Source organism: Mercenaria mercenaria, chromosome 14, assembly GCF_021730395.1.
Source record: "Mercenaria mercenaria strain notata chromosome 14, MADL_Memer_1, whole genome shotgun sequence".
Lineage (NCBI taxonomy): Eukaryota > Metazoa > Mollusca > Bivalvia > Venerida > Veneridae > Mercenaria > Mercenaria mercenaria.
This window is the reverse complement of record NC_069374.1, coordinates 56,785,496-57,073,853: the sequence shown is the minus strand read 5'-3', so window position 1 is coordinate 57,073,853 and position 288,358 is coordinate 56,785,496. Positions and strand designations below refer to the sequence as shown.

Below are 288,358 nucleotides of genomic sequence, written 5' to 3'. Positions count from 1 at the left end.
ATAGCCAGAGATGTGTGTACTTCAGTAGCTTTAGAGGTCATAGCCAGAAATCAGTGTACATCAGTAGGTTTAGTGGTCATATTGAGAAATTTGTGTACGTCTGTAGTTTAAGAAGTCAGAGTCAGAGATCAGTGACCTTCAGTAGGTTTAGAAGTCTTATCCAGAGATCTGTGTACATCAGTAGCCCTAGAGATCATATCTAGAGAGCTGTGTACTTCCGTAACTTAAGAGGTCACAACCAGAGGTCAGTGTACTTCAGTAGCTTTATAAGCTATGACCAGAGATCAGCTTAGATGCCAAAGTCATAATTAAGTATCCTTCACAGCAGTCGGCGATCAGTGTACTCCGCTTAAAAGCAGCGGATAGATGTTATGTAAAGGTATACAAATGTACTAGTATTTTGTATAAAATTCAATTAATTAGTTACCACGATTGCATAATAGAATAATAAAAACTAGGCGTAACCAATGATCAGCGTACTTCAGTAGCTCTATTGACCATAGCAAGCGGTCACTGTACTTCACTCACTAGCCAGTAAGCAGTGTAGTTCAATAGCCTTCTAGGCCATAGCTAGGTATCCGTGTTCTTCAGTAACTTCAGAGATAATAGCCAGTGATCGGGACAGTTCATTAACATTTTAAGTTACAGCTAGGGATCCATGTTCTTCAGTAGCTTCAGAGATAACAGCCGGTGATCGGGACAGTTCATTAACATTTTAAGTTACAGCTAGGGATCTATGTTCTTCAGTAGCTTCAGAGATAATAGCCCGTGATCGGGACAGTTCATTAACATTTTAAGTTACAGCTAGGGATACATGTTCTTCAGTAACTTCAGAGATAATAGCCAGTGATTCGGTTAGTATTATAGCTAGATAACCGTGTTCTTCAGTAGTTTCAGAGAAAATAGATCTTGATCAGAGTAGTTCATTAGCATTTTACGTTATTGCTAGGTATCCGTGTTTTTCAGTAGCTTCAGAGATAATATCTCATTATCAATTTAGCTCATTTTCATTTTAGGTTATAGCTAGGGATCCGTGTTCTTCAGTAGCTTCAGAGATAATAGCTCGTGATCAGTTTAGTTCATTTTCATTTAAAGTTACGGCTAGGGATCCGTGTTCTTCAGTAGCTTCAGAGATAATAGATCATTATCAGTTTAGTTCATTTTCATTTTAGGTTATAGCTTGAAATCCGTGTTCTTCAGTAGCTTCAGAGATAAAAGCTAGTGATCAGAGTAGTTAATTAGCATTTTAGGTTATAGCTAGGGATACGTGTTCTTCAGTAACTTCAGAGATAATAGCCAGTGATTCGGGTAGTATTATAGCTAGATAACCGTGTTCTTCAGTAGTTTCAGAGAAAATAGATCGTGATCAGAGTAGTTCATTAGCATTTTACGTTATTGCTAGGTATCCGTGTTTTTCAGTAGCTTCAGAGATAATATCTCATTATCAATTTAGCTCATTTTCATTTTAGGTTATAGCTAGGGATCCGTGTTCTTCAGTAGCTTCAGAGATAATAGCTCGTGATCAGTTTAGTTCATTTTCATTTAAAGTTATAGCTAGGGATCCGTGTTCTTCAGTAGCTTCAGAGATAATAGCTCATTATCAGTTTAGCTCATTTTCATTTTAGGTCATAGCTTCAGATCCGTGTTCTCCAGTAGCTTCAGAGATAATAGCTCGTGATCAGGGTAGTTCATTAGCATTTCAGGTTATAGCTAGGGATACGTGTTCTTCAGTAGCTTCAGAGATAATAGCTCATTATCAGTTTAGTTCATTTTCATTTTAGGTCATAGCTTGAGATCCGTGTTCTTCAGGAGCTTTAGAAATGATAGCTCGAGATCAGGGTAGTTCATTAGCATTTTAGATTATAGCTAGGGATTCGTGTTTTTCAGTAGCTTCAAAGATAATAGCTCATTATCAGTTTAGCTCATTTTCATTTTAGGTCATAACTTGAGATCCGTGTTCCTGAGGAGCTTCAAAGATAATACCGGTAGCTCGTGATCAGGGTAGTTCATTAGCAAATTCATAGCTAGGGCTAGCTTCAGAGATAATAGCCACTGATCAGTGAAGTCCACTAGCCCTTTAGGTCATAGCTAGGGATCCGCATTTTTCAGTAGCCAGTGATGAGAGTGGTTTGTTAGCCGTATAGATCATAGCCAGTGATCAAAGTACTTTGCTAGCCGTTCAGACCATAGCCGGTGTCAGAGTACTTTGTTTTGTTATCTTTATTAGTTTCAGGCACCATTGCGTACAGTAGTTTTACGCGTGTACGTATTAACTAGATAAACCATTGGTAGTGATCAGTGTACGTCAGTAAATTAGAAGTCAGCGTCAGTGATCATTATTTTAGTAGATTTAGACGTAAAAGACAGATCACTATTTTAGTAAATTTAGACGTCAAAGACAGAGATCAATCTTTCAGTACATTTAGACGTCAAAGTCAATGATCACTATTTCAGTACATTTTGACGTCAAATTCAGTGATCACTCTCTCAACAGATTTAGATGCCTAGATAATTAATCATCATTTCATTATATTTAAAAGTCAGTAAGTGATCACTCTATTTTATTGAATTTAATGGTTGTAGTCATTTATCATTCTACTTCATTAGATTTAGACTTCAAAGGCAGAGATCAATCTTTCAGCAGATTTAGACGTCAAAGTCAGTGATCACTTTTTTAGTAGATTTAGACGTCAAAGACAGTGATCATATTTTACTAGATTAAGACGTCAAAGACAGGGATCAATCTCTAAGTAGATTTGAGAAATAATTTATAGCAAAACAGTGCTTTATCACTATTTATACACGATGGGCGGTTATACGTCGTGCGTAATAATTTCACGAGGGCGCAGCCCAAGTGAAATTATTTCGGACGACGTATAACCGCCCGAGTGTAAAGTGATAAAGCACTGTTTTGCTATAAATTATTTCGATTCTAATATGTTCTTTATTGTAAAATTTATATCAAATATGATGGAACTGTTTCTTCGCGCAAGCATGGCGCCAATAGTAGGTATTTGTTAAAACACGCCAGGACCTGAAACAGTAATACGTCTTGCGGCAGAATTCTGTTCGAGCGAAAATTATTGCGAATTATTCAGCAAAGCGAATAAATAATTCAGTATGTGTATAAATTAATCAAAACATTTGTGCAATGTGACTTTCGTTTAAAACATGTTATTAAGTAAAATATTTCATGAAATTTGAAAGCGCTATTTCTTGATGCGTACATGGCGCTAAATATCACGTTGACGTGACGTCAACATAACATAACTGTGGTGATTAAAGCATTGTTAGTCATATTAGAATTAAACGTCAAAGACAATGATCACTTTTTACTAGATAAGGGCGTCAAAGACAGAGATCAATCTCTCAGTAGATTTAGACGTGAAAATCAGTGATCACTATTTCAGTAGATTTAGACGTCAAAGACAGTGATCACTATTTTAGTAGATTTAGACGTCAAAGATATTACGTTGTCAAAGACAGTGGCCACTCTCAGTAGATATAGCCGTCAGGCAGTGATCACTCTTTCAGTAGGATGAGGCGTCAAGGTCAATGATCGCTTTTTCATTACATTAAAGTCAATGATTACCATTTAGGTATATTTAGATGTCAAAATCAGTGATCGCTCTTGCGTTAGATTTAGATAAAAAAAAGTCCGTGTTCACTCTTTTTCAGCAGATTCAGAGGTTACAGCCTCATGGGAAATATTTGCCTTCTTATGCTTTATATGTTTTAGAAGTCGTATGATACCATGTTTAAAACCCTTAGCCTGCTGCAGGCGAATTTAACAGCCTTTGCAAACAGCTAGGAACCAGATCAGACGCCGATTAAATCGGCGTCTGATCAGGTTCCAAGCTGTTTGCTACTCTGACAATATTTCTTCCAATTTTGGAGCAAATAGAATGAACTTTACAATTTTAGCAGACGACATTTGCAGCAGACAACAATTTACCTAGCATGCTAAAGGTTAAGTGTTCATTGTTATATATAGAACATGAGCTGAATTGCATATTAAATAAACTCGACGTCATAGCGTAAGAGACCTAGTCCCGAGACCGAAAATCCGCTGACTTTAAAATACACTCCAAAATATTTTGTAATACAAAGAGGATATTTGTTATTTGTTTGTTTTGAGTGGATATGGTATATATTTAATCGAGTAGTGATAAAATTTTAATATTTTCACCAGCGCGAATGATTTGGTTAGCATAAAATAAATGATTATGTTTTTTTAAATGTTGTTAATATTCAAACTTTTGATAAAAAAAAAACAAAGGCATCCCTCGCTTACAACAATGATAATTATGCTATTCAGACGAACGCAACATGAGTGAGAGAAAAATACATCATTTTCCGCCTTACACGGATTTAAAAAAACGTGATATTTTCGTTGTATTTCTGACTTTTTAATTCGTTTTGAATGAAGATAAATTATAAACACATGTATCACCCAACTAATGACCTCTTTACATAATCAGCGATGGACGCCTTAATGGACTCGCAAATGTAAATGGATCACAGCCATGGCGTTTATTGTCAATATTTTATATGAATTATTATAAAATAATACTATGTGATAAATAAAGTACTGATAAATAATGATGTATGACCAACATAGTACAACATAACAACATTTATCTTAATTTCGTCTTCATGGAATTGGGTCACAGTGTACTTGAAAATTTATAGTTTTATTTTTTTTATTTTATTGTTATCACTTTTTGTTGTTGCTGTTCGTTTTTATATTATTAAATAAAAAAAAAAAAAAAAAAAAAAACAAGACGAATTACGAAGATCAAATAATTACTACAGCTTTGAACTCTTGCTTATTTAACAATTCTAAAGTAGAATGATGTTAATTTCAATCAATGCAATGGTGACCCGTCACCCAAATCCAACTATCAATGAGGACGTTGCCTTGTGGCGGAATTAAACTTGTTTTTTATTCTTTATTGGAGCCTAAAAATCTTTTTGCTATCTGTGTGGGCTAACATTTAATTAGTCATGACCATATCAGAAGGTGCTTAATTATGCACTTTTAAAGAAGTTTTGACTTTATATTTTTATCAGGCGCTGCCCATCCCGACGAAAGTCCCGACCGTATTCTACATAATGGTAATTTCGGTTCGATGTCCTGTCCCGATTTTTCTTTTTAGTGGCACATGAACATCTGATAGGGTAGAAAATGCACAACCGGAAGCGGAAAGGCTTCAAAATACGCTGCTTTTTTACAGTTACTGTAACAGTTGAAGTAAACACAATTCCCGTTCATATATGTTCTACATTCGTGTCTGTACGACAGTTCGTATATGTCTCCAGATTCATTCTGGTACTGGTCTTCGGAAATGGTACTAAGTTGTTTATTTCATGTTTTGTCACTACACAGCAACTATGTGTCTGTGCCTCAGCTTTTAACATTGAATAACACATTTTTATCTGGTTACATAAGGGCGTCATTACTTCATTACTAATTTTCCACAGTATTTGTCCACCTAAGGGCGGATACTGGCGTTTAGTAAAACTATTGTTTTATCGTACCGATGATAAAGCAAGCTGAGTATTTTAATGCATTCCACACATTTCATTTCCTCGAAGGCCCCTATGTTATTTATCTTTCTCTGTCCTTCCTATAAGCTAAAAGTGTTTGTTCATTGTTATATCCGTGATCAGGTAATGTAGTCCATGTGTGATTGATGCATGTATCTCAGGTGTGTTTTAACTTTCCCAACCTCTGTTGTCTCGAACAGAAAATAAATTGGGATGTTGAGAAATATAACAATAGATTTGAGTGGTAGTTATTGCTCTGGTGAACTATCATGTGACCATTTGAGCAAATAATGGTTCACCTTAATTTTTATTCTAACATAAAACTGATTTTCTTGTCACGTACACCTTTCGGGGATATTTTAACAGGAGAGTAAATGTGTGGTGACAGAGATTTTCGGGCTCACGTGCTGTCAAAACACCTTTTGATATTATGAGCGTTCCCTGGCAAAGCGTAAACGTGTTACGGCCCCAAAAACGGATAATTCAAAAGGAAAGGACGTCAATGTCATAAAACAACTCCAGCTTTCCCACGCATTTCATAAAAATTTAATGATCTTGAGGGACAATATATTTCATTTATTAGTTTTTACATGTTTTATGCCAGAATAGCATTAGAGCATGTTCATTTCGTTTTAGAAAAACTTCAGAATCCCTCGGAATACGTTGGTACCCTCGGTCTACCGAGCTCGGGCATCAAGCAATCCCTTGTGATTCTGCAGGTGTTATAACATGAAAAAAAACATGCGTTATCCCTATATCCAAACTATTTAAAAATCCTTATACAGAAAAGAAGAACTATTGCAATGAAGAAAATGCAATTTATCAAATTTAAGAATTCAAATAATACAACATTTTTGCTACAAAACTAACTGTGCTTGATAGTAGTCTGGCGCAATTAGTACCACCATAGTTCTGTAACAGACAGGATTTTTTCAGCGTTTTTGCCGGTGTTGATGAAACTCGTCTTACAATTAGGGATGTAAGATGGCTTTCGTGCTGTGATCTATGAATGAATGCGCAAATTCGTACGCTCCTATAATAAGATGATAATATATATATTCGCTCCTATAATAAGATGATAATATATATATAATAAGATGTATATATATATTCGCTCTATAATAAGATGATATATATATATCGCTCTATAATAAGATGATAAATAGATGAATATATTATCGCTCCTATAATAAGATGATATAATAAGATATAATAAGATGATAATATCCTATAATAAGATGATAATAATAAGATGATAATATATATATTCGCTCCTATAATAAGATGATAATAATAAGATGATAATATATATATTCGCTCCTATAATAAGATGATAATAAGATGATAATATATATATATATATCAAGAGAAAATCATTCGTTTTATTTTATTCCTTCTTTTAATTGAATTATACGGTATGCAAGAAAAATAATCTGTTCACTAGTTGAAGGTGCGGATCAAGATACCTGGCTTTCAGGTAACTGTTTTGTGGTAACCCCGCATAGCCTCGCTACCACCTAAACAGTTACCCGAGAGCCAGATATTCTCATCAACATCTTCAACCAATAAACGATTCTTTTTTTCTCACACCTAAAAAAGCAAAAGTTTTCATCACTCTTTGTTGTTTTATGTTGTTGTTTTTTATTTTGTTCGTGTAAGTGTTCGCCTAAAGATTAAGATAATCGTGCATGAAATAATGCACGGAGGAGTACCTGGTGACTGTCTTCACAATCAAATGCTGTAAAGTCACCATATGACTTAGAATTGTGTTGGTTTGACGATAAACCAAACAAAAATAATAGATAAAAAAACAGATGACTACGCAAATCAAATGATGTAAAACAGAGTTTATAAAAGCCAGCGCGAATGTTTGTGACCTAGACAAAAGATCGAGGCCACAAGCATATTCCAAGGGCTTCTGCAGACATAAATACACAAAACAAACGTGTATTGTCGCTTTTCTTGCATAAAAAAACATTACACGACGACATAATGTATTGTTTCCATATGTGATGACTTTACGACTCCGGTACATTTTTAATTACCATTCTGTTGTTCCTCGAAACGGTAAACATGTTTTAAATATCCTTAACCAGGGCCCAGAAATCAACAGCACCACTGAAAACGCGTACTGAAGGTTTTAAAGCGTTTTTGTATCTCTCATTATTACAAACACGACATTATATGATTTTTCATATTACTTAAAAATTTGGTAAACAGAAGCACGATTTCAAGAATAATAACTTTATATTCGAGTTATTTTGAGTACGAACACATTTAGGGCACGGATGAGTACTAACCAACATTCAAACATTTTATATAAATTCTTCAAAAAATTAGATAAAAACATACCGACTAATATTCACCGATTCCTAAAAACAAACAATCGCACAAGTTACACGCGATTCTAAAACATTTACGGTTATCTATCCAAACTGAATCTACGCCGACTTCTGAAAAGGGGAATAAACAAGCGGAGAAGAGAGTACGAACATTATTTGGGGGAGAGGGTGGGGGCGGGGCGCAGTGCATTTGGCGTTGATAACTGAGACATCAAAACATTCTATGGCTTGGAGTGTATCTTTTATGCTACAAGAAGTGGTTATTACGAAAGAAACAAGACGCAGATATCAGATGTTAATCTGCACAAAAATACATATACGTCCCTGGGAAAGCATTTCAAAAATAAAAATTATGTATTAACAACACGCGAATTGCTTTGTGTTAACAGAGAGATTCTCGCGCTCGCGTGCTGTTAAAAAACAATCATTTTTATATGTGCGTGTTCCGTGGCAAAGCGTAAACGTATTACGGCCCGAAAGCCGATAACTCAAAAGGAATGACGTTAACGTGGAAAAAATCAACGCTGACATTCCCGCGCATTTCATGGAAATTTAATGACTTTGAAGGACAATATATTCATTTATTAGTTTTTACGCGATTTATGCTTGAATAGCGTTAGCGCATGTTCATTTCGTGCTATAACATCTTCGGATTCCCTCGGGAATAGTTGGTGCCCTTGCACTGCCGGACTCGGGCATCTAACATCCCTCAGGATTCTGCAGATGTTATAACACGAAAAAACCTCCGGTTGGTCAAGTAGTTTTCTATCTAAGTTTATATATATCAGCCAAGTTTATTTGTCGTCGCCACCGGTCGCTAAGTGTTTTTTTTCTATCTAAGTTTATTTGTTATATTCGCCATCGGTTTCTCAAATTGTTTTCTACCTATGTATATTTATAGTCGCAACCCGATTGCTTAAGTTTTTTCTTCTATCTAGGTTAATTTATAGTTGCCACCGGTTGCTCAAATTGTTTTCTAACTTTGTATATTTATAGTCTCAACCTGATTGCTCAAGTTCTTTTTTGCTATCTAAGTTTATTTATAGTCGCCGTCGGTTGCTTAAGTTGTTTTCTTTCTAAGTTTATTTGTAGTTGCCACCGGTTGCTAGTTGTTTTCCAAGTTTATTTGTAGTCGCCACCGGTTGCTAGTTGTTTTCTGTCTAAGTTTTTTTGTAGTCCCCACCGGTTGCTAGTTATTTTCTGTCTGAGTTTTTTTGTAGTCGCCACCGGTTGCTAGCTGTTTTCTGTCTAAGTTTATTTGTAGTCGCCACCGGTTGCTAGTTGTTTTCTGTCTAAGTTTATTTGTAGTCACCACCGGTTGCTCAAGTTGTTTACTATCTAAGTTAAATTGTAGCCGCCACAGGTTGCTCGAGAGGTGTTCCTCTGTTTCATAAAGCGCCTGGTGTCAAACACATTGAACTGGACTTCGATTTAAAGACGCACCTTTGAAAGACTGTTAGTAATTTAGTTGATGAGTCCAGTCTCCAGGTAGGATTTGTACACACGATCTTCCTGTTGTAAAGCCAGTAGACTAACCTTTGAGCTACAGATAACTCTAGGTCAGATTTATTGCGCCTAATACCGCGAAAAAAGTTTGTCCACATCTGACATGTATATTCGTGTTTGAATGGCCTTGCTAAATGAATGGAGGACCATCGAAGTATGTGTTTACGCCGTAAATTTCATACCTGTATTTTATTCTCGTTTTTGATTCGCCGACAAAACTTTCAATACCGTGTTTAAAATTCTTTTAACTAATTATTGTATATATTATGCTGATTTGTCATGAAATAAATGATTGAGAAAAAGACAGATTTGGGTGTCGCCAAGACAGATGACCAAATGACTGGTAGGACTATAAATCATACTCGCCGAAACGCAAATAAAACCAGGGATCAGTCGAAACAGAAGTCAGAGTGGAACAATAAAGAGACTGTGAAACACCGCTTCGATTGTAAAAGAAATTTCGATTCGTGACACTCTGTTAACCTTTATCGATAGCTAAAGTTAGCGCATACGAAAAAGTTAAGCAGTTACAGAAGAATTTTGATTTCAGAAATCGACGTTATAGTGTTTGGATACAAAAACAAAACGTTCACCATGCTCGAAATGTTTCTGAGATTACTACTAGTGTTTGTAAGTTTGTGGATGGTAGCAAACGCGCAAGGCTGGTACAGCAGTTACTATAGTTATGGTGGTATGTATATCAAATATGATTCGAAACTTTCAAGCAGGGGCCTGTTTCACGAAGCCTACTTAGAACAAAGTTCTAAGTTAGGAGTCAAGTGTTTTACGTATTTCATCTCTTAACTATTTGGCTGTTTTTAGAATATATGTTAACAAAAATAAGATAGTAACCTGTCCTAAAATGGATTTTCGGTATCTTTTTTAAAAGGATACAAACTGGCCTCTGAACACTAAATGTATTCACACCATAATGCAGAGATGCGTTACACGACGTTTTTTCCGGACTACTTTATTTCTTGACTTGGAATCAAGAATAAAGAGAAAGTGACTCGCTCTATACACAAAAGAAAGTTTAAGGTAATTGAGAAAATCAAACTAAAAGGTATACAATCGTTATAACAAAGCTGAGCAGTTTTCAGTTATCATGGTCGTTAGATGTAATTTAAAATGAAATTAGATATAATGCTTATAACACAAAGTAACGTTTGTTACACCTATCTTTAGACTATAGTATGTTTATTTGAATTGGACATCAATGATGGTCATTTATTATAAATTGAGGTTGCTTTAAATTGCATCTCATGAATTCTTTAATGTCTTAAATAAAGTTTTTGTTTTCTTTTCATTCTATATTCTTGAATTGTTTCACGGTTTTGTCTATGATATTGCATTTGTAGGTGTAGTTTCCAAGTGGTTTGTTTGAATAAATCTTGGATTTCACGTCACTATGAAGCTGAACCTTGGACTATACATTTGCATCTCGTCGATTTTTGTTCATTTGTCATACGCATAATAAAATTCCTAACTAGACTACGCATAAAATAGGCTTATAATTTTTTTTAAGTGAACCAAATTCTTTGAAAAATAGTTTATATGATGCATATTAAAGTGACATTTGAATAAACTGACGTCACAGCTTATGGTCTAAACACTACACTAACCTTATCATCTAAAATTAGAACAGTTAGATATTGTATGGAAATGTAATATTTTTTTATGTCCAGCTCCTTTTCTAAGACAAAATGCTAGGCCAACGGTATGGATTTTAGCTCGACCATTCGAATAATAAGTAGAGCTATTGCCCTCACCATTTCTTTGGCGCCGGCGTTATTCAGTAGAGTATTGTTTTGATTCATTTTTCCACGTTAATATATGTCAGTTTGTGGGGTTTCAGGACTTGTCTGCCATGAGTGACCCTTTTGGTCCATGGGTGTGACACATACAGTCTTGCTGTCTTAAACTGTTTCTTTTCGAGATACCGACTGACTCTACAATTTCTAAATATTATTTTGGTTTAAGGTAGATTTTTTTAAAAATATAAAAGTCACGTATGTTCAAAACAATAAATACTTTACAAAGAAAACAGTAAGTAATGCAGGTTGTAAATCCAATTAATCAAAAATGTTTTATTTCTAAGTGAAAGGTTATTGCAAAACTGGTAATGAAGAAGGTTTGTGTAAATGTATAACATCGAGCAAATAACTAGTAAGTCATGGACATGTACATGTCTTTGAAAGGGAGATATTGTGATGAATAATGTTTATGTTATTCTAAAATCAGGTGATGACGATGGATGGGACAGTTATGATTCATACGGTGACTGGGGAGGGTATGACGACTGATCAAACACTTACTGGACAACTGAGTCTAAAAAGGTAACTAAACAATTCTATCAACTAATTGTAGACCTTTTTATTTTCACAGGCTGAGGGTTTGATGATATGCTTGACATGGATATGGATGAAAATATGTTTGGGTTTAGAGGAAGCTTGAGTTTTTGGGATAAGCGAATCTGTGTGTCGTGCTTATTGTGTTGTCCAGTGTGAGTTTGTTTTACGTTGTTTGTTTTGTCAATACATGTATATAAATGTGTATTTACTGTTGTCATTGGTCTGTCTGTGTCAAACACTTCTTTCTGTATAGGGCAATCCGTCTAAGTTTAGGCATGTAACAAAGGCATCTCATTACAGATTTAACAAACATGTCCAGTGATCTGTATGAAATCACTTTCTTAAAATCTGGTATTTTTATTTATAAAATGATACTAAAAACACCAGTCTTGCTTTCCTTCTCATTGTGAGTTGTAAAGTCTTTGAAAGTTTATTATTGATCGATGACAACTGAAATACATTGAATGTTCTGTTTTTGTACCTCATATTAATAATATTGTGTAATGTCTGATCTATTATATGTACGTTGTTGTAATGTTATTTTTCTCTTACCATTTTCTTTTGTTGTTGTTTCTTTCATTCTTTCTTTCTTTCTTTGTTGTTCTTCTTTATTTTTTACGTTGCATGTATGTCATTTACATGTGTCTGCGCAATCTTAATATAAATTCAGACTCTTCAGGTATGATTAAAGTAGGAGCCCACAAAATACATATTGGAGAATATCAGGTATTATTTCTACACGTCGTTTGCGATGTTATGTGATCAGTTTCTGTTGCAACGAACTCTCATAATTCTCTGAAAATGCCGTTTATGTATTGCATGTAAACCTTTAGCCTGCTAAGTTTCTGAAATGAACTGGTCCATCATTTGATGTGGGCAATACCATTTATTATTAGAAGGGATGTTCACTGAAAATTTACTGATTGAAAAGCGAACAGTGCAAACCATGATCAGACTGTCCGTACAGGGTGCTCTTGGTCTGCACTGGTCTCAAAAGTAGATTCATTTGCTGCAAGCAGGCGACAGGCTAAAAGTATTATTGTGCAGTCTTGTAGCCTAACAGAGGCACTTGTGAAATGGTTTTAAGTTAGGTTTAAAGGTATTTGTGTATAGGTAAGATAGTGGAAAGGTGGACACAAAAATGGCTTCGGTGGTTGTGCAAATTACTTTGTATTGCCTAATATCGTAATATCTATATTGTGTTTCATAATTGTAAAAGTTTAAAGTCTGTCGTTTAGTAAACTCGTCAGCTTTGATTAAAATATTTTGTGAAATTTTCAAATAGTTTTTTTTTATCACGTGACCATCAGATACTAACTCGTTCCTATTAATTAGTATCTCGTCCCCACGTGATAAAATAACGTACACTTTTCATCTCGAAACTTCCATAAGATTTTATTTTTATGATTTTGTCTTTACTTACAATTACAGTTTTGGCCATATATTCCCGAAAATGCGGTTTTCTTGTCTTGGGTAAAAACATTTACACAATTTTGACAGTGAAATATAGTGTCCAATTTTAAAATATTTTATTCCACAATAATGATTAAGCATAAATGTACTTCTACAAAAGAGAAAACAACATATGCTCATTGTTCCAAATTCTGAGACATTTTTACAGACTAAAGGCTGAATTATATATTTCCGTTTTGATTTCTTAATTGATATCATTTAAACTTTTAAGAAGAAATGGATAAAAATATTCAGTGCATCTGTACTTTCAGCTGTTTTTTTCTTACTGTACTTACTAAAGAACAAAGATAATGGTATTATTTATTTATTTGTATTGATCATTATTATTTCTTAGAAATTTGATCGAGCAGTGAAATAAAGAAAACATGCACGCAAAAGGACGCTAATATCTATTTAATAGTAGTGTATATATTTATAAATTCACCAGGAATTAAAAAATATTGACAAAGCTTATATCAAATTGATGGCCGGAGATATATTTCCATTCAATATATCATAGGGTTAATTTATCATTTCAAATTACATGTATGTACTATGTACAAAGACTTAATTTTGTAAAGGTAATTTTCAGTCGGTCGAAACACTACTAATTAAAGTTATTTTTCAGATATTAGTGGCTGATCGATTTGTGATACAGTGGGAAGTTTAAAGATATATCGTGCGCAGCTTTCTTTAAAATAGCATTCGACCTTAAACTGTCTTGTTGAACTCCTCAATAAATGGACCTCTAGATCGTACCAAAAACAAAAAGAAAAACTTTGAGATGACAGAAAATTATTGCTATATTTCTTAGGTAGGCTTTGAAACGTATTGACTGGCAGGTTATATGTTATGGAAACACGCAAGAACTATTTGTTTTCACTTATTGTTTCATTCACAATTGAAAAGCGTCGTAACCGGTTAATAAAGGTAAACTGCTTTAATGATAAAACTTCATAAAAAGTATATTTTCGCGGCCACGAACGCAGGATAATATTTATTGCCGCGTTGGCCCGGATTCGCTACCCGACTTTGGCAATTTTTGTTCATTATGTATACATTTTTAAAGTTTGTACTGTTACAGCCAAACAAACTGTAATGTTTAAATTCAGCAACAAATTTATTATTATATACCGTATTGTTTGTTTTTTTCAAGTTATGAAATATGGGCTTAATAATGATAACTTTAAGAATTGAGGAGAAACATTATATAACAGTGGAAACTTAAAAAGTAAGGAAACTAGTTGGTGTCATACACAAACATATAATTTTTTAACACGCAACAGCAACCGTGAAGCAAAGGTATGTACAGAGCATGTGAGAAAGGCTCTTTTTATGTAGATATTAAAACGTAACACATGTGCGCATAACGGAAACGCCGCTATATATCGGTTGCTATAGTTGCAAACAATACGTATGGGGTCACATGATTTAATAATAGAAAAAGCAAGACATTATGAAAATAACGTCCAGTTTGAACAACGCATATGTGTTCTGTGTGATATGAATGACATTGAGGATGAATTTCATTTCGTTATGAAATGCAAGATATATACAGATATAAGGAAAATATATATTAATAACTATTATTGTAAATATCCAAGTGTGTATAAATTCATTCAACTTTTGAATTCGACAAACAAAAACGTACTTATCAAATTAGCAATGTTTATCACTAAGGCCTTCAAGCAGAGACATTTTTCAGAGACTTAACGTGATAAATTATAGCACACGTGTATTATCGTATACATATACGATATGTAAAAGCAGTATACACTTTTGTAACATGTTTGTCTGTTTCCGCCATGTGTGTATCTGTTTTTCTTGTCTTCTGTTTTGTTTCCTGATTTCTAATCCATATTTTGTGTCTTATATATACTTTTGCTGAGTAATGCAAATCGCATGTATGCCAGATATGTTTAATATTGCATGTATATGTTGATAAGCTGTTATATGCTAATAAGACTAATAAAAGATATGATATTAACTTAATCAAACAATTTATACTGTCCAACCTTTGCTGAAAGGAGTTGGTCCAAAACTCCACACTCCACTCACAGTTTAAAGACACTGCTTTGAACTGAATTGAGAAGACAAATCTGTAAGAAAATGAGCATTTAGGCCATTCTATAGCCAAGACTATTTTCATACAACAAAATTAAATGATCCATCAACCGTTAAAAAGCTCGTTATATGACATTTACTGTCACGACATATAACCTACATAAAATACATCTATGGGAGAAGTTTTGATGGATAAATGCAGCGAGTAAACATGAATTTCGTTTTTAATTCTACTGAATTCAATTATCATTATAAAAGTCAAATTTCAAAGAGCGATGTTGTAAAATTTATTGTAGATATTATTGTAGATGTAAAATTTATTGTAGTGATTTATCAAAGATGTTGCAAAATTACTATAGATGTTATTGTAGTATGTAGACATATATCAAAAATGTTGTAAAATTTATTGTAGATGTGCATTAAAAAGCATACCAAAACATAACAGTCCAATTAACTTGTATATTACATTAAATTTTATCGAAAGCCTTTGGGACATCCAGTTTCATGGGCATTATGGTTGTTTAAATACAAATGTTTTCTAAAGAATATATTATACAGTTCTTCATGATATCTAGAATTCATCTTTTTGAATGACTTGTATTTTCTCTGTTGTTGTTGTTGTTGTTGTTGTTGTTGTTGTTTAGGTTGCGTTTATTGTAAAATAAATACATAAATTGATAAGTACAATGATAATATATTTATCAGCATAATTGTTTATCCTTTCGAATAACATGATTCTTTTTTCTCTCTTTTTCAGGACAGGGATTCAAATAATGAAACATCTTAGACATGACTTGGCATAATGAATGACCTTTTAAATCACGAGTGCCACTTTTGTATTATTTATTTATATTGAAATAAAAAGATGATTAACTTATATCTGAACTTTCTTATCATTATATAAAGTGGGGCGTTTTGAGTTTATGATTATTCTATCATTGAACCGTATATAACATGGTATGACAGCAGCAATAAGACAGAGCCATTGTTAGAGAAAAAAATTCGATGAAGTTATTAATGACTGATAATATCATCATTTCGTTGACACATGAGTGAGCTTTTTGACCACATGCGTTTGTCATACCTACTACTACTAATTTTTCAAAATAAATGAAAACTACAACAAAGTTTAGTGGGGAAAGACTGTGGCATTAGTTAAAGATTTTTTCATGGCAATTGGCAAGGTGAGATAATGTTTAAAATGTATATACAATAAAAACAGCTAAATATGTATTTTGAAAATAACCTAATTCAATTTGCCCCAGTGAAATCTGCCAATGAACAAACAAAATACATTAGATAAATAAGATAGAATTTGAATCCAGCGAAAGAACAATTATCCCCAGCGATGACTGCAAAGAGAAAAACTTGCTTACGATACATTTAAGTCATTCAAGAGTACAAAAGTACCTTACTAATAACATAAAACAGTTACCAAATTTACATTCTGATAATAGAAAAGCAAAGAGACGACATCATAAAATACAATGGAAATATAACTCTTGTTCAAATATATACACATATTCCACAATCGAGTCTGTATATTGAACATCACAGTATAAGCCTCTTTATTTTGTTACGAAGAACAAACTCTATTGTATATCTCTCAAACGGAATTCGAGTCGCACAAGAAAACCCGCCTCACAAAATTTAACTAGGACAGAAGGAAACGTGTTTCCGTAGCCAATGTATAACATATTGTAATGTTCAGACTATTCCTTAAAATACTAAAACAAGAGGGCCAAGATGGCCCAAGGTCGCTCACCTGTGAAACACATCATGACAGTGTAAACATGTTCCCAGATGACACATATTTGAAGTTGTCCTAGATTTCATCAAGGAAATCATTCTGACTAAATTTTATGAATATCCAGTGTAAAATGCAGCCCCTATTGTGCACACAAGGTGTTTCTTTAATTTGAATGGGTGACCTAGTTTTTGACCCTAGATGACCCATTTTCAAACTCGACTATCATTCCATTCAAATAAACATTCTTCCAAATTTCATGAAGATCCGGTGTAAAATGCAACCCCTATTGCATACACATGGGTTTTCTTTGATTTGACTTTTTGACCTATTGTTTGACCCAAGACGACCCATATTTGAATTTGACCCAGATTTCATCAAGGCAATCATTCTGACCAAAATTAATGAAGATTAGTTGAAAAATACAGCCTCTATCCCATACACAGGGGTTTTCTTTGATTTGACCTAGTGACTTAGTTTTTTATCCAAGATGACCCATATTCAAAATAGTTCAGGATTTCATCAAGGCAATCATTCTGACTAAATTTTATGAATATCCAGTATAAAATGCAGCCCCTGTTGCGTATATATAATGATTTATCTTTATTTTGACCAGGTGACCTAGTTTTTGACTCCAGATGACCCACATTCAAATTTAATCTAAATTTCATCCAGACATACATTCTGATCAAATTTCATGAAGATTTGGTGTAAACTGCAGTCCCTATTGCATACACAAGCCTTTTCTTAGATATGACCTAGTGACCTAGTTTTTGGCCCAAAATAGCCCATATTCAAACTTTACCTAGATTTCATCAAGGCAATTATCTGGCCAAAATTCATGAAGATCAATTGAAAAATACAGCTTCTATCGCATACACAAGGTTTTTCTTGTTTGACGTAGTAACCTAGATTTTGACTCAGGATGACCAATTTTTGTAATTTTTGGCCTAGATTTCATTATGGTAATCATGCTGACAAAATTTCATGAAGGTCAGTTCAAAAGTACAGCCTCTATCGCATACACAAGTGTTTTCTTTGATTTGATCTAGTGGCTTATTTTTTGAACAAAGATGATAGATTTTCAAACTTCTCCTAGATTTCATCAAGGTTATCATTCTGACCAAAATTCATGAAGATCAATTGAAAAATACAGCCTCTGTCTCATTCAAAATGTTTTTCTTTGATTTGACCTAGTGACCTAGTTTTTGACTCCAGATGACTCATTTTCAAACCTGTCCTAAATTTCATCAAGGTAATCATTCTGACAAAATTTCAAGAAGATCAGTTGAAAAGATGCAGCCTCTATCCCATACACAAGGGTTTTCTTTGATTTGACCTAGTGACCTAGAATCTGACATAAGATGAACCATTTTCAAACTTCGCTAGATTTCATCAAGGCAATCATTCTGACTAAATTTCATGAATATCCAGTGTAAAATGCAGTACATAAGGTTTTTCTTTAATTTGACCTGGTGATCTAGTTTTTGACACCAGATGACTCACATTCCAACATAACCTAAATTTCATCCAGACATACATTCTGATCAAATTTCATGAAGATTTGAAGTAAACTGCAGTCTCTATTGCATACACAAGCTTTTTCTTTGATATGACCTAGTGACGTAGTTTTTGACCAAAGACGACCCATATTCGAATCTGACCTAGATTTCATCAAGGCATTCATTCTGACAAAATTCATGAAGAACAATTGAAAAATACAGCTTCTATCGCATACACAATGCTTTCTTTTATTTGACATAGTGACCTAGTGTTTGATCCCCAGATGACCCATTTTCGTATTTGGCCTAGATTTCATCAAGGTAATCAGTCTGACAAAATTTCATGAAGATCGGTTGAACAAAACAGCCTCTATCGTATAAACGAGGGTTTTCTTTGATTTGGCCTAGTGACCTTGTTTTTTGAAGCAAGATGACCCGTTCTTTTAGATTCGCCCAAAAATACAGCCTCTTTCGCATACACAAAGTTTTTCTTTGATTTGACCTAGTGACCTAGTTTTTGACTTTAGATGATACATTTTCTAGCTTGGCCTAGATTTCATCAAGGTAATGAATCTGACAAAATTTCATGAAGAACAGTTGAAAAATACAGCCTCTACTGCAAACACAAGCTAAATGTTGACAGACAGACAGTTAGACAGACGACAGACGACAGACAGACGACGGACGCCGGACATCGAGCGATCACAAAACTCATGCATTGCTCAGGTGAGCTAGAAACGGAACGAATTCAAGCATGCTGAAGCACAAAAAAATTAGGGTCAGATAATTAATGACACAGAATAATGACGTAGAAAGCACATCCAACTATGTTGAAAGCCATTAAAAAAACAAAAACAAAAAACAGTTATAATGAATTCATATTTAAATAGTCTCCAACAAAAAAATTGACATTTTAATGTTTGTTAAAAGACGTTTCTCACCAAGTTAAAAGTTATTTCATACACCGAATGACTTGACACTCAATTCTCGATCAAATTATTTTTTAGCTTCTAGCTAATTCCAACCTAGAGATTGTAAATATCCATTTAACACAAGACTATGTGCAGACCCGCAATTGAGACTAATACATCGACAAACAATGTCAAGCTTCTGCTAACGCTATTTAAGGCTCATGGCATACCCTAAACCAATATGAACCTTAACCCGTGTTAGACAGCTGAAAAGGAGCGAACCATCAACCATCAAGGATAGTAGACTTTTTACCTCTCTACACAGAGCACTAACGTAAACATGACTAATCAATTTACTTGATACCATTCTGAATAAAAATATTACTTCCGAGTAATACTATTAGATCTACTTTAATACATATGGCTTTGGTACACTTTTACTCCCATAGTGCAGTTTCGAATTAGAATCATTATTCTATGAAAAGTTATCAAGCCGCAACAAAAATTAATGTTAAAATGTATCCACCAGTGTGAGTTTTTTTGCATTCAACAGAACAGTAATTACCAACGATGCTAACACTAGAATGTCTGACCCGGTAGGTATTTCATTTCATTTCATTTATTAAGTACTTCTTATCAGCAATAATCTTACAGAATCCCTCATTATTTTGATTGTTTGTTCTTCCAAAGAATGATCGTAGACCTTCATACACAACAAGACTACTGATCAGTCACTACATAGCCTTGATTGTGTGCGTACAACATTCTTCTATTGTCCGGTTTCCGCGGTGTGAAACAGATTTGCATGAAGGAGCCTGAAAACAGATGAACAGAAACAGCAAAGATTTCTAGGATAAGATTATAAACAGATGGGATGGGTGGTTGATATAAATTCGGTGAAATCTATGTTGTTCCATTGCTGAACAGGATGGAAATGCCAAAACAAAAGTGTCAAATCCAAAAACGAAATTCAGGCATTTTAGCTAGTGCTTTATCAACTTGCTAAAGCTCTAAATTAAGTATCAAGTTTCAACCTCGTGTCGTTTGAGTTTCCTTCTATTTCTATGTCACAGCATCACACAAATATTCTGGACGTGTAAAATATAGTCCACTATTTATTTCTCTTTTTTTATAATTTTGGTATTTTGCGAGTGTGTGATCAACTGAGAACTACTGTTTTAAAAAACAAAAACAAGCATTCAAAACAGTCGGAATCACACCGCTCTAGGGATAAGGTTAGGAATTAGGGTAAGGGGTTACGGTTTAGGGTTTAGGGTTAGGGTTAGGGTGGAAATTGGCCCCATCCTCGGGAAAACTTAGTTTTACATAGAGTTGTATGGGGAAAAACATTTAAAAGTCTTCTTGTCTTGAAGCACAATGCACAGAGTTTAGGCATTTGGCATATAGCATTGTTTAGTGGACCTCTACCAACATTGTTCAAATCATGACCGGTCTATGCACAATAAAATGTTGATTCTTCAGATGTATCGGTTGAAATATCATTCAATAAGCAGTGGCTATCAGTCCTTTTAGGGCTTTGATTCATTACAGAACACACATAAAATGCAAAGGGGAACAACTAGCGCGCGACTAAAAGCTCAGATATTGTTCTCGTCGCTACCTCCTAACTAAAACAGGGGGTCCATGAAAAATAAACAGGTCTTTTAGGCACAAAATATTAAAAGGGGTGTTAACCAAAAAGATACTGACTGAATTGCGAACAGTGCAGATCAGACAGCAGTTTACACTGGTTGCAAAGGCAGAATCAATTGTGTAGCTTGATAGGGTTAAAATTCAATTTCACAGTAAAAAAATTAATTATGGTTGGTAGTAGTCTGGTACAATAAGTACCACTACAGTTCTGCAACCATTCTTGCATGCCTGGCAGGATTTTCTGGTGTTTTTGTCGCTGTTGTAAAATCTCGTCATACAAATCCAGATTTAAGATGCCTCTCGTACTGTTATCTGTGAATAATAGTGTAAATTCATACACTATGATAAAATAGTGCTTCAAAAAAATCATTTGCTTCTTTTTATTCCTTCTTTTAATTGAAGTATACGGTACGCAAGAAAAAGAATCTATCACTAGCTTACGGTCTGGCTTTCGGGTAACTGTTTTGCAATAACTCCACAGAACCTAAAGGATCTGATTAAAATATTTTCCTACTGATGCTACGCACTTGATCGGAGGACAGGCTATTGAGACTCACGTTCACCAATCAGAGCCTTGCTTTTAGCCTTTTGAAAGTGAAGGTAGGTGTTTTGCTAGAAGTTTTTAAAAATCTATATTTAATCTGGGGTTTCATTTATCACGTACGGGTATGTACAGGTTATTTCTAATAAGAAAGCTATAAAAGCATATAGACACACGTGAAAATTAGTTTTTATCATATTATTTTTGTCCCTTCAAAATGAGTTTGTTAAGGGTAAACTGCTGAATTATAAAGCTTTGTATTCAACTATCGATAAGTACGTGTTCCTCTGCAGTGTAATGGTCAATAAGGTAAGAAAATAAATATCTGTTGCAGCGGCGGCCTGGGTTTGAATCCCTATTCGAGCGTGATTTTTTCGTGAGTTAACTTTTTTGATACCGTTAAAATTATTTTTGTTATGTTTAGAATATGACGAAACTTTTATGCTAATGAAAACTTATTTTAGCCAAAATCTGAGTACAGTCCCGTTTAGCCAAACGCTTGTTGAAACGAGTCGACTGATTGGTTCAAATATAATTAGATTGGTGGACAAACCCTTCGGCCCTAAATCCCGGCCTGGGAAAAAATGGCAATATCGGAAGTTTGATTATACAGAAAGATGAATTTGAATGGGCTGACATCAGATCTAACTTTAAGGAAGATCAGGAACTTTATTCAGAATGCTGCTTGAACAGTTATTCTCGAGCCTAATAATCCCACCTAAAACAAGCAAAAATTCACATCACATTACCTAGATCCAAACACGGTTGTACATGTTCTCTTAACATGAAACTATACATACGTAATGAAATACAAAAATGTCCATATGTCCTAGTTGACACAACTTTGCTCATTCGTCGCGATTTAACAGCCGTATAGAAATAGGCTGTGCAGCAAAATGTCTAGGAGCACCTCAAATATCCCCTAAGCAATATTGTAACGAAACTCGTGCTTTTCCTGATATTTTTGATAGAATTTTGCAAATATTATTATCGTGTATCCCTTGCAACCTTGGACACAGCAATTTGCTCATTAAGGATTGAAAGGAACATTTTATGAAAAAAAATTAACTACAGTACATATCACATGAATGTTTGTATGAATGGGGGATACACTCCCAATTTGTTGACATAATGTTGACGTAATACGGTCAATTTTATAAATAGAAAATGATGACCAAAAATATGATGTCGGTGTTAATTTTATGAATAGAAAATGATGACCTAATATATGATGTCATGGTCCAGTTTATGAATAGGAAAATAAGCATGCTGCATTGATCAAAAGAAAAATGGTCAAAACAAACATTGTCAATTTTATGAATGAAAAACTAAACATTTTGTCTAGTCGCTAATTCCTATATAAAACCAAAGTTGCGGTTTATCAGTATTGAATGATGGCCCCGTTGAAGATTTTTAAGCACGTGTTTTTGTTTGTATAGTGGCTTTATTGCATTCCATTCATACAATTTTACATCCAGACTTTTGAAATAATAATCAAAATGGTCAAAACTAGTTATAGTAACTGAATCAGAGATTCCTTCTCCAATGAAAATAAGAAAAATGAAAGAATGAGGGATTCCTCCTCACCGGGAGGAGATAAAATGAGTAAATAATGGGTTCCTCCTCCCTCCCTGAAAAATGAGAAAAAAAATGAGTGAATAAGGGGTTCCCCTTCCCTTGAAAATAAGTAAAAATCACAGACACTTGAGGTTCGGACCTCCACACGCCCCATTCTCCTCCGCCCCTGGTTAAGTTTAGTTAATTTATTTTAGCATTTTACCATATATTGAGCATAGGTGACGATCATAAAATGCATTTTGTAACATTTCAGCGTGTTTTTAAAAAATGTATTTTTACCATCAATGTTCTTAATATTACAAGATATGAAACATCGCACGAACAATGGAAACACTTGCTTGCGCTGGACCCTCACTTTGTGTAGCGCATGTCATAAACCGGGTACCAAAATTGTTACTCTTACGGCTATGTTAAACCAGATCATCACTTCTTTATGTAAACAAACCTCGTGTAACACGTGCTGAAGCGATAATCCGGTATAATGCAGTCGGAACGGTATCAATTTTGGTACCCGGCAACGATATGCGCAGTTCAAAGCAGGGATCAATTCGCTAGGAAGTGTTCCATAGAATTTAGATTGACTGATTTATATTATTTATTAATTTCTCGTCGGAATACAAATGACAGTTGTCGGGACCGGTGTCATTTGACAGAATGGTAACAAATCTGACGATTGATACCAGTGATTCATTGGTAAGGGTTCATTTAAAAGTTTAACTGGCTATTTTTTCCCTAGTGTTTGTTTGATGTTTCATATCTTGTAGTATTAAGAGCATTGATGGTAAAAATACATTTTTTTAAAAACACACTGAAATGTTACAAAATGCGTTTAATGATCGTCATCTATCGTCAATACATGGTAAAATGCTAAAATATATTGGCTAAACATAACCAGGGGCGGAGGAGAATGGGGTGTGTGGCGGTCCGAACCCCAAGTGTCTGTGGTAAAAATGAGTGAATGAGGGGGATATCTTCTTACTTAGAGGAGGTAAAATGAGGGAATGAGGGAATGAGGGATCCCTCCTCCCTAGAAAATGAGTAAAAATAAGTGAATGAGGGGCTCCTCCTCCTCCCTGAGAGGGGGTAAAATGAGTAAATAAGGGGTTCCTCTTTCCTAGAAAATGAGTAAAAAATGAGTGAATGAGGGGTGCCGTTTGCCCAAGTTGTTTTCTATCTAAATTTGTTCATAGTTACATCGATTGCTCAAGTTGTTTTCTGTCTTAAATTGTTCATAGTCGACGCCGGTTCTTCAAGTTGTTCGGCATCTAAATGTGTTCATAGTTGCCATCGGTTACTCAATCTGTTTCGTTTATCTAATACTAAGTTTATTCATAGTCGCCACCGGTTGTTCATAATGGCTTCTCCTTCTAGAGCCTATCAATCAGTTTGTTTTGTGTTAGATATGGAGGATACTCCAATTCCAGAATTGAACCCCTATTTCTTAAGAAGTGTACTATGTAGAATACACTGAATGAGAATCAGTAATTTAGTTGACGAGACCAGTCTCCAGGTAAGATTTGTACACACGAACTTCCGGTTGTACAGCTAGTAGACTAACCATTGTGCTATAGATAATTCTCAAGACAGCGACAAAGCCTAGATCAGCAATTATAACGCCTAATTCCGAACAAAAGGTAGCCCAGATCTGACATGTACATTCGTCTTTAAATGGCTTTGCTAAATGAATGGGAGACCATCGAAGTATGTGTTTGCCACGTAAATTTCATACCAGTATTTTAATTTCGTTTTAGATTCGCCGATAAAAGTATTTCAATACTGTGTGTAAAATTCTTTCAACTAATTATTGTATATATTATGCTGATCTGTCATGGAATAAGTAATAGGGGAAAAGAAAGATTTTGGATGTCGCTAAGATATATGACCAAATGACTAGTAGGGCTATAAATCAAAATTACCGAAATGCAAATAAAACCAGGGATCAGCCGAAAGAAAGCCAGATGAGAACAATAAAACGGCTGTGAAACGCCGCTTCGATCGTTAAAGGACACTGTTAACCTTTATCGATATTTTGTCGCTGGCGCCTGAAGTTTTCAAACACGGACAATTAAGCAGTTGCAGAATTATTTTAAAAATCGTCGTTTAAGTGTTTGGATACAAAAACGTACACCATGCTTGAAATGTTTTTGAGATTACTGCTAGTGTTTGCAGCTTTGTGGATGGTAGCAAACGCGTACGGTAGTTACTATGATTATGGTGGTATGTATATTAAATACGATCCGTCACTTTCAAGCAGGGGCCTGTTTCACGAAGCCTACTTAGGACAAAGTTCTAACTTAGGAGTCAATTGTTTTACGTATATCATCTTAAGCAAATTCATCCTTTCTATTTGGCTATTCATAGAATATGTGCTAACAAAAATAAGATAAGAAACTGCCTTAAAACCTGTCCTTAAATTGAATTTACGACATGTTTTTGAAAGGATACAAGTTAAAAGTGCGTAGTCAGGAGAGAAGGTAGGATGAAACTTATTAACTTTTGTGAAATGGCCTCTGAACACTAAATGTATTCGCACCATATTGTAGAGATGCATTAGTCAACGTTCTTTGCGGACGCATGGAATCAAGAATAAAGTGAAAGTGGCTCGCTCTATTGACAAAATTTCAATCTGTTCTTTAAATACATTTCAATATAAAATCTTAAAATACAAAATCGTAATTATATAATTGTATCACATATGAATTATATTCGTTGGGGGTAATTAACCTTTACCCTGCTAAATTTCTAAAATGGACTAGTCCATCATTCAATTGGGGCAATACCATTGTTTAAACTAGAAATCATGGATTGTTAATTTTTCAAACTGAAGTTGCTTAATATTGCATTTCATGAATTAATTGTCTTAAATGCCGACTTTTGCATTCTGTAATCTAAAATTGTTTCACGGTTTTGTCCTTGATATTGCATTTGTAGGTGTAGTTATCAAGTGGTTTGTTTGTATTAATCTCGAATTTTACGTAACTGAATCCTTGACTAAAGATTTGCATCTCGTCGACTTCTTGCATTCGTTTTACTCGTAATAAAATTCCCAACTAGACTCTGCATAAAATAGGCTTTAGAAATATTAATAAACTTAAAATGTAAACACCAAGTCGACCCGGAACAGTACAATGTTGTATTGTAATGTGATCCAGTTCCATTTCTAAGACAAAAAAAAAGCTGGACCAATGGTATTGATTTTAGCTCGACCATTCGAATAATAAGTAGAGCTATTACCCTGACGTCGGCGTTATTCGGCATGGTTTATTTGAAGCACTTTTCCACGGTAATACTCGTATATGTCAATTAGGGCTTTTTAGGGCTTGTCTAGCATAGGTGACCATTTTTGACCTTATGTGTGGCACATATGGTCTTAATCTTTAGCCTGCTGGGAGCAAGTGACTCTGCCTTTACTACTAGTGCTGACCAAAGTCAGCTGTGCAGTCTGATCATAGTCAGTATGTTTTAGATAAGCACCCATTTTAACAGTTAATGGTACTGTCCAAGTTGAAAGATGGAAAAGTTTATTATAGAACTTTAGCAGGGTAAAGTTTAAACTGTTTATTTTTCTTTTAGAGATATCAACTATAATTTAGATTTCTAAATTTTATTTTGGTTTTATGCAGATTTTTTTTATAAAATGTATGTATGTTTCAAAACCAGAAATGCGTTTACATAGTAAACAGTTAATAATGCAGGGTGTAAATATCAAAGTAGTACGACTTCTAAATAAAAGGTAAATTGCAAAATTATTTATGAAGAAGGTTTGACGTGTAAATGATATAACATTTCAATGTAATTCTATAATCAGGTGATGACTATTGGGGGGACAGCTATGGTAGCTATGATGGATACGGTGACTACGGCGGATATGAAGACTGACCAGACACTTACTAGACCAACTGAATCTAAAACGGTAAGTAGAAATTTCCATCAACTAATCTTATACCTTTTTTTATTTTCACAGGCTGAGGGTTGATATGATATGTTTGACATGGATATGGATGAAAATTTTGGGTTTAGAGGAGCCATGAGTCTTTGGGATTAGCGAATCTGTGATTTGTGCTTATTGTGTTGTCCAGTGTGAGTTGTTTTTTACGTTGTTTGTTTGTCAATATAAAACTGTTTATATACTGTTGCAATTGGTCTGTCTGTGTCAAACACTTCTTTATGTATAGGGCAATCCGTCTAAGTTTAGGCATGTAACAAAGGCATCTCATTACAGATTTAACAAACATGTCCAATGAGCTGCAGGAAATCACGTTCTTAAAATCTGGTATTTTTATTTATAAAATGATACTAAAAACACCAGTCTTGCTTTCCTTCTCATTGTGAATTGTAAACTCTTTGAAAGTTTAAGATTGATCGATGACAACTGAAATACATTGAATGTTCTTTTATGTAACTCATATTAATAATATTGTGTAATGTCTTATCTATGATGTTTTTGTAATATATTTTTACTTTTTCCATTTTCTTTTGTTGTTGTTTGTTTGTTTTTTCTTTGTTGTTCTTCGTTATTTTGTACGCTGCATGTATGTCATTTACATGTGTCTGCGCAAGCATGTATTTATATATTCACAAGGAATTTAGAAATATTGACAAAGCTTGTATCAAATTTATTACCCGGTAATACATTTTCATTCAATACAACATGGGGTTCATGTAGCATTCCAATTGCATGTATGTACTATTTACAAAGACTAAATTCTGTTTTTCGAAAAGCAAATGGTTGCTTTGCCATTTTCGACTAATTAGGCTGCAGTTTCTTTAGTTAAAAGTCATTTTCAGCCTGTCGGAAATCTACTAATTAAAAATATTTTTCAGATTTTAATAGTTGTTCGATTTATAACATAGTGAGAAGTTTAAAGATATAGCATGCGCAGCTTTCTTTAAAATATCATGTCATTAAATTTTTGGATCTTAAATTGTCTTGTTGAAATCCTCAATTGACCTCTAGATCGTATAACAACCTCCCAAAAAATTTTTCTTACTGACAGGTTATATGTTTTGGAAACACGTAAAAAGTATTTGATTTTAGTAACTATTCCATTAAAAAATTGAAAAGCGTTGTAACGGAGTAATGGAGGTAAACAGCCTTCATGATGAAACATAATAAAAAGTATGTATTTGTGGTCATGAACGTAGGAAAATATTTATTGCCGCGTTGGCCCTTGTTCGATACCCGACATTGACATTTTTTCTTATTTTGGTATTTTTAAGATAGTTTAAATAAAAACCCATGTACTTTTATGAAGTACTATAATTCATGGTATGACCATTTTCAATTTTAAAGTTCCTTTAATTCGGCAGTTGATTTGTAGCAGTAATATTTTTTAAAGTTTGTGCTATTATGGCAAAACACACTGTAATGTTTATATTTAGCAGCGACTTTATTTTTATATAGAGCATTTTGTTCAAAGTGATGAAATACAGGCTTAATACGGATAACTTTGATAACAAAAAAAAAAAAACTTTATATAGCAGTGGGAAGTTAAAAAGTGAGGAACTAGTTGTCATACACAAAGATATAATTTTCTAACATGCAACAGCAACCGTGAAGCAAAGGTATGTACGGAGCGTGTGAGAAAAGCTCTGTTTATGTAGATATTTAAACGTAACAAATGTGCGCATTAAGGAAATGCCACAGAGGAGAAAAAGAATATTTATCTTTGTCTCAGTGTGAAGCTTAAATATATCGTCATCGATAAGGGCGACGTGTCATTTTTTTTCCAAAATTCGAAGTATGAATGTTGGCCTAGTAATCTACTTACCATCCTCAGAATATAGGTTGTCACCATATGACTGTTTCCTAACCAATGAACATGCCAAAATCTTGTGGGAGAAAAACAAAACAAAACGTTTTAAGACTGGTTTGTGAAGGGAAAAACGGTTGCTATAATTATAAAAAAGTACGTATGGGGTCACATGATTTAATGATAGAAAAAGCAAGACTTTATGAAAATAAAGTCGATAAGAACAACGCAAATGTTGACATTGAGGACGAATTTCATTCCGTTATGAAATGCACGTTATATACAGATACAGATATATAAGATATGTAAACGATGTATACACTTTTGTAATATGTTTGTCTATTCTCGCCGTATGTATATCTGGGTTTTTTTTCTTGTTTTTTCTGTTTTGTTTCCTGATTTCTAATCTATATTTCATGTCTTATATATACTATTGCTGTGTAATGCAAATCTTATGTATGCCAGATATGTTAATATTGCATGTATATGTTGATAAGCTGTAATATGCTTAAGACTAATAAAAAATATGATATTAACTTAACCAAACAATTTGTGTTATCCAACCTTTGCTGAAAGGTGTTGGTCCAACACTCCACACTCCAGTTACAGTTTAAAAACGTGGGTTTGAACTGAATTGAAAAAACAAGATAGTAAGAAAATATGCATTTAGGTCATTTTATAGCCAATACTTATTTTCATACAACAACATCAAACCTTAAAAAGTTCGACATCTAAAAATTAATGTCACATATATAGCCTATATAGAATACACCAAAGGAAGGTGGATAGATATGTAATGCCGTAAATATGATTGGTTTTATAGGTACTATGGCACTACTTATTATGTCCTAATAATAACACAGTTCCAGATTTTCTTCTTTATTATTCTTTAGTGGAAAACCACACAATCAACAAGTAACAATTTTCACACGGTTATCCGTAGAATATAACAATTAGAAAAACGATTTAAGTATTAACAATTCTAGTGTTCTAGTGTAAAACCACAGTGCTTCTACTTGGAAATCCAAATCTATTCTCTTGAAACCTGCTGTGTTCAAAATATGAGCCGTGCCATGAGAAAACCAACATAGTGGGTTTGCGACCAGCATGGATCCAGACCAGCCTGCGCATCCGCGCAGTCTGGTCAGGCTCCATGCTGTTCGCTTTTAAAGCCTACTGGAATTGGAGAAACTGTTAGCGAACAGCATGGATCCTGACCAGACTGCGCGGATGCGCAGGCTGGTCTGGATCCATGCTGGTCGCAAACCCACTATGTTGGTTTTCTCATGGCACGGCTCATATATTCACTGTCAACATACAATAACTGACCAAATAAATGACCCTTATTGTGAATGTAATTAATAGTATAAACCAATCAAATTCAAGAATTCGTATATGGTAATAAAATTACAAGTATTAGGAAGTCTTAACATTTAAATTATCTATACGATCACAAAGATCATATTATAAATACATTTAGAAGCCTTTTAGCACATTCTGGGCTATCAAAGATTAAAGAGCATAAATGTGTCAAAGTTGAGACAGTAATAAAGTTTTGACAGCTGTAATGAAAACATAAAGAATTTTCATTATTTTAAATTTTAGCAACATAAACTTATTGAATAATTTATACTCATTGTAGTTTCTATGGTAAAAATATAATACATTTTTGTGCTAACTGATTTTTAACCATTTTTCTGATGTTTCACTGCACAACAGATAAATGCAGCGGGTAAACATAAATTTCGTTTTTAATTCTACTGATTCAATTATCATTATAAGAGTCATATATCAAAGATGTTGTAAAATTTATTCATTAAATTATTGTAGATGTATAATATATTGTAGAGATTGATGTTGTAAAATTTATTGCAGTTATTATTGTAGTCTGTAGATGTAAATTTATTGTAGATATATATCGAAGACGTTGTAAAATTAAAACTCACACTAAAGCAGAACAGTCCAATTAACTTGAATAGAGATCTACTACACATTAGATTTTGATATACAGGTTGCTTTTATCGTAAAATAAATACAAAATTGATATCATGTACAATGATAATATATGTATCAGCAAAATTGTTTTTCCCTTCGAATAACATGGTTCTTTTTCTCTCTCTCTTTCAGGACAGGGATTGAAATTTGAGACATCTTGGAAATGACTTGGCATAATGAATGAACTTTAAATCACGAGTGCCACTTTTATGTATTATTAACATATATTGAAATAAAAAGATAATTAACTTATATCTGAACTTTTTTACTTTTATGTAAAGAAGGGTTTTTGATTTTATATTTATTTTATCAATGGACCGTATATAACAGGTTATGACAGCTGCAGCAATTAGCCAGAGCCATTATTTGGAGAAAAAAATGGATAAAGTTATTAATGACTGATAATATCATCATTTCGTTGACACATGAGTTAGCTTCCGACTACATGCGTCATTCCCACTACAACTTATTTATCAGAATAAATGAAAACTACAACACAGTTTAGTGGGAAAAGGCCGCGACTTTAGTTAAAGATTTATCATGACAATGATGTTTTAAAACGTAAAACAGCTAAATATGTGTGTTGAAAATAACCTAATTTCATTTGCCCCAGCGAAAACTGAAAAGGAACAAATAAAATGTATTAATTAAATTAATTAAAGAGTACCTTACTGATAACATAAAACAGTATTCACCAAATTAACATTCTGATAATAGAAAATGAAATGTAACTCTTGTTCAAATATGTACTAATATTTATACGAGATGTAAACAGAACAATTCAAGCCTCTACTTTTTGTTACTGTTACAAAGAACGAACTCGATTGTTTATTTCTCAAACGGAATACGAGCCGCCCACGAAAAGCTCCTCCCCAATTTTAACTAGGACAGAAGGAAACGTGTTTTCCGTAGCCAATGTGTAACACATTGAAATGCTCAGACCATTCCTTGGAATACTGAAAAGCGGAACGAATTCAAGCATGCTAAAATATGTAACAATATAGTCTATGACTATCATTTCTTTTTAAATATTTCGTATGATTGCCATGCCAACCTCCGCAAGATGTGGGAGCAGAAGAACACCAATATACGTGCAAATGCATTCTATATACTAGTATGCACTTTATATAACAGTGCTTATGGTTTTAATTTGAAATAACACTGCTCATCATAAACGAATGTATAGTATACAGGTAAGGTGCGAGGAAGGTGACATAAGGTAATACTTGTGCACTTCACTCTGCACTGTCAAAAAGAGCATGTACAGAAAAATGAGAACTTTACTTACCGTGGGGGCGACCAACACTTGCGACATCAGACGTCTAGAACAGACCATAAACAGATCAAAGAAACTGAAAACTAATATAAAGTTGAGTTTCCACACTAAAGAATCCAAACTCCAGCACTGTGTTACTGCCCCTTATCGGTATAGGAAACACTGTCACCACGTATAAATTTTTAATTTTTTTAATTTTGTTGTACACAGTTTTTATATCAATAGTTAAATATCATATATATTTGCTTGTAAAACATAAAGCAGTAATACTAAAATTACTTCCTTTTTAAGTGTTGTGACGCGCACCTTCTAAAAATGTAAACAATGAAATTATTTTACGGAATTTTAAGTAGGTATTTTACGGTTGAGAACAGTACGAGAATTGGACGAATGGCATACTGCAAAATATAGATACATTGAATACTTTCATTATTTTCATAAAGGTTGTGATATAAATGTCAATTTGCTTTTACATTATGGCAAGCATTTGATTTTACCAGGTCGCCATTTTAGGACCACATGGTCGAACCATCATCACGTGATTTGCGTGGAGGCGGGGATGATTGTTTGACAGTATTCCTGCGCGGAGGTTGTACAAAATCCTAAAACATGGCAATGCCTTCAAGGCTTCAACCAATTGAGGTCAACCTTCGACGTCAGTTAATTAATGACACAGAATAATTACTTAGAAAGCACATCCAACTTTGTTGAATGCCAGTTTTAAAAAATCAATTATAATGAACTCAAATTTAAACAGTGTTCTGCAAAACATTGACATTCTTTTAAAAAAAAGAGAGAAAAAAGAACAAATTCTTACCAACTTAAAAGTTATTTCATGCACCGACTGACTTGACACTCAATCCTCAACCGAATTATTTATTGGCTTCCATCTAATTCCGATCGAGTGATTGTAAGCATCCATGAAACACAAGTGCAGACCCACATTGAGACTCATACGCCGACAAAGTATGTCAGACTTCTAATAACGCTGTTAAGGGCTCATGACATCCCCAAACTGTTACAAACCATGGCCGGTAGTCGACAGCTGGCGAACCATCAGCCAAGGATAATAGACTATTTACTACTTCTGTAAACATGACTTATCAATTAACTTGATATCATTCTGAATCAATATATTACTTCCGAGTAATACTATTAGATTTGCATTGATGCATATGGATTTGGTTCTCTTTTACTCCCACAGTGCATTTTCAAATTAAAATCATTATTCTATGTAAAGGTTATAAGGCCGCGGCAAAAATCAATGTTAACATGTATTAACCGGTTTGAGCATTCAACAGAACAGTAAATACTGATAGTGCTTACATTAAAATGTCTGACCCGGTAGGTATTTCATTTCGTTTTTTTTAATACTTCTTAACAGAATCCGTCAACATTTTGATTGTTTGTACTTCCAAAGAATGATCGTAGACCAAAATACATAACTAAACTACTGATCAGTCACTTGTAACATAGCCTTATGTGTTGATTGTGAGAATACAACATTTTACTATTGTCCTGTTTCCTTATGGGGTACGCTGCGGTCTGAAACAGATCTACCATGTAGGAGCCTGAAATCAGATGAACAGAAAAAGATTTCTACGATACGTTTATAGACAATACAGCAAATATAGGGATGGGCGGGTGGTATAAATTCGGTGAAATTTATGTTGTTCCATTGCTGACCAAGATTGAAATGGCAAAGCGAACGTGTAAATCCAGAAACGAAATTCACGCTTTTTAGCCTGTACTTTATCAGCTGGTTATAGCTCTTAATCAACTACGAAGTTTCAACCTCGTGTCGTTTGAGTTTTCCTTCTATTTCTATGTGACCGCACCACACAAAAATTCTGGACGTGTAAAAATAGTCCCATGATATTGGTATTGTGTGAGTGTGTGAGCAACAGAGGACTACTGTTTAAAACAACAAAAACAAGCAGTAAGGGACTGTAGAATATCTATGAACTTTATATTCACGTTCGAAAAATTCGGAATCACTCCCCTCTAGGGATTGGGTTAGGGTTTAGGATTAGGGTTATGGTTGAAATTGGCCCACCCTGGGGAAAACGTAGTTTGACATCAAGTTGTATAGGATAAACCTGTAAAAATATTCTTGTCTTGTCTTGAACCAAAATGCACAGAGCTTAGATATTTGGCACGTAGCATTGTCTAGTGGACCTCTACCAGCTTTGATCAAATTATGACCGGTCTATGCACAATGACATGTTGATGCTTCAGGTGTATCAGTTGAAATATAACTCAATAAGCACTGACAATCTGCCAATTTAGGGCTTTAATTCAGTAAAAACGCGCTTTAAATGCAAAGGGGAACAACTAGCATACGGCTAAATGCTAAGATACTTTTATCGTCGCGACCTCCTAACTGAAACAGGGGTCCATAAAAAATAAACAGCTTCATTAGGCACAAAATGCAATATATAACCAATTATTTTCTATCCAGTCTATATCAAGAATAAAAGATATATCGATAAAACAAAGTAACAGAGGAAACAAAAGAAAAGTAATGCGATTTATTAAATTTAACCCTCACTCTGCTAAATTTCTATAATGGACTTGCCCGTCTTTCAATTTTGACGGTACCGCTAACTGTTAAAAGGGGTGTTTACCAGAAGGATACTGACTGAATGGCGAACAGTACAGTGGTCTACACTGGCCGCATAGGCAGAGTCAATTGTGTCCAGCATGAAAAGGAAAATTAATTGTCGTTGGTAGTTGTCTTGTATAATTAGTAGCGCCACAGTTCTGTAACCATTCTTGTATTTTGAGATTTTGCCGGTGTTGGAAAAAGAATCGTCTTACAACTCGGGTCTCGTGCTGTAATCTATGAATAAATGCATAAATTCATACACTATGATAAAATAGTGCTTCAGAGAAAATCATTCACTTTATTTTATTTCTTCTTTTAATTGAAGTATACGGTATGCAAGAAAAACAAGAGGGCCAAGATGGCCCCAGGTCACTCACCTGAGTAACACACCATAACAATGCAAACATGTTTTACCTAGCTATTTCAGGGAGTCAGATATTCTGACCAATATTTATTAAGATTGGACCAAAAAAACGTGGCCTCTTGAGTGTAAACAGTCGTTTTCTTTGATTTGACCAAGTGACATAGTTTTTTACGAGGATGGGATCAAAAATAATGCCACTGGCTATTGATAACCGCTTTTTAGCGCGAGTATAAAATTCACGCTTTGCAATTGTTCCCCGTTGTAATAGTTTTCAATCGACGTATAAACTATACATGTAGACATAATATCTCGCTCACAATTCACATTTGCACAAACCCTTCTCGTAGGCGGTTAGACAAAATGGTTGGTAAAAGTGTACAAAATGCGAACGAAATTAGGTCTTACATTAAGACTTGCGCTTCACTCGGAAGAGGTTCAAAGGACATTTATGCTGACATATATGCTGTTTATGGTAGTAATAAAACGTACTTTTCCACGGTTTGATGGGTTAGGAAATTTTGTGCAGACGTGGAGACTGTCAAAAATGCGCCTAAAACTGGTCAACCTAAGTCTGATAGTACTCCAAGGATTGTTGAAAAAATCAAACAAATAGTACTTTCTGACGTAAGATATATTTCTCAGCAGATTGCGGACATGGTTGGCATTTCAAAAGCATCTGTGTTGCGCATTCTGCGAAATATTTTGAAACTGAAGAAGAAAAGTGCTAGGTGGGTCCTGCATTTGTTCACTGATAAGCAAAAACGCACACGCGTTAAGATGGCGCGCAAGCTTTTGAAAAGGTTTCCAAGATACGATCAAAAAACATTTATGAATGTAGTAACATGTGATGAGTCTTGGATACATTTCTTCGAACCGCATTGAAAAATTAGTAACCAAGTATGGCTCACCGAAAATGCCAGAAGGCCTTGCATTGCCGAAAGGATTGCAAGTGTGAAAAAGGTTATGTATGCCATATTATTACTACTAAAGGTCTCACAATCCAGATTCCTGTACCTAAAGGCAAGTCAATGAATGCCAAGGTTTATAAGAAAAAGTTCTTAAGAAGCTTTTCAAGTATTTCCAGAAACATCGGCCAAAGACGGGTATCCGAGGCACCAATTTTTTACATGACAACGCCTCGGGTCACAAGGCTGGGATTGTGACGTCGTTTGTGAATGAACAGGGAGTATATGTTCTAGAACACCCACCAAATTCTACGGATCTATCCCCCTGTGACTTTTTCCTTTTCCCTCGTCTCAAGAAAAAAGCTTGCAGGCTGAAAATATACATCCCGCCAAACGTTGGTGTGCTGGAGGGTGGGGCGCCATATTTAACCTCCCTAGTGATATACTTGAAAAAGTCTATCAGAAAGCTTTTAAGGATTGGATTAAAAGATTGAGACGTTGTGTATCTGTCAAAGGAGATTACTTTGAAGGTTTGAAATAAAGATGTTCTAAATCCAAACTTTAGTTGTCATTTAACACTATTGCTTGCATTACTTTTGATCCCAACCTCGTATCCCACATGGCACAGATTCGAACTTGTCAAAATTACATGAACTCAGCATTTTGACAAGGTTTCGGGAAGATTGGAGTAATAAGTGACCTCTAGTGTGTATACAAGCTTTTCCATTGATTTAAATTAGTGACCTTATTTTTGGACCCACGTGATCCAGATTTAAAATCATCCATGACTTTATTATAAGAATCATTCTGACCAAGTTTTATGAAGATAAAATCAAAAAATGTCTCCCCTAGGGTGTAAACAAGCTTTTCCTTTGATTTGACCGGATGACCTAGTTTTTGATCCCGCATAACTCAGTTTCGAACTTGACCCTTAGGAATCATCAAGGTAGACATTCTGACATAGTTTAATGAAGTCGGGGTCAAAAATGTTGCCTCAAGAGTGTCAACAAGCATTTCCTTTGATTTGACCAGGTGACCTAGTTTTTATCCCATATGACCCAGTTTCAAAACTCGCATAGAAATCATCAAAATAAACATTTGGACCAAGTTTCATGAAGATAGGGTCATAAATGTGGCCTCTATGTTGTTAATAAGCTTTTCCTTTGATTTGACCTGATGACCGTGTTTTTGACCCGATGTGATCCAGTTCCGATCCAGGCCTAGAGATCATCAAGATAATCATTTTATCTCAGTTTGTATCAAATTAAAGTATAAATGAATCCTTTATATGGCTCAAAAAGCCAAGACACAAACTTTTGTCTCTTTCAGTGGCAGTAACTCTAGAAAAAAGACGGAATCTAGTCGGTTTTCTAAAGAAATTGAGATCTTATTGTGATTAACAACTTTTTGGCTCTTTCAGGGGTCAATCAGGACCGTAACTCCGGAACCTACGATTGGATATGACAGATTCATCATGGAATCCAAAAAATTTGTTGTTAAAGATATTTTGCAAGTTTGTATCAAATCCAACCATAAAAGAAGTATCTATATTGCTGCGAAAGCCAAAATAGCACATTTTGGCCTTTGCAAGGGGCCATAACGCTGGAGCCCATGATGAGATCTGGCCAGTTTTCAAAAGGAACCGAGATATTATGCCGATACAAGTTGTGTGCAAGTTTGATTTAAGTTGATTACAAAATGTGGTCTCTATCGTGTTCACAATCCAGAAATAGCAAATTTTGGCCCTTGAAGGGCCATAAATCTGGAACCTTTGATTGGACCTGGCCAATTTTCGAAAGAAACCGAGATATTATACCAGTATAAGTTGTGTGCAAGTTTGATTAAAATTGATTGCGAAATGTGGTCTCTATCTTGTTCATAAGAAATTGTGTACGGACGGATGGACGGACGACGGACGAAGGGCGATTAAAAAAACTTACTCTGTCAATGTTTGACAGGTTAGCTAAAATCTATCACTAGTTGAAGGTGCGGATGGAAATATCTGGATATCGGGTGACATTTTTGCAGTAACTCCACAGAGCCTCGATACCGCCTAAACGATCTGATTAAAATAATTTCCTATTAATGCTACGCACTGAATCTGAGGACCACGTTCACCGACCAGAGCCTTGCTTTCAACATTTTGAAGGTGAAATTAGAAGTTGAAAAAAAAAATCTACATTTAACCTGGCGTTTCAGCTATCACGCACGGGTTTATAACTGTAACAAGAAGGCATATAGAACACATGAGTATTAATTGCTTCTCCTACTTTTTCCATTCAAAATTGAAAAGCGTTTGTAAGGGGTATCGGAGTTGTTCCCGTGGTGTATTGGTCAAGAAAACAGGAAAATTTCTATTGCCGAGGCGGCTTGGGTTTGATTTCCGACTCGGAATTTCATCTTCTTATGTTATTATATATGACGAAACTTTTATTCTAATGAAAATTATTTTCAGGCAAAAACTAAGTCCAGTCCCTTTTAGCCCAACACTTGTTTAAACCGAGTCGTCTGATTAGTTAAAATAGAAATAGATTGTTGGAAAAAAATGGCAATATCGGAAATCCGATTATACAGAAAAGTGAATTTGAATGGGCTGGCATCAGATCTAGCTTTTAGGAAGATCGAGAACTTAAGTCAGAATGCCAGCTTAACAGTTACCCACGAGCCAGATAATCCCACCGGTGAAAAATTCTTATATTCTCACACCTAAAACAAGCAAAAATTCACATCACTTTTTGTTCTTGGTTTTTTGTTTTTGTTTTTTTTATATTTATTTATTTATTTTGTTTGTTTGTATGTTTGCCTAAAGATGGACACACTCATGCCTGTAATATTGCAGGGAGGAGAACCCCGCGTCTTTCTTCTCAATGAAATGCTGGAAAGTCGCCACACGACCTATAATTGTATTGAGTTGGCGTTAAAACCAAACTACTATTCCTTTTAAAAGATATAGATGAATACAGAGTTTAACGAACATAAAAAAAATAATATTTCATAAGTACATTTTTATATAATATAAAATTATCACATATCAAATGTTTATTTATAGTCGTTGCCGGTTGCTCGAGTCGTTTTCTATCTACATTTGTTCATAGTTGCCACCGGTTGCTTAAGTTGTTTCGTTTATTTAAGTTTATTCATAGTCGCCACCAGTTGTTCATACTGGCTTTTCCTCCTGCAGCCTATTAATCAATTGTTTACGATACAGAAGATACTCTAATTCCAGCAGTGGCCCCTGATTCTTAAAACGTGTACGGTGTAAAACACACTGAACGGACTTAGATTTCAGGACACTCTTTAAAAGACTAAAAGTAATTTAGTTGATGAGTCCAGCCTCCTGTAGGTTTTGTACACCTAATACTCCAACAAAAGGTTGTGCACATCTGACATCGTGTTTAAATGGTTTTGCTAAATGAATGGAGGACCATCGAAATGTGTTTGGGCCGTAAATTTCATACTTGTATTTATTTTCATTTTTGATTCGCCGCCTAAACAACTCAATACCGCGTGTAAAAAAATCTTGCAATTGATTATGTGTATAAATAATACTGATTTGTCATGAAATAAAAAATGAAGAAAAAGACAGATTTGGGTGTCGCCAAGACATGTAACCAAATGACTGGTAGGGCTATATAAAACAAAATCATCGAAACGAAGTCAGAGCGGAACCATACATTAACTGTGCAACAGATCGTTTTTCGTGACATCGGAAATTTTGCAGTTGCAGAAAAGTTTTAATTCAAAGTGTGTGGATACGAAAATGTACACTATGCTCGAAAAGTTTCTGAGATTACTTCTAGTGTTTGTAGCTTTGTGGATGGTAGCAAACGCACAATGGCCGCAAGGCCTCCCTTTTTTTGGTACGTATCTCAAATGTGACCTGTCACTTTCAAACGCAACTCTCCATATTGTAGACTCTTTTCGAACTACTGTATTCCTTCACGTGGAATTAAAAATGACTCTCTCTATTTATAGATTTTCGAACACAAAATGAATTTAAGGTACTAAAAAAATCAAATTAAATGATAGACAATCGTTACACATAAAAACCTAGGCAATTTTCAATTTGCTCTTTAAAATACAAAATCTTAAAACACAAAATTGTATATTATTGTATCAGGCATATTTTAGTATCGTTGAAGGGAAATTAAAACAAAATTTATAGTAATACCAAACACATGAAATAGTTTTTGAAAAAAAAAATCGTTTAAATTTGACATCATGAATCGCCATGTATTCACGATTTGTATTTGTTTGATTTCAAACTGAGATTACTTTAAATTGCATTTCATGAATCTTGTAAAGTTTTAAATCGCAATCGCAATTTGAACATTTTAAACCATGGTTAACAAGTATGTGCATTTCAGATCTTAAAATAATTCCAGTTTTAAAACTTCAAATACATCTGACCTTGTGAAAATAATCTCTTGTTTAATGCACCCAGTAAAAAATTACCCCCACCCCCAATCCAATCAAGTCGGACAGAATCGAGCGTTCGCCCGTCAGTCGAGAGATCATAGGTTTGGTGTCTGGTACACACTAATATTACAGTTGTAAGTTATTGTGAAAAAAGTATTCAGTCCTTCTAAAAATAAAATATTGACGACAATGGTCGTAAAACACCACAAAAACAATAATTATTCCTGGCTGATTCTGCCTTTTAAATTAGTCGAAATATGCACAGTCAAAACGACATGCGTTAAAATGTACGGACATGAATTGAATAAGTTATTGCACTTATGCATTTGATAACCAGTGTGTTGGATTTACGCCGTTTCTCAACAACACGGCGGTCTGCTTACACAACACTCACCGTAAGAAATTGACAACTTGCCCGCTTCATGGAGCACTGTAGCCAGTCGAGCTCAAACATCGGTTTCCGGGGAAATTGTATTTCACTATTTATGAAACAGTTGAAATGGACTTAAACCAAATACGAAAAATTATTTAATATACAACAAGCCCGTAAAAGAAAGGCTGCAAATAAATCCTACAAACAGACCGTGAATGTGAACTTGGTTAAAAAACGCGGGAAAAAGACGTATGGTTTTAACCGTGCCTAAACTTCCCAATATTCATAGCACCGTAGCGTGAAAATGAGCCCGGTAGTATCTTGTTTTATTCAAAACATTTCTGGAACATTTTAAGAAAAAATAAAAATAATCTATGGAGGAGAGAACGAGCTGTAAGATATTTAATAAGAATTTTTTTTTCTTTACGTTCTTGTCTGTAACATGGACTCAGATATACAAACGTAACAATAAAAAACGGAAAGAAATCGGAAAATAGCTTACAAAATTAGAATACCCTTAAAATGAATTTTATGTTGCTGTAAACTTCTTGTCATTCCCTGTTTGATATTTTTCTTTGTTTTTTTCTTGTGAATAACCCTTAAATACAAACAGTCTTTTTCTGAAATTTTGATGCAATAAATCTTCGCATGAAAAGCGGGGGACGAGAAAACTTAAGACAATACGACGAAAACAAAGTTGTTCCGCTCATTTTACAGTAAAATAAATTTATATGATAATTTTAGTTCTTTTTAAAAAATATCTATGGGTCAGTTTTTACACACTACTAAGTCATTTCGCTCGAAAACAATAATTTCTTAGGAAGATGTTGGCCTGATTTTTTTTTTGCATATAGTAAGTTTCCTTCGGCCAATAGTCGGAGAACATATTTGAAAATTATCACCGTAGAGGTTTCAACGGGCCTGATATATTAATTGAAAAATAATAACTTTTCTAGATGAATGGACGACCCGAAACTAAACTAATCGCCGTAAAAACGGCAACGTCACAACTATTTAGAGCTAGGTTAAAACGTGATTTTTCGACGACGACTTATATTGTCTACGCTAGGAACGCATGTCCGGTTCGTTTCAAGTGCTTGCCTTTCCAACCTGACTGTTACATCCGGACTTGAGTTCGTTTAGGTCTCATTAGCCGCTGTACTTACAGTCGCATTTTGGCTACTAAATTCATGCTCTATGGACGAACCTCTCTGGGAATTGCAGACAGGTAATCAATACCCCTACATTCGAACCAAAACACACTTTAAGAACATGATTGGGGCATGTTCGCGGTCTATACTCTACGTGGCATTTATATGCTTCATTGTGTCTGAAAGGGCGGATTGACCGTAATTAAACTTAAATAGACAGACAGACAGACAAACAGACAGACTGATTTTTCGACGCCATTTTCGTAAAAAGTGTGCATTTGACTTCTAAATACAATGTTATTCCAGAACTGTTTATTTAAAAGCTTTGTCACAGTTAGTGTTATAACACTTAGCGAAGGGCTAGTCAGATAAAGTCATGTACATGCCGTTGGAGGGAAGGTTTCCTAGGTATAATATTGTGATGAATCACTTTTATGTAATTCTATAATCGGGTGATGATTATGGCGATGGTTGGGACAGCTAGGGGTATGGTGGTTACGGCGGGTATTATGACTAATATGACACTTACTGGGCCAAACCAACTTCAACCTAGTCTAAAAAGGTAACTATAAACAATTTCAGAAACTAATTTTACACCTTTTATGTTCACAGGCCGAGGGTTTGGTGGTGATGATATGGACATGGACGATATGTTTGAGAGAATGAATATGTTGCGATTTGGAGGCCGCTTTTGGGGGGATTAGCGAATCTGTGTGTCGTGCTTGTTGTGTTGTCCAGTGTGAGTTGTTTTTACGTTGTTTATTTTGTCAGTATAAACCTGTGTACAAACTGTTGTCATTGGTCTGTCTGTGTCCAACACTTCTTTCAATAGAGGGAAATCCGTCTAAGTTTAGGCATCTCATTACAGATTTAACAAACGTTTCCAGTGAGTTGCATGAGAAAGAATCTTACGTTCATAAAATCTGGGATTTCCATTAAAAATGTGATAATAGAGAAACACTACACCAGTCATGTTTTTCTCTTGTTGGCGAGTAAAATCTTTTACAAAAAAAATTACGAAAGTTTAGATTGATCGATGACAACTGAAATACGTTGAATGTTCTTTTATGTAATTAATGTAAATAATATTGTGTAATGCTTTATCTATAATGTACATTGTTGTAATGTTATCTTTTTCTCTGTTTGTTCTTATTGTTGTTTGTTTCTTTGGTGTTCTTTTCTGTACGTTGCATGTATGTCATTTATATGTGTCTACGCAAACAAACAGTTATCTTAAATTTAGAATTCTTTCAGGTAAAGTATTAACCCACAAAATACTGGCGAACATCAGCTATTATTGCTACACGTCATTTGCGATGTTGTGTGGTCCGTTTCTGTTGAAACGAACTCTTCAAATTCTCTGAAAAAAAACGTTATGCAATAGACATATATCAAAGATGTTAAAAAAAAATACTGTAGATATAATTGTACAAGTAAAATTTACTGTGGATATATATCAAAGATGTTGTAAAATTTATCGTAGATATGCATTAAAAACACAGCAAAATGGAACAGTCCAATTAACTTGAGTATTAACTTTTACCCTTCTAAACTTTTAAGATGGGCAGTACCAGCTGGTTATCAAACAGTGCAGACCATAATGTGCATCTAGAATTCATCTTTTCGAATGACATAATATAATTTCTCTGTTTTTGTTTTCAGGTTACCTTCATCACAAAATAAATACATACTGAAGTTGATATCATGTACAATGATGATATAGTTATCAGCACAATTGCTAATCCCTTCGAATATGATGACATTTTACTCTCTCTTTTTTTCAGGACAGGGATTGAAATATGAAACATCTGGCTTGGCATAATGAATGAACTTTTAAATCACGAGTGCCACTTTTATGTGTATTAATATATATTGAAATAAAAGGATGATTAACTTATATCTGAACTTTTTTACCATTATATAAACTAGGGCGTTTTGATTTTTCAATCATTTTATCAATGGACGTATATAACAGGGTATGACAGCAGCAATAAGCCAGACGCAAATTTAGAGAAAACAAACGCTAGATTTACTTCGTTGGCACATGAGTCAGCGTCCGACCACATGCGTCTATCAGACCCACTACAACCAATTTATCATAATAAAATGAAAACTACAACACAGTTTAGTGGGTAAAGGCCGTGACTTTACGTAAAGATTTCTCATGGCAATTGGCAAAGTGAGATCATGTTTAAAATGTACATACAATGCAACAGCTAAATACGTATACTGAACATAACTTAATTTGCCCCAGCAAACACTGCAAAGGAACAAACAAATACATTAAATAAATAAAATAAAATTTGAATCCAGCGAAAGAACAATTATCCCCTGCGATGACAGCAACGGGAAAAACTAACGATGCATATAACTTATTAGAGAGTACAAAGTACCTTACTGATAACATAAAAACAGTAATTACCAAATTAACATTCTGATAACAGAAAAGCAAACATACGGCATCATGAAATACAATGGAAATATAATAAAATCTGTAAAAAGATCCTTTGGAAGCAATGAATGCAACAAAGAAAAACAATAGCAGACTCGGTTTGATTGAGTCTGTTAATAAGAGGTAGTGAAATGTGCACCCCTCACGCCCCCTAGCACCGGCTTAAGCAGTGATTGCCAAATCTAACTTTGCAAAATATGGGAGCAGAAGAACACCAAATATGTGCATATGCATTCTACATTTACACTTTATAAAATAAAGTGTTTATGATTTTAATTTGAAATAAAACTCCTTATCATAACAAATAGATAGTATATAGGCAAGGTGCGGGGAAAGCGACAAAAGCTAATACTGGTGCACCTCAATATGCACTGTCAAGAAAAGGCATGTACAGAAAAGTAGAACTTTACGTACCATGGATACGAGCAAAACTTGCGACCCAGACGTCTAGAACAGACCATATATTGATCAAAGTAACTGAAAACTAATCCCAAATTAAGTCTCTACACTACAGAATCCTACAACTTGACAATGCTTTAAACCTATGACGTCATCTAATGACACACACTGAGGTCGGCCTTCGACGTCATGTCATTAATAATACAGAATAATGGCTTAGAAAGCACACCCAACTATATTGAAAGCCATTAAAACAATTATAATGAACTCATATTAAACATTATCCTACAAAAAAATGACATTCTTAATGTTTGTTAAAAGAAGATTCTTACAAAGTTAAAAGTTATTTCATACACCGACTGACTTGACACTCAATCTTCGACCGAATTATAGCTTATAGCTAATTCCGACCGAGAGATTGTAAGCATCCATGAAACACAAGTGCAGACCCGCAATTGAGTCTAATTCGCCGACAAACTATGGCAAGCTTCTATTAACGCTGTTAAGGGCTCATGACATGCCCCAAACCAATATAAACCATGGTCGGTGGTCGACAGCTGAAAGGGGCGAACTAAGGATAGTAGACTATTTACTTTGACTACACAGAGCACTAACGTCAACATGACTAATCAATTTACTTGATGACATTCTGAACAAAAATATTACTTCTGGGTATTACTATTAGATCTCTATTACTCCCATAGTGCATTTTCAAATTAGAATCATTATTTTATGAAAAGGTTATCAAGCCGCGACAAAAATTAATGTTAACATGTATCTACCAGTTTGAGATTCTGCCATTCAAAAGAAAAGTAAATACTTATAGCGCTAACACTAAAATGTCTGACTATGTAGGTATATCCTTTTCATTTTTAAGTATTTTTTATCAACAGTAATTATTTTGATTGTTTGTACTGTGCTTTTATTTGGCCTGGCGGGCCGGTGTTTCGCGACGGTCCACTACATCAAGATATGTTGTGCATGGTATATAGTATATGTAACCAATTAAGCGTTGAATTTTAGTTGTTGGTTACCGGAGATTACGGAATTAAACAATCATATTGCTCTACTCATCTTGCTCGTTTTTAGATAACATTATTTGCATAAGTCAGAGATTAACTTCGCCCCGCCAGGTCGAATAAAACGCACAATACTTCCACAGAATGATCTTAGACCTTAATACACAACAAAATTAATGATCAGTCACTACATAGCCTTGTGTGTTGATTATGAGAATACAAAATTCCGCTAGTGTCCTGTTGCCTAATTGGGTTTGTTACGGTCTGAAACAGATTTACCGTACAGAAGCCTGAAACACAGATATTTCGCGATAAGTTTATAAACAATATCAGCAAATATGAGTATTTGTGGTTGGGATAAATTCGGTGAAACTCTTTGTTGTTCCATTCCTGACCACGACTGAAATCATGGCAAATCAAACGTGTCAAATTAGGAAACGAATTTCACGCTTTTTCATTACAAAATGTGTTGTGAAAATGCAAAGGCTCGATTAAATGCTATTAAATGCTAAGATACAGTTCTCGTCGACACAGGGGTGTAAGAAAAATAAACAGGTTTATTAAGCACAAAATGCAACATAAAACCAATTATTTTGTATCAAAACTATATAAAAATGAAAGATATGTCAATAAAACAAAGGAGAAATAAATTAATGCAATTAATTAAGTTTAACCCTTACCTTGCTAAATATTATTAATTAATTTTGCTATCTTTCAATTTGAATAGTACCATTAACTGTTAGAAGAGGTGTTTACCAAACAAATATACTGACTGAATAGCGAACAGTGCAGATCATGCATTGGTCTACACTAGTCGCAAAGGCAGAATCAATTGTGTCCAGCATCACATAATTCCAGAAGTGAACCCTTGTTCTTAAGAAGTGTACGGTGTAAAATTCACTATACGGGAATTCGAATTAAAGACATCCTTTGAAAGACTATTAGTTATTTAGTTGACGAGTCCAGCCTACAGGTAGGATTTGTAAACACGACCTTCTGGTTGTAAAGCCAGTAGACTAACCATTGAGCGAGAGAGAAATCTCAAGACAGCAGCAAAGCCTACGTCAGCAATTAGTACGCCTAATACCCAACAAAAGTTTGCCCACATCTGACAAATATATTCTTATTTAAATGGCTTTGCTAAATGAATTGAGAACAGTTGAAGTGTGTGCTTGAGACGTAGATTTCATAACTGTATTGTTTTTTTATTGTTGTTGTTGTTTTTTTTTGTTTTTTTTTTCATTTTGATTTGCTGCCAAAACATTCCAATATCATGTTTAAAAATTCTTTCAATTGATTAATGTTTATAAATGATATTGATTTGTCATGAAATCAATAATGGAGAAAAAGACAGATTTGAATGTCGCCAAGACAGATGACTAAATGACTGGTAGGGATATAAATCAAAATCACCGAAACTCAAATAAAACCAGGTATCAGTGGAAACAAAAGTCAGAGTGGAACAATAAATTGACTTTGCAACAGATCGTTTTTCGTGACATTGGAAATCTTACGGTTGCAGAAAAGTTTTGATTTTAGAAAGGGACCTTTAAGTGTTTGGATACAAAAACATACACTATGCTCGAAATGTTTCTGAGATTACTTCTAGTGTTTGTAGCTTTGTGGATGGTAGCAAAAGCACAATGGCAAGGCTTTTATGGTAATTATGGTACGTATCTTAAATGTGGCCTGTCACTTTCAAACACATCACCAAATGAATTCGCTCCATATTGTAGACGTTCTTTACGGACTATTTTATTGCTCCAAGTGGAGTTAAGAATAAAATTCACTCTATTTATAGGTTTTCGTAAGACGACAAAATAATTTAACGTAAATTTAAATAAACGACAGACAATCTTTACACGTGATAGCTAAAACACCTGGGCGATTTACAATACAAAATCTTAAAATACAAAATGTTATTGTGTTAGGCATATTTAGGGCAGTTGGAGGAAATTTAAATCAAACTTTAAAGTAATACTAAACACATGAAATAGATTTTGTAACACATATCTTAAGACCAAAATTTGTTTAAACTTAAAATCATGAATTGTTACTTATTCACGCTTTGTATTGTTTTAGTTCCAAATTTAGTTTACTTTAAATTGCATCTCATAAATCTGGTAATGTCTTATATCATGCTTTTTTTTCTTTTGTTTTTGCATTCTGTATTATTAAATTGCTTCACGGTTTTATCCATGACATTCCATTTGTAGGTGAAGTTTTCAAGTGGTATTGTGTGTTTTATTTTTGACCTGGTGGCGCGGAGTTAATCTCTGACTTATGCAAATAATGGTAATCGTATAAAATGAGCAAAATATGTAGAGCAATATAATAGTTTCATTCCGCAACCAATGACTAAAATACAACGCTGCATTGGTTACAATGTAAGGTAGATTGGCACTGAATCAGAAATCAGGTTGTCGAATATTCTGCATATCCTGATAATGCAGTAGACCTTTGCGAAACCCCGCCCCAAGTGCACAATATGTTTGCATAAATTGTATCTAATTGTTCTCGGACTTTATGTCATTGTGTTGCAAGACTATTGGTCGTCGATTTCGTACATCATTTGTCAAACACTTTATATAACTTCTAACTAGCCTCCGCTTAACGTAGGCTGTAGAAACTTATAATTCGGTCATATCCTTGAAAAACTTGTTTAGTTGAAGCATTTTAAAGTGACATTTTAATAAACTGATGAGGTGTTACAGCTTATAACTTAAACACTGTGCTGACCCTATTATCTAAAATTTGAACAGTATTGAAATGTAATATGTTTTATCCATCTCCAAAACGGTGGATCAGTGGAATTGATTGATATGAATAGTAAGTAGAGCTATTGTCCACACCCTTTCTTCGGCGCCGGCATATTCAGTAGGGTATTGCTGTGAATCACGTTTCGGTGTTCAGGTCAGCTTTTCGTCACAATTAAACAATTGAATACCTACTTGTAGGTCAGAAAAGGAGTGGATACAACTACTATGTACTTTTGATATATTTTCTGATATATTCATTTCCATCAATGCTAGAATGAACGCACTGATGCAAAAAAGTATGTTTAGAGCTAGTGAATTATGGCTATTTTTGTTTTTGCATTTGAACGTATTCATATCTAACACTCACATAAACACTTTTCACAGATTTATCAGTATGTGACGTTTTTCTTCTGACTTGAATAACATGTGTATTATTAGCTGAATATAGCCACGAGATCACTGCCATTTTTCAACTTTAGCTTGGAACAAAACCGGGTGATATGAATGAAATAAAGTATAAAAAAATGAAAGATCGGCGCCGTTCCAAACTTATAGTATTACGCAAATATTTCGAACTCGGGTCCCTCGAAGTTTTAAAACGGCACTCTTTAAAACGCTTAGTATTTGTTTGATTGCAAATTGACATTACTTTAAATTGCATCTCATTGATCTTGTTATGTATTGTTTCGCTTTTTTTTTTCATTCTACATTCTAAAATTGTGTCACGGTTTTGTCATTTGTACGTAAATATTTGTCATTTTTATACATGTAATTGGTTTTATAGTAATTTTGATTTTGCACCGTACGTGTGTTTCATAGTCAGAATGAAGGAAGTAGGAAAAGCTTACATAGTAAAGGTTGCAAATATCAAAATTGCTTGACTTCTAAATATAATGATATTGCAAAACTGTTTATGTAGATGCTTTGTTCATAAAATGATCACAGCTAGTGTTATAAACTTGAGCGAAGTCAGATAAAGTCAAGTATATGCCTTTAAAGTAAAGGTGATTAATCTTTTTTATGTATATATTACTTTAATCAGATGATGACTATGGCAATGGTTGGGACAGCTATGGTTTTAAAGGCGATTATGGCGGGAATTATGACTGATCTGACACTTACTTGACCAAAACAACTTCAACTGTGTCTGGAAAGGCAACTAAACAATTTCAGCAACTAATTTCACACCTTCTATTTTCGCAGGTGGATGGTTTAATGGTTTTGATGACATGGATGATAGGTACGATATGTACGATATGGATGATGGAATAATGAATATGCTTGGAGGAGGGATGGGGTCATATTGGGATTAGCGAATCTGTCTGTCGTTCGTGTGGTGTTGTCCAATGTGAGTTGTTGTCACGTTGTTTGTTTTATCAATATAAAACTCTTGCTATTTGTCTTACCGTGTCCAACACTTCTGTTTTCAATTAAGAGCAATCCGTCGAGGCATCTCATTACAAATTTAACAAACGTTTCCGGTGAGTTGCATGGAAAAGAAACTAACGTTCTTAAAATCTGGGATTTTCATTAGAAAAAAAAATCTTAGTCATTTTTTCGTCCTGTTTACTGGTTGTAAAATCTTTTTTTCAAAAGATTTATGAAAGTTTAAGATTGATGACAACTGAAAAACTTTGAACGTTCTTTTATGTGATTCATGTAGTTAATATTGTGTTATATATACATTCGCCCTATTATTTTCCTTTGAAACTTTTAACGTTTATTTCGTATGAACAGTAAAAGGAAGGGCGCGAAAGTTACGTCATTGCTTCTTAGTGATAAATGACCGCTGTTTTGACGACGTCTGCGTAAAGTCAGAGAGAACGCTCCTTAGATGATGTAGCAGTTGTTCCGCTTGGTGAAAAAACTGGCCGGGAAGCTGATTTTAATGTAAAATGCTACAAATTATATGCAGTTCATAATATTATATACTTTACAAATGGAAAGGAAATATAATGTAAATATAAGAAATGAAACTATTTTTTCTTTGTTCATGCGAAATGAACGACAATATTAAATAACGGCAAATTAAACATAAATCGTTATCTCGTTTCATTTGCCGATCCTATTCTGTCGTTCATTTCGCATTAACATCGAAAAAAAATCATTTCAGTTTTTAAATGTTTTACCTATAATGTACATTGTTGTAATGTTAATATCCCCTTTCTTTTGCTCTTTTGTTGTTGTTTTTTGTTTTGTTTTGTTTCTTTGACATGAATATGCATTAAAAGGCAGACCAAATATAGAACAGTCAAATTAACTTTAGTATTAACATCAGCTTTTAATATATCTTAAAAGCGTTTTGGTCATCCAGTTTCCTGGGAATATGATTGTTTAAATACAAATGCTTTCTAAAGAAATCTATTACATACAAAGTGAGCTCGTCTTCAAGATATCTAGAATTCATCTTTTTGAATGACATATATATTTTCTTATTTTTGTATGTGTGTGTGTGTTATTTTTTGTTGTTGTTATTCTTTCAGGTTACCTCCATCGCAAAATGAATACATACTAAAACTGATATCATGTAGAATAATGACATAGTTGTCAGAACACTTGCTTATCCCCTCGAATAATATTATTCTTTTTTCTCTCTTTTTCAGGATAAGAATTGAAATATGAAACATCTTAGACATCACTTGGCATAATGAATGAACTTTCAAATCACGAGTGCCACTTTTATGTGTTATACATTTATATTGAAATAAAAAACTGATTTACTTTTATCTTAACTTTCTTACCGTTACATAAGGGAGGGCGTTTTGAAATTTTGAATAAGTCGTTCTAGAAATAATAGAAGTCTTTAACTTTTCCCTTGTGTTGAATGCTACTTTCATTAAGTCTAGTAATTGTATAAAGTATTACATGTTTAACACAGACCAGATAGGATATTGTCAACCTGAGAATAAAACATGACCCCCACCCTTGTCAACCTGAGAATAAAACATGACCCCGTCCCCACTCCCACCCCACAACACAAGTTAGGCACAATATCTATTCATATAAACGTTTTGTAAGTCGATGGATCAATTTATTGGAATACAAGTCTGAACTGCGGTCCTGAAAACGAATTTCACCCGGTCAGGTGATATTCAAAACAAATACCACATCTTGGCAGTGTTCGAAATGTACTATTCAAAATTAGTCCCTAATGCCTTACGGACATTTTACATTGGCGTTTACTTGAGGTAAGATAAATTATTTTGTCTCGTCTTCTGTTGCCACTGTTTGTATTCATGTGCTATCCCAGTATATTCCATACCCATACCAGGTTAATTGTTCAATATTACATCAGTGTTCGTCCTAAAACAGAACAGAAGTAAAGGGTAGACATGTACCATGGTTACATGTGGTTTATAAGTGATCGGATACGGGTTTTATCCAACCTCAAAAATCCGTATGCTCATGTCCAATATGGATTTTCTCGACAGCGTGTTTCACTAAATCCTTCACTGACCTGCTGTGGAACTAATAAGAACTGTATTTGTTTTCTTTAAATGACTTATGCAATGCAAATCAATGATTATTTAGAGCTTTTCCCTCCTCAAATATCATGTAAGCATACAATAAATGGACATGTTTGATAAATGAATCTTTCACAATTTTCTCGTTGATTTCCTGTAAGTGATAGCTGTTTATGTTTCCCTGACCGAGTATAGTCCCGCAAAAATTGCTTCGATTTCAGAAGCTTCATTAATTTGTTTTTAACAGGCAAAGTGTTGAGAACACGAATAAAAACTTGATTCGAGTCTCATTGCTTATATACCAAAGGACAACATATATTTGCTTCCAGTAAGACCAGTTTTTCTGCTTATGGCTACATATTTTGTGGGATTAAATGGTACTCTTTAAAATAAATTCACAATGACCTTTTACGCAAATTTTAGCCAAGCTGAGCCAAACACGGCTGTGCAGTTCTCTTAAGATGAAAGTATGAAAAGCGTTATGAAAAAAGGGCCTTGTTGATACAACTCTGATAATTTGTCGAGGGTGTATCAGCGGTACAGAAACAGGCTGTGCAGAAAAATGTCTAGGAGCACCTTAAATATCTCCTATGCAATATTTCAACGAATGTCATGTTTCTTCCGGATAATTTTGGTGAGTTAAAACTGGGTCAATATCATTACCTTTTATCCATTACAACCTTAGACACAACAATTTGCTTAGTAAGGATAGAAAAATAGTAGCTACAGTACATATGAAATAAATATTTGTATGAACGACAACTAAAATGGTCTCTTTGTGTCTACTCCACTTTGACCTTGCCCTATAAAAACAACATACCAGTGTCGCCTGAATATGTTTGAATTTGCAAAAAGGCCTCCAGGCTTAAGATGAATTAAGCAGCTTTAAGAATGATAAAAACAGTGGTAAACTTTTTTCTTTTATTAATATAAGGCGCAAAGAAATTACTCAAACAAGAAATCATGTAATGGCATTTAGTGTTTGCTTTACCAGTGAAAAGCAGCACGTTGACACATGTATACATACGTCTTGACTCACTTAAAGCCCCCTAAACCTGTGTTGTATGAAATGGAATCAAAAGGTCTTTTATTTATTGATTGCGGAGAACCGTCCATACCGTCCGCCATTTTGAAAGATAAAATGCTCTGAAAAGGGACATCACTCTGCTGGCGTGAACGTTTTCTCATAAAAAATGGCACAATCATGCCGCCGTAGTCAGTTAGCATATGTTTGTTGTAAAATGTGCGAGACGATGGTATGTTATCCCAGCGTTTCCTTTGCATCTGAAATAAAACATGATTAAACATCATAAAATGGGCATTAAATTTTCAAATGACGGAATGAAATAATTTCGAATATCGCGGTCTCGTCACTGTAATTACATCTAACGAAAACGAAAAGATGCATAAATATTTTGACTTTGTCGCCACCATCCTTTGTCTTGAAACAAATTGTATAATTGATAATTACTACAGCTAAAGGAACAACCAGTTTTCAATACTAATTTATTGTTCAATACACAAGTATACATTTTAAAAATAAATCCACATGCAAATAAAATGTATCTTAGCAGCTTAATAACAGACTGTCACGCATCATACTCAGTACTGAAAAACGCAACATTTCTCACGCCCCACTACATACACACTCCCCAGCACCGGCTTAGTTAAACAGAACATTGTTGCACAAGAACACTGAACAACTCCGTAAGTCAATAAACATCGATGTAACTCATTGCAGACTTGGAGCGGTCTTCTGCGCATGCCCAAAAGTGATTAATCAATTGTAGCGCACGGCAAAAATATGCATATTTTTGCATGTCCGCATGCATTTAGTGTACAATATGCATAAAATACTGACTAAAGGTTTGGGTTAGTATCACCATGGTTACAAAATATATACATTTAAGATATTTTCGTTCAAATTTAGTTAATCCGGTATGTACCGGAGTCTGTAATTTATACCGGCGCTCCAAGTCTGCATTGAGTCACAGTCAATAAACATACACAACGTCATTTGACCATGGGTTATAAAAACATCAGAAACGGGTCATCTATTAAAATATAGCAATATGCTTATATATATAAAATAAAAACAAAATTAGAAGCACGTTTTGTTTCTAAATACGTGTTGGTTGGCCGTTATGTTTTTATTTTGAAATTGTTTTTATAAATGATGAAGTACTTATTTCTGAAAATATTAAAATGCCTAACCGGAAGTTCCCATGACGGATCTGTGTCTCTGGGTAGATGGTCAATGTCGTCAATACACAGTTTGAGTCTCGTCTTTCCCATGGTCAAACATTTGAGCGGTGCTACCTGAAAGTAACAAAAAAACAACAACACAGTAATCTGATGAACATAGAAGAAAAAAGCAGTTGTTAATGGTAGAATTTCAGAACGTATTTCTCTTGAACATAGCGTTGCTGGAGTGAAGGATCCGCGAACTCAATCCTTTAAGAGTACTAGTCAGAATATGACATAGAATGCATGTATGTAGTAAACATTGATTAGAATTTAAGGCATTCCTTTGTGTCATATACAAAATTAAGATCACAACACTTTACATACCATTACACATTGAAATATTACAATAAACTCCCATATTTACATTCACTATATGTTTTTGTATAAAAAGAAAGAAACTAAACGTTTAAGAAAAACGTTTATTTCATAGAAACAACATTGATTGCACGCGCAATCCGACGTGATACACAAACACAAGCACAGACTGGCGTCTTTTGAAAAATTTAGATTAAACACCAAAGTTTGTAAAAGATAACATTAAGTTATATTTAAACCTATTCTTTTCTAACAGTAAGGATCTTGAACTGAATGGACATGACTATATGTTCTTTTTTTCCTGAACTTAAGGATGTTTTAAATAAAAATCAGGAACTACATTTTAATCGGAAGGCGAAATAAATTTAACGTTGGTGGATCATTTGGCTGTTCTATTTAGATGTCAAAAAGATTGATGTCCTGATTTTTATTTTTATTTTCTTATATTCATTGACTTTAAAAAAAAAGTTTTAAAGCAAGCTACAGTGGCACCTCCCTAATCCAAACCCTTCTAATCCGAAAACCTCTCTAAACTGAACTAATTATTTGGTCCCGATTTATCTTATTCATTCTCTATTATAAAAATAACCTTGTAATCCAAAATCTCTCCACTCCGTAAAACCGAACCAACTTTTGAGATTTGTCTTGTATTATTACATGTAAAATCTACCCTTCTAATTCCGAACCTCAGTCAATGTTGCTGATGTGGAACCTCTCTAATCCGATCATGCTCGGACCAGAAAAAAAGTTCGGATTCGTAAAATAATGTGGTAAGGAAGGCGTCTCGTCGTTCCGTGTGTGTTCAAACGAGTTTTGAGACTTACAGTCAGTTTTGACTCCAGAAATGGGTAGATATGTATGATAAAATCGTAATTTAAACAGTACATTGATCTGCGATGATGCATTCGGCTCGAGTATATTTTATCAGGCCGCAAGCGCCTCGTGCGATCCGGTCCTGGCAAAATCCACTAACCGAATACAACATTGCAGAACAAGCCGCGTACGATCCGGTCCTGGCAAAATCCATTAACCGAATACAACATTGCAGAACAAGCCGCGTACGATCCGGTCCTGGCAAAATCCACAAACCGAATACAACATTGCAGAACAAGCCGCGTACGATCCGGTCCTGGCAAAATCCATTAACCGAATACAACATTGCATATCAAGCCGCGTGCGATCCGGTCCTGGCAAATCCATTTGCCGAAAACAAATTTAAGATCAAGATATTGTTGCAATAATCCTATTGTATTACTGTATTCATTTCAGTGTGAATGTGTCTTTTATCAAAATTGGAGATACAGATGCTTGATAAACTTCTCCAAGGCAACAACCACAATGCGTATATTTTTTCGTAAGAATAATAAATACGTGACAAAGTACACAAGATTACTTAAATAATTTAGGTATATATTACTGAAAATTATCTTTTATTAAAACGCATGCCAAGAGCGTTAATTTTGTTAAATGATTTGAAATTGACAAATTGCAAGGCTACATTCTGAAACTCGGTGTACTTGTTTTTAAATGAAACACATATATGAGCCGTGTCATGTGAAAACCAACATAGTGGGTTTGCGACCAGCATGTATCCAGACCAGCCTGCGCATCCGCGCAGTCTGGTCAGGATCCCTGTTGTTTGCTTTTAAAGCCTATTGGAATAGGAGAAACTGTTAGCGAACAGCATGGATCCTGACCAGACTGCGCGGATGCGCAGGCTGGTCTGGGTCCATGCTGGTCGCAAACCCACGATGTTGGTTTTCTCATGGCACGGCTCATATCACATTGGCATGAAACGGTTCAACCTTTTATTGTTATCTTGTTCAAATTAGATAGGTGAAAATGAATTAATCCCGATATATAATACGAACATGTTAGTTTAGATAAAAAATAATGGTGTTTCATACAGGATGAGTGAAAACTTTTGCGGACTTGGTGAGAAGCGTGTATCTTTATACGCGTGTAACAAGGTACGCACGATTTATAGAAGAAAATAGCATAGGTATTAGAAAACATGAGGTAAACATCTTTATTATTATCAGACATTAGCTAAAATGACCCATATCACATATGAGCCGTGCCATGAGAAAAACCAACATAGTGCAGTCTGGTCAGGATCCATGCTGTTCGCTAACGGTTTCTCCAATTCCAATAGGATTTAAAAGCGAACAGCATGGATCCTGACCAGACTGCGCGAAGTTGGTTTTCTCATGGCACGGCTCATATTATTTTTCAGTATTACAGCAATCAGGAATGCCCATGCGTAATATGGAAGAATGGTATTCATCTCCAATCATACTTGTATCACAATTGATATTTCTCGGCAGATACTTTAATCGTTTGATGAGAGTGTACATATGGCGAACACCTTCCTAAAGTTGTCTAGTTGAGAAATTTAAATTACAACTTGTCGCTTTATTCTTATAGTGAGTCATTTCCTTTTTTGTTTCATTTCGAGAAAAACAGTCTCTACGTTTCAAAATCAGTCATATCGGTCATTTTTGAAAATATTCGTTCTTGATATTTAAAATATTTAGCAAAGTTAATTGAAAAGTTTTGTCGCAATTTAATTTTTGAAACTGGAGATATCAGTTTTTGAAGCTACTACCACTTATTCAATAAAATGTGTTTGGACATAGCTTACTATAATGTTGTTGTTTTTTAAACAGTGTTTCTCAACTAGACAATTTTAGGTTTAAACTTTTTGTTTCATCACATACTTAGCACATTAAAGTAAAAATACTTTATTTTACTATTGTAGTGTGCTAATTCCAAGTCGTACCGTAGGGTAACATTCAAACATGCCTGCGAAATGTGGAGAGAGCGCAATAAGTGATGAAACTAAAAGCTAAAATATTTGAGTAATAATTTTACTAATAAAATATTAATTTACCATGATACAGTGCTTACTCCAGGACATACCGTAGGGTAACATTCAAACATGCCTGCGAAATGTGGAGAGAGCGCAATAAGTGATGAAACTAAAACCTAAAATATTTAAGTAATAATTTTACTAATAAAATATTGATTTACCATGATACAGTGCTTACTCCAGGACATACCGCAGTACATAACATTCAAACACGACTGCCAAATGTAGAGATAGCGCAAGATGTTACTTGAAAAGTCTTTCAAGGGACTGCGATTTTAATTTCTAGGACACAAATAGTCAGCTCCCTCTCTGAGACGAAATCATCGTAATATATCTTAATATATTTAAAAAAATGGCACTTATTGAAACATGATAAAAGCGACAAAATACACGACAGTGTAACAGCAAAGTGCTTAGCTATGACAATAGTAAAAGGATTATAAAGACATGAAATGAAGGATTTTTTTAAGTATAGTTCTATTTTGCATGTCGCATTGGATCAAAAGTGAGACACATATAACATCAAAACTAACAATATCTGCTAGAGGTAAGCTGAACAATTTTGACAAGCATGACAGATTGAAATACCCATTTGAAAATTCACCTAAATAGATATGTGATAAACTTGTTTTACAGTGGGCAATCTGCTTAAACACTCTACACTCTACTGTTTTTAAAAATATTCATATATTTTGTTTTGCTATGGATGATGAATTAACACATTAGAAAGGCTTTGAAAACGGCTAAAATACATGCCCTTTGCTCTACTGTTTGCAATAATTTGACTAAAGATACGCTTTTACGAAATATTCATGCACTAATATGTTTACTTCTAACAATGATTTTGCACACTGTACTGTTTCCAAAACTTATCTTGCCGTAAAACGTCTCTAAGCAAACGTGATAAAGACTAATAAAAATGAAAACTTCTCATGTGAACATCGTGCAATAGAGTCATTTGCCTTACTTATAGCATAACGCATTTCACATGCGTAGATCTTCCCAAAATGTCTTTAAATCATTTGCAACAGATATAGTCCTGACACAATTTCCTCAACAGATTGTCAAATACATATATTTAATAGTTTGTTAGTCAGTAGTCGAAACTATTGTATGGGGTTTTAAAGACCAAGCGCCAAGAGTTTGACCATTAACCTGGAAGCCATTCAATGTTTTATAACATGACATCAAAACATATTTTTCACAATTTTATTTTTAGATTTTCAGTAATAGCCCAAATAAAAACCGGTCGTACAGAACAAACAATGGAACGACGATTTGTATCAGGAGTCATATAGATACATTATATGGAGCTAAAATGAAATTTACTATTGGCACAAATAATTTCATTGATCATTATTGTTCCATAGGACATCAATCAAAACTGTGAATACCTACAAAAGGCGTGTTAAATGACATGATAATAAATATCAAAAGTACAAAGTCCTTTGAGAATTGGAGTGTTAAAACATCACAGGAATTAATATGAAACACGATGATGAATTGTGCTTTATAAGTTTCCCTAAACGCTAATACTGTATGAATAAAACTTCCATAAATGTTCTAGCAGGAATAAAATAGTAAAAGAAGGTTTCTTCCGTAAATAATGTGTTAGTTTCTTTTACTGCAGACAATTAGTTAGCACACAAATTTATCTGCAAAACAAATCATCGCTCCAATTCCAAAGGGTTTTAACTAAAACGTTGTCAATAATGGAGTTATGCATATCATTAGAAAGGTCTAACAGTGAGCGATCTACATTATGATATAACTTAAATTCTAACATGGCTCATTTGATTTCCAGTTAAACAAAGAAGGAAATCAAGCTCTGTATATTCTACCATAAACAACGGTTGACGCGCGGACCGGTAAGAGAGCATTATGACGTCAATTATGACTTCAAGTTGCCGCATCACGTCCGATACATTACTCCTCGGGTAAATGAAGTCCAGCATAATATTTATTAAAATGTGTCAATGAGCATGTCAAAATGAAAACAATCAAGGCCTTCTTGAGATCTATCGTCTAATTTACCACCCTCGTAGTTCAATTCCCTGAACCGTGGTAAGTTAGACGATAAACACTCGAAGGCCTTGATTATTTGTTAAATATCATAACCTTAGCATCAAATGAATAATCCATAACTCCATAATGTTCCAGTAGTTAGACAGAACAAAAATTAATTTATAGTTTGTTTGTTTTTTTTATCGAAAGAACCTTTGACCTGTAAGAACATTGAAACGATTTGTGTAATTGTTTACTGCTGGTACTAAATTAATGTCAAAAGTTTTATTAACTTATAACCTTAGGTTAACGAATTTGCACACTGAGATGTTTTCAAAAATAACACACTTTTTTCAAATAAAAATTTATAACCTACTTTTCTGTGTGTAATAAATCTAACACTGCACTGTTTGTACATTTTCAATAAATTCAACACTGTATTGTTTGTAGATACTAGTGTATTGAATTTAAAATCGTACTAATTATTTGTATGCGATAATCAAACAGAAATATAAACAACTAAATGCATATGTGTCCGATTATTGCACATAATGTAAGAATGGAACATAGACACAAATCTACTGCCATAGCCATAAAAGTTTTTGATAATTTAAAGTCAAATATCTCTGTTACTATCAAAGTTTTTGACTTGAAACTTAAAATAGTTATTTACTATCACAGTCTACACCAGTATAAACATTCCTAATAACTCTGATTTGCATTTTGACAGAGTTATGCCCCTTTTTACTTTTTACTTGTTTTTGTTAAAGTATTATATAACGTCCAATATCTCTGTTACTTTCAATTACTATTGACTTGAACCTTGACATAGTTATTTATTATTAACGTTTTCACCAGAAGAAACAATCCCCATAACTCTGATTATATATTTGATTAACTGTTAAGCCCCTTTTACTGCCAAAGATCTAATTCAGGGTCAAGCACAGAGAAAAGTCAAGCGTGCTGTCTTAAGGACAGCTCTTGTTATAATTATTCTATTAATTGACTGTCAATAATTTCTGCGCACGGAACATTTGCGATTATATCAATAATATGAAAATGATATGAGCCGTGCCACGGGAAAACCAACATAGTGGCTTTGCGACCAGCATGGATCCAGACCAGCCTGCGCATCCGCGCAGTCTGGTCAGGCTCCATGCTGTTCGCTTTTAAAACCTATTGGAATTGGAGAAACTGTTAGCGAAAAGCATGGATCCTGACCAGACTGCGCGGATGCGCAGGCTGGTCTGGATCCATTCTGGTCGCAAAGCCACTATGTTCGTTTTCTCATGGCACGGCTCATATCAAGAATATAAAAATGATCCTCAATCAAGGCATCCCGTACAACAAATTGTGAGATCAAAATCTTCTTTATTGTGGCAAAACAATTCGTAATATAATGATGATTTTATGAAGGTTTACTTATTGTTAAGCAGTCTTTTTGCCACACATAAAGAGCGCTTGCGCAATAGAATAAAAACATCTGGTAAAACATCATGGCAACCAATAGTGTTGTAAATCAGTCTACAGGGCAAATGGCGACTTTCCATCGTTAGATTGTGGAGGAAAATCCCGAGTGTCTTTTTAGACATTACTTTTGACACGAGCAGGTGCCAGGGTAGAACCACCGGCCATACTCCTGGACTACATCATAACATAAAACAATTTTACACCTCAAGCGAGGGCTCGGGCCTACAGCGGTTCGAAGTCGGCAACCTTTACCATTTAGCTCCTGCTCTTGAAAATAATTTTTGTAAAGGCCGTAAATTTCGGAATGTTTATTTAGTAAGCATACGGCATAAAGCAAGTTATCTATCAATATAAATTGTTCAAGTTGAGATTTTCCAGAAGTTTCGATTTAAAAAAAACAACAGGGTCTAAATTCAATGGCAAAACAAAACTTACATATTTAAATAGTTCTATATGTTTTTGCATGCAAACGAAAAATGGTATAAAATTTATTCTTTTGCCTTAAAATTATAAGTACCTGTTTTTCTTTATTTTAACTTTTTATATTGTATCAAAATTAGAATGAATTAAACTTACTTTGTAGTAATCATGTTTACTGGCCTAATTGCTTTTCAAATGTTTATTCCGTATTTTTAAAATAATTTTCCTTAAACACGCTTACAGTTTAGCTTTATCTCACTTTTATTTATTCCAAATATACTTTATAAAACTTATATTCTATTTATGTTGATTTTTTTCATGGTCATTGAACATCAGTCTCAATGATTTTGGTTATCAGTTAATTTTATAACTGGTAAAAACACACATCATTACATGTTCTACGAAGGCTCTTCAAAAATAACATATACTTTTTCTATTGCGAATTACAACCGTTTTCGATATATTTTACATTACTATTTACACAATATGCGATATTTGACAGCAAAAGTCTGCATTATTTTTTAACAGCCTTCGTACACCAATTTACATGTTGTAAAGATAAAAAATAATTTCTTTATCCCAATTCAGTTAGTGATGAAAATTACAATGATAAATATTGATTAACATCATAACCATATATGTCTTTTTTATAATTTTCAGGTAAAAACAATATAACCGATATTACCTGCTTGTCCCTATTTGGCATCGCCGTTACTATAGAAACAAAAAGAAAGCAAAAGCACACACATGAACACACACACTTTTTAGCGTCCATTCTAGCTAAATCAGTAAACATGTCTTCTAACTATGAAAATTCAAGTACAACTATTTATATTGATATTCCGAGGTAATGAACTCGTCCTGAGAAACTGCGAATCTATAATTGCTGGGTGATGAAATTCTCAGTAAATTGAATCAATTGTATTGCCCACATTTTTCGTATGTGAGGAGTGTTCTTAATTAAGAGAAGTTGCTATTACGCTAGTATTCTCTTTAGGAAGGCAGTGAAAACAATTAAAAGAAAAAACTGTTAAGATCTAAAATTAAATTACATGGATTTTTTTTTAAGCGAAACTCATCATATGAAAGCTAAATTTATTACATGAATTATTAGTGCGCTAGGGTAACTCGCTCGTTATAGTTCAATAGTAAACAAAGCTATGGCCAAGTTGGTTTACTAGCTTCTGCACAAAATTTTTGGTTATTTAAAAGGATGTCTAGCAAAAATCGTATGTAATAATAATAACATCTTTATTTATAGAAGGTAGAATTTGAAGATATAGATCAGTACAAAGTACAAATGATAATATCTTAATTTTAAATGTGGCCTTCTGAAAAAAAAACCAAATACAATATACACAATCACATAACATAATTAACACAACATTCATCCTTATTAATATCACATTCATTCTTAGACAAATGCACCTTAAAATAGATACTGCCTTTAAGTATTCATTTATTCAATTTCCATTTAGGCAATCAATTAGTTATAATAATCAATTATATTATTATGGCATAGTTATAATTCAGCTGATATAAACAAAGAGATTCTTAGGCAGTCAACTGTAAGATATACATTTTATATTTCTTTTTAAAAAAATGTTAGAAAACATGTGGACCGAGTTTCATTTGGTATTGAATTCCAAACAGTTGCACCATTGTAACACTTTTTTTACCATAATTTGTACGATGTTTAGGTATAACTATTTCATTTTGAGCAGCATATCTCAGCTTGTATGTTTCATAGCTGGAAAAGGTTAAAATTTCAGAGATGTATGAGTTGCTAAATTGTTGCAAGCTTTGTAAGTAAGACAGCCCGTGTGGAAGTTACATCTTTCATTAAACGACATCAACCCGAGTTTTCTTTTAGCATCTCTTTTGTTCTTGTTTGGAACATTTTATTCAAAAATATTCCTGCAGCTCTACCTTGAATTTTCATCATTTCCTTTAAAGAACTCTTATTTCCTTGACACCATATAGTACAACAATAATCAAATATTGACATTATATATGCATTATAGAATAACGTTTTCATTTCATCTGTTAAATAGTACGATATACGTCTCAATAATGCTATTTTGAGTTAAGTGTAGTGCAAACTATTTTAATTTGAACATTCCACGACAATGTGTTGTCTATATAAAAACCTAATGATTTTTGCACCCTGACATTTTCTATTACTTGTTTGGAAATACTTCTTAAAAATAGTTCTTTACAATTGTTACTTTTGTTCAGTACACGAAACCATTAATTTTGTTTTCTTTGGATGAAGTGACGTATTGTTTAAATTGCACCATTATTGAACAACATCTAAATTTTGCTGGAGTTTAGTTTGCACTTTATCTAAGTCATAATCCGATTCATATATAGTAGAGTTCTATATTGCCACTCTTCGAAGCTAAAGCGATATCATTGATATATAATAAAAATAAAAGGGGGCCAAGAATAGAACCTTAAGGAACTCTAGAGGTTACAAGCATACTTTTAGATTTGGTGTTTCTCACTTTTATCATTTGGGTTCTGTTTGATAGATATGATTTGAAAAATTCAACACTTTTATCTGAAAAATGATAAAGTTTCAATTTATGCAATAAAATGTTATGATCAACAAGATCAAAAGCTTTTCGTAGATCTAAAAATACAGTTGCGACATATTTACCAGAATCTATATCTGAAAGCCTTGCTTCTAGAGCTGTCTGACATGGATGATACTGTCTAAATCCTGATTGAGTTTTGTGAATGATGTTAGTTTTCTTAAAGAAGGAATGGATCTGATTTGCTTTGTGTCTCTCAAATATTTTGGACATTGTTGGCCAAATAGATATGGGCCTGTAGTTATTTGGGCTTCTTTATCACCACCTTTGAATATTGGGAGAACGTAAGCCACTTGAAGAGTATCGGGAAATAAACCATTTACAATGCTTGTGTTTATTATAAAAGCAATCGACGTTGTAATATGGTCACCACAGTAGCGAATATATTTGGACCGATTCTATTCAAACCTGTAGATTTGTGCACATCAAATTTATCAATATATTTTTTAACTTCGAAAGATGTTATAGGTTCAATAACAAAATGTGTATGGGTGGTAAGTTTACTATCAATGAAGTCATTATGGTTTGAGAAATCTGAATCTTCAAAAGCTGTTTTCTTAATAATATTTGATATATTTGTGAAATGTTTATTTCACATATTTAATATATTAAACTGTCCTTCTATAACTTTAGTCTGTCCTTCTATAACTCGACCATTACTCATTAAGTTAGCTGGTAATACCATGCCCTCGTCTACAGAACTCATGTTTGAGCTATTTCTAAACTTTTTCCAAAGATAGCTTGTGCTTTTGTTTTCTTTTACAGCCTGATTGTAAATATCCGTTTTACTTTTCTTAATCATTGATGCAACCTTATTACGCAGAACTTTATATTTTTTAAATTCTTTATTCTTATGCAGGTGGTCTCTTTGAACAATTGCATGTTTTATTTCTTCATTAAACTATGTTGGCTGCGTATCACGCTTAACTCTTTTTGTTTTTAAAGGTGCATGTTTTGAAAGAACATCATTAATAATATTCTAGAATAATTGTAAAGACAGGTTGTCAATAAGTTTGTGTCACCAGTCACTTTCCGAGTACTCAATTTTATTGGATGTTTTAAGAGAGAAAGAATTCGCTTTAAATCTATGGGTTAGTCCTTTTAAGATTATAAATTATAAATATTTAAACACAGTTTCTTTATTGAAAGAACTAAAGCATAAATGAAGCTGTATTGTTTTCCCTTCGCCATATGGTTTGATCCATTAAGCAGTTATTGTACAACTTCCAAGAAAGGAGATGATAATTAAATGAGCCGTGTCATGAGAAAACCAACATAGTGGGTTTGCGACCAGCATGGATCCAGACCAGCCTGCGCATCCACGCAGTCTGGTCAGGCTCCATGCTGTTCGCTTTTAAAGCCTATTGGAATTGGAGAAACTGTTAGTGAAAAGCATGGATCCTGACCAGACTGCGCGGATGCGCAGGCTGGTCTCGATCCATGCTGGTCGCAAAGCCACTATGTTGGTTTTCCCATGCAATGCTCAAATGGATTTGACTGACTCTGTTTAAGAGAGGTAATAAAATGTGCGACATCCCTCATGCCCGTAAACATCGGCTTAAACGGAATTTTCTAACAGTGTAACTAAATTTACTCCATAATCCCAAAGGCCCAGAAAGTAAAACACAATGAGTCCAAGTACGGGGTGACCTTTATAGCCGTCACATATTCAAGTTAAATATGTATAAACTGTTACCTTCAAACTAAAGATAAATTAGTAAACACAATTTAATATATTGCTGTTGCAGCATTGTATAAAATAAATAAATTCATTGTAAAAATACAGGCATCACAGAATGCTACTTTAAAATATTGAAATGTAATCCAACGCTTTCCAGTACTTTTCAGGGGTCAATATACATTTCTGCGTTGTCGACTTTCAGTGTTGGACATACAGATGAAATATTGCAAATGACGTAGAAGAAAAACAAATCGGGGCACGACAAATGTAAAAATAAAGAACTTACAAAGCAATGCTTGTCAATACTATTACAAAAGATTGTCTGTTAGAACAGTTTTAATCGATAGATATTGATTGTTTTGCAAGACCGATTGATGGTTTGTTACGGACAATTGGTGGTTGTTGAAAATAATCAAACAAAGCAATATATCGTGAGTTTTGTACATTTTATCACTTCTTGCATACATATTTCTTTGTCCTTTGTAACCCACATTAATTAACTTTTAAAAGAATGCTTCATTTTCTATATATGTGCTATTTGTTTTGCAGCATATTACTCTATTTTCATGAAAGTGTAGGTAAATATATCACTTAAAACAAAAAAAAAAACTATGTTCTGGGCAATTTTTCAACAGTGAATATATTTTATTTGAGCCGTGCCATGGGAAAACCAACATAGTGGGTGTGCGACCAGCATGGATCCAGACAAGCCTGCGCATCCGCGCAGTCTGGTCAGGCTCCATGCTGTTCGCTTTTAAAGCCTATTGGAATTGGAGAAACTGTTAGGGAACAGCATGGATCCTGACCAGACTGCGCGGATGCGCAGGCTGGTCTGGATCCATGCTGGTCGCACACCCACTATGTTGGTTTTCCCATGGCACGGCTCATTTTATTTTTTTCCCACTTACTTTAGGTTTAAAGTAACGCCGACAAAATTTAGATCATATGGCGATTTTATCAGCATTTCATGATGTAGATAAAACCCTGGTGACCTTCAGGGCATAACTTCAGACATGGGCGAGCGGAACCACCGATTTCTGTGAGCCACTGGATGCCTTTCTCACATAAAGAATTCTACACCGTAAGCATGGTTTCGATCTTAGCTCGCAGTCAATCGGAATACTGTATTATTTGTTATAATACAGCGGCATCAAGTAGTAAAGTCATATGTTAATATATACCAAAGCAGTCTTCTTATACACTTTAAAATATTTCGAGATTCCATGGTTATCGGTTATAAGGGTATACATTTGCTAAGAGAGACATTATACAATTATTGGGTTTGTTAGTGATATTCCACAGAAACATGGGGGTCGCTATTGTAACTGGATGAATGAGGTGCATGGAGAGGGTCGAGCGTGGGAGTGCAGCCGGGACTACATATTTGTCAAATTGATACACACTATTTTTGTATAGGGACACGAATAAAGCCAATAATTGATTTGTTCACCGCTTATATTTAGCTTTACCCGACATGAAAATCTACTGACCTTCTGCGAAAGATATATAGGGGGTGGACCACCTTTTAACCAATGAAAATGTTATTATCTTGTTGGAGGTGAAACAAAGAATACTTACACGTCACTTAAAGTTACCACAGAGAGTACAAGTCAATAAAGTTCCGATACATCTTCAAGATGTATGGTGTCAATTACATAATGAATTGAGCAAATTGCTAATATATTTCGTTAACTTTAATTGGCGCTTCTTTGATTAAGTAGACACTTTTTTGGAACCTCATACAGGTAATTTTCTCAACAAATTACATTAGCAGAATTAATCTTGATGATGCTTGGAACAGTTTTTACTGGTTTTGTTTCTAGTGTCTTAGAGCTGCTACATTTTCAATGGAACTGATGATTTTGTTTCGCGCCTGCGGATGTAAGTTGTAAATACATGGTACAGAGAATAATACTAGTATTAGAACTTAAAGATTTTGAACTTTGCTGATATAGACTAATTATTGAATGGCTTGCTGGGTTTTTTTCAAAACACCTGCCCGAGGTCCGAAGATCGATGGCCAATAGTTTTGACAATCATTCATTAAGTGAATTACATGCTATAGGAAATTGAAATTAATTTTCACCGTTTGATTTTTTGGCAAAGTTGACATATGTTAAGTATTAAGTATATACAAACATAGACCGGTAATCTATATAAAAACTCATGTAATAAAATGACTTACAGGACCTTGATACTAAAATGATCATGACAACACCAACCAATTTTACACTTTTGATCGACTTTTGGACGTTATATTCCTCCTTCAAATGACAATTACGTAACGTAAAAGACATTACGTTAAATGGGAACTCATTGATGTGATAAGTTGTGAAAGTAGATGTGTCATTTTGCTACATATATAAGGTTGACATTAGAACAATCTGACGTTCCGGCGGGGACCAATAGAAGGCCAAATACAATTAAGCAAGTCAAATCAGGGTTTTCTATCCACGTGATCTTTCGGTATCGTACATACGAGAAATAACTCGATTCAGGTGATATTTTATATGAGCCGCGCCTTGAGAAAACCAGCATAGTGGCTTTGCGACCAACATAGATCCAGACCAGCCTGCGCATCCATGTAATGTGGGCACGATCCATGCTGTTCGCTCAGTTTCTCTAATTGCAAAAGGCTTTAAAAGCGAATATTGGAAGCTTTTCTAAACATCTTCTAGGGAGTTACAATGCAATGCTATACGAGGGCTGTCAAAAAGCATTGACAAATCATACACTTGCTCTATTATTCACTGAACCTTTTGACTATTTTGTCATTATCTAAAACATTTATAAGGGAATGTACAATCTTGATGTGCATATAAATACAAAAAAAAAAAAACATGAACAATATGAAGCATAATACCTCGGTACCCTAACTTCTAGCAGCCATTATTACCCCTGGCGCTAACTGCGTAGAAGATTGCTCGGTACTAGACGGACGTAAGACGTAGAAAACGTCAAGAAAGGAAACTGAGATTACCCTTTTCAAAATACTCCCTATTAGTTTTGTCCCTCAGTAAGGATTCGAAACACCCACATTGTATATATGAGTGACATATAAATTTCCCAGCCAGAGCCTGTAAACAGATGATTTAATTTATTATGTTTGCAACACAAAAATGTAACATGTCTTTATACATTACCATATTGCTAAAGGGAAAAAAAGCCAGACAGTCTATGTACTGGCTACCTGAATTAACATCGCTAAGCAATGCAATTTTCCTTTTCTTATTCAAAATACTGTTTTCTCTTGGACAAAATTCCGGACCGTGTTCATTTAAATGAGAGAGAATGTGCATGTAAAAAGTTCATATATGTGATACACTTTTAAACAACACTTTAATCACGCAATAAAATGTGACATTTAGTCTTATGATATATCCCTGACCTTTACACAATCAAGGAACTGTTTTCATGGTAATCAACGACATACGTTTCTAAATTTCCATCACATCTATCTCATCAAATGATACGGTCTGTGGCTCTCAATTATGAAAATGCTAAACTTAGTACGTGAAACGAATACGGTCGCATAAATTCCATTATTGTCTGTTGGCTATTTGGCTGAAATATATTGACACCAAGGCAAAACGAAATTGATATTTTATTCAATTAATTCAAAGAAGCGCAAGTAATTCTAGGAAAAAATTCGCAAAGCCTATTGCAATTAGAGAAACTGTTAGCGAACAGTATGGATCCTGACCAGACTGCGCGGATGCGCAGGCTGGTCTGGATCCATGCTGGTCGCAAAGCCACTATGTTGGTTTTCTCATGGCGCGGCTCATTAATTAATTAGTTGATTTCTACAGTTTTAGAACGTAACAGCGGAAGTTGAATTTTAGTAACATGTAGAACACAGTATACAATGAGAGTGTTAAACTGGTACTCGGAAAAATTAATACCATTAAAACAATAATTGACACTTAAATGAAATAATACATGTTTCTCATCTTCAAATATATGTATATCATGACGGGAGTATGACCTAAGATTTTCAAATAATCACTTCCTCCGTCTAACGTTATTGATTGCTATTTAGTAAAACATTACTTACAATACTTATGAAATCTTCTTTTGTTTATAACGTGAACTGTGAACTTCATTCGTTATATTGTTGTAAGCTCAATTAAAGGCATTTTGTCATAACTGACATAGTTATATATCATTTGTCGTCATACAAACCTCCCAGTTGACACAGTAATTGGATAGATCACTCACTGCACCTGTAAGTCAAGTCGAAACAGATTTCGTATGATGAAGTGTTAAAATATTTGATAATTTATGTCGAATTGTGTTATCCTTTCGACGCCTGCAGTGTTGTTGTTTCTATTGATACATTGAATACTTAATGTTTTAAATCTAAGCATAATCCCAGTTTCAAAGCATTGATTGTTCTTTGTCCGTTTTCTTTCATGACATATTTCCTTTCTGAACCCAGGGTGTCTGAATCAGAAGGTCAAGAATGACCACTTGTATGCGAGCACTTCTATTTTATATGCAGCTACTAGACTCGAACCACTTCAGATGATATTATCTCAAATAAAGCATTGAAAAATATGGTCAAAACATAAGTAGGCATCACGCGTTTGGTTTATTTGCGTTAGTGTTACCGTTACGATTTAGATGTATGGTATAAATGAAAGAACGAATACAGGGAAATAATAATGTTTTTATTGCCCTTAATTTTCTGTACATATATGAAATAGAGAATTTAATTGATTTCTCATTCTGATAATTGACGCTACAAATTACATTAGCGATACTAAACTTAATGTAGTTTCTAGCTTTTGGTTATAAAATTGTCTCTTAAGGTAATTCAACGTAATTTGTCACTTGTTACAAAATCCCGCAAAAAGAAATAAAACGAAAATATATGCATATACATATTTTCCCTTTTCCCTCACTTTTTTATATACAGAACATTAGCACATGGTTATGCTTTTAGGAACTTTTACACTCACAACATATTTTCTGTTAGAGAAGTTTGAAGTTTCTGTTATAAATTGTAATTTATTTAACTACTACTCGTTTATTTGGCCTTATCATGGCAACTTGTTTTAGTTTTCGCTCTGTGTCAGTCTATACGTTTGTCTGTCTATAATTCCGCATTTAGCAATGAAACTTCAAAGGAGCACGTCCTATTCGAGTAATTTTTAGCGAAGTCGTGGCCCCAAAACTATCATTTTGATTTGTTTTGTTTTTTTTTTCACAGAGATATTGGTCTTTATTTTCATGCATGAAGTATATGTAGAAATTATTGTCCACGCTTCTTTAAAAAATAAACTTGGCTAGATTTCAATGAAACTTTGGCAGTGTTGCATTTTCCATTACTGCTCATGAACAGACTCAGTCAAACCGAGTCTGCAATTTTCACTTTTTGCCTTATTCTCGGTGCTTCCGAGGGATCTACTTTTCAGATTATATTAACAAGAGTGATTAGTATTAAGCCGTTAGTTGAGTATGGTCTTTGACAGGTCCAGCTCAGGTGTTTGTTGCAGAGGCATGTCCCCTTAAGGGTCACTTTTTAATAAAAGTTGTCCGGACTACTTGTCCTGTCCTATTGGTGGGGTTTGAATGAAATAACGAATGTACTACAGGTCTTATGGTTGAATGATTTTTCAGTTTAGTTATGGATTTTTTGTTATTACACACAATGCATATATCGAGTATTTTGTCAAAACTCCTTTCCTCTGATTTCAATAATATAATATCCCAGAAATGAGTTAGATCTATTGAATATCATTATCAGTGTAGGAGTTGGGGGATGGTAATATCACAAAAATACAAAACAATTAGAATTTTCAAAAACATATTCATAGAATGTGTTTTATGTTGTATTTTAAAAGCTATCCTATATATGTATTGTGGAAGTCTATTTCAGATCTTCTGTAAAATACTTTTATTATAATTTTGCATTGTGGAAATAGAACACTTTTAATTCTTTAAAGTGACGCAATGATCGTTTATTCTAAGCTTACATTTCGTAAGAAATTTCCAGGAAAACTTGTCTTGGAATAGGTGAACGGTATGTTTTATTCTAATTATGTCGTGATACGTCATAGTTAATATGGAAAATTGTGATAAAAAAGTTCTTACAAAAAAGAAAATACTGTCCGTTAAATAATAAAACAGACTGATCGTTTATATGAAAAACAATGGATAAAATACTTGTACATAGACGGACGACATTTCTGTTTCACAAAATCTAGTAGAACAGCCAAATGAATGTGGCATTTTACTCTTGACATATATCTTCGACCTACAGACAATTAAGACAACGTATTTAGGGATATCCACGTCATACGCATTCACATTCGCATCATTCCTATTTAACTAAATGATTTTTAATTACAGAAATGCTAAACACGGAACGTGAAGAGAATCATTTTGCACACATAGTCTAGTTATTGTTTACCGGCTATATGGCGAAAATAGGACAAGACTAGATGAAATAGAACTTTTATTAGATTAATTAAAAACAAGCGCTGGTAATCCAAAAACATTGAGTCAGTAAGGGCTTTACATAGTCATAGAATATTAGAGTATTTGTATGGTTTAGCTGTCATACCACGTAGATGTGAGTATAAAATTCACTTCTGAAAATAGAGTAAATTAATTTCTTAATAACAGATGACGAAAATAAAACCAATTTGCACGCTTTAACAATAAGTATGATGGCCACAGTGTTAATTTGCTTTACGGCTTGATGCAAAGACAATCTATAATCCTACAAACGAATTAAATGTTAGTACCTTATATCGGTAATCTTTTCCAATGCATTATCGTTTGCCTATTAAGTGAGAAAAGAAGTATAATGCATTTTCTCATTGTCAGTTTTAACATTTAATTTGTATAATGACGGGATATAGAATTATTGTTCAGTCTGACCAACATGGAAATACACATAAAAATGTAGTAACCCAATCTGAGCCTACACATCTAAATATATTCTTAAGAACATGGGAATGCGATCTGATCAACCGCAGTCTAAATGTTTCCTCAAAATGAAGTAATACAATATGAGTCACAATAGCCTAATAGATCCCCCAAAGTGTAGGCAATCTAATGAGAAGTAATATTCACTGTGAATTATAACATAATGATATTTTTAAAATTACTCTTTGATCAGGAAAAAAACAAATGAGCCGATCATACGCTTAAAAGCATCAACCCAGCGATCTGTCAATTGACTTCAATTTTCCGCTTTAGAAAAACCTCTAATTTTAAAGTATTTTAGATTGATCAAAAGAAACAGATTTACGACCTGTGTTCATTTGTACTTATCGTGTTATTATACTACCATAATATTAGTTCATCATATGTAGTGTTTCTTACCTTTTGCAAAGGCATTGAGTACATGCGTATACGAATCATTAGGCTTCATTTTAAAAATACCGGTATATACACGAACATTTCTGAAGAATATGTGCTGTTTCTATTTCAGGTACTTTGGGATCATGGAGTCATCCAATTTTCATTTATGATATATAACTTTGCTGAAGAGGGTCTTGCAGGGCATGGCTCATAATCTCTCTGGAAGAAAGTCGGGTACTTTTTGTTGAGGTCTATGCTTGAAAATGATTCTCATTTTTACTTATTACATTTAGGAATCAAAGTGGCAGGGATATCTTGTATTTGCACTGTCCTGTTAATTTTGAATGCACAGTCAACAACTTTAAAAAACGCCCCATCGATTATAGCAATTATATCAGTCTTGAAGAAATAGTTATCCATATAATAGTAATATAACTTTGCTTATTGGTGTATTGTATACATGTGTTTATAATTAAATATGTGTGTTAATGAACCAGATATGATCAGATATAATCTTGAATAGAATGATTACAAGTAATTTGCACCTATGTAAATGAGTTATGAGATACTTTTGTACGAGTTCCCCCTTGGCACTTGTGCATACTACTAACTTATTAGGTTCATATTTTATATTCTGTTGACTGCTACCGGAACAAACATAACATTGTTGAAAAACATATTGCATATCCTCATGTTGTATTTTATATACCTTGGGTGAATAAAGTATCTGTCTGTCTGTCTGTTATTATTCATCAAATTTGATTCGCTATGGTGATTTCTTTAGTGATATTAGTCACCTGTGAATGCGTGTCACGTGCTGTACATATAATTACAAATAATAACTTAATGAAACACTATAAAGCGAGAATATTTTACTAATAGGTTATTTCGATATGGGAATCACACCGTAATTATACTGAACAGGTTGCGACACTAAGAATTTACGTTTTTACATCATACGTTAGCGTTTTACAACGTAAAAATCAAAGTAACCTTTAATTGTTTTAATTGTTTAATTTAATTGTTGGAATAAAAACTAGTCATTATATTAACCTTTTAATGGCGAAGGCTTTAAAAGTATTATTGGTATTATTTTCCCACGACAACAACTGAATCTCTATGTATCCGGGTAAAAGTAATCCGAATATGTGTTTCATGCGCGGAATTTACGTTTCGTTTAAGAATCGATTTAAACTCCCCAGTGTTATATTTGCCGCCGGGCCTTTGTCCCTTCTAGGACGGTACCCAACTGTGTTACCCTTTCAGAGCTGTAACCATTTGAGTTACCTTGCCCGAGCGGTACCCAACTGTGTTGCTCTTCAAGAGAGAAAGCCAGCTGTGTTACCCTTTCACTACGTTACCCAACCGTGTTAAGATTTCAGGGCGGTACCCAACTGTATTCTTTGATTCGTTTTATCTTCGTTGTCTTTTTATTTTTCTTTGCTGTACAGTTTTATTAACAGTTATGTGCATATTTGTATTGTACATACATTGATTAGGGTTTCGTCGTAGGAGAACTGCGTCCTTGCTTATATCTTTATCACATTGTTCATGACGTAACTGTAAAATATGACTAAATAATGCGAGTGCACATTCGGTGAAAATATTACAGTTCTCGCCAGTCCACATATGTCATATTTTTCCATACCGCGTGTAGTACGTGAACAAGATACAAATTTAGTGCAAAGTTGCACTAAATCTAAAACGATAGCTGTAAGAAAATTAAGTCTTCTATCACTTCCTTTACGATTTTTCTAGACTTTTTAGGAATATGTAGCGGTTGTATCATTTTTTTTCTAAAGATTTGTCTTCAAACAAGTCCTAAAAATGGTACAATTTATTGTGGACTTTATCTTGCATGACAATAAGATGAACAATGTTCTATTGTATGAAGCACTATTTGTAATTCTAACACGATCCGCAGCAATTGCTATATAAACATATAGCGAAATCGCCTATACATGAATCTACGATAAAATATGGTTGGCTGTTACATTTCACCCCCCTATGATTGTAACATAAGAGATTCTACTTAAGTTCCATTACGTACGAATAATTCCAGGGCCAAAGGGTTGAAAACAGCATTTCAAAAATATAAATATAATAAAAAGTCATACTGACTTATGTATAGCTCCGTAAAACACGTTCTGATCTCTACGAGCGAATTCAATTAGCTTAATTATGATTCAGCGGTGACGTCATTAATGTATGACATAAAGTATGACGTCATAATGATGTGACGTCATATAAAAGTTAAGCTCGTCACTCGTAACACAGGGTCAACTTGCCTAATTTGATGATTCTGTTCATAATTAGTTTGCGAGCTGTTAGATTACTAATTTATGAATACTTCTCGAAATTATAATAAAAAATAAACAAATATCTATACGTTCCATTGGCTATGCAACATTTTCTAACCATAGGGGGTAAATTGTAACAGCATATGACCCGAATGACGTATTACGCTGAAAATGTAGTACTGTAAAATGCGAATTATTTGCGTTGTTAGAATCGAAATAATAAATATGTTCCAATAATTTTATCAATTAATAAAACATGGGCAGTCGTTTGGATGCGAAAAATTAAATCACTCGTGCTACGCACTCGTGATTTAATTATTACGCATCCAAACTCCTGCCCATATTTTATTAACTGATAAAATATAGGAACAGATTTATTATTTCTTAATTATTTATATATTCGTTTACAGGCTAAGATGGACACAGACATTTGTCATATATATGAAATATAAGTTTTCTTAAAGTGATCAGTCAACCATTTAGCGAAACATGTCATCATGATAAAACATTTAATTGCATTCTGGCAATTAATGAGTCAAGACGAAATGATTTAAATTATAGCCATCTGTACATCAATACCGATCCACACATTTCAAATACTAGTATATTAAATGGAAAACTTCCGTTAGATATATTATTATTAAAACAGTTGAGTTTTGTGTGTATTATGATATTACATAACAATAGTCTTTTTCATAAGAGTCTTGCCAATTTTGCACCTGAGATCAGGTGCAGTAGTGTATTAACTGAAATGACTATCGGTATTGGGACAGGAAAAACTGGATTAGGTGGTAAGAGAAATTAGTACGGACAAACAAAAAATGAAGATTTTTCTTTCTGGTTGAATTTTTAAAAGAAATTCTCAATGCGGTTAAACTGATATAAAACCAAGTTACCAAAATCTGTTCAATGCGGTTAAAGCTAAATAAAATTAGGTTGAAGCAATTTGTTCCTTGCGGTAAATTCCCAATTTAGTCATTCTAATTTTGTAGCTTGACTAAAAATAATGGCAATTAAATTCGAAAAAATGTTTAGACAAATCATTTAGAATGAGTGCGGTTGTGTACAACACTTTTAAAATGACATTGATTAATGCATGTGAACACGTGGATTTTTGTCCATCACATGAATAGGTTTCAAATTGCCTGCGCCATGCAGTCAATACAAAATAGATCAAGCTCGTTTCCTTCATTACGTATTGTGACGTCACCAGGGCCGTAAACTAGTCTATTACATACTCTTTAAAAAACTCCGTTAAGTTTTAATGGAACCTAAAATGTCAATAGTTTGCCATATTGACGTTCATATCGGGTGTGTGACGTCATTTGTGACGTCAGTTTCATGTATGTCGTCGCATTTAAAAGTTCTTTAATGACAATATTTTCAATTTCACTCAAGCTTAATTGCAGATTTGTTTTATTCATATAATAGTTTTAAGTGTAGATGCGTATGTAATAAAAATATATTAGATTTGTAGCGAGCAATATCCACTCGTTCTTTCGCGGAATAATATTGCGCTCCTAAAGTCGCGCAGTATTTCCGCTGCAGAACTCAAACATATTTCTCGATACAAATCTAATAACCTATAAATATTTACAAACTCCTACTTATGGCGTTTGTTTTTACGCCGCAGATCTGATACCATTTCTTTCTAAAAAACTACAGGTATAAGTACATTTAATTAGCATGATTCCATTAAGTTTCATTCATACTTTTAAATCATAAGTAACAAATAATGCACGGCATATGTATATTACGAAGTAGGCAGTCAGACCTCTGTGCAGTCTGTTCGTTTGTCTGTCTAAAATTCAGCATCTATCTATTCTCTGCGCTTCGTCTCAGTTTCAATGAAACTTAACAGGAGTGATTGTTACGAGGCCTAGTTGAGCGTATCGTCGGCACGTCCAACTCGGGTTATTTTTACGAAATCATATTATTTTCCACTGAGTAATGGTTCTTTGGTTATCATGCAGACATTGTATATAGAAATTATAGTTCGCGCTTCACTTCAATAAACTTTGGCTAGATGTCAATGAAACTTCACAAGAGTGGTTAGTATTAAGCCTAGTTGTGCATAAATATTGACAGATCCAACTCGGTTTATTTTGCAGAGGCGTATCCCCTTGAGGGTCACTTTGGAATAAAATGTGTCCTAACTACTTGTCCTATGCTGTTGGTGGGATTTCAATGAAATAACGAATGTATTACAGATTTTATGGTTGAATGATTTTTCAGGGAGTTATGTACTTAAAATTATTATACACATTGTATATATATATATATAGAGTTGTGTCATAGTTCCACTTTTCCTCCGATTTCCATAATACTCTACAAAATATCTTAAAATTTACAAATCCTTTTTACCAGACCAATTACGACAAAGCGTCTAACAATACAAACGCATATGCACATTCCCAAGCAAGTCGATTTACCCAATATACACACCCGAATTGTACTATACATTCGTACTGGTTCAACATTTACATATATATCTCCATAACCATGGTTTTCAGCGCAGTATAGAAGTTCAAAGCTTATAAGATTTTTTTTCACCGGTTGTAGGTGCAGATGGGAATATCTGGCCTTTAGGATAACTGTTTACGGCGAGGCTCGCCGAGTTGTCGCGTAAACAGTTACCCGAGAGCCGGATATTCCCATCTGCACTTACAGCTAGTGATGGAATCAAACGAACGACTTTCTTCCTAAGTTAGAACTATTTTCTTACAGCAGCGTATTTAAACAAAGCGCGAAATATCAACGTCCGTAACATGAAACACGTCATGACGTTTCAAACACAAATAACAGTCTTTAGTTCCGGTTTTGTTTCATCGTTTGTCGTTTTACGTTGTGTTTTTTAACTAAACTTACGTTGTTTTTTTTTTTTAATCGAGAAGTATACTACAAGGAACGAAGAGGAACTATCAAGGTATTGGATTTTTATTCCGTTGTATGAAATAAACTATAAATTACTACATAAATCTGCTACTATTTGTAGTTCGTAATACGTCACTTACAGCACGAGAGCTATCTTACGTGTAAGATGGATTTTTCCAGCACCGTGTGAAAATACCAGAAATCCCCGTCTGGTATGCAAGAAATATTTTCTTTCTCTGAAAGTATCTCAAGGATACACTGAATTTATAGAGAAAGATGCATTAAAGTATATAATTAAATTTATTTGTATCTGTATAAACACCCATCTAGTTGTAGTCTGGGGTACCATTCTATTTGAAGAGGACATTCGACCCTAATATTTTCATAAACTTTACTTTGGTCCTTTTGTTTAATACCTTCTAGGTATGTATTACATAAGCGGACAATATTTGAGCCGTGCCATGGGAAAACCAACATAATGGGTTTGCGACCAGCATGAATCCAGACCAGCCTGCGCATCTGCGCAGTCTGGTCAGGATCCATGCTGTTCGCTTTCAAAGCCTATTGGAATTAGAGAAACCATTAGCGAACAGCATGGATCCTGACCAGACTGCGCGGATGCGCAGGCTGGTCTGGATCCATGCTGGTCGCAAAGCCACTATGTTGGTTTTCTCATGGCACGGCTCATTTCTGTTTTTTCAAAATCTATTAGAATAGCCAAATGAATGTGACTTTTACTCTTGACATATAACTTCGACCTATAGACAATCAAGAAAACGTATTTAGGGGGATATCCACGTCATATGCATTCACATTCACATCATTTCTATTTAACTAAATGATACGGCCCGTGAGTCTTAATTACAGAAATGTTAGAAACAAGGAACTTTGCACACATTGTCTAGTTGTTGTTTACCGGCTATATGGCGAAAATAGAGGTACAACAAGACCAGATGAAATAAACCTTTTATTAGATTAATTAAAACAAGCGCTGGTAACTCATAGAAAATAAGTCAGTAAGGGCTTTACACAGTCTTAGAAATGTTATTTATATGATTTAGCTGTCATTAATTACACTGCTGATATTCAAGTAAATGAATCTAGAGTTCTATTATATACTTATATAAATTCGGTCAAAATTATGGCTGGTATGTCACAAATAAAATACAAACAGGCAGAAAAAAATGACGTATTGTACCTTTTGTGTGGCATGTTCATGATTACTTTCATTCTTGGCAAGCAGGGGGAGTAGTATTTTGATTTAAATGTCAGCGTTTAACGGTTGGCATACAATTACTGTAAACTCTGCTGTGATCAATATTAAAGTATCTTGAAAGAATCCATTAATGATATTTAAATTGAAATTTTACTTTAAATTTCAAAAATGATCATTGTTTGTACCTTTTTTATTATTATCCCTATAAAATAAGGCTCCGAAACGGTAATGGTTTTGAACGGGTGGCAATAAATGCTTTCACTTTTTTGAACCGATTGCAAACAATGCTTGCAATGTATATAATCATGCGTGAGGAAAACAAATAGCTATATATTGAATATGTATATTATGTCATCTTTTGCTAAAAGTCAACAGAAAAAGTACAAGGTGTATAATAAAAACTATCATATAATAGTAGCTTTATCTCGGATGTTGTATTCAGCTCTCGTAGATTTTGTCAAGCCGGATCACACTCGGCACCGCCTCGCCTCGTATGAACCGGCCTGATAAAAATCCACTCGAGTCAATTACAACATCCCAGATCATTATATTAACCCTATTATCTTAATAAAAGGCCGCAACAGTTTTAGTTTGTTCTACGGCAAAGACAATCTATAATCTTTTAAACGGATTAAATAGCCAGTAAGTGAAAAGAAAGAAGTATAAAGTATATTCTTATCAGTTTTAACATTGTATAATGGCGGAATATAAAATATTGTTCAGTCTGACCAACATAAAATATAATTAAACTTAACCATTTATACATTAAGCAGGTAAAACAGTATAACAATTGTATATTTTAAATGCATTGCCGAATATGATAAACAATATATATTTGTTCAATGTTCCGTGTTTAGTCATCGAATATGTCGTAACCATCATCATCAAAGCCCCATCCACTTTCCCACGAAGCATAAGGCATGGACATCATCATATTCTGGTAAGCTATCATCAACTGCATCCACGGGTTATTGCCTGAAAGTATAGAAATACAATATAAGCCAACCGCCTCGGTAGCCTAGTGGTAGAGCATCCGCTTCGAGTGCGGGAGGTCGTGGGTTCGATCCCCGGCCGCGTCATACCAAAGACGTAAAAAATGGTACTAGTAGCTTCCTCGCTTGGCGCTCGCATTAAGAGGGTAGTGCTAGGACTGGTCAGCCCGGTGTCAGTATAATATGACTGGGTGTGGTATTATGTCTCGTGTCTACGGCGTGATATTCCAGTGAGGCAGCACTATAAAGTTGGGCATTGTGCTCACTGCTACAAGTAGACACCGTCGTTTATATGACTGAAAAATTGTTGAAAAAGACGTTAAACCCGAACACACACACACACACAGACACACACCTTTTCCTAATAGATGTAATGCAACCTTATAGTTTCCTAAATGTATGATGATATAACTGAGCCATTCCAGCCTTATAGATTCCTGAGTGTGTAGTTATATAATCTGAGTCATAGCAGCCGTATACATTATGCAAAGCGTAGTAATACAATCTTAATGAATTCCTAAGAGTGCATCGAATAGCCACCACACCGTTATATATTCCGCAATGTCTAGTGATATAACCTGAGCCACCCACAGCTTTATAGAATCCTCAGAATGTAATAATGCAATCTAAACAAAACAGCCTAATAGATTCCTCAAAATATAGTTATACAATCTGAGGACCCACAGTCTAGTATATTCCACAAAATGAAGTGATATCATATGAACAACCACACATTTAGTAAATCTATCTCAGCAACCAAAGTTAAATGAGCCGCGCCTTGAGAAAACCAACATAGTGGGTTTGCGACCAGCATGGATCCAGACCAGCCTGCGTATCCGCGCAGTCTGGTCAGGCTCCATGCTGTTCGCTAACAGTTTCTCCACTATCAATAGGCTTTAAAAGCGAACAGCATGGAGCCTGACCAGACTGCGCGGATGCGCAGGCTGGTCTGGATCCATGCTGGTCGCAAACCCACTATGTTGGTTTTCTCATGTCACGGCTCAAATATATTCTCAAAGTGTGATAACACTACTCAGCCATCAGAACCTTATAGATTTCTCAAAGTAATAAAATTATAGAAAATGATGTGCCGATTTTACAATGCAAAAAGCTGTTCGCTTTTAAAGCCTATTGGTATTGGAGAAACAGTTAGCGAACAGCATGGATCCTGACCAGACTGAGCGGATGCGCAGGCTGGTCTGGATCCATGCTGGTCGCACACCCACAATGTTGGTTTTGTCATGTCACGGCTCAAATATATTCTCAAAGTGTAATAACACTACTCAGCCATCAGAACCTTATAGATTTCTCAAAGAAACAAAATTATAGAAAATGATGTGCCGATTTTACAATGCAAAACGACATCAGAAAGTAAACTCTTACTCCGTAGGAGTAAGTCAATAACATTAGTCAAATCCCTTACACTCATTTATTTGTAACTGTTCGCTATCTAAATCGGTGTTCTAACGGAATCTCAGTTAAACGTCGTGATCTTATTTTGAATTATTATGTAGATCAGCATTTGATGAAGCTTAATTATATAATATTGCAAACTGTAATAAACAATTTAGTTTACTCTTTTTTTCATTTTAAGACTTTCGATTTTTTTGTCATATATCATGCTGCAAAATAAACTGTATAATACTGCTTATATGAAATGTAATCAAAATAATTTTAAATCAATTGCACTTTAATATCAAACGTTTGCGAAAAGATGACTTAAACACTTAATTTTGGTTAATGGATGGGCATTCTAATGAGAAGTGGTATCTACCGTGAACTATAACTTATTGATGATTATGAATTAGTCTTTGATCTGAAAAAATACGAATGTCTCACTGATACACTTCCAAGCATCAACCCTTCAATCTGTCAGTTTGACTTCCAGTTTCCTAAACTGACCGACTTCGTAATATATATTGTCAAAAAAAGCGCTATTTAGTAAATCTATCTCAGCAACCAAAGTTAAATGAGCCGCGCCATGAGAAAACCAACATAGTGGGTTTGCGACCAGCTATAAAAGCACTATAGAAAGAACTCTGGAGGTATTTTAGTTTGAGCAAAATGAAAAAAATTTACGGCTGTATAGACTACATGTGTTTATTACAAAAATCGTATTTTTCTATTCCAATGATCAAATGTGGTGTTTCTCTTCCTATGGTGCATTTGTATGTGGTTCATTATATTTTCTTTTTACAGTGTTACCCTTCATGTGCGTTACCCAACTGGTAGGTTCTGAACAGTGTTAGTCTTCATGGTTGGTACCCAACGGTGTTACTCTTTCTGTGTGGTACCCGACCGTGTTCCTTTTCAAGGGCGGTGCCAGACTGTGTTCACTGATTTATTTGTTTTAACTTCGTTGTCATTTATCTTTATTTTACTTTGTTATATATAACAACTGTGTTCAAATTCATACTATACATATATTAATAATATAGGGTTTCGTTTTAAGGGGCTATGTCCTTGCTAGGATCTTTGTCATGTTGTCCCTATCGTAACGCTAAAAATATAACCAAATAATACGTGTGTGCACATTCATTTGAAATATTACAGTTTTCGCCCGTCTACATATGTCATATTTTATTATACTGCGTGTAGTACGTGCACAAAATACAAATTCAACTCAATTGCACAAAATCTATTACAACACCATCCATTAAGTCTTCTATCATTTCGTTTACGAGTTTTAGATTACTTTATGGATATGTTTCGGTTTTATCATTTTTCCTGAAGATGTTTCTTTAAACTGCTTCTAAATAGGTAGATTTTAATATGAACAGTCTTGTATGGCAATAAGATGAACAGACCGGTGGTGAATTCACACTTCATACTTCACAGTTCAAACTTCACACTTCATATATATATAATGCTTAATACACATACAAATAATAGGAAAGTCTGAAATGTGAAATTTGAAGTCTGAAGTTTGAAGTTTGAAGTATGAAGTTTGAAGTGTGCAGTCTGAAGTTTGATGTCTGAAGTATGAAGTGTGAAGTCTGAAGTTTGAAGTGTGAAGTTTGAAGTATGAAGTTTGAAGTGTGGAGTCTGAAGTTTGAAGTATGAAGTTTGAAGTCTGAAGTATGAAGTTTGAAGTCTGAAGTTTGAAGTGTGAAGTGTGAAGTCTGAAGTTTGAAGTGTGAAATCTGAAGTTTGAAATGTGAAGTTTGAAGTGTGAAGTCTGAAGTTTGAAGTGTGAAGTCTTTTTCGGGCGTTTTTTCTATTTTTAGAATAACCTGGAATTACCGAGATTGGGCATAATGAAGTAGCATAATGATTATGGCTGAGTTACTTCTGACTCCAGAGGCGTAATTTGAATGAATATCGTAGAGTATAATATATCGTAAGAGAAGAAGATATTAAAAAGGTTTTCCTTTATAAGTTTGTTTAAAAGTACTGTCCCTCGGACTGGATAATTTTGAATCCAGTGGCATGATTTGAATACCTTTAATACTAGAAGACCGCTAGGTAATGCCACACATCTTATATTCAATTTCTATGCCTTTCTGCTTTACACATGAAGATTTTCAAACATATTTTTCCTTTCGTTTACTATGGCAACCACGTTTTTACATTGAATGAAATTGTTTTAGCAATTTGTATGTGCGTCACCCATGTACGGTGTTCCGTTTGGACAATCGTGACTTTTTATTTAATACTTAACCGCGATGCACGATGGTACGATGACGAAAACGCGATGGCGTGATGGCACGATGGCAAGATGATGAAACAACGATGGTACGATGGTGAAAACGCGATGGCACGATGATGAATCGCGATGGTGCGATGGTGAAATGTCGATGTAATATCGCCTTTTCATCATCGTACCATCGCGTTTTCACCATCGTATCATCGTACCATCGCGTTTTCATCATCATACCATCGCGTTTTTACCATCGTGTCATCGCGTTTTCATCATCGTGCCATCGCGTTATCACCATCGTACCATCGTGTTATCACCATCGTGCCATCACATTTGCACCATCGTACCATCGCCTTAGGGGTGGTCATGCGCAGTGGTACAGTATATGTGTCAGTAAAATACAGGCTTGATACAATCTCATTTTCACATTGCACTATGCACTTTATACATCCTAACAAGAATAAGCTTAGTTTGAATAATACCATGTGACTATTACACTAAAAGGTAAATTTCGTCTCACAAAATATATTCATCTATTGTTGACAAAAATACAAGTGTACGGGACTACGCATTTCTAAATGGAAAGATTCGGTACGATGGTGAAAACGCAATGGCACGATGGTGAAACAACGATGGTACGATGACGATAACGCGATGGCACGATGGTGAAAATACGATTGTACGATGGTGAAAACGCGATGGCACGATGGTACGATGATGAAAACGCGATGGCACGATGGTGCGATGGTGAAAACGCGATAGTACGATGATGAAACGCGATATTACATCGACATTTCACCATCGTACCATCGCATTATCGCGATTTTATCATCGTGCCATCACGTTTTCACCATCGTACCATCGTTGTTTCATTATTCATCATGCAATTGCACCATCGCGTTTTCGTCATCGTACCATCGTGCATCGCGGTTTAGTATTAAATAAAAAGTCACGATTGTCCAAGCGGAACACCGTATCGTTGTTTCATTATTCATCATGCAATCGCACCATCGCGTTTTCGTCATCGTACCATCGTGCATCGCGGTTTAGTATTAAATAAAAAGTCACGATTGTCCAAGCGGAACACCGTACCCATGTATCATTCCCGTGAGATTGTTTAAAAAATTATTCCAATAGTTTTTCTCAAGAATATTTTGAACGGACAGACGACAGACAGTGAATTTCCCTTTATTTTTCGAATATCAACAAGTGATGTAATCTAAACTCGAAAACACGGGTGGTAAACGCGCAATCCAATTCCCACTGGGAATACCCTAAAAATTGGTTGCGCGACTTCCGGTGCTGGTGTTGCGCATCAATATATACAAAATCGAGGTAGGTGGGTTTTTGTTTTTGTAAATAGTGACATATTTACGAGTGCTTTCGAAAAAAGGCAAAATGCAATTCGACACAAAAATAAATTAGGATCATATATGAGCCGCGCCATGAGAAAACCAACATAGTGGGTTTGCGACCAGCATGGATCCAGATCAGCCCGCGCATCCGCGCAGTCTGGTCAGGCTCCATGCTGTTCGCTTTTAAAGCCTATTGGAATTGGAGAAACTGTTAGCGAACAGCATGGAGCCTGACCAGGCTGCGCGGATGCGCAGGCTGGTCTAGATCCATGCTGGTCGCAAACCCACTATGTTGGTTTTCTCAAGGCGCGGCTCATATGTGAAATACCAACTTATTAATTTAAGAATCAGCTCTGTTATCACGAATATTCTGCTGGCTCGAGCTGTCAAAAAAGCATGGGAACATGAAAAATGCAATTTTTCTAACTCTTGTGCCTTCTTTCTGGAAATGTGACGCTCCGAATGATCAAACACGTGTAAAACAGTCATGAATATTACAGACACTTGAATGAAATGTTGCTTTTGGGAGACAGATTGGCAAAATAATAATCGAGAATGGGGTTGCGCACCGGGAATGGAGCTGCTCGTACACATCATATATATTATGATGTGTACGAGCAACTCCATTCCCGGTGCGCAACCCCATTCCCGATGATTATTTTGTCAATTATGTCCCCGTTAGCAGAATTTGAAACAAATAATTTTGATATTCGTTACTTTATAACAGTTGAGTTATCATAAAAAGCATCAGATGTCCTCAGATTAGGCATATGAGGTCAGAAACTTCCATTTTTGTTGATTTCATACTTTTTTCATGTTTCGTGTCGCCAGAGTTTTTGTGATAATAGAGCCGAATCATAAATTACAAACCAGATATTTTACACATATGATGTATTATCATATCTGTGTCGAATAGCATTTTGCTTTTTTCGAGAAAATTTATTCTTGTCTCAAACTAAGCAAAATCATAACTTCATTTTTATTTTTATTTTCCTAGAACATTCAAAATGTACACAATCAATAATACTTAAAACTAAAATAAGAATTGGCATACACATCTATGCCAATACATAATAAGCAGATGACGTCAAGTCACGTGATATTTAATCTACGAAGTGCGAAGCGTGCAGTGAAGTGTGAAGTCTGAAGTTTGAAGTGAGAAGTATGAAGTCTGAAGTTTGAAGTGTGAAGTATGAAGTGCGAAGTCTGAAATGTGAAGTATGAAGTGTGAAGTCTGAAGTTTGAAGTGTGAAGTATGAAATGTGAAGTTTGAAGTGTGAAGTTTGAAGTGTGAAGTTTGAAGTGTGAAGTCACCACCGGTCTTTCATAACAATGTTCTATGACGTAAGATATGTTATTATTTATATATTCTATTACATGCCTAGATGTCATATTAAAAGATAAGTTTTCTTAAAGTGATCGGTCAACAATTTAGCTAAACAAGTCATCATTATAAAACACTCTTTCTGGCAATTAATGAGTCAAGACAAGAGCCATCAGTACATCAGTAATTATCCACACATATATGAGTCGCGCCATGAGAAAGCCAACATAGTGGCTTTGCGACCAGCATAGGTCCAGACCAACCTGCGCATCCGCGCAGTCTGGTCAGGATCCGTGCTGTTCGCTTTCAAAGCCTATTGCAATTAGAGAAACCACTTGCGAACAGCATAGATCTTGACCACACTGCGCGGATACATAGGCTAGTCTGGATCCATGCTGGTCGCAAAGCCACTATGTTGGTTTTCTCATGGCGCGGCTCATATGTCAAATATACTTCTATTAGACTATAAATACGTGTGTATAATGATATTACAAAATAATGATCATGTTTCATGGGAGTCATACCAATTTCGTACCTGAGATAAGGTGCGGTAGTATACAATTTGAATAAGCTTTGGAAAATCGTGGATTAGTTACCGACTGGGGAGAAATTTTATAGACTTGTAAGGGTTTGTTCATTGCTTTTGAATGTTCAGTGTGGTTAATTTCAAATAAAACCAAGTTAACTAATGTTCAATGCGGTTAAAGTCAAATAAAGATGGACTGAAGTAATTTGTTCATTGCGGTAAATTCCCAATTTAGAATTTAGTCATTTAAATTTTGTAGATTGCTGTTAAATTCTATTAAAGCTTGGCTAAAAAAGATCATCGCAATTTAATTAGGAAAAATGTTTCACTTTTTATAGCGGTTTTGCACAATACTTTTGAAAAACATTAAGCATTAAAGTTTTTGTCTAAATGGTGAATTTAAAGAGGTAGCAGGTCAAATCGCACCATGTGAACAGGTCTTGAATACTCTTTGCCATTCAGTCAATACAAAATAAATGTCCGTCTGTTTCCTTCCAGGTTACTGTGACGTCACAAGGGCCATAAACTAGTATATTTACAAACTTATTTTATATGGCGTGATTTTGTTTTCATGGCAATGTTCAGATACCATTTCTTTCCCAGAGGGCTACATGTGTAAGTACAATTAATAAACATGGTTCCATTAAGTTTCATTCATACTAAATAACTTTTAGTAAGCATAATGTCACAAATAATGCACGGCATATGCAGATATCGAAGTAGGCAGTCAGACGAAAATGCCCTTTGGACCTCACCTAAGCATTGGTCCATCTACCATTATTGTCCATAAATTTGTATGTGGAGCAACATATCATGTATTACTTCAAGTCCATTTGTGAAAAAATGACAAAATTATGTTACCTGCAATCCTAGTGGTAGAATCTACGTTAGAAGCTGAACCTGAGGTTTGCGAAGATGGAGCCTGTGCCACTGAGTTAGGTGTTTGAGCAAGAACTGCCACAATAACATTCACTACGACCAAACAAATCCAAGTATTTCCGGAGCTCATATTGAACAAAATAAAAAATCAACTCTTTTCCCCAAGTCTTCGTTGCATAATATGCACATTTGTCGATGTCGTATCATATATCATACAGATAAGACGTCATCGATCATACTTTATTTTGAAATAAATTTAATTTTAACTCATTATATAACATTTACATTCTTCTAACTCGTTCCATTGAAAATTATGACGTTCATTTGGTATGAACCGCAAAAGCAAAGGCGCCAAAAGCCGATGTTTTGACCCCTTGGAATGAACGTCGCAGTTGTTCTGTCTGATGAACTGAATGACCGGGAAGTTGATTTTATTGTTAAATACAGTGAAATATGTAAAGTTTATAAAAAAGAGAAATTGTTCATAATTGGAAAAGATATAAATAATTGATTCATTTTATTTTTCGGAATTCATGCAAAACAAATGACAGGAAAAGGATCGGAAAATTAAATTTGCATGTTGATTTGCCGATCCTATTCTGTCGTTCCTTTCCGATGAACATCGGAAAAAATCATTTTTAAGAGACCAAAACAGAAGATATTTAATCTTTGTAATGACGTTATAGTTATTTTTATTTCTTCTTGTGGTCAGTATTTTACTGATGTAGATGTATTGGTCGAGAGGGCTAAGACGCTTTCCTACGAAGGTGAAGGTTCCGGGTTCAATTCCTGGCTACTCTTATTGCTGTAAGTCCTTCGCGTGTATCTTTCTCAAGTAAATCGGCAGTAGAGATGACATTTACTTAATTACCTGAAGATGATTATGATATATGTAAATATGAATTCCAAATTTTAACTGTTATTGTCAATTCATTATCACTATTAAGGCAGAGAGTTTTGTTTACATTTATCATTGTATATATGTTATATCAATATCGCACCAGATGTTGTGTATAACGAATGCAAATTTAAGGTGTTTTATAGGCCTATTGGGCAGGGTGAATTTTGTATGACCTACTTTTCTGAAACTTAATAATTTATTTACTTATTACCGATCTTTTTATGTTACGTAAATTATGAATATATAGGTAAGAAATAATTTTACATAGTATTTAGAACAGTAACGTGTGTTTCATAGATAATCAGTTCCGCTTTTCTTATATACTGCTAATTGCTAATTATTTATTATAACTCGAGTGTATTGTTCTTCTTTGAGTTTTTGAGTGTGAAATGTTCTAATTTATCGTTTCAAGTCTATGTAAATTCGAGTCCATTTGTTATCGAAAGATCATTAATAAGCAATGTATCAAATCAATTCACATAATTATATGATTCACCATGATACAAAACATGACGACCTATGGTTCAGTTTCAAGGTCAGCGATGTCAGCCATAGTCCAGTTTCGAGGTCAGCGATGTTTTTATACTTTTTAATAATGGAACTGTCTCTTATTTAGGTAATGTTTATAAATCAGCACGGTTCAATACAATTTATATGGGATAATGATAATTTTTAGCAAAACAAATTCGCATCGTCTTAATTTGTTTCACCTTGATAGGTCCCATATACGTCTCAGCTAAAGTTAGGATTGAAATTTTAGTAGCGAATTATACAAAAACGTCAAGATTAAATTCCAATTAAAACTGGCCATCAGTACTGAACAGTCAGTTGAAAAGGGTTATTAGCTTACATTTAATTTTGAACATGCAATTTAGATATGAAGTACAATTAAAGTTTAATTATCAAAATCATCTGAGACTTGACTTGTTAAGTGAACATGGGACCAGCTAGACATAAGTTATCAATTTCGTGAGCGTCGAGCCACAAAGAATGTTTCTGAAATGAAAGCCAAGTGAGCCAAATAAAAGTGAAACGAAAATGTGATAGTGGTTAAAAGATAAAACACAGGAGTGAAAAGCCAGGTTCTGGTGAAACATCTGTCATGATGCTGATGTCAAACGGGAAACTATTTCATATGACTATGTACAGTCATAGGGAAAAACGAGTATTTGTAATAGTTAGTTGTTGCAGATAACCTGTAGAACAAGGGATATTAATGGTGTGATATGCTTGTTAGGGCGATGATACAATCTTGAGTAGGGATCTAACCTGCGTCATTCTAGAATGTATTACATTTCGGTGACACTGGAAGTGCGGCCAAAGTCGGATATAGTACAATGCGCTGCTTTCCATTTGGTCTATAATGGTTGACTTGACTTTGGAGCTATAGTCCAGCCGTGGACTGACGAGGATGTGGCACGCCATTAACATAAAGATTTTGAGCTCACCTTTTTCGGTGATTCCGGCAAAAGAGACCTAGGGTTTGATTTGCTTTTTAGATGACCGATATACGTAAGCGTCTCAGGAGAAATCGTTTGAAATACCCACGCCAAGGCAGTTTGGTTTGGTGATAGGTTCTGGCTGTGTATTATGCAGATCGTATTGTTAGGGAATAGGATGCATCCTTCTTGACGATTTTCGATCTATAGGATGGAATATTTGCCCTCCTTTAATATTTCTTGTTGGTAGGCTACATATCAAGTAATAAATACAATGAAGTTATGAATACCGGTTATTCGCGAACATGCATCCGTCCAATTATATCTGAAAAAAACTGGATTCCGCTCCAACTAAAAGTGCGCGTAGAAAGGATATGGCGAGGGATGTGTGGTGGGATAATTCAAATTTAATTACCTCTTTTCAAATCAAATCTGGTAGTTTGTATTCTATGCTCTCGTAGGTGTTATTATACATGTAATTTATTCATTAGTGTGCCAAGTTTAAGTCATTTTAAGACTAAACTTTGCATTTTCTGCCACAGTTGTATCTTATAATAATGTGTTACAAATACGTAATTTATCAATATTACTATATAGCTTATATATATTTACTTGTTAATTCTATGTTTTCGTTAACATTATTAAGTTATCATTCATAATTTTGGTTTAGTATACCTTTTAAAATATTTTCTGTTGTATCCCAAGTATATCACATATTTATTAACGCCTGCATTTTGTAACATATTTTAATTGAACTGGTATCAAAGAATTAATTGATACAAAGTGAAAAGAGGCCAATTTAGGGGTATTTTGTTTAGTTCTCATTGGATATGTGCAAAGTTCTTCGTCTGCATTAAAAAAAAATGCACTGACAAACTGTTGAAAAAGCTATTTTTAAAATTAGAGGAAGTTTAAATATAAACCAGTGTTATTTAAGGATGTACGATCGTTTTTTTTTTCAAGATATCCGCCATTTTGAGAAATGTTTCTTCGAATATTGCTTTCTAACAAAAGTTCTGCCAAAAATTAGTGCTAATTAATTAAGATATGACTAATTATGTACAATTTAACCAAATAGATTCTACTTATCGCGAAAAAAAATCACCCTTATTTTGGCTGGCATTTGCCTAACATTGACGTAAGATTTAAACAGAGTAGGGGTAGGTAATTTCAAATATCTATTAAAGTAGATCAGGTTTGGTTTTGATATTTTCCTGGCTGATAATATAATAATAAGCCATAATCGAAATAAAAGTTTTCAAGATAGCACTTTATATTATATAAATTGAAAAAAGAACAAAAATTACCAAAATTCACCAGTTTGTAACAGTTTTTTTTTTTCTTCTTAAAATTATCTTTTAAAATCTTTAAATATTCTAGATTCACGGTGACCCCAACTTTTTTTCGAATTTTTGCATTTGTGTGTGTCATTAAAGCTGCAAAATATTTTGAAAATCTTAACGTCAGAATTTGTTTTATAGATCTAAATACATTTTTGTCTATTGAAAATAAAATGGGTGGGGTAATTATGTCAACATGTAAAAGTTAGAAAGGTATTTTAGTGATATTGAGGCTTATATAATACTGACATCACCTGGTATTGATATTAACCTGTAAGACCTCAAATCCCTATATCATTAAGCAGGGATATTATATGTTTAATAAAGTACAACCATTTTTATCAATTTAACAAAATTTCAGAAATGCTTAAACAGTGGGTGAAAACTGCACTATAAAATTAAAACGAGTTCGATGACCTGTGTTTTTTTCTTCTCTTGTTTGCTTTGGAAACTAATGTTCTTCAAGCTCACAGAGTATGAAAAAAATCTTAACGTTAGAAAAAATTCGTTCCTACATCCTTAAAACTTGAGCGGCGTCGCGCGTACAATCATGACGTCACAAATTGGATATTGGAGTATAGTATTTGAGAGATTTAGATTTCTTTTACGTATAAATTTCTTGGAGCTCAAATCTTTATGACTGCAGGTATATATATATATATATATACTTCCATATCGTAACTGGTGTGTACGTCGAAAATATTTTCCTATTTTCTTTTGGGTCTAAGTGTAGTTCTGTAACAGTGAATACAATGAAATGAAAATCCCACTAGCTGAAACGATGAAAGTTATAAATATAATCCAGCATAACTAAATTTCAGCAAACCACTGGATTCATGACAAAAATATGTTTTAACTAATACGAATTTTGTGTGTAAGATGCTAAAGAATATGAACTGTGTACATGTACATGTGTGTGTGCCATGAAATTGACACGGAAAGTACTCAGTTGTGATGCCAAAAATGACACAAGACGTTCCTTGCGACATAACGTTCACTTGTTTCAGCTTTATTTGTTTAACATTATAGTCGATTTTGGCTGATATAATATATTATGTATATGTTAAAAGGGTGATTGATGCAGTACCTTGTTTTGCAATAACGGATAACACACGTAGCCGGTCAAAGTACTGTTATGACAAAAATTTAACACTATTGTATTAAACTCGTTCAATAAAGTCAGCACACAGAAATTACCCTCAATTTAGTGTCTTCTATCCATAACTAACTAACTTCTGGCACATTCGCTTATCATACCAGGCACAATGTTTGATATTTATTTCGCGATAAAACTATATCTCTGCACAGGAATTATCCTCCTCCTCCAATAAGGCTGAACTTTTACCCTGCTAAATTTCTCAAAAGGACTGGTCTATCATTCAATTTGGGTAGTACCATTTATTATTAGAAGGGGTGTTCAATGAAAATTACTGACTGAATAGCGAACAGTGCAGACGATGATCAGCATGCACGGATATGCAGGCTGATCTTGGTCTGCACTAGTCGCAAAGCCAGAATCATTTGTCAACAACTGGCTAAAGGTGAACATAACCAAAGGCAATGAAGATTTAGATGCATCGTTAAATACATTATACCAATTTAAGAATAACTTCAGGGAACTGCTGGTCTATTTTTGTGAAACTAAATTGTAGCTTCATTGACAAAGAAGATAATTAGTGTTAAATGCATTAAATTAGATCGTGCTGTAAAGCTAATTCAAAGTTGCCACAAGCTGTTTTTTCTAGTATTTCGTCCACATTTTTCACAGAAAAAGGTTTTACTTTTTCTTGATTTCTCTCTAAATTTTACGCATCACCATTCATATAATACATCACTCCTGAGATATCTAAAGGTGTTTCGTGGTGCGTTTTGTCTTTTCAACATTCTTGCATTAACTTTTTTTTTCATCTGCATATAACGATTCTAATAAGGCATTTTCTGAAGTGCCCTGCAATATTTGACTTTTGTCTCATGATACATCTACGAAATAAAACTAAATTTAATCTTTCTTGGCAATATTACACATTAATTCGTACACGAACATTGACGTTGACTGAGTGATCAATGTACTTGCGTCAGTAAAGTAGAGCCTGAAATCTCGCACGCTTGCTGTCTTCAATCTGCTACAGTATACAGTGTATATACAAACATGCCTGTTTGATTCCGACTCTTTATTTTAGAATTTGTTTGTCGTTGAATTAAACAAGTAAAATTACTGGAAATTTGATGCCAAACTGGCTTTTAAGATTTTTATTTCAAGCATTTCAAGGTGTAGCTTGAACTACTGAGCATATTTGTTTTACACACTGGCCATAGTGAGAATTTGTACTACACGTTGTACCACTACAACTTTTTAAAGATAGGACTGTTACTAGATGGATCTACATACACAGTTCTTACATTTGTCCAACTTAAATACATTTGATGCGAATTTTCTACTAATAAAATAACTGACACTGTATCTTATATATAATACAAAATGTAAATTACTAAATCGTTAAAAGAACAAGAAAGTCAGACAGTCAGGTGTTAGTATTCGTAATTTAATAAGACTGATAAGCTTTACCATCTAAAGCGATTTTCTGTTTAACGTGTGTTTAAAATCGGACGAAACTTTCGTTGTGAATAATACTTCGATGGAATGATCCTCTCTTTCAAAATGAGTCTTACTTGTAATCTTTAAAAGAATCACCGACCACTGAAGACTTAAATTAGAAGACTGAAGATGTATTTATATTTTCATCACATCTGTTTAACCAAATGGTACAGTTTACGACTATAACTATAAATTAACTAAATACGTGAAAAGAATGACTAGAATATATTTTTTTATTGTCTGTCGGCAATTTGCTGAAAACATACCGAAAGCAAGATCATATGGAATTAGCATTTTATTAGATTCAATTATACGAAAGCCTGGTAATTCCAGCAAAATAAATGAATTATGACTTTCTTCAGCCTTAGAACGTCATTTAAAAATGTGTCATCAGAGAGAAGATTGAAAAAGTTCTGGTCCGTCTTACGATACGATATTTGCTTTTGCTTGAAAAGAACGAAAGAGACCGAAGCTTCCGAGTACCAGGGTGGACTGATCCCTATAGAACTTCGAAAAAGTAAGCCATTTTCATGGGAACTATTATAGGACTGAGAACCAGTACCAAGGGGATTATTTTTACCTTGTTTTCCGTGCGGCATATTGAAGCTGGGAAGAAGCTATTACAATATCAAACTCAAAGAGACTGGTTATGTTTGTGGTACATATATACCATGTGTTCGGCATGAATTAAAGTTACAAGTCATTTACAGACAAATTTAAATCTAAAAGGCGCGAGATCTTTAAAAACATCTTTCCAGAAATGTTATTTTTGATATTTATGCGTAGTACGCAGGATTATATGAACCGCGCCAACATAGTGGTTTTGCGTCCAGCATGGATCCAGACCAGCCTGAGCATCCGCGCAGTCTAGTCAGGATCCATGCTGCTCGCTAACGGTTTCTCTAACTGCAAAAGGCTTTGAAAGCGAACAGCATGGATCCTGACCAGACTGCGCGGATGCGCAGGCTGGTCTGGATCCATGCTGGTCGCAAGCCACTATGTTGGTTTTCTCATGGCGCGGCTCATATGGAATATGCGTTGTTTTATTTGCCTGTGGATAAATGTAATAATAAACAGCGTAGTAGCATGCCACTCTTGTAGTCTTTTTATTTTGCATGATAGTAATATACGGACCACTGACTAGCATTTGTACTAAGCTTACTTGCATATCAATTATAACGCGACTTATAACGATGAGGTCGCTATTTCCAAAGTGACTGCCGTTTCATTACACATGGCTGTATCCTTTTTGTTATAAGCCAAATTTTCAAATTCTTAAAATTGGTCTTTGTTCTGCTGATCAAGCGCTTTATACATAGAAATATTGTCTACTGTTTTCTTTTTGATAAAGTAGCTCTAACATAATTGAATGCGTTCCATTCCTGTACTTACACTCTCAGAAATGGGTCATCCTTTACGGATTTTTGTTTTACAAAATTCTTGAAAAGTCAGTCTAAAATCGCACTATAGCGTGTAATTTTGAGATTGACATTTCTGTTAGCAAGTATTACCTTTGCTGCACAGCTTTTTTGAAATTTTACTCGTGTTTTATTGAAAAATACTTTTTCCCGTACAAATCGGTCTAGCAAGCCTACTGGATTTGGATGTTAGCACTTCTACGAGTACATAAGTTTCTTTGGTCTTACATAGCTGCATTAGTAGCGAAAACTGGCTTCTAAGACACTATAAGAAAAAATAAACTAAATGCTGGAACTTCTTTGAAAATAGACGAAACGTTTTACCAAGACTTTATGTGAGTGAGCAATTTATCATTATAATGATATATAACACACTGTATTTAAAACACACTGTCAAATGAATCATTCATGTTCACCACTTAATCTGTATCCAGTGGCATTCAATCAATCATCGAAAGGTCCGTCGTCTCCCCAGCCCCAGCCCCACCCCCAGCCCCACCCCCACCCCCAGCCCCATGCCCCAAATTGCATAGACATCATCCAATTCCGGTAAGCCATCATTAACTGCATCCACGGGTTATTACCTGAAAATACAGAATTAAAACCTGATTCTGACGTAAAATGATCTAAAAAGAGAGAAAAAAATCTTCTCCAGTGATCATTGTTTGATTTAAAGTTAACTACTTAAAGGTCGAAGTACAATGAACTAGAAAATGGAAATTATTTACTTCGAAAAAGGACATTGATTTGATTAACATCTATAAATGTGCATAAACAAATCGTCCATGGATAAAACCTGGAATCGACTTATCTCAAACATTAGACTTAAGATTACTAAATTAATTTCTATCTTAACATTAGCAGTGTGTTTTTAATCCCTGCAGAAAGACAACATGTAAAAGAGACCACTTTTGACTCTCCCAAAGGTAGTCTTTAACCCTTACCCTGCTAAATTTCTAAAATGAACTGCCAAGGTCCATAAATCAATTTGGGCAGTATCAATTATAATTCAAAGGTTTTATTTACTGAAAATTTACTGACTTAACAGCGAACTTTGCAGACCAAGATCAGTCTACACGGATTTGCGCTGGTCGCAAACGCAAAGTCACTTGCCTCCAGCAGGCTAAGAGTTAAGACAGTTTAGTTTTGCCTATATGTTAATTATATACATTTGACCAAAACTGAAAAACAAAAAAACTGTTTGGCTATAGGCACACCTGTACTTGCTTTTCTTATTTATGTGAAATTGTTTAAATGAATAATTAAAAGTCACATTTAGGCTAGATCAAAGAAACTTGAAAGTGATTATTTTGTTTTACTCGAAACACGTCTATTCTAGCGCTACTTCATGGACTTGTCGATCCTATTCACTCGTTGGTTTCGCATGAACTGAAAACAATAATGAATTCATTCTTTAAGAAAATTTTAATCATGATAAATAATGTAAACATTCATTTAAGAACTTTTTTCGAGTTCATGTGAACTTAGTAACAAAATATAGTTGACAAATCCAAACGATCCAAGGTGAATTTCATGATAATATTCTGTCATTCATTTCGCATAGACTTTGAGAAAACATTCTTATATGAACATAATTTTTCCTTTGCATTTGTTCCAAAGTGTTTTTACATATAAAATGGCACATGTGTGTTGTTGTGTTTGACATTAGAGGCTGCTTCCCGATTATTTTGTTCAACAGCCAAAAGGACTGCGGCTTCATCTAAGGAACGTTTTTGCTGGCTGCATGTGGGCGTCGAAAAAAAAACACAGCAAAACCGTATCCCTACGCCGCGTTGACAGTAACTTTACCGCCTTTCCTTTTGCAGTCCATACAATTTTCAACGGAATGAATAAGGAGGATGTAAATAGTTCCAATTGCTTCCTGCTTAACCCTTACCCTACTTAATTTCTAAAATGGCCTGGTACGTCATTCGATTTTGGTAGCATCACGGTGTTCGCTGAAAATTTACTGCCTGAATAGCGAACTGTGCAGACCACGTCCATGCAGGCTGATTTTGGTATGCACTGGCCAATAAGGTAAAATTACTTGCCAGCGGCAGGCTAATGTGTGCGATCCTTAAATAACACGTGTTGGTTTAAACATATATTTGCATACACACCTGATGGATAAGAGTAAAATGACAAACACATATTAATAAATTATGTTCCGAAAAGCATACACATCAAAACACACCCAAGATCTGTCATATTTCAAACAATTGAGCTCCTCGTTTTCTATGCGAATATATATCAAATTAGTGTCAGCGATTTTAAATTACCTAGGAAAAACATAAATGCCTGTTTTGCCATTTAAATTCATTTTGTCTTCTTCTGTCAGTTTTTATCATTTAAGATACATCTTTGTAATCAGTTAGAAATAAACCACAGAAACTACATTATTGCTATTTTTTGTCGAGAAATTGCATAATTTGCATATCTTTTTGAGACCATATATGGCTTTTATCTTGTGAGCAAAACAGGGTGATACTTCATTCAAGGTGTGTTGTTTCCTAATGGTTAAAGAATAACTAGTTCGAACCCTGCTCGGGTTGTCATATGAGCGACACATTCAGCTGACTGGTTCTGAAAGGTGCGCTCTGAGGCTTAAACTATGCTCGAAGGGGCACCTTGTGTCTTTCTCCACAATTACTGGATAATCACCATTTGACATGAACATAAAATTAAACCCAACGAAACGCAACCTTCAATGCAATTTATACATGTGCACGTGTATTTGAATTATTACAGTTGCCGCAGGTCTATACATACGTCATTCCGTATCAAACCGTTTTAATGTACGTGCATTGTATGCAAACGAATAGGGCAAAAAGGATAACCATAGTTGCCAACAAGCAAAACAGATATACCTAAAGCAGACATTTCAAAACATTACGTGCATGTGTTCAATCATCTTACAATGCAGGCCTAACTGGATTGTCTACCTGTCTTAAATGTTTAAATGAATGACTGGCTTTATTTTGTCAGTTTGTAAGTTACGGATATCGCTTTATTTTGGACTTTCTCTATAAAAATGAGCCATTTTGTTTCAAAGTAATGTGAGTCATTCGGAAACATGATAACAACTTTCAAAAAATCCGTGAAGCATTTCCAAACAAAATCAAAGATCATGTTATTAAGTAGCTTTAAACTCTTTTTAAATAAATAACTTTTACATATATTGCAACACAGTTGTGTTGTTAAGTCTGAATTTGGCATACCCTTCAAGAAATGCATTTAAAGATTGCCATTTTCTATAATGTTGCATGAAAATCCACCACATATTATACTAATGTTCTTTCGCTGCGACAGAACGAAATAACGAAATGGCACAAATCAGTCACCATACATTTCTGTGTTTAGTGTAGCAAGTGCGTTTGTTTCGTAGTCTAGTTTGGTTTTATTTTTTTACGTTGAGTGACCAGTTACTGACCAATGAGATAGGCATAATTTGCAAGTCATAAAATATATGTTTTCAAATTGATTCATCAGGTTATTAGTAGATGTCTGATTTATTGTTTAGTTCTAAAGAATGAAATAATTACGTAAAACTTACGGCGAATATGCTTACATCAATTATCATTAACATATTATTATGTCCAATAAGTCACTTTTAGGACAATTAATTGGAGATTTGTTTATAGACCAGAAAGATGTAAAATAACATTATGAATGAAGGATATGATCATTATTATAAACTTCTTTGCTTCCTTTAACATAAAATACGTAATCGGTCAAAAAAGGTCTTAATTGCCCTTATGGTCGTAAAACCCGACCTGACCCAGAAAAGGTTGGGTTTGAATAACGTGATACAACTAAAAAGAAACAAACAAAAAAAAAAACAAGGACAAGTGAAAAACTAGGTCGGACAAATATGCTGTTTGTGGTCAAATTTAATGGGACAAAGACATATTAATTGATGATCTCATAAAATAATGTAAAAAAGAGAATTTCTAGCATTTAAATGTTGTTGTTTTTTTTTTTTTGTTTTTTTTTAATATTAGTTTTGATATGTGTCACATTGATTAGGATTCAAAGTATAAGAAGAAGAATTATTTCAGCTTCATTTGCATATCGCATTAAAACACGACAAGTACTTTCGGCGTTAATATACATGTACACACAGAAGAACAAAAGTATATACAGAAAGATAAAAGAAGTTCGAAGATGTAAGCAAATAATCACATGTGTAAAAAGACACAAATCACAATTTTCAGCGGAAATGAAACCATGTGCCTGTAAACATATCTAAGAAACAGTGACAAAGTCATATAAGATTAAACCCGGGGTGTTTGTGTATGGATATGTAAATGATTGACAACTATGCAAAAATACAAAGACAAAATAAAATAATAAGACAGTCAGGATACGACAAACAAATAAAGGAACACAGCGAAGCACCGCACCGTAATGGTCAGTGGCAAAATATCACTGAGGAGTTTTATCAGAGCAGCAAACACCTGCCTTATCCCTCGTCATGTTTCAAAGTCATTGTCAGTAAAAGTTGTTCCCGCCAGATGAATCATTAACACACGAAGTGGTAACTATAAAGTCACGATCCGTAAAACATAACACTGCTCTTGTGAATACATTCATAGCAAATATAACTAACTATATACAGATGTACACAATGCCTTTGCAGAAGGCAGAGTGACGAGACAAATACCTATAAGGGCCCGAGGAAACAGGCCCGAAGAACATGGGCCCACTCTGATTGCTGAGAAACGGGGATACTGAGCAATGTCAAAGTCAATATGGCATTTAGACCAGTCAAAATTGTTTTCTTTATTTAAAATGAACTGTCAACCTAGCACCCTTTGTGGGGTGAACGAAGTTGCAAATTTATTACATGAATAAAGTGTACATATTTTATATTTACACCACCAGAGTCCTTAAACGCGGTCTAGGTCGTCCATATGTCCAAAAGTCTTTGTTCAGGTCGTTTAGTGGTTTGGATCCGGGTAGTAAGAGATCGTTTATTAAAGGCATTGATATATTCTTAATAAACCAAACTGTATCACTTTATTTTTTAAAAGTGCATTCCCAAATTTTTTATTATTTTTTTTTTGCAGGAAGGACTCAATTATAACTATATTTCCACTAATCCTGGATGGGTTTTAGAATGGTATGGCGCAGAAAAGAATAAAACACGAGCGATCTTCTGACTGACAATGTTTTATGCATGCACCTCTTAGTTGTTGGTGCTGTTTTTCAAACAGTCAAAAATATTTTTGTGACTCTGTCAACAGTAGGGGTAATGCACACGTCAATAAACTGACTTTGCATTTTTAGCATTTTTAAAACCTTTCCAAGAAGCTATTTTGTCCTCTGTTTGACGGAAATATCAACCAAAGACTGAATCATAATATTTTATATTCGTATACATAAAAATCAACTCGGAATCTGTCCTACATCAAAGAGAAGACCGTAAATTTGACCTAAAACAGTCACTGAAAAATGTTGTAATGACTGTATCGTTTTCTTCACTGTTTTCTGATTCCAATAGCGTGGATTTGTCATAATTCCAATAGCGTTCATTTCTCATAGTTCCAAATGCGTTAAATGGTCATGATTCCAATGATATATTAAATAGTGTTAATTTAAAGGAATTATTTTTTATGATTTTTACAGCGTTGATTTGTCATTCAAATATCGTTAATTTCTCATGTTTCCAATAACGATCGCTCCTCAACAGTTTCAAAAATAGAAGATAAGGTCACAGCTTCTACGATGACGGCGCAAAAAATGCAAACTAATTCTATTTCCCCGCAGAAAGACATTCTATTAGAGATTCTGATAACCACATTATTTTGTCAATAATTGCAAACAGTTGTAGCCCCTAGAGGGAAGCTAATAAACCATATTTGAATTAGCTAGAATTAACGAAATGTGATAATTTTTGCAAAAGTACCGACAAGACGAATACTTTTATCCTGGAACAACAGACTTTCTTGTTTTATCGGACAACGCAAGTTTTAATTGTGCGTAATTGTACCGGGAAAAAAAATGGCTCAGTTTTTAAATATGAAACGATACCTCGTGTAAGTATTGTTCCAAAGTTAGGCGTTCTTTGAAGGAGATGATGGTATTAACCCTTACCCTGCTAAATTTCTATAATGAACTTGTCCCTCTTTCAATTTCAGTGACCAATGACTGTTAAAAGGGGTGCTTACCAAAAAGATACTGACTGGATGGCGAACAGTGCATATCATGATCAGACTGCACGGATGCGCAGTCTGATCATGATCTACACTGGTCGAAAAGGCAGAATCAGTCGTGTCCAGCATGTAAGGGATAGTGATAAATTTGAATTAAAGAGACTCCAGAATAACGTCAGCATAATCATAATTTTGAAAACATCTTAATAGAGTTAGCAGAGTTTTCAAAGTCATAGATCAATATATAACTTAGGTTAAACCTTTTTGGAGAGCTTTTTTATATGTACTTCCTGACACTCACAGAATTACTTTATGTATACCGGTATTTTACTTGACAATATATTCTAAAAAAATTCTGAGGTTTGAAAACAAAGTAACATAAATCTGCAGGCGTGCCAAACATGGAAACCAGAATTGAGGCATTCAAACGAAGAATGTTTCTCATTGCAGAGTTGGTGCAGCCGTTCTGCGCATGCGCGGAATTATTATCCATTGGAGCGCACGGCAAAATTACTCATTTTTTTGCATGTCCGCACGCATTTAGTGTATCAAATGCATATTATACTGACTAGAGGTTAGGGTTAGTATCACCATGGTTACAAAATATATACATTTAAGATATTTTCTTTCAAATTTAGTTAATCCGGTATATACCGGAGTCTGTAATATATCACAGGTGCACCAACTCTGTATTTAGTCACAGCCTCAAACGAAACACCGAAAATGATTAATCGTTTGTTTTTTTCTTGTTATTCTTAAATTTCATATCAGACTTTTAGCAAAGATAAGAACTATAGTAAAATGCAACAACGAAGCCGCATTCGCATCTTACTACTTGCAGCTTTTTAAATACATTTGTATTTATGTCAAATTCTCTCTTTACCAAAAAGAGGCTAATAATCAGAGACGTCCGTGACAGAAGGAAGAAAACGTATGGTGTAGAAACAATTCTAAAGAAGCTACGAAAAGAATGACATTAAATCTACCTGCAGTATTTGCTACAGAGTCTGTGCTGGGTTTTGCAGCTGGAGCCGGAGTAGTAGCACGTAGTCTCTGGACGTTACGTAGTCTCTGCGCGTTACGTTGTCGCTGCTGGTTGCGTTGCCCCTGGGCAGTAACTACCGTAATAATATTCACTAATACCAGACAAATCCAAACATTTCTAGTTTTCATATTTAACAAAATTGATCTCCGCTCTCTCAGTATAGACAACTGCACATTTATGCACTTATCCTTCATATCTGCATCTTATGTATTATTATGTTACGGCATCTATCATCCCTTGTTTTATAATAAAAACTTTAATTTATTACTGAAATAGCCAGAAATAAAGAGCTAAGTGATGGTATGTAGTTTTCACACTTCCAACTACAGGAGATGTATCATAACTTCAAAAGACATCTTTTCCTTTTATAAGAACAATATTTTTTTTATTAATACATTTCTTTTTCTTTTACTTTTTCTTTTACTGAAAGCACTCGGGGTTGTAAATAAAATACAGAGAAACTTTCAGTAGATTTACATAATTTATCATGTAAATGTTTCTATCAAAAGGTCATCAAAAGCAAAACAAATAGATATAATAATTATTCAAACAGATACATTATCTATGAGTACACTGCTAGATTCCTATCAAGAAATTTCCGGCCATATTGCGCGACAGTCGGGACTAAATTGTACATTTGTAACATTATTTCATGGTTAAAACGCCGTTTTCAATTTAGATATGACTTTGACTTTGTGTGTCATATTGTTTAAGTCCTAAGCAGAATGTATGCTCTGCTCTGTTCTTACTGACTCATTTACCCGTGAGTTTCATTTTTTTTATATTACGAGCTCAATAATTACAAGGTTCAGGCGAATCACTCAAATTATTGAACAAATAGAAATCAGCTAAGTTACTTCACTTTATCTTATAGGAAGGTTTTCTGAAATTGTCTTCTCTGATGCATCGTTAAATACCTTTTACCAATTTAAGAATACCTTAAGGGAACTACTGGACTATTTTTGTGAAACTAAATTGTAGCTGCATTGATAAAGAAGAGAATTAGTGTCAAATGCATTAAATTAGCTTGTACTGTAAACCCGATTAGAAAAAGCAAATTCAAAGCTGCCACAAGCTATTTTTTCTAGTAGTTTTTCTCTAAACTTTACGCATCGCCATTCATATAATACATCACTCCTGAGATATCTAAAGGTGTTTCATGGTACGTTTTGTCTTTTCAAAATTCATGTATTAACTTTGTTTTCATCTGCATATAACGTTTCTGATAAGGCATTTTCTGAAGTGCCCTGCAATATCTTACTTTTGTATCATGATACATCTACGAAATAAAACTAAATTCAATCTTTCTTGGCAATATTACACATTAATTCGTACACGAACATTGACGTTGACTGAGTGATCAATGTACTTGCGTTAGTAAAGTAGAGCCTGAAATCTCGCACGCTTGCTGTCTTCAATCTGCTACAGTATACAGTGTATATACAAACATGGCTGTTTGATTCCGACACTTTATTTTAGAATTTGTTTGTCGTTGAATTAAATAAGTAAAATTACTGGAAATTTTAAGATTTCTATTTCACGCATTTCAAGGTGTAGCTTGAACTACTGAGCATATTTGTTTTACACACTGGCCATAGTGAGAATTTGTACTACACGTTGTACCACTACAACTTTTTAAAGATAGGACTGTTACTAGATGGATCAACATACACAGATCTTACATTTGTCCAACTTAAATACATTTCATGCGAATTTTCTACTAATAAAATAACCGACACTGTATCTTATATATAATACAAAATGTAAATTACTAAATCGTTAAAAGAACAAAAAAGTTGTTAGTACTCGTAATCTAATAACATTGATTAATTTTAGCTTTACCATCTAAAGCGATTTTCTGTTTAAAATCAAACGAAACTTTCGTTGTGAATAATACTTCGATGGAATGATCCTCTCTTTCAAAATGAGTCTTACTTTTAATCTTTAAAAGCAAAACATAGAAGACCGAAGATGTATTTATATTTTCATCACATCTGTTTAACCAAATGGTACGGTTTACGACTATAACTATAAATTAACTAAATACGTGAAAAGAATGACAGAGAATATATTCTTTTATTGTCTGTCGGCAATTTGCTGAAAACATATCGAAAGCGAGATCATATGGAATTAGCATTTTATTAGATTCAATTATACGAAAGCCTGGTAATTCCAGCAAAATAAATGAATTATGACTTTTTTTCAGCCTTAGAACATCATTTGAAAAATGTGTCATCAGAGAGAAGATTGAAATAGTTCTGGTCCGTCTTACGATACGATATTTGCTTTTGCTTGAAAAGAACGAAAGAGACCGAAGCTTTGAGTACAAATGTGGACAGGTCCCTTGCGAACTTCGAAAAGTAAGCCATTTCACGGGAACTATTATAGGATTGAGAACCAGTACCAAGGGGATTATTTTTACCTTGTTTTCCGTGCAGCTTATTGAAGATGGGAACAAGCTATTACCATATCAAACTCAAAAAAGACTTGTTATGTGTGTGGTACATGTATATCATGTTTTCCGGCATGGATAAAAGTTACAAGTAATTTACAGAAAAATTCAAATCTAAAAGGGGCGAGTTCTTTAAAAAAAAATTTCCAGAAATGTTATTTTTGGTATTTATACGTAGTACGCAGGATTATAATTGAGCCGCGCCATGAGAAAACCAACATAGTGGCTTTGCGATCAGCATGGATCCAGACCAGCCTGCGCGTCCGCGCAGCAGTCTGGTCAGGATTCATGCTGTTCGCTAACGGTTTCTCTAACTGCAAAAGGCTTTGAAAGCGAACAGCATGGATCCTGACCAGACTGCGCGGATGCTTTCTTATAACGATGAGGTCGCTATTTTCAAAGTGACTGCCGTTTCATTACACATGGCTATATCTTTTTTGTTATAAGCCAAATTTTCAAATTTTTAAAATTGGTCTTTGTTCTGCTGATCAAGCGCTTTATACATAGAAATACTGTCTACTGTTTTTTTCTTTGGTTTTTTTTTTTTTTGATAAAGTAGCTCTAACATAATTGAATGCGTTCCATTCGTGTACTTATACTCTCAGAAATGGGTCATCCTTTAGGGATTTTTGTTTTACAAAATCCTTGAAAAAAGTCAGTCTAAAACCGCACAATAGCGTGTAGTTTTGAGACTGACATTTCTGTTAGCAAGTATTACCTTTGCTGCACAGCTTTTTTTTTTTGAAATTTTACCTGTGTTTTCTTGAAAAATACTTTTTCCCGTACAAATCGGTCTAGCGAGCTGTGTTTGTGTTGTCTACTGGATTTTGATGTTAGCACTTCTACGAGTACATAAGTGTCTTTGGTCTTACAAAGCTGCATTAGTAGCGAAAACTGGCTTCTAAGACACTATAAGAAAAAATAAAGTAAATGCTGGAACTTCTTTGAAAATAGACAAAACGTTTTACCAAGACTTTATGTGAGCAATTTATCATTATAATGATATATAACGCACTGTATTTAAAACACACTGTCAAATGAATCATTCATGTTCACCACTTAATCTGTATCCAATGGCATTCAATCAAACATATCGAAAGGTCCGTCGAACTTCGAAAAAGTAAGCCATTTTCATGGGAACTATTATAAGACTGATTACTTTTACCTTGTTTTCCGTGCGGCCTATTGAAGCTGGGAACAAGCTATTACAATATCAAACTCAAAGAGACTGGTTATGTTTGTGGTACATGTGTATCATGTGTTCCGGCATGAATGAAAGTTACAAGTCATTGACACACAAATTTAAATCTAAAAGGGGCGAGATCTTTAAAAAAAATATTTCCAGAAATGTTATTTTTGGTATTTATGCGTAGTACGCAGGATTATAATTGAGCCGCGCCATGAGAACACCAACATAGTAGTTTTGCGTCCAGCATGGATCCAAACCAGCCTGCGCATTCGCGCAGCAGTCTGGTCAGGATTCATGCTGTTCGCTAACGGTTTCTCTAAATTCAAAAGGCTTTGAAAGCGAACAGCATGGATCCTGACCAGACTGCGCGGATGCGCAGGCTGGTCTGGATCCATGCTGGTCGCAAAGCCACTATGTTGGTTTTCTCATGGCGCAACTCATATGGAATATGCGTTGTTTTATTTGCCTGTGGATAAAAGCAGCAATAAACAGCGTAGTAGCATGCCACCCTTGCAGTCTTTTTATGTTGCATGATAGTAATATACAGGCCACTGACTAGCATTTTTACAAAGCTTACTTTGTATATCAATTATAACACGACTCGAATTGTTTTCTTATAACGATGAGGTCGCTATTTCCAAAGTGACTGCCGTTTCATTACACATGGCTATATCTTTTTTGTTATAAGCCAAATTTTCAAATTTTCAAAATTGATCTTTGTTCTGCTGATCAAGCGCTTTAAACATAGAAATATTGTCTACTGTTTTCCTTTTGATAAAGTAGCTTTAACAGAATTGAATGCGTTCCATTCCTGTACTTATACTCTCAGGAATGGGTCCTCCCTTAGGGATTTTTGTTTTACAAAATCCTTGAAAAAGTCAGTCTAAAACCGCACAATAGCGTGTAATTTTGAGATTGACATTTCTGTTAGCAATACAAGTATTACCTTTGCTGTGCAGCTTTTTTGAAATTCTACTTGTGTTTTATTGAAAAATACTTTTCGCGTACAAATCGGTCTAGCAAGCACTTTTACGAGTACAGTAAGTTTTTTTAGTCTTGCATAGCTGCGTTAAGTAGCGAAAACTGGCTTCTAAGACACTATAAGAAAAAATAAACTAAATGCTGGAACTTCTTTGAAAATAGACAAAACGTTTTACCAAGACTTTATGTGAGCAATTTATCATTATAATGATATATAACGCACTGTATTTAAAACACACTGTCAAATGAATCATTCATGTTCACCACTTAATCTGTATCCAATGGCATTCAATCAAACATATCGAAAGGTCCGTCGTCTCCCCAGCCCCATCCCCAGCCCCATGCCCCAAATGGCATGGACATCATCCAATTCCGGTAAGCAATCATCAACTGCATCCATGGGTTATTACCTGAAAATACAGAATTAAAACCTGATTCTGACGTAAAATGTTCTAAAAAGAAGAGAAAAAACCCTTTCCAGTGTCAATTTGCTTCTGGCATACTGAAGAACTAGATAAGAATCGATTCTATTTTCCTCCTTTATTTATTTAAGATCAACGCTATACATAGTTGTCTCCCTTTCACCGTTTAACTCAAAACTGAAAACTTATTACAGTTACACCACTCACGTTATTGCAAGTCTGCAACAGTCACTTGATAATAGTTCAAACTGCATCATACATGTACTTATGTCAGCAAATAATCATTGTTTGATTTAAAGTTAACTGCTTAAAGGTCGAAAGTACTGGAAATGGTTTACTTCGAAAAATGAAATTGATTTGATTAACATCTATATATGTGCATAAATAAATTGGTCTGCACTGGTCGCAAAGGCAAAATCACTTGCCTTCAGCAGGCTAAGGATTAAGATACTTTAGTTTTGACTATATGTTAATTGTATACATTTGACGAACATATGTACTTAAGCAGTTTTTCTCTAGTTTCTTTTTTCACATAATTGTATGTGCATGTCATCTTACTAAACTACATAGCATACGTAATTACAAATACTAACGTCTTAGTTGAAACAATAATAAAATAGACTATCCTTGAAATTGAAAAACAAAAAGCTGTTTAGCAACAGGCACACCTGTTCTTGCTTTTCTCATTTATGTGAAATTGTTCAAATGAATAATTAAAAGTCACATTTTGGCGAGATCAAAGAAACTTGAAAGTGATTATTTTGTTTTACTCGAAATACGTCTATTCTAGCGCTATTTCATGGACTTGCCGATCCTATTCAGTCGTTGGTTTCGCATGAACTGAAAACAATAATGAATTTGTCCTTTAAGAAAATTTTAATCATGATAAATGATGTAAACATTTATTTAAGAATTTTTTCTCGAGTTCATGGGAACTTAATGACAAAATATAGTTGACAAATCCAAACGATCCAAGGTTAATTTCATGATAATAATCTGCCATTCATTTCGCATAGACTTCGTGAAAACATTCTTATATGAACATAATTTTTCCTTTGCATTTGTTCCAAAGTGTTTTTACATATAAAATGGCACATGTGTGTTGTTGTGTTTAACATTAGAGGCTGCTTTCAAGTTATTTTGTTCAACAGCCGAAGAGACTGCGGCGTCATCTAAGGAACGTTTTTGCTGGCTGCATGTGGGCGTCGAAAAAAACAGCAAAACCGTATCCCTACGCCGCGTTGACAGTAACTTTACCGCCTTTCCTTTTGCAGTCCATACAATTTTCAACGGAATGAATAAGGAGGATGTAAATAGTTCCAATTGCTTCCTGCTTAACTCTTACCCTACTTAATTTCTAAAATGGCCTGGTCCGTCATTCGATTTTGGCAGCATCACGGTGTTCGCTGCAAATTTATTGCCTGAACAGCGAACTGTGCAGACCACGTTCATGCAGGCTGATCTTGGTCTGCACTGGCCGCTAAGGCAAAATTACTTGCCGCCGGCAGGCTAATGTGTGCAATCCTTAAATAACAGATGTTGGTTTAAACATATATTTGCATACATATCTGATGGATAAGAGTAGAATGACAAACACATATTAATAAATTATGTATCGAAAAGCATACACATCAAAACACACCCACGATCTGTCATATTTTAAACAATTGAGCCCCTGGTTTTCTATGCGAATATATATCAAATTAGTGTCAGCGATTTTTAAATAACCTAGAAAAACATAAACGCCTGTTTTGCCATTTAAATTCATTTTGTCTTCTTCTGTCAGTTTTTAACCATATTTGTCAACAAGCAACATGTGTTCAATTGTCCTACAGTGCAGACATAACCGGATTGTCTATTATTATCTTTCTTAAATGTTCCTCTTGAAAAAAATGAATGGCTGGCATTATTTTGTCAGTTTGTAAGCTAACGGATATCGCTTTATTTTGGACTTTCTCTATAAAAATGAGCCATTTTGTTTCAAAGTAATGTGAGTCATTCGGAAACATGATAACAACTATAAAAAATTCCGTGAATCATTTACAAAATAATCAAAGATCATGTTATTAGTAGCTTTAAACTCTTTTTAGATAAATAAATTTTACATATATTGCAACACATTTATATTGTTAAGTCTGAATTTGGCATACCCTTCAAGAAATGCAATAAAGATTGCCTTTTTCTACAACGTTGCGTGAAAATGCACCACATATTATACATGTACTAATGTTTTTTCCGCGGCTGCGACAGAACGAAATAACGAAATGACACAAATCAGTCTCCATACATTTCTGTGTTTAGTATAGAAAGTACATTTGTTTCGTAGTCTAGTTTTTTTGGTTTTTTTTCTCGTTGAGTGACCTGACCAATGAGATAGGCAGGATGTGCAAGTCATAAAATATATGTTTTCAAATTGATTCATCAGGTTATTAGTAGATGTCTGATTTATTGTTTAGTTCTAACGAATGAAATAATTACGTAAACTTACGGCGAATATGCTTTACATCAATTATCATAACATATATTCACGTCCAATAAGTCACTTTTAGGGACAATTAATTGGAGATTGTTTAAGACCAGAAGATGTAAATACATATAAATGAAGCTATGATCATTATTATAAACTTCTTTGCCGCCTTTAACCAAAATACGTAATCGGTCAAAAAAGGTCTTAATTGTTCTTATTGTCGTAAAAGCCGACCTGACCCGGAAAAAAGTTTGGGGAAAAAAAACAACAGAATAAATTTCAAGTACAAGTAAAAATCTAGGTCGAACAAATATGCTGTCTGTGGTCAAATTTAATGGGACAAAGACATATTAGTTTATGATCTCATAAAGAAACGTAACAGAAAAGAGAAGATCTTGCACTTAAATGATTTTTTAATCTAAGTTTTGACATGTGCCACATTGGTTAAGATTTAAAGTATAGGAAGAAAAATTATTTGAGCCGCACCATGAGAAAACCAACATAATGGCTTTGCGACCAGCATGGATCCAGACCAGATCCATGCTGTTCGCTAACGGTTTCTCTAATTGCAATAGACTTTAAAAGCAAACAGCATGGATCCTGACCAGACTGCGCGGATGCGCAAGCTGGTCTGGACCAATGCTGGTCCCAAAGCTGCTATATTGGTTTTCTCATGGTGCGGTTCATTTAAGCTCCATTTGCATGTCATATTAAAACACGACATGCACTTTCGACGTTACATATGTATACAAAGAAAAACAAAAGATATACACAGAAAGATAAAAGAAGTTCGAAGATGCAAGCAAATAACCACATGTGTAAAAATACACAAATCACAATTTTCAGCGGAAATGAAACCTCGTACCTGCAAACATATCTAAGAAACAAAGACAAAGATCATATAGGAACAGACTCTCAAAATGAAACCCGGAAACAGTGTTTGTGTATGGGTGTGTAAATGACTGACAACTGCGCACAAAAATGCAAAGACAACAAGGACAAAACAAACAAATGAAGGAACACAGCGAAACACCGCGCCTAATGGTCAGTGGTAAAATATCACTGAGGAGTTTTACCATAGCATAAAACCTCTGCTTTATCCCTCTGCATGTTTCAAAGTTATAGTAATTAAAAGTTGTCCCCACCAGATGAATAATTAACACACGCAATGTAACCGCCAGATAAATCATCAACACAGGAAATGTAACTAAAGGCACGATAGATAAAAACATAATACTGCTATTGCGAAAACATACATAGCAAATATAACTAACTATATACACATGTACTCAATGCCTTTGCAGAGTGATGAGACAAACACCTATAAAGGCCCGACGAAAACATGGGCTCAATCTGATCTCTGAGAAACGGAGATACTGAGCAATGTCAAAGTCAATATGGCATTGAGGTCAGTCAAAACTGTTGTCTTTATTTAAAATGAACTGTCAACCTCGCGCCCTTTGTGGGTAGACGGATGCGCAGGCTGGTCTGGATCCATGCTGGTCGCAAAGTCTATACGTTTGTTTTCCCATAGCACGGCTCATATATCAATATATAACTAAGGTTAAACCTTTTCGGAGAACTTTTCTACATGCACCTCCTGGGACTCACAGAATGACTTTATGTATACTTTTACTTGACAACTTATTTTTTAAAACATTCTGAGATTTGAAAACAAATTGACATAAACCTGTAGGCGTGACACTTTTCATGTCTGTTTTTGCATAGATGCTATTCCATCATTGAATAAAAGAGGCAACTTGCTTTTACTGCCATACATGGAAACTAGAACTGGGGGACATTAATAATCTATTGTTAATTTTTCTTGTTATTTCTAAAATTCATATCAGACGTATGCCGAAGATAAGAAATATATAGTAAAATCAATAACGAAGCGTCATTCGCATTCTAATACTTGGAGTTTTTAAACATTTACGTCAAGTTCTTTCAATGCCGAAAGAGAAACAAATAGAGACGTCCGATGGCAGTAGGAAGAAAATGTATGGCATAGATTCAAAAAAAATCAAAATCTAAAGAAGCAGTGAAAAGAATAGATTAAATCTACCTGCAGTATTTGCTATAGACTCTGTGCTGGGTTTTGCAGGTGGAGCTGGAGTAGTAGCACGTAGTCTCTGGACGTTACGTAATCTCTGCACGTTACGTTGTCGCTGCTGGTTGCGTTGCCCCTGGGCAGTAACTACCGTAATAACATTCACTAGCACCAGACAAATCCAAACATTTCTAGTTTTCATATTTAACCAAATTGATCTCCGCTCTCTCGGTATAGACAACTGCACAATTATGCACAATCCTTCATATCTGCATCTTATGTATGATCATGTTACGGTATCTATCATCCCTTGTTTTATAATAAAAACTTTAATTTATTACTGAAATAGCCAGAAATAAAGAGCTAAGTGATGGTGTGTAGTTTTCACACTTCCAACTACAGAAGATGTATCATAGCTTCAAAAGTCATCTTTTTCCTTTTATAAGAACATTACTTTTTTTGTTACTACATTTCTTTTTCTTTTGCTGAAAGCACTCGGGGTTGTAAATAAAATACAGAGAAACTTTCAGTAGATTTACATGATTTATCATGTAAATGTTTCTATCAAAAGGTCATCAAAAGCAAAACAAATAGATATAATAATTATTCAAACAGAAACATTATCTATGAGTACACTGTTAGATTCCTATCAAGAAATTTCCGGCCATATTGCGCGACAGTCGGGACTAAATTGTACATTTGTAACATTATTTCATGGTTAAAACGCCGTTTTCAATTTAGATATGACTTTGACTTTGTATGTCATATTGTTTAAGTCCTAAGCAGAATGTATGCTCTGCTCTGTTCTTACTGACTCATTTACCCGTGAGTTTCAATTTTTTTTAATTACGAGCTCAATAATTACAAGGTTCAGGCGTATCACTCAAATTATTGAACAAATAGAAATCAGCTAAGTTACTCCACTTTATATTACAGGAAGGTTTTCTGAAATTGTCTTCTCTGTCTTTGTAATCCTATCATACAGTTACTCATTTGCATACTTCCTAATATTTATATATCTAAGTAGTCGCTCATACATGCTACCAACAACAATCTCCGACAGACAAAATGCTTCACCGGTAAGGTTCAACTGATACTACAGATCAGCCACTCTGAGGGAACCCGAGCTTCGTCACAATGTATGGTAACCCTATAAGCTGGAACTTTTTATCTTAAGTCCTCGAAACGGCATGCAGAGAAGCCCCTGAGCTTCCTTATCCCTACGCTCAACGTGGGGTGCGGGTGGGGAAGGGCAAAACACCACGACGAGGGACCAGCGACGACGCCACCAGCCAGCCCCTTGTTAGGGCGACCTTGCGATAAATCCAGTATCATGTCAGCAACCACGTCTCGGGGATCTGTCATTTTTGGTCTCATTGGCCAGCGATAGTGACCCACTTTTGACTTTAAAATTACTTGGACTTTTGGCTTATGCTCTACGGAAATGTCGTAAAGGTAAATTTTCTTCACCACTTTGGCTTCAAAAAAAGTATCTTTAACGGTATGCCTGGCGACATGCCGGGGTCTATACTCTTACATAGCGAAAGCTATACTGTGCCTGAAAGGGCGGATGGACCCTTAACACACTGGTTATTCGGGTACCTACTCGTGTGAGCGATACCGCCCTCGTGTGATTAATGTACATGTTGGTGAACAGGAAATTCACACCTATAACACGTAATTATTCCGTATTTTACTGAAGATTTGAAAAGTTTTAGTATTAAATGTGTAAGATCATACCTTAACTATATCCATGTCAAATATCTATCTCATATAATCTCTCGAATAACTGTGAAAAAATACGTTTTTTGTCGCGAAAATGAAGATATTTTAAGGCGCTGGTATATATTTTCACCATTAATGGTATTATTTCGGATTATATTAGAAATTTTTTGTTAGGAAAATGAAAAGCAGTCATTCTGTGTATGAGCCATTGCTTTCATTTCAAAAAAACTTGAAGCACAGTAAAATTAGATAGATTTTTTCGAAGACAGCGTGTAGAAAATAAGATACCTCTGACGATGTACCATGGTACCATCCTCGTTGTTTCTGTCTATCCAGCGGATACCGTCCTCGTTATTGAAATGAACATTACATTGACGCAGACCCCTTTTCTAAAATTAGCGATAATATGCAATGACCAGCTAGGATAAGGATAAAACTTTGGTCTTTTATACTCTCCTGGGCTACTTGAAGCAGCCTATCCGAAGAAAAACTTCTCACATTTCTTCAAGTTCGCTTTCAAGATCCACCTACACAGACACATTCTTAGGTGTATTTTTAATTGAATATTGCAACTTCCGTACGTTTTGTCTTGTTATTTAGGTTGCTATGGGGTACACAATGTTTGCAACAAAAACAAAATTAAATTTGTTCAGAAATTCTGTGATTTTTTGTCAAATATTTTACTGCGACCGACCCATGTTTAGCTTTGTTTTGAGGAATAAAGCCAGTAATTCGGTCGAAAATGTGCTTCGTTTGAGTAGTCGAAAGAAGTCAGTAGTAAACAGATCCTTATTTCTCCATTTTTTGTGCGAAAATTCGTGTAGAACAAGTGCATTAATCACACCTATTCACTGCTAGAATACATAATGACTGAGATATGTAAATGAGATATGTTTATACACTTCACACACAAGTTTTGCAGATCGAAACCGAAAGTAGGGGGTTTATTGTGCGGACACGAGCATATACGCGCCATTTTAGGGTAGCAGACCACAACTGACCGGCATTTTACTAGGAACTATTCAGCTCCCTCTTTATTTTCATCGTTACTTTAACTTATGATAGAACTTTCATGAAAAAAATAGGTGTTGGAAAAAGTGATGTTCTATTAAGGTAGGTAAAGAGGGCATAAGTTTAGTAGGTCTGCAGGTTTGTCGAACAATTCAAGCCTCGAGCAATTTGCTTATTATCCAACTGTTGAAAGCAGAGCTAAAATGGTGGGAAATGAAAAGAAAATAAGAAAGCGACGAGAAATTTTGCTTGTTTTTGGTAACCATTTGTACCTTATTTCAAAGTTATTACAGCTCGTCTGATACTTAAACTTTAACAAAATGTCATCTTACCTGTCTTATAGTCTGTTGCTAATTTTGTATTGCAAATGGTGATTTTGAATCTAAAGGCAGTAATTTAAAATAAAACAAACAAACAAAAAAAAAAACGAAACAATCTGCTCTTGTAATAACAAGAAAGCGTTTGATTCTGTCGATCGTATGTGTTTATGAAATAAATTACTACAGCATAGCATTGATAGGAAAGTCTTTAAGGCTGTATATTATGCAATATATGATAAAGCCAAATTTTGTATAAAGAGTAGCTAATTTGAATCTATCAAATTTCTTTATTAGCTGAATTGGTGTACGACAAGGTGAAAATTTATCTCCAATATTATTTTCTGTTTTCTAGAATGATTTAGTCTCATATGTCTAATTATTGTTCAGGACTAGTAGAATTATCAAACAATGTATAGGACCTGCTTAGTGATGATATTTCAGAAATGTTCTTCAAGCTATTTTTGTTAGGCAGATGATACAGTGTTATTTGCAGAAACTTAAAATTTACAATCTGCATTAAGGTATAGGTCCATACTTCGAAGAAAAAAGTTTGAACGTCATCAAATCGTAGAAAGAAAGCATTGTTTTACATGAAAATTTAACAGCATATAAAACATTTATATTACTCTATAAAACCAAATGCCAATTTACTTATATATTTATTGAATTCCAGAAAGGGACTGCATGAAGGGGCCACACTTCTGGACAGTTCAGCGGTTTTAAAAACTCACCATTTTATAAAAGCTGTTACATGTCTTCGTTTTGAAGCATTTGCAACATTGTGCGAGTGTTTAAACTTTACACAACCAGGTAAAAATCGGTTTTGACAATTGTTTACATTTATTTCTTTACAAATGGCATTCTTATTTAAAGGGGGACAACTCATTAAGAATATTTTAAGTATCCAACTCTGTGGGAAAGAAGAGTAAAACATGTATTGGACAGATAAGTAGTTTGTCAAGATGCTGTTCATTTACTAAAAAATCTGTTGTTTTGTGATATACTGCTAAACCTTAAATGTATGTCAGAATATTATGATATTTAGAAACGTACAGTTAATTCAAATAAACCTAAGGTTGTTTTTTCAACCATTGTTAAAAGTTTTCAGCTTAAATTTTTGCATACATTACTGAAGGTTAAAAAGTCAACATCTTATGTCATGGTTTTTGGTGAGCTTGGGGTATTACCAATAGATATTATAACTAGAAATCGAATATTGAACTATTGGTGTACAATTTTTTTTTTTTTTTTTTTGGTTGGATTTAACGTCGCACCGACACATGGTAGGTCATTTGGCGACTTTCCAGCTTTAATGGTGGAGGAAGACCCCAGGTGCCCCTCCGCGCATTATTTCATCACGAGCGGGCACCTGGGTAGAACCACCGACCTTCCGTAAGCCAGCTGGATGGCTTCCTCACATGAAGAATTCATCGCCCCGAGTGAGGCTCGAACCCACATCGATGAGGGGCAAGTGATTTGAAGTTAGCGACCTTAACCACTCGGCCACGGAGGCCCCTGGTGTACAATTTATTAAATGGTAAACAAGAAAAGATAAACTGTATACTTTACAGGTTCATGTATAGACTCCATCAGCAAAATGTATATTATTGTTCTTGGATTTCATATGTAAAAGAATCTTTAGAACAACTTGGATCTGCTGAATTCTGGTTGAATCAGTCAGTACTTTCACCAGTGTATATCCGCAATATTCTTATTTAAGAATGTCCCTACATTGATTTGGACAGAGTAAAATATATACCAAATGACTTTCAACTGCTACATGTAATGTCATTTCAACGTTTATTTCAAAGTAATGATAGTACTCTTATTTTTAAGTTAGCATTGTTTGTACAGAAAATACTTCAAATTTTTAGGTAGGGATAGGCCTTTGTCACTGGCAGTTACTTGCTGGCCAGTTAAAACAATGTTTTCAACCTGGTTAATTCTAAATGTACACCATCTTCTATTTTTTAGCTTACAAACTATTTGTATCAGATCTATTATAACCGTAAAACTACTGTTTATTTTATGTATTAGTGTTCGTTTTGTTAAATTTGTTGTTATTATAATGCTGATACCGTATGGGCCTAGTTATAAATAAAATTTTGAACTCATAAATCTCACAGATTTCCTGCCTAGACGTACATTTTACGTTTACAAACGCTGTGAGGAGTGTTTGAACAAACACTTAAAAGAGATAGAATCTGATACCCAGACTTCCATATCTGCTTCTGTTTCTTCAGTTAGTCACCTGTAAGACACATACAGTAGTGTATATTGTATGCACTTGTAAACAAGTCGCGTAATTAGCACTACCTGAGGCGAATATTACAAGATACGATAAAAGGCAGATTTAAGAAGCCGGAGCATCTCCCTAAACGAATACATGCCCAGAGAGAGGGTCCACTTTCCCTTTCAGGAATTAAAAGAAGGTCTTAACATAAGTACTTTTGCTCGGTTTGCGACAAATTTGGTCGTTTTCATAAGGAGACTGAAAGAGAAAAAGAAGAACTTCAAGAAGGCAGGATGATAGAATGCGTAGAATAGAGGGTGAGTGTGAGGGAAGATTTAATATTGGTGAAATACTGCTAACACGGCCCACTCCCATTCTTTACATCTTTAAAGTTAAAATTCTAATCAAACAGATCTACTAAAGGTCGGGTTTCACATTTCCAGTTCTTATTTCCAGATCCTCAAAGCAATTACCTTCAATTGCGTTTATTTAGTGTACCGTATGCGGAAGCAATCGCTGCGCGGGGAGTTTTATAAATGTTCATTGACATAACGAGGACGTACCGTGCAAACGGGTAGGTATCTTTGTTTATTTTCATCCATCGTCAGAGGTACCATCAAAAACAGCAACAGGATGCATATAATTGGAATTTTATCAACAAAAAGAACTTGCAGGTACATGATCCAAACGTTTTGTAGTCGAGTATGTATAGTTCTACCAAGGTGAGTGGCAAATTCAGTTATCTCAACTTTGAACAAAGAAAAATACGTCTCAAAACGTCAAAATACATGAATTTCGCTACATTTCTTCAAATTTTATAGTCATATCAATATTATTGAGGACTGATATTTTCACCAGTGCGAATTAATGCATTGCCTCGGACGAATCTGTCTTTAAAATGTTCAACATTCATAAATATGTGTCATACGTTGGCATTGTTTTTATATACCCTAAACAACCTACATGTACATAAATCACACGAGTGCGGTATCGCTCACACGAGTAGGTACCCGAATAACCAGTGTGCTTAAATAAACTTAAAAACTAATTAACTAAGTAACTTAAGTCCTGGATACTAAGATTATATATACTATCGTCTTTTATCATTCAGGTTCTGTGTGCTAGCCCTATATTCCAGGTTCTCATCTAGAGATGAGATTAAAACTCTTTCTGGCTGTGGCGCTCAGACATATTTTTTCTTTTACGCAATTTATTCGGCGCTTTGTAACAAGTTAGTGTGATGTATCAAAAGTTTGTTTTCGAGGCTGAGTGTTAATAAACAGCTAAATGAAATGCTACTTATTTCCTTTTTTACTGTTTTTCTTGTACACATTCTTACATAATCTGTCATCATTATGTAATTTAAGTACAGTCTCGAGTTTGAAAGGAGAATAAACAGATATTTAACATTATTTATTGCTAATTCGTTTCAATAAATTTAAATGTTTTGCAAAACGCAAAAATAACAAACGTGTATGTGACGCCCACTTCTAAACCACTTACGTTCAATGCGGAGCATTCTGTTCCTGAAGCGGACTATTATATCATTTCAATATGTTATTTCTGTCCTGTAAATACCAATGTTTTTCATATTTTGACATGAATCAAAATCTATACGAGTTTTTCTTTTTATTTCAAAGTCGTGAACCTGACTAGGAACCCATCCTGTAAGCTATGTATAGGTGGACCACGAGGCCACGAATCGAGAATTCCTCTCAGGAACAAAGCTTATGTTTTTGTGACAATTCGACTGAATGCATTGTGCTCTAAATCCCCATATTTGATTTGATTTGTATGGCCGTTACTTGCAAAGAACATGTTAATTTTGAAACGGAATTCTGATCTCTAGTTCGGTACACTGATCGCCGTTTCATAAGTGAAATACTGATAATACTGATGCAAGACAGAGCTTAAACTGTTTCAAATAAGTAAACAAACAAACAAACAAGTGGACTGGGTGGAATCGTTGAAATGTCTAGTCCTCACAAGCATTAAACCGTCGTCAGGTTATTCCGTATAGCTTCATTAGTATTTGTCAAATTAAAGAAACAGTTTACATATATACATGTCGTGGGCTGAGCGCGAAACTATTGTAACTGTATATAAATAAAGAACAAGATACAATCATTTCGCGCTCAGCTCTCGATGAGTTAAGATACTAAATCAGGACCAACTCATCCATCAATAGCTTAGCAGACAAAATTGGGAAATTGCGTGTGTGCGTGCGTGCGTATATGTGACAGGGCGGTCGCGGGCGGAGCGTCACATATAGCTAAGCTTATCATAATATGTTGAAGAAGTTGTTGATGCACTTAAACATCATTGAATGATATTATTTTAGAAACATTTAGTCCAGTTATATTGGCAGTTATGTAAGGAATATATATATAGCTTTGACCTGAACAGGATTATTATACGTGTTTTCTTTTATTATAAGAAATGCCCGACTCAAATGTTTAAATGCTTGCCTCTTTAAACAGACACTGTTGATTTATTATTCAAGGGAAACAACTTCTGTAAAAGTCGATTTCACATTTTTTTTAGTTTCTTACCCTGTTTTTGTTATTCAGAAGCAATGAAAAAATGCACCTTTGATAAAGTTTGTCTAATTTCCCTTTCTATCGGTATAGAACGGGCACATATTCTCATGGCTTTAACTTAACGGTTATTTTGTAACTCGTCCTGAATCACGGCCAGAAGGTTTAAGTTGCATCAAAATCAAAGATGCATCAATTTATTTCAAGAAATCTTGCGACTTAAAAGACAACGAAAAACTCTCTACAGACAGGTGGGTGCTTTTCATATTCCATTATTAAAATTAAAACAAAAGAGTCAAAAGATGGGTTCGCAATCCTGATCGCTTCATTTTTTACCACATCCCAACATGGCATACTATAAAATTGTGCCCGAAGAGCTAATATAAATACAGTCAATTTATGTAATACATCCACAATGCTCTGAATGTATGAAACACTGCAATTCAAAACAAATGTATGTGGCGGTAGACAGATAAGAAAAAAAAAAGCTTTTCTTGTGTGATCACACACATTGGGGTTTCAATAGTACATGCAGTCGTTTGAGAATATAAATATACATTTTTGTCACATATATACAACTTGGCCTATCATTTTTATTCAAAGGTAACCAAAACTTTACATTTTTATTGGTATAAATGCCGTATCAAACTTAAGAATATTTCTACAGAAAGATGATAAAAAACTTTTATGTTGTATCACTATTGTAGAAATAATCTTTTTTATGATTTCTCGTTGTGAATTTCCCGCTCTTAGCAAATAGTCAATTGTGTGCAATTTATTTTTAAATATTGCAGGGGTATGTTCTTAAGATGACGCAGCACAAAAGGGTTATACCCATTTTGATATACAAAAAAAGGTTCATAGATCTCTACTAGAATTAAAATGAGTTATTTTATCGAAAATCTGTCACAAGTTACCTCAATCAGGGTTGAAAAAATAAGTTTAAGACAGTTTCGTTCCGTTCAGTGATGTGTATGTTTTTGTAGTTATAAACTCTGAGTTTTGCACCATCTGTTTAGAGAATTTAAGAGATCCTCCAGAGACCATCTGTTAACAAAGACTACTGTTTTCATTCCCCAAAGTTGGTCCATATAGACGGGTGGTGTTTAGGAACAATCAATATAGACTTTGAAAAAATCAGTTATCACCTTCACATGTGCTATAGCAGTCGTGTACAAAGTACAAAAATGTATACATATTCATTTTCTTACCCTATCATAAATATAGCGATTCAGCTTTTAAACATACAGAAAAAATCTTTACCTTGTGTAGCAGACGTGCTACCAGCAGGTACGGTTTCTGGGACAGTAGCTACCTGGGCGGCAGCCGGAAGGATAGCCATTGTAATGATGACTGCAACCAACTCTCCAAAAATTATTGTTCTGTACATTTTAAACAAATTAAATCACACTGCACACATAGAAATATTTCATAGGAAAACAAGATATAAATGGTTCAAGCTAGTGATCTATCACATGTTTGACAGCTGATTTTTAAGCAAATCATCTGCTGCAAATCTGGTTAAAAGCGCCTGATAAAGTTGTAACTAATTTGTTATCAACGGTAAAAAATCTCAACTCTTTCTACTGTTCGATACACAAAATCCGAAACAGTTTCTTCCGTCTATTTCTTTTCAAGATATTAATTGTTTTCCAACTTTTCTTTCTTTCATTTTCATGGGTTTGGCGTTTTCTTTTAATCTGGTAAGTAGAGTGTGTTTTTTGAAGTGTAGTGTAGCTTTTCTCAGAGATGGAGCTAATAGAGAGGTTAAAATTTTCACAGTCAGAGCCCGTATTCATCAACGTTTTTAGTCTGAAATTTTAAAAATTCAGCTTTCAATAACTTCCTTTGTAATGAATCTAGACTGCTGAAAATTTGCACAGCGTTCTGTTGTAGTATATGCCATATTCTAGCCAAGTTTCATTATAATCCGTACAGGATTTATAAATATACGGCAAAAAGTAAATTTTGCATTTCAAAGTCTAAATTTGAACACTAAAATATTGATGAATACGGGCACCGAACTTGGAACTTTGAAATCAGAATTTATTAACAAAAAAGAAAACAAGTGCAACCTCAAATAAGTGACTGAAACAGAGTAATGCCCACTAAGTGCATAACGGTAATTGTGTGTTGTGACAACGCTGATTCAGCCTCTTGTAGCATACAGACACTAAATAAGAAAATGGCGCGAATAAATGGTATCGCATAATGGCGGATTCAAATAGTCCTCAACGGTTTTTTTCCCCGTACAATTTTTGCTGAAATCACACGACATATGTATGATTGACATTTTGGAAGCATTTTTATAACGATATTAATAATGATAATGACGGAATTTTTCATGGAATCTTAGGTCATACATCACCACTACAATTTGGGATTTCATTTTTAGCTGATTTTGCAGTTTGTGTGTTTGACTGAAAATATTTTGCTAGCATCAAACATGACCCCCACTTTTCTTTTGATATCTATTCAGCACTGACTATATTCTTCAACAAAATGTTAGTAACATATATTTAAAATGGGTCTGTGTGCTGCAGCCATAGGAAATATGTCAATTTTATTTAGAATAAAGCTAATTATTGTGTTGTAACCTTGTACTGAAATTGTAAAGACGGTACGAGTTTGCGTCTCACCAATATTTGTTTTTGGTACTGGTGGTGAAGGACCGGTACCCGATCATTTGATCATTTTTAATTGATGACAAGAAATTTACATATGGTTAACACGCAATATTCACAATTACTTGTGTAGTCTTTAGAAATTTCTTGTTGGTTTTCTGCCAAATTTTGACAGATGTAATACGAACACTTTTTACTCAAGTATTTTATGCAGTAAGTATTGCTTGATTAAATTGTTTTGTTATTCTTCTCAGTCTGTGTAGGCAAACTGTTATACCGTTCTAAGTTAATTAATATTAACGCAGCGTACTAAATAGCTGAAGTCGTTTCACTGCTCTAATAGGTATATTTCTCAGACTGTTACTCCATAGTATGTATCCGCCCGAATGACAACATGACAACAAGACCATTACGGCCCATATGACCGTCTAAACAGCACAGTGACAACAGTAGAAAATACAGAGTTATTTAAAAATAAATATATTTATGCAAGTACAGGACGGTACGGGTTTTAATATTATTCAATTGCGGAACACGAAAAGCTTACGCGCAAATTATCAAGAACTTCAAAATTGTCAATAGAAGAGGTTCTAGCACGTACAGTTCTGATGTTTTACAACAATTTGATGTCCAGCACAATGTAATGTTATGCTGCAGACATTGCCGCAGTGTACAACACTGGACAATCGTATTTGTATGGTTTTAATTTTCTTTATTCCTACTCGGTCATTTTCGACCCAGTAATATAGTTTACTTGGTGCTAGAGATGTCTTTGCTATTCATGGGAGATTCTCATAGAGCTCAGTTTGTGGCGTATATTGATAAACGGCAATTGACGTGAAGTTCTGTGGAATTAGTGGCGGTTGTTTAACAAACTCGAACCATGTCCTGTTCTCTCAAGATTGATTAGTGAAGCATGTTTATTTGCCAATTTATTCTAAGGCAACACACCCGCTTTCTGCAGGCTTATGAACATGGCAGATCTTGTATATCACAAATTTTCTGTCCATTTGTGGTAAAAGACTAAATGTAGTTAAATGGACTAATAGAATTATAAAGCCTAAACACATTGTCTGTATTTGTTTATATAGTTTAAATGTAGTTAAATGGTCTACTAGAATTATAAAATCTAGACACATTGTCTGTATTTGTTTATATTCTGTTCCATTATATAAATAATGGTCACAGACAAGTAATCTGCAGTCAAATACACCGCAAGTTGTCAAATGGGCAACAAAATATGATCGTTTTTGACAGCTGTCTACATTTATGTAATCAAATGGGCTGCATGGAGTCAAATGGGTTACTAAGTCTATGTTACTCGGATATTTTGTCCGTATTGATGTAGTCAAATGGACAACAGTGTAGTCAGATGGACTACTTTGTATAGTCAGATGGACTTTTTTGTATAGTCGAATGGACTATCTTCGGATGGGGTTATTGCTAATAACTTAATAAATGAAATCCATTTATTATGTTTTTGCAATATGTGGCATAAAGGTTAGATCCCCACCTTTAATGACGCATATCAACTGTTAATATTTGTCTTTTCTTGATCAAATTAGTCACCTATCACATATTATGTATGATGCTGTAACAGAACCATTTAAGATTTCAATCAAAGATACGTGTTGGGTTTTGATTTGATTTACTACATCATCAAACAGAGCTCATAAAGTGAGTGTAAGATATATACCTTGGTTATATGGAGCTAATGCTACGGAGCTTGCATAAATACAGATTTATTGAAAAATAAATATATTTATGCAAGTACGGGACGGTACGGGTTTTAATATTATTCAGTTGCGGAGCACGAAAAGCTTACGCGCAAATTATCAAGAACTTCAAACCCTCCCTCCCATCCCGGGTATGCTCAGTATACCTATAGTTGTAGATAGTTCAACATGTGCCAGTCATTTTTTGGTGTCTTGATAGATATATCATTACAGTTTCATTGTAAAAATGATGTTCAACATATGGTAGTCATTGTTATAATAGATATTTCTCATACTTCTTAATTGTTAGCATGACATTCAAGATACATTTATAAATGATGTATTGATACTTCACATGTAAATATAGATATATTGATATCATTACTTTTAACTATAAGGCTGACATTCGGCGTGCTATTATTATTATGCTAGTTATTGTGCCATTTCTTTTTGACCATAAGACTGACATTCAACATAATATTATACTGATCATTGTTAATTAATGGATATGTATTTCAGTATTTTCCTAGATGTAAGACTATTATTCATTGCTTATTGGCATAAAGGTTAGATCCCTACCTTTGATGATGCATATCAACTGTTAATATTTGTCTTTTCTTGACAAAATTAGTCACCTATCACATATTATGTATGATGCTGTAACAGAACCATTTATTGTTAATTGTGTTTTCAAATTCGTCATTTAGATATTAAATGACAGATTTCAATAGATCCCCACCTTTGATGATGCATATCAACTGTTAATATTTGTCTTTTCTTGACAAAATTAGTCACCTATCACATATTATGTATGATGCTGTAACAGAACCATTTATTGTTAATTGTGTTTTCAAATTCGTCATTTAGATATTAAATGACAGATTTCAATCAAAGATACGTGTTGGGTTTTGATTTGATTTACTACATCATCAAACAGAGCTCATAAAGTGAGTGTAAGATATATACCTTGGTTATATGGAGCTAATGCTACGGAGCTTGCATAAATGACTTTACTCTTCTACCGCAATGAATAAGATAAAAAGGGATACTTGGGGACTATGTACTTGTTTATTTATAAGCTTATATGTATAGTCGCTACCGGTAACCCGCACAGGCGACAACTCCAGGAGACTGTAAGTAATGTTGGAGGATAGTGCAAGATACAACAGACGTTCATAATCCAGAAGCTTTCCTGGTTCTCTAGCGTGTCCATACACAGGACTCTTATCCGATGTCAGTAATTTTTAGTTCAGTGACTGGTTGCTTGAACTCACGACACCTGGTTTCGTAGCCAATGTTATAACTGGATCTGTGCGTCCGTTCTTCTTACTTCCATTTAACCTCCATTATTTGAATTTGTATAATGTGTAACTTAACTGCGTACATCAACCGGAAGGCGAAACAACGATAAAATGATGTGTCTGTCCCTGTATTGGGGCGTGGGCCCCAACCGCACGACGGAGTAACAGCATGACAGAATGCTATCCTGTCGTGTCCTCGTGTTGTCACGTATAGCACCTTCGTTAGAACGAGAATGAGGCAAAATTGGGGCTGGGCTCCAAGATAACACAGCAGAAATGAATAATCGTGCTGTTGATTTGTCTCTCTGGCGGGCGGCAATACGATAGCACGGACAGGTAGAAACAGGTCACCATACTCTCTCTTTCTCCCCATATTGTTTGTCTTAAAAACAATAACGTCGCATTTCATCTACCTGACAAGTTATATAAGGCTTTGATGTTTTTGTTTTGGTAATGATTTACATCTTGTTTTTATCGCATGAATGAAAACTTTTGTTCTTTCATTCAATGTCAATATATTACAGTCAACCACGTCTTTAAAGACCACCCGTGAAAGAGCAAAATGTCTATTTTTGCAGGTAGTTCTTATTTAGAGGTTAATATACACTGTATATGTACCTAGGCGGTATTGGAGCTGGGTTACTAATACAGGATCCACTGTATAAATAGATGATGTTTTAGAAGGAGTAATGTTCTATTGGTGACCTTGAGACTGGAAACAGTTTTCCGCCGAAAGCTAAATCTTGAACGCTTTGGTCTACAGACGTCGAGCTCAGTAGGTTAATTACATATGGTCAATAGATATCCCAATGGTCTTGGGGATTGGTAGGTCAAGGTAAAGTCATTTTGACCTTGAGACCGGAAACGGTTTCAAATCCATAACTAACGAACTCTTTGGACTACAGTCATTAAACAACAGATCACAGGCTGATTGCATGTGGTAAGTAAACTACTCGTGTCAAACAAATAGGTTATTTTCATCTTACCAGATGTTCACTATCATACAACCAAATAAATGAATTACTTTTGGGATAATACTTGTATTTTACAAGATAATGGATATTTATCTTTAAAACAGATGCTTTTTTTTTAAAGAAAACGTTATAATTTCACTTGGATACATGGACTATAAATACGTTTTCAATCCCTCCCCTTAACACACCAAATATTTCTATGATATATTTCTTTTTCTTTTTAACGATTCATCTTTTTACAAAGAAAACGATTCCCTATTACTGTATTATGGTCAACGTGAAAATCGCCCTTGACAGAGAAGATGGTAGTAATTCGTAGGCCTACTCAAATGTAGTCCATATCAATAGTGTCTTTTCCTCACCTTACTGTCATTTTCAAGGTAAAAATCAGCTAAATTTTGCTCGAGTGTAAAGAATAACGTCTATGGATGATTTTAATAAATTGTACTCAAAATCTGCGTTTTTTTAACGTGTCCCAGTCACGTGACCATTGCTTTCTTACCGTATTGTTCTGTTTGTTTTTGTTTTTTGTTTTTTTGTTTTTTTTGTTTTTTTTGGTATCACAGTTTCGACAAAGATAGTCTTGCAAGAAGCTATAGGCTGGAAATGGTGATAAGTAGATGTTATACATTGATATATATTTTTATATAGGACGTAACAGTGGAAACATTAAGCTCTTTAAATTTTTACTGATCAAGTTTGGTATAACGGTGCGTCAGCGCATTATTCAAGGATGGACTCGTGTGACGTTTCGGTACAGTCGGCGGTCATGGCTATATAGATATAAACGACATGGGCCTTCTTGCATTTAAAGAAAAAAGAGAACGATCGTTCAAAGATGCTGTAAATGCACACGCAAGAATTTTTTTCTCGTAAAGTGGTTCTTTAAACAATACTATTGTGATAACCTGTGGTCCCATAACTCCACAGGGGCCAGAAATTTTACTGCTATGGTGATGGATAAGGTTAATTACTTCACAAGTAAGCAGGGGCCCTAGTAGTTTCTACTAGGAAAACTGGGCAAAAAGAACATACTGTATATGGCCAGTGTGTATTTTATAGAGACGTAATGTTTACAGAACGACTTCAATGGCAAAGAGTTCATGGCTATTATGTGTTTACAATATCATGGTCATGGAAGCAATTACATACTATATACCCAAACGGAAACATTTTAAAGGCGTTCGCTAGAATTCCCTGTATATGAGATGGGCGAAAATTTTCCCAATAACAGAATTTCTCTAAACTTTGGATATTGAAGGACAATCATCTAAGAAACAAAAAAAAAATGCAATAAAAATCATAGGTCATCGGATTTGAAAAAGAGTTATCTGCCCTTGAAAACGTCATTTTTTGGGGGGAAATGCCGTTTTCAATGGCAGATAACTCTTTTTCGATACCGGTGACCTATGATTTTTATTGCAATTTTTTGTTTCTTAGATGATTGTCCTTCAATATCCAAAGTTTAAAGAAATTCTGTTATTGGGAAAATTTTCGCACCAAATTCTAGCATACGTCCTTAAATAGTAAACACAACCGTTTTCTTCTCGAAACTATGAAACTGGAACAAATGGTCCTTTTAACAGCCATTCTGTAAAATTTGGAACAACTTGGAAAATGTCTCGGACATGTTTTATTTATTGCTAACAAGCTGTGTTGGCATTAGACATAGGCTAGAATAATTTGAACCTATAAAGTTTTAAACATGTTCGATGTTTAAAATATTTTGATAAAACTATTGACGCGTCGGATTTTATTTGTTGTTTTACAGCGAAGAGACCAGACAACATCGTGTACATTGTATTTTTTTTTCTTCAAATTTTATTGTCATTTTTATGCTTTTGAGCAAATTAATTTGCCGAAGACTAACTTAACTTGCTACAGACAAGTATCAAAATGCGTGCCCTACTATTTATTCCACGTTTTATACTAACATTTATCACTGTTCCTGTGATACAATGTATCTTCCTATTTTACAAATTAAATATCTTTTATTATTGTAAAAGCTTGTTCTTCTTGCTTCCAATTTTGTTTGAAGTCAACCATAGTATTTCACAATATAATGCATGTAGTGATTTATTGTGGTGTATTTGTGTCCTGTACGTGTATTGTTACAGCTTGAATCTATTACAAAAAGAAGTTGTTGTTTATAATCAAAGATTATTTATAATTCAACATAGTGCAAATTTATTTAAAAAGAAGTGGTTGTTTCTAGTTCCAAAATTATGGCAAATGAAAACTTCAAGTAAAATTATTATATACCTTATGCATTTTGTATTTTCTAATTGAGCATTTAGTTTGATATTCTATATCATCTGAAAATAATATAAAGGATACTATTTACATGAATTTCCATATTTTATTTCCTAATTATACTGCATGACCATGATCAAATGCATAGAGCATCATGTGAATTTAAAAAAAAATGCAAATAAACATTCATGTTATAAAAGTCATGACAAAACCTTCGTTTTTTAGCCAAAATCTGGAGCCGAGTCCCTTTGAGAAAGCAATCTAGTTTTAACTGTTTCAAGTTCATTTATTGAAAAAGTATTTAAGGCACTGACCCTCAGAATTTGGCTAAAATGATCAATCTTTAAAATTAAAGTTTGGTGATGTTATGAACATTAGAACATGAGTTTTGGTTTCTAAACTAACTTAAAATGCCAGTCAAGAAGAGAAAAAAACAAGCCCGAGTCGGGAATCGAACCCGGGCAATAAATACTTTCTTGCAGTTTTGACCAAATTAATACACCACGGACTGGAATTATAGATACTTAATTAGTGGTCGTTAAATATAAAGTTTTATAATTAAGGCAGTTTAACTTTGATACCCCATTTTGCTTTTCAATTTTGAATGGAAAAATCAGTAAAAAACAATTCTCTTGTGTTTCCATAATTTGGGATCTGAAAATAACTAAGTTTCAAAGCCTTCTGAAGAAATATATAGCATCTAAAAATCTCTTATAAATTTTGTTGTCATATGATTTGGAGGACAGTTCCTTTAAATTGATTTCTTAGTTCATCCGAACCGAAGGGTCAGGTGGAGTTATTTGTATTGGTGGATTGCCCTGCATTCATGGTCTGTAGTCCATCGTCCAAAAGTTTCGTAAACATCTTCTTTGAAACTTGGCCAGAATAACACTAGATTTGCTGTACAGCACTCTTGCAAGTTCCTTTTACAAGAGAATTCAAATGGGTCTACTTTACTGCTTTTAGTGTGGAGGGGGTGGGGGTGGGGGTGGGGGAGGGTACAGCTAAAAATATGAAACCCTTTATACAACTTCTTCTAGTGGACCTCTTCATTGATCTTCATCAAACTCTTCGGAATTTGTGCAAATTTGGGAGCTCAGCCCCTTGTACATGCCGCTGATGGATCTGCATCAAGCTTGGTTTGAAGCATTATTATAAGGGCTTCTGCAAAAATACTTCCAATGGTGCATATGGGAAAATTAGACCCATCGATTTTTCACACGAGTGAAAATATTTCATATAGCGCGAAGAAGGAGCCCTTTACTTTATTTAAATTCATGGAAAAAGTATTATAGGTATTTTAGCTTTGCAAACGATGTGATAATATTCAATGCATTGTCTTTCTTATGAATATTTTATTTTAAAAATGAATTTAAAAGAAAATGGTCTTTTTGCGTATACTTTATGTCTGTCTATCTACAATTAGAAATATAGTAAAATATGGATAATTTGCTGAAATTTCTTCTGTTTAACAAAGAATAAATAGATTCTTATATGTGCTTAAAGACCTTTGCAAACGACTTAATAATCTGTATTCATTTAGCTATTGTTTCATACTAATTTCAGTTTTCTAGGTGAAGAAGAAAATGGTCTTTTTTAAGCATTTTGCAGATGAGTATAGGTTTTTTTTCTTATCGGAAAGACTCGAACATTCTCGTATGTTTCTTACGGAATTTAAGCTCCTTATTAACGGTAAAGACTGATATCTTCTCACCCGCTAAACAGCACACATGTACGGATTTATAAATTAGTGGACGCTCCATGATATGATTTGTTTACAGCCAATAGTCAATTTTTAACAGCTTGAGGATCGAAGTTCAAACTTTAAAAAAAGAAACGTTGAAATTTTAGGAGGCATATTTTGGGCAAGTTAGAAGTAGAAAATCAAAATTCAAATTTTGAAAGGATGATGTTGAATTTCGCTTACATTGAATTTCGCACAGACTAGGAAATCGAAATTAAAATAAAAAGAACTCGTCGAATTTCGAAGCAGAATTGAAATTAGATCCAGCAGGATGACCGAAATTCAAATATTTTGAGGGGAGCGGTCGTCCAGTGAATAATGTGTCGGCCGCTCAACCCAGGGGTCGTGGGTTCGAGCATCCGTGAAAGGGGTCACGAGCATGACTTCTCATATGACACCAGTACTGGGTTTTCCTGGAAGCTGGCTGTTTAAAAGATAGTTTCACATTCAATACCAGTTTTAAATTCGATTGCTTTGAAAATTCGAGCATGCTTGAAATATAATACCGAGAATAATCTATTTAGATTTTTAACAAGGAGCTGTGTTCAATAAACGCTTGATGCCCCCGGTGGCATCCTTGTCGATACAAAGCAACCTAAGTCCAAAACGAGGTCAAGTTCAAGGTCAAGGTCAAACTGAGGTCAGGTGATGTCTGAAGATGAGGAATGGTCACAGGTTACATCTGCATTAGTATCAAGTCATTCTAGTAAGGGGTATTGATGCTAGACGAAACGGTCCCATTTGGTTAACCTCGTACGGATGGACGGACGGACGGGCGGACGAACGAACGAACGGACGGACAGGACAATCACTATATTCCTCACGCATCAGTAGATGCCGGGGGCATAAAAACTTGAATTTCGATATATCCGATCTTGCACGATTCAGTTTAATCTTTGAATCTTGACCAGATCGCAGTTTCAGTATTACACTGAAATTCAGCTTTTTAAAATTTGAAGTACGATTTTCGAGATGGCTCGACACTAATTGCTTGCTCGATATTTGACTTTTTCATTTCAATATCAATCTTGGAACAGGCTGTTTATTCAATACGAGATCGAAATTTGGCTTTTGGAATATTATAAATTTCGATCATTGAGCTGGCCCGAAATTAAAAGCTATTTTGCAATTTGACGTTTTTCAATCTTCAGGTGTAACTTAGGATCACAATTCAATAAGTTATGAAGTTGAATTTCGATCTTCGAGCTGGCATAAAATTCTAAACTAGTTGGACACCGCTCACGACATAATAATAAATGTGCAGTTATTTGATTATATAAAAAACTACTTAAAATCTTTATTTCATAATCATGAACATCAAAGAAAGTATTATAAAAGCGAGTTTCCATCTGATTGTAAGAAAGTAGAAATTACTTTTGGAAAGTCATTGTTTGGTTTAACAATAATGTTTGTTGACAATACCGTTAAAAATGGTATTCTGATTAAACCACCAACAGCCATTTAGGTTTCTATTTTCTAATCTATCTTTGCAATCACTGTAAATTAGACATAACAATATCCCTAAATCCATATGATCAAAAGTATTAATGTAACGGTACATTGGCGAAGAAGGGTTAGACATCGGCCTGAAATACGGAGTAGGCCGAAAACTAGCGAAAAGTCTCGACAGCCGATTTACCTGGCCAAACGTATTATCGGTTTTTTGTGGTGATTTTCACGATGGGTCTAATTTTCCCATATGGGCACTCGCCCCACATTAGGGGTCGCCAGAGCTAAAAATAGCATTACCTTTAAACTCCCTTATCGCTTTAACTTTTTGATGGATCATCATTAAACTTGCTCTGTAACGTCATTATAAGGTCTTCTTTGAAGTATTTTCAAAATAAGGAATTTGGCCCCCTTTCAGCGGCCACTAGAGTTAAAATTAGAAATACCTTGAAACAAATTCCTCTCAAGACCCACTGCGCGCAACTTCATCAAACTTGGTCTGTGGCATTATTGTAAAGTTGATAGGATCTTCTCCCAAATTTGTACAAATGGTGGCTCTTGCCCCCTTTTACGGGCCACTAGTATTATACTTTACACAGATGTAACCATTCATGATCTAACGTGCCATACACAACAAACAGTCAAAGGCAGATGAGTAAAGTCTGTTAAAATTAAGAATGAAATGTCCTTATGATTCACATCATTTATGTGGTTTACATGATTTTGAAGAAAATAGTTATACATTTTGTATTTTTAATTTAAATGCTGCTGAACACATTTTGAAAGTGTTGATATTGAGATGTACCAATAAATTCTATATATAAATTAATAATTGTTCAGTGAAATATAGTACGGTCCAACTTTGTCCAAGTTCTTCAACTTGCTCGGCCAATAGAAATTATTCGAGCCATCAGTAGGTCGAACCAATCGAATTTCAAATATAATCAGGTAAGACTTTCTAGAGAAACATGATGTACTGCAATAACAGCATATCTTACTAAGCAATTGACTAAAGAAAGTATGGAAATGCTTTAAAATACAGTTTTATGCTTATTCAAAAAACAATCACATTAATTGTATACCATATGAAGCTAGAAGTTTTATAAGGACTAAAGGTGGAGTTCAAGTGGCTATTTGATCATTCTGAGTTTGTGCAAATGAAGTTGGATGTACCGTAGAATTTTATACCATACACTCAGTTTTTTTTATCAATATAACCTTTTTTTATATTTTTACAGCTATAATTCCAGTAACTTTATGCTGCCTTAAGATAAATTTATAATGTTATGATTATTTTTAAAAACAGTGTTGTGTTCATAAAGAATAAAACAAAATCAAGAATTTCTGAATTCAAGTATTTTTCATGCATTAGGCTAAAACATTCTTTACTCAGACAGACTGGAAAACAAATGTGTATCATTGTTGGAATTTTTCAACAAGTGAATAAATAAATTATAAAATCATGTACCTGGCCAGTCTTATTTCTGTAGATAGGATAGCCACGCAGTGGTTTCTTAGACCGTAGCTAGGTGAGGGATTGCCATTGATTATATAAATTTGCACCTTGTCTGAATAAACAGCTTTTGATTAACTAATGTCCATTAAATCAATAAATGGTCATAAAATTACATGCATGGATTAGGGCAAAACAGAGAAATTCTCTGAGATCTGGACAAAAAGTACAAACTGTATAGTTTCGCAGTTCTTGCAACGTCGCGACGGATGAGGATTCGTCGAAGAAACGATGGATAGATAAGGTCCGGTGAATGTATTTCCGCTGTCTTCGGTAAGTTTTCTGATGAGTTTTACCTCATGTTTTGATCCTTGCCTGCAAATTAGTGAGACATGAGCCCACATATGTACTCTTCCGGGAAAAAAAATACTTTTTCACTGCAATTCTTTGACAGTACATTTACCAGGTTATATTTATCCACCGTTTCTGCAACGAATGCTATGGCCAGTGCGAAGTAGGAAATATGACGGTATGTGTTATCCTTTTTTTTCTTTAAACGCAAAAATTTGCAGTTTAAATAACTTGCACCTTTTACATAGTTTTTACTACTGACACGCAAGTCATTCACTAAGAGTTACATCGATGACGTCAGAAAAAAAATCCGCAGATTTTATTTCAGTTTTGACTTAGAGCTAAGGAAACACGTGTAAAGACAGACTGACTGGTCATATATCCTTAGCAATGTTTGTGAGGAGTCATCTAAGACAAGACACGAATTATTTCATGACTCCTTATCAACTCGCCGGCCCATAGTTTGTTCTATTTTTCCTGGGTTAAAGACAAAACTGGAAGTAAAAAACGTGAAAATTTATTTCTTATGTAATGCGATAAAACGTTTACAGAATGGCTTGTCGGTCAAAAATCAAAACTGCTGATCTGATGCCCAGTTATTCAACCTATAGTGTGTGCGATTTTTTTATTATTGTTATTCAGTATTTTTCGTCTACAACAAATATGAAATAGGAAGTTAGATAGGCTGGATACATCAAGATATTTCTAATGAACCAGTAACATAGTCAAAGATAAAAGAAACAAATCTTGATGTCCCAAGTTGTAGAGTCTATACTACAGGTGCATTTTCGAAGTGGTATCTCTGTGTTTCTATTTCAATTATATTCTGTTTTAGATAATGTCAGCTCAATCCTTTGATACCTTTTGAAAGAAGAATAACTAATCTACTCGAAAATATCATGGAATTCACTGAACAATTCTGCAAAAATATTGTTAATTGGAATTGTTTGTAATAATTTCATAAATTTTCAAGCACTTTTTGTTTATATTACGCGCTTCCGGGTAGCCTCGTTTTAAAGTAACCAATCAACATCTCCGTTGCCGACCATGTGACCACGCCTTCCTCTTTCAGCTCCGGTTTTCCTCGTGAAAAATTGTCATTTTAGTGTACTTCTTTGTAGACAGTTTGTGGACAAAGTACAGCTCATAATGGCCAGTTCTAAGCCTGATTTGCCTCGTGATGGTACGATGCAAGTGACTGCCAAGGTTTGTGAAAGATCATTTTGTTTTTATTGCGAAAATTGCGTCTAAACTTGTCCAACCGATGCGAAAATTTGCTTACTATGTACATGTATTGTTTTTTGATGTCGTTTTGACCTGGTTGCATATATTGCCTTATAACTTCAAAAACTGGTAAAAATAAGTAATAGAAATCATGAAAAATGAAAATTTAGACTGCACCCGACGTTTATTTATAAGTAGTAGTCGCAAAACCTAATATTTATACATGTTTTGAAGTGTTTAAAATTTTACACAGCGAGCCTTCTGTTTTTCAAGATGGCTGCTGTCTCATGTTTGCCCTTCGAGTTATCATAATATGATACACCTTTATGATAATTATTTGGTTGGATTTGAATAAAGGAAAAATTCCCAATCAATCTATGTTGCAGGCGTTTCATGTAAATAAATATGATGATTTTTCAGGGACTTTTATGTCTTTCAATTTGAAATAATACATGGCCATGCAATATACAATCAAGACGTGTTTTAGCTTGTACATTGTTTGATTATTGAATAATATTTGCTGTGCGTAACCTTACTTCATTGTATTTACCCAGAGTCAAAGGTTATTGTCCAAGTTTTTAGGAAAGTGTTTCGTTGTACATCGATTCTAAAGAATGTACTGTACGTACATCAAAATTCTAGTGTGTTTCAAACTTGTAACATGGTTTAACAATAGGTTGTTTTTTTTATTTGCTAAACAGAGAAGGCCGAGGGGCCCAGGCCTATGAGCTTTTAGGGGAGTAGAAAAGAGTTTGAAAATCTTTATGTAAAGTTAATTTTAAAGCATGACTAGAAAGAAATTTCTTGAAGCGAAGAGGTCTATAAATGACCCCTGTAGAAGGGGAAAAAAACAGGAAGCTAGGTATATTGTTATTAAGATACAGTATGAATAAGTAGTGTAGTACATGTATAAATGGTGCTGTTTAATATTCATGAAGGCAAGTATGTTGAAGTATGCCTATTTTAATGCAAGTAGATGACGGAAGAAACCATTTGCACAAGAATTATATGAACACAGCAAAATTACTAAAAATAGTTCCATATTAAATACTTCCAAATATCATGTTTACAAATCAGTTTTAAAAGAGTTGAATTCAAAATCTAACTTAATGTTTGAGATTTTTAACATGATAAGTTAATTTCCTCTCATAACTGCTCTGTTTCTGTAAAAAGTTAACTAATGCATGAAAAAAATCATAATGCATATTTTATTCTTTTAAACCCAAATTCAAAGCAAATCAAGCGGAAAATATTAAACAATGATTTTTGCATTGATTTCTTTTTGATTTAATTACTTAAGCTACCTTTGACAAATATATTAATATATGTTACAGTTTCAGAAGCAGTTTCATATCATTCTTATAATTCATTACTTCAGTTTACTTAAATGAATAATATGTTTATTGCGATAAACTGCTAAAAAGTGTACCTGGCTATAATTCCACAGAGTCCGACTATAACAAAATACTGAAGAGAACCCTGGTTATGTACAGTGCTGCAAATTTTAATTTGTAATGACAGTTGTATTAATAACTTAGATCTTAAGCAAATCCAACAGTTTTATTACCCCCTAGCAAAGGCATTATCTATCTGAAGCCATGTCTGTGACATAGTTTGGAGTATTTAGATAAAATATGGTAGAAATGCTATTAGCTCACTGCAAGTTTCAGTAAGATTGCCTGAGTGAGACAAGATTTATGGCCCTTTGACATGCATAATACATATAATATTATTCCATTTTTCATAAATTCCAGTCATGTCTCAGACATGGCTTGAAGGATTTCAATAAAACATTAGTATAAGGAAATGCCCCAGTAAGTTTCATTCAGATTGCTTGAGGAAGACAAGATTATGAGTTGACCCTTTGTTCTTACATAGTATATATTGTTTTTATTCCATTTTCTGTCCATTCCAAGTCTATCTTATACATGATGTATGGCAGCTTCAAGCATTTGGATTAAATATTTGCTTATTTGAATGTTTTCCACAAAATAATTTTTAAGTATGACATCTTTAAATGCCTTTCTAATGGCAATCAAATCCATTATTCATTTCAGGAAGGAATTGCTATGCTAAAAGCTGCAGGAAAAGATACTCTACTCGAGATGCAAGGGTTGAAAGAACCAGAAAACGATAAACCTACTGTCAATAGAGAAACAACAATGCAGGTTACGGCTAAGGTATACTTTGTACATAATTTATTCAGAAGTTTTATATACATTTGCGTAAACTTGTACTGACCTGGTGCATGTAAGCTTTGAGCTTCTTTGAATCACTTTTTTGTCCGCCTCCTAGAAAATCCTGGTACTGGAGTGACATTAGTGGTGCAACCATGACCTCAGTGGGACTCGAACGCAGAACCTCTGTGTTGAGGAGTCTACATTGTTTAAGTATTGCAGTAAAATGTAGTCCAAGCAAAGGGTAATACTATTATATTTATGTCTCCCACCACACAGTGGTGTGGGAAATATTGATTTACTCCTGTCTGTGTGTGCCCTGTCTGTCATTAATCTTGTCTGCACTCTCATCCAATCTTCACCAAACTTTAACAAAATGTGTCTGCCAATAAGTCCTCGGTCAAGTTCAATAACTAGCCGAATATGCCCAGCACTTCGGAATAATGGCCCTTTAAACTTGTTTTTGATAATCAAAGCACTGAAAGTCTAATAAGGCAGTTGAGGTCTTTGTGCATAGTTTACTCATATACATGTACTTCTATTCATATGATTAGGCAGTTGTGGAAGCCATGTGCTTTTCTCAAAAGCAGCTGTAGTTTCTAGTGTTTATGCTTAAAGGTATTTAAACTTGCTAGAGTTACCATCAAGGCTATTATGTCTTCTGTTAATGGAGTTGACTTTGAGGAGTTCCAAACCTAATAATGTCTTTCAGGGGCCAACACATTATGCATGGCACCACTTCATCCTTAAATCTGTCCCTTTGTAATACATAATATATATGTATGATGACATACCTACATGTACTTTAGCACTGCTTTAGAAATAATGTGAAACTGCAGTGATCTCAGTACCTGACATAAACAAGTAGTATAGTTCAGTTATAGAAGTGTCATGAATTTTAGTTAGCATAGATTAAATGTCATGCTCAAAGTTTTGATTTATTGAATTGCTTAACTTCCAGGAAGGTCAGAGTTTGCTTGCAGGATCAAGTCTTGACCCTGATGCCTCAACAAGGGGCCAGCAGAAGAAGCTTGAGGAAATAGCAGAAGAAGAAGCCCCGGCCCCGAAGAAACCTCGCATGTCTAAGCTACAATCTATGGTGAAACACGTCTCAGTAATTTAGTCAGCAAACGAATCATTATAACGTTAACACACAAGTGTAGTGGTTTCATAAACTGGCAAGTTTTGCTTGTTGATCAGATTAAGGAAAAGCCAGCTTAACATATTATGTGGACAGTAAAAGATGAAAGAAGAAACAGTTCTAAAATTATATGCCTGCTTAGGGCTTTGGCCTGTCAGTTAAGGTTTGCACATGTGCTCCCAAATTGATATCTGCACAAATAATAAGCTACCTAAATTTTGCGAGTGTAAGTTACCCTGTCAGTAACATTTATTTTTTAAGTAATAGTAAGAAAGACAATAGTGTTAACTTATCATCTGAAATTATATACAAAACAGTTGCAGTTATCTTCTTTATAAAATGATGACCAGAACCTCAGAGTTCTTTGACTGTTCAGTCTGATAGGCAATGATTTGATATAACTATGTAAATGCAGGTTTTTAATGAAAAATAATAAAAAAAGGGAGTTAATTTATTTTATTTTTCACAGGAAGCAAAGACTCTACTGGGTGCTGGCGCTCCTGATGCTGACGCTCTTACCCGTGGCCAGCAGAAAAAGATACAAGATATTCAAGCTGAGAAGCCATCACCAAAAAAACCAAAAATGTCAAAGAACACAACAATGGCTGCAACTGCTAAAGTATGTCTCATTTCGTTTAGTCGAATATTTCAGGAAATAGTTGAAGACTGGCTGGTGTAGCTTGCTGGAGTTGATTTTTGTTGGAAGTAAAATGCTACTTTTTATGCCCCCAAAGGGAGGCATATTAGTTTTCAACTGTCCGTTCGTTCGTTAAGTCACAACGTTAACTTTTTGCATGAAAGCACTTTACTCGCGAACCACTGCACCCAGGACCTTCAAACTTCACATGCTGATAGTACTTATTGAGTACACGACCCCTACTGACTTCGGGTCACCAGGTCAAAGATCAAGGTGCTGCGGGGGGCATTTGTCACCATTACAGGGTCTAGCTAGGTCAATTTTTGGAGAAGTCACTTCTCCTCAAGTGATTTAGGGAGAATGGGAACTTTAGGGAGAAGTGGGAAGACTTTTCCTACTGCAATGATGGTTGAGTGATTGAAAGTGGCTGTAATGTTCTTGATAAAAGTATTGATGTGACCATTCTTTTCTTAGTTAGATCATTTCCATACAGTGTATTTTCGTTAAAAAATTCTGAAAAAAAGTTCGTTTTCAAAATTCAAGCCGATTCTGTAAATGTAACCCGCCCGAATTTTGGTTATATCTTGTATAAGTGTTTATATTTACACCGAGTCATTCACCGAGGAATGTCAGTATCTCACTCTGAATAAAACTGAAAGTAAACTGTGTAAATCTAGAAATACATATTCAAATAAATTCATCGATGGAAGTCAATTTAAACATAGTTAATACATTACTGTCGTTCTTTTATCATAGATAAAATAATTGTGTACCAAATTCAATTAATCGCATGGTTAATCAGCAGTTTCTTTTAAAAAAAACTTTGCTTTTTGCACTCAAACATGTTGACAATTAAAAACGAAGTGTCAAAGATGTAAACGCAACACTAATTGGCTGAACACAATCAACGAGGTGTATCGGATAATTTGATTCGCTTTCACACTTCTCGGGAAAATCTCGCAAGTACCTGAAGTAGGCGGAGCTTAAATTATGCTCCCGGCGTGTGTTTGTGTATTCGGCACTCGATATGACACCGTGCAAATTGTCAACAGTCCGGGTAGCGCTAATTAGTGAGTGCGGAAATCAAAGAAAATCGGGCGACTTGCATTTCGCTTTGAGGTTAGATCTGAGCGAAGTTTGAAGTTCTAGAGCGCCTATTTCGCTAAAGTCGCCCACTCGCGAGAGCCCTGCATTAGTTACAGCTCTTGTTTTTAACTGTTTCCTATTGCATAACTGTATTCAAAAATGTGAAAGATAAGTCAGTGTCACTGTAATGGTAAGTACTTCTCCAAGTTTTGCTTTTGGAGGAATGTTTTTACAAAATAAACTACTATGTCGAAACAAGTAAGTACATACCTGTGTTCATTTTAGATTGGCTGTAAAAATGACCCGTGCTTTCATTGCATTGACCATGATATGGTTTAAAAGGGCACACCGCTGAATATAAATCAATGTTATCAAACTTCTCGAGACAAGCCCCTTTAACTCAACAAGAAGTAATCATAATATTTTCAATGAATACTTAAAATGAATCTTACGTTATACATATTTTTTTCAGGAGGGAACTGCAATTCTTGAAGGTGAAAAATTAGGGGACACTCGTCAAGAGACTAAATCAAAAGCAAGCCGTCCAGCTGGACCTAAACGCTCCAGAACTATACAGAAAACAATGGAAGAAGGTAACTAACAGACATAAAATACGTAACCAATAACATTAGCTTCTTTCACATATATAATCTTGCTTTTCCATAAAGGGTCTTGTCAGGTTGAAATCTTGTACCGTCTTTAACAATAGTACTATGTTGAGGAATCAAGTAATAGGGGCCTCCGTGGCCGAGTGGTTAAGGTCGCTGACTACAAATCACTTGCCCTCATCGATGTGGGTTCGAGCCTCTCTCGTAGCGTTGAATTCTTCATGTGAGGAAGCCATCCAGCTGGCTTACAGAACGTCAGTGGTTCTACCCAGGTGCCCGCTCATGATGAAATAATGCACGTAGGGGCACCTGGGGTCTTCCTCCGCCATTAAAACTGGAAAAACACCATATGACATATCATATGTCGGTGCGACGTTAAATCCAACAAAAAAAATCTTTGAGGAAAGAAGGGAACTTTTTCTTGTTTCATACTTTTATGGGTACACAAACAAATTCCTTAAAATGAAGATTGAAGCCATTTTTGGATGAAATGTTTTACAACCCAATATAGATGCATATTTGCTGAACTATATATGTAAAATTCGGGAAAACACAATAATGTGTCATTTCATACAGCTCCGATAAGCTCCAAAATAAGTATTTATGCAAAAGAAAAAAATCTATGTGGATTGGCTATTCCTCTTCTTTCTGGTATTTTTGTGCTACTGTGAAGTGGCACAAAGCACTGTAAATGCTGTTTCATTGTTCGCTCACCTTGTTCAGTACAAGTTACAGATGATGATCATAAGTTGTTTTGTCTGAAATAAATATATGGGTCCTCAAAGTCGAGAGCTTGCAGAAAGTCTAAAGTATGAGAAAGTGACATGATAATATATCATTTTCTAGAAATTGAGAGCATCAGAAATATTCAACATATCTCATTTACTCCTTGAAATTTGTGAATATTCCTTGGCTATTGACTATTCAAAGGGAGGAGAGACGTTACTCATCAAGGAAAACCTTATCTACTGTGATATATACTTAACTTTTACCCAGCTAAATTTCTATAATGAACTTGTCCAGCTTTCAGTTTAGACAGTTCGATTAGCTGTTAAAAGGGGTGCATTCTAAAAAGATACTGACTGAATGGCAAATAGTGCAGGTCATGATCAGACTGCGTGGAAAGTGCAGGCTGATCATGATCTGCACTTGTCGCAAAAGCTTAGAAGCCAAATATTTTCCAGACTGTATCAATTGACCTTTATATTCTCATTATTTAACACTGAGACAAACATGTCTAGAAATCTGTCCCCTCTAACACAAAATCCTAGAACTACCCTGACTGACTTTTTTTTGTTTGATATATTACAGCACAGTATGTGTTAAATACAGACAAAGTAGATCTCACTGAGGGTCGGCGAACAAGATCAGCCAGTAAACCAAAACCAGCAATGAAAAAAGCTGGAACAATGCAAGTCACTGCTAAGGAGGGTAAGGAATTTCTCCAACGTGGAAAGAAAGGCAGGAAAGCTGCGGAGAAGAAATCTGAGGAAACTATAGACGAAGACGAGGGCAGCGACAACGAGTAAATGGCCGGAATCAACATTTTAAATAAAAAGTTTCAAACTGATTCTGAAATGTTTCCGTAGTGGCAAGTTAAGATTTTATAGTAGGTGCTACACTGGTAAAATGAATGGAATTTCTTACTGAAATTGTTGATACTTAGTACAATATTACAGAAAATTTATGATATGCTGTGTGTAACTGATTTATTACTAATTATCCTGTGCTTTATTAAATTGTAACTGTGTTCATATTAAATAAGTTACTGTTACTTGTTACGAATGCTAAGGAACGATATGCACTAAGGATATATATGATGATCATTGAATTATTAAATATGTACGACTGGGTCTGTTGGATATAAGTTTCTTACTTGCCATTTTTTTTTTTTTAGAAAAAAAAGGCAAATTAATAAAATTTGATTTACTGTTGGAAGTCGTCTTCTTGTGTTTTGTGAAAGTTCAAGAATTAATTCCAATCTTAAAGTGTATAGAAAGACATTTTTTACCTCAGTACTCGTAGTTTTCTTTCTTAATGAATAAAAGTGAAAAGGAACTGTAATTATGTATTAACCTTTAGCCTGCTGGCGGCAAGTGATTCTGCCTTTGCGACCAGTGCAGACAAAGATCAGCCTGCACATCCGTGCAGTCTGATCATGGTCTGCACTGTTCGCTATTCAGTCAGTAAATTTTCACTAAACACCCCTTCAAATGATAAATGGTACTGCCCAAATTGAATGATGGACCAGTCCATTTTAGAAATTTAGCATGGTAAAGGTTAAAGCTAAAATACTCAAAGGTAATTCACTGCCTAAGGTTAGTTATATATGGAAACATTTCTTGAATCAGAACTTCATTGTTCATTTGTTTTTGTACATATATGGTATTATTACGATAAGTTTGATGAAATCATTATGACATCATAAATGACATCAATTTCCCATTTGAAATTGACACCATGTTGAATAAGACATAATGTATCATATTATGACATGAGAAGATATATGGCATCATATGACATGAGGAGTTATAACTTGTATGGCATCTATAGACGTGTTACAGGAGTTCATTTTGACATTAGAATTTTTTTTAATATCATTTTTACAATCATTTTACAAAGTGTAATACTAAAGCCATTTTCAGCCGTTTGTTTAAAAGAAGTTGTTTATGTTTGAAATTGTTTTGTGTTAACTGGTTGTGTAATAATTGTTTTTTGTTAAAAGCTTTGTTTAGGGAGTTGTTAAAAGGGAACTATATTTTTTCCATCATTTGTATTTTGCTTCTTCCTTAAGACTTGTGTCAGTTAGGCAGAATAATGGCATAATGTACATTCGTAGTCACTTCTGCATAACTTTAGGGATTTTCGGAAAATCAGTAGAAATGTAAAGAAAGCATGCAAGATATGTGTTGTAAAAAAGAATCAAATATAGCTTAGATACAAGTTGCAGACATGTTTCTATTTACAAATCAAATAATTTTCTAAGCAAAGCATCTGAAAGTAGAGAAAAATCGTTCAAAGTCCTGTCACTAGTTGTACATCTCTTTTTTAACGACCCCTTTAGATGTTATATATTTTTCTTTTTAATACGTGTGCACATTTTTAAGTTGGAGAAAGTAGTTTGTGACTCTCTCGATGTAAATTCAATGGGACTAATTTTAAAGTATAAAAAAAGGTAAGTAATTATGGAAGTTTCTTTACTGCTAGTAGTCTCGTCATTAAGACAGATGATCGATCAAGTTTTCAGTAAAACTATTTGGAATATGTTGCCAACATGCATAGTTTTCTTAAAGCAATCAGGTATTAAAACCAACAGTTAAATTAGAATAGCAGGAAAGGCCTGCTTATGTATTTCTTTTTAACTTGATATTTTCACCCCTAACATTACGTACACAGATATGGTACTTGTTGATTTAACTAAAAAGTCTTTGAAGTAGCTGTGAGTTCCTGAAATGTCTTTGAATTTTTCATATGTAACCTATGTAAATTTGATCAAAGTCACCGTTTATAAATTTCACTTATTTTCACAATTTTAATTTCTCACAGATTTGTAGAAGTACAGTTACACTGTCAGAGGATTGCTTTAACTTACTGTGTTGTGTTTCAGAATAATTATTTATTTGTTTGTTCATTTTAGATTGTAATGTACAGTAGGTTTGATGTCTGTTTATGTTCTGTACCCAGGGTAGGTATTTATCAATGTTTTAGGTCTAAAAATTTTATTTTGAACTGCATGGTTCATTTTGAAGTTTCCCTACTCTTGTCAAATAACTTCCTGTGTCCATAGAACCTTTCTTGAATGTCAACTCCCTAAGTACAGAGAGGTTAGCAAATATTCAGCAAAAAAAAGATGTTGCAGTTTTAAGGAAGTTATGGAAACATGAATTTTTTTATTTTTTTAAGTCTTGAAGACCACTGATGAATCAAAACCCAGATATTGTATTAAAAATTAGAACTGAAACAATTTTCTCAGATTAGAGAAAAAAATATAGTGTTTCTTTATTTGTTTAAGGTTTTATAAAGAAAATGTTTGCTTTAATTAAAAAAATCCTGAATTAGTTAATCAGTTCTATTTTGGTATGTCACAGAATGATCTCTATAACATTAAGAAAAACTGGAGGATACACTTTTTCTTCATAATCAAAGGTACAAAACAACTTTTTTGTGACATCTCATATCAAAGTAATTTTTGAATATTTGTTATATTTTTGAACGTTTGTTGGAAACATCCACTTTCCAGATACACTGATAGAAATTTCAGTTCTATAAATTGTGATCAACATTTTGAACTATTATTTGAATGATATTTAATAAAAGAAAAGTATTTAGTTATCAGATGCATCATACCATACATTCCCTTTTTAAAAGCATATCTCACCAAAAAAGTAGTTTTCTTTTTGGGAACCAGTCTCTGAATTCAGCATTGTCATTGGTCAATTTTAAAACTGATCTAAAAATCAACCAATCAGATGCTACAGTTTTTAGACTGGTTGCCATTCCTAAATTTTACTATTCTGGAACAAGATTTTAAATCCCATAAAAGATACTGTAACCATCATGTGTTTATAAATGCAATTTTGGCAGCATTTTCGTGAAACATTGTACATTATTTCCATTTAATGTTTATCTGTAAATATATTTGTATCAGTTTACCAAGCATTTTACATTAATCAACACCCCAAGCCATATATTTAACATTATATATTTCTGTTATGCAAAATTTATAAACTTACAGCTTAAATTTTTTTCTTGGACATAGTTTTGAACTTACTGTTTGAATTGAGCGGTGGCCTAGTGGATAAGGTGTTGGCCGCTCAGTCCAGGGGTCATGGGTTCGAGCCCCACTGGGGTTATGACCATGACTTCTCATATGACACCAGTACTGGTTTTTCTAGGAAGCCGACTCAAGAGTGGGTCCAATAAGCTTGAAGCTTTCATCACAGTCGAGCTAAAACAAACTAGTTTATACACAAAATAGTAATATAATATTATTATGTGTACACTAACTTTTTGATTAAAACAACACATGTATGTAATGCATACGTACAACCAATGTTAGAAAAGTAAGTTGTTGATCAACACAAATTACTGTTTATGTTACACTTTTATTGATTTGTAAGCCTGTCAGAATTATCAGTAGGTTGCAAGTTCCAAGTTGACCATATATTGTAAATACACCGCTCGTCACACAAATTTTGAAAATATAGAAATAGCAGACACTTTGTCAGGCAAAAATATCTGATTTTACGGTAACACCCAATGTAATTTTAGTGTTTTTAATGGTGTTGTGTGTAGTTTTTAAAGATGTTAAATTTACATATTTTGTTACTGTTTTAAAAGGAATTTTATTTTTAGGAATAAGTCTGTGATGGAATATATCTTGAAAAGACTGTGATGATATTACCAAAGCTTGAAGCTTATTTATTTCATAAAAAGTGTGCTAAGCACTGAATTTTGTCAAAATGACAGAATTTGTGAAATCCTGCTGTGTGTTCTGAACATGATTGTGTTTGATGTAGGAAAACAGTTGACATGTTAACAGGGCACCTGATGAAAATGTAAAATTTGAATTAAAGAATATTTCTTTTTTTTTAATGTTTCAGGCAATGTTGGTATGTTAAAATACTTGAAGAAACTGTATTGTTTATGAAATGGATTGCTAAAAAAGTAATATTTTGTATTTGGATTTACATGTATTTTAATACAATTTCATAAAAATCTTAACTAACATTTTATAAATTGTTGACTTAAAGCTTTTAACATTTTGATATAGACTTTAATATCTCAAAAGCACAATTTTTTCTTTCCCTTTGTTTACATCTTTGATATAAGCATCTTTTCCATTTAATCCATCTGTAGAAATATTCATTGTCCTGTATGTTTAAATTTTATTGTGAACTTTAGAATAAAAAACAATTTGTAAAGAAATTAATGTTTGTTTTCTCTTATTTTCTATTTCACATGTTTGATGTTGTTCTAAGTATAGCAAACTATAAGACTCTTTCACTGGTTGAAGGTGCGGATGAAAGTATCTGCATGGCTAGCGGGTAACTGTTACAGTTACCAGAGATCTCGAGCCAGATATCCATCTGCACCTTCAAATAGTAATAGATTCTTTTTTATGCATCTACTTGTGCGGGAGGCATATAGTGATTGTCCTGTCCGTTCGTTCGTCCGTCCATACAAGGTTAACCAAATGGGACCGTTTCGTCTAGCACCAATACCCCTAACTAGAATGACTTGATACTAATGCAGATGTAACATGTGACCATTCTTCATCTTCAAACATCACCTGACCTCAGTTTGAACTTTACCTCGTTTTGGACTTCGGTTGCTTTGTATCGACAAGGATGCCACTGGGGGCATCAAGCATTTATTGAACGCAGCTCCTTGTTTTTTTTGCATACCATATTCTTCAATTAAATAAAGACTCATAATGCCTTTGTTTAAAATGTGGCTGCCACATTTTTCATTATGAACATAAAATATATTAATTTCATATTAAATACCGTTTCAGTCCAATATTTATCAAAGGTCAATACTAGAATATTTTATTGAATCATTCTTTTCTGTTTGATTACCTCCCTTTGTGGCTGTAGCTGTAAAAGTTGATGAGCAGTATTAAAAGTGGCACTTTTCTAACCATGATCTGTTTGGACGGCTGTTCTAAACTTCCTTTAGGGTGTCAAGAAGCTAATTATATTCAGCTAGCTTGCAGAAAATCAATGGTTATGCCAGTGAATAACATAGTGGTACCTGGGCACCTTTGGTCATCCCTCCCCTTGCTCTTCAGGCAGGAAAATACTTCGCTATAACTAAGCTAAATAACTTTTAACTATGTTAATTGGTGTAACTTAAAACCATACAGATGTAGTGTTTTTATACCGCCCCCTCCACATATATGCCGGGAACATATAGTGTGGCTGCTGTCCATCCGTCTGTATGTACATTTGTATGTACGTCCCGGAATTGTATGTGTCCAACTCCTCCCACACTATTAGCCTGATTTGCTTTAACCTTTCACAGATAAGCTTGATATGCAGATCTGACCATAAAGGAAGGAACTTTTTGCTGTGATTAGGTTTTACTACAGTGACATTCTGTAACCCATTTTGATAGTAAAGAATAGGCCATTATAGTGAAGAAATTTGGTGTTTTTAACTCCTCATACACTTCTTGAGGGAATGGATTCAAAGTTTTTCAGCTGCACCCCCTTATCTGAATATGACCATAAATGATGAGCTGTGACAATTTTGACTGTGTGTTACATCTCTTTGTTAATTATTTCACAATATAGGGTATCGTGAAGAAATCCTGTGTGCACATGAGTATATACTCATAGCTGAATAGCAACAAATACAATTATAGCTCAGTAGTGCCAGTATCTGAGAGCATAACTTATTTAGAGATGTCGCCTAGTGATTTGGAAATGAACCGTAGTGATTTGGGGCCAGTGGACCTGTCAAGGTCAAGCCATGAATTAACTGAAACATGTACATGAAACTTCATAGGAATATTGCTTTTGGGAGTAGTCCATTTTCTTTTTTGTAGGTGAAGGGGCGATTGGTCAAAGTTCAAGGCCACATTGACTTTGGTTTCCTTTAGAAATATTTATGAGCGAATAATTCTGAGTACGAAACTTCCAGGTAAGCACAATAATTAAAGGGAGTGTACTCTAATAATTGAAAACACGTAAGCAAGTTTTACACAACTATCATGACTTTATTCCTGTAAGATATAAGTTTTCTGACTATGACAACCTTATATTGGCCTGCAGAATAGTGGTATGTACATTATTTTAACAGTCTGTTATACTTCCATATTTTTCTTGTAAATGTGTTAGAACAGGAAGTGACAGTTCATATGATACAGTTAGGTATTTCAGTGACAATTTAAGATACAGACTTTCCATTTCAAAAATGATGCAGATGTGTTCATTAACATTATATCTTTCATAATAATACATTTCAAAAATGATGCAGATGTGTTCATTAACATTATATCTTTCATAATAATACAGTATTTTACCACATAAATTGTTTTACAAAAAAACTACAGCACTTTCAACTTTTGCCTCCCATATTTTGTAGGTCACTATTTTTCATAAAAAATGGTGTAACTAGTTAATTTCAGTGACAAATATTTTAATTCTTGTATTTTTCCGCTAATTATATGTTTAGGTATTGAGCATGATATGGTTTATCATTCCAAGAGTCAGTTAGCAGTTTCTCAGAAATTTTCATATAGATGAAGAAGTAATTATTGGAAGTGGCCACATTTTTCTAATTTTTAACTTATTTTAAAAGAATTTCTGCAAAGTTGTATCACGAAATTCAGAATATTAAGATTAATAAACAAAGTGTTTTGGATGAATTTATTGATTCCTGACTGAGCTAAAGACACTTTCCACTTTAAAAAGCTTTGTTGACAATAAGGGTCAAGGTCATTGAAATACCTAATACAGTGCTTTAGAGTATAGTGGGTAGTAAGCAAGTTATTGTTGCTGAGTGGCTGCTTTCTAATTTCTGACATTTGCAGCCACTGCAATTTGACAGTTTGACCGTCACAATATATAACAAACTATGCGTCGGATAAGTTAGACTATAGCGGGTAGCAAACTAATTTTTCCCGCATGATTCCAATTCAAAGAAATGAAATTAGTAGTTTTTTTTTCGCTATATTAGGCAGAAAATGGCTATTCTTTTCAAAACATTCAGCTTTTGATAGAAATTCATGTGTTTTTTTCTCTCATGCTATTGTTTACATATGTGCTGATTTAGGGTGTACAGGCTATAGTTTTGGTCATTTTTTCCATAATTAGAATTCCATCATTAAAATCCACATCTAAACAAATTTCCCAAGATCTTTTTTCTATAAATCAGAATAATGATATATTCTCTTTTCAAAAACATTCAGCTTATTAAATTTCTATCAAATAGATACTACTTTTAATTCACTGACGTTTTTTTTACATACGCACTGATTTAGTCAGTAAAGGATTTTCATTTCATGACATATAAAAAATAACACAACAAGCAAACATTTAAAATGTATGTCAGAATGTCTGTCTGCATGTCAGTAAAAGAATGATATGAAAATTTATACAATAATTTAAGTCTAAATACAAAATTTATCAACCTATCCTCTGTACCCTAAAATCTGCTATACCCCAAAGCACTGTAGCCTTACTCAATTGACTTATGGATTATTTTATGATCTGATATTGTATATATAGTTGCCACCCCACTATGGGACAGCGACAGTCAAAAGTCATCATGCTGTCTCGAATGATCTCGATTGACTGACTGATAATAAGAAAGAAAATTGATAGTGAATCAAGTGTAGAATTTTAGAAAGGACATAACGTTTTGGATTTGCACTAGTGATCATTATAAAGAAGCTATTATAAAGATAAAACGCAAGATAGAAATTGTGTGCAACTGATATCAAAGCCACCAAAACCATGTTCCTTAATTAAAATTATTAGTGCAATAAAACAACATCAAAACCTTCACATGCAAATGTGCAGGATCGCTAAGTAATATAAATGTGTTATAATTAATATATAAATGTATCATTTAACAACACACTAACGGAGCGCATAATAGATTGCTAATGGAAAGCCATGCATTGCAGACTCCTATCTTTGTTGTTATTGCAGACGAAAGAAGTTGATTGACACTGGATGTTGTCAAGATGATTGATATGTCATACTGAGTTTGTAGGGATCCCATGCTAATACCATTACCTTGTAGGTTTTTTTCTTGACATGTTTAGGGTAACAGTTTTATCAGTTCTTGTGCCCCTCCCCCCACCCCATGAATGGTGGGGGCATATAGATTTGCTCTTGTCCGTCCATCCGTCCGAAGTTCGTGACGCGCCTATCTCAAAAACCATTTGATATAAATTGATGAAACCTTGCATGAGTCTTTATCATGATATGAACTTGCGCACCTACTATTTTTTGTCTGGCTCCGCCTCCTATTTTTAGAGTTATGGCCCCTGAAATAGTCAAAAATGCACATTTTCACCTTGTGACACGCCTAGCTCAAAAAGTATTAGATATAGAGTCATGAAACTTTGCATGAGTCTTTATTGTGATGTGAAATTGCGCACCTCCTATTTTTCATATGGGTCCGCCCCCTGTTTTCAGAGTTATGGCCCCTGAAATAGTCAAAAATGCACATTTTCACCTTGTGAAGTGCCTAGTTCAAAAAGTGTTTCCTATAAATTGATTAAACCTTGTATGAGTCTTTATCATGATATGAACTTGCACACCTCCTATTTTTTTTGTCTGACTCCGCCCCCTATTTTCAGAGTTATGGCCCCTGAAATAGTAAAAAAATGCACATTTTCACCTTGTGATGCACCTAGCTCAAAAAGTATTTCATATAGATCAATGAAACTTTGCACAAGTCTTAATCATGATATGAACTTGCACACCTCCTATTTTTTATTTGGGTCTGCCCCCTATCTTCAGAGTTATGGCCCCAGAAATAGTCAAAAATACACATTTTCACCTTTTGCTGCACCTAGCTCAAAAAGTATTTAATATAAAATTTATGGTTAAAAACTTGCACAGTCTTTATCATGATATTAACTTGCACACCTCTTATTTTTTGGCTGGTTCCACCCCCTATTTTCAAAGTTTTGGCCCCTGAAGTAGTGAAAAAAAATGCACATTTTCACCTAATTATGTGCCTAGCTCATAAAGTATTTAATGTAAATTCAAGAAAACTTCCTTGAGTCTTTATCATGATGTGACCTTGCACACTTGGCATTCTCCTTGAGAATCTTTGCACTTATTACAGAGTTATGGCCCTTGAAATAGCCAAAATAGTGGATTTTTTGTTTGTTATTCTCATAGCTCAAAAAGTATATGGCCTATAATAATGAATCCTTTTCATAAAATGTTTGTTTAGGCAATACCCTATTAAGACTGCCAATGTGTGAATTATTGCCCCTTATTTGTGACAAATGTACCAGTGGGGGGCACATCCTATGTCCTACAGACACATTCTAGTTTTATTGTTGGCATCAGATAAGTTGCAGCTTTTAACATCTTTTGTGCTTTATTTTGTTTCAGAAGTAATTTGGAGATTTGAAATGGATTTGTTTACCAAGTTGGTTCTTGTATACAGTGTGAGGTCAGTGTGCTTGCTCGTTTTCTTGTCAACATTATCATGGAAAGCAATTCTGTATTTCTCAATATTCTTAGGTAAGTGTATAGATAAACTTAAGTGGTTATTAAAGTTTATCATGAACTGGGGCATTGCTTAGTTTAAATTTATATAAAAACACTCTGATGTGTATGAAGGTGTGCAGTGACATGGCTGTATGTTAAATATCAAGTTTGCTGGTTTTGCTGTTATGAACAAAAATGCAGCTGAAAGTCATTTAAAGTTACTTGTGTCTTTTGTCAAGTTTTGTAAAGTTTCTTTTATACTTTTTGTTGCTTTGATTAAATTGTATTATGCATAAGCACAAACTTAATTAGTTGAAAAAATCGCCTTGAAAAAAATCCAGCTTTTTATAGTTACTAAAAAAAATGAACCTTAAAAATTTTTATCCATTGTTTTCGATTTTCAGTTTCTCTTTATTTTCTTCCACTGTTTCCACCAAAATCTCCGAGTGACAAGAAAAGGCCGGCCAAAACCAGAGATATTATGACTGAACTATATCCAGACGCAGAAGATGCTGTACAAGCAAAAATGGTGTCAGATGCCATCGTAAACCTTGTGTCATATGACGCTGAAGACACACCCAGTGTGCAAAGATTTGAGACAATAAAACAGAATTCAAACTGTGTATTTGCCAGGAAAGCTAAATTGTGGGGTTCTCCACCATGGAATTATGAGCTTAACTTAGGTAAAAAGTTTTACTCTCTTGAATTTTGAGAGAAGCTGTCACTGCTGTTTGCAAATTATCATACTGTGATTTTCTCTGAACTTTTGTTTGATCACTTATGTCAGTAGATCAGACCAGTAATTCATCTCTTACAAAACTGAGAAAAAGTATAATTTTAAAGAAATCTTAATGTAACTGCAGCTACTGTACTGTTTCAAACACAAACCTGTTCATTTTTGGCTGTTCCTGAATGTAACATACCTGTACCATCAAGTAGGTAACTTTTCCTCAACAAGCAGGTAAATTTTTCTCACCTATGACATATAGACTGTTGCGAATAAATAACTAGTATAAGGTGATTTTATCTCACATCTTTTGTCTCGCTTTTAAGTCACAGACTGCATTTCATTGCCGGGTGCACATTTTCTTTGACTTAAAAAAAAACAACATGAAAATAATAGTTAACTGAATGATCTCAACCTTGGGTTGGACTTCATTATTTTCCACTTATGGGAGAAGTAGATTAAAAATTAACAATTTTATTTGTATTGCCTTGCTAACTTTGAAACTGTTTTTTCTTTTGTAGATGGAAATATTTATAGGTAAGAAGACATTTACATTTACTGGGATTGACATACCATATACATCTTAATACGTTTTTGTTGTTTTATTTTTGAATATGGCTGGGGTGTTTATTTTGAGAGGGCATCTTTTAGGGAATATATGGTAAGAGACATATTACTTTCCTGACAGTGCTTCTTTTATGATCCAATTACTGTACTGTTTCAAACTTCAATTGTTTTTGACATTTTATATTGTAAAATAGATGATAGTTTATTAAGTGTTTTAATATAGCAGGTCGGGCCTCCATGGCCGAGTGGTTAAGGTCGCTGACTTCAAATCACTTGCCCCTCATTGATGTGGGTTCAAGCCTCACTCGGGGCGTTAAATTCTTCAAGTGAGGAAGCCATCCAGCTGGCTTACGGAAGGTCGGTGGTTCTACCCAGATGTCGGCTCGTGATGAAATAATGCATGGAGGGGCACCTGGGGTCTTCCTCCACCATTAAAAGCTGGAAAGTCGCCATATGACCTATTATGTGTCGGTGTGACGTTAAATCCAACCACAGTAATATAGCAGGTCTCTAAAAACATTTTTCACAGGTTGTTACCTATGCTTCTCAAGTTTACTATCAAGTGTTCCAGTCAAAAACTAGATGCCTTCCTGATAGAGCTACCAGGGAAAATATATGGCGAAAATGTACAGGTAAGACATCGAGTGTAATATCTATGGTTTTATTGGAAACAGGTAAGACATTGAGTATAGTTGTAACAGGTAAGATATTGAGTGTAGTTTCTATGGTCCAGTGGTAACAGGTAAGATATTGAGTGTAGTATCTGGTCCAGTGGTAACAGGTAAGACATTGAGTGTAGTTTCTATGGTCCAGTAGTAACAGGTAAAACATTGTAGTATCTGATCCAGTGGTAACAGGTAAGACATTGAGTGTAGAATCTATGTTTCAGTGGTAACAGGTACAGCATTGGTCCAGTGGTAACTGGTGAGACATTGAATGTAATATCTATGGTTCAGTGGTAACAGGTAAGACATTGAGTGTAGAATCTTGTCCAGTGGTAACTGGTAAGATATTGAGTGTAATGTCTGTGATGCAGTGGTAACAGGTGAGACATTTGAGTGTAGTACCTATGGACCAGTGGTAACAGGTAAGACATTGAGTGTGGTATTAATGGTTCAGTGGTAACAGGTAAGACATTGAGTGTAGAATCTTGTCCAGTGGTAACAGGTAAGATATTGAGTGTAATGTCTGTGATGCAGTGGTAGCAGGTAACACATTGAGTGTAGTATTTATGGACCAGTGGTAACAGGTAAGACATTGAGTGTAGTATTAATGGTTCAGAGTAACAGGTAAGACATTGAATGTAGTATCTATGATCCAGTGGTAAAAGGTAAGACATTGAGTGTAGTATCTATGGTCCAGTGGTTAAAAGGTAAGACATTGAGTGTAGTATCTATGGTCCAGTGGTAAAAGGTAAGACATTGAGTGTAGTATCTATGGTCCAGTGGTTAAAAGGTAAGACATTGAGTGTAGTATCTATGGTTCAGAGTAAAAGGTAAGACATTGAGTGTTGTATCTATGGTCCAGTGGTAAAAGGTAAGACATTGAGTGTAGTATCTATGGTCCAGTGGTTAAAAGGTAAAAATTTTGTAGACATTGATTGGTAGGTATACTAGTTCTATGGTTCAGTAGTAGACAGGGACAGGTTAAAGAAACATTGAGTGTTGTATCTATGGTCAGGGGTTAAAAGGTAAGACATTGAGTGTAGTATCTATGGTTCAGAGGTAAAAGGTTTAGTATGTAGACATTGAGTGTAGTATCTATGGTTCAGGTGGTAAACATGGGTTTATAAGACATTGAGTGTAGTATCTATGGTCCAGTGGTTAAAAGGTAAGACATTGAGTGTTGTATCTATGGTTCAGAGTAAAAGGTAAGACATTGAGTGTAGTATCTATGGTTCAGAGTAAAAGGTAAGACATTGAGTGTAGTAATTATGATCCAGTGGTAAAAGGTAAGACATTGAGTGTAGTATCTATGGTCCAGTGGTTAAAAGGTAAGACATGTTGTATTGTCAGATAATCTATGGTATCAGGCAGGTAAAAGGTAAGACATGAGTGTGTAATTATGGTCCAGTGGTAAAAGGTAAGACATTGAGTGTAGTATCTATGGTCCAGTGGTTAAAAGGTAAGACATTGAGTGTAGTATCTATGGTTCAGAGTAAAAGGTAAGACATGATGGACAGGTAGTGGTGTGTAATCTTGTCAGTGGTAAGGAAACATGAAAGGTCAGGATAACAGGTAAGACATTGAGTGTAGTATCTATGGTCCAGTGGTAACTGGTAAGACATTGGGTGTGGTATTAATGGTTCAGTGGTAACTGGTAAGACATTGAGTGTAGAATCTTTTCCAGTGGTAACAGGTAAGATATTGAGTGTAATGTCTGTGATGCAGTGGTAACAGGTAAGACATCAAGTGTAACATCAGTGGTAACAGGTAAGACATTGAGTGCAGTATCTATGGTCCAGTGGTAACAGGTAAGACATTGAGTGTAGAATCTTTTCCAGTGGTAACAGGTAAGATATTGAGTGTAATGTCTGTGATGCAGTGGTAACAGGTAAGACATCAAGTGTAACATCAGTGGTAACAGGTAAGACATTGAGTGCAGTATCTATGGTCCAGTGGTAACAGGTAAGACATTGAATGTGGTATCTGTGATGCAGTGGTAACAGGTAAGACATTGAATGTAGTATCTGTGATCCAGTGGTAACAGGTAAGACATTGCGTGTAATATCTATTGTGCAGTGGTAACAGGTAAGACATTAACCCTAGTATCTTTGGTCCAGTGGTGACAGGTAAGACATTGAGTGTAATATTAATGGTTCAGTGGTAACAGGTAAGATATTGAGTGTGTGTGTGTATGTGTTCGGGTTTAATGTCTTTTTCAACAATTTTGCAGTCATATAAACGACAGTGTCTACTTGTAGCAGTGAGCACAATGCCAAACTTAATAGTGCTGCCTCACTGGAATATCAGTAGACACGTGACATGATACCCCACCCAGTCACATTATACTGACACCGGGCTGACCAGTCCTAGCACTACCCTCTTAATGCTGAACACCAAGCGAGGAAGCTACAAGTACCATTAATTACGTCTTTGGTATGACGCAGCCAGGGATCGAACCCACGACCTCCCGCACTCGAAGCGGACGCTCTACCACTAGGCCACGGAGGCAGTTAGATATTGAGAGTAGTATCTGGTCCAATGGTAACAACTAAATAGTTTGAAGTGGAGTAAAAATAATAAAATGGTATACAGCTAAAAGATTCCTCTATGTAAAATTTTCCTATGGCAGTATTTCTTTAAACTTTTGAGTACTGACTGAGAATCAAGTTTAAAACGGAAATATGTATTAAAAATTACAGGTACCAGTGCTTGATCTTAAATTATCTGCCCTTGAAAGAACCAGAAATACTAAAAATCCAATTTTCAAGGGCAGATAATTCAAGATTAAGGCAAGGAAACTGTGCATTTTAATTTATATTTCTGTTTTAGTCATCATTTGCATTCAGTATACAAAGTTTAAAGGAATTCGGTCTGTGGGAAAGACCAGGACTTTGAGGTATCGTTTTGTCATGTTCATAGTCAAGGACAGTTGCCACAGTGACTATATTGACATGGGGCAAAATTTTTCTTACGGACTGACTGTGTTTACTGACAGAGAATCAAATCAAAAACAGGAATATAAAATAAAGCAAATCATAGGTACCCAGCCTTGGTCATGAATTGTCTGCCCTTGAAAGTCAGAAAATACTGAAAAATCTATTTTCACGGGCAGATAATTAAAGATCAAGCACCGGTACCTATGAGTTTTAATAAGTAATTCTGTTTTAAACTTGATTCTAAGTCAGTACACAAAGTTTAAAGAAATTATGTCTGTAGGAAAAATTTTGCCTAATATATACATATAGGAAACTGTCAGATGTGTCTTTAAAGCTACCGTATAGCGGGTTATTTCTACGGGGGGAATATTTCTGCGTTTCTGCGGTCTCTTGGTAGAATCGCAAAATTTTTTCCAGCAGAATATTCATCCAGCAAAAATTTGAAACGCAAAAAATCTGCATTATTTTCACCAACGTTGTTTCACGCTATGTTTCCTTAGGTAATCTGTAGTTCACAATGGCATGGTCTAATTATTGGAAATTTCCGTCACCATCTGACAATTACCGATAATGGTATAATTAGGTGTGATGGTCAATCAAAGTCCAAACTGTGAAACCCTCAGAAAACATTTTTCTTCTGTGAATGAAATAAACTGAGTGAATTTCACTTGTGTTATTAATCCCTTGTGAAGATCTTCCAATCTTTACTTTAGAAACCTTTATATAAGCAGTGTAACCGTTATGCCGATATACCGTAGTTTGAAGTTGTTGTTTGTGCAATTGTTGTTAGACTTATATTTTTTCAATTCACATGTTATTATATCCTACAATGTTTTCCTTAAATGCAAAGTTATTTTACAACAGTTACCAGTAATTTAGTTTATTGTTTTCATACGCTATCATTCTCACAACGCCCGATTATGCGAGGAATTACCTCCTCTTTGGCATAAAAACGCAGACACTTCTCTTCCTTTAAATTTTATGTGAAAAAGCAGAAATTAAACACGCAGAAATTTGATTCTCAATTTTTGGGGCCAAAACGCAGAATATCTTGACCGCAGAAATAACCCGCTATACGGTAGTTAATAACTGAACTTCTGCATGACATACTGTGCAGAAATAGAAGAGATTGTAATTACTGTATTCAAGCTTAGATGTTTCTTTAGTGGCTTAAATGATATTTTTTGACTTTTTAATACCATTTTAGTTTACTTTTCCTTAGTTTATTATTTTTTTTTTTTTTGACTTTTTAATAACATTGTAGGTTACTTCTATTCTTAAAAATTTTACTTCTTTTTTTTTTACAGGATTTCGGAGATGGTATCTATAAAGTGCTGAAAGTTATATCTGACAATGATCCAGCTAAGATACACTGTATGAACAAGTCATATATTGACAAAAGAGGCTGGGTCTTTGAGTTCAATAAAGTTACATTTTTTATAACAACATTTGCTCCATTTTACCCCGAAAATCATCCGAGATACGCCTTCGGGGCAAAAGATTGTTATATTCTTTTACAACCGGAGATGTCTTTCGCATTCCATGATCTTCCACCAGACACAACAGAAACAAACTGGGACCAACCACAGACTGTCAGGGACAAAATACGTGTAGCATTCAAGGATGCTGGAAGGTCGTATTACATTCCAGATTCTGTGTATAGCCCAATGGTGTTTGAAATTCTTAGACCAATAAGTGAACAAGATTCAAGTTACGAGTGGTGGAAAAGTGGAAAGAAATGCAAATAGAAATGTGGGAGATTTAATTAAAGCATAATTGTTTCATTTCATCCTGAAAGTTGTCATGGATACGTAAAACATTTCAAGTAGTGTGCACTGATTGAGACAGTTTACGACTATAGGAATATGTTTTAAGGTCTTTCAGCTTGATAAAGGAGTGTAAGTTGAACTATGGTCATAATAATAGCCAGTTAGAACAACACCTTACCTCATGTAACAGCCAGTTTCATATTCAAACATTTTTTAGCCCACCATCATCAGATGGTGGGCTATTCAAATCACTCTGCGTCCGTGGTCCGTCGTCCTTCCGTCCGTCAGTCCTTCCGTCCGTTAACAATTTCTCGTTATCTCATCTCCTCAGAAACTACCAGGGGGATTTTGACCAAACTTTGTCAGAATGATGTATTGGTACCCTAGTTGTGTCCCCCTGAAAATCAGACTGGTTCAACAATTTTTTAGTAAGTTATGGTCCTTTGTTTATTTCTATAATTTACATAGATTTATATAGGGAAAAACTTTGAAAATCTTCTTGGCCAAAACCACAGAGCCTAGGGCTTTGATATTTGGTATGAAGCATCATCTGGTGGTCCTCTACCAAGATGATTCAAAATATTTCCTTGGGGTCTAATATGGCCCCGCCCTGGGGGTCACATGGTTTATATAGACTTATATAGGGAAAAACTTTGAAAAACCTCTTGTTCAAAACAACAGGGCCTAGGGCTTTAATATTTTGTATATGACATCATCTAGTGGTCTTCTACTAAGATTGTTCAAATTATCCCCCTAGGGTCAAATATGGCTCCGCTCCGGGGGTCACATGGTTTACATAGACTTACATAGGGAAAAACATTGAAAATTTTCTTGTCCAAACCACAAAGCCTAGGGCTTTGGCATTTGTAATGTAGCATCATCTAGTGGTTCTCTACCAAGTTTGTTCAAATTATCCCCCTAGAGTCAAATATGGCCCCGCCCTGGGGGGTCACATGGTTCATATAGACATATATAGGGAAAAGATTTTAAAATCTTCTTGTCAATAACCTACAACATTCAAATTTGGACCACATGTATGGTTTTGAGTGGCAAGATGAACCTTGACATGAGTTGACCTTGATTTTGACCTAGTGACCTACTTTCACATTTCTGTAGCTACAGCCTTTAAATTTGGACCACTTGCAGTTTTGTGCACTGAAAAAAACTTTGACCTTGACTTTGACCTAGTGACCTACTTTCACATTTTTGAAGGTACAGGCTTCAAATTTGGACCACATGCATAGTTTCGTATCCCGAATTGGAATTTGACCTTGATTTTGACCTACTGACCTACTTTCACATTTCTCAAGCTACAGCCTTCAAATTTGGACCACATGCATAGTTTTGTGTACCGAAACAAACTTTGACCTTTACATTGACCTAGTGACCTACTTTCACATTTTTGAAGGTACAGGCTTCAAATTTGGAACACATGCATAGTTCTGTGTTCTGAAATAAAATTTGACCTTGATTTTGACCTAGTGACCTACTTTCACATTTCTCGAGCTACAGCCTTCAAATTTGGACCACATGCATAGTTTTGTGTACCGAAATGAACTTTGACCTTAAGATTGACCTAGTGACCTACTTTCACATTTCTGTAGCTACAGGCTTCAAATTTAGACCACATGCATAGGATTGTGTACCGAAACAAACTTTGACCTTGACATTGACCTAGTGACCTACTTTCACATTTTTGAAGGTACAGGCTTTAAATTTGGACCACATGCATAAATTTGTGTTCTGAAGTGTAATTTGACCTTGATTTTGACCTAGTGACCTACTTTCACATTTCGTCCTTGAAATTGATCTAGTGACCTACTTTCACATTTCTCAAGCTACAGCTTTCGAATTTGGACCACATGCAAAGTGTTGTGTACGGAAATGAAATTTGACCTTGAGCTAGTCAGTAAGTCTTGAAATTTGGAACACTCAAAAATGGCACATTGGTGGGCGCCAAGATCACTCTGTGATCTCTTGTCATATATGTTTTTAGAAACAAATTGTAATGAGAAAAACCTTTGTTTTAGGTTTAAAGCTGTTTCTCGGGGCAGTTAAGTTAACCAGTGTTCCCGGATTATGTACCAGTACAAACTGTTCTCCACAAGTAACTGTCAACTTCCCTACATGAATCAGAGGTGGAGGACAAATGATTTCAGACACAATGTCTTATCAAATTGCCACAGAGATCATACACCTCAACAAAGGATTGAACTTGCAACCCAACGATCAGTAAATCTGTGCACTCCCTATTGAGCTAAGACAGCAGGCTATGAGGAAAAACACGGAACAAATATAAACAGTTTGTTTGTGATTTATTTGCTATTTATATGAAACAACAATTTGAAGAAGATCACTGTATTATGATATACTAATAGGGAGTACACTATCAGATATCAGACAAGGATCTGTGGTTGTATGTAGAGGTATATTACATCCAGTCATAACAAAAATAAACGTAAAGATAGAATTCATATAACAATTTATCATGTTAATACATTTAGTTCAATTGTAATATAAACGTTTTTTTTTTTTTTTAAATGCATGAACTGTGGTAAAATCAGAAAATTTCGCAAGAGTTTTATTTTTGTTATAATCGCTCACAGGTGCAGTCCATTTTCATGAAAATAAATACTCACAAAAGTTCTCTTGTAATAAAATACTACTGTATGTTTAATGCTTTGGCCATTATAATGTGAATTTTTTATCAACCTATGTCAAACATAGCAAACTTTTAGCCTTGTGAAAATACCTGATTTTACAGAAAATCAAAAAAAAATATGTTTTGTAGCAAAATAGGATCTGTATCAATACAAAACTGGCTTAGAACATTTAACTTTTATAAAAATACCTATATACTGTCGAATCAGTATTATTTTTATGGGTTTCACTGTCCGGTTGATCCAGAAAATTAAACACCAACAAATATTTGAAAACACCAATTTAAACCCCCTCTAAATTACAATTTTTGGTCAGAACAACAAACTTTTCTGCCCATAAAATTAAATGACTTCACAGTAAGTCATTTAAGTGATGTATAATGCTTTGTTAACCCTTACCATGCTAAATTTCTATAATGGACTGGTCCATCTTTCAATTTGGGCAGTACCATTTATCATTTGAAGGGGAGTTTACTGAAAATTTACTGACTGAACAGCGAACAGTGTAGACCATGATCAGACTGCAAGGATGTGCAGGCTGATCTTGGTCTGCACTGGTCGCAAAGGCAGAATCATCTGCCGCCAGCAGGCTAAGGGTTAAGTTTTAGTCACTAAAATTATCAAAAGTTTGTATCTGTTTGCTATATTTAGAAAGTTCATAAACCTATACATGTTTGGAAAAGTCTCTTGAAAAAAAGTTTCCAACAGATAAAACAAAACTGAACCTACAAAAAAAAAGACACAAGTTACTAAAAGGATAAAATATTTCACCTATTACCATTTTTTGAACCAGGCTTACAGCTAGTGGTAATCCCCAATACCTGAAAGTTTTATTGCATTTTGTTAACTGTTACCTGCTTGGAGGAGCTTTTTGTGAAATGTCTGCATTACAAGGCAGAAAAAAATAATTTAAAACCTTATAATTCTTTCTATTCTCTTAAAACCAATGGATTAAATTTGATAATATACAGACTTCTTCGTTTTTTTCTTTTCTTATTATTCTTTAATTTAAATCTGAATGAGCAGACTCGCCATGATATGTGGGACGCCATACATATCTGCCACCTTAGATGACTGTAAAGTTGATCTTGTTCTCATGAGATTCTCAAGTGCTTTGTAACAGAAAATCAAACTTGTAATCCACAGCTTTTAAACAAATTTTGGCCCATTACAGACATTAACTTTAAAAAAGCTTTAAAAAAAACATTTTAACAGGATTTATTTTCCTATTCAACAAAGAAAAATTCTGTCATAGTGTTAAATGTCATAGCAGCTCGCTGGGAAGAACAAGAGCTGTCTCCATAGGATGACATATGCCCCCAATGGCACTTTGAATGAGTAGTTATGGCCGATGTTAGAGTTTAGGACCTTTGACCTACGGAGCTGGGTCTTGCGCACGACACGTCTTCTTACTGTGTCACACATTTCATGCGAAGTTATTTTAAAATCCATGCATGAATGACAAAGATATGGACCGGACACGCCCATCAATGCACTATCATGAAAAATGACCTTTAACGTCTAAGTGTGACCTTGACCTTTGAGCTACAGACCTGGGTCTTGTGCACGACACGTCGTCTTACTGTGGTACACATTCATGCCAAGTTATTTGAAAATCCATCAATGGATGACAAAGATATGAACCGGACATGCCCATCAATGCACTATCCTTTAACATCTAAGTGTGACCTTGACCTTTGAGCTACGGACCTGGGTCTTGCGCGCGACACGTCGTCTTACTGTGGTACACATTCATGCCAAGTTATTTGAAAATCCATCCATGGTTGACAAAGATATGGACCGGACACGCCCATCAATGCACTATCCTTTAATGTCTAAGTGTGACCTTGACCTTTGAGCTACGGACCTGGGTCTTGCGCGCGACACGTCGTCTTACTGTGGTACACATTCATGCCAAGTTATTTGAAAATCCATCCATCGATGACAAAGACATGGACCGGACATGAAAATTGCGGACAGACTGACAGACCGACAGACTGACAGACCGACAGACAGTTCAAAAACTATATGCCTCCCTTCGGGGGCATAAAAAAAGACACAAGACATGCACATATTCTGTGATTTGCTTTGGAATACTATCGCTGTATGTCTTTCAAATATATTCTGTTTTTATTACATCACTCTGCTCATACTGTGCCCTCATGATATGAAAATATCAGTGCAGAAACAATTTTTTAAATATCAGTACAGAAACATCTTTTTTTTTAATTGTAAGGATTTTTCCCCCTGCTGTTTATGCAAGAGTAAACCGTTCCTTTTAATGCAGACAATTAACATTAAAGACTCTTCACCACAAAAAATCATTTAACATTGTACAGAAAGGAATCAGTAGAACCTGTACTTTCCCAATCACAAATATCATATTCACTTAAAGAGAGAGATAAATTTTACCATGGACAAAAACCTCTACTTTTTAAAGGTAAATAAGTGTATTCTTTAATTGAAAAACATTTAATTCCTTTCATATGTTAATCTAAAATAAGAACATGACTCAAATTCCCTACAGCAATTACCTCCCCTGTTGGTACACTGATGTCACAAATACTGTGCAGTGATGAAAAACCACGCAATTGTTGCACAGACATTTTCTTTCTCATCAGAGATTTTGTATATGTTATCACTAGGTCATACAGTAGCCTTATTTCTCTGGACAGTGTCAAAAAACTAAGATCTTAAAATCTTAAATCAAATGAAAAATTTGATTCTACAAATGGGAGGGGAGACTAATGTGCATGAGACTGCAGTTGACTGATACAAAGTTCTATTTGCTAAATAATCCACTGTTGAAAAAGATTATTTGTTAAAGACCTATCATATGTTTTTTTTCTGTTATGTAAAAAAGAAAACTGAAGTTGAAAAACAACAAAATGAAATTGCTACATAAATTATAAATGAACAAGAGTGCCAGATTGTCACAATATACGCCCATCACAGCAAATTTCTTTACTCTAGCACCTGTATTTGCAAATGGAATTTTAATTTTGTGGTTGTTTAGTAATCATTGTAAGTCATTTGTTTTTCTAAGTCCACAAAATAACTCCTTACCAGGTAGAGATACCTTAAAATACACCTAAAATTTGAAAGTAACATCTATGTTGTACCACAGAAAAGTGGTCTTGTTTTTTCCCTACGGTCAATTATAAAAAAGTTACAATATAAGTTATTTATAGTAACAACTAAGGGAAGATAATCTTACAAAAAAAAAAAAAAAAAAAAAAAAAATATCAAAAAAAAAAATTGTAAGTCCACACAAAAATCTTTACCAGGTAGAGATTGGTCAAAATACACCTCATAATTGGATGTAGCATGCATGTTGTACTACAGAAAAGTGGTCTTGATTTTTCCCTACGACTAGTAATGAAAAAGTTACAATATAAGCTATTTATAGTAACAACAAAGGGAAGTAATTCTAAAGAAAGGAACTGCGCATGACACTTCATCTCATGATGATAATTGTGCCAAGTTACATCAAAATCCCTCCATGCATGAAGAAGAAATGCTTCGGACAGTCATTCTTGTATCTGACCTTTGGCCTCTAAGTGTGACCTTGACCTTTGACCTAGGGACCTGGTTCTTGCGCATGACAATCCGCCTCGTGGTGGTGAACATTTGTGCAAAGTTATATCAAAATCCCTCTATGCATGAAGAAGAAATGCTCCGGACAAGGTTTTCATTCTTGTATCTTTTGACCTCTAAGTGTGACCTTGACCTTTGACCTAGGGACCTGGTTCTTGCGCATGACACTCCGCCTGGTGGTGGTGAACACTTGTGCAAAGTTATATCAAAATCCCTCTATGCATGAAAAAGAAATGCTCCGGACAAGGTTTTCATTCTTGTATCCTTTGGCCTCTAAGTGTGACCTTGACCTTTGACCTAGGGACCTGGTTCTTGCGCATGACACTCCGCCTCGTGGTGGTGAACATTTGTGCAAAGTTATATCAAAATCCCTCTATGCATGAAAAAGAAATGCTCCGGACAAGGTTTTCATTCTTGTATCCTTTGACCTCTAAGTGTGACCTTGACCTTAGACCTAGGGACCTGGTTCTTGCGCATGACACTCCGCCTCGTGGTGGTGAACATTTGTGCCAAGTTATATCAAAATCCCTCCATGCATGAAGAAGATATGCTCTGGACAAAGTCATTCTTGAATTTGACCTTTGACCTCTAAGTGTGACCTTGACCTTAGACCTAGGGACCTGGTTTTTGCACATGACACTCCGTCTCATGATGGTGAACAACTGTGCCAAGTTTCATCAAAATCCCTTCATGCATGTAGAAGATATGCTCCGGACAAAGTCTGTGGACGCCGCCCGCCCGCCCGCCAGGGGCGTTTCCATAATACGTCAAGTTTTTCAAACGGGCGTATAAAAATGACAAAAAATAAAGTGTTAAAAACCAAAAGTATATATTTGCACATAATGCAGTAAAAATAATGCACAGAAAAAAGGCTAAAGCGCTCAGTGACTAGCTTAGAAAATGCAACTGAGCCACACCATGATAAAACCAATATAGTGCATTTGCGACCAGCATGGATCCAGACTGTTCGCTAATGGTTTCTCTAATTGCAAAGCGAACAGTATGGATCTTGACCAGACTGTGCAGATGCGCAGGCTGGTCTGGGTCCATGCTGGTCGCAAATGCACTATGTTGGTTTTCTCATGGTGCAGCTCAAATTGTGTTTTTCAGGAATTTTATACATTTTAATAAAGTCGATGAGCCAAATAACACCAAGAACTTTCAAAAAATAAGCTTGTTGCTATAATATTTTGTTGAAATAAATACAAAACGAGGAAGAACACACATATTAATTTTATATATATTATCTAAACCCATTTTTTTTGCTCTCATTGCAGATATTCTCAATGTGGTGTGAACAGAATATAAACTGTTACAACAAGTGTGGAATCAATGAAAATTTCAAAGATGATTAACCAGTACAAAAATGTATATCAATCATTTAACCCGATTTTTAAATAGCTATCTGTTTTATTGGCATTCAAATATAAAATATATTTCTCTCATGTGAACAATGGTTGGTTAATTTTTTACCATTCTGTTATACGAAATGATTACAACCGAACTTTGTTAACTTGAACTCATCAGAACTGAACACTTTGCTCGAGTTATCGGTAGACCTGGCGATGAGTTCAAGTGAAGGGTCGTGTTTCAATTATCCAAGTTCAAGCAAGCGAAGTTTGACTGTAATAATTTCGTATAATAGAATGGTAAAAAATAACCTGAGTCACTGTTGACCTGAGAAAAATATTTAGCTTATTTTGGTTCATTATTTCAACTTCAGATTTCATCTAAAGTATCAAAATGTTTTGCTAATAATCAGGTCAACAACCATACAGCCACTGGCAAAATTTCATTGATTTTTCCAGTTTTTCTGAGTTTAAACCATTGTGTTTTCAAGAAAACTCCAGATTCCTACTTGTAATTTAAAATGCTAAACTGTAAAAGGCGTTATTCTAAACAAATTTTTCTCTGCTTATATATGTGCAAAATTCAAGCCATATGTACTAAGTTGCCAAAAAAGCAGCCAAAAAATGTATAATGTGATAGCTACAAAAATAAAATTCTACATACAGAAAAAAAAAATGTACAAATGCACAACAGAATTATAAACACATGTCAGACTTAAGCTTGCAAATGAATAAAAAGAAAAGAAAAAAAATACAAAAATATGGAGTATTTATAGCTAACAGAGATCATTTTAAAATTGATCCCCAAATATAACATGAAAATGCTACATAGAATTTGTAAAATGTTTGTAACACACACCTGGAACAAAACATAAACAATGATTCTTAAACTAGAACATAAAACAAAGTGTCTATTTAAAAAGTGAAATGAAAAGTAGAAACATGAAACAAATTTTAAGTACTTCAAATTTGTGAACAAAAGCTGTTTTGTAAAACACATATACCTCTGACCTAGTTTTTGACCGCACGTGACCCAGTTTCGAACTTGACCTAGATACTTGAGCTACTGACCATATGCTATCAACCTACCAGTTTGAGATAGGTTGGCCCTCAAGTGCTCCATATATTGATCGGAAACCATTTTATCACTTTGCCTTGACCTTTGCCCTACTGACCCCAAAAGCATTAAGGTTCATCTACAGACCACAGGCAATAATTTTATCCTGTTCAAAAGCAGCATGTGAAAGCATACTTTATTACTGGGCAGGAACTTTTCAATCTCAATGTCGGTGTGACCTTGACCTACTGACAAAAGCAATCATGGCAGCAGGCCAAAGAGTTCTTTGTTATTAAGCAGAATACATTTTCATTCTTAAGGTCACTGTGACCTTGACCTTTGACCATGACAATTATTCTATGATGTTTGATAAATATACATGTAGGCCAAATATCTCTCTAACTACTGACCAGAAACACATTTCAGTCTTGAATTATGACCCTGACCTTTGACCTACTGACCCCAAAGAATTAATGTCATCTACTGACTTGCTCAAATTTCAATGTTTTGTTTTTCTCTGAATTATCAGGAATGTAACAAAGGGTAAAATTATCATTCTTGGATATTGTAATGCTATCCAAAGGTTTATAGCATTTCATCTGTATTGTGCTACAGTGGTCGCTACATTTTGCCAATCTTTTCTCAGGCATGTATTTTTTTCCATTCGTTGAATTAGCCTGAAAAATTAAAAATTGGTCAAAAAAATGAGAAACGGGCAAATTTCAAAGTCCTGTTCATAGGACCTTCCTAAGTAGTAGTACAAATTGGAATTTTTCCCAAAAGTAGTACTGAACTGACTTTAGTTTTGGAACTGAAGACGGCATGCTGGAGGACAGAGAGACATCTGACTTCCTTTTCGCTATAGTAGATATTACAATTATGTAGATGTTAACATTGACGACTACACCAAAGATAACTTTTTATTACCATAAAATAAAATAACCATGATTCAAATGCAACAGAATGATCAGTGATCAAAGTGTTTAAGGTTAACACATATATTATGTTAAACCCTGGTATTCCTTATAAACGTGCTTAACAATCTATTTATTTCTATCACAGTGCCCAAAACATTTAACAATTTCTACAGTGAGGTTTTGTACTAACAATATTTCTAAGGTAAGTTATCATGGTTTTGGAATAGGGTTAACAACAGGGTTACAAAACTTAAACACAACAAATTTACAACATTAACTGCACTCGTTAAGACAACAATAAAGTGAATTTATTTTTCTTTTACTTAAAACAACATTTAATTAGAATCACAGGCTATTTCTCAACAATCAAGGGCCATAACTCTTAGAATACTAGTCCAAACTGGCTGGTTACCAAGCTTGACATAAAATACAGTAACAGAGAAAAAAGGTAAGGGTAAATTTCATGAAAAAAATATTCTCATGAGCCATAACAAATCTCTTAGGTTATTGAGCAGACACTGTGAAGTGGGCATATATAAATTTAAGTAACAACAAAAGGCAATGGTACTAGTTTTAGATCATCTCGTGCAGTCTTGGATCTTTTTTAACCTTGGCAAAAATAGTAACCCAAGTAAAGACTTGGTACAAGACAAAGACAGGTTATTTGAAAACGAGGGCTTTCTTTAAAATTCTGGTCACTACTTTTCTGTTTTTCTGAACAAGGTTTCCATTTTTAAGAAACATCAGATAATCAGAAGTAAGCAATTCACTCGTAGTGTCCGTCACATTAACAAGAATTTGTGACTACAAAAACCCTGTGTCTACCTTGTTGTAAGGCTTATAAATGCTCAAAAAGAAATTCACAGTATTACCTGGTATACCATATATTCCCTTATCAATGCCCCATTAGCGTTACTTTTTGCAAGATGGGGGCATTTATTATGGAGCAAAAAAATTATTTTAAACCACTGGACTGAGAAGTGAGGTTTTGATACACTGAAAGTGTATCTGCCAGCAATTTTTGCGTAAATTTGGACATTAATGGATTAAACAAAAAATAAATAAAAAATGTCAGAATGGTGTGCTGAATCACTTTATTTACCATAAATATTATCAGGAAGGGGGAGGGGGTGCATTAAATAGAGGAAGCATTAATAAGGGAATATATGGTAGTAACATCAGACTACTAGCATAAAATATTTCGGTACCATTTACCATTTAATCACAGGAATAGAAAGGCAACTTATATCTTTTGTATCACAAGTACTGATTTCAGAAAAGCACCAAAGAAATGCACTGCCTGCAGTTCTTCTCAAGTATAAAACTGGGACTAAACAGGAACATGTCTAAAACACTGTTATACCACAACAATTACAGTCGAACTTCGTTGGCTCGAACTCGGATCTTTCGAACACTCGGGATCTCTCGAACTCTTCGCCCGGTCCCGAATTTATTCCTTCTTTATTCTATATAGTTCTACCTCGGATCGCTCGAACTTCGAAAATTCGAACTCTCGAACTCATTTGGTGGTCCCCTAGGCGTAATTACAGTGATAATTACACCTATTCAGTCGAACAGACAACTTGTCGCCAGAATGGCTTGTGTTTACAAAGTTGTTCACACCGCTGCCTAACATTTGCCAAGCTTCCCCTTTAACCGGCGCGAGCGTAATTTTCACACGCTTACGTAATTAGCGTCGGTATACGACAAACAAATTAAATAAAGTGACTTTCGTTCACTGCAATGCTTCAATTGGCTTTGATTTATACGAATAGGATTATTTAAAATAATTTAGCGATGACTGTCTTTATTTTTTCTGCATAAGAACGGGAGATCCGATGTCAACTTTCATACTGCTTTAGATATCTAAGTCGGCTACTTGAAAGCAATATATTTGATAATATTTGTACTGGACTATGATTCATAAAGGTTTGCTATTCATTTCATGTTGTCTTCACCAAATTCTTAATAATCATATCAGTGTTTTATCTGTGTCTTTTTTTCGTATCTATGTCATGTTTGAAAATCAATAATTAAATCCTGTTTCAGCGTTCGATTTTTATTTATCATCGTATCATGCACACATTTAGGCACAAAATGAAAATATATTATGATGTAAGGTTTGTAACACATCATGCCCTCGAATTTTCAAATTCAAAATGACCGCCATTTTTGGATGGCTCGAATAACGGAAAACTCGAACTAATTTCCACGGGACCCTCGAGTTCGAGCCATCTAAGTTCGACTGTATGAAAAATAATTTTTCTCCCTAAAATCATGGGCACCTTACCATTCATTAACAATATACTTAGTAATAAAAACAAGTTTTTTATTATTGAAAAAACTGTTAACAAGTCAGAAAAAGGTGATACACTGCACAAAAAAGTCATGTAAAAATGTTCGTTTTTTTTTTGGGGGGGGGGGGGGTTTGTTTAAACCATTGAAAAGTCCTAAGGAACCAATTTTTTTCTGTGAAAATATCTTATGTTGTATTAATTTGTTGAAAGATATTATTTCTATACACAGAAACAAAGAAATATCTTTTATATGCTTCTATCTCTAACACACAGTTGATTCTGCTTGAACGCAACAAAAGCAATGACAGTTTATTGCTCTACAGCTTGACAAACATTTCTACAAGCAATGAAAAGACAAAAAAATAAATTATTTAGAGTTTGACAAAACTTCATATTTCTCCATTAAGTAAGTGTCTAAAATACATAGTAATAATGAACAATTAACATTTTGTAACAAAGTTATGATGTACACAATTCAAATGGTAATGTAACATAAAACAAGAGCTTGTTATAGAACACATACTAGTATACCCCAAGATAGCCTACCATGTAGGTTTGAGTTTCAAGGTTGCTGTGACCTTGACCTTTCACCTAACACAAAATAGTTTAACTACTGTCCACAGCCAATCATCCTGAAAGTGTAATGGCCATACACTAACGCTAAGTTTAGTTATTGGTCTGTAACATTTTCATTGACCAGGCCACGGTTACCTTGTCGTTTGACTTACTGATCACTAAAACTATATTGGTCATCTATTTACTAGTCAGGCATGGTGTTAGTCTCTCGGTCACCAAGACCTTGCTCCCTGTCCTAGTGACCTAATAAACAAGTCACTGAATGATCACAGGCAATCATCTTTTGTTGAACTTTGCCTGTCACTGGCCCAAAGGTTCTCCTGTTATTGGTCAGAAGCCATCTGATATACAGACGGACCAATCAACACAAGCAAAGCAACTATATCCTCTCATCTATGACATAGAAACTACATAATTGTACATTAAGCATGATCTGGAACAACAAATAACTTATTTTCAATTGTTCATATATACATGTATCTTAGTGGCACACACATTTTTCTACTCCGGCTAAGACATTTATGGCAGGGACATTGACCAATACAATAGCTGAAGACAAGTATTAAGGCAAGTGACATAAGGCTGTGCATGTATTTCACATTCTGGATTACAAAAGCAACAACAATAACAGATCTGTAAGTCAGTCTATTTCTATCAAACTTGATACATGTATGCCTTAAATTCTGTTCAGCACAGCAGATTTTACAGTTTTATACAATATTCTTAAATGACCTATGTTTGCTGGGTATGCAGTCATGTATCAACTGGAATATCAATTTTCAATTTGATCCACCAATAACTTCTATTCTCCCACAACAGATTTTATGTGATTTGCTGTCTTATTTGCTAGACCCAGGCACACAGGAGAAACATAATTTCTGTATCGAACTTAGAATCCAGACTTCATTTCAAAGTTTGATAGAATAAGTACTGGCTGTACCTAGTCACCTTAACCATAACAAATTGAACTTAACTAATGTTTCCCAAACTTTCCATTCTTTTGTAGATCAGCTTTTGAAGGACTTTCATCCTTTATTCAGATGTTTTATACTCTAATATCACATGTTTAGTTCTGACTTGAACACTGCCTTTAAAGTTATCAAATTAATCACTGCAGACCATACATTATCAATTTCCTAATCAACAAAACAGTCTTCTACAAATATATACACATTTATCACAATATAAGGGGAGGGAATCTCATCTTGAAGGCAGTCTGGCGTGCAGCAAAAGCGTGTTGTTCTAATGTTCTATACTACTGCTATTTATTACGCTTTAACTTCTCGGGATTGTTTGACGCCATGTTTGTAAAGTCTCGAAATACATCATTGAATGTTTCATCACCTGTAGAAAATACACGAAGAAAATAAATAAGGAGAATTAACTCAAAGCTGCACATGAGTTATCATCTTTTACTGGTGCCTTAAAACTGATCATTTTTCGGCAATAACCGGCAATGATGAATGGGTTTTAAGTGAAATAGACACAATTTGGGTCTTATGACAACTTCCCCACTTTAATGGCAGAAGGAGACACCAGATTTCCCTCTGGACAGTATTTCAGGTGTTATCCTGCACCACTAGGACCACAATATCTAGATGGCTGTCTCTCTCACATGACAACCAGAGAGACTTCTATAACAACCTCAGAGACTTCTATAACAACCTCAGAGACTTCAGAGATGAGGAGCAAAAGAAAGTAAGTGACCTCAACTACTTTGTCACAGAGGCCCAAGAATGAAAATAATCAAGAGAATTAATAAGTATATGTATTTAGTAAACCATTTAAATGTCATTGATTGAGGTCATCATTACTGTGCAGTGTTGTTACCACATTGTTCCAAGAACTCTGGTAACTTTTTCTAGCTTTTGGAGGTGGCGGAAGACTCAAGGTGCTCCTCTGGATGATACCCCGTCTGCTCCCAAATTTTCAGTATAGTTTGATTTTGTTTGAGCTCACACCAACAGTTACAATCATATTGTGACTTTTCAGTTTTATTGGCATAGGAAGACCCAAGCAAACTATTCAAGGCAAGTTACTGATACTTTGAAAACCTTTCTTATATTTCAAGTATCGGACTGGTTGTTTCAGAGCACTTTTTCAAACTGACTAAAAATGAATCTGCAGTTATAAAGACTGGTTTCCAAACTAATATCAATAACCTTGAAGCAGATGGGCACTTCAGCAGAATCACCCAAGACTCCAAAAGAGAAGTTCTAAGAATGCAAGGAAATATTAATAACAAATACCTGGATTTGCCCCTAAATAGTCGTCCGACTCTTTCATCTCTTCATTCAGCTTGGCAAGCCGTAATCTACAATGTTTGAAGAAATATTTTTGAAATACATCTAGTAGTACAATATAAAAACACTATACAGATGACACCGTCAAGGATTAAACACCTCTCTACCAAGGCAGATACAGTTAAACCTGCACTAAGCAGTTAGTCAGAGGAGTGACACTATCTAACTACTTAATTAAGACCAACTGATACTAAAACAAAAGGTCTGTCTAGGATGTAACTGACTGGCTGCTCTGGGCAAGTGGCTGCTAAATACAGGTTGGCAGAAGTGGCAGTAAAGGTACGTTCAAACGTATTTCCTTTTCCTTTTACTATAAAATTAATCTCACTAGACAGCAATGTCAGTCATAACAAACCCATTCTTCAACAAAATGTTCTAACTATACAGGTTGCACTGTACATGTCAGTACACGTTTTAAGTCTGTAATTGTTAAACATGAGTTGTTTGTGTTACACTGAGGGAAGAGTCAGAATAGTAACTGCTACAATAAAACCGTATCATTTTTAACTCGAAGGTTTTCATTACTGTAAAATGTCATGTTTACAGTTAATAAACTCCCTTATTGAAGTCTCTGTTGCCCATAATTTACTAGTATACAAAATATTTTATATTACCAAGAGCTTTCTAGAATGCTTTTGGTGTAAAATCTGCCACATGAGAGTTCTGATTTAATAAAAGAAACTCTGACTTGAAGTCTTGACAAATAAAAAGTTTTATTAAAAAATTATCACATAATGAAATTGTGAATAAATACGTTTTCAAAATGGGCAGTAGTGAGTGATCCTTTTTGTTACAGGGCCTATATTATAGTGTTCCATACAGGTATCACAAAATACCTGTTCCCAATAGTTAATGTACATAAATTATACTCACAATGTGACTATATCTGCATTAGCTGCTGAAACTGCTATAGACAGTGGGTCCTGAAACACACAAGTTAACATTTATTAAAACAAGAGTGCCATGATAGCCCTAGATTACTCACCTGAGTTTCCCAGCTGGTTTAAGCACTTTTTGGTAGAAGATCATGGCAGGGAAGTATTTGACATTTTTTTTTTTTTTGAAATAGGCCCAGTGGTTTCTGACAAAAGATTTGCCTGACAAGCAGTTTCTGAGGAAAAGATTTTTTAAAATCTTTTACAAAATGTTTAATATAGGGAAAAGTGAATTGAACTGACCATGTCCTCTGCCAGCATGTTCTTATTTTGAAAAATCAAAACAGTTTGATCTCGTGAGTCAAAAAAAACAACAAAAACATTATAAATTATTTTCAAATCAAGCAACCAGCTGCAGAAATAAAGACTCACAAGTTTACAATATACAACAAGAGGGCCATGATGGCCCTATATCGCTCACCTGTTATCAATGCACTTGAGGACAAGAAGGTCCTCAGAAAAAATATCTAAGTCCAAAGGACAGGAACAATAAAGGAAAGAAATTTAACCAAAAAGAAAAACAAAATTCTTATAAGGTACAGATATGTCAAAATACACCTAAAAATTGGAGGCTCCATCCATGTTGTACCACAGAAGAGTGGTCTCAGTTTTTCCCTACGGCCAATAATAAAAAAGCTACTAAAAATAGGCTATTTATAGTAACGTAAAAGGGAAGTAATTCAAAAGGAAATTATTGTAAGTTAACAAAAGGAGGATCTGCCAAATAAATCTGTTGACATAAAAAAAGAAATTTCAAATCAGTATCTTCATTAGTTACGGAGATATACCCATTTTAATTTGAAATAAATGGAGGTAATTTGACATAAAATCAGTCCATAGTTATCTACCCTGATTGGCTCGGTCCAACTAATGACAATAATGAAATTTCAAATAAGTCCTGTAAGTACTTACTGATATAAATCCATTTTGACTACAATCAGGGGAGGTAATCAGATATAAAATAACTCTGGAAACTACGACTGGATCTGATTTGTCATGGAATCCAAGATTTATTGTTGTTGAAGATATTTTGGAAGTTTGTATCAAATAAAACCATAAATGAAGTCTCTATATGGCTGCAAAAGCCAAAATAGCCAATTCTGGACATTTAAGGAGCCATAACTCTGGAACCCATGATGGAATCTGGCTAGTTTAAGAAAGGAACCAAGATCTTGTGGTGATACAATTTGTGTGCAAGTTTGGTTAAAATCAAATCATAAATGAAGTTGCTATTGTGCAGACAAGGTCAAAATAGCTAATTTTGGCCCTTTCAGGGGCCATAACTCTGGAACCCATTAGGGGATCTGGCCTGTTCAACAAAGGAACTGAGATCTTATGGCAACACAAGTTTTGTGCAAGTTTGATTAAATTCAAATCATAAATGAAGCTGCTATTGTGCAGACAAGGGCAAAATAGCTAATTCTGGTCCTTTCAGGGGCCGTAACTCTGGAACCCATAATGGAATCTGGCCAGTTGAAGAAAGGAACCAAGATCTTATGGTGATACAAGTTGTGTGCCAGTTTGGTAAAAATCAAATCATAAATAAAGCTGCTATTGTGCAGACAAGGTCAAAATAGCTGATTTTGGCCCTTTCAGGGGCCATAACTCTGGAACCCATAATGGGATCTGGCCAGTTCAAAAAAGGAACCGAGATCTTATGGTGATACAAGTTGTGTGCAAGTTTGGTTAAAATAAAATCATAAATGAAACCACTATCGTGCAGACAAGAAATTGCTGACGGACGCAGGACGGACGAAGGGTGATCACAAAAGCTCACCTTGTCACTATGTGACAGGTGAGCTAAAAATAATGGAAGATTTTCAAAGTTTTCCATATAGAGAAAACTAGACCTTCCTCCTGGTGGCCATATTTTATAAATTACAACAAACTAGCCTGAAGCAGTTTGGTAGAGGGTCATCCCCACAATATTTCTGCAAAATGATATTGAAATAAAGTCAGGTGTATCTGAAGATTCTATGAACATTTTTTCAAGCTTTCCATTTTGGTTGCCATGGCAACCAGAATTAAGCAGATGATCTAGAGTTAAAGAATCTTAAAGAGTATTACCCAAAATACATGTCTGTGAAGTTTGGTTGAAGCTGGTTTATTATGAGATAATGGACAATAACTAGAAGATGCTTTTGTAAAAAAGTGCATGTGTCCCCCAATGCAAAGTCGTATAGGCATGAACTCAATACAGGTCAGGAGCGAAAGTCAAAGAGACACTGATGGTTGGCTGCAATAGGGATCATCTACTTGGCATGTCCAGTCATCTCGCTAAGTTTCAACACTCTTGGCCTAGTGGTTCTCAAGTCACTGTTCTGGCTCCTGTGACCTTGACCTTTGATCAAGTGACCCCGAAATAAATAGGGGTCATCTACTCTGCATGTTCAATCATCCTATGAAGTTTCAACATTCTGGGTAAGGGGTTCTCTAGTTATTGATCGGAAATTGTTTTCCATGTTCAGGCTTCTGTGATCTTGACCTTTAACAGAGTGACCCCAAAATCGATAGGGGTCATCTACTCTGCATATTCAATCATCCTATGAAGTTTCAACATTCAGGATCAAGAGGTTCTCAAGTTATTGATCAAAAATTGTTATCAATGTTCAGTCCCCTGTGACCTTGACCTTAAACGGAGTGACCCAAAAACAATAGGGGTCATCTACTCTGCATGTTCAATCATCCTATGAAATTTCAACATTCTGGGTCGAGTGGTTCTCAAGTTACTGACTGGAAACAGTTTTCCATGATCAGGCCCCTGTGACCTTGACCTTTAATAGAGTGACCCCAAAATTAATTGGGGTCATTTACTCTGCATGTCCAATTATCCTATGAAGTTTTAACATTCTGGGTCAAGAGATTCTCAAGTTATTGATTGGAAACGGTTTTTCATGTTCAGGCCCCTGTGACCTTGACCTTTAACAGAGTGACCCCAAAATCGGTAGGGGTCATCTACTCTGCATGACCAATTATCCTATTAAGTTTCAACACTCTGGGTCGAGAGGTTCTCAAGTTACTGACCGGAAATGGTTTTCAATGTTCAGGCCCCTGTGACCTTGACCTTTAACAGAGTGATCCCAAAATCAATAGGGGTAATCTATTTTGTATGTTCATTCATCCTATGAAGTTTCAACATTCTGGGTCAAGTGGTACTCAAGTTTTTGATCGGAAATGGTTTTCAATGTTCAGGCACCTGTGACCTTGACCTTTAATGGAGTGACCCCAAAAACAATAGGGGTCATCTACTCTACATGATCAATCATCCTAGGAAGTTTTAACATTCTGGGTCAGGTGGTTCTCTAGTTATTGATCGGAAATGGTTTTCAATGTTCAGGCCCCTGTGACCTTGACCTTTGATTGAGTGACCCCAAAAACAATAGGGGTCGTCTACTCCAGCAGCCCTACAACCCTATGAAGTTTGAAGGTTCCAGATCAAATGGTTCTCCAGTTATTGATCAGAAATGAAGTGTGACGGATGGATGGACGGACGGACAGGGCAAAAACAATATGTCTCCTCCAGAGGCGGGGAGACATAATGAGATGGTCATTCAATGATCCTACAAGCTCAACATGAGAACTTTGTTTAAAAATTTATTTTTCAGAAATCCACAACTGAAGTTACATTTTTAAGTACTATTAAGCATATTGCAAACAAGTAATAACTTATTTCATTTAAAGTGGAATTGTGTCATTCAGAGTATTAAACCACAGCTTGAGTGGCAGCATAGCTTCACTGCAATACACTGAGGTGATTGCCTTGGTGTAACTAAGCAAAAAAAAAGAACAGCAAAGCATAGCAAAATGATCAGTTGCAGCATACCCTACATGTATGTCCTCTCTAAAACTATCTACGTTAATATTATTTGCTGAATAACGAAATATTATCCATACCTTTCCTTCGTTGTCCTGGACATTTAGTTGTGCACCTCTTTTTAAAAACTGGCACACTTGCCTGAAAAACAAAACATTTTCCTTATACCTGTATACAACATCTTGCTAATCAGAAAGTGAAAATTTCCCGTTTTAATGCATTCAATTTGTTTGATGTGTATTACACCATTTTTCAAGACTCTTTTAACAAATCTGACTTAGTGGGGAGTGAAATAATGCTATGTGATATTTTTGGTATTAAAGAACATTTTGAAGTTGAAATCATCTCAAGTATAGAAGACATTAGTCCAAGTGAAGGACTAACAAATTTCTCTGTATCTGTAGAAAAAAGCTAGCATATGATAAAAGTCTTAAATGTGTCTTTCCACACTGCATTTATTAAACTGATAAAATGCCTGGCAGAACCTTGTGTTAATGATTTTTTATTCAACTTGTTTAGTAAATTAAATATGAAGCGACATTCATGTAAGATCCTCTATTTATGTAGCTCAGTGAAGTGATCATGGTGAAAATACACCAAACACGTGGATGAAACTCCCAACCTCTTGGTCCACAGTCTTGTGTTGTAACTACTAAGCATACAGAACAGTGTGTACTAACAGATTATGTCTTACAAAGACCTGTGCAGATTCACCTATCAGAAACAAGTATACACACATACCCTGTATTTCCAAGCATAGTTGCTAGATGTAAAGGTGTTCGGCCATGTCTGTCCTTTTTATCTAATTTGGCACGGTTCAGTAAAAGAAATTCACACGCTGACAGAGATCCCTGTAAAAAAAGTACCACTATTTGCAACTGAAATCTTTCTTCTCCATTTATAACCTAAAGATGAGCATATTTCCATCAAACTGCAAATACATTATCATTGATAGCATGCGCCTTAAAAAACAACACATTGTGCAAATTTTACCAAGCATTCATGGAGGTAATCAAACATGACTTACACTTTCTTGTAATTTTCATTGTGTTAATATAATTTACAGAAAATTAAAATGCATGCAAGTAAAAATCACAACCCTCGAAACCTGTTCAGCAGCTGATAAAATATTACGCTCCTTATTTCTCAATAAATCACATCAATAAATGCAGCAAATACATGCAGTGAAATACCCAACACTCAAGCATCGACTGTTCGAGTACCAGGGTTGATTTGCAGGATTCATATGGTACCCGACTTCCTTAGAAACCCTGGATAACTGGAGCATGTTGCTAACCCTCTTATAGCTACAAGTGATCATGGTTTTACTGTTACTTGAATATCAAGGTTTTACTGTTGCTTGAATATCAAAGTACTTACAGTCTCTATTGCTTTCATTAAAGGGGTTTTATCATCCTCCTGCGTGTTGACCCAGTTTGTCTCTGCTCCATTAGCTATAGCTTCAAGCATGACAGCCAGGTTGCGTGCCTGAGCCGCTTTGAATAACAACATGTTGGGATCCAAGGTTGACATGTCCTCCCAACTCGTGGTGGATTTCGCATCTTCTTCTGTACCGGATGATTCCGATGAGATGTCTAGCTGAAAATCTGTAAAAATATTGTAAGTACAGTAAACCTTTATTATTGAAACTTGTTATAGAATTTTTATTTTGTTTACATTAAAGTCTTCAGTGATTCTTCAGCAGAAATCCAGTTATTATAATGTAAGATTAAATTTATCATTTCGCAGTCAAAAACATGACTAATGATTTTTGCACATTATTTATGGTCATCTTACTTACTAATTCTTGTCTGCAGACACAACTCTTTCAAATGATACAAAAAAACAAGGAATTACCAGGCACTGGAATTTTACCTATTTGTGAATCAGATACCTTAAAGCAAACACCTCTTAAACAAGAGCTGTCACTAATGGTGACAAATGCCCCTGCAGCACCTTGACCTTTGACCTGGTGACCTTGACCTTTGACCTGGAGACCCCAACGTCAGTAAGGGTGGTGTACTCAATAAGTACTATCAGCATGTGAAGTTTGAAGGTCCTGGGTGCAGTGGTTCGTCAGTAAAGTGCCTTCATGCAAAGAGTTAACGTTGTGACGAACGAACAAACGAACAAACTAACTAACAAATGGACGGACAGTTGAAAACTAATATGCCCCCCTTTGGGGACATAAAAAGAAGGTATTTTCTTTCCAATAGGACCTTTTTTCTCCAACAGAACATTTACTTATCTGTAACAAGAAACCGTTTGCAAAAAAAATATTTTGTCTTCTCAGGGGTGGTCACTCTTATGAGGTCAGTTTTCAAATCCACAAGAGATGCCCAAAATAATCTATTTGATATTCATCTGAATTCTAATTCCCCCAACCCCTGTGACCTTTATAGATTTTCTGACAACAACATTCACAATGAAACTGTATTTGTTAAGATTATTTTACCAGGTAAATTGAATTCTGTTCCAAATACAATCACATCTTCTGCATTACTCTGTACCGTGTCTGCCTCAGTGCCACCAACTGTCTCATCTTTTTCTGCCGACACATCGCTACCCTCTGATGGACTAGGAACCACACCAGAATCTGTGTCCTTTGAAGCAGTTACTGACATCACAGCTACACAGGATAGAAACATAAAAGAACTTCAATAACTTTAAATGTTAATAAAATTAATGATTTTAGATCTGAAAATTTTAGATACATTGTTCTTCCTCTGAAAATGAGTTTTAATATGCTACTTTAGTATATCACATTGCTTTTGAAGTGAACAGAACTTTTCCACTACAAGAGTGTAGAGTCAATACAGCAGATTTATAAAATTTCAGAGCTATTACAAATTTATACTAGTGCAAAGTCTGTCCATTATAAAATTGTTTCAAATTGGAAAATGATATGCTATGCATTTTTTGTAGAAGAGCTGGTGCATATTTCAATTCAAAAGCATCTTCAATTTACAGTGCTGTAAGTTATTGAATATTCCGGATGCTATTTTTTTTAGCTATTTACGCAAACAATGTGAGTTATAAATTTGTTGTTACGATTTACATCAAACTGACAGAGTTATATGTTATACAGTAACTTTCCAGCTTTTGATGGTGGAGGAAGACACCAAGCTTCCCTTCAGGCATTGATTCAGACTCTGACAGGCACATCAGTAAAGTCACTGATCTTTTGTTAGCCATCTGGATGGCTTCCTTATATGAAAGAAATTTCAGATCACAAGTAATGTGTCAACCCACAACAAAGAGGGACAAGTGACCTGAAGTCAAACGCCTTAACCATTCATCCATAGAGGCCTCTCTCTTAATAATTACTCTGTGAGTATTAAGCAGTCTTATCAACAAAAATATAACAGGCTAGAGTCTAAAGGATGCAAATACTGCTGTTGATTATCAAACTGCGATATTAAACTGAACAAAAAGTAATGATATTACATAATGAAACTTTAGAAATAATGTAAATTTTATCAATCAAAAAATACCGGAGTATATTAAAACATATGCCAATACTTAAATTACTATCATGTAAGATGCAGTTATCTTAGTAATACTTCGCAAATATGTTAATTTAAAACTTTCTTATTTTTGTTCATGTGTTTAACTACCTTAAGTAAAACCAAGCTCTTTCTGGAGTATATGAAAATCAAAGACACAAAACTGTACGATACAACATGTTCTGGGTGAAACTGTGCATGATGGGAAAAATCACAAAATCCAGACAAATATGAACAAGAGCTCGTAGAACATGAAATGCCACCCTTGATGCATTCAGTAATTGCTTAAGGAACAGTAATTATTTGCTTACTTCAAACAAAAGTTCTACTGTTTTGGTTCAATGTGACCTTGACCTTTGACCTATTGATCTCAAATTCAACAGGGGTCATCTGCTGGTCATGATCAACCTCCCTACTAAACTTCATGATCCTAGGCCCAAGCATTCTCAAGTTATCATCTGGAAAGGGTTTAACTGTTCCAGGTTAATGTGACCTTGACCTTTGACCTACTTATCTCAAAATCTTTAGGGGTCATCTACTGGTCATGACCAATCTCCCTAACAAGTTTCATGATCCTTGGCCCAAGCGTTCTCAAGTAATCGTCCAGAAACGGTTTAACTGTTCCGGGTCACTGTAAACTTGACCTTTGACCTACTGACCTCAAAATCAATAGGTGTCATCTGCTGGTCATGATTAACCTCTCTATCAACTTTCATGATCCTTGGCCCAAGCATTCTTGAGTTATCGTCTGGAAACCGTTTAATTGTTCCTGGCCAATGTGACCTGGAACTTTGACTTAATGACCTCAAATTCAATAGGGGTCATCTGCTGGTCATTACCAATCTCCCTATCAATTTTCCTGATCCTTGGCCCGGGCGTTCTTGAGTTATCGTCCAGAAACCGTTTTACTGTTCTGGGTCACTGTGAACTTGACCTTTGACCTACTGACCTCAGAATCAATAGGGGTCATCTGCTGGTGATGACAAACTTCCCTATCATCTTTTACCGACCAACATCTGCAAAACAATATACCCCTCCTTCTTCCAAGGGGGGCATAACAAATAATCACAAAATTTAGAAATCTTAATGAACTAAATTCATGGATACTGTGGAAATGGATGATAAAAGTACTGAGAAAAGCAACAAAGGTAAACGTAAGATATATCTAGCACCACTGTATTTCCACATCTATTTATTTGTATATACCTCCAACAGAGCCTTGAAATATATGATTCTGTACCCTATGATAATGCCAAATTTGGCCTGACACGGTCTCTACGCCAGGTATCTCTGCAATTTGTAATAGTTTTAGACAAACTACTGACTTATGCACTTATCATTCTCTGACATTTCACGAAAATTGCATTTATTGACTACACAAGTTACTAGGAATTTTTCTAACTGCAGCTACGCTCACATACTCATTGAGATTTTAGTAAGGGGCAACTGTTCTGCTTTGCCAATCCAGTGCACTGACATGCTCAAAGCTGTTTGCTATTGAATATATTGATTTTCACAAAACTTAATAATAAATTGTATTTCCAAAGTTAAAACGACCAGGTCAAAAATTCTACAAAAGTAGATGCCTAAGAATATTAAGTGTCTACACGACATGAAATTAAAAAAATTTCCACAGCTAATTGCCTTAATTTAACAAATTGTTACTGTCGAATATCAACTGAACATACGAATACATGACCCAAACTTAGCACTGCAACTACTGTTAATCGTCAGCTGATCAATTGACCGATTTCTATTATCACATTTTCAGTCCCCGAATTTCACCATGATAACATGACATCCATGATCTAAATTTTGAGCTACGTAAGTCTAGCTGTTTCCAATTTTATTTGATAACATTACTACATACACCCTCTGTAATATTTCATCAACGTAAAATATTGATATCATCAGATCACTATAATTGTTTTCTATATACCGAACTAATAAAACACCAATCCCTCTGAAATTTATACACAAAATCAATGATTAAGTACATGCAATAGTTTCATATAGACTGACAGATGCATATGTTCAGTATACTGACAAGTATCATTCTGAAACTGTGACTCAAAGTAAGCTTTGCAACAAGATATTTCTGACTGCTAAAATACTACATTCACACAAATTATCAATTTCTAAATAGACAAATTTTAGTCCAAATTATAATATAAAATTGTGGATAAAAATAAGAAAAATCATTAGACATTTTCATTTATTAGTTACTAAATTCCTGAGTTTTATGCATAAACAAAACCCACAAAAAGTAGTTCCCAATGAATGATAATGAATTTACACAAAAAGTAGTGTCCCAATGAATGATAATGAATTTACAGTCACTTTAATCAACACTGTAATTAACATACCTGTGTATACCAGAACATTCAATGCACAAAGTGATACCAAGGTTAATACTGGCCCACCGTGGATCTGGCGACCCACAGTCACAGCATTTGGAATTTCCTGGTATTGAGTATAACTTCTCCATTTGACTGGAAGAGACAAATCAAAATATAAATCTATAATGTTTTTTTTTTCTATTAGAAGAACAACATGAAATGAGTATGAAAAAAAGTGGATAACTATCTGTTAATATTAAACAATCTAAAGTCAAACTGACATACTGGAAGGTGTTATAAAGATTCAATTCTTCAATACTGGTCTTTACATAAAAGTCTAGGGAACTATTCGCTTTAAAATTGATCCTGCATTTCACTGGTCTATAGTACAACTTTGAGAACACTCTCAAAACTCAAGCATTTGATTGGGTGTGTCTGAGCACACATTTGAAATTGACCAATAGCAAGGTTGTATTCTGAGACTGAGCACCAAACACTATTCCATAACCTTAGACCCTACTATACAGGTAAAAATCTACACAGCAGTCCAGTGGTAACATGCCCAACTACAAAACAACGTTCCAATAATGAGTGCTTTATACCTGGCATGCTTGAGAACCAGTAACACTTCTGGGAAAGAAGCATCTTTTGTATCTTGCACTAAAATCAAACTAAAATTACTTCCATTCTTCTAGAGGTGTCCCCCATATGAATTACAGTTGGTGACAATAAATAAACTCTCGATCACCAGCTAAACACTCACATTCATTTTCTAAATATATAACAAATATGAATTTCATATATAAACTCCATAAAACATTGCTCAACATACATTTGTGCTTTAGACTTCTTGTTTTCAGTATCTGGAGCAGGACTATCCATTACTGACAGATCTGTTGAAGAGTTCCTTCCCTTACTGCTACCTGTACTCTCATTCAGCTGTACAAGTAAAAATTGGTATAAAAATGTTATACAGTAATACTAATCAGTCATTAAAAACCAGTTATTGCAAATGGTCAAATCTTACATTCAATGCAAACTAGAGTCAACACTAAAGGCGATTAATACCCCTAAATGCCGTTTTGATACACCCCTAGATGTCGCTTTGATACATGGAAAGTAAAATTTAATGTTGAAATTATAACCTTGACCTTCAAACTTTAACCTAGGGACCTAGGTTGTGCACTCTGCATATCATCCTGATGAGATTAACAACTGTTGTTAATTTTATGAAATTCATTTCAGTTGCTAGATGACATGGAGCAGACACAAATTTGAGCTTTTTTAACTCTGGCTGTTAAGTGTGACCTTGACCTTTAGTGATCCTGCACAGCATCTTGATGTGTTAAAACCCTGATGCTAATTTTATGAAAATCATCCAAACTGTTTAGAAGATATGCACTGGACATCAAGTTAAGCTGTTTGACCTTTGACCTCCAAGAATGACCTTGACCTTCCAATGAGAAACCTGGTTTTCAGCTCTGCATATTGTCTAGGTAAGGTTAATAATTGATGCAAGTTTCATGAAAATCTTTCCAGTGTTTAAGCAGATATGGAGAGGACATGAAAACCGATAGACTGGCTAATGGATTGACATGCATGACTCCAATATAGCCCACATACACTTTGTATCAGGAATAATAAAGAAGTAAAAATTTAAGAATATTAATAAAGTTGTTTGTAAGAGAGCTGTTTTAATAAAACATTTTTTTTTTGCCACTTTTGAAAATTCTTTTATTACTGCTAACTATATTGCATAGGTAATGCAAGTATCAACAATTCTGCCTATTCCTTTCCATTCCCATTCCTTTTCAACTTTATCTCATGATAAGTTGAGAAATGTACTCACCCCAGCATCTGACTGCCGTTTCTCTGCTGCCCTAAATGCCTTTGTTACCCCTGACTGTATTGCACCGACCCAAGTCTGAAATTCCTCCTCTGTGTGTGCTTGTAGCATGTGACTTCTATAAGCAGTGATACAAAAGACATGAAAATATATTTAACATGCTAGTACTGTGCCTCCAACAAACATCAACAAACAGTACATGATGTACATCACTGTATGTTTGAACATGTTTGTGAGATGTGCCTTCTACAAACTGTACACAACAAAAGGGCCAAGGTGGCCCTGGATCACTCATTAATCTCACAGATGGCTTGAAAATTTTGGCAGCGGGTCACGCATGGAAAATATCTGTGAAGTTACTTTGATATAGGGCCTAGGTTTTCTGACAAAAAAGATTTTTAAAATTTCCCTTTTATGCATATAGGAAATACACTTCACATGATTGTATGAAAAAGTGACTTACCCCACTGGTGGCCATCTTTTCAATAAAATGGAAAAATCTGAACAGATTTAGTATAGGGTCATTGGAAAAAAAACTGTTAATTTTTTTAAACTAGATTTTATAGAGACAATTATTCTGGCAATAATTTTAGATTCTGACATACTTATATCAAGATCAGGCAGAAAATGTGGCCTCCAGAGTGTTAACACAGTTTCTCTATGACTTGACTTAGTGACATGGTATTTGACCTCTTGTAAGCCAGTTTTGAACTTGACCTAGATATCACAGAGACAAACATTCTGAAAAAGTTTAAAGAGGATCTAGTAGAAAATGTGGCCACTAGTGTTAACAAGGATTTTTTATATTTTGACTCAGTGACCTAGTCTTTGACCTTGGTAACCCAATTTTGAACTTCTTACCAACCAATATTCCCCCACGAATCATAACAATTTCTCTTTATATTACAAACCTTGTTGGTGACAAGACCTCAAAACAGAATCTTCTGTCAAGTTCGTATGCTGGTTTCACAGTACAAAGACGTAAATCTTCTTCCATGACAGTGACCTGTGTATCCTTCATACGCTTCTGGTAGCGCAACTGATTGTCTTCTATAGAAAACCATCGTCTGTAATAAAAAGAAGTTTTTCATTTGTTATCTGAACAACTTAGCAAGGGCTTTTAAAGGATCAATATTCTAAGTCAAGCAGTGGTGTAGTGGTTAGCGAGTCAACTACTAATCCTGGAAGTCTTGAGTTTAAGTCACACTAGGGTCAGGAACAAGCCTTCTCATCAGTACTGACTTTTCGAAGAAGCAGACCTGAGGATGATTCAAACAAGCTTTAAGCTTTCATCACAATCAAGCTAAAATAAATCGGTATTAATTAAGTCTGAACCCAAACTGATGAATGTTGTGTGTGAGACATTCAGTTTGACTGAGAGTGCAATGATGGCCTTATATCCAGTCAGCTGCATTAGTGTATTGAAGGATGTATAATTGATATTAATATACTGCTATTTGGAATCTCTATCATGCCAGGCTTTTTGAAAGATCAGTTATCCTTAAATTACTTTGAAAAAGGAGCACCAAGCAATCAGTTATCTGAAAATCTATGCAGCTGTTTCAACAAAAAGTTTATTCTATATTTTCACTTCAGATAACTCAGGTGACCTCTAATTGGACATCTAGGACGTTTCTTGAACAAACTTGGTAGAGGACCACTATTGCATCATAGGTAAAATGTTTTAGGTGGAAATCGATACAGGAATACCTGCTTACCTAACCCAAGCTTTAAATGCATGTTTTGTTTTTTTGAAGAGATATCCCTCCATATGGACTCCATTCTCAACTTCGACATCTGGCTTGAACCCAACATCCTGAAAATACACGTTGATTAAAAACATTTTTCGATACATTTATTTTTCATTCAAATATATAATATAAATCTGTCCCACAATTCCTTTGAGAATCTGACAACTGTTTTTCTTTCCTGAAAATATATTTTAAGCACTGGATTCTCTTAATGCTTGAAATATCTTTTTACTTCTTTATTTTACTTCTTAATTTGGATGTTATTACAAGTCTATGTTTTTTTGTTGTTAATGGACAGTCCAGATTAAAGCTGGGATAAAAACGTTTTAAGTTGCTTGCTACAGGGGTTATGATCTGAAAACTGGCCAGACCTTTGCCTAATTAGTGGCCTGAAATGTGACTGAATATTAATTGGTAAAAACACACACACACACACACACATACACACAGAAATTTATCCACCAAGTTTCAAGGCAAAATCCACATCCCTCCACCTGCCAATCATTTTGATATAGATGGACAAGGTCAAATCTTAGTTTCTTGACAAAAAAAAAAAAAAGTTACGATGAATAAAAATACCAAAAATATCAATTTGGAGTTAAATACTTCTTTTTTAAAAAATAATTGTTTATTTCATCTTTTTTTAATTACAGTACATTAAATTAGGATTCTGGTGAATAAGGATTGGGGTAGAGATTTTGTAAATGCCACCCAAGATAATAAGTGACAACCTACTTAGAAGTTTGTTATTAACATACTCCATCTAACACTTAGGTTTGTATACAAATAAAAGATTTATAGTTTTGTTTACTCAACTTGGAGCACTTACAGAAAGGCTACTTGATTATTCATATTGCAAAATAATGAAATTAACATCTGGAAGTAATTTGTACAAAACAACATTATAACTTCTTTATAGTTTTTTTACTAGTATTCATAAATACCATACTGTTTTCACATTTGGCCTAATTCTAAGGACACCTGACTGGTAGTCTTAAATCTCCTAGCTATACCTATTAAGCAACATGTAGACTAGCCACTAGACTGATAATAATTTATTTCTATATTTTACCCCCTTTTTGTCTAATTCAATTTGATAGAGACAAAAGCCAGTCTATTTTAGAGATATGATATTGGACACTGAATACAGTGAACTGAGTGACTGGCTCAGTTCACTACATTCGATCATAAAAATGTAAAAAGATATCACAGTCCAGGAGCTAGTCTAAGAAACACAGTATAAGATTTTAGAATAACAGACTGTGAAAGCATTTCCGTGGTTTGGGCAAAAACTGCTCTTTCATGGGACTATGAATTCGTGGTTTTCAACTTTTTTAAACATAATTATAAAATGAATGGGAGATTTACTTGTTCGTTAGGATATTATTTCATGGAATGACCATGAAGTCCATGGAAATTAATCCCAAAGAATATTAATTATTTTGATTTCATAGTAGCTGTCATGGAAATTCTGCAGTTTCAAAGACATATGACTATTTTCTGCATATCATTATATCATATGAAAGCAAACAAATAAATATTTTTGAGAAAATTTATCTTCTTGACTGCAGAAATGAATTCAAATCAAACTAGAACTGTCACAGGAGTGACTCATACCCCCACCATACGGTCTTGTCACAGAAGAATGGCAACCATAAGGAATCTTAAAATGTTTTTACTTTTTACATAGGACTTATAATAAAAAAGTTAGAAAAATACCTAAAATATTGAAAATCTAAAAATAGGATTTCTAAAAATAGACTAATTCCTGGAATTTAAGGGGAAGAAACTCAGTACAAAGGTTAAAAAAAGGTTACTTCCCTTTGGCTCTAAGCCAATCAGAATGAGATATAGTGAAAATACATCAAAATTAACCTTAAATTCTAGGTAAAAGGGGACACAATTCAAGAAAAATAGTGTCAGAGTTATGCACCTTGTGTCACATGATGTGGGTGATGAGGGGGAACATCTATTTTAAGTCTGAATCAAATACATTCAGTAGTAATTGAGATATAGTGAAAATACATCAAAATTAACCTTAAATTCTAAGTAAAAAGGGGCATAATTCATGAAAAATTGGTGTCAGAGTTATGCACCTTGTGTCACATGATGTGGGTGATGAGGTGGAACATCTATTTTAAGTTTGAATCAAATCCATTTTGTAATAATTGAGATATAGTGAAAATACATCAAAATCAACCTTAAATTTAAAGTAAAAGGGGACATAATTCATAACAAATTTATGTCAGAGTTAAGCACCTTATGTCACATCATCTGGGTGATGAGGTGGAACAACTATTTTAAGTTTGAATCAAATCCATTAAGTAATAACTGAGATATAGTGAAAATACAACAAAATTAACCTTAAATTCTAAGTAAAAGGGGACATAATTCATGAAAACTTGGTGTCAGAGTTATGCACCTTGTGTCACATGATGTGGGTGATGAATCAAATCCATTCAGTAGTAACTGAGAAAAGTGAAAATACATCAAAATCAACCTTAAATTCTAAGTAAAAAGGGGCATAATTCATAAAAAACTTGGTGTCAGAGTTATGCACCTTGTGTCACATGATGTGGGTGATGAATCAAATCCATTCAGTAGTAACTGAGAAAAGTGAAAATACATCAAAATCAACCTTAAATTCTAAGTAAAAAGGGGCATAATTCATAAAAAAAATGGTGTCAGAGTTATGCACCTTATGTCACATGATGTGGGTGATGAGGTGGAACATCTATTTTAAGTTTGAATCAAATCCATTTAGTAATAACTGAGATATAGTGAAAATACAACAAAATTAACCTTAAATTCTAAGTAAAAGGGGACATAATTCATGAAAACTTGGTGTCAAGAGTTATGCACCTTGTGTCACATGATGTGGGTGATAAGGTGGAACATGTATTTTAAGTTTGAATCAAATCCATTTGGTAATAACTGAGATAATAGATATCGGGACGCGACGGGACGGGACGGGACGGGACGCGACAGGACGCGACAAAACTGACTCCTATATACCCCCCTCAAACATGTTTGGTGGGGGTATAATAACCTTTAGCCTGCTGGCGGCAAGTGATTGAGACTGCCTTTGTGACCAGTGCAATCCAAGATCAGCTTGCACATTCACAGGAGCTTAAGTTTGTGCTTAGCTATAGTTACCTGACCTCTGTTTCAAGAATGAAAATTGAAAACTGTAACACATATTTAACAAAAAAAATGCATTTTCTCTAACTCTATTTTATTCTTCATCAAATGTGAAAAGGTCAGGAATAACTTAAATTCAGTGTCAGGACAATATAACATCTACTTAATCTACCTATCAATCCAAGATCAAAAAGAAATCAAAGTAAACAAACTGCAATCCAGACAGCCATTAAAACATCTGAAAATACAACTTTACTATAAACATATTCTAAGATTGTTCAGGATAGTTTCATCTTGCAAAGCAAGCAAAATTCACTTCTGATTTTCAACGATTTGTTTTGCTAGGCTGGCATTTCTCATCACAGAATACCTAGAAATTTGTCATGCTCAGCTAGATTTGCAGGGAAGATACAGTATTGAGACCAATTGCGAGTTAGATCAATGGGACAGGAGAATGTTCTTCCAGACCATTTGATAGCAATTGTCAGAAATCAACAAGTGACTGAGTACGGCAGTGGCAATACAGAGGTCCCCTACTGGTAGAAAAGTTTCATTAGTGACACTGACCTTTGATCGACAAGCATAGGTCATGTGTTGACACACTGTCTCTTCATAAGGAACATTCCTGTGTAGCACGTAGATAATCCATCAATGCATAAAAAAGTTGTGGAGCAGAATCAATTTTTAACTGACCTTCATTAGTGACTTTGACCTTTAACCTACAATCATAAGTCATGTACGTGCATAATCTACATAATAGCCCTTTATTCACATACCAAGTTCCATGAACCTACCTTCAACACTTTCTGAGTAATTGCAGGATCCAGATTTGCGGATAGACTGAAGTCATTCCTCATAACAGTCCCCTCTGGTGTTACGGATAGGGGACTAACAAACCATGTGCAGGGTAATACCTGCATCAAGGAAAAATTGCTTGCTTGAATTGAAGCTTGAATTTCAAACAGTATTATGTTCCATGAAGAATTTTCTCTGATTTTTTTCTGGATTCCATTTTTCCACAGACATTGGAATTTGACAATTCAATCAGCTAGATAACACACTCCTCAAGTTGGAGAACTTGTCAAAACTACTTGTGGAGAAAACTTAGTACTGATACAAAATCCAAGAACACTGAAGTATGGTTAATTTTAACTAACAGCTGATATGATTATTTTTCTGAAATACTGTAGAGAAAAGGCATTTATATCAAACATTCATTCATGTGATTCTGTTAATAGGAGCTAAACAATAACTTTGACCACTTGTTCGTATTTGCGAACACTGTACATGCAAGTCATGGAAATAAGTTTTGCAAGGCTGTCATAATATTATGATGTATGACTTACGTTTCTGTACTTGTAATGTAGCGCATACAAGCAATTGCGTCCAACTTGGATCGAGTCACAGGTCTTTTTCTAGATTTTCTTTTTTTTTTAAATGCCCCTGGTCAACTGAGATTTTTTGTCATAGTAAATCCTCAAAATTGGGCAAAAAACAAAGAACATTCAAGTACACTGGAAATTTTTAACATTTCATTATAATGATTTAAACTTTTAAATATATCTATTTTTGCAGAGGTACTAACAGCCATGTTACTAAAAATAGTTACAGGTCATTTTAAACTGATTTCATTTGCTAAGAAAACTTACTATATACAGACACTTTCTTTGGATGGTCAAAATTGCATTTCAATTCAGATATTTTTCTTATCTGGAATGGGAAAAATAAAGCATATTCAGGAAATCTCTGATTTTCTTGTTCCCAAAGTAAGTCTCTAACAGAACATGTATGAAGTGAAAAATGTCATGAATGCTATGAAATAAATTACAATATTTTGTTCTCAACTGAAATATTACAAAGGGAGTTAATTCAGTTACATATACAGCTGAACCTCCGTTAGCAACCACCTGTATCAAACATTCACTTGCCTTAAACAGCCAATCAGCCAACATCCCAAATTGATTTTTTTTTATTATAATTTCAACCTGTCTTTATCAGCCACCTGCCATAAATAGCAGACTGTATCACCCCCATGCCAAGGCTGGCTGCTTAATATAAGTTGGACTGTATCACTGACTAAGAAGGATGATCTGTATGAAAAACAGACAGTGGGTGTGAATGACAGGCAGGCTAAAAGATAAACATTTGTTTACAAACATGCATTAGCTGCTACTGTATGAGTAAGGCCATGATAATTGCAAGTATTCTCCCAATGTATACCACATACAACATCTCACATTGTATCTCACCTACCATATTTATCCTTGTGAACATGCATTTATTTTTTATTCTTTATCTACACAGATAACTTCATTAATTTTTGCACCCTAATTTTTTTTTTTAATTGAGCCAAAGACAAGAATACATTTCAGTCGACACTGGTGTCATCAAGGCTTTTTCTAATAAAAAACCTAGAAGATGCTATTGTAGAAAAGTGCATGTCTTCCCCAAAGCATAGGAGAAATGGGCAAGAAGTCGATAGGGGGCAGGCGTGAAAATCAAAGAGATATTGATGGTTAGCTTAATGACAGAAAAACAACAGAGACCATTCTACTTGGCATGTCCAATCATCCCATGAAGTTTCAATGTTCTTGGTCAAGTGGTTCTCAAGTTATGGGTTGGAAACAGTTTTCCATGTTCTAGCTCCTGTGACCTTGACCTTTGATGGAGTGATCCTAAAATCAATAGGGGTCATGTACTCTAAATGTCCAATCTTCCTATGAAGTTTCAACATTCCGGGTCATGTGGTTGCAAGTTATTGATCAGAAACAGTTTTCCATGTTTAGGCCCCTGTGACCTTGACCTTTGTTTGAGTGATCCAAAATCTATAGGGGTCATCTACTTTGCATGTCCAATCATCCTATGAAATTTCAATATTCTGGTTTAAGTGGTACGTTCTCAAGTTATTGATCGGAAATAATTTTCCATGTTCTGGCCCCTGTGACCTTGACCTTTGATGGAGTGACCCCAAAACCAATAGGGGGTCATCTGCTCTGTCATCTGTCCAATCATCCTATAAAGTTTCAGCATTCTGGATGACTAAATGGTTCTCCAGTTATTGATCGAAAATTGGTTTTCCATGTTCAGACCCTTGTGACTTTTGATGAAGTGACCCCAATAACAATATGGATCATCTACACTGTAAGCCCTATCAATGTATGAAGTTTGAAGCTTCTATAGGTCAAATATGGTTCTCCAGTTATTGATCGGAAATGAAGTGTGACGGATTGATGGACGGACAGGGCAAAAACAATGTTATGTCCCCCAGTGGGGTGGGTGGGGGTGGTGGGGGGGGGGAGACATAATTAATGACTTAATATTTTTACATCATTATTTACTAAACATTTTCTCAAACAGTTGACAAGGAAATCAATTTTATATAAATTTAAGCAAAGTTATCTCATTTGATTAATTATGGTAAATACTTTTTGATGACCACTGGAATCTATTTCAAGAGGTTTCTAATATAAATATTTTAGCATGATAAGTGATATAAAGTATCTTTCCACACACACAAAAAAAATAGTTTCTATATTTTTTGTAACTGTTTAAAACTTTCACATTTGACCGGAGTTTGGCTACCCCACCAAAAAATGCCCTTGTTTAATCCATATAAATGGGTATATGCTTCTACTATATATATATATAACTTTCTTCTTTTATAACAGTTATCTAAACATCTTATAAATGATTAGTTTTAAATGTATTGTGAAGTTGTAATTTTGGCTACTTTTGTGGATTACGTCTTATTTTAAACTTAAGTCTATGCAAACTATGCAAAAATATAGTGAATTTTAACACAATAAAAATGCAGAAACTGATTGTGCAGCTTTTGTGCCTACAACAACTGCTTATGTTTCTTTTTACCATGTCTGTGTGTATCATTGTACTCAACAGTTTCAGATCAATCATGAGAAAAGCAACAAATTTATTTAACAAGGAAATTATTTATTTTGATATCTTTATAATTGTAAGCAATTAAAACCTCACAATTTTATTCAACATAAATAAAAATTCACTATATTATGGCATATCGTGAAAAGACATTTTTTATTACCTCCCTTTATCATGGCTGAATCAGTAAAATCATTTTTAAGTTTGTATAAAAAGCTTCCCTGACAGATGATTTATCTGAATTCTTCCCTTTGGAGGCTGTCTTTCTATAGGCCTTGACTTACTACTCACGCACGATAATTAAAACGACAGCATGTTTATATTATTGTTTGATTGTTATGGTTCTAATGCATCGCTGAACTCAAAAAGGATGTCAATGATAGAAGTTAAGTGCATACTGTAATGTTATACAAAAATATTTTCTATATTTAAACGTTTTAATGAAGAAAAATCATAATTATAAAACATGTTATCGTTTGAGTTATCGTGCAGCATTTATACTTCAGATAAGCAATGCTGTTAATTTAAATAGATTTTGATACTCAGTATGCAAATAAACTTTCTGATAACATTCCATATCTATCTTTTTTCTTTGTGCAGACTCAGTGCAGTTCTATACTCACCCATTTCCCATGAAACTGTCACGGACAAACAAACTGGTTAATGACAAACTTCATCAAAGACAGATTTGTTATCCTTCAAGTTGCAAAAGTAATTACCAGTGAATCATCCCACACAAAAACCACAAAATATTGCCTCAAGTTACCCTTCGACTTACATTTTCTTGCAAGATATTGTGCAAACCTGTTTCTCACTGGATAATACAAAATGCAGAACTGATCATATTTAAAATATAATACCTGTAACTTTGTTTCAGAACAGGAGATAGCATTGAGATTTTCAGCTCACCTTTTCAAAGAACTATTTTTTTCGTTTTTGATGGATTTTAAATCACACCAACACAGCTCAGATTATAATACTGGTAAGCCGACTTTCCAGTTTAAATGGTAGGAGCAGAGCCAAGCTGCTCCTCCAGGCAATATTACAGGTACAGGTGAGCACCACCATCCACAACCTAGCCGGACAGCTTCCTCACATGGGAATACAAGTAGGGATCAAAGTCACACCAATGTGGAGCAAACCATTTGAAGGCAGTGGAGGGAACTTCATGGCTACAGAGCCTCTAGCAGCCAGTACAAAAAAATAAATTCTTGTAGACAGTGTCATACACCTTGATTGTAAGGAAAGTAAAATTAACACTGTCTTGCAGAATTTCTACCAAAATCAGTGTGTACTCTGCAGACAAGTTTGGAAACTCTTTAGGAAAATCTCCACACCTACAAGACTCAATGAGGTGTCATTTTCTCCTGTACCTACCACACTCTAGTTAATTATCTGCAAGTGTATGTGAAAGTATCATTGAAAACTACACTTGGTTTTCTCGCAACTTATTGAACAACCCATGGAAGATTTTACTCATTAATACTGTTTGAACATCCCTCACAGCATACAACCCACTGTAATCACAGAATTAAGCATGCTGGCTTTTTAAAGTATCAATGAGAAGATACAGAACTAAATGAACAACCCATAATTATCAGCAAGTTAATAACTTTGTACAATTTGAACACCCCTCACAACTTACAGCTTGCTGTATCACAGAAGAAAGCAAGAAACTAGTAATTCTGAGATACATAACTTAATGAACAACCCATAACAGCAAGTTATTATTTTGTACAGTTTGAACATCCCTCACAACTCACAGCCTGCTGTATCACAGGAGAAAGCATGCTAACTTTCTAAAGAATTAATTAGGAGATAAATACACCCATGACATCTTTATAATTTATTTCTACAGTATTTTAAATTTGCAAGTTTGGATTATATATTAAATTATTTTGGAGTGATAGTGCAAACTTGGATCATTTTTTATCCTAACTGCTAAGGTGAGTTAATATAATCTGACCATTAACTACAAAAACATTTCTTTTTTTTGCAGATAATTTAAAAAAAATCTATTTTTAAACATAAATCATGAAGAAATAGTCTCCATCATTCGAGATTGGATTTATACTATAAGGAAATGCCAAGAAATTTTATTTTAAAATTGTAACATTTTCCCCCATTTATAAACTTATATTCTAATAATTTATAACTTTGATTTCAAAATAAACTTTAAATAATTCATCAGTAGGAATTATTTATCATCAAAATTTCAAAAACAAAATGTTTGAAATCATATTTTACGAAAAAAAAACAAAACAAATGATTTTGAAATTACAACAGGAATTGTTTATATGATTTCCAACTACAAGTTTAATATCTAATAAATTGGAATGATTTTTTATAATATGACTTCTGAGTAAAACTTGTTGTGAACTTCATAAGAAAAAATTAATTATAATAATATTTCTATTGTATAAATACATTTTTTTTAGAACTATTGAATAAATGATCGGCAGTCTACAAAATGGAAAATAAAAAAATATAATTTTTGAATAAAGTTACATAATAACTGTAATAAATAGAAATAAAATTATATTTTTCATAAAATTTCAATTAAAAGTAACAACTTTTTTGTTTTTTAAATATCTTTGTGTCAGAGTTGTGCCACACAAAAAATACAGATTTTGATTTTCATCAAATTTTGGCTTAAACATATTTTCCTAATTTTCCGAAGCATGCATGGCTTCAATCTATTATACTATAATGGATTCATTTCATCACTTTAAAAAGTCTGACATGAATACTACTGGATTAACATTTTTACATCCAGCAAAGACTTAATGTTTTGTTTTTTTAATTATTTTTTTTTATTTTTGAGAATTTCAAAATTTGAAATTTTTTACCAGGTGGTTCCTTTAACCAGGCAGATTCTGGGAGTTTAAGATAAGACTATTATCATTTTAAAAATTACAAGTTGCATACATCAAATTTCTTAATGTATTTCTTAATCAATAGTTAAAAAAAAAAAACCTTCCTCTGTAATATTTTACCACACAAAAACACCTTCGAAAATCCAGGTTTCATACATATCAAACTTTTCACTTACATAACAGGAGTGAGACTCAAGAAATATAATTTTTCAATGTCATCAGATTAGACAAACATGATTATGTATAATTCTGTAATAAGAGCATCACAATGCGGAGCAATATACGCCAGAAAGTGACCTTTGACCTCTTAGTGTGACCTTGATCTTAAAGTGAGCCATCCGAAATATGCACTTTGCATGCCGTCGCAATGTGGTGAGCATTTGTACCAAGATTCTGTAAAATCCTTCAAGCACTTCAAGAGTTACCAAGCAGACACAAAACAAACTCATATGACTTTTGACCCTAAGTATGACCTTGACCCGAGCCATCCAAAACATGCGCTCTGCACGTGGTCTTGATGTGGTGAACATTAATTTTGTGTTTCCTCGAAATCCTTCAAGGGGTTGAAGACTTATACAGTGGACACCAAATTGCTAAAGGACAGTCATACAGACAGACGGCACAATTCGTCCCTTCGGGCGTATATAACTTTAAAATAACCGATATAAAATAAAACAAGAGACCATGATGGTTAGAATCGCTACACTATCCAAATGACCAGTTTTGAACTGAGTATGACATCGTTATTTTATTATTTGACAAAGTGACTAGTTTTTGAGCACATGTGACCTAGATATCATCAAGATAAAAAATTCTGACCAATTTTCATGAAGATCCATTGAAAAATATGACCTCTAGAGAGGTCACAAGGTTTTTCTATATTTGACCAATGACCTAGTTTTTGAAGGCATGTGACCCCACTTTTAAACTTACCTAGATATTATCAAGGTGAACATTCTCACCAAATTTCATGAAGATCTCGTGAAAATATGGCCTCTAGAGAGGTCACAAGGTTTTTCTATTTTTCGACTACTGACCTAGTTTTTGACCACACATGACCCAGTTACAAAACAAAGACCTAGATATCATCAAGCTGAAATTCTCTTAATTTTCATGAAGACCCATTAGAATATGGCCTCTAGAGACATCACAAGGTTTTTCTATTTTTAGACCTACTGACCTAGTTTTTGACTGCACGTGACCAAGTTTCGAATTTGACCTAGATATCATCAGTTGAAAATTCTGACCAATTTTACATGAAGATCTATGAAAAATATGGCCTCTAGAGAGGTCACAAGTTTTTTCTATTTTTTAGATCTACTGACCTAGTTATTGCCCGCGTGTTGACCAGTTTCGAACTTGACCTAATATCATCAAGGTGAACATTCTGACCAATTTTCATAAAGATCCCATGAAAAATATGGCCTATAGTGAGGTCACAAAGTTTTTCATTTTCAGACCTATGACTAAGTTTTTGACGCACGTGACCATTTTCGAATTGACCTAGATATCATTACCAGGTGGATCATTCTGACCAAATTTCATGGAAGATCATTGAGAAAATATGAGCCTCTAGAGATGTCACAAGGTTTTTTTCTAATTTTTAGACCTTCTGACTATTTTTGACCCACGTGACCAGTTTCGAACTTGCCCTAGATATCAGAAAGGTGAACATTATACTAATTTTCATGAAGATCTTGTGAAAATATATGGCCTCTAGAGAGTCACAAGGATTTACCTATTTTTAGACCTACTGACCTAGATTTTGACCACGTGACCCAGTTTCAAACATGACTAGATAACTCAAGGTGAACATTCTGACCAATTTTCATGAAGATCTTGGTAAATATATGGCCTCTAGAGAGTCACAATGTTTTTCTATTTTAGACCTACTGACTAGTTTTGACCGCACGTTGACCCATTTCAAACTTGACCAGATATCATCAGGTGAACATTCTGACCAACTTTCATAAAGATCCATGAAAAATGTGACCTCTAGAGTCGTCAAAGCAAAAGTTTACGCACCACGGACGGACCACGCACGGACGACGGACGCTGCGTGATCACAAAAGCCCACCTTGTCACTTTGTGACAGGTGAGCTAAAAATCTGGAAAATGTGCATTTTCATGTTAAATTATATATATTGTGGATTTAAAATTAGTCACAAATAAATCAAAGAGTTATTTGTAAAACACATAATTATGCCCCATGTCTAAGGGTACTAGGCATGTAATTTTGAATTTAACCTTTTGCCTGCTGGGTCAAGTGATTCTGATTTTACGACCATTGCAGACCAAGATCATTCGAGCAGGCTAATCATGGTCTGCACTGTTCGCTATTCAGTCAATAAGTTTTCAGTGAACACCCCTTTAAATAGTAAGTGGTACTGCCAAAATTGAATGATGGAACTATCCATTTTAGTAATTTAGCAGTTTGCTATGACCTTGACCTTTGACCTAATGACTCCAAAAATAGTAGAGGTCTACAGTCCTTAGGATAAGTCCTATCAAACTCTACTGCTGTTGATTAAATCCTTTTTGACTCTCTCCCTGACTCCAAACCCGTCACTGCAACCTTCACCTTTGGCAAACTGAATCTAAATAAGCTATTCAGACCACAAACAACTATATCCTAAGAATTCTGACAGCTCAAAGTCCAATAATTCTACAGTTACTGATCTTAAACCCAGTTTTTAGCCTCAAGATCACTGTGACACTGACCCTCAAATATTATAGATGTCAGTACTGCATGGGCACCAGTATTATCATTCCATGAACTATGGATGCTGTCCAGCTGATGACTGCAACCTTCTTCAATCTTACAGTCAGAGTGATCTGACCCAAAAAGCATCAACAAAGAAAGAAACAAGAGCTGTTTGTAAAATGCATATGGCCACATGATGACCTGCTTTAGGCTTTGAACCTTTGACCAAATGACTTCAAAAACATCAGCTACAGGCAAGCATCCAATGATGATTGGCAGCCTATTAGCTTTCTTTCATTATTGAGAGGAAAATTATTTCAGTCAAGAGATCACTGCAGCCTTGATATTTGACTACTGACCCCCAAACCCAACTCCCACCCCCCAAAAACAAAGAAAAAAACAGGGGTCTTCCACTGACCACCAGATACCATCCTATCAAGTTTAATGACTGTAGGCTTAAGCCTATCAAGGGACCAACAGATAAGAGCAAAATAATACATCTACTCTTCCTTGAAGAAGAGTATAATAAACTAAAAAGATTCCCACAGCTCCTGATGTTAAAATGGGTAATAAACAACAGCAGCCCAACAATTTTGAAAACCCATAAACTCTTATTAATAGTTTAATCTTTCATCCCAACTGTCAGTTAAGAACAAACAAACAAACAAATTTATTTTCTCATAAACTATAAGTTTCTAGTGATAAGCATCATATATACATATTAATAGCATTTAGAATGGGGAATGCATAAAGCAATTTTAACATATCATCTGCCTATCATGAATTCACTGTGCAATACTTTTAAATTGCAGATCAGCAAAATGATATATGTCTCAAATATCACTTCATCATCAGAAACTTTCGAATCCTATGAAACTATATAAATCGCAGCAGACAAAAGATTTTGACATGAGCAGGATGCAACTTTTTCTTGACTACAAAATGTTTAGACTGTTTAGTCTCTATCAGATTAAATATTTTAAGTGCCTTCATTTTCTCCTGATCAAGTTTCATCAGAATCTGCATAAAATGGAAAATGCACAACTCTACGAATAATTATTTTCTATAAAGAATGACACTGACAGAGAATCATCCTCCACACTAGAGAAACAACTGTATGAAAGGTGTTACCTCTTAAAAGGGACATAACTCATAAGATTGAAATAGAAATAATAGGATTTTAAATTAAAAATCACAGATCAATGTTGTTTAAATTCATATTTTGTGAGTATAATTTTTATAGTAATTAGCTTAAATTATTATACAATTTCTTCTAACTTTTACATAAAATATGTATCACAGAATTAACATAGTTGACAATTTTTCTGCGTATCTATTTAATCTTTTAATTTGTAACCAAAACAAACTGAATCATTTTATTCTTTTTTTGCTAAATATTTTCAAGAAACTTATAAAGATACATACCACTTTTTTTTTAATTAAGTAAGGAACTTAGGTACGGACCCACCTTATGATTTAGATTTATAATATAATACATTATGCATTTTATAAAACATAGAAAGTTTTTGGAACCCTTAAACTACACCAATGTTATCTAATTATAATTATGAAAAGGGCAATAAATCTTTCAAATACTGTTAAAGGCTAATGCCTTTGTTTAAAATGTGGCTGCCATATTTTCCGTTGTGAACAAACAATCTATTCATTTCTTGTTAAATCCTATTTCTGATAATAACTTTCTTTAACGTTTTCCGAAGGTTTTAATATTGCTGAATATACTAGAATGTTTCATTGAATCTACTGTATTTTATTATCTCCCTTTATGACACTAACTATAACATTTCATGTGCAGTATTAAATGTAGTGTTTAATTCTAACCATGTAAGTATGCAAAACTTCTATTTGGAAAGCTGTTTCATTTGTTTCTAAAATAAAATTTTAAAGCATTATGGACCTTTAAAATAGAGTGATCAATTTCACATTTAGCTAATACCCAATTTGGAGTCTGATTTTTTTAGAAAAAAACAAACAAACAAAACAAACATGTTTAAAAACTGTGCTAAAGTTGCCAACAAACAGCTAAGATTTGAAACCCATTTAGTTATGGCAGATAGACAGATGAGTGAGTTTGGTTTTACGGCGAATCGACACAAAAATAGTCATATATTGCCAAGTATAGACTGTCACAGATGAACAGACAGAAATAAATACAGACATGATAGAGCAAAACCACTTTATTCGACAGTAATGCAGGAGTAATACAGTAGCAGTAAACAGTTATTCTAAGTGCAAAAAAATTCCTAGTTAATTGCATATTAAATACTGCACATCTGTTTACTGCCAGACAGTTTTAATGATCGTTCATTTAATAGTAAAACTGGCTTCATCCTTAACATTAAAAGAAAATGAATTGGGCTGTCTTAAAGTACAGTTGAATTTCAAATTCCAAGGAATCAACAGTTTTACGTAGATATAACTGAAATTTGAATTAAAATGGTCTTTTGTGCATGTTTTCGGGATTGGACTTGAAAACGTCTTCGAGAAATTTAAGATAAGAGCGTCTGAGATATTGAGTTTCACCAGTATTTTCTAAAAGTGGTCTTCAAATGCAAGAAAGTTCATCACATATGAATTTTTGCACAAAGTATATATGAGCCGTGCCATGGGAAAACCAACATAGTGGGTTTGCAACCAGCATGGATCCAGACCAGCCTGCGCATCCGCAGTCTGTCAGGATCATGCTGTCATTAACATTTCTCCATTCATAGGCTTGAAAGCGACAGCTGATCCTGACAGACTGCGCGGATGCGCAGGCTGGTCTGGATCCATGCTGGTCGCCAACCCACTATGTTGGTTTTCTCATGGCGCAGCTCAATTATCTCTAAAATACAACAATGACAAATTGTGAGGAGTGAAATGTTACATACACATATTAAATTTTTGAAAATGACCAACTAATGCCTGTTGTAATATAGACTTTTACATAATTTTGTGATATATAAATATCTGATGGAGCTGTATCTATCAATCAAGCTATCAGTTGATTGCAATTTTTGTAAATGTCCAAATGCATGGAAGGTGAAAGTTGCTTCCAATAATTGATGGTTCTCTCTTCTATTAATGGCGATAAGTTCTCTCTTCTATCGATGTCTTTCTAAAGAACACAAGAATAATTTTGCCAAATAAAAATTTTCCATCCATTTTCCAGCATATTGACCTCTACCACAAACTGAGACCCCCATTTCTCCTTGTAGCTTGAAACTTGCACACAAGACTTATATATAATTTATATTGCAAAACCAAGATGTCCGCTGCAGACAATATCAAAATGAGCCTTAGCAGTTCCTGTTACTATTCAGCCTGAATTTCCTTAAAAAATGCAACTTACTGTGGCTTCGAGACCAGTCGAAAAAAACCAGCATCTGATTGGCTGATTCTGAACTCATTCTTGAAATTGGCCAATGGCAAGGCTGCACTCTTAGACTGGTCGCATAATTCAAGTTTTTACTACCTTGAACTTACGAATGTGGTAAAATACCTTTTGGCATTGAGAATAAATACTGCATACCTGTAAATATGATTAGCTGTCTGAATGCTTGTTAATTACCCCAGGAGTCTGTTTACAAGTGGAGGTGAAACACAGAACTTTAAGTACCTAAGCAAACAGATAAACTAAGTATCTATTTTGACTACTAAGGAACATTATTTATTCATTTTGTTGGGGGGTGGGGGGAGGTTAAGTCACACTGACACATTATGTTAATCATTTCGCATTACCCAAGGTGCCCCTCTGGGTATTATTTCAGGCAAAAGGCATCTGGAAAGATATAATCATTAAATTTTGTATGTCTCTGCTAGATGGCTTCCTCAGGATTTCTTTATTACAAATAATATTTTGAACCCATAGTGCTGAGTGGTAAGTGATACCAAGACATCTATCTGAACCAATGGAGTGGATGGAGGTGCTCAGCAATACTGAAAACTTTAAAATGCTTACAAATTGGGTGTATTTTTAATAATATAAATGCTGAAGTCTGATTTTGTATGTATTTTGTATCAACCCCTTCCTTCCCAACACTCCCGACAACTTCTATCTCCACAACAAAAGTGACTTTTTTTATTTGTACTACATGTATAGGCCACTTAAGCAAAAAGACATATTTCAACTTCTCAAATGATTTCATTTTTAACAAAAATCTCTGAACTGGTTGCATTCATGCCAGTCTCTATAACAAAATTCTTTCAGACACATCTACAGATCTATCAGAAAATAATGAATTAAGGTTGATTTCAATTTGAAACATCATGAAATGTCAATTTCTGTAACAGTGGGCTTTTCATAGTGGGTTATTGTAAATAAAACCTATAAATTTTAAATACACATCATACTAAAATAATATCAACTGAATAAAACCGACTGATCATTTTTGGTGTCTCTTACAATCTATCACGATTTTTAAACATTTTGACAATCATCTGCAAGCATGCCCCTTTAAGTATCTTGGAATTTAATTGGAAGTTAAATTAGCAGGGCTATATTAACAGAAGAAAGAACTCAAAGAACAAAAAACTAGATAATTTCCTAAACCCCTCTATTAAAAAAAAACCCTTTTGAACTTCTTTTGCATTAAATATAAGCAATGTGTCAAATACAATGCCTGTTTTATATATATTTCAGGAGGAAGACATGCCAGAAATCCACTGATCTGCTAAAATCTGCCTGACCAACATGGATAAATTAATTCTACAAGCCAGTATTCTCATTGTTGTAGCAGTACTACAGATTTGTTCTGCAGACTGTCCTTACGGTTGTTCATCATGCAGTGATGGGCGTCTCCAGTGCCCAGGGGCGGGGCTGACTGTTCTTCCCTCACCAATCCCAAAGGACACATTTGTTATTGATCTAACCCAAAATAAAATAAACACTCTGAATAAACTACCTGATCTGCCAGAGCTCCAATCATTCAGGATGTCCTTAAACGAAATACGTGTCATCAAGGGAGGTGACTTTGAAGCCGCATCATCCCTCATGAGCCTTGACTTATCTACGAACTCCATATCTAAAGTGTACAAGCATGGATTCCAAGGGCTCATAAACCTCGAAACTATATCACTCAACGGAAACAAGATCAAAGAGATTGGGCAAATCTTCAGAAATACACCTGCTCTCAACTCGCTACGTCTAGGGAATAATGAGATAGAGACCATCGAGGAAGAAAACTTCGAGAAAAACAACATGATCAAGATGCTAGATCTGAGTAACAATAAAATATCAAGTATCCACGGTAATGCTTTCAAAAATATGGACATGTTGCGGTACTTGATCATCAGCAACAATCCTATTACCACACTTTCCGATCTGACATTCAGCAGTACCATGCTATCATTGGCTGATTTCTCAAACTGTCAATTAGAGTCGGTGCCACGTACCATGCCACCGTCGCTGACTGATTTCCGTCTTGGCAATAACCGTATCACTGCCATTAATGACGAAGACTTTAACAACATTACAAGACTAAATCTACTTACCCTAAATGACAACAAAATCAATCACATTGAGCATCGGTCATTTGAGAGTCTAGAGAACTTGAAAGAACTTTGGTTCAGCAGGAACGAAATGGTGTACATACCCAGGGGTCTGCCAAAGGGATTGATCAAACTGTTTATTGACAATAACCAAGTTGTTGAGCTTGAGCCAATGTTGTTCAAAGAAGATGCCAAGCTGAAAGTATTGTCTCTAGAAGGAAACAGGGTGAGGAAAGTGCATCAGGATTCTTTAAAATACGTGAATGACCTTGAAAAACTTAACCTACAAGGTAACCAGCTCTCACTGATAGATGTTGGAACATTTACCAATCTTCCTAAGTTGCAGATGCTAACTCTTACCGATAATCCAATCCAAGTTTTTGAGCAAGGAGCTTTTGCTGGGCTTGACAGTCTCACTGACCTCTCAATGGCATACATTGACCATCGAAACACAGGTGTAGAGAAAGTTCTTCATGAGAACTTTCTTACCACTATGCCTAATCTGACCTCTGTTGACCTTATGAGTAGTGTTGAACTAACAAAAGCATTTCTTGCCAAGTTTGCTGAAACAGGAAATGAAACATTAGATAGTGTTAAGAAAGTCAATTTGCAGTACAACGAACTGACCACCATACCCGAAGCTGTCCAAACTGTTTTTCCCAACGTAAAACAACTTCTTCTGGATGGTAATCTTCTTCAGTGTGATAGTAAATTGCTATGGTTACGAGCCTGGATGCAGACGACAACAACCGTATCTTTTCACCAATATGAACCACCAACATGTGACTCACCAAAGGCAGTTCATGGACGACTCATCTCTGAATTATCACCGACAGATTTTACAGATGTACCAGAGCTGCCGACGAGACAGTCAAACACACAGCAATTTTCCAAAACTGAAATATCTCAACCCGCCGAAACCTCCCCATCAAGGAACACATATCAACCATCAAGTGATGTCAATGATCGTCAGGATAATCGCAACAACAACAACCCTCAGACCAATCGCCAATCAACAGCAATAGGTGGCGTCCGAGTTGTCATAAAACCACCGCGTAACCAACTGCAACCAAAATCTTCCAACAAAGATGTTCAAAACAAAAAGATGACAAAGGCTGAACGTAAAGCTGCAAGGAAAGCTGAGAGAGAAAGAAAGAGAAAGGAGAAAGAAGAAAGACGAAGACAGAGGAAGTTAAATCGGAAAGACGATGACGCAAAGCGTAAGAAGCGTAGGATTCACAGTAAGAAAGGTATGCGCTGCAAAGTGGACAAGGACGGCAACATGAAATGTGTCAGAAGAAAGAGATGCCAGGTAGACGAACATGGAAATATGATATGCCGTAAACGTAAAAACAAGAAAGGCAGAAAACGCAAGGCAAAAACAGCTTAAAGCTGGAACTTATAGTGTATATAATCTTTACTGATATTCTTACTATGCAAATTTGTACAGAAGATTCTAAAAACTGCAGAAGTAAATTATAACCTGTGAGTGCTGTGAAACACTTAAGACAGTAATAACCAATATTTTATGGATTTGAGGTAGCTCTGCATGTTCGGACCAAAATTTTTTCTACAATGTAGAATTTGATTAAACCCTAATTTTCCAAAAATTAAGAATATACATAGGAAACTCATAGCAAATAAAAAAGATAGGGTCTTGTGCTTGAAGATTTGCTAGATTGATTTGAAAAATGCGGATATCGCACAAATTTTCGTAATCAGCGTCTATGGGAAAATCCAACTTTTGGTGACATTTTGGCAAATAGAAAATTTTTGTACTATGTAGATTTTAATGAAACTTCTCACAGCCATAAATGAACAAATGACCTGCAATATGGTGTAAAAAATGTAAAGGTCTGAGCATGTTTTGAGATTTATGCCAATGATTTAAAGAGATCAGCACAACTCAAACTAATTTAAAAGATCATTTGGAATTATTTAACATGCCAAATCTCTTAACATCAAAGACATATTTTAACTTTCAAAAGATAGTTACGTTGTTGTTTTAATAAATCTAATCACAGGTTGCCATTTATTCATATAATGGTGTTCTGTTACTTCCGGTTTATCATACATGCAGAACTACCTTACACTGAGACACAGCGAGTTTGTTACAAGCTTGCGACTAGGCCTCTGGAGTTTAATTTTGAACTTTTAAGTTTCATAATCAGTTTAATTTGAGCTCAGTGTTCGACCATCAAAAAATCTTCTATCTGAGCTTTAAGTTTGCGGTTCTGAGAGCTGCTTCATAAGTGTTAGGTGATGTGAGTATTATTGAAATAATCCATTCATTAAGTCAGTAACAAAAGGAATTGCACTATACTAACAGAATTTTATGTTGTTATTTTTTTTTTATCAAAATTTTGTAAATGGCTTATTTTTATTACATTGTTATAATGCAATATAGAAATATTCAATAAATAATTTGTACTCATATTTTCTTAATATTTGACCCTGCCTGCTTCACCTAAGCAGCCGAAAATCTGAAAATTAAATTGATTCTCAGACTACTTCATCAATGTCCAACAAACACTTTGAAAAAATCAAGCTTTTAAAGAAAATATCTCCGGCAACATAATACTAATGCAATTTCATGAAAGTCTTTAAGTAAAATGGCTCTTAAAATTTATCTTTAAGTGTGCTGTTTAGATTACAAGTTTATACAGAAGGTAAGAAAAAAACAAGAGCTGTCCATAAGACAGCGCGCTCCACTATTCGGGGATTTGACAGTAAAATGAATGAGAGACCTCTACTATGAAAGGAAGATACACCAAGGTGCATAATTCCATCAATTACACAAATTAGAGTTATTAGCATTGTTACAACAAATGCAGATGATGATGGTAATGATATATTTTGAGTTTCAAGTCATTATCTTATAATAATAATAATATAGTACCAAAGTTATGTCCAGAAAACAAAGTTAGTTAAAAAGTTTAAGTATAAAAGGGGCATAATTTGGTCAAAAATACAAACAGAGTTATGGGGATTGTTACCACACATGCAGATAATGGTGATAAAGATACATTTTAAGTTTCAAGTCTTTATCTTATATATTGCATTAAAGTTATATCCAGAAAGCGAAGATTGCAAAAATAGTTTAAGTACAAAAGGGGCATAATTCTGTCAAAAATACAATTAGAGTTATGGGGTATGTAACCACACATGCAGATGAAGATTATAAACAAATATTTTTAATTTCAAGTCATTGTCTTTAAAGTACCAAAGATATGTCTATTAATAAAGCTTTCGAAAAAAATTAACATGAAAATAATTCCAAGTATAACTCCTTGGTGACCTTGACCTTGGGTATAATGGGCCCAGCCCCTGCAAACATTATGTTTGTATGTTGGACAATGTTTTTGAGAAATTACAGTAAGATATAAGCAATAGTAACAAAGATATGACAGAAAAACTAAGGTTGCCTAAAAACTTTAACCTTAAAAATAACCTAAGTATAACCCTTGGTGACCTTGACCTTGGGTATAATGGGCTCAGCCCCTACACATACATTGTTTGTATACTAGACAATGTTTATGTGCAGTAAGAGTAAGATATAAGCAATAGTAACAAAGATATGACAGAACAAGAGGACCATGATGGTCCTGAATCGCTCACCTGTTCCCACATGACCCAGTTTTGGGTTTGACGTCGTTTTTTCTATTATTTGACATAGTGACCTAGTTTTTGAGCTCAAGTGACCTAGTTTTGAACTTGACCTAGATATCATCAAGATAAAAATTCTGACCAATTTTCATGAAGATCCATTGAAAAATATGGCATCTAGAGAGGTCAAAAGACTTTTTTATTATTTGCCCTACTGACCTAGTTTTTGAATGCAGTTGACCCAGTTTCAAATTTGAACTAGATATCATCAAGATGAATATTCAGACCAACTTTCATTCAGATCCCATGAAAAGTATGGCCTCTAGAGAGGTCACAAGGTTTTTTTTATTATTTGACCTACTGACCTAGTTTTTGATGGCACGTGACCCAGTTTCAAACCTGACCTAGATATCATCAAGGTGAACATTCTGACCAATTTTCATGAAGATCCATTCAAGGGTATGGCCTCTAGAGAGGTCACAAGGTTTTTCTATTTTAAGACCTACTGACCTAGTTTTTGATCGCAGCTGACCCAGTTTCAAACTTGACCTATATATCATCAAGATAAACATTCAGACCAACTTTCATACAGATCCCATGAAAAGTACGACCTCTAGAGAGGTCACAAGGTTTTTTCATTATTTGACCTACTGACCTACTTTTTGAAGACACGTGACCCACTTTCGAACTTGACCTAGATACCATCAAGATGAACATTCTGACCAATTTTTATGAAGATCCATTCAAAAGTATGGCCTCTAGAGAGGTCACAAGGTTTTTCTATTTTTAGACCTACTGACCTAGTTTTTGACTGCATATGACCCAGTTTCGAACTTGACCTAGATATCATCAAGCTAAACATTCAGACCAACTTTCATACAGATCCCATGAAAAATATGACCTTTAGAGAGATCACAAGGTTTTTCTATTATTTGACCTACTGACCTAGTTTTTGGCAGCCCGTGACCCAGTTTCAAACTTGACCTAGATATCATCAAGGTGAACGTTCTGACTAATTTTCATGATGATCTTATGAAATATATGGCCTCTAGAGAGGTCACAAGGTTTTTCTATTTTAAGACCTACTGACCTAGTTTTTGATGGCACGTGACCCAGTTTCGAACTTGACCTAGATATCATCAAGATGAACATTCAGACCAACTTTCATACAGATCCCATGAAAAATATGGCCTTTAGAGAGGTCACAAGGTTTTTCTATTATTTGACCTACTGACCTAGTTTTTGATGGCACTTGACCCTGTTTCGAACTTGACCTAGATATCATCAAGATGAACATTCTGACCAATTTTCATGAAGATATTGTGAAATATATGGCCTCTAGAGAGGTCACATGGTTTTTCTATTTTTAGACCTACTGACCTAGTTTTTGACCGCACGTGACCCAGTTTCGAACTTGACCTAGATATCATCAAGGTGAACATTCTGATCAATTTTCATAAAGATCCCATGAAAAATGTGACCTCTAGAATGGTCACAAGCAAAAGTTTACGCACTAACGGACGCACGGACGGACGACGGACGCTGCGTGATAACAAAAGCTCACCTTGTCATTTTGTGACAGGTGAGCTTAAAACAAAGGTTGCCGAAAAACTTTAACCAAGAAGGGTCACGCCGACGCCGGGGCGAGTAGTATAGCCCCCCAATTCTCCGAATAGTGGAGCTAAAAACACATGGGAATTTACAGAACAAAGGAAATCGTTTCTGCTTAGTCATGTAAAATTTTCTGCAGATTGTGTGTCCTGGTGCACTGGGTGCAGTACAATTATGATTGTATGTACCACCTGCCATTGATTTTTAACTAGGCATAACAATCTACAAGGGCATATAAACAAACAGGATAGACAGCATAACATATATAAACAAACAGGATAGAGCATTGTGTTTCCAGAAAGTATATCTTATTCTACATCTTCTGCTTAGGAAGCAGGGGTGTATCACAGACCAAAATATATGTGATACCGGTAGTTTAGAATGCTAGAGGGGTGCATGGTCTGGAGGAATGCTGGGAAAAATTGTATAGTTTGAAAAAAAATGCTTTGAAAAACACAATCTCTGAAAAATGAATACTAATTTCAGGATTGGGTCCACAGTGCCTTTATAATGTGGATTTATGCAAATGTAAGAAGCAATTAACAGATATACCAATAAGGTTGTGATACTTGTTGGACTTAATCAGGGAACTTTTTTCTCATGCATTTAGATAAAGCCAGATATGGCAAAATTGTCAAACTATTATCACCAACTAAGTTTTGGGAAAAAAATGATTATAAAGCATACATCCTGAAGAAAAAAAAAATGTTCAATGTACCATATTTTGAATATCTGATGAACCTTTTTCCATAGACTTATTTATTGTGGCACAGAAAGCACATGAAAGTTACATTTCCTTTTGCGTGCAAGAGGAAATGTAACTTTCATATGCTTTTATCAATCTTTGAATGTGCACATAAGTCTTAGCTAATCTTGCACTTGTGATAGACATAACAGTATGACTAAAATAACCTTAAAACTGAAACTCTTAACCCGGACCTACCAGTGCACAAAGGAAAGCTACCAAGTGCGCATAAAAAAGGCAAATTCATATGAACATGCAAAGTTAAATGTGTGCACATGTTAAGAAAATGAATCTTTCTACAGACCATCTGTGCCACCAATTGTATAGGAAATTTTAATAAAATATTTTTCTACTTTTGAAAATAGTAAGAATTCTGTACTTTTACCCCACTGTGCACAACTTTAGTCAAGAGTTATGCCCCTTATGAGAACTAGATTAGGACTGGGTACCAGTGAATCGGTGTATAAAGAATGTTAGTGAATTATCACAGTATCTATATATTCACAATTCATTTATCTGAGTGGCAAGACTTGGCACAGTTTGACTGATTCTATTTTCTGATACCTGCTTACAAGTTCATAACAATAACTCACGTCAGGAAAAGTCATTGTCTATTCATCATTAACTTTTACAACCGAATCAAAGGTATTTAATGAAGAATGGAAAAAAAACAGCTATGCTTAGAATCACTACCTAAAACTTACAGAAAAAAGTAACTATTTGCTACATATCTGGTAAAATTTTAAGGTGCATACTGCAAAATCATAAATATCTGTTGGGGATTAAGTTTTGTGGATTTCATGGTTGTGCAAATCTGTAAATTTAATCCCAATGAACCCAAGAAAATCCCATAATTTTGTTTTTAAAATCTGTAAATCCATGAATTCAAATTCTCTAGAAATATCCATTTCTGACAAACCCACGAAATTGTATTCCAACAACACTTAATGATTTTACAATAAGGCAGTTAGAATCATAACTAACTCAATACAGAAATACTCAAAGATTCATGTAATGTGTGTTTTGGTTATCTCCGCTTGGGTTGATTTTCTTTACAAGACCTATACTAAATTTTTAAGAAATAAAAATTAACTTTTTAATACCAAATTCTTCAGTGTTTTTTTTTTCTATAGACCAGGAAATATTTTAAGATCATCACAAGTTGATGATGTATTCTGAGTGATATCATCATTTATTTTTGATTACTAGGGGAACTCATTCTTTCTGATATAATCTCAATCAAAACATACAGATAGGATCTCTGTACTGCAGTAATAATCATCCAGTATTCGTGGATGTTTGATAACATAGAAACAATTTAATGCAGATGCTGCAGTATGTAAAGTGCATGTGATTGAATTACCAAGCATTTTCCCCATCAGTTGTACTATAATTTCCTTGTTCGTTTGTTTATTTTGGGTTTGGGTTTAACGCCGTTTTTCAACAGTATTTCAGTCATGTAACGGCAGGCAGTTAAGCTAACCAGTGTCCCAGGATTCTGTATCAGTACAAACCAGCTGTTCTCCGCAAGTAACTGCCAACTTTCCCACATGAATTATCAGAGGTGGAGGATGAATGATTTCACAAGTAATCCCAAAAAGAACACCAGGACTGGTGCACAGCTTTACCTGCTATTTAACAATCCTCTACGTTTTATGACTCAAGGTCAAGAACATTTTGAGATAGACTCTAAAATGGATACGAGCTTTAATGCCCTTAATGCATATTTTTTTTCAATGGCCATAACTCTGGTCTTGCAGAGTGAGATAAATTAAAAGAACTCAGGTGCTGCGTAATATTCCTACATAGTTTCATGACTGTAGCTCAGGTACTTTCAAGATACATGCAACACAAACTTTTAAACACTTTATATACATTTTTCAAAAAATCAAGTGTGATAACTCTGGTCTGGCTGAGAGAAATTCCAACTGCACACTTTACATACTATATAATTATAACAATCTCATAATATGACTCTAATTCAAATACCTTTATAGATACATGCGTCACAAACTTGTATGTCCTTTATGTACATTTTTTTACCTAATCAAGGGCAAAAACTTACGTCTGACTGACAGAAATCCCGAACAAAAGCCCAAATGCACAACTTCACATACTGAATAATATACCTACTGTGTTTTATAACCCTAGGTCAAATACATTTAAGATACATATAAATCTATCTTTTAGGCCGTTTTAATGGATATTCTCGAGTTAGTCAAGGGCCGTAACTCTGGTCTGGCTAATGAAATTTGAAACAAAACCCCAGATGCACAAATCAGTACACTGAATAAAATTCCTGTAATGTTTTATAATCCTAGGTCAAATACTTTTTAAGATACATTCAACACAAACTTTTAGGCTGCTGTTACGCATATATTTGATTATGTCAAGGGCAAAAACTCTGGTCAGACTGTGTGAGATCCAAATTAAAACATCAGGTGCACAACTTCACATGCTGAATAACAATCTTTTGGGTTTCAATGACCCTGGGTCAAATACTTTTTGAGATATGCATGACACAAACTCAAAGGGACAAACATGGGCAGCTTTTAGTGCCCTCCCCCCACAAAATAAATGCCCTCACTCCCCCATCCCTAGTTTAAAATGCAACAGCCCCTACAGTGTTTATTCAGGGGTATAGTTTAATCAAATTCTGACCTGCAAGTGTAATACAAGAAAAAAAGTGCCGGAGAGGGAAACGTGCTATTTGAGCACAACTCATCTTAATAACTTTTGTCTCAGGTGGGTAAAACAATCTTTAAGAAATGAAAGACAGATTTTATTCTTTCTTCACCTATAAAAATCAGGAGCTGAAAAAAAAATCACAGCATGCTATTTCCACCTTTCTGTTTCAGTAGCAATAATATTCTGGATTTAGATAGCATTTTACAGATAATGTGTCAGAAATTGAAAATGTCAAGTAAGTCTTGTGAGTGGCAAGTTAATTATTTATTTCCATGTGAGCCATTTCCTGGGTACTAAATTTCATAGTCTGGACCAAAACTGCTATTTTATTCCGAGTAAAGCCACAATACTAGCTAAGGTACTCATTCACAGTGAAATTTTAATGTTTAAGTCTTAGAAAAGGTTTCCTACAGAAAAATGCTAATGAAATTATTGGGCCATTCTGTGGGTAAGAAACCAAAACTGCTATTCAATTCTCAGGAAAAACTAGCTTTAGTCATTGAGAAAGATCAATGCTAAAGTCACAGAAAGGATTGCTGACTGAGCCATATTGTTGTTTAAAACTTAACCATTACCATGCCGGACACGACTGGTTCTGCCTTTGCGACCAGTGTAGATCATGATCAGCCTGCACATCTGTGCAGTCTAATCATGATCTGCACTGTTCACTATTCAGTCAGTATCATTTTGGTAAGCACCCCTTACAACTGCTGAATAATAAGTAATAAATCTAAAAGCTCTTTTGCCTCAATAGGGCAGTTATAAGTATCTTGTACAAACTATCATGTAGTTGTCAGATTTTATTGCTTTCCTATATACGCTGAACATGTACCAGGTCGTCACGATGACATTTTTGGTTTAAGTTATTCAGATTCAGATAAGCAGCTCCTGATGTAGATCCATAGAGTTCGAACATTGTTACAATCTTAAATAAAAGTAGCACTTATACCTCGGTTACATACAATACAGCTATTAAATCATTAAAAAAAAAAAAAAAAAATCACTTACCGTTTACCTTAACAATGACCGATATCAACCCATCACATTATTTTCTTATAGTGTATGTTGTTTTGTGAAAGACGAATTTAACTTACATTACAGGCTTAAAATCCTACCCTACTGCTATTCAATTAATTCTGTTGTGTGTATGCAACAATGATTATAATAGGCACGTACCACACTGTTGCACGCAAAACTAATGGTATTTCATATAGAATTATATATAAAATAGACTCTATTTTGACAGGTGTCACTGTTCGTAGTCGGGACTTTCTTGCTTTTTCAGTTACGATTCAAGGTTAAAATGTAGGACGGGAGCAGGGCTTTAAATTAATTTCACAACTGCACGGGTTTTTCATTTACATACGGGTTTCGTCATAAATAAACTGTTAGACGGCTGTCGAAATAATTGTGCTACCCGAGACAAGCGGGCTCTATCGACAAAGTTTTTAATAAAGGTCAAATGCGAATGCTTCCCGTGCACGATATACGAGGAATACGAGTTGAAAATATGTTAGATTTTGTTTATTGTATCATACTTTGGTTTGTTTATGTGAGCAAACGATTAACATACAAATTGTACAAGTTTCAGACTTGTCCGTAGTTGAGAACAAATATGCGTATATAAAATTTCAAAACCATGAAATAATGTATCTATCAAACCCCGTTATTTCAGAATTAAGGAGTAGAAATCGGGTACATAAATTTTTCTATAGGCGCAGACAAAATGTCTTCTGTATGTGCATTAATTATCCCAATTAATAGAGAAATGATCGTAAATTCAGGACTTCTACTCGTTAATCTGGAGTAAAATGTCAGTTTTTTCTTTTTTCTGCCGTTTCAGCCAAATCTTTAAAAGGGGAGCTTCTACTGTCTAACTGTTGATTCAAGTTATATCAAAATCATAGCTTTGGAAGTTGTAAGATTAGATTTAGTAATATATGGCCTACTGCAAGTTAGTTTATTCAGGTGGCAAATTCATTATAATTAGGCTCGATATTGATGCTATGCCACATTTTGTTTCGGTCAGATGGAATACAGTATAAGAAAGTAGGACTACAGTTTTTTGGTGATTACATAAAAGATGCGATTTTTTAAAGAAGAGTTTGAAAGGCCGTAGAATTTTGGCGGATAAATTATAAATTTATTGTGGCGGTAAAATTCTGTCGGCCGTGAGGTGAGCGGATACGGTGTCTGTATGTTTGCATTCAAGTTGCGTACTTTGGGGTATCATATGTTTACCAGTTTGTGTTAACTGGATAGTAAAAGGTTTTGCCCTAGTACTTGGCAATTCCTAGTGTTGCATGTGTTGCGTATGTTGCGTTGCTCTCAGTGGTGTCACTTTGCCTTGCCTTGCCTTTCATTGACTCGTGTTGGGGTTTTGCTCATTCTCGGTGAAACCCGAAATGGGTGGAATGGTAGCTCGACGTTCAATTGAAATTGTTGTGTGTTTGCATTTGAGTGATACCTGTTATAAAGTGCAAAGTGTCTTGTGTTGTTTTGCCTTTGAGTGACACCTGTTACAAAGTACAAAGTGTCTTTTGTTGCTTTGCCTTTGAGTGATACCTGTTATAAAGTGCAAAGTGTCTTTTGTTGCTTTGCCTTTGAGTGACACCTGTTACAAAGTACAAAGTGTCTTGCGTTACTTTGCGTTGTTTGAGTGATACCTGTTACAAAGTACAAAGTGTCTTGCAATGCTTTGCCTTGTGGTCCGTTGTGTTATACTGCCTCGCTTTACATTGGCTGGGGTTGTGCATTTGACCGCATCCCGGTGACACCCGGGCTGGATTGGATTCACAATTCGAAGTTCGATGGATTGCGCAGTTGCGTTGTTTTTGCAAGCCTTGGGTTGGTGCGTCTGTTCTCCTCTCGGTCGACGGATTTTGCTGTGCTTTTAACGACTCTACACAGTGAGACCCTTGTTGAGTCATGAGTGGCCGATCAACTCCCAATATTGTCAATATACTTTTACTGAATTTAATTAAATTATTACAAAATGTATCATGCGTATGTTTAACTATCGTTGTAAGTATCAATGCATATTCGTGATGAATAAAGAGTGTTGTATGAGATAATTGGTTTTTATTTTGAGTAATAAAATAATGGAAATTATTTTAGAATTAAAATAATTTAATTTATTTTTTCTCAAATTGTTGCTCGTTAATTACCGTCTGCTAGTTTATTAAATTGTTGTCTGTTTTCGTAGATAAACGTGTCATCGATATTGTTACACTTGGCTGATCTGAACTGGTTCCTATTGATACTGGTACCCAGTCGATATAATATAAATACCAATAATCTCGTGCAGTTCTCTCACATTTTGCTAGCTACACCGTCGGTAACATCAAAACTACCCGCCTGCCACACCCTGTATTTATAGGAAACTTTCGAAACATAGAGTTTTGCATCTTTAATTTCGGGCTAGTATTGTAGTTTTAACAACTTGCTAGAATACTTTGTCAGTATTTTATATACACTTTACTGTTCTATTTATGTGAATCTTACATCATCTGTGGAATGTTTTATGAAATTGGTTCAAAGTTGTAAAGGAAATTTGCATAAAGTCCATCTATTTAACAATAGCTAACGTTGATGTTCTAGTTCAAGTTAATTGTTATTGTCCACCTGGTCTTGACGAGTGAGTTGTTAGGTACTGCCGTCTTTTTACTTACAATTGCAGGGTTAAACCGTGCCAAAGTAAATTGATGAGGGTGATATACCGGAGAGCAATAACACTGCAGGAGATAACACATCCAGCCATCAAAATGTATGACGGGGCTAGATGTCATCTTGTTACGTGACCAAGGACTTCCAAATGTGAGATGTTCATACCGTGTTATGAAGAAAAAACTGAGACATTTTGATGCAGTGTATATAAATTTTGTTATTTAAGAAAACGGTTTAGCATGGGCGTGACTATATTTGTATAAGACTCTCCAGTATAATTTGAAAGATTTTATACTTCTTTAAAAAGACACGGGATAGTTGATTGATATTAATATACATATTTCTAATATTAAAATATATAAACTAAATGCACAAGAAGACAATAGTGAAGTAATAAAATTATTAGAATAAGTTTCACTTTTTAAGTTAAATGTGTCGTATTGACATGAAATTCAAGGACAGGAAAATAATTATAGGAAATATTGACAGTCGTAAATATTATTTCATGTGAACTTAAAAACTTTGTGTTCACAGTTGGATATCAAGAAAATTCTGCTATTATTTGTGGTAACAATTATTATGTAGGACACTGGCTTTTTAACTGTGACATTTGATAGACCTTAATATTAGTTTTTCTTCATCTTGTCAGAATACTATAAGTAAAAGGTGTTTATTTATAATACTGGCTTGATGGATATTGTTGCTCATAATATGTTGGCGGTAAAATTCTGTCGGCCGTGAGGTGAGCAGATACGGTGTCTGTATGTTTGCATTCAAGTTGCGTACTTTGGGGTATCATATGTTTACCAGTTTGTGTTAACTGGATAGTAAAAGGTTTTGCCCTAGTACTTGGCAATTCCTAGTGTTGCGTGTGTTGCGTATGTTGCGTTGCTCTCAGTGGTGTCACTTTACCTTGCCTTGCCTTGCCTTGCCTTTCATTGACTCGTGTTGGGGTTTTGCTCATTCTCGGTGAAACCCGAAATGGGTGGAATGGTAGCTCGACGTTCAATTGAAATTGTTGTGTGTTTGCATTTGAGTGATACCTGTTATAAAGTGCAAAGTGTCTTGTGTTGCTTTGCCTTTGAGTGACACCTGTTACAAAGTACAAAGTGTCTTGCGTTACTTTGCGTTGTTTGAGTGATACCTGTTACAAAGTACAAAGTGTCTTGCATTGCTTTGCCTTGTGGTCCGTTGTGTTATATTGCCTCGCTTTACATTGGCTGGGGTTGTGCATTTGACCGCATCCCGGTGACACCCGGGCTGGGTTGGATTCACAATTCGAAGTTCGATGGATTGCGCAGTTGCGTTGTTTTTGCAAGCCTTGGGTTGGTGCGTCTGTTCTTCTCTCGGTCGACGGATTTTGCTGTGCTTTTAACGACTCTACACGGTGAGACCCTTGTTGAGTCATGAGCGGCCGATCAACTCCCAATATTGTCAATATACTTTTACTGAATTTAATTAAATTATTACAAAATGTATCATGCCTAGTTTAACTATCGTTGTAAGTATCAATGCATATTCGTGATGAATAAAGAGTGTTGTATGAGATAATTGGTTTTTATTTTGAGTAATAAAATAAATTCCAGTAATTCTTTTTTTCTCACAAGAAACTACATAATATATCACTCTCATACCAAACATTCTGATAAAGCAAACAGCAATCAAGTTCTCAAATTAAATTGCTTTTTTCAATCAATGTGTCAGAGACTGAAAGTGTCAAATACATTAGATGATATAATAAAAATAATTCTGAAGCAATTCTATCTTAATTGCAAGCAGATTGTGAAATAACACAGGGTCACACTCCCACTTACCCTGACTTGCAATCAACTTTCAATTATGAAAATGTAAACTAACCCAAATTTCTGTGGTAAAAAAAAATCAGCAGACTTTTTAATGTAAACAACCGAAAGTCAGAAAAACTTATCAGTCAAGATTAAAAAAAAACCAAAAAAACATCCACCTTTTTTTTGCCAAAGTTTCTATTAAGATGAAGCCTGTCATTTGACAACAGGTTTTTTGGTTAATATAAAATGATTATATCATACATTTTAAACCTTATCATGCTGGACATGGTTTATTATGCCTCTGCGACCAGTGCAGATCATGTTCATCTTGCACATCCATGCAGTCTGATCATGATCTGCACTGTTCGCTACTGGTCAGTATATTTTTGGTATGCACCCCTTTTAACAGTTAATGGTACTGTCCAAATTGAAAGATGGACAAGTTCATTATAGAAAGTTAGCAGGGTAGGGATGCCAATAACACATATTTTTACCAGAAAACATTATTTTGCAAGGAACTTTCTAGTGTAATGAGCTTTTTATAAAAGTTACGGGTTGTGTATGTGTACAAATTCCTTTGCGCTGTCACCGAGTTGAAAACAAACTGGAAAACATTGTCAATCAGACAAACCACTATCAAACCTCCAGAAAAAGACCACAAATATATACCTTCTCTCAAACGCCACTCTTTGTTTATTTTGGGCTTAACACCGCTTTTCCAACAGTATTTCAGTTATATAATGCCTGGCAGTCAACCTAATCAGTGTTCCTAGTTTATATACCAATACAGACCTGTTCTCCGCAAGAAGGTGCCAATTTCCCCACATGAATCAGAGGTGGATGACAAGTGATTTCAGACACAATATCTTAAAATTTGTGAAATCGTCATGGAGAACACACGCCTCGCCAGAGGATCAAATGCAAAAACCCACAATCTGTAGATCTGTGCTCTCCCTACTGAGCTTAGTGAAAGGACTACTATTTTTTTTTCATTTCCCTACAAAAACAAGAGCTGTCGGAGGACAGCAACGCTCGACTATTTAACAGCCTTGTCGCTTGAATGAATAAGAAAGTCGAAAAAGGGGCATAATTTAGTAAAAAAGTAAAATAGGGTTATGGAACCTGCAAAGTGCTTATCAGCTCATGACAGTGGACAAGTGTATGAAGTTTCAATCCATTCCCATTTGTGGGTACTGAGATACCAGCTTACATATAAGAATTTAACCCAAAAACTCCTAAGTTGAAAAAGGGGCATAATTTTGTAAAATGCAAAGTTGAGTTATTGATCCTTTGCACTGCATGTCATATCATGACAGTGAACTAGTGTGTTTAGTTTCAATCCTTTCCCATTAGTGGATACTGAGATACCAGCTTACATACAAAAACTTAACCAAAAATTTCTATGCTGAAAAAGGGGCATAATTTTGTAAAAAAGCAAAATAAAGTTATGGGACCTGCTTTGTGCATGTCAGATCATGACAGTGAACAAGTGTGTGAAGTTTCAATCCATTCCCATTAGTGAGTACTGAGATACCAGCTTACATACAAAACCTTAACCAAAAATTTCTAAGTCGAAAAAGGGACATAATTTTGTAAAAAAGCAAAATAGAGTTATGGAACCTGTGCAATGTAAGTCAGTTTATCACAGTAAATAGGTGTGTGAAGTTTCAATCCATTCCCACAAGTGGTTACTGAGATACCAGCTTACATACAAAACCTTAACCAAAAATTTCTAAGTCAAAAAAGGGGCATAATTTTGTAAAAAAGCAAAACAGAGTTATGGAACCTGTGCAATGTAAGTCAGTTTATCACAGTGAATAAGTGTGTGAAGTTTCAATCCATTCCCACAAGTGGTTGCTGAGATACCAGCTTACATACAAAAACTTAACCAAATCGGGACGCGGACGCAGACGCAGACGCAGACGCATGGGCGAGTCCAATAGCTCTACTATTCTATGAATAGTCGAGCTAAAAATGAATTTACATGTCCTGAGACAATCTCTCCATTTTCACAGCCCCTTAGAATGCAAAATTTCTAAAACGGACTGGTCCATCATTCAATTTGGGCAAGACCATTTATTATTCAAAGGGGTGTTCACTGAAAATTTACTGACTGAATAGCAAACAGTGCAGACCATGATCAGCCTGCACAGAAGTGAAGGCTGATCTTGGTCTGCACTGGCCGCAAAGGCCGAATCATTTTCCGCCAGCAGGCTAAATATTAAAGATACTTGTATAGTCTGGTGATCAAACCACAGCAGTAGTTTACCTTAGCATGGAATTCATACATTATTTCATATGATAAAAGAGAGCAAAAACAAAAGTTAACCGCACAGCTGTCATCAAAGAAAATAAAAAGAAGTAAGACTTAAAAACAATTAATAACGTTCTTAATATATTCTTAATAATTATGTCTTTAAACAAGTCTGAACATAATTATAAACAGACAAATTGAATTACATTTCAGTCATTAAGTTGAGCTTAGCTAATACAGTTTTGGCAAGTCAGCAATGGATTGAAACTGATAATTCTATAAAATCCTAGAAGTCAGGTGTCAAAAATTAAAACTGCAACTTTTTGCTTTTCCGTTATTCTGATATTCATTAAATGTAACTCTTTCAAAGCGTATTTTGATGTTTATTTATTAGAGACTGCCATTAAGAAACATCATCTTCTTCACTTTTTTTGTAACATTTATTATTTCCTGAAATGCATTTTAGACCAGATGCTGTGAAAGCTATTTTGTAGGAAGATATTTCATGGTTTGGAAAGAAAAACAACCTATTTCATGGGGTAATGAATTTATGGATTTAATATTTTGAATATAAAATGGAAAATTTTACTTGTTCACTAAGATTTAATTTCGTGGATTCATTTAACCATGAAAATTAGTCCTCTACAAACAAAAATGATTTCACAGTAGTGTTTCTGCATGCTGTTAACTAATTTTTCTGCATACTGTTAACTAACTTGCTCATTAAAGGGAACTAACTCTTGCAAGTCTTACCAGTAACAAACTACTGGTTATTCCTTACTATTTACTGGAACTTTCCCCAACACAAAATTCAACGAGGCAAAGTGAGGTAGATGAAAATTTTTTGTTGACGTCAGGGCACTGCCATTTTTTTCTATTTCTGTCAAAGTCGGGAAAATGTTGTTTTGTTTTTTTTTAAGTTTCATATTTGAGTTACAATCTCTATATTCAGTAAGGTGTCTTTATTAGTTACATTATGGAAATAATTTCAATTTTGCTTTTATTTTATGAAAAGCGCACCCTAGCGGATAGGTGCTAACAGGAAATGCTTTGTTCACAGTGAATACAGAACTTCATTTGATTGCTGAATATTATCCATCACTCAAAAATAATACATAAAAGATTTCCAGTTGGAAGAAAAAAATATTATTTTCTTTTATAAGATCAAGCATTGGCCAGAAAATGGGAAAAAAATGTCATTAATAAACATAAAGCCACATGAACACGGCAAATAGGTAATGACGTCACCGTGACACCGGCTTTCCATAAATTTTGCAACGTATGATATTCACTGTTACAGGTATGGTGACACAAAATTTTCTTTTCTTTTCAAGTGAACAGGTTCTCGCGAATTATTTTGAGCAGTGAATAGTTTCTTTGTTGTTCAAGCTATGCTCGCTCAGAGGCTTTGCCATTTTCATATTAAAACTTAACAAACTGTGTATAACGTATACTGCGTAATATTCTAGCTTATGCTTTATTTCACAATTTCATAGTTAGAAGTCCTATTTGCTATGTCAAGGATTTGTGAAATGCGAGGATTGGTATCTCAGGACATGATGTGGATTGAAATCATCCATAAATATTTTGAATTCATGAGTTGCATTATTTGCAAATAGTTGTAATGTATACAGTAGCTGATCCTAGAAAAGACTTATGGAAAACCAGATGTGTGTCAATCGGACACAATGTGTTCCCACTGTACATGGCTTCATGACTCTAGCAGACACAGTTGTTAAGATATTTCACTACATGTAAGTCAAGGACCATCTGTCCGGTCTGGCTGAGAGAAATCCAAAACAGAACACCAAGTGCACAACTTTACGTGCTATATAACAATCTCCTAATACTAGTATTCTATCACTCTAAAAAGGTTTAAAGATATGTGCAACACAAAATTTTGTGACCTTTTACGCATTTTTCTACTAAGCCAAGGGCCATAATTCTGGGTTGTCTGAATAATATTCCTATAATGTTTCATAATCCTAAGTCAAAAGATTTAAAAAGAACATGCAACACAAACTTTTAGGCCTTTTTTATGCATATTAATGATTGAGCCAAGGCCCATAACTCTGGTCTGGCTGTGTCAGGTCTAAATTTAAACATAAGATGCACAAATTTTAAAACATATTGAATGACAATCCTGTGAAGTGTGATGATTCTGGGTCAGTTACTTTTTGAGATATGCACAACACAAATTTATACTTATGGACAGACAGAATGAAGGACAAGAGCAACTTTAGTGCCCTCCCCCCCCAAAAGTTTTTCAATCTCTGCTGTCCACAAAAAAAAATTTCTAGGCTTGTTTCTTTCATTTGCTATCTAACTAGTTTTCAAAAGATTTGTTACCAGTATCAAACTGTCCTCAGCAAGCAAGTAACAACTTCTCCAATTGGTGCAGAAGATGCAGAACAAATTAATGACTTTAGACACACTGCATAAGTCAATCAGCTTCACCATTTGAACAATTTGGACAATGACAACACTCGCTCTACAAACGGTATTGGAAAGCAAGTCACATTTTTCCAGAGCTGACAAAGAAAACAACTTCTGAAGATAACAATGTTTTCAGTCTTTTTGTTGGGTTTAGAGTGTCAAGAAATCATAATTTAGGTCATACAGCAACATTATCCAGCTTTTGATAGTGGAGGAAGACCCCAGCTGCCCCTCTTTGCATTATTTTAGGAGTTGGTTTGTACCTGGACAGAACCACTTATATTCCATAAGCTTGCTGAACTGCTTCATCACATGGAAAATACTAGACTCTAAGAAAATTTTCAAACCCCCATCAGTGAGGAGCAGGTTATTTCAAGTCAGCAACCATTAACCACTCACTCATAGAGGCTCCAGTCTTCCTTATTTAAACTAACAGTATTCCACTATAACCTACCTTGTTCTGTACCAGATCATGTCTTTCCTCCATTTCTTTCCATTCTTGCTTGGCCTTCACATGTAGCTCCTTTACCTGTTATCAGAAAAAATATATTATATAATGCTTTTTTTTATATGACAATGTGAAATAGGATAATTCATGCTTTTTTTTTGGACCATGTATTACTCAAAGCTGGTTAATTACATTTTGGTCAACTAATTTGTTCAAAACTTTAACAACTGACCATTTACACTTATCTGTGTTCAATGACTTCTTAGTACATGTTAGATGTTCACTCAAGTATTTTCAAAATTAGAGACTGTTATAATAAACAAGTATTCCAAGTTTGAAGTAAGTATCTTTGATGATATACATGATATTAACCAACGCCGATGCCGAGGTGAGTTGAACAGCTCTCCATATTCTTTGAATTGCCAAGCTAAAAATAAGAAATGTCTGGAAATAAGTACCTTCTTGAATGACCAAGCCAGATAAGACTATTTCCAAGAATATTAATTCATGGTCATTGATTGACAATGGAAAATTCCTATGAAAATGTGATTTCTGGAATGGTGCTAATTAAGCCTTAAACCATGTAATCACGATTAGATCATAATTATGGTGCACTCCATCGAATCAACATAGGTGCCCCTGGGTGTAATACTTCAGGCAGAGTCAAGCCCCTTGAGAAGAACTAATGACCATACACAAGTCAGCTGGATAGCTTCCTAACTTGACGATCAGAGCAGGGCTTGAACCCAAAGAGGAGATGAAGAGAGAAGTGATTGTATGTCAGCAACTTTAGCCACACAGCCATTGAAACCCTTACTGCCTGGGGATAATAAAGCCTATTCATTGTTATATGATTTTTACAATTACCAGTAAGGTGAATTGGCTGTGTAAGTTATTTACAAGTCAGACAAGTTAAATGATAGAAAACAAGGCATAAAGTCAAAGTAAATGAATAACAGCTTTTAAATTAAAGTGATGGTATTATAAAATTGCTAATATACATGCCACAGACTACTACCCAAGAAATAAATACCAGTTCGATAGTTTAAATTGACGTACAGTACAATCGCGATCCTACGAAAAGCCAAGGGACCGGCCGTTTTATTCGTAATATCGCATTTTCGTTCGAGCGTAGCATAAGAAATTTCGCTATACAGCATCTTGATATATACACGTCGTAACCCGTGATATTTAAACATGTGATTTTCGTATCGGAGTACATGTATACCAGTTGTATATGTACATCTGGGTGTACTACAAATCTTATTCGAATCTGAACTCGAATGATATGTATAGAATGTAAAACGTTTTTTCTACTTCATTTTTATTCACTATACATAAAATATATACAGGGTACATTGTTGCACGAGAAAAAAAATCACATTTGCATATTCCTATACCCTAATCTACCTTTTACTGAATTGTTTGGTATAATAAAACGACAATAAACAGACGATCAGGACTTAGAAATCGTTTTATTTTCTTTATGCAGTGATTGTTTGAGACGTATAGATCCGATCGGATAGTTATAGGAGAAAAAATAGCCACTAACTTGTGTCATTGTGTAATTACTAAGTTTTCACACTTTAATCACTGTTTACACCCAGTTAAATGATAGCGACACTTTCCACTCTAAAGCATTTTTTACGCGGTTATGGAATGTGTGAAAACTTGTACGATACATTCGTAAAATCGCAATTAAAAGAAGTTGAAAACAGGCTTTAAGGGCATAACAATACATTCGTAAGAGCGGATTTTTCGTAAAATTGCATTTTCGTAAAACCGCGACTTTGTTACATAGAAATAAGAAGGAAAGCAGCCGGGACCACATCACCTTTTCGTAGTATACCGGTATTTCGTTAAATTGCGATTCGTAGCATCGCGAATGCACTGTATTGATAAGCAGACATGCTACAGTCATGTCACAATGCATGTCATGGGTAACGTCTGTGAAAATATCTTGTTTATATGTACACAATCGTAATCAATTCAACATTTTGATGTCTAGAATGCTCCACCTTTTTATAAGATAGCAATGTAAACTATATTCTTTTTACATATATTAATGAAAAATTATGGCTTTTACAAGAATTTCAACATATTTGTCAAAAAAATAACAAACATTTATATCTTGACAATTTTGCAGTTATGTAGCCTGTGAGTCTCCAGTCACAGAGTGTGCTATACATCTATAGCATACCTGGTCTCCCATGTTGTTTATATAGCCTTCACAATATACCTATAGCATACCTGGTCTCCCATGTTGTTCATATAGCCTTCACAATATATCTATAGTATACCTGGTCTCTCATGTTGTTCATATAGCCTTCACAATATATCTATAGCATACCTGGTCTCCCACGTTGTTGATATAGCCTTCACAATACATCTATAACATACCTGGTCTCCCATGTTGTTCATATAGCCTTCACAATACATCTATAGCATACCTGGTCTCCCATGTTGTTCATATAGCCTTCACAATACATCTATAGCATACCTGGTCTCCAATGTTGTTCATATAGCCTTCACAATATACTATAGCATACCTGGTCTCCCATGTTGATGATATAGTCTTCACAATATATCTATAGCATACCTGGTCTCCCATGTTGTTCATATAGCCTTCACAATATATCTATAGCATACCTGGTCTCCCATGTTGTTCATATAGTCTTCACAATATATCTATAGCATACCTGGTCTCCCATGTTGTTCATATAGCCTTCACAATATATCTATAACATACCTGGTCTCCCATGTTGTTCATATAGCCTTCACAAGATATCTATAGCATATCTGGTCTCCCATGTTGTTCATATAGCCTTCACAATATATCTATAGCATACCTGGTCTCCCATGTTGTTCATATAGCCTTCACAATATATCTATAACATACCTGTCTCCCATGTTGTTCATATAGCCTTCACAATATATCTATAATAGCATACCTGGTCTCCCATGTTGTTCATATAGCCTTCACAGTCCTGATACAGTTCATGACCTTGATGAAAGAAAGTAGCTTGAGCATGCATGAAGGACAGCATCTGAAATAGAAAATCAAATCTCTGCAAAATATCAATCACTTCATTTTAATTTAGGTATACAGACACTAAAGAGCCAAATGGTGAGAAAAAATGGCACATTGAAGTAGTTCTCTATATTTCTTTTCACTGTGTTATGCTTTTTTTCTCTTTCATTTCAATATCTTGCTAAAATTACAAGACAAGTCTAAGCTCGACATTTTGGAAGCACTTTAGTCATGGACTTACTGCACTGTCTAACTCATCACAGAAACATGGGTCATACACCACCACTATAATTTCACGTCTCATTTTCTGAGCAGAATTTTCTGTCTTTGTTGGATTAAAAATATTTTCTTCTTTATCAAACATAAACCCCCTACTTTTCCTTTCATTTTTAATTTAAAGCCAATAATATTCTTCCAAGACATTCAGAATACAATCATTTAAAAATTTACTATAGCCATTGAAAGTACCGGTACTGTAGCCATTGGAAGTTTGTAAGTTTTAGACTAGCTTGTAAAATTTAGTGTGTGTAGATGTACTAACCATTATCTATATGTTCATTTATCTGTTTTACCAAAAATTATTTATAAGGTATTTTAAATCTGAAAACTGAACATAAAATCTGGAGTTTTGTCCCTTTAAACAGGAAGTCGAGAAAGCTACACTTACTGTTTCAAGAACATCAAATCTTTTCTTTGACTGTAATATGTTGATCTGCAATGTAAAATATAATCTTTTATATATAATATGCAAGGAAAGCTCACATTATCACACTTACTCAAACTTTAAATAGGATGCTGAATGTAAATTTAACTTAAACTGACATTTAACACTCAACAGATATTTTGAAAGATCCTCAATGCTTTTTTCTATTTTTGATTCAAACATCTTTTCCTGTTCTCATTTCATAATCAAGACTTCTTTGTTTGTTTTGAGTTTTAATGCAATTTTTCAACAGTAAACTTAGTGTTCCTAGATTCTGTACCAGTACAAATCTGTTCTCTGCAAGTAACTGCAAACTTCCCTACAAGAATCAGAGATTTCAGACAAAATGTCTTTTATCAAATCGTCATGGAGAACATACACCTTGCCCGGAAATCAAGCTCATAACCCCGCAATCCATAGATCTGCACATTCTCTATTCAGCTACGTGGACGGGCTGATAATTAAGAGGATGTTTACCTGATAGACATAATCTAGGGACGTGTGAGCAAAGCAAGACTTATTTGCCATCATGAGATTATAGGCATCCTCACAATCTTGTGGTTTACTACGTAAAGCCGACGAGTTTCGGGATAATGCATTGTCTAAGTCGTCACTGATCTTCTCAAAATGTTTCCGTGTGTCCTTCACTTTCTTTATTTCACTGAAATTTAAAGGATATTGAAACATTTGTTTCCTTCTACTCTATATATTACACAATGTGAATGGAAAAAGCTATTCTTACTGTCATTTATATACAGTCAATTGTTAAAAATGCTGCTGTTTTTTTTTTTTAAGTTGAAGTATAAGTTCCTACTGCCACAACTTCTACATTTATTAAGTGTGTTCTATTTTTTTACCCAACATGCAGTACTGTTTATACACTTGCATGTTTACTTCCTGTTATGTACTATGTAATAATTGTTCAATATTTCTCTGAAGTGTGCAGGATATAAATCCTTTATTTTCCTTCATTCTTAAAAATTTTAAAATGTGACTGACAAATTTTTTTAAAAGGGACATGGCTCCATATTTATGTCAAAATCTTTGTTGCTATAAAATTCTTTCAGTTAGCAGTAATAATTATTGTAAAAATACAGGTAAACAAGAGCTCTCGTAAGACTGCCAGTGCTCGTTTTTTCGAATCAATGTCACAGAAGCAGCAATATTAATCTAATATATCAATAGAGTTTCAACCAAAACTTCAACTAGAAGTTTTCTAAGTCCAAGAGGGGGCATAATCTGCCCAAAATACAAGTCAGAGTTATGAGACTTGATGCAATCAACTAGTTTTATATCCCAAAGACATAATTATGTGAAGTTTCAATTTAATATTTGCATTTGTTTTGCAGCGCAAAAGTTTAACCTGAATTTTTTAAGCCCAAAAGGGGGCATAATTTGCCCAAAATACATGTCAGAGTTATGGGACTTTACCCAGTGCGGTTGGTAATTGGGACTTGACCCAGTGAGGTCGGTAATTGATCTAGAAAAAGAAAAAAGAAATTTCAAATCTATATGCCTTTAAGTAATAACTATATGTACTTGCATACAAAACTTTAACCAGGATCTTTTAAGTCCGAAAGGGTGCATAATTTGGCCAAAATTAAAGTCAGAGTTATTGGACTTGATGCTATCAACTAGTTTTATAACCCCGAAGACACATGTTAAGTTTCATTTCAATATCTGCATTTGTTTTGGAGATGGGAACTTGCATGCAAAACTATAATCAGAATTTTCTAAGTCCAAAAGGGTGCATAATTTGCCTAAAATACATGTCAGTGTTATGGGACTTGACACAGTGAGGTTGGTAATTGACCTAGAAAAAGAAAAAATAGGTTTCAAAGCTAATGCTTTTAAATGATAGCCATATGTACTTTGAATAGTCGAGCTAAAAATAGTATTGAGGTCTAGGCAATATTTACTTATAACAAGATGGCCATAATGGCCCTATTTTGCTCACCCTTGTCTTGCAGCTCAAACAAGTAAAACAAGAAACATTTCTACCAAAGTCCCTTGAAATCTGGCCTAGAGCATTATAGGACAAACTTGACACACTTGAAACAGTCATATATTTTTAGACAGAAAGGCTTTAAACAATTTTATTAGAATATCACCAAGGGAACAATTCTGTTCCTTTCAAAATCAGACCAGTCGCTTAGGAGATGGCATTTGAATATTTATTCCTATTTTTAACTCTGATGGCGATGTTTTTTGACAAACTGTATCTGATACATGGTCACCCAAGGAAAATTTCTGTGAATTTACTTCTAACTGAATCAGCAGTTTAGGAGATATTGTTTGGGATGTTTTTTTACTTTTAGCTAAGGTTTTTTGGACAAATCAGAACAACTGGGAAAATCTTTCTAAAAGGGTCTCTCAAGGGATATTTGTGCAAAATTAGTTTAATATCTGGGCCAGCAGTTTCTAGCATTTTTTTTTTAAGATTCAACTATATACATATAGGGACAAGAGCGCCGCCAAGCGGGGCAATATACGCCCGAAGGGTTACACCAGAGGATGGGAGCAAAATTTAAAGAACTTGACTGTTGAAGCCCAAAGCACAGGAACAACAAGAGGACCATGATAGTCCTGAATTGCTCACCTCTTTCCACATGACCCAGTTTTGAGTATGACGTCGTTTTTTCTATTATTTGACATAGTGACCTAGTTTTTGAGCTCATGTGACCCATTTTGAACTTGACCTAGATATATCAAGATAAAAATTCTGACCAATTTTCATGAAGATCCATTGAAAAATATGGTCTCTAGAGAGTCACAAGTTTTCTATTATTTGACCTATTGACCTAGTTTTTCGAAGGTACGGACCTGATTTGAACTTGACCTAGAATATCATCAAGGTGAACATTATCACAATATTTTCATGAAGATTCAGTGAAAAATATGGCCTTTAGAGAGTCACAAGGTTTTTCTATTTTTATAATCTACGGCCTAGTTTTTGATCGCACGTGACCCAGTTTTGAAACTGACCTAGTATATCAAAGTGAACATTCAGATCAATTTTCATGAAGATCCATTGACAAAAAATGGCCTCTTAGGAGGTCAAAAGCTAATTAATAATTTTAGACCTACTGACCTAGTTTTTGACCGCAGTTGACCAGTTATTTCAAACTTGACCAAATATCATCAAGATGAACATTCAGATCAACTATTCATACAGATCCCATGAAAGGTAATGGCCTCATAAAGAGTGTCACAAGGTTTTTTATTATTGACCTACTGACCTAGTTTTTTAAGGCAAGTGACCCAGTTTCAAAACTTGACCTAGATATCATCAAGGTGAACACTCTGACCAATATTTCTATGAAGATCCATTCAAGGGTATTGCCTCTAAGAGGTCACAAGGTTTTTCTATTTCAAGCCTACTGACCTAGTTTTTGATCGCAGTTGACCCAATTTCAAACTTGAACCTATACATCATCAAGATTAACATTTCAGAGCCAACTTTCATACAGATCCCATTAAAAATATAGGCCTCTAGAGAGGTCACGTTTTTTTCATTATTTTGAACCTACTGACCTACTTTTTGAAGGCACTGTACCCACTTTCGAACTTGACCTACATATCATCAAGAGAACATTCTGACCAATTTTTATAGAATCCATTCATAAGTATGGCCTCTAGAGAGGTCCAAGGTATTTCTATTTTTAGACCTACTGACACATATTTTTTGACCGACATGACCCTGTTTCAAACTTGACCTAGATATCATCAAGATGAACAAATTAGACGCAACTTACATAACAAGCCCATGAAAAAAATATGAGCCTTTAGGAGTTCACAAGGTTTTTCTATTATTTGACCTACTGACCTAGTTTTTGAGGCACGTGACCCACTTCTGAACTTGACCTAGATATCATCAAGATGAACATTCTGACCAATTTTCATACAGATCCCATGAAAAATATGGCCTCTAGAGAGGTCACAAGGTTTTTCTATTATTTGACCTACTGACCTAGTTTTTGATGGCACGTGACCCAGTTTCGAACTTGACCTAGATATCATCAAGATGAACATTCAGACCAATTTTCATGAAGATTTTGTGAAATATATGGCCTCTAGAGAGGTCACAAGGTTTTTCTATTTTTAGACCTACTGACCTAGTTTTTGATGGCACGTGACCCACTTTCGAACTTGACCTAGATATCATCAAGATGAACATTCTGACCAACTTTCATAAAGATCCCACAAAAAAATGTGACCTCTAGAGTGGTCACAAGCAAAAGTTTACGGACGGACGGACGACGGACGCTGCGTGATCACAAAAGCTCACCTTGTCACTATGTGACAGGTGAGCTAAAAATGGCCTCTAGAGAGGTCAAAAGATTTAAATAAGTTTACACCTACTGACATAGTTTTTGACCGCAGTTGACCCAGTTTCAAACTTGACCTAGATATCATCAAGATGAACATTCAGACCAACTTTCATACAGATCCCATGAAAAGTATGGCCTCTAGAGAGGTCACAAGGTTTTTTTATTATTTGACCTACTGACCTAGTTTTTTAAGGCACGTGACCCAGTTTCGCACTTGACCTAGATATCATCAAGGTGAACATTCTGACCAATTTTTATGGAAATCCATACACAAGTATGCCCTCTAGAGAGGTCACAAGGTTTTTCTATTTTTAGACCTACTGACCTAGTTTTTGACCGCACATGACCCTGTTTCGAACTTGACCTAGATATCATCAAGATGAACATTCAGACCAATTTTCATACAGATCCCATGAAAAATATGGCCTTTAGAGAGGTCACAATGTTTTTCTATTATTTGACCTACTGACCTAGATTTTGAAGGCACGTGACCCACTTTCGAACCTGACCTAGATATCATCAAAGTGAACGTTCAGACCAACTTTCATACAGATCCCATGAAAAATATGGCCTCTAGAGAGGTCACAAGGTTTTTCTATTTTAAGACCTACTGACCTAGTTTTAGACCGCACATGACCCAGTTTCGAACTCGACCTAGATATCATCAAGATGAATATTCAGACCAACTTTCATACAGATCCCATGAAAAATATGGCCTCTAGAGAGGTCACAAGGTTTTTCTATTATTTGACCTACTGACCTAGTTTTTGATGGCACGTGACCAAGTTTCGAACTTGACCTAGATATCATCAAGGTGAACGTTCTGACCAATTTTCATGAAGATCTTTTTAAATATATGGCCTCTAGAGAGGTCACAAGGTTTTTTTATTATTTGACCTACTGACCTAGTTTCTGAAGGCACGTGACCCAGTTTCGCACTTGACCTAGATATCATCAAGGTGAACATTCTGACAAATTTTTATGGAAATCCATACACAAGTATGGCCTCTAGAGATGTCACAAGGTTTTTCTATTTTTAGACCTACTGACCTAGTTTTTGACCGCACATGATCCTGTTTCAAACTTGACCTAGATATCATCAAGATGAACATTCAGACCAATTTTCATACAGATCCCATGAAAAATATGGCCTTTAGAGAGGTCACAAGGTTTTTCTATTATTTGACCTACTGACCTAGTTTTTGAGGACACGTGACCCACTTTCGAACTTGACCTAGATATCATAAGATGAACATTCAGACCAACTTTCATACAGATCCCATGAAAAATATGGCCTCTAGAGAGGTCACAAGGGTTTTCTATTATTTGACCTACTGACCTAGATTTTGAAGGCACGTGACCCACTTTCGAACCTGACCTAGATATCATCAAGGTGAACGTTCTGACCAATTTTCATGAAGATCTCATGAAATATATGGCCTCTAGAGAGGTCACAAGGTTTTTTCTATTTTTAGACCTACTGACCTAGTTTTTGACCGCACGTGACCCAGTTTCGAACTCGACCTAGATATCAACAAGATGAACATTCAGACCAACTTTCATACAGATCCCATGAAAAATATGGCCTCTAGAGAGGTCACAAGGTTTTTCTATTATTTGACCTACTGACCTAGTTTTTGATGGCACGTGACCAAGTTTCGAACTTGACCTAGATATCATCAAGGTGAACGTTCTGACCAATTTTCATGAAGATCTTTTTAAATATATGGCCTCTAGAGAGGTCACAAGGTTTTTCTATTTTTAGATCTACTGACCTAGTTTTTTATGGCACGTGATCCAGTTTCGAACTTGACCTAGATATCATCAAGGTGAACATTCTGACCAATTTTCATGAAGATCTTGTGAAATATATGGCCTCTAGAGAGGTCACAAGGTTTTTCTATTTTTAGACCTACTGACCTAGTTTTTGATGGCACGTGACCCAGTTTCGAACTTGACCTAGATATCATCAAGGTGAACATTCTGACCAATTTTCATGAAGATCTTGTGAAATATATGGCCTCTAGAGAGGTCACAAGGTTTTTCTATTTTTAGACATACTGACCTAGTTTTTGATGGCACGTGACCCAGTTTAGAACTTGACCTAGATATCATCAAGATGAACATTCTGACCAACTTTCATAAAGATCCCATGAAAAATGTGACCTCTAGAGATGTCACAAGGAAAAGTTTACGCACGCACGCACGGACGACGCGCGATCACAAAAGCTCACCTTGTCACTATGTGACAGGTGAGCTAACAAAAAGAAGAAATTCCAAAAAAAAATTCTAAGTCCACAAAACAATTCTTACTAGGTAAAGTTATGTCAAAATACATCTAAAATTTGGATGTACCTTGACCTTGAAGCGAGTCATCCAAAACATGCACTCTGCACGTCGACTCAGTGTGATGAACATTTGTGCCAAGTTTCTCTGAAATCCTTTAAGCAGTTCCCGAGTTACAGAGCGGACACAGCAAAGTCATATATGACCTTTCACTCCTACGTGTGACCTTGACCTTGAAGCTAGTCATCTGAAACAAGCGCTCTGCATGTCGTCTCAGTGTGGTTAACATTTGTGCCAAGTTTCTTTGAAATCCTTCAAGCGGTTCAAGAGTTACAAAGCAGACACGAAACACACTCATATGACCTTTGACCCCTAAGTGTGACCTTGACCTTGAAGCGAGACATCCAAAATATGCGCTCTGCACGTCGTCTCGGTGTGATGAACATTTGTGTCAAGTTTCTTTGAAATCTTTCAAGGGCTCCAAGAGTTACAGAGCGGACAAGAAATTGCCAACGGACGGACAGACAGACGGACACTGGAGGTATAACATAATACGTCCCTTCAGGCGTATAAAGAGTGACCAATGGCATCCAAATTTACTGAGCCAGACATATCAGTTTCATCTGAACACTATTGTGGATGGTCACCAAAGAATCATCCGACAGTGTGTGAAATTATTTCAAAATTGGGCCAGCAGTTTCTAAAGAAAGACTTTTTCGTTTTCACAATATACATAAGGGCAAAGTTACCATGCCCCCTGACAGTCATGCTTTTTGATGAATCAGAAAAATGTTGTTAGTGGGTCTTCAAAGCAACTTGTGTGAAATTATTTCAGAATAAGACCAGCAGTTTGTAAAGAAAGGTTATCCTATGCATATAGGGAAAAGTGACCACTCAAGACAGATTTGTGTGACGATTTTTATCGAAATCCCCACTAAAGACATATACAGGGAATACCATGTCCATGTCTATTAATGAATCAGAATAATTTAAACACTTCTGGTAGTGAGTCATCCAAGGATCCTTTGTGTAAAACTTAATTTTAATATAGGGCTTGCAGTTTCTGACAGGAGTTTCCACAATATGCATAGAAGGATAGTGACCATGCCCTACGATAACAGCCACGTTTTTGACAAATAGATATCAATGTACCTTTTAATAAAATGGCTGAGATTCTTGCAGACAGTTTTCTGAGCCTGTTCCATCAATATCTGAAAATAAACAACACACAAACATGACAGTAAGACAATGATAAAGCAGGTCTAACACACTTTGGATTCCAGTTTAACCTTTACCCTGCTAAATTTCTAAAATTGATCGGTTCATCATGCAATTTAGGCAGCACCATTAATTATTCAAAGGGGTGTTTACTGAAAATTTACTGACTGAACAGCTAACAGTGCAGACCATGATCAGCACTTCGTCTGCACTGGTGGCAAAGGCAGAACCACTTGCCACCAGCAGTTTAAAGGTTAAATCATTTGACACCTGAATGGTTAGCTCAGTGGGCGAAGCATGAGATGTTTTTTTTTTTTTTGGTTTTTTTTTTTGTTTTGGGTTTAACGCCATTTTTCAACAGCATTTCAGTTATGTAACGGGGAGCATTTAACCTAACCTGTGTTCCTGGATTCTGTACCAGTACAAACCTGTTCTCCGCAAGTAACTGCCAACTTCCACACATGAATCAGAGGTGGAGGACGAATGATTTCAGACACGATGTCTTTTATCAAATCGTCATGGAGAACATACGCCTCGCCCAGGGCTCGAACTCATGATCTCGCGATCAGTAGATCTGAACTCTTCCTGCTGAGCTAAGCAGGTGGACTCAGCAAGAAAGTATGGAGTTAAATCCCTAGGTGAAAATTTGACAGACTAGAAAACAAATATCTTTTAGACAACAACTTTAATCTGTATAATGCCTAAAGAACAACATTACAGATTAAAATTTAGCTTCAATAAAAGCTGCTTCCCATGATAGCCTGTCAAAGGTACATGAGTGCATTATTTTCAATCTCAAATGATGTTACCTTTGACCAAATAACTGACTATAAAGTTTAATGGCCATACATTTAAATGTACGGTAATGAAGATTGATAGCTGCTGGCCAATCCACCCTCAAGCTATTGATCGACCATTACTAAAATGGTTACTCAAAGTTACTGGTATCTTGACCTTTCATGTACTGACCACGACAACACTCTAAATCATCCTACATTATGTGAACTTCCTAGGCAAAGCTTTTCCCAGCTATTGACCAGAAAATGTTTTCAGTCAGAGGTCACAGTGAACCTGACCTTTAACTTAATAAAATTTAAAGTCATTAGAGTCATCTAGTGGCCACAAGCAACCATCCTATGAAGCTGGACCACTGCAGATAATCACATTTCAGTTACTGAAAAGAAATTAAGTGACTGTACAATTTTTAATAATGCCTAACAATAAATGTCTGGGAAATACTTACATTAAAATATCTCAACATTTCACTCATGGACTGACAGAAATGGTTTAGACAGCTCTGAAACAAACAAACAAACAAACAAATGTTTTTCTACCTGTCACATTCATGATTTTATATCAATCCTTTTGCCTGCCCATTCTTCCCTGCTGAAGTGCTTTGGCCACTTGCTTCAAATTTAGCGTCAAAAGTTACATGTTTTAAATACACTTGCTGCAATTTCTTGTCTGAGAGATGGGGCAAAAATCTCCCAAAATTAGAATTTGTTCAAACTTTGTATATGAACACAGTTTCGTGTTAGAAACAGAACTAGAAATGTGTCCATGGGACACAGATGCCCCCACTACATGACATTAAAATGACAATTTTTTCCCAGGTCAGGGGCCATAACTCCTACAAGTCTGAATGAATCTGGACGCGAAACCCCAGGTGAACACAACTGCACATGCTGACCAACATTTCGTGGGCTGAGCGCGAAACTATTGTATCTTGTTCTTTATTCATATACAGTTACAATAGTTTCGCGCTCAGCCCTCGATTTCTGTAAACTTTGGTGACTCTAGGTCAAATACTTTTGGAGCTACACACAACACAACATTAAAATGACCAATTTTTAACTAAGTCAGGGGCCATAATTCCTACATGACTGAATGAATCCGGACGCGAAACCCCAGGTGCACAACTGCACGTGCTGACCAACATTCCTGTAAACTTTGGTGACTCTAGGTCAAGTACTTTTGGAGCTACGCACGACACAACATTAAAATGACTAATTTTTAACTAAGTCAGGGGCTATAACTCCTACAATACTGAATAAATCTGGACGCAAAACCCCAGGTGCACAACTGCACATGCTGACCAACATTCCTGTAAACTTTGGTGACTCTAGCTCAAATACTTTTGGAGCTATGCACGACACAACATTAAAATGACCAATTTTTTACTAAGTCAGGGGCCATAACGCCTACATGACTGGATGAATCCGGACGGGAAACCCCAGGTGCACAACTACACAATCATGCTGACCAACATTCCTGTAAAGTTTTGTGACTGTAAGTCATATACTTTTGGAGCTAGGCGCAACACAACACTAATATGACCAATTTTTACAAAGTCAGGGGCCATAACTTCTACATGACTGAATGAATCCGGACGCGAAACCACAGGTGCACAACTACACATGCTAGGCGCGACACAACATTCTCGGAAGGACGGACGGATGGAAGGACGGACGGACAAGGGCAAATCTATATGCACCCCCCCCCAAAGTGGGGGCATAAAAATGCAAAAACAATCATAGGTCACCATGCTTGTTTAGGAGTTACCCGCCCTTAAAACTGGATTTTTCTTCAAATTTGCATATTCAAGGGCAGATAACTCCTGAACAAGCATAGTGACCTTCGATTTTTTTTTATAATTCTGTTTTTAACATTACATTGTGTTCACATACAAAGTTTGAACAAATTCTATTACTAGGAAATTTTTTACCCAAAACTGCAGCATACGTCCTTAATAAAATAAAGTCTCAAATTATTCAAACAAAATATTAGAATCTGGTGTTAAAACTTCCATACTGTGGAAAATGACAATACACATGTATCTTTATTTCTACAACAATTAAATAAGCCTGTCAAGTATTTTAGATACAGTTCAATCATCAATATGTGGAGGACTTCTTTTTATGAATTTTGTGTCTGTTTCTTTATGAAAAAGAATCCAAATTAAAAAAAGAAAATTCCTATATAGAAATATGCATAATTATACACTTATAAAAAAAATCTACAAATTTCAGTCTCAACAAAAACTGTGAAATTCTATGCCAATGACAACTGGAATTTCACAGAATGAACATATCTGCACACATTGCAACATGCTGTAAGAAATGTCTTGGGAATACTATGAAGTATACATTAACGAGGGATGATCCAGAAGTAACGTCACTGCCCCAATGAAACATTTATTCATTGTTAAATTTCTACAAAAACTATATCAAGATGTACAATTTTTCAATTCTAATGGACGGGGTAAATATTAGGGCTGTGACGATTTCAAAATTTTGAAACCGGTTAATCATTTGTTTGAAATCGAATTGAACCGGTTAATCGGCCGCTATATTTAAAATGCTGCTTTCTTTCCTGACGACCGTATTAAGGTGCTTCCAGTTGTTGACTTCATTAGGAACTTACCGACTTGATCGTTTGCAAGCAGTGAGACAATTAATAAATCATATTTTGATGTATTTTATTTCAAATATACCATGACATGCAAATCTGAGACTACTGATTATGTTCAGTTAATGTGTTTTTGCGGAAATATACTGTAGATCTATGTGCTGGTTAAAGAAATGTATAAAGATGAAGTACGACTCGTGATGTTTATTGTTTGTGAGCGATTACCGGTTTTGCAAAATTGAAACCGATTTCACATAGTAATCGAATCGGATCCGATTAACCGAGTAATCGTCCCAGTCCTAGTAAATATCGTTTTTCTTGATCTTCTATCATATTTCAAAAGACAGAAATGCAAAGTATCACCAACACCATGTCGCTGTATGCTAAAACTGTGTTTCATAAACAGAAAAAAAGCAATCAAACAAAGCCACCCACCAGTTAACATCAAAATGAAACACCAAATCATATAAAATTATACGGATGTGACGGGAACATTTTTCTGTTTTCTACTTTAAAAACTTTGGTTATGCCATTGGAGTCTAAAGTCAGCTAGAACATAGTTTTAGTATACTTTTAACTGCTAAAGTGATAAAATGTGGATTTGTGACTTCGATATCAACAGTGACAAACTGTAATCATGGTCACTTTTACCACCCATTCCTTATAAGTCAATATCTTGATTTCCACTGTATTTTTAGACGTTGTTGTAAAATAGATCAGAGTACTTTGATATGAATTCTTGTCATTTTCTTTTTCTTATATTAAATGTTGTGGCTTCTGGGACATAACTTCTGGATCGCATCTCACACAATCAATTTGCTATATAAATGATACCTGCATTATGCCTGTATAATAACCTGTTACAAGTTAATAACTGGTGTATGTACAGTTCTAAGACAATGAAAACAAAGCATTCTGATTTCATGTCCGTGCAAGGTTGTTGTTTTTTCTTTCATATGTCAAAACTACAAAATGGCGATTTTCATCAAAGGTCTCATTTCTTTCACCAATTTATTCCTAATTATTGTAAAATAATTTAAATTTGTGGGGAAGAAATTTTGTGATTTGTGCCAAATTGGCTATATCGTGGGAATATGAAATCTTAGATTTTAATTTTTGAACATATAATGCTTGGGAGTTAAACTTATTCATTGAGAATTAGTTTCTAGAATGACTCAACCAAGAAATCCACGAAAAATATGCCCTCTGCCTCCACGACAAATTTCAATGATACCACAGTATATCTCTGTATCATTATAATTATTTGAAATCTGTCCAACAAAGACCTACTCGTCAACACTGAAAGAAAATTTCTCTATATCCAGTCTCATTATGCAAGTCCTTCTCGTTCATGCTCAACAAAAGCTTTGAAACATACTTCCTATCCTGACAGAAAGAAGGGGTAAAACAAGCAAATGGTAACTTTTTTAGATCAAAATAATAATAAATGTTACATTTCCGCTATACAGAAATGGTTATTTTCCTGTTAAAAAGCCTGTTATCATGTACTGTATAGCTTGCTTACTGTAAAATCATTTAATTTTATGAACACCAAATTTCATGGATTTTGGTGACAATGGCTATTTCCTAGAAACATAAATTTCTTTATTTCTATCTTTGTAAATTTAATAGAATAAATGGAAATTTAATCATTTTGCTGGGATTCACAAAACCACAAAATCCATGAAAATTAGTTCACCACGAATATATAAATGATCTCACAGTAAATGTATTAAGGTTATTTTGCATGTCTGGTTAAAAAAGATATACAACACAGACTTTAGAGGTAACCCTGATTTTTATGAATTCAGAATGAAATGAGCAAATTTTGCCTGAAAAGAGGGTGAAGCACTTCAGACTTTCTTGCTAGATGGATTTGAACGAGAGCTGTTGGTAAAACACAATGTCCTAATGATATCTTGTTGCAGGTATCTGCATATGTAATTTCAAATCTGTAGTATGATGTTACTGTGTGACATTGACCTTTTGACAAAATGTTCCCAAACTTAATATGGGTCATCCACTAACAATTGGATATCTTTCTATGGTGTTTGACTGCTGTAGGTCAAAGCGTTTTCCAGTTATCGATGCCTAAACATTTTCTGATCTATGGGCACTGTGATCTTGACCTAATGACTCTACAATAAGGGCTACTGACCAGAGGCAATTATTACATAAAGTCTAGTAGCAGTAAAACCTTGATTAGGACCTCTTTGACTCTGTGACCTTGACTTTTGACCTACCGACCACTTAACAATATGCCATCTACAGCAGTGTGTGTAAAAGTTCTCTGTTTATTGAAGCGAAACCATTTCCAATCTTGAGGTCACTGTAACCATGACATTTGACCAACTGAGCACAACATTAAAAAGGATTATCTACTGTCAAAATGCAACCATCCTTTAATGTTTGATGATTGAATGCTTAAACATTCTACATGTATATGACATATGTCATTTTCTTGTATTCTGGATCCAGGTTTTATTGTAGGTCACCAGGATAAATGATATGACGCCATGAATTCAGGTTTAATAAACAAGCATAACCATCTTAATCTGGAAGTATTTTCTCACAGAAAAGTTAATGTGTACATAACATGCTGTCTGTTCTTGGCAAAATAGCAAAACTTTTAAGAAATGGTAGGCAGAAATATTTGCATGCAGATGGAAAACAAAAGCCATAAAATAATCATTTAAATCTTTGCTATACTTATTTTTATCTCAGTCTCAAAATGCATCAAAATTCCAAAAACATTCTCATTTAAGTATCAGGTATACCCTTTTGTGAAAATGATATGACATGTTCATGATCCTTAACATTAATAACAGAAACAACATGTTTACCAGTATCTACAATATCTTAAATGAAGGTTCTCCTTTATTCTTCCAAAGTAAACAAGCAAATTCGATGAATTGGTATCCCCCGCCGAAAGGGTTTGTGGTGAGGAATGGCAAAAAAATATATCCGGCAAAAAGTTAAGGATGTTAATAAGAAGCAAATAATTTCATTAGTCAAAATCAATTTAACAGAAAACAAATGTTTAATTAAAGAGTACACAATAAATGTATGATACTTTGATCCTGACTAAAGAATTTATTTTTAATGGGATATGCTTATTGTAATAAGCTTAGCTTTTAAAATTAAATGCAGTTAATTGAAATGTGAGCTTGAAGTTTAACTGGAACGAAATATTGTCTTTGAGTGGTTTGGCACCAGGTGTTGCTGATTAACATGTACATTTGAACTTAAAAGAACAGATGTCCTTAAGAGAACACAGGTAAGATATCTTGAACATGGCTGAGGGCAAGGTTTGTGCAGTCACAACTTAACATGTTGAAGGTTTGAACATTTAAAAAAAAAAAAAAAAAAAAAAGGAATGGAAATATAATTATATATGTATATATTTATTTTTTTAGGGGGTGGGGGTGCAGGGGAATGGGAGAGGAAACAAAATTTCACATGTTGATTATAAATATTGATGGAAAATTAAAAATGAAAAAAAAGGTAAAAGGATGAAGTTGGGGGGGGGGGGGGGGGGGGGCAGAGGATGCATGATTAGTGGTGGCATGACTCTATGGAGGAGTGAGGTAAGGGAACTTGCATGTTGATAAATAATCATGGAAGGTTTGAAAAAAAAATCTAAAATAAGAAATGAAAAAAAAAATTATTATTTGTTTTTTTGGGGGGAATGGGGGTTGGGAGGGGGAGGGGGTGTGACCAAGGCAAGTGGGTGACCAGGTGTAGGTGCGCAACTTCACATGTTTCTAATAAATGTTCACAGAAAAGAATGAACGAAATTTAATGAAATTCTGCCAAATGGTAAGTTTGTTATGTACAAATGGAGTGAGGTGGGGAAATGGTACAACTTGCATGTTGATAAAGAATCATGGAAGGTTTGAAAAAAATCTAAAATAAATGAAAAAAAAAAATTTTTTTTGGGGGGGGGGGGGGGGGGGGGGGGGGGGGGTTGGGATGGGGAGGGAGTGTGACCAAGGCAAGTAGGTGACGAGGTGTGGGTGCGTAACTTCACATGTTTATAATAAATGTTCACAGAAAAGAATGAAAGAAATTTAATGAAATTCTGCCAAATGCTGAGTTTGTTATGTACAAATATGTGGATTTTTAGACAATTAAAGGGCAATAACTCTGAAGTAACAAAAGAAATCCGTACAAAATTGTGTGTGCACAACCACATTATAGTGCTCTAAATTCTGTTAAAGTTTCATAGTTCAAGGTCAAATATATCAAAAGTTATGATGCAGAAATTGCCATATCTATAGATCTATAGTACCCTATATTATAGTTAACAATAACACTAGAAACTTCTAAGGGCCATAACTCTGGTGTTACTTGGGCAATCTGTCTGAAACTTGATGGGCCCCATAACCTCATAGTGGTGAACATGTTTATGAAGTTTGTCTGAAAAAAATGTAAAATAATGAATTTTTTTTTGAATTTTTTTTTTTTTTTGGGGGGGGGGGGGGGGGGGGGGGGGGGAGGGGTGTGATCAAGGTAAGGTGGTGACCAGATGTGGGTACACAACTTCACATGTTTACAATAAATGTTCATGGAAAAGAATGAAAGAAATTTAATGAAATTCTACCAAATGGTAAGTTTGTTATGTACAAATATGTGGATTTTTATACAATTAAAGGGCAATAACTCTAAATTTACAAATAAATCCAAACGAAATTGAGTGTACACAACCACATTATGGTGATCTAAATTCTGTTTAAGTTTCATAGTTCTAGGTGAAATATATCAAAAGTTATGATGCAGAAATTGCCATATTTATAGTACCCTATATAGTTAACACTAGAAACTTCTAAGGGCCATAACTCTGGTGTTACTTGGGCAATCTGACTGAAACTTGATGGGCCGCAAGAACTCATAGTGGTGAACATGTATATGAAGTTTTAAATAAATATTCCCAACCATTTCCTAGATATGGCTCCGGACGGACGGACGGAAGAACGGAAAGACGGACGGACGGAACGACGGACAACGCCAAAACTATATCCCTCCGACTTTCGTCGGGGGATAATAAAGCATTTTAAAAAATCATAGATGGCAATGATATTACACTGTGAAAAACATGTTTTTATACATTACAATGAAACACTCAATTGCATACATGTAGTTGAAAAAAGATGAGATCAGTGCTTCAGTTATCCAGGGTGCTGTGTCATTATATGTCAAAATATGAGGAGTTGTCATACATTAAATATGCTGAGTCATCATAAATAAAATGTTATTATCTAGAAAATATGTTGAATGATAATAATAATCAAGAGCTGTCCGTAAGACAGCCAAACCGGACTATTCCAAATACTGTCCCAGAAGCAGGAAAATATTACCCAAAATGTTAAAATATCAAGAGTTTTAAGTTCAAAAGGGGACATAATTTGACCAAAATGCATGTCAGAGTTATTGGACTTGATGCTATCAACTAGTTTTATAACCCCGAAGGCACATGTGAAGTTTAATTCAATATCTGCATTAGTTTTGGAGATAGTAACTTGCATGTAAAACTTTAACCAGAATTTTCTAAGTCCAAAAGGGGGCATAATTTGCCCAAAATACATGTCAGAGTTATGAGACTTGACCCAGTGAGGTTGGTAATTGATCTAGAAAAAGAAAAAATAAGTTTCAAATCTATATGACTTTTAGTAATAGCTGTATGTACTTGCACGCAAAACTTTAACCAGGATTTTCTAAGTCCAAAAGCGGGCATAATTTGGCTAAAATACAGGTCAGAGTTATGGGACTTGATGCTATCAACTAGTTTTATAACCCGGAAGACACATGTGAAGTTTCAATTCAATATCTGCATTAGTTTTGGAGATAGTAACTTGCATGTAAAACTTTAACCAGGATTTTCTAAGTCCAAAAGGGCACATAATTTGCTCAAAATACATGTCAGAGTTATGGAACCTGACCCAGTAATGTTGGTAATTGACCTAGAAAAAGAAAAAAATAAGTTTCAAAGCTATATGCCTATAAATGATAGCTGTATGTACTTGCATGCAAAACTTTAACCAAGGTGCGATACCAACGCCAACACAGATACTGACACCTGGGTGAGTAGAATAGCTAGACTATCCTTCGAATAGTCGAGCTAAAAATGCTGAGTCATCATAATTGTACATGCTAAGTCATCATAAATATATATGTCGAGTCATCATGCATACATATGCCGAGTCATTATAAATACATATACTGAAACATCAAAAATAAAACTTGCTGAGTTTGACATGATAACTTATATTCGTCTTTGTCAAACTTTACATATATCCTCACAAACATGTCATATCTATTTCACTACATAATTGCAGGTCTTACTTACAGATACTTTTCTATTATCCTTAAAGAAAGTAAAACCAGTCATATTTAATGACACTTAATAATAAGAAATAGTGTTCAATGTACCTTAAAATGTTATTATGAACACATTCAAACTAAATATAACTCTTTCCTAGATTATGATTAACATTATAAAATACCATAAGGCCTCACCAAATTAAAAAGTTGTTCATCGGATTTGCCGCTCGTATATTTTCAGAAACACAAAAAAAATATTTTTGTTTTTGTTTTTGGCTTGCGCTCGCCCCATTGAAAAAAATCAATCCAAAATTTTTTGGTGCGCTACTTTTTCGAACGTAAAAGTGTATAAATGCTTATAGTTCCAGTCCTAGATTGTTCTCAAATGGATTTTAATCAAAATAAATACATACTACGCACACATCGTCTATAATAAATCGTAACACTTATTTAGTTGCGTTAAAGTTGTTTCCCCTTTATGCAGTTACGCCATTTTCTTCAAATGTTTTACCAAATTACATGCTAAAAAATTCGATTTATTTCATTGAAAACTGGATGAAGAAAAGCTTACTAATTTATTTGATAACATCAATCTACATTATTTTAGTAAGGGTAAATACTTATTGATGCATGTCACTTATCTGTTTTCTGTTTTTCCTGTCCAAATGATCAGCATTTTGCATACGAAAGTTGGTGGGGTATTACTATTAAAGGAATTTACATTATGAGTTGTTTTCAGAACCATTTCGATTTTCAAATTTTCCAATCATTTAGTTGACTAATGTTAATGCCAATGCACGTTAATCTCCATTTCAGACTTTAATTGAGACTTTGTTTCAACAAATTTAATATGTTATGAAAGTTTAAAGTTAGTAATAGAGCTGTACAATAAGACATCATGCTCGACTTTTCTGAATTAGAGCTTTGCCAGTAAAAGGGGCATGATAGTCAGAAGCTTTGAAAGTACAGAGCTATTGGTCATTATATAAAACTTAATATTTGATGTATCAAAAACTTTGTAAAGTCAGCTAAGAATGCTACATTTTCATAGCAGTAAATATTCAAGTCACATATGTATGTGATAAGTATGGTGTAAGGTTATGCATTGTTGTTTATTACGTATTTTCTAACAGCATTTTCAAAAGCATGCATTATTTGATTACAGTGTACTGTATGACACTGTTAATACATTTTTTTCAAGTTCGCTTTGTTGTGCGTCTGCAGGTCAGATTTTCTCAATCCCTGGGGACTTACTTTTTACTTTAAAAGGGCTATGCATTCTATTTTAAGGTTTTTATTAGTCAGCTGAGAGCCAAATGAAGATAAATATATTTCTTCGCTCTTCGCTCGCTCCTGATTTTCTCAAAAACCTAAACAAATATTTAAATTATTTTTTCGCTCGCCGCCTCAATTTTTTCAGAAAAAAATCCGATGAACAACTTATCAATTTGGTGTGGCCTAACTTACAGCTTTTTAAGAAATTAATTTTGTTGATTTGAGTTTGTAACAATGAAACAAAGGTTCTGCACATACTGTATAATAAAAAGCCAAAATGGCATTATAATAAATGTAAATGACACCTTGTTGACATTTTTCATACCTTTAAAAAAGCTACCATGGTAATTAACAAGGCGGGCTGGCATGGTGGTAGTTAGTTTTAAGTAAAATACCTATACAGCAACCTGCTCTCGTTAGACAAAAAAAATAAATGAATAGTTTTGTGAGGTACTAGAAATTTTATGTTTTTTCAAAATTAGGAAAATGAAAATAAAATATTCCTGATTTACCGCAAGTGCCGCCAGCAAAGCTGAAGCCAAGCAAGATAAAGTACTGAAATAACCTCTACAGAAAACAGATTTCAAACCCTTAGTAGAAAATAACATTGTGAAGATTTTGTAGCCACTTACTGAAACCATTGTGTCCTCATGAAAGTACCCAGCCAGGTCTTTAACTCCAGTTATAAAGCCGCTGAAATCAGAGAAAACTAAAATTAAGAAGAAAATTAAGAGTTCAAAACGGTCAGCAAATTTCTTTATAAATTCACAATTTCACTAAACAGCAAAGAAATTTGAAAAAAAAAGTTTTTTGGTAACATTTTTATTCAACAAGTTGAACATTACTTGTATGACAAACAATAACTGTATCTAACTTCAGCATAGCATAAACCTAGTGACTAAATAAAATTCCATGCTTCAATTGTTCCATAGATCTAAGAGTACCTTTTCAATACTTGTAGCTACTATTGCTGTAAAATCATTAATATTCATAGGGAAATATTTTTTTGAGGATTTCATGGTCGAGTGAATCCAAAACCGAAGCCCAACAAAACAAACAAAAATTCTTTCTCATTTCATATTTAAAATTTGAAACACATAAAACATATCCCTTAGGGAATAGCCATTTTGGCCAAAAGCATGAAAGTCCATTTCTTTTATTAACAGTAAAAAAAAATCTATTGCCAAAATCATCAGCAAGATAAAAATATACTGTGTCAGTAGATCAGTGAATAAATTTTACAGAATTTTCACAAAAGAGGAAAGAAATCAATTTTTACCAAAATTAATGATGCTTATAATAAATATATAAACAAGAGGGCCATGAAGGCCCTGTATCGCTCACCTGACCTATTGACCTAAGGCCATCAAGATTAATATTCTGACAAAGTTTCATTAAGATATGGTCATAAATGTTGTCTCTAAAGTGTCAACTAGCTTTTCCTCTGATTTGACCCAGTGACCTAGTTTTTGACCCCACATGACCCAGATTAGAACTTGACCTAAAGATCATCAAGATTTACATTCTGACTAAGTTTCATGAAGATAAAGTTATAAATGTGGCCTCTAGAGTGTTAACAAGCTTTTCCTTTGATTTGACCTAGTAACCTAGTTTTTGACCTCACCTGACCCAGATTAAAACTTGACCTATAGATCATCAAGATTAACATTCTGACCAAGTTTCATTTAGATATGGTCATAAATGTGGCCTCTACAGTTTTAACTAGCTTTTCCTTTGATTTGACCTGGTGACCTAGTTTTTGATCCTACATGGCCAAGATCCAAACTGGACCTTGAGACTACCAAAATAAACATTCCACCAAGATTCATGAAGATACAGTCATAAATGTGGCCTCTACAGTGTTAAGAAGCTTTTCCTTTGATTTGACCTGGTGACCAAGTTTTTTATCCCAGATGACCCAATATCGAATTCGTCCAAGATTTGATTGAGGGTACCATTCTGACCAATTTTCAATAAGACTGGGCCAAAATTGGGACCTCTAGAGTGTTAACAAGCTTTTCCTTTGATTTGACCTGGTGACCTAGTTTTTGACCCCAGATGACCCGAAATCGAACTCGTCCAAGATTTAATTCTGAGTAACATTCTGACCAAGTTTCAATTAGATTGAGCCAAAATTGGGACCTCTAGAGTGTTAACAAGCTTTTCTTTTGATTTGACCTGGTGACCTAGTTTTTGACCCCAGTTGACCCATTATCGAACTCGTCCAAGATTTAATTGAGAGTAACATTCTGACCAAGTTTCAATAAGACTGGGTCAAAATTGTGACCTCTAGAGTGTTAACAAGCTTTTCTTTTGATTTGACCTGGTGACCTAGTTTTTGACCCCAGATGACCCAATATCGAACTCGTCCAAGATTTAATTGAGAATAACATTCTGACCAAGTTTCAATAAGATTGGGTCAAAATTGTGACCTCCAGAATGTAAGCAAGCTTTTCCTTTGATTTGACCTGGTGACCTAGTTTCTGACCACAGATGACCCAATATCAAACTCGTCCAAGATTTAATTGAGAGTAACATTCTGATCAAGTTTCATTAAGATTGGGCCAAACTTGTGACCTCTAGAGTGTTAACAAGCTTTTCCTTTTATTTGACCTGGTGATCTAGTTTTTGACCCCAGATGACCCAATATTGAACTCGTCCAAGATTTAATTGAGAGTAACATTCTGACCAAGTTTCAATAAGATTGGGTCAAAATTGTGACCTCTAGAGTGTTAACAAGCTTTTCTTTTGATTTGACCTGGTGACCTAGTTTTTGATCCCAGTTGACCCATTTTCGAACTCGTCCAAGATTTAATTGAGAGTAACATTCTGACCAAGTTTCGATAAGATTGGGTCAAAATTGTGACCTCCAGAGTGTAAGCAAGCTTTTCCTTTGATTTGACCTGGTGACCTAGTTTTTGACCCCTGATGACCCAATATCGAACTCGTCCAAGATTTAATTGAGAGTAACATTCTGATCAAGTTTCATTAAGATTGGGCCAAACTTGTGACCTCTAGAGTGTTAACAAGCTTTTCCTTTTATTTGACCTGGTGATCTAGTTTTTGACCCCAGATGACCCAATATCGAACTCGTCCAAGAGTTTATTGAGGGTAAGATTCTGACCAAGTTTCATTAAGATTGGGCCAAAATTGTGACCTCTAGAGTGTTAACAGTCAAATTGTTGATGACGGACGGACGACGGACACAGGGCGATGACAAAAGCTCACTTTTGAGCACTTTGTGCTCAGGCGAGCTAAAAAGAAGTGTTGTTCATATACCATCCTGCATTGTTGAATGACTTGCCAGCTTCCACCATTGTTGTACACAGGCGGACAACCTGAAATTATTTAAAGTTCAATTTTGATCTTTTAAGTATATAAATGTACAAATAAATATCACAGTTTTTGTTTTTGTTCTAGGTTTAGCACCGTTTTCAACAGTATTTCAATTATGTTTTAAACTGAGGACAGATTTAACCAAACAAATATTCCTAGATTCTTTACCATTGCTAACCTGTTCTCCTCTACAGTAGAACCTACAAACTTTTCTACATCAGAAAGAGGTGGAAGATGAAATGACTTCAGACACAATATCTTTTATCAAAATGCCAAGGAGAACATACACTTTACCTGGGTCCATTATCTTTAAATGTCCTCTTTCATACTACACATTTTGCATATATTCTCTGCAATAGTTTAACAGTTATACCCTTTGACAAGAACATTCAATTAAGGGAGATAACTCAAAAAGACATATGGGTAGAGTTATGGTTCTTGCACAAGACACATCATCATGTCATTCTGATCATGGGTGCCAAGTTTTTGTGAAATCCATCCATGAATGAAAGTTACAGACCAGACATGAAAACAGGATGCACAATTAATAACAGGAGACAATTCAAAGTAGGTCCATGCTACTTGCATTGGACATTTCGCAATGTCATACTGATCACTTGTGCCAAGTCTTCTTGAAATCTATCAATGAATGACAAAGATACAGAACAGACACTAAATCAGGGCAAACAATTACTTCATGCCGTCCCCAAAGGGGGAGGGCGGAGCATAAAATTATTTCAGCCAAGAAAGTACCTACGAAAACTCATTAAACATTTGAAATACATAGCAAAGTGCTAGAATTTGTAATGTATGAACTCCCTTTTCCTTTAACGTAAAATTTCAACCAAATATACCACTCTTCACATGTTGTAGTTTATCCAAATTTATTTTATGTAGATTGTGAAGCAAGTTCTACAACTTATATTAATCACTCTCGACACCTCATTCCTGATGGAATCCATCATCACGAGGGTATGAGAGAAGAGAAGCCAGTTTCCTGTTTAATGCTGAGCACCAAGCAAGGGAGCTTCTGGTACCATTTTTCACGTCTTTGGTATGATGGGTCAGAGAATCGAACCCACGACCTCCCACACTCGAAGCGGACGCTCTACCACCAGGTTATCGAGGTGGTTCACATGTTTTAAAATAAATTTTTCCAATTTATTCTCAAAACGTCAAAACAGTGGGGAAGAATGCTGTATAGTAATTCATTTGAAAGTATGTTTTAATTTATTAATCACTGTTCAGAGCTCTATTCTTTGTTGGAAATACATGATTTATCAAATGAAATTTCACTACTTTACCCTGTCGAGTTTAGCCTCCAAACTTTCCACATCACTTTCAGCACTTTCAAGCGACAATCTACAATATAAATTAATTTAAAAGTGTAAACATGTGAAATATAGTAAATAAATAACAGTAACCAGACCTCTAGATCTGGAGACTAAAGGTCCAGTAATTAATATATATGTATTTATTATGTACTGTAATACCAGTGTGTAAGATAATTGTTGGTAAAAGTTATGATTAGTTGTCATAAAGTTGCCTTTATTATGTTTATTTTTGTAAATATTTTATGTATAATTAGCTCTCACTCCGGTTTGAGGCAAAATCCATGTCTGAAATACTGAAGAACACACTAAGTTTATTATTTTTATTCATCAGTTCCGAGAAAAACAAGGAAAACAATAAAAGCTTCCAATCACGGCGTACGAATTGCTATTAATTATTGGCAGTGGCTAGGTAGCTGGCTCTATGTATATACATATCGTATATAAACATGTAAGTCATGGTAGTCGGCTTTGTTACACTGTATTATAAAGGATCATTATATTAGTTTAAATAAATTACATATCTTGTGATTTATAATTTGCTTTTTGTGATTTACTTGTTTATTTCGCCGTACTTACGAACTCATATTATATCGGCCGATATTTTGTTATGTTAAGATCAGAGTGTCGTTATCGTCATTGGTGTGTAAAATAAAGTTTTTAAAGAATTTTTGTAGGTTGTTATATATTTGAAAAACATTTTTGATAGATGATGTCAACTGTCGGCGATCCTTTAGAATTAGGTCTTTTGATATGTAATTATCTTTCACATTTAATATACGCTGCCTTAGAATAAAGAGGTCATATATTCAAACAAACAATTAGAACCAATCAAGATTATTGACTAATAAACAAATTGGCAGAGAAATTATGTAGTAATTAATTAATTAATGACGCACATAGAGGTGCAAAAGTGATGATCACCTACAATTATCACTTTAAAAAGGCACAAAAAATGATCAAATACCGGTTGATGTTCAGTACAGCTGCATCATTTTAATGTGCGTTGATACTCTTTGTTTTGCCCTTTTGTTTTTAACTGTTTGTTTTGTTTTGTTTTAAGAATGAATCACGGTATCTCAAATATGTATCGAGTAAGTTTTAACATAACAAAATGTTCAGCCGATATGATAGGAGTGCATAAATACGGCGAAATAAACAGGTTAAATACAGAAAATAAATAATAAATCACAAGAAATGTAACTTACTTAAGCAATATAATGATCCTTTATAATACACTTTATTAAAGCCAGCTACCTTGACTTACATGTTCATATATGATATGTATATAGAGCCGGTTACCTAGACCTTTAGTCTAGGTAGCCGGAACCGGCTACCTAGCCACTGCCTTAACTATTTGTCAAATTTGCGATATTTTTCCCGGATTAAAGAAAGGAAGTGGCTATTCCTACGGTCCCGTAAGAATAGCCTCACAGGCTATTCCTACGGCTCTCCTGTAAGAATAGTGAAATAGCCCGCAGGTGGCTATTCCTACGGCCCTAAAGAGAGTTTTGTATGTCCATCTTTGTATTGGTATCCCGACCTACCCTAATTTTTTGGCCCGACCCTAAATGTTTTTATGGCATTGGAGAATATTTTTTCCTACATTTTAATAAAAAGTTGCAAAACTGCACTTTTTATGCTTTAAACATGATCAGTGATGTTAGAAATCAACTTAATGATGCTCTAAAGGCATAAACCCCTTATCTATATTCATTTTTTGACACAATTTTTTCTCTCGAAAAGTCTCCCTTAGTAAAAAAAAAAAATCTGACCTACCTACCCTATCTTTTTTGAGCAAGTTACTGGAAACAATTTTTTTTTAGGTAGGCCTTATCGTTACATTCATTGAATTGATTGATTTGTTGCATATATCTATACATATATATCATTCGATAACAACAATATTACACATAGACTTAAATTAGCCTTTTAAACAATTTGTTCGAAAATATACCAGTTGAATTAATTCAGTACAATGCAATTCAAGATGGACATACAAAACTGTCTTTAGAGCCGTAGGAATAGCCACCTGCGGGCTATTTCACTATTCTTACGGGAGAGCCGTAGGAATAGCCTGTGAGGCTATTCTTACGGGACCGTAGGAATAGCCACTTCCTTAAAGAAATATAAATACTTCCGTTTCCTGTGACCATTATAATACGGACGACCCGGATCAAGTTTTAGGACAACCTGTACTATGTTTCAATTTCTACTTTATAATGGCTTGTAAAATGATTACGTATATAATTATGCTCCTGCTAAACTGGCAATCACACTTGTTCCATTTTGGCAGCGCATTTCAAAAAACTGACACAATCTACTAATTGGACTACCATAGCGCCTAATTTCATATTATAACAGAAATGTTTTAAAGGGAAATGTTTTAAAGGGAATTTCTTACAGGCAAATAAAATTATTCATCAATGTACAATGAATGCCTCAAAAACTGAAAAAGGGCAAATTTACCTGAACTTTGGAGAGTCCTTCAGACACTCTTTGAAGTCCAGAGTGTACTTCATTATGAGCAAATCGATTTTAGATTAAATATTCTTCATAATTTAGTGCTTAAAACAGAAATATCTTTACAAGGGCAGAGAATTCCCTAAAATCTATGAAATTTTACATATGCGGAAGTACACCTCCTTCCATTATGGTTTGGTAAAAACTTTAGTCCAACTATTTACTTTATGGCTGTCGTCACTTTCATCCATCCAAAAAGGCGAGGAGACAATATAACTCATAATTAACAGAAAAGCTACAAGTTTTTCATTAGTCAATAATAGTTATAAGACAAATTATATCTTAAATTGGATATATTCTTGTCCTGAATTGCATTAACGATCAAGCAAACAAAAATTATGTCTGAATGATATATATGTCAAGGTCTAGGTTAGAGACCACCAATTGTTTTCCCATAGACTTACATTGTAACATTATGGCGTGTACGGCCTTCCATACATCGAAACAGGTATATCTAAATACAAGTTTTTCAAGAACAATCTTAGTTCTACCAAAATATCGGACGAAAAACATATGAATAGTGATACTTTATTTAAGTAATTTTCGTGTGAATGTGATGACCCCCTGTTTACATCACTGACATGGCGGGAGAAATTCGTTTGATAAAACTTTTTTTCAATACCTTATTCCCAGGTATACACTTACCTCATTCCCAGTAAGTCATATTCCCAGGTATACACTTACCTCATTCCCAGTAAGTGACTTACTGGGAATGAGGTAAGTGTATACCTGGGAATAAGGTAACGTCTGTGCGTTCTGATTGGTCAGTCGTGTAAACAAACCCAGGAAGTGATTATTTTTTCAAAATTGATATTTTTTCACTGCATTCACAGTATTTTATTATACATTTTGACAAAATTTGCTACATTTTATGTGTATTGAAAAAAAGTTTTATCAAACGAATTTCTCCCGCCATGCCAATGATGTAAACAGGGGGTCATCACATTCACACGAAAATTACCTAAATAAAGTATCACTATTCATATGTTTTTCGTCCAATATTTTGGTAGAACTAAGATAGTTCTTGAAAACCCTGTAATTAGATATACATGTTTCGATGTAAGGAAGGCCGTACACGCCATAATGTTACAATGTAAGTCTATGGGAAAACAATTGGTGGTCTCTACCCATCTATCTATCTATCTGTCTGCCGTTGACGTCAAACCCCTTGCGGGAACGTAGACGTTTTGCGCATCAAAATCAAAAAGAGAAAACATATATAGTGATAAAAATTTAGAGTGGAAGAAACTAAAATAACTTTTTTGATATAAAAAAGGTAAAAACTTGAGTTTGCAGGATAACTAGGGCGAGACATGTTCTATGCTGCAAACTGCAGCACTAATCTGCTCTAGGGTAGGGAGGTGGGCGGCAGTGGGGGGAAGTTGGTTCCAATGGTACACTGTTCTCGGAAAATAAGAAAACTTGTAATAGTCAGTGGTTGCAGTAATTAACCTATAACTTAGGAAATGGCCATAGCGGACACAACGGGTCATTCGGGTCAGGTAATCTACGATTAGGATAGCAACCAGATCATGATGAATCTTACAGAAGAGTGATAACCTAGAATCTATACGCCTTAAATCCAGTCGACGAAGGTTTAGGGAGTGTAGCATATCTGTTACACTGGAAGTACGGCCGTAGTCGGTCTTGATCCAACGGGCAGCTCTCCCTTGGACGCTTTCAATTTGGTCAATTTGAGTTTGGGTGTGGGGCGATCATACCTCGGAGGCATATTCGAGCTGGGGTCGGACTAGTCTGGTATCACTTGACACTTAAAGGGGTTGAACTCCATATCCCACTCCAACTCCCACTTTTCTAGAAGTTTGGGGTCATTTTGGAGAGTGACAGATTGGTCTGCAGATGACAGAGTTAGATATATTGCCGTGGTAAAAGTAAAGGTAAATTTTATTTACCACCGCTTTGTGAAACAATTATCATAAGCTCTGTAGAGCTTGTAAGCGACAAAGAGTCCAAAGAGCTAAAATAATAAGTGTATTTGTATAAGTGTACTTCTTTGATACGCCCAACCGTCTCCCCCCACACCCCCAAAAAAACAACAACAAAAACTAAAGCCACAACATATGGTCTTGATTGTAAAGTTAAAAAAGATAAAAATATCTACATATGGTTCTAACAGTAACACCACACATAACACTGCCTCCACTTTGAAGTCGGATGTTGTCCCTAGTTCAGCTTCTGATGTTGTTGTTCAAGAAAGGTCGAATAGCTTCTTCTAAGGGTGGTAATCCATAAAAGTCAAAGAAGATGGCTGTATTTTCTCTGAAATAATAGTCACCAAATGTTTTCCAGACTGATCTGAGTCATGTGTGTTCACTATGTAAGCTTTTACATGACAGGCTTTCTGCTTTGGTAGATGATCCTTGGGGCAAACTTCTCCATTGAGTGTTCGCAATATAAACGATTTATCCAAGATTTATTGAAGTTCTTACGTTGAATCTTACTTATTGAATATCAAATTTTCCAATCAGCAGTACACATGAGACATAAGGTTGCTCTGTTTAACTTGAGGCGTATTTCAATTCCATGGGGGGGGGGGTGTATTTCTCTTGTAGGAATAAATCCAGATGTAATCTTCCAATGAGTTCAAAGGATTTGCTTCCGACAATACGAGCTCTGTGACGTTTCCATCCGTCATTAGCTGCACCTCGTGTTTTATCCTGCATATGAGTAGTGGTATCTTTATCCCAGAGCTCAAGAGCCCGCAGGTGTGTACATTCTTTCTTGTACGACAGGAGATGAAGACTGACGACGAGACTTTGTTTCAGAACTTTTTATACTTTTGATCTAAGATTCTTCCTTTGATAAAGGTGTTGCCTTTTTCCTACGAGACTTTAAAACTTGTTTTGTACTTTTCCCTGACATGATATCGTTGGCTGCATCCATATCATGTTTTATCCCTTCATGTTTGAGTGCCTTGAATGCTGATTTAACCTAGGGCGTAACAAAAGGAGAAGTTGTTTTCAGGGCAGATTTGAAGACAGACCCAAGTCCATGACCATATTGGCGAGGAACATCTTGATACACAAGATACACGGTGGCTTCTTCCGAAATACAACTTCACCATAGACTTGCCACCAACAAACTGAACTGTTTTTCCAATGTCGGCCCTTATATTTATACATTTGTTCCTATTTCATCAAAACTGCATTCGGAGATTGGGACCTAGTTCAAATTGACAAATTCTTCTTGAGCATGATTTGAATCTTTGAATGGAACCACACGACGGATCGGTGCATCAATACCTCCCAGAAAAGTAAAATCTGCCATATCAGAATAAATGATGATCGGTTCCAACATTCAAATCAACACCGTAAGGAAAAGGATCTTCATCCCCCTGATAAACATCTGCAAGATGTTGATTGATTACGCCCCATTAGCTTAAGTAATAAACTAGGATGGAAATGTAAACCCACATGCAATGCAATGCATCAGAATTGAATTTGCTTCGTCGCCTTAGTTTGGAATAACCGACATGTAACACCATGGAATTTTTATGGAACGTGTCTCCAAGTCCTTCTTGTATGATATTGTCGATTTCAGTAATGAGATGCTCTGGGGGAAAATACACGCCAGATCTACTACAGCAATAAAACATGTACCGATTATTGATGTTCTTACACTTGTTTGAGGGAAATTTTCTAAACTCATTTAATAAGTTTGAGATGGGTTGTTACAATTTGTCACATGACAATTTGAGAAGGAATGATGAATTCAACCACAGCCATATTCCAATAATCTTTATTCACGTGAACGAGTTTCGGTAATTTTGTCCTGAATTCACTCTAGGTATTGTTAGAAAACATACCCACAGAGCTGTCACTTAGCACCGTTATGAATTTTAAACCCGGGGTAGCTAAAATGTAATTAAGTGTGCTACTGAGAAGAATTAACTAAATCATGTCTTCAGATTTTAGGCAGAGTTGAATGAAGGTAACCACCAACACAAAATAAATGGCGTGTAAGTGAGACTATTGTTTGGCCCATGGCTCAGGAGTTTTGTCGTGTTGTCTGTCACCTCCATGCAGACCGTATCTGACTGAGACATCATGCCAAAATGTAGATCTTTTTATACCGAATGACTTTCTGGAATCCAACTGCCAAAGTTCTTTGGATAACCTTCCAAATGAACTTAAATTTCTTTTATCTTTTTTTCCACTCACTTTCCTTGTGCGACGAGCAAGCACTGATTCAATTTCGTAAATGTCTTTGTCTGTTATAGTCTCAATTTCAGGCAAATAAAAGGATCCTACAATTTTCCCCACTCGAATCTTCTAGCTGAACTGTTGATGGCAAAGAACGGCGAAAGTGAATGGCCATGAATAATTCTTTGGTCCCATTTGGGAGATACCTTAAATTTTTTGTCAAAGGTTCGCTTTGTTTTATTGATGCGAACTAAATCCTCCACTTTGACAGAGATAGATTTTGATTTTCATTTTGACCCATACATATGTTGAGATACTTCAGATTTTTACTGTTTTTTTTTTTCAGTGACCGCTCAATGTGTCTTTGAATACTTCGACGAAAACCATGATTGTAAGTATGAACCAAATCATCTAAAATATCAATGTAACGTCGCGTTTTTTTCATGTGTGAAATACTTCCATATGCGACTTTTCAAACTTCCTTGTTATCTTTCAACAATGCTCGTTTTAGTTTCAGGATTTTCTGTAGTGAAAAAATGAATATGTTTGTGCTTTAAGAACTTTTGAAAGTTTTTATTTTTGAATGCAATCCTTTGTCTGTTTGCAAGGACTTTGGGATTGATTTGAAGTTTTAAAAATAGACTCAAACGCTTAAATCAAAGTTTGGTCTGTTTTGTTGTAAATAGGAACAACCAAAGCATATTTTGAGAACACATCAATGACACACAACAAACAACGAAACTGATCATTGTCTTTCATTAACTTTTGTTAATCTGCTAAATCTGCTGATGATCAATGCCTTCCACCCCTGTTTGACGTCTTTTTAATTTTCGGCGAATAGGTTTACGCAACGTGTAGATTTTCTGTTCGTTCAACCATGATTTCACTTTATTTAAAGATAAAGATTTGATCTGTTTTCGAGCTGACCGATACCGCTTTTGTACTCCCGAAAATCCTGCAGGATGAGTAGGATCGTAGTAAATTCTATGAAGCAATACCTCTCTTTTACTGTCCATGTTAATAAGCCTCCCAAGACTGGGAAGTTGGAGCTCTGGGTACACGTTTTATAGCCTTATATAGTGTAGGTGCTAAGTAGGAACTTGTCTCAAAATCCCTCCTCCTATCCCCCATCATCTTCATCCTCGGACCCGTCTCTCTGCATTCATAACCAGGGCTGTACCAACATATTCCTTAGGGACAGTAGATTCTCTCAGACCTCGAGAAAGTTCTTGCTATCCTCTTGGGTTGGATCATTTGCGTTGTCGGAGGACATCATTGACTAAATCAATCATATTTGATTCAGGAATCGGTTTTCCGTTGACTTCTAAATTTCCATGAGCATTCGAACTCTTCCAGCATTTGAAGAAGAAGTTTGGCTTTACGACGCATTGTTACTGACACATTATCAATAATACGATAATGCAAATTTTCAAGCTTTTTCTCTCAGGCTGTTTGTACAGGTTGATGCTGTCAAACTTTCGATGACGGTTGCAGTGACTTTTATGAGCCAATTGAAATTTGTGTAACGTTTGACCGTATAATTGAGCTTTTTCTTTTTCAGACAAATCCTCTCGATGAAGTACAGATCCCATGTCTTTCTGCAACTCTGATATTGGTGTGATGTTAGGGTTAGGTGGCAATTTTGGATGTTGCTGTTGCTCTGCTTTCCAACGATTAATCTCTTCCAGCATTTTAAACGGAACAATGGCCATCTCCTTCATATTTTACCTATCAATTTTGTAAGACTGTTGGTGAGCACAGGAGTTAGCGATGAAGCTAACAATGGTAGAAATCCTCCTTTCTGATTTAAAATTTATTTGTTTCTTCTGGATCGGAATCTCTGTTTGCCAAGTCCCGTAGTTATAGACGCTTTAGATGAAACTGAAGGTTTTCATCTTCGAGTGACAAACCGATCATCGATCAAGGGTGCGGGATGTGTCCTGCCTTTGGTCTTGCCCGATTTCTTGACTTGTAATTTGACTTTCAACGGTGATTTGCGTTTCTTGGCTGGCGTTTTGACAGATCTCTTCTTTTTGTCCGTCACAACGAAGTAGACTTCGAATCATAATGCCTCCAAGAAATCCACTTCCTCCTGGTTTCAGTATCGACATCCACGTTGGCGTCTGCTAATTGTTTAATCTCTTGTAGATTTCTATTCATGTAATTCAAAGTCTGTTTTGGCAGGTGAATCTTTTTCTGTATGATGCTCTTTGCTGCTAAAGTAAACCGTTGTCTTTTATGATGATTTTTCTCCCGGCTGAGCGATTCCAAGGCTCTGATGATAGCTTTTGGTGTGTAATCCATGACGAATCGTACTGGAGTGAATGCCTTCTTCCTATGTCTCATTCTTTTACCGTATCAAAAGGCACAGAGATAGAAAGGTCATCAGTGAGCTCTAGTCCAAGATTCAATGAGTTCTGAAAAGGATTCGCTGTTTCAAAGCCTGTAACATACTGTTGAAATTGACTTTTTGGGTGGTATTGTAATCCAGGGTAATACCTTTGACCTTGCACACTATGTGGCGTTCGCCATTAACAATGTTAAGACTTTCTCTGCACATGTACGACACAAGGTGTACACCATTTTCTTGTTGCAATGCATAGGTAGGACGGGTAACCATAACTCCTGTGGGGGAGCACCTTACACTTGACCAAACCTCTGTATTGCTTTAGGTTTGTGATATCAATTTCCTCCTGACTTAGATTGACAGGGTGGTGGAGAGGATACTCTTTGTATTTGCTCACACTGGGATACACTGAACATAATCAGCGTACTTGATCTCTTGATTGAGGTAACATGTTTGACACCCATGCATCCAGCACCCTAGAAACTCATACACAGTGTTGGTCTCTGCATTGTACCCATCAACAGGATAGGAACCTATACGGACTTCCCCCAGCGTTCAATGCATGACGAATTTTCCTGTGGTAGTTGCATTGAACGCCTTTAATGGAATAACGGGTCTTGTTTGGATAATATTTTTATCCTGCATCTGAGATGATACCCAAACTCTTTTCTGGCAATGTATTTTACGGTGGGCACAATAACAGATTTGAGACAAAGTAACACATTTGTTAAAAGGATTGTTGCCATCTTTGGCAATTAACTGATGTCTGACAGATGTTGAACTCGGCAAAAGATCTACATTTGATCGGCAATACTTTTCAATCTCTTTTTGAAAATCAAAGATGGAACCTCTGTTAATCTGCCATTCTAAAAAGGCTTCGCTGGCTTTTGGTTTCATGCCTCCAGGATGATAGTACTCTGAGTCTAAGTAAAGTCCCACATTGTTCTGGAATTCTGCTTTATTGTCCCAATATGGAAAATAGCCTTAGCCATTCCAGTAAGACCAAAAAGTTGGGAAAGGCTGACAATGTCATACTAAGAAAGCTCAAGGAATCAACATTCTGATCTACATTTGACGGAAATTAATTTGCTTCCATTCATGATGACATCAGGTTTGGCTGTGGTATTACTGACAATATACTGCAAGGTAAACTGACCGTCATTACCCTGAAAATTGTGAGCTATAACCGTGGATCCTTTGTGGGTAGGGTAAATTGCAAAAACACCACTAGCATCAAACCTCAATCTTTAGGTTAAGACATCCAAACACCATCTCAAGCATGCATTGGCACGTGGGTAGAACCACCTCTTGAAATATTTCTACACCCTAGCAAGGTTTTGTACCCACAGCAAAGAAGGGAAATTGACTCAAAGCCAGCAAACGTGTTCACTCAGTAATGGAGATCCCAGATAATCCTGAGAGAAAATACTGATCTAGGGAGACAAGGAACTACTTTCAAATAAAAACTAAAGATTATCAGATTGTAGAGTTTATAATATCACAGACTGTTTGTGTCTTTTACACTCAGAGAATAATACGTTTTTAACAAAATACAGTAAATATATCACAGTAAGTTTTCAATCATGTTCAAGGTTTATCTAAAACCCCTGAATCTACTTCAGTGGCTGCCTGTATTAATCAATTAGTTTTAAGTAGCCAGTAAGTTAACTTCCAAAACTGTTTTAGTACTAAATCGGCCACATATCTTAAGCAACGAAACTATGTTGCTCTCTTTTTTGTTTGCTTAATACAGGTTTAACTGTATATTAAGCTCATATGACTGATTCAGTGCTTCTTTTTGTTAAAATAACTTCTATTCCTTTTCCTGGCTTCAACATCAGTTCTAATATTGGACATAACTCTTCTCTTTTCTGCATACTCTTCACTGAGAAGTTGCGAAAGATGGTTGTGAGTAGTACTTTCTCTTCCAAAATAGCAAACTTCTGACCTGAAATTGACATGAATTTAGATATCTTTAGAAAAATATCCAAGAAAAGTTTTTCTTGCTTGAAGCAAAGCCATCTTGTAATTATAGAGATAAAGAGAAAGTGCATCAAAACTTTAACTTCAGTGTCGACATGGAACAGACGCTGATGCCCACGCCTACGCAAGGTCGAGTAGGATAGCTCTCAATCTACTTTGTATAGTCTTGCTAAAAGTTACTATGATTTCATAGCTCTAGTAACATGCTCTTAAACACTGACTGGGGCAACCGGTCTAGTGATCTGAGGTCAGTCGGCCGTAAAAGGTTAGAAAAAAGTTATTTAATGAAAAAATTACCAATACAATTTCTTCCCCCTGCTGAAAAAGGTATGAAGGCAAATGGATGTCTTGACACAGAATTTTCTGGAAGAAATCTGTCTGGATCAAATTTCATTGGATCCGGGTATATATTTTTGTTTCTATGAATTGCTATTGGCACTATCACAACAGTGGTATCTTTTTGTATATTAACACCACCTGAAAAACACAAATAGTCATCATGGTTACCTAGACAGGTTTCAAGCATAACAACAGACTGGTTTCATAGCATAACATCATAGTTATCATCCACATATACTGAAACAGGTACCTGAATGACATCTTACAAAAAAGTGAGAATAAAATGGGTAGTGGAGATCGGTTTCTCAATATATATCTATTTTCTCCTTTTGTACAGTTCTTACATCAGGAAAAGGTAGGTGGGAGATCTACTGAAACTGGGTGTATTAGCTTGTTCAATGCAAGTAAGTAAAAACTTCCACAAATCCATTCCAGAGGTGGTATTGAACAGGTCGGCATGATGTCACTTCTGTAGCAACCAACAGTCCACCCGAAACATGTGAAAGTAGAACCAACCTAGCTGGCAGTTTTGGTGTGATGATATTTCCAATTAAAGAAAACATATTTTTCATTTGGTTAATTTTACTTTCAATATCGCTACAAAGTATATACGGGCTGAACAAGTTTATACAAAACGATGATACCAACCTATACAAAACAATGATACCAACCTATACAAAACAATGACACAATGTGCCAACCTATACAAAACAATGATACCAACCTATTAAAGTATCTTCTGTAAGACTTCTACCAAACAATGCTACTGATGGAAATATTCTCAGAGATTCCTGAAATGTTTTAACAACTGTTGTAAAAGTTTGAAACTTTTGCAAGTTACTTTCTGGTAATTTTCATTCATTACATTTGTAGTGATTTTGACCGTCATGCCTGCTGAACTTAACAACAGAAGATATGTTAATTTAATGCAACTGATTATTAACTAGTATTAAATAATACATTTTCTAATCAATAAAATCTTTTAAACTTTGACACAAAACTTACTTGCTGAGATTTATATCAACATCCGAATAGAAAAAATATTGTTTTGTGTTAAAGACTCCATTTAAAATAATTTATCATATAAAGTCATTACAAATAATATAAGTCTGTGTATGTAGAAGAGCTATCACAATTAAATCTTATCTAGTAAATCATTTTATTAAAAAAAACTTCCAGCTTTATAACCCCATAAAATGTTCATACTGTGTTTACTTATAAATCTGTAGTAATTTAAACCTATCAAACAGTATCATTTCTACTAAGAAACAGGTTTATTCTGTTAATACAGACAGAGTTTAATCTTGTTTATATTCTTACATATAAAATTTGAACATAATGTATCTTTAAACCACTGCATTTGTTCTTCCAAAATGCTAGCTAAGGTAAAATGGCAACTTCCAATATGTTTAGGCTGTACACAATCGATTAATAGGAATTGGTCTGTTAATCAATTAATAATCGATTATTACAAATGTTTTAATAATCAATTAATAATCAATTACTTTTCAAAGTAATCGACCCCATGTCTGGTACACTAAAAAACTGACATGCAACACAGTTGCATGGACTCCACACAGGAAAGCATATAATAACTGTTTTGTTGAGTTTAATTCACTCACACTGACAGTTTTGGTCATATGGTAACTTTCCAGCTTTTACTGGCAGAGAAAGACCCAAAATGCAACTCTTGGCATAATTTCAGGCATAAATGGGTACCCAGATAGAATCACTGACCTTCTGTATTAAAGCCTGCTGTATGAAATTCTCAAATGACAGAATTCTTTCTTGACCTAAAGCAAAGATTTGAATCCAGTGTGGTGGCTGGCAAATAATTCAAAGTCTGTGACAGTAACCACTTGGGCACAAAGGCCACTGCATTTGATAAGGCTCGAGACAACTGTGTTAAAAGATTAGAGTAGAAATCAACATTTTTAACCATTCCATAACTTTGACAGCTACAAGTTATAATGTGGGGACAACACAATTAATACCTCCAGCATAAAAATTACCTTTATACAACATTCAAGGTATTTCATTTCCTTGAGATCGTCCATTGTGGCATCTCGATCACTATCACCTAGGTAACAAAGGAATGTCATTAAAATGAAATTAACATAATCTTAGAGAATAATTATATACAATAATTTTAATTCTTTTCTTTGGTTTAAAAGCCAAAACACACAGTTTTCTAAATATCTCTGCAGGTATTAACACCAACAAGGATTGAAGTACAATCAGGTAGTTGAATAGCAAACGTATAAACAAACAACTGTGGCTGCATGAAACAAAAATATTTCTTTAGCAGGGACTTAAAGGGTTCACACACATCTGCAAGTTTCGAAACTCTAAGCATGCTATTTGCAATAGCTTGTACAATATATATTAACAAAAGGATTATCAAATTATAATGAATTTAATAAAATGATTTTATGCTAAGCAAGATATGAAATAAACTTTTCTTGCATAAATCTATTATGTTCAGATGTATTTCTCACTAATAATTTAAAATGCACTGAAAAATGTGTAATAAATGTAATTATACACGAATACAGTATCCAACGAAATAAATCATTATTATTTATAAGAAGTACATGTATTGATTATAAGAAGTATTGATGAAGGAAGGGGTTGCTTATTATTTAATTAACTTACCAAATATTTTGTCCATTTCGTCATGAACTTTCCTTTGAACATCAGGGTCGGCCCCTATGAAATGAAGTGCCCAGCTGGCGGCAGTGGCTGTTGTGTCATGGCCCTAAACAAATAGAAGCAATAGTCATCAAATATAAAATGGTCTGTTTTAGTAGATTTATTTCGAAGTAAAGTTAGAACTTCAAATATATTCTCAAGAAAAAAAAGAGTCTTTTTTAAATAACAAATGGTAAGTTACTTATTGTCTGTATGGCTAATAGATAGCCCTGTGCACATTAACCCTACCCTGCTAAATTTCTATAATGCGCTTGTCCATCTTTCAATTTGGACAGTACCATTAACTGTTAAGAGGGGTGTTTATCAAAAAAATACTGACTGAATGGCAAAAAGTGCAGATCTTGGTCAGGTGCATGGATTTGCAGGCTCATCAAGATCTGCACTAGTTGCAGAGGCAGAATCCCTTGCCGCCAGCAGGTTATAGGTTAAGCATCAATTATGTCCAGCAAATACTAAGCTGAATTATTAGAAATTTTTGAGTGACAGTACTGGTCAACTATATAAAGTAATGGAAAACATATTATTCATTTTGTTTCTTTTGTTTAATACTTAAATATGGCAGTCTTATCCACTTATCTACATGTATCTCATCAATGATAAGCTGGACAGTATAGTGCATCAGTTGTCAGTTTCCAAATTTTTGCTACAAACTCGATAAGCCACACATTCAGTTAAAGTAAAAAAAATTTCAACATCTTCACAGATTTTGATACAAAATATATATCTAAAATTAAGATCTAAGCAAGAGCTTTCAGAGGACAGTAATTCATATTTATCATAAGAGAAGAAAATTATCTTAAAACAGATTGTTTTCTGTTTTAAATGGTACATGTACATAAATTTGTGGATCTGCCTGGAGTTTTGGTTGGAATATGTAACAAGAGGACCATGATGGTCCTGAATCGCTCACCTATCCCCACATGACCCAGTGTTCAACTGAGTATGACGTCGTTATTTCTATTATTTGACATAGTGACCTAGTTTTTGAGCACATGTGACCTAGATATCATCAAGATAAAAAATTCTGACCAATTTTCATGAAGATCCATTGAAAAATATGGCCTCTAGAGAGGTCAGAAGGTTTTTCTATTATTTGACCTAATGACCTAGTTTTTGAAGGCACGTGACCCACTTTTAAACTTGACCTAGATATCATCAAGGTGAACATTCTCACCAATTTTCATGAAGATCTTGTGAAAAATATGGCCTCTAGAGAGGTCACAAGGTTTTTCTATTTTTCGACCTACTGACCTAGTTTTTGACCGCACATGACCCAGTTACAAACCTGACCTAGATATCATGAAGCTGAACATTCTCACCAATTTTCATGAAGATCCATTGAGAAATATGGCCTCTAGAGAGGTCTTAAGGTTTTTTCTATTTTTAGACCTACTGACCTAGTTTTTGACCCCACGTGACCCAGTTTCGAATTTGACTTAGATATCATCAAGATGAACATTCTGACTAATATTCATGAAGAGCTCATGAAAAATATGGCCTCTAGAGAGGTCACAAGGTTTTTCTATTTTTAGATTTACTGACCTAGTTTTTAACCCCACATGACCCAGTTTCGAACTTGACCTAGATATCTTCAAGGTAAACATTCTGACCAATTTTCATGAAGATCTATTGAAAAATATCGCCTCTAGAGAGGTCACAAGGTTTTCCTATTTTTAGACCTACTGACCTAGTTTTTGACCGCACGTTACCCAGTTTCGAACTTGACCTAGATATCATCAAGGTGAACATTCTGACCAATTTTCATGAAGATCCATTGAGAAATATGGCCTCTAGAGAGGTCACAAGGTTTTTCTATTTTTAGATCTACTGACCTAGATTTTGACCCCACATGACCCAGTTTCGAACTTGACCTAGATATCATCAAGGTGAACATTCTGACCAATATTCATGAAGATCTCATGAAAAATATGGCCTCTAGAGAGGTCACAAGGTTTTTCTATTTTTAGATCTACTGACCTAGTTTTTAACCCCACGTGACCCAGTTTCGAACTTGACCTAGATATCATCAAGATGAACATTCTGACCAAATTTCATGAAGATCCATTGAGAAATATGGCCTCTAGAGAGGTCACAAGGTTTTTCTATTTTTAGACCTAATGACCTAGTTTTTGACCCTACGTGACCCACTTTCGAACTTGACCTAGATATCATCAAGGTAAACATTCTGACCAATATTCATGAAGATCTCATGAAAAATATGGCCTCTAGAGAGGTCACAAGATTTTTCTATTTTTAGATCTTCTGACCTAGTTTTTAACCCCACGTGACCCAGTTTCGAACTTGACCTAGATATCATCAAGATGAACATTCTGACCAATTTTCATGAAGATCCATTGAGAAATATGGCCTCTAGAGAGGTCACAAGGTTTTTCTATTTTTAGACCTACTGACCTAGTTTTTGACCCCACGTGACCCAGTTTCGAACTTGACCTAGATATCATCAAGATGAACATTCTGACCAATTTTCATGAAGATCTTGTGAAATATATGGCCTCTAGAGAGGTCACAAGGTTTTTCTATTTTTAGACCTACTGACCTAGATTTTGACGGCACGTGACCCAGTTTCGAACTTGACCTAGATATCATCAAGATGAACATTCTGACCAACTTTCATAAAGATCCCATGAAAAATGTGACCTCTAGAGTGGTCACAAGCAAAAGTTTACGGACACACGGACGGACGACGGACACCGCGCGATCACAAAAGCTCACCTTGTCACTTTGTGACAGGTGAGCTAAAAACACATTGAGGAATTTTCTCTAAATCGGGGGAACACTCAGAGTTTTAGGAAAGGAAAACGGGGCTGAATTTCTGTCCCAACAATGGCAAAAAAAACAACCAAAAAGAGCACTGCCACACCTTCACAAAGACATTATAAATTAAAGTATCTTCAAGCAATTAAGTCAAAACAGAATACCAATATTAAACAAACCTCAAACATGAATGTATCCACCTCTTCTCTGATATCTTGATATGTCATTTTCTGTGGTCCCGCTGTTGCACACAGCAGCATATCTAAGAATGCTAGTCTTTTCTTACAGCCCAAAGTGGTTCCATTTTCTCTCTCTTCTAGCAATTCTGGCCTAGTGTTTTCAAAATCACATTTCTTCAAAATTTCTGCCTGTCTTTCTTGTATTACCTTTAAACATAAATGGCCATCGTCGTAACAAAAGGTCCCCGTTTATCATTGTATAAATTACTTTAAGTGTACCATATCAGGAAGGTTCATCTGAAGTCACTGTCACAATTCAATGTATATATTTAAGTCTTAACCAATCAGTTCCCAAACCAAGAAAAACATATACATGTACTTAATTATGAATATAATGTACAAAAAAGAGTTAACTCACTATCTAAAGCAGGTATCATAGAACGTGTGGGTAAATTTCTCTCAAGTAATTTTCACAGTCGTACGTTTTTACATATTTGTTCAATAATTCTATAACTGTTTTGAAAAACACAAGTAAAAATTATTTGATTTAAATTTTGAATGGTCAAAATACTGATCAAAAGAAAATGTATAAGCTAAGTTAATGTAAATCCAAATATTTACACAATATTAACAATTTAGCACATAATTTCAAAGACTAACCTAGTCCCTTACTGACTGAATCAAACTGCCTCTGATACAACGGATAATTCGAATTGCTTTCACCTCTCACAATATAAGGACATGAAGTAGGCAGAGCTTAAATTATGTCACTGGCATCATTCTGGCACACATTTCAGGCCCATAATAGGTAATCAGTGGAGTGTTGATGAAAACTTGATGCCCACTGGCAACATGTCGAGCCCGCCTTTTGACCTCAAACTGTGACCTTGACCTTTGACATAGAGTCTGTCTCACTGAGAAAAACATTCATGCCAAATATAAACAAGATTCCTCAATGCATGTCAAAGATAAGGGAAGGACAAGATCTGACATGACCTTTGACCTCCAACAGTGACCTTGACCTTTGAGATAGGAACCTAGAGTTTGTGCATGACTCTCCGTCTCACTGAGGTTAACATTTATGCCAAATATAAACAGGATTCCTAAATGCATGTCAAAGTTATAGGCCAGACAAAATCTGACATGACTTTTGACCTCTGTGACCTTGACCTTTGAGATAGAAACCTGGTGTTTGTGCAGGACACTCCATCTCACTAAGGTTAACAATCATGCCAAATAGAAACAAGATTCCTCAATGCATGTCAAAGTAATGGGCCCGACAAGATCTGACATTACCTTTGACCTCCAACTGTGACCTTGACCTCTGAGATAGAAACTTGGGGTTTGTGCATGACACTCTGTCTCACTGAGGTTAACATTCATGCCAAATATAAACAAGAGTCAAAGTTATGTTCCAGACGGAATGCATGCACATACACCAAACAGCCATTTGGACAACTAATTGAACTATGTCTTCGCTTCCGCAAGCGGGCTCGACAAAAATTGTGCAACTTAAATTTCAATGTAATGTTTCATGTGAGAGGTTGGGTGCTCCGAAGTGGCTGTTTGCTCAAATAGCTCCCTAGCTTGAGCCAAGAAGTCTCCTCTGGATTCACCAATCCTACAAGAATGAAGTCTTAAGCTTTCAATTTCACATTTATTTCTACCCTGTGTAATCATTACCTCTTCAGTGAAACCGTGGAGTATGGACAAACATCTCTTATAGTCCTTGCCTGGACCAATCAGACTGAAGAGAATCTCTGGCCATAACCATGGTGACCGTGCTCGTAAAATTGTGTATTCTGCCACCCTGAAAGATACAATGAGAAATTTTACCAAATATTCTATATTCCCCGTAAAAATATCTGCAATAGTGGTTTTACTGGAACCATGGTTTTAACAACATTATACTTATATGTATTATCCAAATACAGTTTCAGAAATAACTAAATTGAAATTGAACAGTGTCGTAAAAAAACAATATTGAAACCTACATCACTAATAAGTAAGAAACCTGCAACATTAAACTGGGGAAATATTTAGTCCAAGACAAGACTAAAGTCAAGAAATAATAACATACTTGCATACAGCCTGTACATATTCTGAATTACTGTCTCTTTGAGCATTCACACTTCTACCCATGGCTGTCTCTGTAAGGAAAACAACTGTTCAATTTGCTAATCATACAGGGAACATAGAATTAAAACTTTGTAGAGATAGCAAAAAATGCAATAAATTATGTGCCTGATTTTGTGACTTCATACTTGTATACTTAGGATTTTATTATTTATTTCTATAAGTTTCCCAGAGGTCAAAGTTCTAAATATATCAATTTTCACACAATATTGAACCTTACATTCAAAATATACTTGTACAACTTAAATCTGAAATTTTAACCCTTATCATGCTGGACAAGACTGATTCTGCCTTTGCGACCAGTGTAGATCATGATCTGTACTGTTCACCATTCAGTCAGTATGTTTTCGGTATGCACCCCTTTTAACAGTTATTGGTAATGTCCAAATTGAAAGATGGACAAATTCATTATAGAAACTTAGCAGGGTAAGGGTTAAACTTACTGATAAAATATATCAAACAAACTTTAGCATTTGCTTACAACTATGCATGGAGATTCGCTACAGTTATAAAGTTTAAAAAAATAAACAACTGATTTCTAAACAGTGCTGACACTGCAAAATTTTTTGATAAAAATGGCCTCTCTAATTAACATAATTAAGTACCAAACTTGCTTACCAATATAACATACCACAAATTATGTCTAATGCACAGAGTGTGATGTCATCAAGCATGTTAACTGTGGTTTTACCATCAGCTTGCAGCAACATCTTCTCAAGAAGTATTTTTGCTTGTTCATTAAACACACCAACAAAATCATGTAAGATTTTGAAGTGAAATGATGGTGTTAAAAGCTTACGTCTGCTCTTCCATTTCTCACCAGTGCTTAAAAAAAGGATTAAAGTGATGTTGTGATTCAGTAAAACTTAAATGCATGGTAACGCAAGCGATATTTGCAATGCTATAGTATAGATATAAAACATAAAAATATACATTTGACTTTGATCAAGATAAAAGTTTCTGCCACTGCAGAATTGAACCATTAACATCTTCATTAAAAATACCTCAGACTAATACCTTAGCCCAATGCACCACTGCAGAATCTTTCAATTACTGTCAAACTTCTATTAAGGGACCACTTGCATTAAGAGACCATTTGCTTTAAGAGACAACATGCATTAAGATAACACTTGCTTTGAGAGACCACTTGCATTAAGAGACTACTTGCATTAAGAGACTACTTGGTTTAAGAGAGCACTTGCATTAAAAGACCACTTGGTTTAAGAGACCACTTGCATTAAGAGACTACTTGGTTTAAGAGACCACTTGCATTAAGAGACCACTTGGTTTAAGAGACCATTTGCATTAAGAGACCACATGGGCATTAAGAGACCACATGGTTTAAGTGACTACTTGCATTAAGAGACCACTTGGTTTAAGAGACCACTTGCATTAAGAGACCACATGGTTTAAGTGACTACTTGCATTAAGAGACCACTTGGTTTAAGAGACTACTTGCATTAAGAGACCACTTGGTTTAAAGATGCATTCCATAGTTCTATTGAATCTAGTGAAGAAAAAAGTTATATTTGATTAAGGTGGTCAAATTATATAACTTTCATTCCTGACACATTGATAAAGGTTATAATAAGTATACTTTTTGATTTATTAACGGAATTTGACTAACTGTCGTCGATGACACTTAGTGATTGTAGGAATAACATAGTAGACCTCTAGAAAAATCAAAATTTTTGTAACCAAAATCTTAATGAGATTTGAAATATGGATTATTCACATAAATATATTATATCATTCTTGGATATCAGTCTACTTTCGATTTCACTATATCTTAAGTCCTCCATAGAAAATAAGCTGTTACAAAGTAACGTAATGAAATTTAAACATGAAAACCGCAAATTGCCTAGACTGATACCATGATCTAACATTTTGTTGAAAATGATTTCAATATTATGGAAGGTAACTTTAAGAGACTACTTGCATTAAGAGATCACTTGGTTTAAGAGACTTCTTGCTTTAAGAGACCACTTTGTTTAAGAGACCACTTGAATTAAGAGACCACTCAGTTTAAGAGACCACTTGCATTAAGAGACTACCTGCATTAAGAGACCACTTGGTTTAAGAGACTACTTGCATTAAGAGACAACTTGGTTTAAGAGACCACTTGCATTAAAAGACCACTTGCATTAAGAGACTACTTGCATTGAGAGACCACTTGGTTTAAGAGACCACTTGCATTAAGAGACCACTTGGTTTAAGAGACCATTTGCATTATGAGACTACTTGCATTTAGAGACCACTTGCATTAAAAGACCACTTGCATTGAGAGACCACTTGGTTTAAGAGACCACTGACATTAAGAGACCACTTGCATTAAGAGACTACATGCATTGAGAGACCACTTGGTTTAAGAGACCACTTGCATTAAGAGACCGCTTGGTTTAAGAGACCACTTACACTGAGAGACCACTTGGTTTAAGAGACCAAATGCATTAAGAAACCACTTGCATCAAGAGACTACTTGCATTGAGAGACTACTTGCATTAAGAGACCACTTGCATTGAGAGACCACTTGGTTTAAGACATCACTTGCATTAAGAGACCACTTGGTTTAAGAGACCACTTGCATTTAGAGACTACTTGGTTTAAGAGACCACTTGCATTAAGAGACCACTTGCATTAAGAGATCACATGCATTAAGAGACCACTTGGTTTAAGAGACTACTTGCATTGAGAGACCACTTGGTTTAAGACACCACTTGGTTTAAGGGACCACTTGCATTAAGAGACCACTTGCATTAACAGATCATTTCCATTAAGAGACCACTTGGTTTAAGAGACCACTTGTATTAAGAGACCACTTGGTTTAGGAACTACTTGCATTAAAACACCACTTGGTTTTAGAGACCACTTGGTTTAAGAGACCACTTGCATTAAGAGACCACTTGGTTTAAGAGACCACTTGCATTAAGACACTACTTGCTTTAAGACACTACTTGCATTAAGAGACCACTTGGTTTAAGAGATCATTTGCATTAAGAGACCACTTGGTTTAAGAGACTACTTGCATTAAGACACAACTTGCTTTAAGACACCACTTGCATTAAGAGACAACTTGTTTTAAGAGACCACTTGCATTAAGAGACCACTTGGTTTAAGAGATCATTTGCATTAAGAGACCACTTGGTTTAAGAGACCACTTGCATTTAGAGACCACTTGGTTAAGAGACCACTTAGACCACTGGCTTTAAGAGACCACCTTCATGAAGAGACCACTTGCATTAAGAGACCACTTGCATTGAGAGACCACTTGTAGACCACTGGCTTTCAGAGACCATCTTCATGGAGAATCCACTTGCATAAAAAGACCACTTGGTTTAAGAGACTACTTGTAGACCATTGGCTTTAAGAGATCATTTGCATTAAGAGAACACCACTTGCATTAAGAGACCACTTGGTTTAAGAGACCACTTGCATTAAGAGACCTCTTGGTTTTAGAGACTAATTGCATTAAGAGACCACTTAGTCTAAGAGACCACTTGCATTAAGAGACCACTTGTAGACCACTGGCTTAAAGGGACCACCTTCATGAAGAGACCACTTGCATTAAGAGACCACTTGGTTTAAGAGACCACTTGCATTGAGAGACCACTTGTAGACCACTGGCCTTAATAGACCACCTTCATGAAAAGAAAACTTGCATTAAGACCACTTGGTTTCAGAGACCACTTGCATTAAGAAACATTCATCAGACTATTGCATGGACCACTTACTTCTAAGAGACCACTTGCATGAAGACCACTGTTTAAGACATCACTTGCTTTAAGAGACCACTTGGTTTAAGAGACCACTTGCATTAAGAGACACTTGGTTTAATCACTGCATAAGAGACCACTTGCATTAGAGAGATCCAGCATTAGAGACCACTTGGTTTAAGAGACTACTTGCATTGAGAGACCACTTTATTAAGACACCACTTGGTTAAGGACCACTGCTTTAAGAGACCACTTGCATAACAGACACTTTCCATTAAGAGACCACTTGGTTTAAGAGACCACTTGTATTAGAGACCACTTGGTTTAGGAACTACTTGCATTAAAACACCACTTGGTTTAGAGACCACTTTGTTAAGAGACCACTTGCATTAAGAGACCACTTGGTTTAAGAGACCACTTGCATTAAGACACCTACTTGTTTAAGACCTACTTGCATTAAGAGACCACTGGTTTAAGAGACATTTGCATTAAGAGACCACTTGGTTTAAGAGACTACTTGCATTAAGACACAACTTGCTTTAAGACCCACTTGCATTAAGAGACACTTGTTTTAAGAGACCACTTGCATTAAGAGACCACTTGGTTTAAGAGACATTGCATTAAGAGACCACTTGGTTTAAGAGACCACTTGCATTAGAGACCACTTGGTTTAAGAGACCACTTTGACCACTGGCTTTAAGAGACCACTTGAAGAGACCACTTGCATTAAGAGACCACTTGCATTAAAGACCACTTGTAGACCACTGGCTTTCAGAGACATCTTCATGAGAATCCACTTGCATAAAAGACCACTTGTTAAGAGACACTTGTAGACCCTTGGCTTTAAGAGATCATTTGCATTAAGAGAACACCCCTTGCATTAAGAGACCACTTGGTTTAAGAACCACTTGCATTAAGAGACCCTTGGTTTTAGAGACTATTGCATTAAGAGACACTTAGTCTAAGACCACTTGCATTAAGAGACCACTTGTAGACCACTGCTTAAAGGGACCCTTCATTGAAGAGACCACTTGCATTAAGAGACCACTTGGTTTAAGAGACCACTTGCATTGAGAGACGACTTGTAGACCACTGGCCTTAATAGACCACCTTCATGAAAAGAAAACTTGCATTAAGACCACTTGGTTTCAGAGACCACCTGCATTAAGAGACTACTTGCAGACCACTTACCTCTAAGAGACCACCTTCATGAAGAGAACACTTGCTTTAATAGACCATTTGGTTTAAGAGACCACTTGCATCAAGAGACCACTTGATTTTAGAGACCACTTGTATTGAGAGACCACTTGTAGACCACTGGCTTTAAGAGACTACCTTCATGAAGAGAACACTTGCATTGAGAGACCACTTGTAGACCACTGGCTTTAAGAGACCGCCTTCATGAACAGAACACTTCATTGAGAGACCACTTACTTTAAGAGACCACTTGCATTGAGATACCACTTGTAGACCACTGGCTTTAAGGGACCATCTTTATGAAGAGAACACTTGCATTAAGAGGCCACTTGGTTAAAGAGACCACTTGCATTGACAGGCCACTTTGTAGACCACTGGCTTTAAGAGACCACCTTCATGAAGAGAACACTTGCATTAAAAGACCACTTGGTTTAAGTGACCACTTGCATAAAGAGACTACTTGCTTTAAGACACCACTTGCATTAAGAGAACACTTGGTTTAAGACCCCACCTGCATTACGAGACCACTTGGTTTAAGAGACCACTTGCATTAAGAGACCACTTGGTTTAAGGGACCACTTGCATTAAGAGACTACTTGGTTTAAGAGACCACTTGCATTAGGAGACTACTTGGTTTAAGACACCACTTGCATTAAGAGACCACTTGGTTTAAGAGACCACTTACATTAAGACACCACTTGCATTAAGACCACTTGGTTTAAGGGACCACTTGCATTAAGAGACTACTTGCATTAAGACACCACTTGGTTTAAGAGACCACTTACATTAAGATACCACTTGCATTAAGATACCACTTGGTTTAAGGGACCACTTGCATTAAGAGATTACTTGCATTAAGACACCACTTGCATTAAAAGACAACTTGGTTTAAGAGACCATTTGCATTAAGAGACTGCTTGCTTTAAGACACCACTTGCATTAAGAGACCACTTGGTTTATGGGACCACTTGCATTAAGAGAACACTTGGTTTAAGACACCACTTGTATTAAAAGAACACTTGGTTTAAGAGACCACTTGCTTTAAGAGACTGCATGCTTTAAGACACCACTTGCATTAAGAGACCACTTGGTTTAAGGGACCACTTGCATTAAGAGATTACTTGCTTAAGACACCACTTGCATTAAAAGACAACTGGTTTAAGAGACATTGCATTAAGAGACTGCTTGCTTTAAGACACCACTTGCATAAGAGACCACTTGGGTATATGGGACCACTGCATTACAGAGACCACTTGGTTTAAGACATCACTTGCATTAAAGACCACTTGGTTTAAGAGACCACTTGCATTTAGAGACTACTTGCTTTAAGACACCACTTGCATTAAGAGACCACTTGATTTAAGAGACCATTTTTATTAAGAGACCACTTACATTAAGACACCACTTGCATTAAGAGACCACTTGGTTAAAGGGACCACTTGCATTAAGAGACTACTTGCATTAAGACACAACTTGGTTTTAGAGACCACTTGCATTTAGAGACCACTTGGTTTAAGAGACCACTTGCATTGAGAGACCACTTGTTTTAAGACACCACTTGCATTAAGAGATCACTTGGTTTAAGAGACCACTTGCATTAAGAGACAGCTTGCTTTAAGACACCACTTGCATTAAAAGACCACTTGGTTTAAGAGACCATTTGCATTAAGAGACTGCTTGCTTTAAGACACCACTTGCATTAAGAGACCACTTGGTTTATGGGACCACTTGCATTAAGAGACCACTTGGTTTAAGACATCACTTGCATTAAAAGACCACTTGGTTTAAGAGACCACTTGCATTTAGAGACTACTTGCTTTAAGACACCACTTGCATTAAGAGACCACTTGATTTAAGAGACCATTTTTATTAAGAGACCACTTACATTAAGACACCACTTGCATTAAGACACCACTTGCATTAAGAGACCACTTGGTTAAAGGGACCACTTGCATTAAGAGACTACTTGCATTAAGACACAACTTGGTTTTAGAGACCACTTGCATTTAGAGACCACTTGGTTTAAGAGACCACTTGCATTGAGAGACAGCTTGCTTTAAGACACCACTTGCATTAAGAGACCACTTGGTTTAAGAGATCACTTGCATTAAAAGATTACTTGCTTTAAGACACCACTTGAATTAAGGGACCACTTGCCTTATGAGACCACTTTTTCAGTTCCTTGTTACGTTGCTGAATAACGAAAAGTGTTGTATTTAGAGACTATTTATGTTTTTGAGACCACTTATTGCCCTTCCATAATGCATGTTGTAATGCATACAGAAAAATTAAATAATACTGACCATGACCCATACACAATCCTAAGATAAGATTATCTAAAATCTTAGTATACCTAGAAGCCATGTTTTATTTCAATGTATCTATCCAAATAAAGATACTGTGCTGATATTTATTTCTATCAACTATGACATGGAACTACCTAGCTCTATAATAATGTAATGCCACAATTGGTCTTACTGTAAGCTTGCTACAGACCAAGTGTCGTTTCCATATCTCAACCCAAAATAAAATTACTGGCATGAGGAGTTTGACACCACCTATCTGACTACCTAACACATCATCAGTCTAATCTGGTTGACAACTTTGATAAATCTACTTAAAAAGTAGAAATTAATCTGGACTCCAAAGTAAAAAAAAAAAAAAAACTAGAGCTATCACTAAAGGTGATGAATGTACCCCCCACATGCATTGACACAGTACATTGCAATTTGACGCACACAAGATTGCATAATTATGTGGACTGTATGTATATAGACTGTATGTATACAGTATAGTAACAAAAAACAAAGTCCCATAACTATGCAGAATATTTATCTAAAAGAATGTAACATGCACCATGCACAACTAGGGTTGGTACTGATCACTTGTGTGAAGTTTCATTAAATTGTGTGCAAGGGTTTGGTAGATTAGGCATGCACAAGATTGCATATGCAGACTGTATGTACATAGTATGTTAAAAGGAAACAAAGTCCAATAACTCTGCAAAACATTTTTCTGAAAGAACCAAACATGCCCAATGCACATCTACTGTTGTTACTGATCACTTGTGTGAAGTTTCATTAAATTGTGTCAAGGGGATGAGGAGAGATGGTGCGCACAAGATTGTGTCTATGTATATAGTATAGTAACAAAAAAACAAAGTCCCATAACTCTGCAAATTTTTTTTCTGAAAGAACCTAACATGCCCCATGCACAACTACTGTTAGTACTGATCACTTGTGTGAAGTTTCATTAAATTGTGTCAAGGGGATGAGGAGAGATGGTGCGCACAAGATTGTGTCTATGTATATAGTATAGTAACAAAAAAACAAAGTCCCATAACTCTGCAATTTTTTTTTCTAAAAGAACCTAACATGCCCCATGCACAACTACTGTTGGTACTGATCACTTGTGTGAAGTTTCATTAAATTGTGTCAAGGGGATGAGGAGAGATGGTGCGCACAAGATTGCGTCTACGGACAGACGGACAGACAGACGGACAGACAGACAACCTGAAACCAGTATACCCCCCCTTACAACTTTGTTGTCGGGGGGTACAAAAAAAAAGAAAACAAGTCTAAAACTGAGGCACCAACAATTTTTGAAGCTCTCATCTGGAGGTATGCACTTTTAAAGCAATATTCTGATTTCTACCAACCTTGTGAGAAGTCCAGTTCCTAACCATGGATACATAAACCTGTAGTCTGAAGACTTATCCATGTGTTTAGAGCTGTTAAGTAATGGCTGAAAAGTTACAAGATAATATTGTGTCATAACTTAAAGTTTATAAACATGCTTTGCCAAAATATTCTATTAATCCCCCTTTTTTGTTTAACAGCTACTTGTCTAATTCAAATTAAATATCCCCCAAACAAAATGTCATGTTAAACTACAGGCCAGTTAATAGCACAAATTATTGACCGGTAATTTATATAAAAAGACATGAATATAACTGCAGGTTATAATGTAAGTTAGTTATTTTTTACATTTTTTTCATTTGGATATACATCTTTTAACTTTATTTTTTATCTGCTGGCACCCCAGGCAATATTAAATCAAAATTACATTACATATTAAACTTATAATGTCTCAATTATACTCTCTTTATTAAAATAATAATGTTGATACCTCTGCCTCCTCTGGACTACAAACAAATATCATGGGATGCCATCCAAATAGTAAGCGAAGTACTGGCTGGTAAGAAAATTCCTCAAACAAACTTAAAAACTGTTCTGTGAAATCTGAAATTTAAAATTAATTATGGCATAAAACTGAACAAAAAGTCAGCGACAGTAGACTGAAAATATTACTTTTAAATGCATATAACTTATCTATGAAAGTTAAAAGTGAGTCTCACAAAGGACACCTGCTTTATGACTGCAAAGATCTTGGTTTTGTGTAATTGTCTATCTTCTTACAAGCCATTAGGATATTATAATGACCATTTTGCATTTGACATATCTTGTATAAACGTTATTTGTTTGACTGCTAATTGACAGGAGCCTGAAATTTTATTCATAAGCCACGACAAGTCTATTTATAAATGGCCCTCACCCCTATTCTAGCTATATATAGCTAGATTTGTGACTTGTTTGGAACCTTGGAATTTATCTGCAGTCAGTGCTACATGTCAGAAGATCTGGTCAAAACTTTCCCCTAAGAGTAAACTTATTTCTTACAAACTTTGTAACTGGCAAAATATTTCTGACATGTTAAAATAATTTAGATGACATCAACTGTGATGCGAGTCTGGTGGTTCAGGTGTCGGCTCAACAGAGGTCACGAGTTTGAACCCCACTTAGGTCAGAAACACGCCTATCATATAACACCAGTACTGGCTTGCCCTGGGACTAGTGTGTTTCAAATAAGCTTGAGCTTGCATCACATCTCAACATATGATATGCATATATACACAGTTACACATTCGAGCTAAATTATCAAAATTTTACCTTTAGGACTTCTCTTCAGCTGATGCACATTTCCTAGAATCGGGAGAGATCTAGGTCCCCCGAGCCTGTCCACATTTCTTCTGATTTTCTCCAGCCGATACAACAAAAAAGTAAATAAACTCACAAACACTCCTGTCAGGAGCAGTGATACGGCGACCATTTTGTTTGGTCATGTGACTATTCATGTGACCGTTTCCTATAAGGAAATAGGCTGAACACCACTAAATCTGACAGATGCTGATTTCAGGCATACAGACACTATAAAGAAAAATGGCGCGGAAAAAGGTAGTCGCATGGCAGATACAAATAGTCCTCAGTGATTTGCTCTGTAGAGCTATTTTCTTTGCATTTTTTTTGCTAAAATCAAATGACAGATCTATGCTTGACATGTAGGTAGCATTTTCATAATGAAATAACAACAAGACAGAATTTTTCATTAAAATTTAGATCATACACCACCACTACAATTTGGAGTCTCATTTTTAGCTGATTTTGCATTTTGTGTGTTTGACAGAAAATATTTTTCTTGCATCAAACATGACTCCCACTATTCTTTCGATTTTTATCCGGCACTGACAATATTGTTCAAGAAAATGTAAGTTACAGACATATAAAATGGGTCCTGGTGTGTGCTGCGGCCACTGGAAATACGTCAGTTTTATATAGAATAAAGAAGAACAGCTATTTAGTGTGTTCTCATTTTTCATATAAAAATCCACTTACTTGAAATAACTTAAATTTCCATAAAGAACTAAATCGCTTTTACAGAAAAAAGAAAATGTTTATATAAAAAACTACACTTAATTAAATGCAACCAGCTTAATTTGCACTCTTTAACACTTCGATCAATGTCTCTTTTAGAAACATAATTTTTAAGTCGTTATTTTTACCCAGCATGTGATACGAACATGCCGATATCAATAGAATGCTACATATAAATACTGAAACGCAGCATTCATTTTTAGGTATGACGGTTTTAAAACATTTCTTCTTTGAGTCATATTAAATTTTCAAAGTCTACAGTGTTTTATTTTACTTTTCCATTCTTACACTTGTTGCCAGACCATGTTCCTTGTATAATATAATCCAAATGCTATTGAAAACACAGAAAAAAGCAATATGTCGCCCATAATGGAAGAACACCGGCTAACTTCGAATGACATAACTATTGTAAACAATTTATTCTTCCTCTAACTTTCCCAGCATCCTCAGCTTTCACTAAGCAACATCACAAAACTACATATTACCAACTTCCATATATCTGACCTCTTCTAAAATAATCTATAAGGATGTGATTACTGATTATAAATTGAAAATACAACAAAACCCGAGAATGCGCCCCAGCCCCCAAAAAAGAACTATATAGTGTCAGGGACTACATTCGAGTGGACCACGGAAGAATACCGCGCTAGAGTAAAAGACTATACCAGCGTAGGCTTACATTTGATTAGGTAAACAGCCTTTAGCTATTAAATATAGGCATGGATACACTAAACAGGTGGTCTTATTTATTCTATATCAAATTGAGAAAATTCTAAGGGCTGCAACACACATCACGACCCATTTTAAATGTCTGTAAATCACATTTTCTTGAAGAATAATGTCAGTGGATAATAGAAAATAAAAGAAAAGTGGGGGTCATGTTTGATACAAAATTTTATTTTCAGTCAAACACAAGTTGTTATAGAATATGAACTAAGTTTTCATGACGAGTTATTATTAATATTTTATTATGGAAACGCTATCTAAATGTTAGGCATAGCTCTGTTATGTTATTTCAGGAAGAAAAACAACGTAAAGAAAATAAGGAAATACCTCTTCAGAGCAAAAACATGAAAACTATTTCAATCTGCTGTTAACTACCTTCTTGCGTCATCTTCCTATTTAATGTCTGTATATTTTTAAAATCCACTTACTTAATAAAGTTTTTCTTCGCCATTTTCTAGCAAGTCAGATTTCAGACTTATTTTTCCGTATACAACTAAAACTATTTTAGAAAAAAGAAAACCAAACAGGAGTGCAAGGATTTCAATTCGATAAATCCAACCCTTTGAATTACTCATTTTCGCTTCTTTCAATGTCTCTTTCCACGATTTTAAGTTTCAGCTCTGTACCTAGCATGCAATAGGAACATGCCGATTTCGACAGAATGTTACACATACGTACTGAAGTGCAGCAGAGAAAAAGAAAACAAGATGCTATTGAGATTTGGAACGAGGAAAGGAAGAAGGTTTTGAACTATTTATAATTGGAATGCTTGTGACCAGCGTAGGTTTATATTTGAGCTGATAGTGATCAGTCTGATACCTCGGGTATTTTCCATGGAAGACAGTTCAGCAGAAACTTTTCCAACGCAGCCAGTGGTAAAATAGTACATGTAACAGGAAATAGGGGTATTGAGTACTATTCGCCCATCTAACTTAAGAAAACTAACATTCGGATAACGTACTTTATTTATCAACTTAAATTGTTTATAAACCTTTACAGGGACGTAGACTCTTAATTTCGTGCGCGTCAAGCTTTAAAGATTGTAAATAGAAATAAAAGGATTTCGGACCAAATTAAAGGGAAAGGAAAATGTGATAGTGAATAAAAGATAAAATCGGGAGTGAAATGCCAGGCTATGGTTAAGCTTGTTCAATATAGCAACATTGATCATGTTGCGAACAGCAACTAATTAACATTGATCGAACTTCTCAAGCTTTTTTCTATCATAATATAGAAATAGAAATATTCTAAATTAAAAAGGGATCTTTAACTAAATACCGATTGAAATTGCTTATTTGGTGCTGTTGCTTTTGCAATGTCATCGAAATGGATTTTGTTTGGGTATTTTAAAGGTAACAGGAATGCTGAATCTTGTTTGGAATGCTTGAGGAGATCGGTGTTAGATTTTGATGTATCAGACTGATTTATATTCAAACTGATTTTTTCAAGGTATTTTCGATCAACTTCATTTATTTTCTGTCGGACTGTACACGTTTGTCGTCCAAGAAATATTTACGATCAGATGATTTGTTTTATTTCTTATTTTTTCTTAAGTCCCTATGACTCATTCTGATTATTCAATTTAAACTTTGATTAACCATTTTATCTAAATCGAGCCATTTTTGTCGGAAGAAATTCTTTTGTTAAATTGTTGGAGTGTATGAGAAATTCTCCTTTAACGTTTCATGATGGTTCTTATCGACTGAATCCTTTACGGTAGTGAGATTTTTCGAGGCTTTTGGTAGCGAATTTTGGTGGAAGTGTTATTTGGCCGCAACAGTGTTATGGTCGTTGATGCCAAATAAGATATTATGTTGACTGACCAAAACTGGATTTGTCGTGAACAATGAATCTAGGATATTGTTTTTTCTCTAGCAAACTTTGAGGTTGGTTTCATTTAGGATATCAAGAAATTTCTCTACAGTAAGAGGATGAGTTTATGTTGTCCCAGTCCATATTGGGTAAATTTAGATACCAGCCACCCAGATATTTGAGTATTCTTTATTCAATTCAGCAAATTCTTATTACAGACCTGGCACGCTAAAGAACCAATGAAGCTGTTGAGACTGGAGCGTCCATATATGCTGATTATCAATCCTGTGAATGTTTGATGACTCTAGATCAAATTCTGTAATAGATGAGCACGACACAAATTCGGACGGATGGACATACGTAAGGTGAAGGGTAGCATAAAAAAAAGCTCGTTTTACCCCCAAAAGTATCCGTTGACCCTTTACCTGTCAATGTGACATAGCTGCTAACAGGATAGATTGGTTTCAATATTATGTATTTTATACGTAACTGAGCTCTGAATCTCCGTGGCTCAATTGTTGCGATTACAAAATGTTAACATTATAAGATATAAATTGCAAAACAAAGTATTTTCATTGAAGGATAAATGGTTTGTCACATATAAGGTCACACTTCTTTGGCTACCCTAAACTGCACTACTCTGCTCTGGTACCTATTGCGAGAATCCCAAGTGGATAGGAACCAACACCTACTTTTCATTGTCGTAAATATTTCACGGGACTGTTCTAATTGCACTAGGTTCTATTATGTACAGTCTACGCGTTCTTAATATTCCAGAACACAAAATGTTTTCGCTCCATTGACTTTAAGTACAATGTATGTTCAAGCTGTTTGCGGTAGTCAAAGGATTATGCGGCAATGCTCAAACCTTGCTGTAGGTTACTGATTAATTGACCTGTTACAATTTAGCGAAGGTCATGTTCAAATCCCTGTGTCCGGCCTAATGAGCCCAATTTTCAAACGGGTCAGGCCAGGCTAGATCTGGAAAGTTCATACTTTTTCATGTAGTTATTTTAAAGAAACTGACACTAAGGATTTTTACAAGTGGCAGTTGGATCCGATTTATTTTCTCATTCAATAAATCAAAGACGTCTGTCATCTAAAAGTCTGATGCAATTAAAAATGTGAACGTATTATAACAAATCTCCAATTAATTGAAAGTTGATGGATTAGTGTTTTTGACTCGGTGTAAGGTTGATCCTAAAGGGATGATTCACTGGCAACAGAGGGGTACAATGAATGACAAATAATTTTTTTTAGAATTGGCATTGTACCAGGTCCAGACAATTGCTATATGTTTAACAACAAAATATTAAGCGGCATATATTAAAACCTTGAGTGGAATGGTGCAGTGGAGTATTAGTGTGGAGTGTTTGGAGCGATGTACAGCAGTCTGCGGATAGAATTAATTTCGGAGAGGAGTCTTTGAGTGATAGTTATTGAATGATTTCGAACGTGGAACTATAATGGACATGAAGATAGCCAATAACTTTTTTTTCATAGGATTAGACAGAGTCATCACAGATTGATATTTTATTTTATATTGGGAAAACAAAGAAATTTTACTAATAAATTATACTGAATGGAAAAATAAAAATAAAAGTATCTGTATACGATTAGTACGGCAAAGGAACTCTAAAATGAAATTTCAAAACTGTCCTAATTTTATTACTAGAGATTAGTAACCGTCACGTGGATACTATCTTGAAAATAAGAAACATAAACCACGCAAAATCCGACCCAGTCTGGCATCGCGTGGCCTGCCCTTGCCAGATCTTGTCAAAAAATGGGATTATGGAGTCATGATATTTACGTAAATACACAATAGAACTATTTATTAATTCAAAGCTAATAAAGGGCAACTTGACTTTCCTATACACATGTATTTAATTTGTATGGCCATTCATGAGTGGCAATATGAGTGGTAATTTTAGGGTAAATACCTTATTTGACCATCCAAATGGAAAAAGAAAAGGTAATGAATTTTATGTAACCAATTTTTTGTTGAGGATACTGAAAGAAAATGTAAAGTAAACATTGCAAAAAAGATGTTAATTTGAGCTGAAAGAACGATATTTTATAACAAACAAAGAAAAATATGACTTACTTGAATACACACATGACAATGATAAAAGAAACAACATTTTTTTACGATTCATGTCCAATGCTGTAAAATACACTTCCAAGACGTCGAAAGCCGGTATTTTCAGCTTTTTATTTATTTCTGTGTACGTCTCGGGCAAATAAAAATGATCAGACAAAATCGAATGGCTTACTGATAAGCATATGTTGTCATCTAAGTAACTCCTTTGTATTGCGGAAAATGAAACATTAACATGTGTTTATATCTATTCTTTGCCATTATCACATATGTATAAAAAATGTTCTTTCACTTGGGTTTATTGCCGTTTTCCAGTGTTTGTATGCTCTTTTCTTTAATATTTCATGGACACAAGATAACTATTTTTGAAAAAAAAAAAAAAAAAACAACGGCGATATATCCAACAATACGAACGAACAAACTGACAAGCACACATGAACTCGTTACATATGACGAAGGCAAAAATATATCTAGTAGAAGCACATGCCGCTTTCTCTGTACTACAAAGAAATCATTTAGATGGCCAAACGTGTGCTTATCAGCAAGCCATAAAATGTCCACGTGCCACTTTTTCATTTGAAAAGCAAACATTGAAGAAGCTGGAAATACTATCCTCTAATGTATTGGAAATGAACCTTATAACATTGTTACTAAATTTCGTTACAGTTGTCCCATACGTATTCAAGTAAGTTTTTTCTTTATATAATAAGCAATATTCCTTCAGTTCGGACTTTTATCTTTTTGCAATGTTTACTTAATAATTTTCAAGAGCTGGCTCTTTCAGTATCGTCCATATAACATGGTTTAAAAAAAAATCGATACCTGCATTTCCCCGAAAATTTGTTACACGTGCATATTTGTAACGTTTCGGCAGCTGCGAAGGCAGTCGTACACAATAATTACATACATTCAAGATAATCGTGATTTCATGTTTGAAGTGCGGCCATCAGCGCTTTTGAACGTTTATTTTATAGATGAAAAGAGCTCTATAAAAATGTGGTAAATAATAATAATACAAACTGTGACTGCTGTTACGTTTGCGTGAAGAGTTTCGGATAAAGGTCAACGAAGAAATATTTGTGTGAAACAAAAAGAAAACATATGAACTTAACTTCAATGTACAAACTTTTATATATATATCATAAAAGCTATATCATATTATAATCTATAAAATACATTTTCGAAGTTGCTATTGATTGATGTACCGTATATGGCATTTTTCATATAATGAGCGAACGGCTTCAGTTTTGTTACAAAATTTGTATACTCATTTGTATATCTTAATTGTTTGTTGTTTTGTTGTCTGACTTTTAATTTCTTTTTCATAAGTTTTAATGTGTCAGTAAGCTCTTTCTAATAGATAGTTTTCTAAAGATATTTCAAA

At 34.9% G+C, this 288,358-nt stretch overlaps 8 protein-coding genes and 4 long non-coding RNA genes across 14 annotated transcripts; 7 read left to right on the top strand and 5 right to left on the bottom strand.

The window, feature by feature from the left end:
• The first annotated feature begins 9,780 nt into the window (after window positions 1-9,780).
• Window positions 9,781-16,142, top strand: LOC123527888 (uncharacterized). The gene is made up of 3 exons (XR_006681834.2): window positions 9,781-10,089; window positions 11,640-11,734; window positions 16,023-16,142. It is a non-coding gene; the product is annotated as an uncharacterized LOC123527888 (long non-coding RNA).
• Window positions 16,143-25,142: 9,000 nt separating this feature from the next.
• Window positions 25,143-31,197, top strand: LOC123527696 (uncharacterized). Its single transcript, XR_006681795.2, has 3 exons — window positions 25,143-25,414; window positions 27,006-27,110; window positions 31,078-31,197. It is a non-coding gene; the product is annotated as an uncharacterized LOC123527696 (long non-coding RNA).
• An 8,551-nt stretch (window positions 31,198-39,748) lies between these two features.
• Window positions 39,749-43,938, top strand: LOC123526227 (uncharacterized). The gene is made up of 3 exons (XR_006681539.2): window positions 39,749-39,958; window positions 42,654-42,780; window positions 43,826-43,938. It is a non-coding gene; the product is annotated as an uncharacterized LOC123526227 (long non-coding RNA).
• Window positions 43,939-47,316: 3,378 nt separating this feature from the next.
• LOC123526417 (uncharacterized) lies at window positions 47,317-51,396 on the top strand. The gene is made up of 3 exons (XR_006681584.2): window positions 47,317-47,580; window positions 49,874-50,018; window positions 51,274-51,396. It is a non-coding gene; the product is annotated as an uncharacterized LOC123526417 (long non-coding RNA).
• Window positions 51,397-53,041: 1,645 nt separating this feature from the next.
• On the bottom strand, window positions 53,042-62,317 carry LOC123526362 (uncharacterized). Its single transcript, XM_045305487.2, has 3 exons — window positions 62,148-62,317; window positions 54,349-54,453; window positions 53,042-53,418 (listed from the first exon to the last, which is right to left on the bottom strand). Exons 1-3 carry the CDS (start codon window positions 62,256-62,258, stop codon window positions 53,170-53,172), a joined length of 465 nt encoding a protein of 154 aa, XP_045161422.2. The 5' UTR covers window positions 62,259-62,317; the 3' UTR covers window positions 53,042-53,169.
• A 33,570-nt stretch (window positions 62,318-95,887) lies between these two features.
• Window positions 95,888-103,261, bottom strand: LOC123526228 (uncharacterized). The gene is made up of 2 exons (XM_045305281.2): window positions 102,996-103,261; window positions 95,888-96,438 (listed from the first exon to the last, which is right to left on the bottom strand). The coding sequence occupies exons 1-2, from the start codon at window positions 103,246-103,248 to the stop codon at window positions 96,299-96,301; spliced, it is 393 nt and encodes a 130-aa protein (XP_045161216.1). The 5' UTR covers window positions 103,249-103,261; the 3' UTR covers window positions 95,888-96,298.
• Window positions 103,262-106,464: 3,203 nt separating this feature from the next.
• LOC123526230 (uncharacterized) lies at window positions 106,465-112,904 on the bottom strand. Its single transcript, XM_045305282.2, has 2 exons — window positions 112,631-112,904; window positions 106,465-108,086 (listed from the first exon to the last, which is right to left on the bottom strand). Exons 1-2 carry the CDS (start codon window positions 112,815-112,817, stop codon window positions 107,965-107,967), a joined length of 309 nt encoding a protein of 102 aa, XP_045161217.2. The 5' UTR covers window positions 112,818-112,904; the 3' UTR covers window positions 106,465-107,964.
• Window positions 112,905-135,353: 22,449 nt separating this feature from the next.
• On the top strand, window positions 135,354-143,112 carry LOC123527889 (uncharacterized). Its single transcript, XM_053523581.1, has 6 exons — window positions 135,354-135,511; window positions 137,587-137,709; window positions 138,668-138,820; window positions 139,317-139,466; window positions 141,043-141,163; window positions 142,490-143,112. The coding sequence occupies exons 1-6, from the start codon at window positions 135,455-135,457 to the stop codon at window positions 142,705-142,707; spliced, it is 822 nt and encodes a 273-aa protein (XP_053379556.1). The 5' UTR covers window positions 135,354-135,454; the 3' UTR covers window positions 142,708-143,112.
• Window positions 143,113-148,825: 5,713 nt separating this feature from the next.
• Window positions 148,826-162,659, top strand: LOC123527890 (uncharacterized). 2 transcript variants are annotated; one of them, XM_045307608.2, is made up of 6 exons: window positions 148,826-148,962; window positions 152,265-152,396; window positions 152,768-153,046; window positions 153,612-153,627; window positions 154,187-154,289; window positions 158,566-162,659. In XM_045307608.2, exons 2-6 carry the CDS (start codon window positions 152,285-152,287, stop codon window positions 159,004-159,006), a joined length of 951 nt encoding a protein of 316 aa, XP_045163543.2. In that variant the 5' UTR covers window positions 148,826-148,962; window positions 152,265-152,284; the 3' UTR covers window positions 159,007-162,659. The 2 variants fall into 2 exon arrangements, with proteins under 2 accessions (XP_045163543.2, XP_053379555.1); XM_053523580.1 differs by lacking the exon at window positions 148,826-148,962 and adding an exon at window positions 150,831-150,929.
• On the bottom strand, window positions 161,326-255,232 carry LOC123527892 (arf-GAP with coiled-coil, ANK repeat and PH domain-containing protein 2-like). Its single transcript, XM_053522649.1, has 23 exons — window positions 255,027-255,232; window positions 252,531-252,588; window positions 251,170-251,228; window positions 248,523-248,583; window positions 246,641-246,658; window positions 238,130-238,183; window positions 236,821-236,879; window positions 229,529-229,712; window positions 229,016-229,060; window positions 228,269-228,364; window positions 225,324-225,398; window positions 187,942-188,039; window positions 187,135-187,290; window positions 186,227-186,341; window positions 185,210-185,316; window positions 184,405-184,530; window positions 180,988-181,187; window positions 179,913-180,139; window positions 179,274-179,383; window positions 178,613-178,673; window positions 174,657-174,706; window positions 173,730-173,794; window positions 161,326-172,824 (listed from the first exon to the last, which is right to left on the bottom strand). The coding sequence occupies exons 1-23, from the start codon at window positions 255,077-255,079 to the stop codon at window positions 172,742-172,744; spliced, it is 2,160 nt and encodes a 719-aa protein (XP_053378624.1). The 5' UTR covers window positions 255,080-255,232; the 3' UTR covers window positions 161,326-172,741.
• On the top strand, window positions 196,780-208,510 carry LOC123527891 (leucine-rich repeat-containing protein 15-like). Of its 2 annotated transcripts, none has more exons than XM_045307609.2 (2): window positions 196,780-196,955; window positions 205,229-208,510. In XM_045307609.2, exon 2 carries the CDS (start codon window positions 205,280-205,282, stop codon window positions 207,464-207,466), a length of 2,187 nt encoding a protein of 728 aa, XP_045163544.2. In that variant the 5' UTR covers window positions 196,780-196,955; window positions 205,229-205,279; the 3' UTR covers window positions 207,467-208,510. The 2 variants fall into 2 exon arrangements, with proteins under 2 accessions (XP_045163544.2, XP_045163545.2); XM_045307610.2 differs by lacking the exon at window positions 196,780-196,955 and adding an exon at window positions 201,669-201,813.
• Window positions 255,233-263,063: 7,831 nt separating the features above from the next.
• On the bottom strand, window positions 263,064-281,737 carry LOC123527893 (cytochrome P450 4V2-like). The gene is made up of 12 exons (XM_045307612.2): window positions 281,574-281,737; window positions 280,753-280,865; window positions 280,283-280,368; window positions 272,346-272,539; window positions 271,659-271,728; window positions 271,262-271,388; window positions 269,579-269,785; window positions 266,568-266,670; window positions 265,925-265,992; window positions 264,637-264,703; window positions 263,871-264,050; window positions 263,064-263,538 (listed from the first exon to the last, which is right to left on the bottom strand). Exons 1-12 carry the CDS (start codon window positions 281,731-281,733, stop codon window positions 263,363-263,365), a joined length of 1,551 nt encoding a protein of 516 aa, XP_045163547.2. The 5' UTR covers window positions 281,734-281,737; the 3' UTR covers window positions 263,064-263,362.
• Window positions 281,738-288,358: the final 6,621 nt, after the last annotated feature.

Coding starts and splice junctions, on each gene's coding strand:
- LOC123526362 (XM_045305487.2), bottom strand. CDS start 62,258: ATGTTTACTGATTTAGCTAGAATGGACGCTAAAAAGTGTGTGTGTTCA. Junction 54,454..62,147: donor TGCCAAATAGGGACAAGCAG/GTAATATCGGTT, acceptor TGTTACTTTCAG/GTAGCACCGCTCAAATGTTT. Junction 53,419..54,348: donor ATCCGTCATGGGAACTTCCG/GTTAGGCATTTT, acceptor GTTTTATTTCAG/ATGCAAAGGAAACGCTGGGA.
- LOC123526228 (XM_045305281.2), bottom strand. CDS start 103,248: ATGAAGGATAAGTGCATAAATGTGCAGTTGTCTATACTGAGAGAGCGG. Junction 96,439..102,995: donor CTCTGTAGCAAATACTGCAG/GTAGATTTAATG, acceptor CTGTATTTTCAG/GTAATAACCCGTGGATGCAG.
- LOC123526230 (XM_045305282.2), bottom strand. CDS start 112,817: ATGAAAACTAGAAATGTTTGGATTTGTCTGGTGCTAGTGAATGTTATT. Junction 108,087..112,630: donor GTCTATAGCAAATACTGCAG/GTAGATTTAATC, acceptor CTGTATTTTCAG/GTAATAACCCATGGATGCAG.
- LOC123527889 (XM_053523581.1), top strand. CDS start 135,455: ATGGCCAGTTCTAAGCCTGATTTGCCTCGTGATGGTACGATGCAAGTG. Junction 135,512..137,586: donor CGATGCAAGTGACTGCCAAG/GTTTGTGAAAGA, acceptor TATTCATTTCAG/GAAGGAATTGCTATGCTAAA. Junction 137,710..138,667: donor CAATGCAGGTTACGGCTAAG/GTATACTTTGTA, acceptor CTTAACTTCCAG/GAAGGTCAGAGTTTGCTTGC.
- LOC123527890 (XM_045307608.2), top strand. CDS start 152,285: ATGGATTTGTTTACCAAGTTGGTTCTTGTATACAGTGTGAGGTCAGTG. Junction 152,397..152,767: donor GTATTTCTCAATATTCTTAG/GTAAGTGTATAG, acceptor TTCGATTTTCAG/TTTCTCTTTATTTTCTTCCA. Junction 154,290..158,565: donor TATATGGCGAAAATGTACAG/GTAAGACATCGA, acceptor TTTTTTTTACAG/GATTTCGGAGATGGTATCTA.
- LOC123527891 (XM_045307609.2), top strand. CDS start 205,280: ATGGATAAATTAATTCTACAAGCCAGTATTCTCATTGTTGTAGCAGTA.
- LOC123527892 (XM_053522649.1), bottom strand. CDS start 255,079: ATGAAGTACACTCTGGACTTCAAAGAGTGTCTGAAGGACTCTCCAAAG. Junction 229,713..236,820: donor CTCAGCCATTTTATTAAAAG/GTACATTGATAT, acceptor TTTAAATTTCAG/TGAAATAAAGAAAGTGAAGG. Junction 188,040..225,323: donor ATGATCTGGTACAGAACAAG/GTAGGTTATAGT, acceptor GTGTATTTTCAG/GATGTTGGGTTCAAGCCAGA.
- LOC123527893 (XM_045307612.2), bottom strand. CDS start 281,733: ATGGTCGCCGTATCACTGCTCCTGACAGGAGTGTTTGTGAGTTTATTT. Junction 280,369..280,752: donor GTAGTCCAGAGGAGGCAGAG/GTATCAACATTA, acceptor GTAACTTTTCAG/CCATTACTTAACAGCTCTAA. Junction 263,539..263,870: donor AGGGGGAAGAAATTGTATTG/GTAATTTTTTCA, acceptor TGTCAATTTCAG/GTCAGAAGTTTGCTATTTTG.